This window comes from Panicum hallii, chromosome 5 (assembly GCF_002211085.1).
Source record: "Panicum hallii strain FIL2 chromosome 5, PHallii_v3.1, whole genome shotgun sequence".
Taxonomy (NCBI): Eukaryota; Viridiplantae; Streptophyta; class Magnoliopsida; order Poales; family Poaceae; genus Panicum; species Panicum hallii.
This window is the reverse complement of record NC_038046.1, coordinates 5,560,078-5,829,471: the sequence shown is the minus strand read 5'-3', so window position 1 is coordinate 5,829,471 and position 269,394 is coordinate 5,560,078. Positions and strand designations below refer to the sequence as shown.

Here is a 269,394-nt window from a genome sequence, read left to right as displayed (position 1 = left end):
AAACGTTTGTGCAGAGTTTAGTGAGCTTTATTGGGTGCAGGGTTGGCTATCGAGCACGAGGTCGCCGCAAGGCAACACTGCCGGCGGGGCCCGTGCAGGCGGAACGGGTAGCTACTATAGTAGCTTCGGAGTGTGGCTAAAGTCAACCACCCTTCGGTTTGTATGTCATGTTGCGTTCTTGACCACCCTCTTTTCTTTAGCCTTTTTCTTGACTTAGTTAACACGCAGAATGTACTTACACCATTGTGCCCGAACCAGAAATACAAAAATATAGATTTGGTACGGCAGAAAGGTTAATTCACTGCATTTTTTAGGATTAATTCATTCACTGCATTGATGTCTTAATGACTTGAACACACAATAATATAGCCAAAAGAAATGATTCAGCCAGCTTTTGCTTTCAGGAGAAAGAAAAGGGGAAGAAATAGCCGGAACCTATTTTACGCTAATTAAATTTAACTGATATGAAGTGTGATTTACTCAAGGAAAAAAATGGGCACATGTATATATAGCAAGAAATTCCACAATTCACTTTCCAGTACTGATGTTGAGCTAACCGCGCACACAACACGACCATGCTACTTTGGCAAGCCCTTAGCTAGGGTTTGCTGGGCTTACTTCACCTACCACCCCCAGATAATCTGTTCAAATCAGGAGTGGTTGGAAACTCCAGCTGCCTGCCCCCGGAACAAAAGGTCAGAGGCGACCCCAGGTGGCCCTGTTGCGGATCACAGCTTTGCAGGGCTCCCAACTCATCCTTGCATGCCAAGGGATCGCCGGAGCCAGTGAGGACAGCGACCGGAGCTGGAAGGAGGATCGATCGGAGGCCGGTCTGTTCCGGGACCGGCGGCACATTCGCGTCCCCGCCGGCCAGGCGTGGCTCAGGCTCGCATGATTAGGGAAAGGTGGTGGTGTAGCATGAGCGAGCCGGGAGATGATCAAGATCGATCCGTGGCGATGAAGCTGCGCCCGCCGGTTAACGGGTCACCAAGCCGTGCCCGAACAGTTGCTCTTTTCGGCAAGCCTCCAAAGGGGGAGAAGGATGCCTCACCCAACGCGCCTATTGCTTCTCCTTGCTGTATGGTAGGCGTGAAAAATCAGCCATGCTGTTGTATACTACTAGTTTATTGTTCTACGTATTTTTGTATGTTCTCGATGCCTGGGCTCGCCATGCCGTGCGGGGCCTCCGCCTAGGTCGTCAAGGAAGAAGCAGGCAGGGCTTTCCAGGGACAACAACAATTCAGATGTTACAAGTCGTGGCCAATACCTTCCTCATTTGCAGGGCAAGCCCTTCACTATAGCTATCAGGCCGGGTGGTGCTAGCGTTTCTTATGCCAGGTCTCGTGCCGCCCAACGGGGCTGGCCCATCTGGCCATCTATAGATAGAACCGAAATGACCCGCCATTCAGCGCAAATTCACAAAATAGGAGGATCATTTGACTGAATTTGCATGAAACAAGTGTAAGCAAATAGCATTGAAATGTGTCTTAACCTGTTGGAACCACCGTTGTTATCATTAGTTTCGGCAGCACTATGCCTACAAAATCAACAAACATAATATAATTGAATTAGATTGATCAATGCAGCGGTCAGCTTAATGGGGTCTCAGCGCCACCAAATGGCTTAAGATATCAGCTCTTATATAACATTATTAGTTGAAATATCATGTAGTTGGAATCTTAAAAGGAAATTTTCAAATGAAACACTTCAAATTGTTGGGATGAGGTAGTGTGCTCCTTCATTTCCTTTTGGAAGGTTCAGAACATCAAAGCAAATCGGAGCGGATCAAAGCGATCGATGGACCGCATCTTCTTCTCCGGGGAGCGGAAGCGCAAGAGGGGTGGCAGAGCCGACCTTGGCGGCGCCGAGGCACCCTCGTATGAGGGTCCGGATCTGATCAGTCGCCTCCCAGACCATGTCCTCGGCGCGATCGTCACTCTCCTAGACACCGGTGAGGGCGCTCGTACTGCCGTCCTCTCCCGCTGTTGGCGCCACATCTGGCGCGACGCCGCCCCGCTCAACCTCGACGATGAAAGCTTCTTCAGCTCCCTGTGTTACGGAGACGAACACCATCCGGTTATCTCTCAGATCATCGCTGCTCACCCGGGCCCCGCCCGCCGCCTCGCACTCAGATCCAGCGCCCTCTACGCCTTCATCGGCCATTACGACGCCTGGTTGCGCCTGCCGATATTTGATTCGATCCAGGAACTTTACCTTCACTTCACATTCGATCCAGGAACTTTACCTTCACTTCACCGTCTTCCACCACCACCCTGAGTTGCCCGCCTCCGCGCTCCGCTTCGCCAAGCTACGCGTGCTCGACATCAACAACTGTACCTTTCCGGCCGCTGGCGACTGCAGCTCGCCCGTTTTCCCCTACCTGACCCATCTCTCTCTCCGCCACGCTGTCATCACCGAGGAACAACTCCACGGAATCATCTCTAATAGCCCCGGGGTCGAGGCTATCAGTCTAGATACCAATTTCGGCTACCGGCGGCTATGCGTCTCCCTGCCGAGGCTCAGGTACCTGGCCATCTCGGACAGAACCTTTGGAGAGAGGGAGGAACTGAGCGAAGTCATCGTTGAGGATGCTGCAAGCCTGGAGCGGCTACTGCTGCACGAGGTGGACAATGGTCCAACTGTGAGGATCACCGGTGCAGAAAAACTCAAGATTTTGGGCTACCTTGGAGTTGGCTTTCCCATTGTTGAGCTTGGCAACTCAAGTTTTAAGGTATATCGAGGCAGGTCTTTCATTCCTGTAAGTTTCTTTAAATGAGCAAAAGCTACAGCTTAATTTCTGAATGGCGCAGTTTATGTAAGAAATAGTTTCAGACAGGAAAAGGAGATGAAAATGACTTAACATGCAACCGTTCTTGTTCTGTGTCCATGGCTGGTTATCGTTTTAGCAACACCATATTGGCAAACATTTTGAACACTGGAAGTTACATGTTACACTAGTGCTACATCTCAAATTTCTAGTGTAGTTGATTTCTTTTTTCGAATTTTCTACATACCTAGGAATACGGAAATAGTATGCCCGACACATGAGTCAATAACAATTAAAGGAAAAAGATTCATTTTTCCACAGTCACGTTTGGAATTTGCGGAGAGAACTGAACTTCTGCTCTTTGTTTTATCATCTTGAAATGTAGGGCCTGGTTCCCGTCAGCTTGGTGGAGTAGTTCTCCACTGTCAAGATCTTGGCATTAGAGATGCCTGAGGCACCAAAGCTGAAGGTTGTCATAGGCTACCTAAGATGCTTTCCTTGTCTGGAGAAGCTTCACATCACGGTTCCAGCTCCTAACCATTTTTAATTGTTCTGCTGTCAGATATCATTGAATTTTCACGGCTTGACTAATATATTTATTATTGGTGTATACTATTTATAGTTCTTTGTCAAAAGATGGAGGAGTTTGAAAGGTATTGAGCCCTTCAATCCATCAGCTCCCATCGAGTGCCTCGACCGCAGCCTCAAGACCATCATGCTGCCTGCAACAATATTCAGGTCGGAAGCCACATCTCGAGTTTGCCAAGTTCTTCGTGGAGAGAGCAAGGGTCCTTGAGGTCATGAAGTTTTGCAACACTGCAAGAGTAACCCCCAAATGGCTTGAAAACCAGTGTAAGCGGCTCAACATTATGGAGAGAGCTTCAAGATGTGCCCAGTTTCCTTTTGTGCTCCAGGGCCAGCTGCCCTCGAGGTTTTGGATGGGCGAGGGCTTCTCTAGTGATGAGCCTTTTATGCCTTGTGATTAGTGAGTGTTTATTTTGATCCAATTTTCTGAATCATACTTCCTGGAAGCACGCAATAGTCAGTGTGTGTTCCATTCCACTGCTAACGGCACATGTTATCTGAATCCTGTAGAGGTTCCTGATGCTTCACCTGTTGTGTTGTTGTCCATCAATTACTATGTTGTCTAAGTGCTCAGTCGATTCCATTTTCACCTGATTGTTCAACCTGATAATTAATAAATATTCTCTTGGGCCTCTGGTCTTAACAATGCATGGCAATGGAGGTCTATGATTGATATCGATCTATGGGTCCATATAGGCTGCGGATCATCTGTACATCCCTACTCTACTAGTCACTCGAGAGGCCTCAGAGAGGAATTTTAGTAATTCAAACCTGGGCAATAAAATCAGTTTTCCGGGCTTCCATCCTTAGTCAACACATCATCTTCATCAAGCTTGCCCTTACCAAATCCACCTAGGTAACACCAATGTCAGGAGTTCGATCATTTTGGTGAAGGCCCTCCTCTTCAAGCAACAGCTCTGCAATCTGTGCAACCTGCTCCAAGTTGCGTTTTTTTGGGTGGTAAGGAACTTCCTTTACCAAGTAGTAAGAAACTTCCTTTACCAAGTAGCACTGAAAAAAACCCAGACCAAACCGCCGGTTGAACCGGAAAAATCGGGAACCGGCGCCCTCACCTGTTCAGTTCGTCTAAAAGATCGTTAGGAAAAAAACTTGATCAAGCTAGTGTATTCTATGTGTATTGGGCTGCAACCGCTACTCTAATCGGCCCAGCCGGAGGTCCATAGCTCAAATGTACACGAAAACAGAGAAAAGCACAGCAAATATCCAGTGATGTAAGGTGCTGTTTGGATCCAAGGGCAAATGGCAAAAGGGCAAATGGTAAAATTTTTGCTCCTGTCACATCAGATGTTTGGACGCTAATTAGAAGTATTAAATATAGTTTAATTAAAAAACTAATTACATAGATGAGGAGTAAATGACGAGACGAATCTATTAAGCCTAATTAATCCATAATTAGCAAAATTACGGTAGCATTTGCCCTTTTGCACTTTGGGGTGTTTGGATCCAAAAGTAAAAAAAAGTGCAAAAGAGCAAAAGTTTTGCACTTTCTCTTTCTCTTTCCATTGGATCCGAACATGCCCTAAGGAATGCCCTAAGGAATGTAGGTTCCAGAATCATATTGCAGTTTTAAACCCAAGTTTGAAGTAGCGAAATTTATTCGCTCAGTCAAGAAAGGTGGGTCTGGCAGTGGTAGAGTCTCTGCACTTGTGTTCTGGAGGTCCTGAGTTCGGACCAGCCTCTTTGCAAATTTTGCAAGGGGAAAGCTCTCTAGAAATTCCCTTCACGGATTCCAAGTTGTGCGGAAGTTCAGCACTGGGTACACCCTGCTAGCTCAGTCTAGTATCCAAATTCCAAAGCATGGCGACATGACAGATGGTAATGTCACAAGCGTCCACATTGTACCGATGATTAGGCTACAGGGAGAAACATTCACAAATGTCAAAAAAAATCATCATGTTATCAGGAGCAAGGGGACCAAACATGTTATGCAGCAAAGATTCCCGGCCCAAAGTCGCCTAAATTTCACGGACCTTTTGGGTTGGGCGATTTAGGATTTAGGACTTCGGTGGGTTTAGGGGGCTGGCCGTGAAGGTCCGGACCAGCGTAGGCGGCGGGCAGCTGGCGGCGCGTCGCAGCGGCGTGGGCGCCACCAGTCATGGTGCCAGAGGAGCGGCGGGGGGCGCCTCATCAACGTCTCGTCGACGAAGGAGGGCCGTAGAGGAGTGAAAAGTGGAATGGGCGTGGTCTGGGGTGGGAGAGGGATGGAGGAGGCGGGGGTTCACCGGCCCCGTCGATGGAGGAGGCGGCGTCATCGAAAACGGAGACAGGTAACCGATGAGACAAGGGTGGTGGGGTCCGAACTCCAGTCGTGCCCCATGGGCCGGCTAGTGGACGCTGTGGTGAGACTGCTGCTGGGCCAAGACCAAGTGTCACTGGTTGCTGGGCCTTTGGTTATTGGGCTCTCATCTGAAAACGGGATCGTCCGGTTTCCCCGTCTCTGTTCTCGTAATCTGGAAATTTGAAAGTATGGGGACGTAGAAGATGAAGATGAGGGCAATTCGGGCAATTTGTAATTGTTGATGTTAAAAAACATCAGGCATGGGCGCATGGCATGTATGATGGATGGTGTAAAAGGATAAAATTGCAACTCAATGTCATAAAAGGACAGGAGATTTCTGTGACGACTGATATTGGGTCTACAGAAAATTGCAGTGGCAAATAAAAAATTAGCCCAAAAAGCATAGTGCAAAGTGCAAATTCATGCCGTCTACGAAGTTCAACCGGCAAATGGAATTAAATATGGCGACCTTATCTCAGGGAACATCGTGGTGCAGATCGCCGAGACAAATTCACTTTGTCAGTATGGTTAAAAAAAAAAACAAGAAGCCTCTACTATGTAAGTCAACAGAAGTTCAGGTTCTGCATGCGAATCAAATCATCACGAAGCTACTCCTTTATGCATCCTTCCTACGCCACACATGTAGGGGTGGAGGGGTTGGTGCAATATATACATTGCAGTTCTCAAGATTTATGTTGGCACAACATTTTCCCGGGGTGATGGATTGGCATCTGAGACCGAGACTTCAGCACTCTTGTCGCTCTCTTCAACTTGGAAACCTTGTTTGAAACGATGATCATAATTAGTTGGCTCGGCCGTCTTAAATGGGCGTTCCCCTAGTACCTGGACTAGATCATCTTGGTGGAGAACCTCCTTCTCAAGCAGCAGCTCTGCAATCTGTGCAACCTGCTCCTTGTGCGTCTTGATCAGGTCCACAGTTTTTTCATAGGCATTGGCCACCCAATCCCTCACCTCAGTGTCAATGATGGACGCAGTCTGGCTTCCATATGGCTTTCTCATTCCAAAACCATCCCCCCTTTGAGGGAAGGAAAGAAGCCCAACCTTTTCACTGAAGCCGTATACTGCAACCTGGGCATAAGTCATCTTGGTAACTTTCTCCAGGTCATTTTGTGCACCAGTAGAGATCTTTCCAATCAAAACCTGAAACATAGAACAATTGCATCAGTAGCGGGATCACATGAAAACTTGGTCATACAAAGATCTATTAAATGTTGACTTACCTCCTCTGCAGCTCTACCACCTAGCGTCATGCACATCATGTCAAAAAGCTGCTCTTTTGTCTTCAAAAGATTCTCATTTGGGACATACTGAGCAAATCCTAAAGCAGCTGTTCCACGAGGAACAATTGTAACTTTAAGAAGTGGTTCTGCATGCTCCAAAAACCATCCAGCAACAGCATGACCAGATTCATGGTACGCAACAGTTCGACGCTCCAGCTTGCTAATAACCTGCAAACAATCCAAGATATAATTGCCACCAATAATTGTGAACATCATTAGCATATTTCCATGCACAACTTCTTTGCCTTGAAAGCTTAACGTTCTAGTAAATGAATCACATCATTATTTTTTTACCTGTACCTTATACATTAAGGTTTTTTACACTGATACAGCGATAGAATCACGAAAGAAATAAATATGCAACCTAAGCTTCTCAAGTAATAAAGTAACTACAAAAGCAGAAAGAAGGCATTAGTATCAACATGCTTTTCACAGCTGGTACAAGTTTGTCCTACTCTCATATCTTAGGCAGCACTGGCATTCTAAAATGGTGTGGCACTGTGACTTGGAAGAAGTCCAGTACAGATATGCCTTATCTATGCATATCAGGGGACAAGGATGTGGAATATAATTTTGCATATATCAGTTTGGCATAAGAAAAGTAGCAAAACAATATTTCCAAAGTTACCATATTTTTCTTCTCCAAGCCTCCGATAACCCTGTCAATAGCGGCTTCAAAATGCTGAATTGTTATCTGAGCATCTTCACTTCTTGCAGCAATTAAAGCCGCCTCATTACAAACGTTAGCAATATCAGCCCCAGCAAACCCAGGTGTCAAAGCTGCTAATCTTTGAGAATAAAATGATGGCTCCTTGTCCAGTTTAAGTTTCTTGAGGTAAATGCGAAATATTTGATCACGGCCATTTATGTCTGGTTTATCAATGGTGATCTGACGATCAAACCTCCCAGGTCTGAGCAAAGCCTTATCTAGGATGTCAGGTCTGTTGGTACCAGCAAGAACAACAACTCCAGATGTTGTTCCAAATCCATCCATCTCTACAAGCAACTGGTTCAATGTGTTTTCACGCTCACTGCTTCCTCCAGGAAATCCCCCACGGTCTCTAGCACGACCAACTCCATCAATTTCATCAATGAATACAATACTAGGTGCGCATTGTCGAGCTTCTTGAAATAAGTTCCGCACCCTGGATGGTCCAACACCAACAAACCTCTCCACGAAATCTGAACCAGAAATAGACAAAAAGGGAACATCAGACTCTCCTGCGGTGGCTTTAGCAAGGAGTGTTTTCCCCGTACCAGGGGGGCCCACAAGAAGAGCACCCTTTGGTATTTTAGCTCCCAGTTCTTCGTATTTCTTGGGATTTTTCAGGAAATGCACAAATTCCATTATTTCTTGTTTCGCTTCATCACATCCAGCTACATCCTTAAAGAACACCTGCAAGATACAACAAATACATGGATTAATAGGGATAGGGAAGCATCATATATGCATGATACTCTTCATTTTTTTTATGATGATAAGCCAAGCCAATCCATGACTCCTGAACAACTACATACCTAATAGCACTATAAAAGTGCAAACTTTTCATATTTTAAATAGCGACGGAATGAACAGAAAACACAAACCTTGTTTTTTGAATTTTTGTCCATCTTTGTCACTTGAGCTTTTCCAATATCAAAAATACCAAAACCTCCTCCCCCAGAACCCCCACTACTAATTCCACGTTTCATCCGTTTCCCTGCCACATAAATTAATCCAACTAGCAAAGCTGTTGGGGCAAACCTCATCAATTCCCGGAACCAATTGACCTCAGAAGTGTAAGTTACTGGAACATAAACATGTGGATCTCTCCCCAATGCTTCCTGGGCCACTTCTAATTTCTCTTCAAAGGAGTCTACGCTTCCAATGTTAAAGTAGTACTTGTATTTGCTTGGAGTCTCTCTGCCAGGGAGATGACCGGTTGTTATATGGATATCACCATCCTGGCCTTGGTTGCTTGAGGGTGAAGTCCTGACATAAACTTTCGCAACTGATTTGTTTGAGACAACAATGTGATCAACTAACCCTGGTTCCAATAACTTGTTCTTGAATTCTTGGAAGCTTATCTGCAAAAGTTGAAGGAAATAATCCTGATAATGGTCTAATAAACTACAGAAACTGTGAGTCATGCTAATGGAAAGAGGCAGGAAAACACAACCTATGCCCTATAGTAGTTCGATAAGATAAACTGACTAACAAGGAATATAAAAAAGTGAATTGGCATCATACTGTGTCCACTCCGATACGGGACTACATAAAGAACCTGCATACACTCCCTGAGTCATAATAATCTTAAACATGGCAATATCATCCGTTGGTGATTTCTAATTATAATGCTATTATGCATGTGATGGTACCATGTCCACAAGCTTAACTGCGCAATAATCATTTTCAGTCATCTATGATATTTAGGAACTGTGAATTAATCAGCATCCAGTTCATGTGAATGACCTACAAAATCTGAGGTAATACAGTTTCAACATTTGAACTTGGGGTGGAAGTGGCACCTGCCTGTCACTGCTCAAATCGAATTCAAATGAAATATCATCATATCATCATCACAGAATTTATACACCAGAATTAAGAGATGCTTTTGTCTAAAATTTTCGGGAATAATGGTTAGAACCTACAAGAAAGCACCTGCGGACTGCAGTGTCTAATTTTGTAATCAACCATGAACAGATAAATTAATACACAAGACTGTATAGTTATAGGAAACAAACAACTTATAGACAATTGCAACTGATAAGTGTGTTTAATAGTAGATCTGCCAGTAAGCAGCGTACCTCCACAGCAGATGAACCTTGGGATAAGGCTGCCAGAATGAGCCCAAGAAAAAGAAGAGGAGCAAGGAGTTCCTGGAATTTTTTTATGACATCTTCCTTGAAATTCCACTGAAATTTTGAATTGGAATTCTCTGAACATTAAAAAAAATGCTTCAGTGTGATGCACATAGCTTGCACTGCTCATATACAAGGTGCAAATGGATTGATTATACAAAGAAGTCTACAAACTGCAAACATGTCCTAGACTAAAGGGAAGCAACGTAGCATAACCTCCCAAGGAAACCAAAATACCTATCTGTTCTGCTGCCTTGTAATTGCAATACATCTATCCAATTTCAATGAGATATGGTAGAACAACATTGTAGAATTCCATGATTATCAAGTTTCTTGTCTCTTTGCTCTGTTTCAATGTAAATAATATGCCAGAACACATGTCATATGTCCAGAAATCCTTCTTGTAGGTTTGGAATTTAGTAAGGTCAATAGCTATCTACTGACATATAGAAAGGTGGAAGCTTTCAATACTCAAAATTGTTTAACAAAAAAAAGTACATTTTTTTCTTCCTCTACAATAATGTGCATTGAACGAACTAAATTACCACCATTTACTTTTGGGGTCAGACTTGTCACTCCCATCCCCATTCGGCTCCTCCTGCTTCTCCTTTGGATGGTACTTCTCGTAATCTAAAGCAGAAAGGGGCACGTTATATACACAGAAGATAAACCGACCAAATGATTATCCGAACCCGCAAAGAAAGCTCACTCTTGTTGGACCCATCGGAGAACAGCCGCCGGAACTGCGAGCTGGCGAGCAGGAACCTCCAATCCCCGACCTTGCCTTGCCAGGTGGGCGCCGCCGCACGGCTCCCCAGCGCCGAAGTCAAGTAGCTACGCACAAACCCCAATCCACCGACATCACCGCCAGGCATCGACGGCCGCGGCGTCGGCGCCGCGCGGAGCCCGGCATACCCTTCGAGCAGAGAACCCTACGGAATAAATTAGAGACCGCACGTTTGAAGAAAACCGAACTGAGTAGGGAAACGGGGCGGGGGCGGGGGCGTGCTCGAACCGGGGACCTACCTGCCGCAGCGGCCGGGTGGAGCGCGCGGACCGGGCGAGGGCGCGGGAGAGGGAGGAGATGCTCATGGCGGCGACGGTGCGGAGGGCATGGGAAGGGAGGGAGGGCGCGCCCTATGGTTCGGTCTCCGATCCTCCGGCGATCGCGTGGGAGGGCGGCGAACCGACAAGCGACGAGTCGGCGGAATGGCGGCGGCGGAGGCGGACGCGGCTCCGCTTAGCTTCGTTCGCGTTTAACGAACGGGCGGGTCTGTTGGAATAAGTCCTGAGCTCCTAATCTTAAGAAGGTAGCAGCCGGTTAGCGCCACCAGTGGCTGGACACAGACTGCGGCATGGCGCAGGTAGTTGGGATGGCAACTATGGATCACGAGTATGCTGGGATTGGCTTGGTCTTCTATGACCACGTAAAGATGCATGTATTTTTTTATATAGAAATAGCAATCAACTGAAAATATTGCCGCTTTGCAGCACCAAAAATTCATCGAGTCCACTTCGTGTTCGCGTGTGTTGTCTTCCTCCGTTTGGAGTTCTGTCAAATGGCATCAGAGCTGAGTTCCGCCGTAGTCATGGCATCGCAGTCGCCTTCCAAGAAGCCGCAGACCGGTGATGACTCCGGCGAGAAGAAGGTCCCGCCGTCGCGTTCGCCGCCACGTCGCCGTGGTCGCTCAAGCAGCCACCGCTTGCGCAACCGGAACTCCGGGTCGCGCGTCATCGAGCGGCCGTCCGCGAACGTCGCGTGGCCGATGCTGACCCGGACTAAACTATCCGGAATGGGCCCTGGTCATGGAGGTGAACTTCCAGACCCTCCGCGTCTGGGACACCGTCCACGACGGCATCTCCGATGACCGACAGGCCATGGCTGGTCTTCTACGTTCGGTTCCATCCGATCTCTAGAGCACGTTGGCCAGGGAGCCCACCGTGAAGGAAGCCTGGGACGCAGTCAAGAACCTGCGGATCGGCGACGAACGCGCGCGCGAAGCCAGTGCGTAGCAACTCCGGAGGGAATTCAATACCCTCACCTTCAAGGAAGGGGAGTCCGTCACCGAGTTCGGCGTCCGCATCACCGCGCTCGCTACCCATCTCCGCAGCCTCGGCGACAACATCTCTGATCTCGAGGTTGTGAAGAAGTTGCTGCAGGTGGTCCCTCGGAGTCTGAACCAGGCTGCTGTCTCCATCAAGATGTTCATGAACCTGAACAAGACGACCATCGAGGATGTGATCGAACGGCTGCGCATCTTCGAGGAGCGTGACAAGCCGGCACAGGTCACGGATGCCATGGGACGTCTAATGCTGTGCGAGGAAGACTGGGAGGCTCGCCGCAAATCACGCCGGGAGCAGGAGAGCTCTGGCAGCGGCTCCAACAGCCGTGGAAAGCGCCGAGGGCGCGGACGCGGACATGGCGGTGAAGGATCCTCGTCGCGGGATGGCCGCGACGGTCAGAACGCGGGCGCCGGGAACGCCGGTGGCGGGAGGCCACCACGCGGCAACCGCTGAGACAACTGTGGCAAAACAGGCCACTGGACCACAGACTGCCGCGGCAAGAAAAAGGCCGCGGCCCATGTGGCCCAGCCCGAGGAGGAGGAGCAACAGGCCTTGATGTACATCGCCGCGGAGACAGAGGTAACTGCGCCGCCCGTATCCATTCCCCACTCCAGATCGCCGCCGCCCGCCGGCGATCTACAACCCCGCGTTCACCTTGTCGAGCGGAAGGTCCTCCTCCACCTCAGCGAGGAAGAGAAGAATGTTGTGGGACCTCGTCGCTGGGTGCTAGACACCGGCGCGACAAACCACATGACGGGGTCGCAAGCCGTCTTCGCCGAGCTGAACACAAGCGTCACCGACACCGTCAGATTCGGTGACGGGTTGGCGGTCAACATCGAGGGGAAGGGCACCGTCCTCTTCGCCTGCAAGTCCGGCGAACACCGCCGGCTAGATGGGGTCTACTATATCCCGCGTCTCACCACCAACATTGTGAGCCTCGGCCAGATGGACGAGGACGGCTTCAAGGTTGACATCGAGTCCAGCATCCTGCGCCTCTACGACCTGCAACGTCAATTGCTCGCCAAGGTGCAGCGCTCACCGAGTCAGCTCTACTACCTCGACATGAACATTGCCGCTCCGGTGTGCCTCACCGCCCGTGTCGCCGACGTCGCCTGGCGCTGGCACGAGCGATATGGGCACTTGAACTTTCAGTCGTTGCGCAAGCTGGGGTGCGGTGAGATGGTGAAGGGGCTGCCAGCGATTGACCATGTCGAGCAAGTCTGCGAGGACTGCGTTCTGGCGAAACAGAAACGCACGCCGTTCCCGTAGGCAGCCAAGTACCGGGCTCAGGAGGAGCTCGAACTGGTTCATGGTGATCTTTGTGGCCCAATCTCACCACCGACGCCGACGGGGAACGTCTACTTCCTGCTACTCGTCGACGACATGAGTCGCTTCATGTGGCTCACACTGCTGCGTTCGAAAGCAGACGCATCGGCGGCAATCATGACGTTCCAGGCGAGGGTGGAACATGAGACCGACAAGAAATTGAAGGTCCTCCGTACTGATAATGGAGGTGAATTCACCTCTGTGCAATTTGGCGAATACTGTGCAGGTGAAGGAATCCAACGCCACCACTCGGCGCCGTACACGCCACAACAAAACGGCGTCGTCGAACACCGGAACCAGATGATAGTGGGGACAGCCAGGAGCATCCTGCGTGCCCGCGGCATGCCAGGACACTTCTGGGGAGAGGCGGTGCACACCGCCGTGTTCCTGCTCAACCGGGCGCCGACGAGCGCGCTCGACGGGATGACCCCGTACCAGGCGTGGTATGGGAAGAAGCCGTCCGTGCACTTAATCAAGGTGTTCGGGTGCGTGGCCTACATCAAGCGCCTGCGCCCGCATCTCGGCAAGCTCGACGATCGCGGTTAGAAGGTGATCTTCATCGGCTACCAGGACGGGTCGAAGGCGTACCGCTTACAACCCCATCACCGAGCGCGTCCATGTCTCCCGCGACACCACCTTCGACGAAGGCGCGCGGTGGGACTGGGGGAACGCCTCACCCGCCTCCGACGAGTACCCCTTCACCGTAGAGAACGACTACGAGCTACGCCGTCATCGCGTTGAGGGGCCGGCCCAGGAGCCAGCGTCCCCAGAACAGCGCACGCCGAATTCCTCTTCACCGTCCGCGGAGCGATCATCATCCGCGACGCGTGCACCATTGCCTGCTGCACCGAGCTCGACACCACCAGCGCCTCAGTTCGCAACATCGCCGCCAGCTGGAACTCAGATCCAGTTCGCGACACCGCTCACCAATTATCCAAACCTCGATGCAGATGATGACGAGGATCCGGAGCACCGGTACAGAACGCTTGAGAACGTCCTCGGCACGAACACTATGCCCGGGCTGGCTCACCGCGACGTCGAGGACGCCGAGCTGCACAATGTCAGTGTGGAGGAGCCCAAGTCCTTCAAGGATGCCGACGGCGATCCGAACTGGAACGCAGCAATGGAAGAGTAGCTGAAGTTGATCCGCGACAACGACACCTGGGCGCTGGCCGAGCTCCCGCGTGGTCACCACGCCATCAGCCTCAAATGGGTGTATAAGGTGAAGCGGGATGAGAACGGCGCCATCGTCAAGTACAAGGCGCGTCTCGTCGCGAAGGGGTATGTGCAACAGCTCGGCATCGACTATGAAGAGGCATTCGCTCCCGTCACGCGACTGGAGTCAGTGCGCCTGCTCCTCGCCATCACAGTGCACTACGGCTGGGGCGTCCACCACATGGACGTCAAATCGGCGTTCTTGAACGGGGAGCTCCAGGAGGAGGTTTACGTCCAACAGCCCCCCGGCTCGTCGACAGCAAGAACAAGCACAAGGTACTTCGCCTTCACAAGGCGCTGTACGGGCTCCGGCAAGCGGCACGGGCCTGGAATCAGAAACTTGATGCTTCGCTGATCGGGCTCGGCTTCACCCGATGCATCAACAAGCACGGAATGTACACCCGTGGAAAGGGTGCCGGGCGGCTGATCGTGGGTGTCTACGTTGATGATCTAATCATCACTGGTGGCGACGCAGGGGCCGTGAGCAGGTTCAAGGCCCAGATGATGAGCACTTTTCGCATAAGCGATCTCGGGCTCCTCTCCTACTACCTCGGCCTGGAGGTGACACAGGGAGCAGCCGGGATCACACTTTGCCAGGCTGCGTACGCCGCCAAGATTCTCGAAAAGGCAGGACTGGCAGGATGTAGTGCCAGTGCCACGCCCATGGAGCCGAAGCTGAAACTGCTCAAAGAGGGGACGACGCCGAGCGTGGATGCCACAGAGTACCGCAGCCTCATCGGCAGCCTCAAGTACCTGTGTAACTCCAGACCGGACTTGGCGTATCCGATGGGATATCTTAGCCGGTTCATGGAGGCACCGCGTCAAGAGCACCTTGCTGCAGTCAAGCGTGTTCTTCGGTATGTGGCAGGCACGCTGCATTGGGGCTTACACTACCATCCGGGCAAGAACAATGGAGGAGCGCCAAAGCTGCTAGGCTACTCCGACAGTGACTTGGCCGGAGATGTCAACGACCGGAAGAGCACTAGCGGCCTCATCTTCTTCGTGGCTGGAGGGCCGGTTGCTTGGCAATCGGCGAAACAGAAGGTGGTTGCTGTGTCCTCCAGTGAGGCAGAGTACATCGCGGCCGCTGCAGCCGCGTGTGAGGCAGTCTGGTTGGCACGGCTGCTGGCTGAGCTCGTCGGAGGAGCGGTCCTCGCGCCCAAGCTCAAGGTGGACAACAAGTCCGCCATTGCTTTGATGAAGAACCCTGTGCACCATGACCGGAGCAAGCACATAGATGTGAAGTTCCACTTCATCCGGGAATTCTGCGACAGGAAGCTGATCGACGTCGAGTTCGTCGGCACTGAGCTGCAGCTGGGCGACATCCTCACGAAGGCGCTCGGTCGTAGTCGGTTCCAAGAGCTTCGCGGTGGGATCGGCATGAAGAAGCTAGTGTAGTTGCTCTAGGACTTAGGAGGAGATTATTGGAATAAGTCCTGAGCTCCTAATCTTAGAAGGTAGCAGGCGGCTAGCGCCATTAGTGGCTGGACACAGATTGCGGCATGGCCCAGGTAGTTGGGATGGCAACTATCGATCACGAGTATGCCGAGATTGGCTTGGTCTTCTATGACCATGTAAAGATGCATGTATTTCCTTTGTATAGAAATAGCAATCAACTGAAAACGTTGCCGTTTTGCAGCACCAAAAACTCATCGAGTCCACTTCGTGTTCGCTTGTGTTGTCTTCCTCCATTTGGAGTTCTGTCAGGGTCAACACGTAGAAGGGTTAAAACCGGCTTTGAGCTCGTGTTAAGCTGCGATCAAAGAAGCTGCTGCTGCTGAGACAAAGGTGGGCTTGCTTTTTCTTTTTGAGATTAACAAAGGTAGGCGGTGCAAATTAGAAGGAAAGAAGGCCCCATATTTGGCCCATAAGCTAAGTGAAAGACCATAGGCCTATAACTCAACGTACGTTGGACCAAGTCAATTGGGCCACCTAATCGTCAGCATAAACTCATGGAAAAGCCCAAAGCACCAGTATCAGAAGAAACTCGGAACGGAAGCCCAAGAACCTGCATGTCCAAAAGTCCAGGAACTCGGACTCGCTCGCAACATCTCTGCCACTCAGTGAGCGAACTTCGAGCTGGAGCATGGGCAGGAATTTGTTGGAAAACCAAAGGCTGAAGAAGAAAATATTGTTTGTTTTGTTAAAAGAAAAAAACTCTACCATTGGGGAACCGATTGTTTGACTCACCGTTATCCACTAAACGGCTTGCCGAAATTGTTTATTTTGTTTAGGGGATGGGCTGGAATGAAGTGGCTCTATTCCTATGGTACACACCCAAGAGCAGGACATCCTTCGGTGGCAGCTGACCCAGTCAGGGCAATGCTCGACAAAGGAACACAGGGAACTCCCAATCCTTATCACAAAAAAAATGAAAAAAAGGACACTCCCAACACACAGGGCAGCAGACGTCTCCCCCCACAATTTCTTCATCTCCTCAACACTCTGGAAACACAAGACAATAGCTCCAAGAATCAAGGCCTTCAGTTGACAAGTTCTGGCCACTAGAGATGGAGCAGCAAGATAGTCGACACACATTGACAAACACAGCAAGATATTCAGATATGTGGTAAAATAGAAACTGACCGAACATCTATTTATTTGTTATAATTTTCACAGGACAGTGTAGACTGTGTAGTTTAGTGCAGACCCTCCATTAAAGTCTGACCTAGCTACTACCACGTGAAGATGATGTTGTTCAGGACACCACGTGTCTCATGCATCCTCCCACGTACCCACGAGCCCTGTTGATCTTATACAAAGCATTACCACCACTGATGATCTTATAGCGGACACCAAGGCACTCAGGACAACGTCATGGAGAACAGATCAGCCACCTCTTTTTTTTTGACAGAGATCAGCTATATATCTCTTACCAGGCCCAATATGTTATGTTACACTGATGCTTCACTGCAGCCTGATGTTCAGGCCTCATCCAAAACCGGCAGGACTAAGCGTCCACCTCCACACAGCATAAGTCAACTCTCCGCAACGACATCCGCAGCTTCTTCAACGACAACCTCTGGCTGAAAAACAACGACATTCGTGCATCCCAGCACGTACGCTTCCACCAAAGAAAATCACCCAAGAAAATCCCAGACATATCAGTAAAAAGTGAAATCACCCTTGGATGTTCCTATTTATCAGGTTTAGTATGATAAGTAGTCTTTTCTAATAGATGTGGTGTCCATGGTTATCCTTGCTTCATGCACATGCGCGCACAATCAGCATGAGGCCATGCAGGTTATCAAAGGATATGCCATGCGCATCGCAGGATGGGATAGGTGCTTATGGGCACCGGTGGCTGCCCAACAGTTCTCGGTACGATGACAATCTTTGTGAGATAAATCTTAAATTATGATAGACTTTTTGCTAGGGCCGGAGGAAGTAAGTAGTTGCATCCTATTATGTTTATAATAGATACTACATCCGTCCCAAAATACAACAACTTCTAGATTTGGTCAAAATCTAAGATTTTCATCTTTGACTAATAACATCTCAAAAATAAATACTTTTAATTAGAAAAGATTACATGTTATAATAGCTGATTTCATTATAAATAAACTAATATTTATTTTATATCACCAATCTTGATAATATTTTTACCATTTATGGTCAAAGTTTAAAAAATTTGACTTGAAAAAATTCTAAACCTCTACTATTATTAAAGCAACCAATGATCCTTTGGTCCGTCAATTGGAGTCCTAATCGGAATCCGGGTGACCGTATGTTGACTCAAGGGTACGAAATCGTTTAGATTAGCGTTTAGCGAAAAAGACTGGAGTCCTCAACCAACACATACTATATTATTATAAAATACATATGACTTTCTGTACTCACGCACGGATAAATTTGTTAGTATAACTATAAAACAAAGAATGTAACTCGACGGTTCTTCATGCTCGTGTTGTGATCATTAGCTGCCGGGTGCCGTAAGCTTATGAAAATTTACAACAACATCAAGTGTAATAAAAAAGGGCAGCATGTTCATATATTTGTCCACTCATATAGCGCACTGCCCATTCGTCCGTCCGTCCACGCGTGTGTCGGCGACAAAAGATAATTTTGTAAGAGCAGGTACAATAAATTTCAGTCAGCTGGCTATAAATTTTATTTTATTATATTTATGCTGAGGTGGAGGAGAGAAGAGAGAAGAGAGAAGGAGCTGGCTGTAAGATAGTAGCCAGCTCATAACTGGCTATAGCACAAATTCCCAAACTAAGGTGAGAGAACGAGAGTATGCAAGTGGATCTAATATTAATTACACAATACTCTTTTAGCCAACATAATAGCCAATCTATTATATTTATTAACTACAATATTAACTTTAGATGATATAGCAAACTCTTATAGTCGGCAGCAATGTACACATCCGTTCCGATTCCGGTTTTGGAGACGGGCAAATATCCCGGTTGAACTGCAATTAATAGCTACTCGAAAAGAGTAAGGTGGGCTTGCTGCGATTTTTTTTATGGAAAGGCTACGTTTGTGGACCTTCTTGTTGCTTATGGGCTTATGCCAAGGTGTGTGGCCCATAAGCCCATATCATGATCGGATTCAATAAGCCCATAAAACCTTGCGTTCTTTCGCGTGAAGGTTCACTGCCTTCCACTACCAGGTTGAAGAAATTCTTCGTTTTTCATGCGAAATAATCCCCTTTGCTGGCCAGGTTTCAAAATCCGGTCGGATCTGATTGCTTGCTGCGAGATGGCGACGACGCTAGGGTTTGCCGATGAGAGGAGGATGAGGAAGAAGCCTAGCAAGGAGAACAACGAAGAGGATAAGAAAATCGTCAATTTCCGTCGCCACTGGGTAAACTGCTACGGCAAGTATTTCGGTTCCTTCGAAGACACTAGTAACTTAATCTAGTCCAGCAACTCTACCCTATAAGGGAATCCAATTCCATCTATAACCAATTTAATCATCTCGCTTAGATCGAGATTAGTTTAATGAGGGATTTGCTAGTTTTATGCCAGGTTTGCTATTCTTTGAGTATAATTTTGTATTTTTTAAGTCCATGTGTTTTGCTGGGTCTAGCAAGGAATTTTGGGATATTGCCATTCTAAATAGTGGGCTTAGCAGATTTGCAATTCCAAATGTTAGTTCACACAATTTCCAAAACATTGTTCCTTTGATTTGCTTTCCATCATCTGAGTTAAAAACATTTTTTGAGAATTGCATTAGAGCAAGGAAATCAAATGGGTAGTATATGGAGAGGCAAGACTCCGATGCCTGCTTATGAGGGACTAGATTCGAAATTTCTCAGGAAGGCTACCCTTTTTGGTTCTTGAGAAAAAACAGCGTACCCTTTTTATGGCTTCACAACAAAATTTATTTATTTTCCCTTAGGTTATGAAGTATTGTTATCTCTTGTGACACAGCAAGATTAAAATTACAAGTGCGATCTCATTACCCCTATGTATATTGTTATTAAGTGATGGATCCTTATTGTAGCTGTTCTGCTCCCCATGCGTTGTACGTTTGGATCCATCCCGGCATCTACTACCCTGGAGGCAGGGTTGCAGATATTTAGCATTAAAGTTGCCCAGCTCAAAGAGGAAGAGGGTCTCCGCTGGCCACGGCACGTATACGGCCTGATTGCTGTCAGGGACTCTATAGATCCTAGACGCAACCTTCTTTTCTGCCGTACTAGGGATGACTGCCAAACCATATCCGAAGAGGTACACATAAATCTAAACGTATCTTATTGTTTTTCTCGTTCTTTTGATTCTATTATATACTGTTTTGTTTTGTTTGCATTTTCCTTCTTGTAATGTTGATGTTGATAGTTCTTTGTTGTTATTTGGAACAATTAATGCAATAGTGTATTAACAAACTACTGGTACCGGGGAAAATTAAATTGTCGGTTGCTAGCTTCTATTGTCTACACTGCTTACCGTTTCTTGTTATTCTGGTGGTGAATCTCAGTGGTGGATCCAGGCCCTGGGCTGGGGGTGCTGCAGTCTGGATCTGGTACATAAAACTTCCTAGTATCTCCCAATGCCAATCACCTTACATAGCTTCAAATCAGTTCTAGTATTTCCATATCAGATGATTTTACATTGGATCAGCCCTGGCCCAGCTGTAGTAGTAATGTACATTTGCATTTCATCTAGCTAGTAGTAATGTACTGTGGAGTTCAAAAGAGAAAGCCATCAGGCATCTCGGTTGAGCCAAACAAATAAATCGCGCCACGGCAAGTCCGGCGTCAAAACTGTGAGGAAACAAATAACTTAAAGATGTGCATCGTCTTGTGTCTAGACAAGTCGTTCTACATAGTTGACGACTTAGCTTAATAATGGGTTCTCTCAGCCTGTTGCATCTTACATCTGTGCTCAGAACATAGATTCCTCAAGTGCCTCACGCCTGTCACGGGTACACAAGGAAAATTAAATCCTGCATCTAAATTAGTTCGCATCGAGTAAAGATCATGCTTACTAAAACTATAAACTAAATTGAAAAGTGTCAGCATACAGCTTCTATACTTGGTTTGTCCATATTGATCATTTTGGTTTAAGCATTACGATATCCTGGTAGGGTTAAACTGAACAAACGGCGTCACGGCAAGTCCGGCGCCGAACATCTAAGCATAGCTTGGTTAATCTTGCTGAAATGAACAAAGAGTGATAAACTATATACTCTTTTGCATATAGTTCGGGTCATACAATGTACGGGTTTCCACTAATATTAGCTCATGCATGACACTATATATTTTGTCCGGGGACCATACATTAAACCAGCCTGACAAGGTTCGTTACGTGCATATATGATATAGTGCACCGGTGAATATCAGACATGCACGTATAGCACTCAAAATGCACATACGTCATGCACAATTAACACAAATAAGCTTCCAAAATAAATGAGCTTATGCTATATTTGAAAGAAAGTGAAACGGCAAGCAGTCATCACTACGGCGAGAAGATTGAAGACTTCTCTTTTGTAGCCATGTAATAGGCAGCCATATGATGTAATGATTCTTTTATGTACTCATGTTGGAACTCTTAATCAGGGATGTTCTCTACGGAGATATAATTAACATAATTTTTATATAAATATAAGAATTATGGAAGTATGGACTCGCAATACCTGAATTTATTTACTTTATTCTATTTAAATTAACTAAGAATTAAACTTGTCTCTGCTGACATGGAGGCGGGCCATCGCCTGCCCGTTTTCCCGCCATCACTGTACAAAGAGAGTGAAATTTGTGGAGAGCTAATTTGCTCTTACACACCTGGTATACCGGCTGATCACAGGCGAGTTAGCTACGCATCACAATCAGTAGAGCAGCTGATGCTGAGCTAAATTCCATTCTGGCGTGCAACATGTGATGATTGTTCTGTTGTTTCAGGAGACTACATTGCGGTGATAATATGTTGACCAAGTCCCGGGCACAATTGGCTCTCTGTTTATGTATGTGAACAACAGTGCATAAAACCAATTGCTCACCATTTGACCAAATAATTAGATTGCATTTAATTTCACTTGTAGAGGAGTTGTCAAGCTGCAACATGATGCTGAAGTACAAATAGTATGGCATGCCATATTACCATTTCTTGTGAGCTTGAAGTATGAACTGCTGAAGAGGGTACTGTCTTGGAATGTAATGGTATCCTGCTTTCTGAAAACAATTAAATTAGCTACTAGTAACTAACAGCTGCTGTTTGTCCCTTTTGTTTTCAAGTTTCTCTTTGGTGACGTTGAGAATGTAAGGATAGATCTGAATTGACTATTAGCTAAAGCATCAGATGCAGCTTTGTACACACATTCAGTCATATACCTCCGGGGGCATGTTGCAATGCTGCTCAAGCAAGCACTCTAGCTGCTCCTTCGAGGTTTATCCATCAAATCAATAATTCACAATTATGCCACAAATTTTTTAAAATAGTATAGGCATAATTATAATCACACCTTTTTATTTGGTAGAAGTAGTCTTACCCTACGAGACATTAACAGTGTTTACCAAGGACCACCCAGGCTGGAGGCCTGGAACTCAAAACAGGAAACACTACTGCCAAATTTGGCTGCACGAAGGATTCATTTAAAGCTTCAAGCAATACATTGCAAACAACAATGAAGTAGTAATACAATTATTAGTTTTCTCACGGGCTGGCTTTCTTTCCATAACACAGCGCACCATAAATAATAAGAATTGCCTACACACGCTGTTTGTTTCCTTCCCAATTAATTAAGCCCATAAAGCCAACTTTTAAACTGACCAGTCTCACTTAATCCAACACTCTTATGATAGACATTGAACCCTTGATTTTCAGGTAATAGGTAGTCCACTGGCTAACACGTGGGACCATGTCCCCCTTACATACTAGGCAAGAGCCAAGTGGGATCCCCTTCCTGCATAACATTGTTTGAGCCAACGACAGCCAGTGCTAAAATGTGTCTTAGCCGGGTAGTCCCGCAATTTTTCCTGTCTTCGTATCATGCCATGCTTTCTCTAAAGCCTGCTTCATATCATCCCCGCCACCTTGGTACATGTTCTGCAAAATGATAATTCACATACAGAGTTGTAAATAAAGATTACATTCAGTGATAGCAATCGAAAAATATTAACCTTAACCAAGTCAACTACTGAAATTGGATCGTCGTCGTTAACCACGCTTGGTTTAAACTGACAACAAAGAAAACGAGGTCAATGTTAGAAACCCAACATAGCAGCATTTCAAAGAACCACAGGAACAGAGGATACGGATCTTATGAGTTACAAGAAGTAGAGAAAATAGGGAAAGCAGGTATAATGGAACTTTCTACTGATGAGGAACATGGCACCCACTGCCGAAGTGATACAAGACTGTAAGTACAGCGAATGGGATTTCAAGGCAATGCACAAGGAGCTTATTAAATTAGGTAACACATCGGTGGGTGATTACCTTGTTTTCCTCAAAATATATGTTCGACCAGGTCCCTGTAGAAGCCTTGCAAAGGGTGACAACCAATTTTGTTGGCTTCACCACGGCCTTACACTTTTCAGGGACAATTTCTTTATTCAGTTTTGGAATGGCCCATTGGTAATTTTTGCCATAAACATCATTGAACTTCATGTGCACTGAAGTTTGGTTGAATACAGCCTCCATCTTCTTTTGCTCGACGCCCTCGATGGAGATAAAAATCTGAACAGAGAAGTATGGTGAAAACATCATTCTTCGTAACAATTCAAAGGATCGTTTCCAATGATACTTTCTGCAGGAGTTATGTAACTGGTATCTCACACACAAAAAGGTCTGCAACATATCGTAGTGAAACTGCTAAATTCAATCCACAAAGTGAACTAGCCATAGGAACATACTCTGATCTTATCGCGATCCTGATCCCAGCTGAACGATCCCACCGTAACACAGTTCAAACCGGCAGGGGCAACCACCACGGCACGAATGTCCCAGCCTGTGCAGTCACCTTCACCATCACCGTCAGTCAAAGCACAGCACGCACGCACACAGCATCATCACAATTCACAAACAGCAAGCAGAGCACTAGGAGTTTGGCAAATAAATCGGAATCCACGCCTAGTGTAAATGGGAGATTGGCTGGTATATATATATATATATATATATATATATATATATATATATATATATATATATATATATATATATGTGTGTGTGTGTGTGTGTGTGTGTGTGTGTGTGTGTGTGTGTGTGTATGTGATAAATTTTATCTATGCTCGCTTGTAACTACTCTCACTATGAATATACCACCGTGCATATATCCACATACTCATTTATCATTTTGAGTACGTTCATATACTAATTCGAAGATACTTTAGAGGGATATGTACGAAAAATTTCAAAAGCATGATTATATATTAATACTAGTATATAAAAATAAATATATCCATATACTCCATGTATGGTCATATACGTAAAAGTATATACCATTACTGATGGTCTAGTATGATCACATACACTTCGAATGTACCTTTCGTTGGGTCAAATATGCCCTACATAAAGAGATACACATGTAGGAGTAGCTATAAGCGCGTGTAGAATGAAATTTATATATATATATATATCATTTTGTTATAATGCACCTCAGTGCATTTTGTATAGAGAATGCACCACGCTCTCAGTTGCAACTGTGACAGTTTTAGTTGCAACTGGTTCGCGGTCAGTTGCAACTGGTTTGCGTCCAGTTGCAACTGGATCGTGCCAGGTGCAATCAGTTCCGTCCATATGCAATTGGTTTATTCTTCCAGTTGCAATCAGTGTAGTCTTTCGGTTGCAACGTAGGGTGGGGGCATTTTGTACAGAGAATACACCTTGTTATATTTTAGCTATATATACACACACACATACCATGAGATACATATGTAGGAGTAGCTACGAGCGCGTGTAGAATGGATTTTCACACACATGTATATATACACACATTTACACATGTCAGTTGAATGTTTGTAGAGCCAATGGTTTGCAGCCGCTCGATCTGCATGGACGGTGTCTAACTGTCCATTCTATCTTCTTCCTTCGGTCGCGCCTCCTAATGAGTTCCCTCAGGCCTGCCTCCTCCCATCTCCGCAACAGGATCTACCCGCACAAGGCCACAGGCCGTACGTTTGCCTCCCCCATTGCCCCGTCGCACCACCAAGTCACTGACGCCGCCCCCTTGCACCCGAATCACTTGAACCCTAATCATCCCATCTCAAAAACCCTAACCCGCCGTCTACTGCGAGAAACTCAGTCGCCTGATGCTAACGATGTGTAGATGAAAAAGGGAAAACCTTGGCTTCGTAATCCCGGATCTGGTCGGAGAGGACAGATTGGGCGACGGGATGCTTGGCGTAGCCCTTCGGCCGACGCAAATCCTCTAGAACCGAACGAATCTCACTCGCCATCACCACAGGAGCTCCTCTAGGGCTATTCGCTTTTCGGTGATCGGCAATGATCACAAGCACAAAGAAGAGCAATAAGGCAAGAGAAATCATCGGACGGACCACATGGCACGGGCCCCCGCGCGCGCATACGTACTTGCAAGCCTGCGATTAACGAGGAGCGAGGACAGCCCGCCAATAATAGCAGTCGCGTGCGTTACTGCGAACAGAGGTGTTACTAAAATTAGTCTAGATAATCTAAAAATCGGATCCTAAAAGGGTTGGGCTCTAATCTTATTCAATTTTTAGCTAAATATATATACATAAAGGTCAAGTTGGATTGTGAAGAGAGTACTAGAATTATGATCCGTTACCACCCCTAAATGCGAAGCATCGCAGAACGATGCTGCTGCTTGCTAACCGGTGGGCCCAGCTACTGTGTTTGTTCCTCCTCGTGACGCTGGTGGCTTCTTCCTCCTCGCAATGCTAGCAGGTTAGGGTGGGAGGTGGGGTGACCGGCGAGGGGTGGGAGGTGGGGTGAGGGGCCGGCTACGAGGTCGACGCTGACCGGTGTGGTGGTCGAAGCGGCGACTTTAGGATTTAGGGTTTCCGGAGGTGGGGCGGCTCCATAGCCGGCGGCTATAGGGAAGGTCGGGGGTGGCGGTGATGATGGTTCGGCCAGCAGCGGAGGCGAGGTGGTGGCCGACGGCGGGCAAGAAGAAGCCTAGGGTCGACGGCCGGCAGCACGACGGTGGGTGGGCGAGCAGCACGGCGACGGATCCGACTGCGGGAGCTGGCGGTGACGGAGGAGGCGGCGGTGGCGGGTGCGAGTTCGGATGGGCCGCGGTGGGCCTTCTGCAACGCTTCCCTTCGCAGTCATATATGTGACTGCGAATAGTGCCCAGACAGACGGCTACAGGTAACTGCACCGAGTGTAGCGTGATCGACACGATCATGTTCAGTGGCGGAACCAGAAATTTTGAGTAAAGGAGGCCGACTGGACACCATTTAGAAATATAATATAGATACAGACGCTCACAAACACGTACGCACACTCACCCCTATGAATACACAAACACAATCCTACCTCTATGAACACCTCCGAAAGACTGAGATGACAGATCCTCGAGTTTGGGGCCGACCGGATATCTTATACTATTCGTGAGAAAATATATCAAGATATATATATATATATATATATATATATATGTAGGGGTGATAAAGGGTCTCAAATTTTAGCCTAAATAATCTAAAGGCTAAGTTCTTATCTTATACAATTTTGAGCTAAAAATATATAAGGGTAAGTTAGATTGCGAAGAGAGCACTGGGGCCATAATCCTTTACCACACTTAATATACGTGTCACAAATATTTTAAATAGGAAAAATGCTTCACATGTGACCTATTTAAACTTTATACGACTTCGTAGATAACGTATTGCAAACGTGGTGCAAATTTGGCTCATAATACCAGTGTTGTGGCTGCTAATGTATTGCAAATTTGGCTCATAATATCAGTACTATGGTTGGATTTAACTAGTATTTAGCTATCTACCTAGATGAATATTGTATGCATCGTTCAATAAAATGACAATTGGAGAACCTAAGCATTGGTAGCACGGTGGGCTTTACAGTATAGGCTGGGGGTTAAAAGTACCGATGTTTGGGGGCCAAGCCCCCCGCCCCACCACCCCGGTTGCCCTCGAGTTTTTTTTAAAAAGTGGATAAAAAAATTAAAATTCGAAAAAGGGGAGCCGGATGGGAGAAATTAGGAAAATGGGTACATCCCACCCTTTGAACGGGCGGGAAACGTGGGGCCGGGGACCTCCCGCCCACCCATCGGGCGGGAGGTTCCAAAAAAATTTCCAGGGGTCTCTTCGCGAATAAGAAAGGTTTTTATTCGCGAAGAGGTCCCTGAAGCAGGCCTCCCGCCCGGCCAATGAGCGGGAGGTCCCATGGTTATGGTTTTTGTTATGTTTTTTTAGAATTTATGTTTCAGAAACTATTTGAAATTCAGACTTTTTGCAAATACAAGATTTATTCGCCATACTCTTATGTATGCATATAAAATTTTAATTCAATTTTACGGAGAAGATTACGGTATGTAAAACTCATACGAAGATGGTTAAACGATACCGTTTTTCAACGTAGAATCCAAATATTACGATAGTACAATACATGAAGCCATTAAAAATAAAATAATATGAAAACAAACAGTACAAACATTACAAATATTACAAATACATGAATCAAAAAATTCTGTCTTTAGTCAATGCGGTAAATATTACAAATACGCATCCAGGTCCGATACAATCTCAACGCGGCAAATATTACATATGAACAAACAATGTTCAAATAAAATTAGAACTAAATGATGCCTGATGACGTACTAGCACTCGATCGGCGACGTCTCCCACTCCTTGATGCAACCGGAGGTCTTCCATCTGTAGCATCACCTGTAGGGCCAGCTTCAGCAGAACTGGAGCCAGCATCATTCTTTGGACAACGTTTATACGTGTGTCCAATCTGATTACATGTACTGCAGCGCTGTATCCTCGGACGGAGCTCTGACTCATCCATATCATTACGAATACGCCGTGTCTGACGGCGCCCTCTTTGAACCCGTGATGATCTTGGGTCTGGAATATATCTAACAGGATTCGCTATCTCAGTGAACGATCCAACCAAACGGAACCCATAGATCTCATACTGCCAGGTGCTGGCAATTGTCTCCTTTCTGAAATAATGGGAAATATATATATCGATAGGATGTCGAATATCCGCACAAGCAGCCATTACATGAGAACAAGGTAAGTGCAGCAACTTGGGCCTCATGCATGAGCAACAACAAGTTCCATCAAACTTGAGAATGCACTCCTTCGTAATAGCTTTCAGGATTTCTCTGACATAGGACGGCCAGCAACCGAGGAACATTATCATATGCAGCCTCGAATGTACCAAACCTCATCTCCAACACGTTTTGTTTTGCACTCCACGCCTTGCTGTACGAAATGGTATACTTGTACTTTTCCTGAATTTACCAGATAATAGACTTTGGTTCATATGATATGTTCTCTACTATCATCCCGTACATCTCATTTGCGATGTATTGCGATGTAAGGTTGCGATGGGTCTTCTGCACCCCAGGCAAATGACAAGTGTGCTGAGTGACAATGGAGCATTCCCAATAATCTTTCCATTTACCCTTATAGGCATGCATCCGCCACGGACAGCCCTCCTTCACACATACCGTATCGTACTTACGAGATTTGCACTCGACTGTTTTAAACTCTCTCATAAGAGAGAGAGACCAGCACTTAACAGCTTCCTTCACCTCTTCAATTGAGTGGTACCTCGCACCCTGGGCAATTTCATTCTCCCTGCAATCCGAAGGCCAGCTAGATCCATCATCTACGACAAGATGACTGAAGTCGCTGCTTACCCATTCTTCAGGCACATCATCGTCATCATCAGATGAATGGCATTCATTGCTTCGTCCAATTCACGTTCTTCGTCTTGCAGCTGTTCAACAATGAAGGGTATGTTCTCCCCCTCATCAGCCACGCATTGAGGTGCTGCGGTGCCACCTGCCTCAATGTTTGCCTCCTCAACTTCTTTATCAATATTTTCATCCCCCGGAGTAGCTTTAATGTTTATCAAAGGGTTCTGATGCACACTGACAAGGAGTACCAGTGTCCATTGCCAATGGCTTGCATTTTGCAAATTAGTTAACCACTCCTCGTTGCTTTCAAGTGGCATCAGCTCCCAGATCAAAGTATGAGTGGTACGATTTATGACGCATTGAACACTCACAGTGTGTGTCTCCTGATTAATCCTTAAACCCCTCATTAACCAGTTGCATAGGGATTCAAATGTCCTCTCGTGCGGTCTGGTAATTCTTCTGACCGCACAGTTGAATTCACTTAAATCTACCTCATTTGGCCCATAAATCACATTTTCTTCTCCGTAATATATACTGAAAATACCCTTCTCGGAAGATATATATGAAAATACCGCACAGTCGAATAAACCAGTTATATTACATATTAATACACAACGACGACACTAAGTTTCAGCGATTCTCAGATTATATTTTACAAATTCTAAACTATTCAGAATATAAATTATACTAAAAACAAATGAAAATATTAAAAACTATTCAAAACATAACTACTGTAAGAAATATTTTCTAGATTATAGTTATTTTCAAGTAATTATACAGCTTGAATGAGAATATACCTCCAAATCGACGTGTGAACAGGGCTTCGCCGCTTCCTCTTCTCTCTTTCTCTTCTCTCTTTCTTTTTTTCCTGATTTTTCCTGGATAAAATGAAATTTTTGGGGCAGGTTGGGACTTATATAGCCGGGGGGGCCTCCCGCCCGACCAAAGGGCGGGGTGCCCCTCAGGACAACATCCCGCCCTTTGGTTGGGTGGGATGCCCCGCAGGGCCCCGTAGGGATCTCTTCGCAAATAAGAAATTCGTGAAGAGGCCCTCGGGGAACCTCCCGCCCGCTGGGTGGGCGGGAGGTCGCCTCCGGCCCGATCAGCGGACGGGAGGTACCCATTTTTCAAAATGTTCCCCACCGGCACCCCTTTTTCCAATTTTATTTTTTATCTTTTTTTTAAAAAAGTCGGTTTCCCTCTGGGCATACAAACCTCCATTGCATACCGATTACGTAGAGTACGGCTGGGCCGTGCCGAAGTGGGCCGGAGACTCCGCTCAGGTCCAAAACTGGAAGTGTTTCCTTGCTCGGGCCATTTCTGGCAAAAAGGAATCATCGCCGATTCGTTGCCGTCTCCATCCATCTATACAACCCTTCTTCTGCCTCCTCCCGCTCGAACCTCGAGCCAAACCCGCACAATCCATTGAGTAATAACCTACCCTACAGGTTGGTGTATCCTTTTCATCAAAAAAAAGGTTGGTGTATCCTCTATCCAGCCGAAAGGTCATGTGCAGTCTGATGGGGAGAGCAGAATGACCATGCTGTAGCAACAACACCAGAGATCTCAAGCTGAAGGCCAGAGCACGGACACGTTGCCTCTGGTTCCCTCACAAACGTCCCTGCCGCACGAGCAATCGACATGCTAACGGATCGGTCAATCTAGCAAGCTATCGGATCCATCCCTGGACCACCCCCTGTTAGTTGGCAGCGATCAGTCCATTCATGGCGCGGGTAGCGACTCGCGAACTGGATTACGAGGCACTGTTGGGGAAACAAAGAGAGGAGTCCTAGAATGGGGACAGCGCATGATGGCGAAAGCTACGGCGAGGATGCGCGCACGGCCAACCAATGCTTACCTGAACGGTGATCAGCGAAGTCTCCGGGCGTGTTCAGCGTGTAAACGTAAAAAAAAAAATTGTAAAAGAATCTTGCCAATTTGAAGTACTAAATGAAGTCTATTTATAAAACTTTTTGCACAGATGGGTTGTAAATCGCGAGACGAATCTAATGATGCTAATTAATCCATGACTAAGCAATAATTAGCGGATTGTTACTGTAGCATCACTGTTGCAAAATATGGATTAAGTAGGTTCATTAGATTCGTCTCGCAATTTACAGCCCATCCATGCAAAAAGTTTTGTAAATAGACTTCATTTAGTACTTCAAATTAGTAAGATTCCTTCGAAAATTTTGCGTTTACGGTTTTTTTGCGTTTACGGCCTGGGAATAAACAGGGCCTTTCTAATATTGGGATGAAAAGGGTAAAGCTTCTTGTGGTGCTAGAGCAGAGCACGCATTGGCACCTGTGAGTTTACACCTGTGAACTGCGACGCCTAGCTTTTGCTACTGTACAGTATACCGTGGCTGTCTGGTTAACTAGAAAAGTGCTAGCCTTTTTTTTTCACCACCGGCGCTGCACCAGCTTTAGGTAGCTTGACGCCGGAGTTGTAGCCTAGCCACTCGGGTTATTCTAGCCCGCAATGGAAATTGCTGGGGTCTGTGATCTTTTGATCCATTTGTGCTATCTACTATGATGTATGTATACATATGTATAAGCATCCTATTCCTAGGCGATTCATAGTCGGGTTACCGGCCGGCTTCTACAGGAGCAGAGGAGCTTCAGGGGACCACGCGAAGGGGAAGTCGGGGCAGGACCAGGCCGTAGGCGGCGAGTCGTCGCAGGTCAGCACGGTAGCAGCCGCCACGGAGGCGGTCGAGCCGCCGTCGCACGAGTCCGCGGCCGCCGCCAGGTGCCGGCGCGCCGCGGCGTCCTCCGCGCGCCCGTTTCCCGGCGCCTCCCCGGCGTCGCCGCCGCACGTCATCTGGTAGTGGTCGTCGTTCGGCGGCCAGCCGCCCGCGTCGTCGCTTGCGCGCGCGGGCGCGGCTGATGACGCCGCTGGGGAGGGGGTTTTGACCTGCTTCTTCGCGGCGGCCGCCGCCGCCGCGCCGGACAGGTCCACCGACGCCCACTGGCGGCGCGGGAAGAGCGGCTGCGGGCCGTGCAGGTGCGGGCCCTCGTACGTGACGACCAGCATCTCCGGGTCGTCCGTCGACTTCTCCACGTGCTTCTTCGCGCCGCACCGGGAGCTCGTGCACTTGTAGTAGCTCCTGCAAGACAACAAGAAGGCATGCCGGCAGATCATACCATCAGACATCATCCACCATTGGTTAAATTTCATCAGGAACGAAAATCTTCGATGATCAACGGCACTATATCATCAGCTATTCATGAGTGTGACTGTAATAACCTAGGTACAGCAGCTAGAGGTCGCTGGACCTGAAAGGACTGCCTGTCTGAAACCAACTTTTTTTATTCAATTTAGCGGCACTTAATGAAACATTGCAGATGGTTGTTAGCGGTTGCCGCGCTGTGCCTGTGCACATCCTGTTTATTTCAAAAAAAGTATCTATCGCGTGACAGGGAGGGACAAATGATTGCTGGAACTGTTACTGCTTCTAGCTAGGCGAGATAAGAGATCATCGATGCAGACGTCGCCGTCAGCTAGCCGATTTCTCTGAACACGTCTTTGGCAGGTTCCATAGGAGCGTGTGTACATGTAGCACCTTTTGTCATTATATTTGCACAATTACACACTTACAAGCTGCGTGCACTATCCACAGTGGCGCCACAAAATGGCACAAAAGGTGGTTCTGCGAGACCGTACTCTTTAGCAAGGCGCTGGTACGATCGATAGTGCACAACGTCGTTGCTCTGAAGATGACGCTGCTGGCTATCATTCCTAAACCGTGCAGACTGCTTTCCATCAAAGAGGAAAGCAGGTTCTAAACGCGTTTAATTAGCATTCTAATTTCACATCGTTTTTCCAACGGGGTAGACGAATTACCAATAACACCATTCCAATCAGGGCCGTCCCTGGGTGTGTGAGATGTGAGCAGGGCCCCTTAATCATTTGCTAAAGCATGTACTTTGGAGAGAAGCAGTTAACATCGCGCGCGGTGAGAAAGATGGATGCATGGCCCTTCTGATCATAAAGGGAGAGAGGTGTACAAGTTCTTGACGAGACTATACTTTTACAAGGCTTACTATAATAATAAAATAGTGAGAAGAACTAGCCAATCTTACCAAAATAGCGTACTGTATTTTTAAAATGAGCTTAAAGTAAAAGCTAAGGTAGTGTGCTAGTGAACAAACTTTAATTTGTACTAAAACTGGAACGAAATTCTCAAAATGAAATGTCCTTTTATAAATACTCTGATTTAGGTTTAGCAGGGACGGCCCTAAAAGTAATTCCGGCTGTTCGTTACTGTTTGCAGCGGCTGCGAGCAAAGGTGATTATAGATACTAAACAATAGGTCTTTATTTAGCATTTAGAGGGTTTGATTTAAGTACTATTGTTGGAGTTGCTCTTAGAAGATTTGGAAAATCAGAACGCGATGGATCGGTATGGAAAATAGGACAGTGAGAATGCGAAACCTAGAAATCTGCCACACACGTCGCTCTCTCTGGTTATTTCCTTTGCCGGGCTCTCCTTTTAGTCCAAGCACTCGCTCCTTGCTCGCGTCAGTACTCTTGGTCTTTCCCGGTTCCCCGCCGACGGCCTTCATGGCCTCATCTGCCATCTCCCCATCTGCTCATCTCACACGTAACACGCTGCACGGCCGCCGTACGCGAGGCTCTCCCCACGGGCACCAACTACTACTGCCACTAGAGGCCCAGAAACGTGTCGGCCTCTGGTCGTCTACCATCGGAGATCATCGGCACGCGTGCTACCTGCGCCAGACCGCGACACCGCATGCCCGGCGACGCGCCGCAGCGGTTCTGCTCTCCAGCTGCCGCTCGTGTACGCGGGCATGCGCGGCCGCTCCGATCCGTCCGCTTCCACATGCGCGCGCGCGCTCTCCGCCGCCGCTCGCTCATCCCCCGGCCGGCCGGTGCCCGGGCCGCGTAGTTGCCGGCGGTGACATTGCCCAGACTCGAGTGCGTGCGTATCATTGCATGATCGCGTCGGCGGCGACCATACCGGAAACTCGACACGATTTGGATCTGCAAGCGACCTTCTACCTAGCGCAAGTAAGCCATCATGGTCCTACATGACCCCGGGACGCATGTGCGAATTGAATCCGCGACGCGATCGGCATGCCGAAGAACAAGGGCCAACTTTGAATGAGGAGGAGTAACTGCCAAATTGATTTAACGTTGCAGAAGTAGAGCTAAACGCGTGTGGATCGTACTGCACCTGGGATGGGGGTTGTTCTTGATGGATTTCTGCCCGTACTTCCGCCACTTGTAGCCGTCGCTCGGCGTCTTGCCGCCGCAGCTCCTCACCTTGGTCGTGTACTTGCTCTCCGGCGCCCGGCTCGCCGCCCCGAACCTGCTGCCACATGATCAATTCCAACCAAAACCACACGTGGATCACTCATCAGCCTTCTTCCATCAAGAAGAATTAGATCGATTTAATCCGTCGGCGGACGGATATGCATGATGCACCTACAGATGCATCGGGCTGTAGCGGCGGCTGCTCCAGGGTAGGAGGGCCGCGACGTCGACAGCGCCATCTCGATGTCCCGGATCGTCGGCCCGGTGTACACCGAGCACAGGGCCCTGCTCACCGCCTCCGGCTGCGGCAGCAGCTCCTCCTGCTCGGCCGCGCCGCCGCCGCCGCTGTCGCATGGCGCGGGAGCAGCCGCTGGCGACGCTCCCGTGTCGCGCGAGCAGTGCTCCGAGTCGCCGCCGGGGTCCGGGTGCAGGGCGCCGAGGAGGAGGCTGTCGTCGCTGAGGAGCTCGGTTATGAGCTGCTCGTCGAGATCGCCCGGCCAGAGGGCCTGCACGTCGCCGGTGCCGGCCTGAGGGTGCAGCACATCCCCCATCAAGTGCCGGTCGGGAATTAACAACCCCCCATGTACGGGAATGGAGTAATCGGACGGGAGGCTTTTATAGAGACGTATGTAGGTGGATCGACGATGCTTTGGCTGACACGGTGTGCGTCCGAGACTTCAAATCTACAGTACCAGTTTATAGGGGAAGTCAATTCAAGATAGTAGGACTTAACTGAAAATAGATGTACTAAACCAGAAAATACCGCGGCTACAGAAGTCTAGGTATGAGTAATTAGAACAGCCTATCCCATCAAAAAAAAAGAACAGCCTACCTGTTAATTGCAGCTCCACGGGAGCTTCGGTTTGATACTTTGATGGTCACTCAACTGGCTTGAATCACAATAAAGATAGCTTAGATTTCATAAAACATTAAAACGGCGATATTGTCTTGAACGTGTTCTCAAAACTCAGATTCAGTCATAGAGTTTGTGGTCATCGGATCTCAGTCACAAGTACAACATTTTCTTCTTCATTCCTTCATTTGGTAAGGCCCTACCTCCAACCCACCTCCTTGGTCTCTAGCGGCGTTCCCGCTACCACTCCCCGCTACAAATTTTGTATTGCTACTTATTTGCCACCTACGCTACTCATCAACTGTTATCCATCCCACCCACTCCACATTCGTCGTCTTCTATGGCTACACGATTGCAATAAAGAGACTTACTAGAAACCTCAAATTCTAACTATTTCCACTAACTTCTTGGTCGCCTTGCCAGAATCCGTTTGACCAACCAACGAATATTTCTAACACTGCGTTTAGATATTGATATTCAGACCTAGAATTCGATTTTAGCATTGGATTCCCGCTAATATCGCTTGTTTGGATAGTTTTGGCATTCACGGACGGAATCGCACTCCAATACCGCGAAATATTCGCCCCTTTTGCGCGAGTCCGCCCACAATTTCGAGAGAAATTTCAGAATTTGGAACTCAATCCACACGCCTCACGGGATTAGCATCCAATTCGCAAGCCTTTCAGAATTTGACACCATGCACGCGAATTCTTTCATTTTGGATGTTTCTCATCCTTTTTCTCCAATTTCTCTCTTTTCTTTTTATTCACCAGGTCATGGGAAAAGACGGTCCTGCCCCTGGCCATATCCCTTCATCTGATCGACAGGCGCTCTGTCTCGTGTGGCTCTCTCTCCGTCTCCCTCCCTCTCTCGGCTGGACGAAGAACAGGTGCTCCCCCGGCGCCTGATCCTCCTGCTCGTGCTCCCCTGCCGCGAGCTGCTCCCGCGACGCAACGGATGAGACCCAATCTCCTCCCCGGCCACCAGATTGGCGTACCAATCCAGTCAAGTTCCATGCCAATGAATCAGCTCAGTCCCATCTGTTCCTCGGGTTGAGCTTGCCCACATATTCCAAGACAACGAAATTCAACTCTTCCCCATCTAAATCAAGTTCTTTGCACGGATTGAGATTGACTAGCCATAGCACTTGCGGTTCGGGAGGAGGGAAAGAGAGAAGCTTCAGCTCGGAGGGAGGAGGAAAGAGAAGTCTGATTTCCTTTTTTGCTTGCTTCGGGGAAGAATAAACAGCGGAGGACGGAGGAAAAGAGAAGCTCTTATTCTTATACTTGCTTGTATTCTTATACGTGCTTGCCCCGGTGCGGTAGGGAGATGAAGTGCTGGCGGAGCTCGATGAGGTCCTGGTGCGGCGTGCCGAAGCAGCCGGCGCCGATGATGCCGGGGAGCACGATGACCGTGAGCTTGGCGTTCCGCGCGAAGCGCTGGATCTGCCGCATCCGGCACTGTTCGTGCAGCTCATTCTGCTCTCAAATGGAGAAAGCTCATTCACCATTCATCCGCTAGAGATGGAAGAATATAGGTAGGTCCCGAACAGGAGAGCGTGCGGCCAGGGATCGATCAGATGAAGGGATATGACTAACGGCAGGACCGTCTTTTCTCGTGGCCGGTGAATAAAGAGAAAAGAGAAAAGAGAGAAATTGGAGAAAAAGATGAGAAACACCTAAAATGAAAGAATTCGCGTGCACGGTGTCAAATTCTAAAAGGTTTGCGAATCGGATGTCAATTCTCGTGAGACGTGTGGATTGAGTGCCAAATTCTAAAATTTTTCTTATTCCGAGACCTCCGGCTCTGTATTCATCTGAATCGGTTTCTTCCACCCTCTCTTGCACGGCGTCCAAAAAAACAAATCGCGGCTCCCTGCTGCGAGAGGGACGGAAGAGAGGCGACCCTGAACGCCGCCGCCAACGCCACCACCACCGTAGGTACCCTCCTCTCCCACCCTACTCCTTATTCTCCCGCATCTCCATCCATCCTCCAGCGTTTTCCCTCTCCCTGGTGGTCTATCTCGCCTTCAATCTTCCCTGCTTCCCTCCACCTCCATACCACAGGTTGTGCATATACGATGCGCCCGTAGCCTCCTTCTTTCTTTTTGCCTACTCCGGTACTCCCTTATGCGTGCAGACCTATGACGCATCTCTAAAGCCCCTTTATTCATTTATTGACACTCAATTGCAGCACACATAAGAATCCTAATTCTCTCATGCACGAATCTATCAGGTTGTTGTCCAGGCATTGGTTCCTCTTCAGGCCAATTAGAGGTATGTGATGCCTAATTCATGTTTTGTTCCTGTATGCCATGTTTTCCAATCGTGCATGTGTTGTTGTATGCCTAATTATTAAGTTGTTCCTATATGTCGTGGTGTTAGATTTTTTTTCATACAGTTGATGAGTGTGCATTGTAGCTATCTTGAATTGGTTGCTTGCCTAACTGAAGAAAATAAAAGAAGAAAGAGAAAAAATGAAGGAACTCTATATCGAGTCAGTTTTCGTGGGCTAGCATATCTTAGTTCGCAGAGGATGCCAAGGAATTTAGGATGTTTTAGTGATAATGAGTGCAGGCACAATTATAGGAAAGATTTGCTCAAAGAAATGTACGATGGATCTGAAGTTACATGCTATGATAAGTTGCGTTTGACAAAAAAAACTTCCATGACCTATGCATCATGTTGCAAGAGAGATCTAGTCTTCGTGATAGTATATATATCAATATGGAAGAAAAGGTTGCTATGTTCTTGCTAGTAGTTGGACATGGTCTAAAAAATAATATTGTTGCGTGGCATTTACAAATGTTCTTTAGAGACTATCAATAGAAATTTTTCAGATGTGTTGACAGCTATTTTATATCTGAGTGGAGAGTTCACTAAACTTCCTGATTCTTCTTTTCAATCACCTGATGACTACAAATGGAAATGGTTTGGCAATTTTATTTTTCACCTTACTTTTGTAATACAAAAATATAGTAACTTGACTTTGTTGATGTGCCTATTTTGCAGAGCAACAAGGGAGCAGCTTGTTATAAGATCAAAGTAGTGAAGAATTGAGATGCAATCAGCACTATTTACTCAACTGATTATGCCAATGGCGAAGGTGCTTCCTTTTATGATGGAGAAAATATATATTATTCTGTTATTGCTGCACTACTTAGTATGTTGTAATCTTTTGTTGGTACTTGTAAGGGACCTGGAAGCTATCGATGTCATGTTGTTGGTTATATAATGACTGTTGTGGTATTATTTTTGTTAATATTTTTATCATCTTTTTCATGATATTCTAGCTTATTTGATGATTTTTTTAGAACATCTGCATATTTTTCTTTATAAAAAGTGATATATAATAGTTTTAATATGTGCACAAGTTAGATTGTGATTAATAGATGTACAATGTTTTATCATATTCAAACTCATCAAAGTATACAATTCAAGAGTTTGCACATCCAAATAAGCATTGGAATTGGCTGTTATACCTTTTGATTCCAACTAGCAATTACATGCACATCCAAACAGCAATATTGGTATTCCAGCTCAATTCCAATGCCACTCCAGATTTGGTATCGCTAGCACAATGCAATTCCTTCACTGGATACCTACATCCAAACGCAGTCTTATAAAAATTAAGTTGGAGGCATGACAGTTGAAATAAAGTAGATCTAGAATGTATTTGGTTTGCACTAGCTCAGCCAAAATTTGACCACCAAATCGGTGGCTATAGATTTGGACACCTTTTGCGACCAAAATGAACTAACATGGCCAAAGAAGAATGTTGCCAAGCTAAATTTTAGCATCCGACCAAATAGTGGCTAAAATAATTGGTTAAAGTAGGAAAATTTTACCTTGGCTCCTAGAAGCAAAATCAAACACATCCGGATTAATATAAGCTTTATCTATACGGTTAGGTATTCTTCAAATAGGAATCTATTTTCTAACTGGCTTTTGTGATTTGATGAGTCGCTCGAGATTTTTTTCCGACCATTGCTCTGATGGTTACAACTTAGAATCTCTCTATTTATTCTTTTGTTGGTTAATGATGTCAGTAAAGCAATCCATCGGCCGATTTAAAGGCCCGCCCTGTTGCAAAATGGTGATAAAAGTTTATCATGTCCGAAAGGCATGAACCGGCACGCCTGCCTTTTCGTTTTTTTCCCCCTGCGTAAGGTCTGCATCGACCAGCTACTGTACAGATTAAGCTGCTAAATGCTTGAATCAATCGCTAACGGTTGATAAATACTCCATACTGCTAATTTCGTGTATTCATAATTCATATTTGAGTGTATGCCAAGTGCTTAATTTACAGAATTACAGGTGGGCGAAATAACTGCAAAACAACCGTGACTGCAGAGAGCTGAAGGCGGAAGAAAAAACCAGAAGAATGTCACAGCAACCTGACAGTTGAAAAAAGATCTAGGGCCTGGCTGAGCAGGACCGCGGAAACCTGAAACGTCCGTCCGCACCTCGTGCGCGGCGGCTGCCGTAGCGACGTCCACCCTTGCCGCCTTGCCGGCCATCCCATCGCATCGCTCACCAGACAACCAACCGTGCAGAAAAAGGCTGGCCGGCTAGGCACGGGCCTTCAGGCAAGCCAGCCGCCCCCCGGCCCCCGTTCTCAGCCGCAGCTTCCTCCGGATTTCCCAATTAAATCGCCAATAACTCCGGCGACGCGGACGGCCGCGCCCCGGCAGAGGCGTCGGCGTCGGCGTCACCACCTCGCGTCGCGATCTGGAGACGTGCCGTCCCTGTTAAACTTCATTTCCAAGGGGAAGAAAAACTGAAGAAGAGGGGCTCGTTAGTTTCATCCGCGGCATCCCATTACTCCGGCGAGGTTCCCGGCAGCGATTACTCGCTCGAGGCTGGTTCTGGCATTAACGGGCGTAATGGCCACGGGCGCAACTTGCTCATGCATGCGTTGCAGAGCCAGCTACCTGCCGGTTTCATTCCGAAAGGTGGCATGTCCTTGCTGAAAGGGAGATGACAGGAGCCAGGCAGGACCGCAGGGCTCCTCTTTCTTGAATCGCCTTGCCGGCCTAGCCGCCTAGGGGAGAGAAATGTCAAGAGAATTCGATTTCGTTTGATTTCGCACACGAACACTTGGATGAGTCAGTCTGTTACTTCCTGCATGCCACTTCCTGTGCAGCAACTGCTAGCACACAGATTTGGCCGAGCGAGTTTCGTGGGTTTATTTATTTTATCAGCAAGGTCGGGCAGATGAGGTGACTGCAGTTGGACAATGTATCCGTCGAGCCACTTCCCCGTCAGAGGCGTTGAGATTTCAGACATCTTTGTCGACATCCAGGTCAATTCACGGGTAGTAACATAGTGGACTGGGTAGGTGCCTTGTGCCTACTGCCTAGGTGGCCAATTCCACTTTGAGTCTTTCCGCAGTCCACCCCGGATAAGGAGAAACAAACGAGCGAGAGACCAATGGGAGCCTAAACTGAGTGTCAGGGAGGTCGAGCATCAAGCACCAAGTCCTTGTGCCCTAATAACTCTGCCCGTCGGCTCAACCGCCGGAGCCGGAAGGATGCGCTGACATGAGCAACAGAGGATGATAGGTGCGTGCATTCAGTCCCGGTCGTTTTCACACAGTGCCGAGGGAGGGCTCCCCGCCGGCCTCCCTGGAGCCCCCGATCGAACACCGGGCGCGCGGGCATCCTAGGAGCTCAGCAACCCAGCACGAGCGAAAAGCGATCCCTGCAAGAACCGACGTGTTCCAGACGGGCACCACGAAACAATCGCAGACCCTCTAACCTCGGCACGAAAAGATAAATGGGGCGCCGGCGGTGCACCGTTCTGCATAAATGCGATTGCCTGTCCCGTTTCACTTTCGAATTTCAAGCCGTCTTCCAGGCAAGGCACTTAACCTTGTCCCGTTTGTCCGGCAACCTTGTCCGGCCATTTCAGACTGGTTGTTCACCGTGCTGCATGGTAAAGCTGACAGCTCTTTCTTCTCAGGTGTGCACGGAAGTCGCTGCCGCTCACTGCTCAGCCCGGCAGGCTCCTCTAGCGTGACACGGACGGAATGACCAGGTCACGATCAGCGCGGGCGCGCGAACGGGTCAACCTGGCGATCCACGGCGAGACGGTCCCGGTCATTTCCGTCGGCGTCTCACCGGTGCGCGCCGTTATGGCGCGACAGGTGAGTCTGCGGCCGTGTAAAAACTACTTCTGACCTGTATGGCCCTTTTAAAGGTTACTGCTGGCTTGCCGTCAGGAGTTGATCGGGATAAGTCAAGGCATTGGATGCATCGACGGAGGCCATTGGGTGCCGGCAGGACCCTGGGTTGACATTTCTGTCTGGCACGTTGATGCTGAGCCCACACACACTTCAATTCTTGATTCGTATCATGTATGATACTATCTCGATACACAAGAGGCCAAGGCATTAGACATGACATCTGCTAGGACTAGACGATAAGATGAGACATACATGAACCCGACTGTTTCTGTCTGTTCAGACGAAAGGGATTAAACAATTAGGTTCGAACTCTGGTTGTCGTTGCTGAAGCTTGCAGAGTGTAGATTTTTTTTTTTGAAAGGCGCAGAGCGTAGATATTGCCTTCATGTCCTTTCTTCTTTCTTCTTTCAGAGATAGAGAGATGATACTTCCTTCACGTTGTTGTTTGGGACGTTTTGCTTCAAATAAAAACGGACGCCCCTGCAAAAAAAATAAAAATAAAAACGGACGCCACGGCCAACCTGAGAAAGTACCATTGGGCTAGGCCATTTAACAGAAAAACATGGTCCAGAGAGAGGCCAAACAACTAGAAAGGCCCATTTACGGCGAAGGCCCACGTAGTTCCCGGCAGTTTGCGGCGTACGAGTCAACGCAACGCGCCGCGCCGCAGTTTTTCACACGAGACCACCCGATCTCCACCCGATGCGGGACCCACGTGCCCCAGGAATTCGAGGCGGAAGGGATCATTCCAGCAGCCCCCCAGACTACGGCACGCACCCGGTCCATGAGGACCGTCCCCACACGCGGCCGCCATCCTGCGGGCAGCGGCGCACCAAGACCGGGCCCATGCCGTGGGTTCGAATCGTGGATATGGGGCGGCGCCGAAGCCGGGGACCCACCGTATTCGGTCGCCCATCACTACCCGTACACCTGGCACGCCTAACACCCCACGTAACGCAGGGGAATCCAATGCGGCATGCCCTCCAATCTTACACAAAGACCCTCGTGACCAAAGTTTGCTGCCAGAAGCAGCGTCCTCTTGTGGTCCTGGAAGGATGAATGAGTAATATCATGAAGTAGAGGCCCTTGGCTGAAAGAGTTTTGAATCGAAACAGTGCGTCGCGGGTTCCCGCCCATCGGCGCGTTTTTTCCCGCTTAATTCCGCTCCCCGGATCAGACGGAGCCCGATACGCCACGTCAGCGATCCCGTCCCGCCTTGCGCAGCACGGAGCCGTCCAGTTCCGTCCTTCGGAAGCCTGATCCTCCCGCCGCAGCCGCCTCTCCTTTATATGCTCCGCCGGCGGCGTCTCTTCCCTCCCAATCCCGCGCTTCAAAATAAGGAAACGAAATTTCTTCTCCCCCCCGAAAATCCCCCCCAATGGAGAGCAGCGTAGAGAGTGCGGTGGCGGCGGCTGTGGCGGTGGGCGGCGGAGGGTACTGCTGCGGCGGGTGGGAGACGCCGAAGCGGGAGGAGTGCCGCATCCCGGCGACGCTCCCCTGCCCCGCGGCGCCGAGGAAGGCCGTGCTGGACTTGGGGAAGCGGCGGAGCCCGCCCAAGAACGGCTACTTCCAGCCGCCGGACCTGGAGGCGCTCTTCGCGCTCGCGCCGCGCCGCCAGGCCTCAACCTGCGCGTGACTTCACCGCCGCGGCGGGCGGAAAGGAGCTCTGTTCTAGATCGATTTTGGGAGCTGTAGATACTTCGCCGGTTTCTCCTCTGTTGTACTCGGGTTTAGTAGCGGGCGGATAGGGATCGGTAGGAGGGTTTTAGGGAGTAGTAGGGTAGGTAGGTAGGTGGTGGATGCTTGAGATGAGGGCTCGTAGGCATACTGTTTTGTATTGGTTCAGATGATGAAATCCTCGTATGTTTCTTTCTTGCCACCCCTGTTCTCTGAATGTCGATCACTGGCCCTTTGTGTGATTGAGATGTCGTAGTGGATGTTCAGTAATTCCTGCAAGGCTGAAACTCCTGTGGCGGTGATTGCGGCTGGAAGAATGCGGTGGCGCTGTTGCTGCCGCATTCCTCAGTTCCACGGCCCTGAATATGCAGGGAGAAGCTCGCTGTCCCTGTCTGCATGCAGTTCTTTGCTTCACTTGTGTGCGCGGCATCTGATCCGGGCACCTAGGATACTTACTAGGGATCGGTGTTGATCGGTAGCCAGGTTGTATCTTGAAGCTTCGAAAAGCCTTTCCTGTAGTACTATGCTTCATCGCTACTGCTGCAGTCCTCTCCCGCTAAAATCGGTTTTGGAAACAGTAATCTTAATGGAAAGTTAGGAACAGTAATCTGTGCAGGTTAAATGAAGTTAGCAGCTGTTCATCACAGCTGGTAGTACATGAACTGGACGGCATTAACACAACCGAGAGGGAAGCTGTGCTCTCGAATCCGGCCGCAGTTATTGTGGCTGCGGAGGGGAGGGGAGCCCTGCGGCTCGATGTGGGCTTCGGATTCGCCTGCCTCCTCGGCGCGCCGCAATGTATGTGGCCGGCCCGTGTGTGTGACTAGTGTCAGGGGGGGCTTCAGAGCTCGCTTCTGTGGTCCTGAAGCGACCATGGCCAGGGGGGGTGACGCGGACGGCTTCCAGATGCTGTGAACGACGAACCGACAGGATAACGCAAGCTCGCCGGGTGTGTGTGTGTTGGGGGGGGGGGGGGGGGGGCTGCTTGTTTGGTGATCGATGCGGGGCATGTGTTGGTGTTGTGCTTCGAGGGCGCCGGGCAGTTGCCGGCCCCCGTGTCCCGTGCCGCCCCGTGCCCGGCCGTGGCGTGGCGCGCGGGACCAGCAGGGCGGCGAGAGGGAGGAGGGAGTACATAGTGAGCAAGCAGTGTACAGAACACTGATGTGGTGTGGTGTGATGCTCCTGCTGCAAGTATTCTGCAAGTGAGATTTTAGGTTCGCTGCAATTTCCACTACAAGTCCAAAAGGTCGATTCTTTTTCTTTTTTCCAAGTAACTTTCTCGGTTCCCCTTTCCTCAACGACCAACACTCGCGACGCGTAAAATCTCGCTCGGCTTCCATGAGGGAGCAGGGCACCCCTGACGGCAACACGGCACCGACCAATTAGGCCAGCAGCCATGCAATTTGATTACGGTTAATGCGGAGTATTTTTACTATATTCTGCGGCTGAAGCAACAATCTTCCGTTGCAGCTACTGGCTGCATTGCATGATGACACGAGAGGAGTGCAGCTCAAGGGGAACAGCTTCCGTCGCCCAACCACTCCACGACGCCAAACTGCGAGACCCCGGAGAGACCTCAGCAGTTCAGTCAGATCCTTTGCCCTGAAGCCAGACATGGCACACAGTTCGGTGGCAGCGTCACATCTAAAACCGGTGACACAAAACCACTAAAGTATTTGTGCCATCGCAACCAACACCGATTCGTGCTAATCTCGTCGTCCTCGCAGACCAAAAGAGCACAGTAGGTAGAAATTTGCATAGTTCTATAACAGGCATAGACAGAGGTTTAGGCCTCGCTGTCGCAAGGGTGCAGAGTGAGGAACGTTTGGTATGAGTTCAGGCAATGGACTGAACTGAGTTGGCAAAAGAAATGTAGTACAATCGGAGGCAAGTCGTTGCATTCTCTCCTTTTGTTTTTTTCCTTTTAAATACTCGGATAATGCCTTTTCACTTTGCTTTATATTCAAGGCACAACAAACGCTGCTTGACATGTTTCTGCTCCTGGATGACTCTGCCTCCTCGCACTGTCATAACGTTTCTGTACAAAGTCAATGCTAAGTATGTCAGTGACATATGGATTCTGATGGAAAAAATTTCATTGGTTGTCATATAAATGATGAGTTGTAAAAATTAGTGAATGGATGCCATCTGATGCTAAGTATGTGGAACATTGCTGAATAGAGAGGTTTGGACCTTGGGTGAAACACTTAGAAAGTTTAGAGAGCCTTTACGGGTCGGTGCATTTTTTTTTAAAAAAATGTCCAGGAACGGATGTATGTTGGTGCATGCATATAACCACAATCCACACATGAATCCTAAAACTCAACACATGGCTTGCCAGGCAATATTACTGACAAATATCAGCAAATGCTAATTATCAGGTGCCTAATACCTCCTACCGAAAAGCAAGTTATTCTTCTGCAAATTATATGTGGTTGGAAACGCATGTTCTTCAGAAAATTATATGTTTGTTGATATGATAGACAAAATTTGTCTTGCCTCCCAAAAAAATGAAGCACCTAACTTCTTTCTCTTTAGGCAAATCTTGTTCAGGCCTTGAGGGACCCGAAGAAAAAAATAGATTCGGTAGAGCATGGCCCCATGGCCTGTAATAGATTGGACGACGCAAGCCTAGACGCCAAACCGGCTGCTGGGGCTCCGTCGCACATTGCCTGCTCTGTTGCCGGACTAAGTACAGGAACATTGCCGGACTAAGTACATTGTTACAACTAACAGGCGAGATTGCAGTCAGATATTCATCCTTGCAGGACTCGGCTAACTAAGGTATGGGAGATCGACAGATCGTCAGGTTGGCGCATCTCAAAACAATGGGTGCACTGCTCACTCAACGGTATTGCACGGCCTCTATTGGTCCCTGACATTCAGGGCTTGTCACATGGCGGCACGAGCATGTCAGTGTAAATCCATCTGACAAAAAAGGAGGCAGATTGCTTGGCCCATCGGTTTGTGACGGTCGGATAGAAAATCAAATGAAAGATCGGTCCGCTAGCTCCACTTCAACAAACACACAGCTCTAAGCAACGTAACGGCACTGTTTGGCCACCTTGTTTATGTTCAGACCCGGCGGTCTTAAACAAGCCCCAAATCGCCACCGAAGAAAAGGCAAAGAGGCATGCAGGTTTATAAGATTGACGCAGGGGGTAGTTAGCTTCAAAGGCTCACAAGACACGGATAAATGGACAAAATAAAAGGTGCATGCAGAAGAAGGGGTAAACAGGACTGGGAGTTGATCTGTGATAAGAAAGGCGTCACGTGGAGTTTCTTGCAAGCTGACAGAAAAGGTCAACTTAAAGCGAGTGTTCCATGTTCCAATTAGGAATTGATACTTCACCTTCTTGGAATGATGTCTTCTCCGAAATAATTAACCGTCCACCATACAGTGTGCCATGTAACAATTGTTTAATCAGTGAAAAGTGGACTTGGAATGACATTGTTTCCAAACTGTAACTCTGCTTCTACTATAATGAAAAGGCAGAGCACCTGCCCAATTGCTCAAAAAAAAAAACTGCAACTCTTTATATCCGTCCTGAGTCCATTTTATCTGTTCCCAGCTAGTGCATGGGTTCATTTGTTGTTTTTTATTTATTTTCAGATCAACTACGAGCTGGTTTATAAGAAACGTACCTGATAAAATGAAGAGGGTTCACCTCGACCAAACCCACAGGTGACATGCGAATCCCATACAGGGCCTGGCCCTGCTGCCGGAGCTAAAGAAGGAGCGACGAACCAGTGGCCCATCGACAAGTTTTTCTATTTTCCTCCACCAACTAGCAGGCCAACCACCACCGCGCTGTGACCTCCTACCATGCAGGCCACGAACCCCGCCGGCGGCCATCATGGCGCCTATATAGACCGCGCACTCATTCGCTACCGAAGTGTGCGCCACTTCACTTGCTTCGAAGCGCAAACACAACACGAGAGGGCGGAGGTCCGTCATCAGGATGGGCGCTCGCCATGGTCTCCGGCGAGGGCACGCCGCCTCCGCATGCCCCTTCATCGCCTTCGCCGCCGCCGTCCTGCTCGCCCTGCCGGGCCTCGCCGCCGGCGACACCCACTACTACACGTTCAACGTACGCACACGACGAGCATCGGACCGTGCGGTCTTATACTATGCAGGTGCGCTCACCCATGCATGTGGTTTTGATCTGTGCGCAGGTGCGGATGACGAATGTGACGCGGCTGTGCGTGACGAAGAGCATCCCGACGGTGAACGGGCAGTTCCCGGGGCCGAAGCTGACCGTGCGGGAAGGCGACCGCCTCGTGGTCAAGGTCCACAACCACATCAACTACAATGTCTCGTTCCACTGGTAAGAGGAAGACCAGACACCGAGGTCGATCGACCGGTGGCATTCGCCGGCGGCGGCGGCTGACCTGCGTACGTGGACGACCGGATGAATGCAGGCACGGCGTCCGGCAGCTGCGCAACGGGTGGGCGGACGGGCCGTCGTACATCACGCAGTGCCCGATCCAGGGCGGGCAGAGCTACGTGTACGACTTCACCGTGACGGGGCAGCGCGGGACGCTGTGGTGGCACGCGCACTTCTCCTGGCTGCGCGTCCACCTCTACGGCCCGCTCGTCATCCTCCCCAAGCGCGCCGAGGGGTACCCGTTCCCGCGACCCTACAAGGAGGTGCCCATCCTCTTCGGTAAGCTAAGGCTCGTCCATGGATTAACTTGAGCCATTGGGCAATCCTGAGCGTGTGAAAAATTGGCAGGTGAGTGGTTCAACGCGGACACGGAGGCGGTCATCAACCAGGCCTTGCAGACTGGCGGTGGCCCGAATGTCTCCGATGCTTACACCTTCAATGGGCTTCCAGGCCCAACATACAACTGCTCAGCCCAAGGTACATTTTCCCTTTCCCATCATGGCTAAAAATCTAAAAAGGCTAAAAATCTAAAAATCCTGGATTTGCGTTGGGCCAAAATGATCGCAACGAATTGAATTGCTGCTCCACGTGCTATCAGACACGTACAAGCTGAAGGTGAAGCCCGGGAGGACGTACATGCTCCGGCTCATCAACTCCGCGCTCAACGACGAGCTCTTCTTCGGCATCGCCAACCACACCCTCACCGTCGTGGAGGCGGACGCCAATTACGTCAAGCCGTTCACCGTCCAGACGCTCGTCATCTCGCCGGGGCAGACCATGAACGTGCTCCTTACGACGGCCTCGAACCCGGCCTCCCCGGCGTACGCCATGGCCATCTCGCCCTACACCAACACCCAGGGCACGTTCGACAACACCACCGCCGTGGCCGTCCTCGAGTACGCCCCGGCGCCGGCCGGGAACCTCCCCCTGCCGGCCCTGCCGCTGTACAACGACACCGGCGCGGTGACCAACTTCTCCCGCAACTTCCGCAGCCTCGCCAGCGCGCAGTATCCGGCGCGCGTGCCGCTGGCGGTGGACCGGCACCTGCTCTTCACCGTCGGCTTGGGCACGGACCCGTGCCCGTCCAACCAGACGTGCCAGGGCCCCAACGGCACCAAGTTCGCGGCCTCCATCAACAACAATTCCTTCTTCCGGCCCCGGACGGCGCTCCTGGAGGCGCACTACCAGCGGCGCTACGCCGGCGTGCTGCTGGCCAACTTCCCCACGACCCCGCCGCACCCGTTCAACTATACGGGCACGCCGCCGAACAACACGTTCGTGCAACACGGCACGCGGGTGGTGCCGCTCAGGTTCAACACCTCCGTGGAGCTGGTGCTGCAGGGGACGAGCATCCAGGGCGCCGAGAGCCACCCGCTGCACCTGCACGGCTACAACTTCTTCGTCGTCGGGGAGGGGTTCGGCAACTTCGACCCGGTCAACGACCCGCCCAGGTACAACCTCGCCGACCCCGTCGAGAGGAACACCATCAGCGTGCCCACCGCCGGCTGGGTCGCCGTCCGCTTCCTCGCTGACAACCCGGGTAATTAATTACCTTTACGCCCATCCATCGGCGAATCGACATGCATGCTCAATTGCTCAGCTTGGGTTGACTTTCGTTGGCCGTGCTCTGACTAGCGTTGACTCGGTGCATGTGACAGGTGTGTGGCTCATGCACTGCCACTTCGACGTTCACTTGAGCTGGGGCCTGTCCATGGCGTGGCTCGTCAACGACGGCCCGCTGCCGAACCAGAAGATGCTACCGCCGCCGTCCGATCTTCCGAAATGCTAGTGACCGATCGCATTTGCCGGAAGGTTTTGGTGCATGCCTGCGTATTCTCTTACCATGTTTGAAACAATTTGCATTGGTTTGGACTATTTAATTGCTGTGTGCCGATTTTGCGGCAAGCGGATGGGGTTCTTCCCTCCGCTTAATCCCTCTTTTGAAACAGAATAAGATGTAACTTCTGCCGTTGTTAATCTTTTGTTTTAACCATTTTCTGAACATTCACCGTTGGCGTGTGTACACGCTCGAATGCAGCAATGATGTCAGTATGTAAACCTGTAATGACCTGTGTGTTGATACCTTTATTCTGGTCTCTATTCTTTCTGTACAGTGTATCTCTGTACATTGTCCGGTACTGAATTGTTCTGCCACCAGAAAGTTGGCACTAACTGAACAGTCGGCGTACATGAACATCATGCGACTGAAAAAAGCATGCGGCAAATTGCCAATGCTAGCCTACCCTGTTTTAAGTATATCAGAGCTACCTCGACAAAAGCTACGCAGTATGGGGCCATTAATTAACACACACCTTGTCTTGTAGCAGTGCACAGCGGCACAAAAAAAAAAAGAAGCTGCTGAGCTTGTATACAACCATACAGACCCCATCAGTCTGCTGCCGTTGTCGTTGATCGCTAATGTTAGCCCCTACGCCGCATCTTATGCCTTGGCAAACGGTTCCACATGTTACTCCTCCCCGTACACCCCTTCACCAGGTTACAAATTTTAGGCTAGTTCGTAGGATACTCAGCGGACAAAACCTAATAGCACCGTGACAGTGAAAGCCTATTGTGGCTAGAACAAGCACAGATGGTTTGCAGAGGGATCACATGCCTTCCGATTAGAATCTAGAGCGAATAAATCACCAGGCATCAAGCTGCTGTCTGCCTGCGGGGCTCGGCGACTCGGCACCGTCTTGCCATGCTCAATGCAAGGTTCAGAGGGCTTCAGGCCACGTCGGAACTCGGAAGCGTAGGAATTCGAAGGAGCGAACATGCTCGCACCTAGAAATGATGGCGCACACACTTGGGAGCAAAGGCAGCACGAGGAGCCTGATACGTGCCGGCGTGATCGAGTAAAGCGAGGATTCGATTGGGTGGTTTCACCTAAGCACTGGCTGTAAGCCTGTAACACGCTAATACCGCAGGTCAAAGGAACACAAAAGCAAGCAGCCCGATCGACCAACATGAGCAATTCCTTCACTTGTATTCTACGGGATCATCATCTCTTGGTGCGTATGACGGCAGGCTCGAGCTACCGCGCCATGTCTTTCAGAGTTTTCTTTCGCTGACGAACGGACGCAACGCAAGCAAGCAGCACGACATGGCAGACAGGGACTCGTTGCCCGTCGCTTTCCGGGCAATATTCTGAAGGCACCGTCGCGCGTGTAGCTGCGCAAGCTGTTCGCCGCGGGCGCTGCTTCTTTCTCCCCCGGCCCCGAGAGAGAGAGAGTTGCAAAGGGAGACGCGGAGCGCTGCCGGGAAACACCGCCCGATCGATCGCTGGGCCATGTCGTCGGCGGTCGGTCGCAGCTGAGCTGAGACCCAACACATCGCCCTGCTAGCTGCAATGCTATATGCTGACGCACAGTGACACTGTAGAGTGTGTGGTGCTCCCATCAGGCGGTACAGCACGCGGCTGCTGGAAGCTGGAGCATGCCACGCGTGTATCCTGCGCGCCCTCTCGTCGGCCGGGCCCTCGCGCACGCACTGTGCGTTCTGACCCAGAGACGTGTGCACCTGCCAGAGGTTACAGGTGCGCACTCGCACAGGGAACGGGCACCACTGTGCCGTGGCGCTGGCGGTCCCATGCCCGGTCGTTTCGCGTGCACGTACGCGCGCGTAGCTTCCTGGTATTTTTCCCATATGGGAGGGCCTGCCCTGGATCCTCTGGTAGCGTAGCCTGATCGACGTGATGCGGGAAATGACAGGGTTATTAGATGGGGGCGAGGGGTGACGCGCCGCACAGTGCGTCCGTACGGAGAGCAGTAGGTCAGAGAAGACAGGCGCCTCCAGCCCTCCACAAATGGCGCTGATCGGCGTCAGGGACAAGCACGTCAGGGGGGGCAGGCCACTATCTCCACTTCTCCGGCGAAAGAACTCTCAAAACTGCATGCTCTCCTCTCGGTTTCAATCCATCTCCGGGTCATGCATGGCTCCACGAGCGGAGGCACTTGACCTTTTTTTTCTTTTTGTGTTGGCCATGTTTTTTGTTTCCTCAGGGAAAGAACAGGCAAAGGGGGAGAGAAAATCGGGAATCGTGGGCCAGGCCGCAGGCGTGTTCCGTGTTTGACCGGTCCACTCGGCAGCGGCAAACCATCATACCCGTTTGGCCCAATCTGGCCTTAATCATTGATCATCTCTCTCGGCGAGCTCCTCTGGCTGGATGGATATGGATCTCATCATCTCACCAGCCATCACATATTCACATGGCGGACCATAGCTGTGCCCCATGCAGCAGCCAGCAGCTATCCTGTCTTCCTCCTCCTCCTTGGACCGGGGAAAAAAATGGCTGATGGGAATGGGACTAGGTGCGCTGCTGCCATTTCGGACAACGAACAGAGCAGGACGAGCCCGCATATGATACGAGCGGATGGATCGAGCCGGTCAGGCAGGTGCGGTACGCTGTTGTTTCTGACCGGACGACGACGACGCCACGCCACCATGTAGCGTAGCGCGAGCGCGCGGGACCCGCCCCGGGCTGCGCTGTGGCCAGGGTGGCCGACAGCCCGTCCATCGCCAGCTTCCCGAGGTGGAGGACGAGGGGGAGGGTCGGAGGACTGCGCTGCGCCTCTGCGCCCCCCGGCCGCCTGTAGCCGAGCCGGGCGAGCGCGGCCGGGAGCGGGAGCGCCCCCCCCCCCCCCCCCCCAACCCCACACCACCCTCCGCCCGGTCCACGTCCACCACCGGCGCTAGTCTGCCGCCTCGCTGCCGTGCCAGCTCGGTTCGCGCGCTACAGTGTAAAGCTGACGCCGCTCGGCTCGGCCTCGGCTGCCGGCCCGCCCCCACGGCTCGTTCGCGCGCGCGCACCCCCACCCGCCACCGCCCCACGTAGTCACGTACGGCGGCGAGCCCCGTCGCGAAGCGACGCGCGAGACGGCCGTGGCCGCGCTCAAGGGAGGAGCGGAGGAATCGCGCGCGCTGCCGTGCGCGCGCGCGGGCGAGCTGCGGGGCGTGGCTTTACCCATTTGGAGCGAAAGAGTTTTGGGGCGCCGGGAGCTTTTGACCTCACGCACGGGCCGGGGGCGGCCCACGGGGGCCCGGGGCGGCCGGGCGGGGGCGCAGGGGCACCAGCTGCTCTGCAGTTCTGCACTGCCCGTGCGTCTCCGTGTGCATGTGGGGGCTGCTCCATGTCTGAAGGTTTGAATATTTGCACGCCGCATGCGCGAGCTCGCCATGACGCCATGCGTCTCTGGCTACTGGCTTCGCGAGTCAAATTCACTGTTCATTCCCTGCTGCTTTTCGAGACAAAAAAACAACTTTGATTGGGTGGTTCTTGCTTACAAAATGTTGGAAGTGACGGTCACCTAAACCTGCAGGCTTGTCATTTCTCCAACAGTTTGCTTTGCTCCTCCAAGTCCAAGCGCTCGCGAAAAAAAAAGAGAAAAGGATGGCAGCATGGCAATGCGGCGAGCCATGTGAGAAAAATTGTCCCCATGGGGACGAGGGGCCTCTACTACTAAGTTACAATAAAAATGCAGAGCAAGATAGTAGGGTTCCCTTCGGTGCACCGCCGAGGTCAGAATGGCTGCAGACATAGAAAATTATATTATAAGCGAGGTGAGCTTCGAACAGCAAAACGCCTGCATCACCCATAGAAAAACATTTTTTTTGAAGAAAACGTAGAAAAACATCAAGTGGGTCCTTTTTTTTCTCTTGGAGGGACCCTACAAGCACACACCAGAGACCACCAGTAGGCAGTAGCTCCAAGGCACTATATAACCGGCTATGCGCTTCCTCCGCATACAAGAGCTTCTCAGATCTTACAGTCAGTTCACTCACTCATCTCACATTCTCACTCAAGTGGTCATCTCTCCCGTTCCATCCGTCACCTAACACCTATCATCCTCTTCGTCGGCGAGAACGAAGGAGACGCCCTCCATGGAGCTCTTCGCGGCCGAGGAGAAGACGTGCAGCCGGCTGTTCAGGAAGCGGGGCGGCGGCAAGGGCGCCATGGGCGTGCGCGGCGACGGCAAGGGCCGGTCCTTCTCCGGGCGGTGCGCGCGGCTCGTCAAGGAGCAGCGCGCGCGGTTCTACATCATGCGCCGCTGCGTCACGATGCTGGTGTGCTGGCGCGAGTATGCCTGATGAGGCGAGGAGGGCCGCCGCCGCCGCGGTGCCGCAGCAGCAGACCAACAAGGCCGATCGATCGCCTACGTTAGGAGGAACTAAGAGCCATGTGTAAAAAGGAGAGATTTTTTTTTCTTTTTCAGTTTCCTCTCTTGTTTCCTTTTTGCCCTCCAGTTTCTTAAGAGCTACCAGCAGAGCTATGGTACTGCTTGGATCCGATGATCACCGCACCGTGCATTCTGTTGAGTCCTCGATAGATGAGATGTGAGCGCGTCTAATACAGAGGAGCTGACTTGTGAAATTCCTCAGGAGCTCATGGCTTGTTGCGTCTGCTCCCAAGCAACTCCCTTTCTCCCAAGTCCCAGCCTCTGTTGGGGCTCCTCCATGCGGTGATTCCTCGTAGGAGTGCGGTGAAGCGATGGTACTGCTTGACTGTTGCTCTCCTCGTTCTTTGCGCTTTTCTATTCTGCAATCCGTGTAATCCTGAAAAAGCGGGCAGGACATTACCACCCTCCACCACCACTGCCTGGCAAACGTGTCCGATCACTGATCACCATTTCCACGGCTGGAGCAGCACAATCGTTACAGTCGTCGAGCCTGTGTGCAGGCTGCATCTGTAATTCTGTACGCATGCAGCCAGCATGCTCGATAGGCCGGTTGGTGCTACCTTGGAGGGTTTTTTCAGTAGTTACTGTAATGTAACAGTAACATCGAAGAGGGGCAGCCCAGCCGCTGCTGCTACACGACCATTCTGCGCCGAGGAGACGTTGCTGGCGGACTCCCGAGGCCGGGGTGTGCTGACGCGCTGCATAATTTACTCCCAAAACGACGCCTCCGTATCTGAGCGCGCCTGCGCCCCGCTGTGGACTGCACGCCATCGCCCCCCTCCCACTTGGACCGATTGGTCGCGCAGTGTCCTTGCAATCCCTCTCGCTCCCAGGCCTCGGTCTTCATCCACGATGCGAGAAGGCTACCACGACCTCTACCCCAAGCACCCCAACCCACTGTTCATGAGTTCATCAAGGCTTCCAATATTAACTGAAGGCAAAATGTGCATTTTGTTCTCTCAATTTTACCCCGAGAGTCAAGTTGTACCTCAACTTTTAAATTAACCAATATAGTTTTCAACTTTATTTTGAGATCAAGCTCATCGTTGCACTGATGTTATGCTCCATAATAACGTGAGATAAATGGAAAAGTTCTCCTTAGTTTTCCCTCCTCAATTTAGTGCCCCTGTTCGCTCAACTTTTTGAAGACATTTTATATGCTAGTATGTAGTTATGCAAAGTAGATTTAATTTTACTCTCCATGAGTCTACAATACAATAGGATGCATGCGTAAATTCCAAATTTAACACCTTGTGATGTTCATCTCCTAAATAAATTTAGAAAGAGAAGGAGCCAAGGCCAAAGAGAACTTTTTGCACAATATTATGTTATTAGGAATATAACATCAGCGTGAGGATGAGTTTGATAAAAATAAAAATTGATAAACTATATTAACTTATTTAAAAAACTAAGGAATGAACTTGACATTCGAATTAAAGTTGAGAGACTAAAATACTATTTTTCCAAGTAGCACAGCGTCGCCATGCTTGTGGGTTGTGACTGCTATGAGCTCTGTCATCGGCAGGTGAGATTCATTTTTTCGGGAGGAGGTCTAGCTGTGGCCTATGGCGTATAGATACTGCACCAGTTTTGCATCCCTGTCATGCACATTCCCCTGCCCATGCTTCTCCCTCTTGCTCTGCCGTTCCTCATCCTTAAACTAACAACACGCTGCTCCTCTTGCATCGGATCGGAGGAGCGGGCTCATTTGAGCGCCCAGCGGGCCAGCACCGATCGATCGATCGATCGGCGCTGAAGATGCCAGGGGACCCCATGCTCGCTGCCAAGCTACGAACGCTCGCATGCAGCGCAGCGCAGGATCATCAGCACCGGCGCGCAGTGGCATGGCAGTGGTCCTGCGATGACTCCCCCTATGGCGGGGCGTGTCCTCGCGCCCTAGGCCCTTGCAGGTAACCGGGTGTAAGCCAGCAGAGGACGCGCGGCGGCCGGACCCCCACCGCCGCGCGCTGCCTCGATGCAAAGCCCGCAGAGCTCAGGCTCAGCACGGCCGCCTGCATACGGCTTCTGGATGGATGCCCTCTCTGGCCTGTACCTCAAAGCCGGTCCTTCCGGAGAGTTCATCCGTATCCGTATCCGACATGTACTGTTTGGGTGCAAGCGTGTACAAGATCTTTTTTTTTGAATTAATAGTGTCTTAAATATTTCCGAGAGCAGCCACCAATTGCAGATCTTATGCATATGTATGCAAATATTTTAGTTTTGATAATCATATTTTGGTTTATATATTTTATTATTACTAATTGGATGCTTTTTTATGTCTCCACGTGAAGCTATTAGAACACTTTTAAAAAATAAAAAGAATTAAATTTTTTTAAAAAATCAGAAACATCTGGCCATCAATCCGACAACTCTAATTATAATAATTATTGGATCCGTTATCTTTTCTAATAAATTACCCACCTTTGCTAGTATGAAAATAAACTAAAATAACCTCTAAACATGTATCTAAATTACCAACCTCTGCCATTATAAGAAAAAATAAAGTAAGCCCCTAATCTTCGTGCAAATTACTAAAATAATGCAAATAACCCATAGATTCGCATATAAATTATCAAATTATATTATTATTAAAATTTAAAATAACCCCTAAATCTGAATCTAAATTATATAATTATAATAAAATATTAAAGTACACCAATATAAAATTCTAAAATTACTATTTCTATCATTATTAATATATTATTTATATTATTGTTCATATAAAAATGCTTACCCAACTTGCTTGAGACAAAAGGCTATATTGTTCTTGCATTTTTTATATAAAAATACTACCCACAATATGTGTCACCATATATTTATGTATGTGTGAAGAGATAAAAAACCAATTCATAGACAAATGGTTCAATTAAATATATATCAAACACACATGGAGGTATGATGCAAAATGAAATCTATTTCAACTAGATAATAATAAATATTTATTTTAGAGTATATGTTAGAATATATAATAGATAATTATAATTATTAGATATAAAATTTTTTATATTAATTTTAATTAGTCCGTGTGCACAGATTGGTAGGCTAGTGTTAAAGGAATGCAGCTCTTCTGCTTGGGTTGGGAAAAAGGAATTGTGCAAACAATCGGATAAGCAGCTTCACGCTCCACTGCACTACTACTACTACTAGTTTGGCTTTACACCTACACATACACCTCATCAGCCCAAAACGAGCGCCGAATCGCCACGAGAATTGCCCACAATTTTCCCTTAAAATAAATCATCGCTGCACAGGAATGTCTGCAAGTGTCGCCTAGTGCGTCTCTAGGAACGAAGGATTTAGCGAAACATGCTTCCCACGCGATCGGATATCCTGGATCCCTTTTCTGCCCGTGCTCGAGCAGCTCGCCGAGGAAGAAGAAGCAGACGACGAACGATCTCCTCTTCCACCGGAGGAAAACTAAGGTAAACTATTAATTGCTTGATCGGGTCCCACCTTCACATTTGCGTGTGTTCTGAATCCTTTTTCTAAAAGCATGTTCTGAATCCTTAACTGAGCGCATGTCTGTCTGTGTCTGATGAAGATGCAGCCGTTATTTGAGAACTGAACGAGCACAGGAAACAAAAGAATTTGACAAAGCAGCAGTTTTCTGTACAGTTGTCTTCGTGAGTAGTGTCGAGGACCTGGCCATTCTCAGCAAGCGTGCCTTCGTAATGAACTGCAAAGGTATACAAGTTGCTAGGCTTGTATAGTCCAGCAAATCATAGAACTAACTGCACTACTTTATTTGCTGCCACGAACCGCTGGTCAATTTAGTAATAGCATTTATGGTTTCAAAGAAAAAAGATTAGTAGCATTTCAGTATTCCATCAAGTGACTTGGGATGGTATTTTTTTTCAAAGAATTGGTGGTATATATTTTACGCTTATATACTATCATTTCTGTATGTTTTTATCAAAAACCAACAGTGCTTTAGCATGGCACCGATCTAGGATGGTTTAGTGCCATTTCGGAATTTCCCATCAGGGAACAATGCTTGATTGCACGGGAAACTGATGTCTACTCCTTCCGTTTCTAATTGTAGGTCGTTTTGACAAATATAGATATATAAATTTTGATATGTATCCAGACATAATTATATATGTAGATAATCTAATTTAGAACGGAGGGAACACATGAAAAGGTGCAGAGTGATACCATCGATAAGGGGAAGGCTATCTGAAGGTTCTACAGCTATCCTCGCGACCGATGAGTACGAAGCATAGGTCTTGAAATGTAATGCAAATGACAGAATAAAAACATGCAGTGGCGAATAGATGGATCTTTCAAAACACCTTCTGCTGCTTTGCATATTTTCTCTAATCGTCATCTGTATCTTTGCATCTGCACAAGACTGTTCAAAGTTCTCGAATGGTCTATCAGTCTGCGGAATTTACGCGCGTCTCTGCTGTAAAAAAAAAAACTCTGCGTCAACTGAAGCACTGCTTTACGGTCTACCGCCGAGTACGTCTGCAGACTATTCTGGCGCTGGCGCAGGGGTTCAGCCAATGCAGGAGTGATTTGCCAGTCCACTCTTGCATTGACTGTAATGCTGTGCCAGACGATTACTCTGCAGGGTCATTCCCAAGGTTTTGTTGCCAGACGAGCTGTGGAGTGGAACTGTATAGCCATGAACATGCAGGAACCCAGGCATGGCGGCACATCTAACAAGTGCCCCGTGCTCGTACTGTCAATATAGTAGCTTCAGGCTAAACTAGAAATTCAAATTCCACATGATTGCTGTACAGCGACCAAAGCAGCCTGAGTCTGAACAATTGGTTGCAGGTTATAAAGTAGTTAGGAGTACGTACATATTGTAAATGCAGATAGATATAATTTCTGAACAGCTAACTCTATACAGGCAGTCTTGGTTGATCGTTGACTACGATGTATGATCGGACAAAAAGAACATTGAACTTCAGAAAATAACAGTTTAGTATAGCTTTACAACAGACCAGCCTTGAGTTCAGACTGTTCTTTTTTTTTGTATTATAGTACAACCCGCTGTAGATTACTGCACAAGCAATAATGACTTCTTTGATCAAGCATGTCTAACAAAAATGCAAGAAAAATCTAAGTTAGACTTCCTAAATCCTAATTAGCGATTGATCCCACGAGGCTTAAAGGACAGCATAGCTCCTCTTCTTGTTTCTTGAAGTATCCTAAACACATTTTCCCATTGCAGCACACTCTGCAAAAGAATAGCGCATCTACCACTTGTAGACATCTGGTTTGCATCACATTGGTGATGTCGCTGGCGGAATGTCATATGATGTGCGGAAACGAACACCGTTTCCAATGTTCCTTGATATTGGGCAAAGCCAGCAGAGCATATTAGGACCTAGTACCTGTATAAGAAAGATAAAAAATGTTGGAAGGCGTGTGATAAATAAATGTTCCCTCAAGCAATGAACCAACGATTTCAATAGTATATTTGTAACTCAAGGTTAATATGAAAATCTCAGTAATGAAATGGTTAATGTGAAAAATGATGTAAACACCGTCAAAGATAAGGCTAAATATAAGCAATAATCTGGAAAATGGCCTGACTTCATTTAATCCTTTGAATAGACAGATAGAAAACTGCCCAAGCTAGATAGAGAAGACAATACTAATGGTATCTGTCTAGCATCTTCAATCCGGACAAAGATTCTTTATACAATATAATTAAATCAAAGTTAGAATATTTAGTTATGAGTAAAATGCATCAGAGGTCCACCAACTTGTAAGGATGTGTCATTTAGGCCCACGAACTCCAAAAGTGTATTTTTAGGTCCATCAACTTGTAATTTGTGTCAGTTAGGTCCATAAACTTTGAAAACCTAGATCCATAAACTCCGAAAGTGCATTTTTAGGTCCATGAACTTCATCCATAAGCAGTTGTGCGGCTACAGACACGCCCACAAAGGTCGCCTCCGATATTGTTGTCCATGAATATCTTTCAACCCCTCACCGAGAACCACTCTGGGTTGACCCAAGTCTAACGTCATCATAAGATTTTTCCGCCACAACACCTGGCGCCACCGTATCCGGCCACCCGCGTCACGGAGGATACAATATCCCCTATCACGGTACACATGTTGTTGAGTCCCTCTATGACCTCCTCCACCTTTCCCAAGCCATCACCCCTCCTCTCCACCCATATTACAAGGTCATATCTAGATCTAAGCTCCAAAACTCACCAATGGCAGTCCGTAAGCCCCCCTTTGAATCCTAATACATGTCAATAACCTCAAAGATAAGTCTTTCAGCCCTCCTCTCTCCTCTACCTGCACTTGATTCGAAATCGGAGCTCAAATTTGACCCTTCTGGCGAAACTCTAGCAGCGTGCGGGCACCGTGTAGATTCATATTGGTGCGATATCAATACATGAAGGTGTCATGTTCGGGCGCACGTACACTAGGCGTCGCCGAACCCGTGACGTGCGCCGTGCCTAGGAGCGTGCCGAGCAGCATGCAAAGACCACGCATGGGGACATGCCAGGCGCCGGCTCCACCAGTGGCTAGGAAGGAAGGAGATCTGTTTCTATTTTTAGTTCCTTGATTTGTGGAGATTGTTACTCCAAGATTAGTTGGGCCGTAGGCCATATATATCTGTAATCGCACCTTGAAGGGGAAGGCAATTATCAACCATCTAATCTCCTCTCTCTATTTCCCTAAGCCGGTAGCTAGGGGGTATAACCCGGCTGACGACGATCGACGGCGTGGGGGTATAACCCTGCCGGTGACCACGGATCGAGACTACGAACTCCGTAGTCGAGGGCCGCCGTCCTTGGGCACGAACGCCCTTGACAGAAGGCTAGGTGGAGGGGTATGGATCTAGGTGACACAACTTACAAGTTTATGGACCTAGAAATGGACTTTCAGAGTTTGTGGACCTAAGTGACATAAATTACAAGTACCCAGAAATTCAATTTCGAAGTTGATGGACCTAAGTAACACCCTCTTAAAAGTTGATGGACCAATGCACTTAGTCTGATTCTGCGGGGAAGGTTCTAAAAAAGAAGTATGGAAAATAGTTCTCACCGAAACAAGGTTCTCATAGATTCCAAGGTTATAAGGATGATGATAAAGGTTTCCCGCCTTTTCAGCCAACCACATAGCTCTAACTCCTTCATGGTACTGCAAATCAACAATGCAACTACCATTACACAACATCTACAAACAATAATATTCTCAAAGACAAGTGATCCTGTTTCTCAAACCTCAATAGTAGTTTTGTTGTGTAAGATGAGGTAAACATGCCAACCCAATAGGACGATCAGTGCCAAAGCTAAAGGACATAGAAGGACCCCGCAAACAATCTGTACAATATATAACACCTATATTACTTAATCAAATATAACTTGAAACGAGAATTTCAGTTGGTGTTTGATTTGCTGGTAGCTGAAACATCCTTCCAGGGCCACTTACAATAGATGTTCTAGGAGAATCACTGCCTGGTTGTTCATCTTTAGGCAAATGCATGGCACCCCCTATAATCAGAACCTGATGTAAACATGAATAACTTTATGCACAATCTTTGAGAAGACTTGGTTGCTCAAGAAAATAAAGAATAACACATACCATAGAATAGAAGCATGCAATTACAGCATACAAAATGAAGACTAGAAAGATTTTGTAGTTCTCGTGCCCAACACAGTTATTAATCCATATACAGTGGTGGTCCTGAACAGAAAAAGTTGTGAAATTGCAGTTAAAAAATCAGCAGCAGAAAAAAACGGACTTGCGCATAGTACTAGTCATAGTAACTACCATTCTCAGAACGCATCTTTTGCAGACACGGCAATGGTGCGCTCGAGGAGGTTTATAGTGGGAACATTTTTGGCAGTATCTCAAATCACCACCCTGCAATAATAATACATCGAAATGTCAATAAGCAGTTAAAAGGGGATACAGCAGATAAACAAAGGTATGTTCCAGTGTAAATTAGCACACAGTCCCCTGTATTGCAATGAAGATATCTAGCACTCCAACTAATCAAATTCAGTCACAAAGATTCTTCCCTTTTCACATTCATGTCAAAATAAAAACACCAGGAAATGCATTTGATTCAGATTCTTCCCTTTTGTGCTTCAGATTTATTGCTGTGAAGAAAAGATCAGGCAAGCAAGATACTGTGCCAAAAGTGGTGTTTAATCAATTCACAGGCAATCGCCGTGCAGCCGTACACAAATTCCTGGACCGGAATATACCTTGACCAATCATTAAAGTTAAGCAGCAATACAATTATAACCACTGAACCACATGGAAAGCAAAAGGAAAGACAAACAATGCACTCCATTGTCTTCCATGAGCACTCAACCAAAATATGACACTGGTTATTCAACAATCAAGACCTTGTTCCAGGCCTAATGGGCAATACCCAATTATCGATATGAATTCCTAAAAGTCCTGGAAACAATTAGAGTACTGAGATTCGAATTGATCTATAATTTGATTTTCCTTTTAAAGCTTAACTGATCAGTATGATTCTTTTCAAAGCAATAGCAAAAGATGTCATTTCTTCTTGTAAAATACATGGCGGTTGGAATAATGCATCGCTTATGTCATTGTAAATTTCCAAAGCTCCCTTGGCACACTCCACCTGGTACGGGGTTACTAGTGTTCATGCTTAGATCTACACCATAACACCAAAGCTATGCACGTGGTCAACATAAGGTTCCCACTTGGAGCAATATGCATAAATCGATGCTCCATTTGCTCAAACCGAGTATCGATGATCCGTGGACAGCGCAAGGATTCAGAGCAAAGATCCAATCGCTGAGGAGGTCCAGACGTCCAGTAGCCCAGTAGGCAAGGACCTCACGCGGAACTACCAATTCACCAGATCTTGCTTGCAGTTGAAGTCCGAAATCTAAACCCAAGATCTCAACTTTGATACCGAAGTCTCTGACTCAGAGACAAACAGGTAGTACCATTCGACTACATAGATCCAAACTTCACAGCACGCCGCGGCGGCGCCCGCGAGATCTGTAGTGTTCCATGGTCCGGACAGAGGAGGGAGACAGAGGCGCAAGTACCTTTCGCTTGATCTCGTGGATGGGGCTCTCGGCGTCCTCGACGTCGGGCACGAAGGACGCCGGCACGCGGCCCGGGTCCCGCGACACGGCGACGGCGTAGGTGGCGACGCAGGCGGCGGCGAGCGCGGTGAAGGCCGTGGCGTTGGCGACCCCGGCGGCCGTGGTGAGCCCCAGCCACGCGGGGATCGCGAGGAACACCGTGGTGTAGTAGACGTACCCGATTGCGGCGAGCACGGTGAGTATCGGCACCGTCACGTACCCCGGCCGCCCCATCCGAGCCCCGCCGCGGCCGCCTAGTGATCCTCCTCCGCCTGGCCGCGGGGGCAGGGCATTCCGTCCGAGGAAAGGAAGCCCTCGCCGGAAGCGAGCGAATTTTTTTTTATGGTGGAAGCGAGCGAATTGGTTTGCTTGCTGCCGCGCTGGTGTTTCACTTGGGGCGAAAGGCGCGGGGGTGAGGGTGGCGGTCGGCTGATCGCCGTGGCGCCGACGGGTCGAGTGAGTTGTTGGTGGCGCGTGGACGCCCCGGCCCGGTCGCGCGTCTCCAACTCTCCATCATGTCAGAGATGGAGCCGGAATCCGGACCAGTTTGGTACAGGTTCATGCCTTCACCTACTTTTGATCTTTTTTATAGAAGTCACTCAGGGGTTGAAAGTGGTTCTTTGAAAGACTGTTTGGCAAAGCTAATCTTATGTTCCGCTAGAAACTGCTCCAAGAACACGTTGGATGAAACAGAGAGAAATCTGCTTACAACCGTTAGACGTCATGTCGTGATTTGCCCAAGAAATGTAATTGAATCGGCTCCGTTAAAGATACTAAGGGCAACTCCAACAGCTTGGCCAAAACACTTTGTATCGGTAAAAAAAAGAAAACCATTGATACTGCTCGTTCCAACAGCGTCGCCATCTCCCCCGCTCGCTAACCGCATCGCCATCCCGGCGTCCACGGACGGCAAATTTGGCGAGGCCGGCTCCCTCGCCATCCTCCTTCTCCCGCGCTTGCGGCACCCTCCCGCGCCCTCCCCATCCAGTTTCCCGCGCGCTGTCGTGCCCTCCCACCCGCGCGCTCATATTTCCCTCGCGTCCTCGCGCCCGCGCCGCCGCTCATTCGTCTTCTCCATCGCACCCCTGCGCCCTCACGCCGGCGCTGCTCTGCTCCGTCCCGGCCACGCCGCTCATCTGCTCCCTCGAGCTCCCGCGCCCCGCCGCGCCATGAACCGGCTGCCGCGTCCCCGGTCAACGGCAGCTCGGCAAACGGGCGTGGGGAATGGATCCGCCGCCGTCACTCTTCCCTTTCCTCAGTTCTTTCCTCAGTTTGCGCCAGCAACGGTAGATTCTGAGGCAAATCGGCCGGAGGGAGAGATGCAGCAATCCAATGTTGGATCGATTCCCCGTCGGGTGGTTCCTACCACAGGAGTTTATGGCCGGATGGCAGAAGATGAGGTCAATGCTGAGCAATTCGATGAGGAGGACACTGGTGAGATGCTGCTTCTTGTTTCTAATGTCTGGGTAGCTTTAGATTCAATATTGATGATGCTCAACTTCTGCTGATGGCACATGAATTTTCGTTATTTCTGTATCTATAGATCATGAGGATGGTTCCTTGCTAAATAACCATTGAAATACTTGACTGGTAAAATATGTTTACAGACTGCATCATATAAGCCGTAGCAGTTTAGGAGTCATGTTCAGTAGAAAATGTTGTCTTTCATTTTTTGAACACATCATTTAAGTTTAAGCTCATATTCACTTTGGTTACTATTGCAGTTTTATTGGATGAATAAGTGTGAAATCATTGATATTTTCCCTGTCTCTTGAAGTTAGCACTGATAGCTTGCCAATATATTCAAACATATTTTTTTTCCTGTCAAAAGAAATTTGCATGCATAAATCTGTTACTGTCCAATCTTTTGCTTCTGATTTTCAATAATTTTTTTGTCACAGGGCCTATGGATTCAGGGGGGTATTATACTGACCTCCTAGTGAATGGTGTTGAACAATCTCAAGAACTCACACCTCCTATTGATCCCACACCTCCTAGTAATACAACCATCCATCATAATCGTGCAACAGCCAAGATTTCTCAGGGTAGAAGCAAAAATTTTAGAGAGGAGGAGGGCATACTCCTAATGTCAGCTTGGCTGAATGTGGGCATGGATCCTATTCAAGGAGTTGATCAAACACATGGCACATTATGGACAAGAATACATGACTATTTCCATGCAAACAGGACGTTCGAGTCCAGTCGTTCAGAAGGTTCTTTATCGAATCGTTGGTCCGGTATACAACATGATGTGAATCTGTTTTGTGGATGTCTGTCCAGGATTGAGGCTAGGAACCACAGTGGTTGGACAATTGATGACAAGGTTATTACTCAAACTCATTATTTATCGCTATGATCATTTGTCTGTACTTCACTGTAATGTGTGTGCTGGTTTGAAATGTGCAGATAGCAAATGCATGTGCAATGTGGACGGCTGAAGACGTGAAAGGGAGGAAGTTTGTTTACTTGCATTGCTGGAAAATCCTGAAGGACAAGCCCAAGTGGACGGAAAGGCGGAAGGAAATTGGCTGTACCAAAAAAACAAGCAATAAGAAACAGAAGATCGTGGCAAATTTTTCTCCCGCATCAGTTGTATCTACAACTGCTGTTGGTGGTGCCCCTCTTGCTGGTGGTGCTGAAGCTGAACCATCAGCAAGACCTGACGGCAAGAAGAAGGAGAAACAGAAGCTACGACAACGTTCGACCATCGAAGCAGTGGACTATTGAAAGGATCGATGGACCAAGAGGGGGGGTGAATTGGGCCTTTTTCAATTTCTAAAACGAGATAAAGCAACCTTAACCTATGCAAAACTAGAAAGGCACCAATTCACCAACCGGGCAACTAAACTACTGACGCAAGCTAGGAAGGATAAAAAGAGACAAAGCCTAACAAGGTAGAGCTAACTAGTGATCCCTAAATCAAGCATATGAATGAATTGCATGAAAGATAATGCTTGAATAAGTAAAGTGGACAAGGGACAACCGGATTTTTTCCCGTGGTATCGATGTGTTGGCACACACCCCTAATCCATGTTGTGACACTCATAAAGAGTATTGTCACCTCCCAAGTCACCAAGACGAGGGCGCTCACTAAGAGTCTCCGTTCACCATCCCGGTGTGGTGGAGATCAAGCCACGTACAATCTTCTTCTCCGGGCTTCCACAATCCTTGGCAAGCTCCGCGAGAATCACCTCGATCACCAAGATCGCCTAGGTGATGCCAATCACTAAGAGTAACAAGCTAAGGCCTTCACTTGAGCAAGAACCAATCACCAAGAATGGATGCACACAAGCTTCTCTCTACTCAAGTCCTTAATCTTGCTTCTTGAATGATTGAATGAACAAGTGTATGAAATGATGAAGCTCAAGGTGGCTCTTGACTATAGTATGTGTGTTTGGGTGTTGCCTGGTGTCAAGAGTATTAGAATGACCCATTGGAGGGGTATATATAGGCAGCTCACACGAATAGAGCCGTTGGAGGAAAAGCTGCCGGAAAACTGCGTAGCGCCGGTTAATCCGACATCCCTCCAATAGTCATCGTCGGTTTAACCGGTGAATGTAAACTGCCCCTTCTGAAAACTAGCCGTTACAGCTTGGGCAGATTAACCGTCGTTGCATCGGTTTAACCGGTGAGTGTAGTCATCCATTGAACAACTGAAAAACCAAGTCACTGGACAACTGCACCGACGTCCAATTTCAAATAGCGTCGGTGTAACTGGTGAGTGTAGTTGTCCACTGATCAACTAAAAAACCAAGTCTCTGGACAACTGCACCGACGTTAATTTTAAATATCATCGGTTGAACCGGTGTATAGACTTGTCCAGACTCTGCTGACCTAGTTTAACCGACGTATAGAAAACTTGAGGCGTCGGTTAAACCGGTGTTAAGGATTTTTCTGATTTTGTGTTTTCTGACTTGAGTCTTGAATGAAATCCAAATACTTCTTGAAATATAAGTTGAGAACCACTTATTTGAGCTTCTAGAAATCTGAGTGACCATTGTGTGCATCCATTTTCAAATGATCATGTCCATGCTCAAGTTACTAAGCCTAAACCCCTCTTAATAGTGCGATCACTACAAAACTATAAAACCTATACTAACCTAAGTGTCCTTCTCAAACTTATGACACTTAGGACTAGAAAGATACTTAGTCTTGACATATTATTGAGTTGAATGCCGAGATCGCCTTTTTGAATAATGAAAATTAGGGGCCTCTTTTGACATATAACCAAATGAGCGATAATGATCTATAAATCTGCACAAACTCATTAGTCACAATAATGGTTGTCATTAATCACCGAAACATACCTTGAGGGCCTAGATGCTTACAATCTCCCCCTTTTTGGTGATTGATGACAACATAAACATAAATAACGAGAGAGCGAGAGAGATAAGGCACGAATAAACACAAGTAAACTCGAAAAGAGAAAATCAAGGAACTCAATGGATATGTCTCAAAAGCTCAGCATGCTCAAATGACAAATATACATATCTATGAACTAACACCAAATATAGTACAATAAGAAACATCAAGGTCCTGATCACGAGCTCTCTCTAATGCTACCCTCCCCCTGACTCCCTCTCCCCCTTTGGCATCAAAGCCCAAAAAGGAGCGATCTACGGATCTAGCTGACGAGGTACTGCAAGGAAGCGATCTGGGTCATCGTCGTCGTCGTCGTCGGACGGTGGATCCTCGGAGACTGACGGTAGCAGCTGATCTGAAGTGCCTGCTGGTGCTGAGCTGACCGGAGGTGTAGCTGTCGTCGAGGCCCTGGTGCTAGCACTGCCGGGGAGAGGATCCGTGGAAGTAGTAGCCGGCTCAGCAGAAGATGTGTCAACATCTGAAGTGGTGAGTGCTGATGCTGCCGGCTGTGACGACTGCTGAACCAAAGAGACCTCTCCGCCTCCCCCTGAAGATAGTGTCTGTGGAACGACGGGGAGGCCGGCAGACTGCACTGCTGAGGTTGACTCCTGGAAGAGTGAGGTCGCAGGCAGTGGAGAGAAGAGAGGACGACTCGCAGACCCAAGTAGTGCTGATAATGAGAACATGATCTCCGGGGTCGCGAAAGAAGCTGGAGCAGTGGAGACTGGGGCTGGTGTAACTGCAAGTGGTGGTGCTCCAGCGCTCTGAAGGCCTGACGGTTCTGGCTGCTGTGGGGCGAGTCCGGTGTGAGAATATAGCTGTGAAATCATCCCGAACATCGCCATCATGCCCTGCTGCATCTGCTGAAACTGAGCGTCTGTCCTCTGAGATACTCTGTCAATAAGGCCGACAAAACGCTCCTCGGTAGCAGCTCGCTCTTGGGCGGCCTCTCTCTGTATCTCTGCAAGCTGGGCCTCATGAGCTCTCCTGGCCTCCTCCTGGGCGCGACGGTCCTCTCTCTGCTGTGTGACCAGCTGCTGCAGAAGTGCGGTGAGCTCAGACGGCTGAGACACCTGAGACTCTGAAACTGTGGTAGCAGCAGCAGCTGACACTGGAGCTGGCTCTCCGGAACCTCCTGCCTCGTGATCGTGACTCGCTGGAGCAGGTGCAGGGAAGTACTCCTCGTCCTCGGAGGAGTCTGACTCTAGGTCTGACCAATGTATCTCATCATCTCCTCCGGGAAGCTGTGCCTCTGCGGCTAGCAGTGCCTCATCCTCCTGTGCAACACGGGCCTGAACCTCAGGTGACAGCCGTGCCATGGCAGCTCGATCTGCCTGTCTCCCTCTCCTCCTGTCTGAGGGTGCTGTCGGACGGTAGACGGGAAACCAGGGGACCTCGTCCTGCCTGTAGACTGCACTGACGGGTGACTCAGCTGGCACAATCATAGAACAGATGAAGCTGATCCAGTGAGCATAAGAAGATTGTCGGACAACGCCCATCCCGTCAGTGATGACATCCTCAATCTCAGCCAGAATGAAGTCAACAATATCGAACGGCTCGTGAGTGAGAATGTGAAGAAGCAGTAGCTGCTGCAGACCTGTGAACCCCTCTGGGTAGCCACTCCTCGGGAGTAACGTCCTCCGGAGTGCCATGTGAACTGCGTAAGTCTCGGGGGTCAGCAGGCTGGGGACTCTGGCGTAGGAGGCTGGAAAGGGCTGGCGGAAGCACTGTGAGATCGCCTCGTGAGAAGGAGCAATCCCGCCAATCATGGCTCTGCGAGGTGGATCTGCATCACCGTAGACCATCTCGTGCAGAGAGACGTCAACAAGGTCAACTCCAAGGATCCCAGCAAGAGTCGCTCTGGACAATCCAAATAGCTGCCCTTCAAACATGAAGTGAACAGCTCTGCGCTCTGGGGCTATCCAAGCTGTAGCATAGAAGACCCTGACCCAATTCTCAATATATCTGTTCTTCTCGATCGAGAGCAACCTGGGCAGACCCCTGAAGTGAGCAAAGTGCTCCCTGATATCTGCTACCCCTGCAGCTGTCCTCAAAGATACCCAGTCAAGAACTCTGTGAGGAAAGATCCTGTGGCCCCGCCTCTAATAGGTCTCGTAGAAACTGGCCTGAAGGAGTGTCCAGAATCTACGATCGACCCTGCTGTCACGTGTCACCGGGAACCACTCCTCCTCCTGTACACTCCACCTGAGCCTCTTGACCTTCGCCGCATTGGCCTTGGTCAAGTTCTGGAGCAGCACACCTGGCTCCAGACGTACGACAGTGTCCATGCGGAACACTACGCGCTCGGCCGCTAGGGCCTCGGCTCGACGAGCTGCTGCTGCTGCGGTGGACCTGCGAGGCTCCTGTGGCTGGTGGCCTCCTCGCGTCCTCGGTCCGGTGCGACGCTCGGTCGCTGGTGAAGTCTCCTCTGCGGGGGACGTCTGCCGGGTGCGGCCAGAACGTCGTAGAGCTGGTGACTGCTGTGTATCCTGCCCCTGAGACTGCTCAGACTGCTCTGTCTCTATGTCTGAATCCGATTCTGCCGCTGAATGGGACTGCTCTGACTCTGCTGCTGCTGCTGCGGCTCTGCTGGCCCTGGCACCTCGGACTCTGCCCATCCCTCTGCCTCTGCCTCTGCCTCTGGCTGGCGTGTCCCTGATAGCAAACGGACGAGCACGGCCTGATGCCTGCTCCTCGGCGGCCTTAGCCACCATCTCGGCCCTCTCGGCCTCTCTCGCTGCGCGAGTCCGCTTGCGAGCGGGCTCCTCGACCACGATCTCCTTTCCTTTCCTCTTATCACGACCCATCTCGACAAACAACAGAAACAAGAAAGCGGAGCGGTGAGCGAGGGCTAGCGCGATGGTTCGGGCAAAATGCCGAACACGTGGCGTGCGAGGCGTGGATGCGTGAATGTGGTGCAATGCGCGTGGGCAGCGGCACGGTGGAGGTGCAGGACGTGCAGGCGACGGCGTGGAACGCACTGGCGGTGGCACGGTGGGGCGTGGGTGGCGCTGTGGTGGTGGCGACGGCGCGGTGGCGCACGGGCGCAAGCGTGAGGGGCGGTGCGCGTGCGCGCGGGCGGCAGGTGACGGCGGCGGCGCGCAAGGTGTGCGGGTGCGGCGGCGGATGATGCGGATGGTGAACGGCGGCGAACGGCGGCGGCGGAGGCGACGGTGGTGAGAGCGAAGGCAAAACGACGGCTTAGAAGCGAAAGTGAGTAGAGGGTCGTGAGCCGGCAAGAGAGTAATATGACATGTGGACCCCGCAGATTTTCTTATCGCCGGTTGATCCGACGCTTAGGTTTTGAACGCCGGTTGATTGCGTCGGTGTAGTTTACCAGAAACTCTTCCAAATCTGCATCTGTACGCCGGTTGAACCGATGCTTCCACAAATGAACTCGTCGGTTAAACGATGCAAATAACAATTGATTTTTAGGTCAAATTTGTGATCTATTCACCGGTTGATCCGATGCTGCGAACTTTGTATACATCGGTTGAACGCCTGAAATGACTGAGCTGAAACTGACACTTAGTAACGCCGGTTAAACCGATGGGTATAGATCCATTGAACGTCGGTTTAACCGGTGAACCCAAAAACCCTCTCTCAACTCACTTTTCTATGCTAAGTCCAATGAACTTATAAGATTCAACTAAACTCAAGTTAATGGACTTGCATAGACGACTTTACCCCTCAAAGTAAATAGGATAGCTTAATAACTTAAATAGTTTTTCTTTTCAAAATCAAGGAAAAGTCGCAAGACAGACAGAGCGCCAAATTAAAATGTATGAGCCATGTCATAGGAATATTGAAGGAGGAAAGCTTCAAACTCACCATGACATTCCTCACTAGGCAATAACGCACCTAACACTTTACTCTTTTCACTTCTCATGAATTAAGATCTTGCACGTAAAACAAGTCTCATTTTCATCAAGTGATCTTCTTTGTAACCTTTACGCATGCAATGATAATGCAAACTACAATCACATGCGAAAGAAAGGTAAACATGAGGTGCACAACTATATGACAAGCAAATGCATGACGAGAATTTAAAATCTAATTGTCAAGTTTGATCCCACGAAAAGCTTCATCATGATGAGCCTTTCTACAAGCCTAGAGGAAAAAAAGTGGACCACCACCTCTAGCTAAACCCTTGCTCATCACTATCTTACCATGGTTAGACAAGTGTCCTATATGTATGCATTTTTCTATATGACATGGCAACTTACATGACGTTTGCCGCATCTAACACATTAAGCTCATTTCTTAGCCTAATAAAGTTACTCTCGTCTAAAGGTTTTGTGAAAATATCCGCCAATTGCTCCTCGGATCTCACACCTTGAAGGGAAATGTCCCCCTTGGCTTCGTGATCACGCAAGAAGTGATGGCGAATATCAATGTGCTTTGTGCGAGAGTGTTGAACCGGATTCTTGGCAATTTTTACGGCACTTTCATTATCACAAATGAGTGGTATTCTTTCTAGTTTCACACCAAAGTCCAAAAGGGTTTGCTTCATATATAGAATTTCTGCACAACATGCACCAGCTGCTATATATTCCGCTTCCGCGGTGGACAAAGCCACGGAATTTTGCTTCTTACTCGACCAAGAAATTAGAGAACGCCCAAGCAAGTGGCAACCCCCGGAGGTACTCTTGCGATCCACACGGCTTCCGGCAAAATCCGAATCCGAGTATCCCAAGAGATCTAATCTAGCGCCTTTGGTGCACCACAAGCCTATGCTAGGAGTGTGCTTGAGATACCGAAGGATCCTATTCACAGCAGAAAGGTGTGATTCCTTAGGGTTAGCTTGAAAACGGGCACACAAGCACACACTAAACATTATATCGGGCCTAGATGCGGTAAGGTAAAGCAAAGACCCTATCATAGAACGATAGAGGGATTGATCAACAGATTTACCGTCCACATCCAAGTCGAGATGCCCATTTGTAGCCATGGGAGTCTTAATTGGCTTGCATTCATCCATCTTGAATTTCTTCAAGATATCTTTAGTATATTTTTCTTGATAGATGAATGTCCCTTCTTTCATTTGTTTGACTTGAAAACCAAGGAAGAAAGTCAATTCGCCAATCATGGACATCTCGAATTCCCTAGACATCATGGTAGCAAACTCATGGCTTAGTAAATCATTAGTTGAGCCAAAGATAATATCGTCAACATAAATTTGACAAATGAAAAGATCCCCGTTGACGTCTTTTGTGAACAAAGTGGTGTTCACCCTCCCGATTTTGAAGCCTTGCATGATTAGGAAGTCACGAAGCCTCTCATACCAAGCCCTTAGAGCTTGTTTGAGCCCGTAGAGTGCCTTGTGCAACCTATAAACATGGTTGGGATTCCTCGGATCTTCAAACCCGGAAGGTTGCTTAACATAAACAAGTTCGTTAATAAAGCCATTTAAGAAAGCACTTTTCACATTCATTTGATATAACTTAATATTATGATGTGAAGAGTAAGCAAGAAGAATGCGGATAGCTTCAAGTCTTGCGACCGGAGCAAAAGTTTCACCAAAATCCAAACCTTCGACTTGAGAAAACCCTTTTGCCACAAGTCTTGCTTTGTTGCGTACCACCACCCCATGTTCATCTTGCTTGTTTCGAAAGACCCACTTTGTGCCGATGATGTTTTTGTCTTTCGGAGGAGCTTCGAGGACCCATACTTCATTGCGGGTGAAATTGTTCAACTCTTCTTGCATGGCCATCACCCAATCCGAGTCCTCAAGTGCTTCCTCTATGCTAGTGGGTTCAATACAAGAAACAAACGAGTGATGTTCGCAAAATGAAGCATACTTAGAGCGAGTTCTTACTCCTTTGGAAGGACTACCAATGATTTGACCTATTGGATGATCCTTGGAGATGCGACCATGCTTCGCTAGCGGTATTTGCGTGGATGCTTGTTGGGGTGGATCATGAGTGACTTGTGCTTGTGGTGGAACATTTTGCTCTTCTTGTTCTTGGAGTTGGGGTGTTGTCGTTGACACATTTTCTTGAGGTAGTGGATCAATTTTATCTTGATCTTCATCCACTTGGGGTGCCGTGGAGGTGTTTGGCAAAGATGAGGAAGTTCCTCCCCCTTGATCATTGTCTTCATGCACCTCCTCCGGCTTGATATCCCCAATGGACATCTTCTTTAAGCCTTCTTCAATCTCTTCATCCCCTACATTTTCATAGCCAACAACCTTCTCTTGGAAGCCATTACATTCATCAAACTCCACATCACATGTTTCTTCAACTAACCCGGAGGTTTGAGTGAATACTCTATATGCTTTGGAGTTTGATGCATAACCAAGAAAGAAACCTTCATCACATCTACTTTCAAACTTACCGAGCCTTTTCTTCTTATAAATGAAGCATTTGCAACCAAAGGCCCGAAAAAATGATATATTTGGTTTCCTCCCGGTGATGAGCTCATATGGAGTTTTCTTGAGGAGTCGGTGAGGATACATTCGGTTGGATGCATGACACGCCGTGTTGATTGCTTCCGCCCAAAACTTCTCGGACGTGCCATAATCATCCAACATTGCTCTTGCTAGGGTGATAAGTGTTTTGTTCTTTCTTTCCACCACTCCATTTTGTTGAGGCGTGTAGGTGGCGGAAAACTCATGTTTGACTCCTTCTTCATCGCACCATTCTTCAATCTTCATATTTCTAAACTCGGTGCCGTTGTCACTCCGGATCTTCACGATTGGGGAATTGTATTCCCTTTGAGCTTTTCTTGCAAGTGACTTGAAGATTTCCGGGGTTTCACCCTTATCGCCTAGAAACATGACCCAAGTGTAACGTGAAAAATCATCAACAATTACTAGGCAATAGAGGTTACCACCAATGCTCTTGTATGAAGTTGGACCAAAGAGATCCATGTGTACTAGCTCGAGCGGCTTGGAGGTAGACAACATCGTCTTGATAGGATGATGAGTTGCAACTTGCTTCCCGGCTTGACATGCTTTGCATAGCTTGTTCTTGTCAAAAGTGACGTCCTTTATGCCGGTGATCATCCCTTTCTTGTGGGCTTTCTTGAGATTGCTCATGCCAATATGAGCAATTCTTCTATGCCAAAGCCACCCAAGAGACGACTTGGTGAAGAGGCAAGTCATGGTGCTTGTTTGCTTTGAAGAGAAATCCACCAAATAGATATTGCCATGCCTAAACCCCGTGAATACCAATGACTTGTCTTTTTCATGAGTCACTACAACACCATTCTTGTCAAAGGCACACGTTAGTCCAAGATCACATAATTGTGCAATAGAAATAAGATTAAAACTAAGTGCTTCTACAAACAACACATTTGAAATGGATAAATCTTTTGAAATTGCAATTCTACCCAAACCTAAGACTTTCCCCTTTGAGTTATCACCATAGGTGACATGTTCATGATCACCGGGGTCTTCAAGTGAGGTGAACATGCTATCATTGCCGGTCATGTGTTGAGAGCAACCGCTATCAAGTACCCAATGTTTTCCACCGGCTTTGTAGTTCACCTACACACATGAGAATTTATTTTTGAGTTTTCGGAACCCAAACATGCTTTGGGTCTTGCACATGTGCGACAAGAGATTTTGGGACCCAAAGTTGCTTGGGGAGCTTCTTCTTCGACTCCTTAGCAATTTTGCCAATGAACTTGGCCTTCACCTTGCCCTTCACTTTACTCAAGAGAAAATGATTATTTTGCAACATTGATGAGTAATTTTTGGGTAATTTAGGAAGAGGACGTGATGGTAAAGTGCACTCCCTAATGTGGTGCCCGGTGACTTGGCAATGTTGGCAATATGAGTCAACTTCCTTGATGAAGCTTGTCTTGATCTCCGGAGAAGGAGTTGTAGCCATGTTTGGCTCCGGAAATGAACCAAGACCTCTCTTACCATAGTCACGGAAATTGTTAAAGAGAATCTCCTTGTGGATGTATTCTCCCCTTCAGAGTTTCTCCACACTACTCTTGAGGATTGCCACTTGATCCATCAATTCCTTTTCCCTAGAAAAAGCAAGCTTGGGCACAACATTAGTGGCATATGCATCAATGAGTAGGTCATCACATGAAGTAGAAGCATTGATCTTTTCATGAACAACTTTTTCAAAACTTGGGTCAATTACTTCATAAGCAAATTTAAGTTCTTGATACTTATGAGCCAACTCCCTATGCTCTCGTTTGAGCTTTTTGTGGCTCTCTTCAACTTGCTTAGCAAGTACAAGTGACTCATTGTGCTTTTTGAGCAAGTCATTGTACTTACTAAGTAAGTCGGAGTGGGCAAGCTCTAACTTGGCATGAGTGCTCTCAAGAATTTTGACTTTGCCCTTTTCCCTCTTGATGACGGATGTATACTCATTGATGAGGTTAGTAAATTCATTTGGATCAAGCTCTTCATACTATCATCTTCACTATCTACCTCACATACCTTGGTGTTACCTTTTGCCATGAGGCACATAGGAGGCGGAGGTAGAGATGGTTCTTCATTGGTGAGGGCGATGGTGACAATGTCTTCTTCATAACTTGAGTCTTCGCTTGATGAGACATCGGTCACCCACTCTTGTTTCTCCACCAAGAAACTTTTCTTGGTGTGCCTTTTCTTCTTTGGGAAGAGCTTGGTCTTCTTGTCATGGGTCTTCTTCTTCCCAAATCTCTTGTTTTTGTTCTTCCTCTCCTCTTCTTCATCATCGCTTGAATCATGGCGATGCTTACTCTTGTTGTCCTTACTTCTTTTGTCCGGCTTGGGGCAATTTGGACGGATGTGTCCTTTTTCGCCACAATTGTAGCAAATCTTGTTCTTGACATCCATTGGCCGGAACATTCACTTCTTGGAGTCAAAGTTGAAACCCTTCTTATTGATCTTCTCATTCAAGCGTGTGAACTTTCTCATCATGAGAGCAAGTTCTCCATCATCTTCATCATCGGATGAGCTCTCATGATGATCATCTTCTTCATTGCTTGATCTTGAGTCTTGTTTGACCATCTTGAGCTTGCGGGATTTGTTTGTCTTGGTCTTTAGAGCAATTGACTTGCTTGATGTTGGCTCTTCGGACATACCAAGAATGCTCATTTCATGAGCGCGAATTTCGCCCACAAGTTCTCCTACTTCCATTGTGGCGAGATCCTCCTTTTGAAGCATAGCATTGATAATGTTATACTTGGGCTTCGGGAGGAGTATGAGAATCTTGCGGTTGATGGATGCACTGTCAATTTTGAAAATTTCAAGTGCATTAATGTCCTTGACAATGACATTCAAGCGAGAATACATATCATTGCAATTTTCATGAGCTAGCATTTTAAAGGAATCATATTTAGCTCTAAACAAGTGATATTTTTGCTCACGAACTTTGGTGGAACCTTCATGAATTTCAATGAGCTCCTTCCAAATATCACTTGCTAGGTCCATGCCATTTACTCTAGCAAAGACCTCCTCACTAATAGCTTCGAAAATTGCATTTCTAGCTTTAGCATTCCATTTTAATTGTTCGGGGTGGGATCTCCGGTGAACCCGACTTTAGTTGCCAACCATACTTCGGGGGCAATCGCATCAAGGTATGCGGCCATGCGAACTTTCCAATAGGCAAAGTTCTTGCCCTCGAAGTGAGGCGGCGAACCACCCATCTTGGCCATAGCTCTAGGCGGTGAAGCCTAATGATCCAAATGAGCAACGAGGCTCTGATACCAATTGAAATGATCGATTGACCAAGAGGGGGGGTGAATTCAGCCTTTTTCAATTTCTAAAACGAGATAAAATAACCTTAACCTATGCAAAACTAGAAAGGCACCAATTCACCAACCGGGCAACTAAACTACTGACGCAAGCTAGGAAGGATAAAAAGAGACAAAGCCTAGCAAGGTAGAGCTAACTAGTGATCCCTAAATCAAGCATATGAATGAATTGCATGAAAGATAATGCTTGAATAAGTAAAGTGGACAAGGGACAACCGGATTTTTTCCCGTGGTATCGATGTGTTGGCACACACCCCTAATCCATGTTGTGACACTCATAAAGAGTATTGTCACCTCCCAAGTCACCAAGACGAGGGCGCTCACTAAGAGTCTCCGTTCACCATCCCGGTGTGGTGGAGATCAAGCCACGTACAATCTTCTTCTCCGGGCTTCCACAATCCTTGGCAAGCTCCGCGAGAATCACCTCGATCACCAAGATAGCCTAGGTGATGCCAATCACCAAGAGTAACAAGCTAAGGCCTTCACTTGAGCAAGAACCAATCACCAAGAATGGATGCACACAAGCTTCTCTCTACTCAAGTCCTTAATCTTGCTTCTTAAATGATTGAATGAACAAGTGTATGAAATGATGAAGCTCAAGGTGGCTCTTGACTATAGTATGTGTGTTTGGGTGTTGCCTGGTGTCAAGAGTATTAGAATGACCCATTGGAGGGGTATATATAGGCAGCTCACACGAATAGAGCCGTTGGAGGAAAAGCTGCCGGAAAACTGCGTAGCGCCGGTTAATCCGACATCCCTCCAATAGTCATCGTCGGTTTAACCGGTGAATGTAAACTGCCCCTTCTGAAAACTAGCCGTTACAGCTTGGGCAGATTAACCGTCGTTGCATCGGTTTAACCGGTGAGTGTAGTCATCCATTGAACAACTGAAAAACCAAGTCACTGGACAACTGCACCGACGTCCAATTTCAAATAGCGTCGGTGTAACCGGTGAGTGTAGTTGTCCACTGATCAACTAAAAAACCAAGTCTCTGGACAACTGCACCGACGTTAATTTTAAATATCGTCGGTTGAACCGGTGTATAGACTTGTCCAGACTCTGCTGACCTAGTTTAACCGACGTATAGAAAACTTGAGGCGTCGGTTAAACCGGTGTTAAGGATTTTTCTGATTTTGTGTTTTCTGACTTGAGTCTTGAATGAAATCCAAATACTTCTTGAAATATAAGTTGAGAACCACTTATTTGAGCTTCTAGAAATCTGAGTGACCATTGTGTGCATCCATTTTCAAATGATCATGTCCATGCTCAAGTTACTAAGCCTAAACCCCTCTTAATAGTGCGATCACTACAAAACTATAAAACCTATACTAACCTAAGTGTCCTTCTCAACCTTATGACACTTAGGACTAGAAAGATACTTAGTCTTGACATATTAATGAGTTGAATGCCGAGATCGCCTTTTTGAATAATGAAAATTAGGGGCCTCTTTTGACATATAACCAAATGAGCGATAATGATCTATAAATCTGCACAAACTCATTAGTCACAATAATGGTTGTCATTAATCACCGAAACATACCTTGAGGGCCTAGATGCTTACAACTATCTAATGGCAAAAAAGAAAGAAGCTGACCTTGAGAAAGAATTGAAGAAAGAAGAGAGGTGCAACAAAGTCTTTGCTTTCCAAGAAGAAAGGATCAAATTGGGGAAAGAAAAGTTTGAGTTCGAAAGAGACCTGGAAGAGGAGAGAATTCTTGGTTTGGATTTGAGCACAATGAACTACAAACAACAACAATATTATGAAGTGCGTCAGAATGAGATTCTTGCAAGACGTTGCAATATCTAGAACTGTATAGTTATAGTTTTAGTACACAAATAATTATTGAATGGAGTTCACAAATAATTATTCAATGGAGTACACAAATAAATGAATTAACATTAATCAATATTGTATAACTCTGAATGATTTTGCCACAAGTGCTCGATCAGGTCTGCCTTGAGTTGATAGTGTGTTTCCTTATTCTTGATGTTTTTGTAATTTTGAATGAAAGCATCAAGTTCAGGTGCAGCATTATGTGAAACTGTCACCCTTTCTCCCATATCGTCATAGTTGCAAACATAATGTCCCATATCGTCAAAATTGTACTCATATTGTCCTCCGTACTCATCTCGCTCATCTTCAACAATCATGTTATGCATTATGATGCAAGCCATCATAATATCATGGAGGGTGTCTTCATCCCACAAACGAGCTGCCCCACGAACAATAGCAAAGCGTGATTGCAGAACCCCAAATGCCCTTTCAACATCCTTTCGACACGCTTCTTGTGCCTTTGCAAAATATTTTTTCTTATTACCTTGTGGCTCTGGAATGGTCTTAACAAAAGTTGCCCACGACGGATATATGCCATCTGCTAGATAATAACCCATTGAATAATCATGTCCATTGATGTTATAATTAACTTGTGGGCCTTCCCCCTCAGCAAGCCTTGCAAATATGTGAGATCTTTGAAGCACATTTATATCATTGTGTGAACCAGGCATGCCAAAGAATGCATGCCATATCCATAAATCTTTAGATGCAACTGATTCAAGTATAATTGTAGGCTCCTTTTTATGTCCCCTGTACATCCCGTGCCATGCAGTAGCACAATTTTTCCAGCTCCAATGCATACAATCTATAGACCCAAGCATATCAGGAAATCCTCTGCTCTCTCCAATTGCAAGTAACTTATCGGTATCCTGTTTATTAGGCAATCTCATGTACTCCGGTCCAAAAACCTCAACAATAGCTACTACAAACTTTCTCAAAGCTTCCAGAGAGGTACTCTCACCAATACGGATGTACTCGTCCAAAGCATCAGCCGGTACTCCATAAGCTAACATACGAAAAGCTGCAACGACCTTCTGCAGACAAGATAGTCCTAGCACACCAGCTGCATTTCTCTTCTGCATAAAATAGTCGTCATGTTGCTCAACAGCGTTCATTATACGAAGAAATACAGGTCACCTCATCCGAAACCTATATCATGACACAATTAAAAAATTAGCAATCCTCGTAATAGACGTAATAACATAAAAAATTTCTAAAAATTATAGAAAAGATACAAACCTCCGTCTAAAAGTCTTTGCATTGAACGTAGGATTCTCGGAAAAATAGTCTTTGTAAAGAAGACTATGGTACAATAATCTTTTACGATCCACTATCTCATGTCCCTCAACAGAACCAATTCGACCCGGGTGATTAACCGAGTCCTCAATAATCATGTGCGCCGCACCAAAAAATAGATCATTTTCATCATCGGAAGAGGAGGGATCAATCACTTCATTCATTACAAACTGATTGAACTCATCATCTGAACTCCATACCGTCGCGCACGAAACCCTACGGGCACTGCGCCCCGGCGTCGATGTCGCCGCGGCACCATCGAGCACCAAGACGTCGATGGCACGGTGGCAACGTCCAGCGTCCACCATCCAGGACGCCGCGGCGGCGAAAGACCTGCAGATCACGGCGGCGGCGGTGAAAGAAGACCTGCTGTCGATGCGTCACGAGAAAAAAACAGCCAAAGGAGGCCAGGTCGACTAGATGCGAGAAAAAAAAAGCCAAAGGCCTGCAGGCCAAGGCATCGATGCTCAACAGAAAAAAAAACGATTTGGAGGTGAACGCGGAGGGACGCTCCAAGGGACGATCTGGGCCACAATCCTGGACCAGGTCGATTAGATGCGGGAAAAAAAAGACCAAAGGCCTGCATGCCAAGGCATCGATGCTCAACAGAAAAAAAAACGAGATGGCCCAAAGGCCTCAAGGCCGACGCGTCGGACGATCTGCTGGAGAGAAAAATAGTGGCCCATAAGTGGTTTGAATATGGATAGTCTGAAATTGAAGAGTTTGTTGGTTTGCTCCACTAGTTTAGATAGTTGTCTATTTTTTAGAGAACTCTAAACTCTATATTTAGCTAGAAAAAATAGCTAGGCTTTTGGAGTTGCTCTAAGATAGCAGAGTCGTGGAATAGGTGAATAAAAAAAAGAGTCGTGGAGTAGGGCGTCCCGGAAACGTGGCACGGAGATTAGTGCATTGTAGGATCCATTGATGTGGATGAACACATATCGGTTCATCTTTCTGAAATGTCGGTGAGTCTGGGATCATTAGGAAGGCAGGAACACCCTGGTGTGGTCACGAATCCTGGCCACCCTACCCGAGCACACGAGCAAAAGAAAATAGAAATGTATATCCAAACAGTTGCAGCTGCCGGCCGCAATACAAACTTATGGGGTTATTTGATATTATTTTTTATAATGGCATATGTGGGTAATTTGTATGAAGATTAGGGGATTACTTTAGATTATTTTTTATAATAATAGAGGTGGGTAATTTAGATACATGTTTAAGGGTTACTTTAGGCTATTTTCATAATGGTAGAGGTGGATAATTTATTAGAAAAAATAACAGATTCAATAGCTATTATGATTAGAGTTATCGGATTAATGGCCAGATATTTCTTATTTTTATGAGAATTTCTAAAATTTCTCTATTTTTTTAGAGTATCCACCTAGGATTCTAGGTGGATTCACGTGGAACCTTCAAAAGAGACTCTAATTAGTAACACAGTAAGATTACTTTAGTTTTTTATGAGTTTGGTTTCATGTAGGAGCTAAGCATTATATATGTTCCGGATGTTTCATGCTTGTGCGGAGTGAGATGAGGAGTCCACGTGTAAGGCTGAACTTTTTGAACACTTTTCTGATATATAGTCAGGCAAAGCTGTTTCTGAACGTCCATGTAAGATGCTTAAAGGCATCTATGGACAGGGGTGCTGCTTCTGCAGCTTCCATTTGTGTTTTAATATTTTTCTGGCCTGAAATAAAAACTTATGTATGTGTATTGGTTATTCCATAGTCTTTAGTTTGTGTGCTGTGGAAAGCATGCCAGGTTGAAACCCATTTCAGTTCTCACTTGACACACATATCAACCAATCCAGCCCAAATCCATTCCAATTCAAACATACATTTCAGCCAGCCCTAAGAGACACGCAAATAACGGATAGGGCAACACATAGTGAAGTGCACAGCACTACGGGCGCGGCGAATGCGTGGCTCATCCTAGCATGCTTAGGTCGCAACATCTTCTTTTGGAGGCAGACAAAGACATCATGAAAATATCCGAGAAGCAAGCACCGGCACGACTTTGTGTTCACGAACATACCGCCGAGCCTCCCGCACCTACTCAGCAACTACCGATCTGATTTCCGGCTCTGGAGCTGCCGGTTTCCGACCAAGATGAAAGTTGTAGCTGATCGATGATGTAAACTCTTCAGATAGAATCAGCTTCAATCTCTCCTCCGTTCTAACTCTGTAACCTGGTCCAACGGTTAACCACTCTAGTGCTCAACGCACCCTCCATTACCGCCTAGTCTGGGATCAGGGGTAGAGCTCCAGGTGGGGATACTCATCCCCCGTCGTTTGCGCAAAAAAAAAAAGGACCCACTGAAATATCCAACTCCCATGAGTCATCGCACAAGTAACAAGTTCCTCGCATCCGGTTCTCTCATGTCTCTTGTCTCCTGCTATTGCCTTTTTGTCTTTTTCTGTTTCTTTTCCTATTTAATTCGTTTTTTTCTGGATGTATTTAGCCTAGTAAAAAATTAATATTTAACTGAAAATTGTTGCGCCCGCAGAAATTTGTGGTTCATCGCAGCAGAAGCAAAATGGAGTACGTAGCATGCGAAAGGAATATGCACAGTGGCTAGTTTCAGAAATCGGTAGTCTCCAGCGTCAACCGCGCATGCAAACATTGTGCAATGAACTGCTGCTTCGTCGATCGATCAGAAAGAGAGAAGGTGCGCATGCACGTACTGAGGACTATCTTTGCATACTTGGGTCTACCCCAAGCTTAAAACTTACATAGATGAGAAAAATTAAAATAAGCTGGTCTAGGACAGCTTATACAATTATTTAGCTGGAGGGCCTAGATTAGATAAGCTGGTTTACAAGTTAGGCGCGTGATCTGATGACCATGAGCTTATATAAGTAGATTGTAAAGCTAAAATAAGCTGGATTATATAAACCGGTTTTTAGACAAACATGCCCTTATTATGTTGTATATCTCTTGACTTGATCGTCTTGTTTAACAAAATCTTTGTTATCCCAAGCCGTGAAATTACGAGTTTGCGGCTGGTTTCTAGATTTTTAATATGCATGGGAGTGTGATCAAGTTTTCAGGACAGCATACCACTCGGCAAATTTTTTGATAAAAAATCGATTACCTATACGACAAATTTAGGAATTGTATGGCTTTATCCTTGACAACATCGTCAATTATGCGACAAATGACGTATGGTAAACCTTGATCAGTAATAATTTTTTCTAAAAGAAAACTTGATTAGCTCAAAATAGTCTTGCGGACTAAGTCCCACTCAAATTATAGTACTCAACTTGGTATAGATGCTCGTATTTTTTTAAATTTATTATTAAATTTAACCATCGTTATTTTCTTTCAGCGGTGGACCAGTGACCGTTGATTGCAATATGCATGCGGTGACTTCATCAATTTCGATATCTGTCGGCTCAGCCTTGCTTATAGAAAGATTACATACGTATATTCATATGGTCATGGATGAATGTCGGTGTGTGTACATAAACAACTGCGTCTATATTATGTTTTAGAAAAACTCAAAATTATCTCACGTCATCACTCACTAATGGAGATGGACTAACGAAACAGCGGGGCGTTCTCGAAATATTCTGCTAACCATTGACCCAAAGGATGTGCTTAACCGTTCAAGAAAAAAATGACTTTATGTACTTTCAATAGAAAATGACTTTACTTTTTCTCAAAAAAAAGAAAATGACTTTACTTCCCTATACCAGCTATATGCTCCTCCATCCGGCCAGAGGCCCATATGTTTGGAATGGGCTGGTTGTCTTTTAAAAATGGGCCACTGGCCCATCAGCTCGACTGCTCGAGGCGCCCCGAGACTAGACAACTTCACTGCTCTGCCTCTCTCCCCTGATCCCCTCTCCTCGAGTTCTTCTCCCTGCTCACTCGAAGAAACACGGGAGAGAGCAAGCTCCACGAGGGTTTTACGAGGGGTGATTCTACGCCGCCGCCGCCGGATCGGCAAGCGTGGGCTTCCCTCAACATGTCCGACCGGGACGAGAAGCGCAAGCTGCGCGAGGCCAGGAAGGAGGATGCGGATATGGAACGGGCGCAGGAGCAGGATCGAGCTCCGGTCCGCAAACATCTGCAGCGCCGAATCGAGGTTAAGCCTCGACTTTTCTTCCTCAGTGCTGTGTCTACAAGATTTATTAATTTTTTTTTGCATTTTTAGGAAGAAAACCACATTTGCAGGGCGTAATTGAGGTGAAAAATCTCATCTTTCATGCCTCTCTCTCTCTCTTCTTTTATTTTGCTTCCTCAATGCTTTATTAGTGTTGTGTTTGGGGAAAAGGGCGGTCTTTTTTAATTTCTAGGCAGTGTTTGTGTTGTGTTTGAGGGAAAAGGGCAATCTTTTTTTAAGTTCTATGCAGAAAATCGTATTTTCAGGACGGGATTGAGCCCAGGTCCTCACTTTATTGTGCTATTTGTTTCCTTTGATGCTGTGTTGATGCTGTGTCTGCCTGAAAGTTTTAGGCAGTAAGCCCGTAGTTTCACTTGCTTATTTTGTTTTAAAGATCACCTGCTTATCTTGATCGACCGATTCGTTTGCAGGATATTCCAGTGTATACTATCTTGGAGGACGCCGATGATAGGGCGTTCTATAAGCTCCTGACGCAGAGGCGCGCAAGAATTTTTGAAGTGGCTTCAATTACGATCCTTGGCGTGCCGGTGACGCCTCCTGAGCTTCCCTCGCCCGCCGGAGTCACCGAGGAGAGGTTAACATTTCACGCCGTGAAGCTGGTTGGTCGTATCCGCACCGTCTTGCTCCTCCTCAGAGAAACTGATATGTACTTTGTGGCGTTCAACCCAAGTGGCGATCCTACTTCGACTTGGTTCACATTCGACGATGCACCTATTCCGACTTTCCTCAATCAAGTGGCCTTACCCTACGATGGCAGATATGGTGATCTGTAAGTACTATTCAGCTTCATACAGACCAAAGATTTTTGACAGATAACTGCAAATCCGTATTGGTAAAATCTAGATATATTGGGTCCTGGTTTCAGTCATAACTGATCCCTTGATTGGAATGGACATTTGATGTTGGATTTGGTACAGGCTTATGCAGATAATGATACTTGGAATCTATAGAATAGGTATTTGAAACCATGATCAACTGAACATTAATTTCATACGATAGAATGATTTGGCAGATCATGGTGGGTTGGGAAAAAAAATCCAAGATATTGTCCGAGTAAGAATTTTTTATTGATCGTATGGCAATTGAAGGTATACTTCAAATGTTAATAGTGATATGGGTACTACTGGATAGGTAAACATTGCAGTTAATCAAGCAAGCTCTTGACTTAAGGGGAGGACAGAATTACTGAACTGATCACATTGAGTTAGAATAGCCACATTATGATTCAGTGCACTTTTGGAGTTAGGATAACGATCTTGTAAAAGAATATAGAATTCTTTAGCTGTATGCTGTTGGCTCATATCTTTCACGACAATGAATTAACATGTCTATTTCATTAATAAAGTCATTTCTTTATTGCAGCACAAAACTGGAGATCGGATATTATTGTGTTACTGAAATTATTGATGTTCTATCAAGGTATAATTCTTCAAATGTTACAGTGAAAACCAATGAGCGCGCGAGAGTGTTGTCTTGCACAGCTGTTATGTTCAGTGAAACAATGCGCCTTGGTGATGTGCAACAGTTTGCTATGAGATTGCTGCATCAAGGTGAACGCAGGTGCGTTCCTAGGCTTCTGGACAAGAAAATACACTCTTGGGGAGTATATGGTGCCTACGGGATACGCCATCTGAGCGGAGACCACATATTGCATGCTATTGATAAGACCAATATAAGAAAATTGTCCCGGGGCTGTATAACCCAAAGAAAGAAAAATTTGAAATCTGGGGACTGATTGGTCGTCGGAGATGTTCTGAAGATGAGGATTTTTGGATGAAAAGGAGGGTTGGGGTGATTTTGGTTTCTCTTTTCCATAAAGATTACGTGCCACGCTACATCATCATGAAAGAAAAGGTACTGTTCTGTCTTGTAATACACAGTAGTCCACAAAATTATTTCTTTCTCAGTTAGCACTGATTTGTGTGCCACTTCTCTTAAATAGCTTTCCATGTTTACTATGGCTTATGCCCTCCAACTATTTTCCAGGCATATCTAGCACCAGAAGAGATGAAGAAGTCCATGTGCAAATTTGAGAAGGTTAGCAGGCCAGCCGCACCAAGTGAAAATGCTCAGATGGTCCATTCTAGTGAAAAGAGACGTGAAGATGAGAAAATATGGAATGGTGATATTCAAATGCTCAGATCAGACCTGAACACCCTCCGGGGTCAAGCTTGGTTGAACGACGCTGTCATTGAATTCATGTTTAGCATCTTCCAAGATCTCATGGATGACACAGTCCTTCTGGTGCCCCCAAGTCTGTCAAGGCTGCTAGGCAAACCAGAAATCGCCCCCAATATTTACAATGATCTCCAAATCTCGTTGCGGTCCCTTGTGCTCTTGGCAATAAACGACATGCAAGAAAGTGATGGTGGTGATGTTGGGCTCCACTGGAGTTTGCTAGCAGTTGAATGACCAAGGCTGAGGTTCCCCGTTTTATCCATCTTGACAGTTTGAATGGGTTTAACTCGCAAGTGGCCAAAAATCTTGCCAGCAAGGTTCGATTGAATGTCCCTGGAGCGGCCAGGGCACAATTTCTAGACGCCCCAATGCCAAAGCAGCCCAATACGTTTAACTGTGGTGTCTATACACTGGCAGCAGCAGAGGCAATATGTGAGTGGTACTTGGCATCTCATGACGGGCTGCCGCCGACCTCCGATTGGATCGACTTCGTGGTGGAGAATTGTAAGGATCATCAGACAGTGCAGGCTAAGAGAGAGAAGTATATCAAGATGGCTGAATCTTATGACAACCACAAGAACGTTTAGTTCTTCTTTCTTTTTTGAGAGAGAGAGAGAGAGAGAGGAACTACGGCAGGCAAAATGCCGACCTGAACATGTGTATTACTCCAATATGCAAGGCTTTGAGGCATACAAGGATTTGCGAAGGAGGAGAACATTTAGTTCTGTCGGTGCCTTTTCTTGTTTGAGAATGTGCAACATTGCTTCTTCTTGTTTGAGATTGTGCTACATTGTTTCTTCTTCTTGTTAGAGAATTGCTACACTGCTTCTTCTTCTTCTTCTTCCTAGTGAATTGCTACATTGCTTCTTGTTTGAGAATGTGCTGTGTTACTTCTTATTTAAGAATGTGCGAGAACAGTTGTGCCATTCTTTCAGGAGAATTTGCACAGATCGGTTGTGTTTGGCAGTATGTATCTTGTGTATTTCTATGTGAAATATTGTCTGCAGCGGTTTCTGTCAATTATTTGCAGTAGCAGCGACCTTGATTCTTGTCAGTTATTTCTTCTGTCTGTTTGTCATCCTGGGTCGACAAAAGAAGCCAGGGCCATCTGAACAAGATGATGACGGACCGGGGTTCGTTTGGATGCAACCATGGCCAGGCAACCTGCACCAGGCAGCACATCCGACCCAGGCCCTCGAAACCAAAAAATCGAGGGATAAAGCTCGTGCTGACAGGATGGCTAAGGTAGTGGTGTTACTGAGCAGGGAGCTGGTTGCTTTCCTACATAAACCACTCCAGTTCTACTATATATGAGAGGTAGAGAGCATGCGAGGAAAGGTTAAGCAATATAAATCCTTCAAATCCAGGCTACAAGAGACTTGTTCTTAGAGTCCTTGCATTACAGGTTACATCACAGGCGACAAGTTTCTTCAAAAAGCATCAGAGGCGACAAGAGACTGGTCAGCAGAGGAAGCAGCTGAGATTGCAGCACAGGATGCTGACTTGGAGCAGTACAAGCCAACAAGGTCTTGGTGAATTTGACTTGGATTATAACTCCGAGGACGAGGATGATGACAAGATGAAGTACCTTTTCATCTCCTCCCCGTATTCACGACGGAGAGACAGGTAGCTCAGCTCAGCCTCGCACAGTTCTAGAAGTCATTGACAGACTAAGCACATCGTAAGACAGGTATATGGAGACAGAGAAGCTTGTTGAGCAGCTTCATCGTAAGACAGGTATATATAGTCAGCTTGAGATAGATGATGAGGAACTTACAGGCACATTAGGGAGGCCATTCGTGAGCAGCAGGCGTCAGACCTTATGTTGCAGGGTGTCATGATTCAGTCTCAGACTGCTCGAGTTGACCACATCGTTCAGGGTGTCACAGTCTCAGGGGAGCAGGGAACCAGCTTCAGTTTCTGCAGCTGTGACGACTAAGATCGTGCAACCGGGTGTTCCGTCTTGAGCTACTCCTTGGTAGTGCAATACCACCAAGGCTTCTCTTACAGCAGATCGGTGGAGCCAGAGCCAGTGGTTGAGCAGGTAGACCAGCACCAGCAGGCAGGGCAGCCGCATTCAGCACCAGATCCGGCAGCCACTTCTTAGCTCTATCTATCTGGAGCCATTGATGCCGCGGATGCAGGGTCTGCCGTCTGCGCGACACGAAGGAAGCCGCTCCTGTTCATGCCCAGCATCCTGGACGTCGGGGCGGGGCGGCGTCCGGGGACGAGTCGTACGTACGCGGTGGCGGTGGCCATGCACCCGAACGCGGACCGCGTCGGCGGCGCGTCGACGATGGAGAAAAAGTCGGTGGCGAGCGCGACGTTGGATGTGGACCCGTCCGCGTAGGACAGCGACACGAGGCCTCGTCGCAGGACGGCGGTGGAAACAGGGCAGTCGATGGTGGTTTGAGGTTCTACTTATTGTTCTATGTGTGCAGTTCTGATGATTGATCCGGTTGCATTCCAAGTTCAACTGAAAGCAAAGGGAAGAACCGCGTCTGTCTGAAGATAAAGTGCTCTGCTTGGACATCTTAAATTCCAGCCAGCAACTGCGTGCTTCTGTCTGCGTTAGCTACAACCAAAGCAGACTCGATCGAGTTTGAATTTGCAGTATTTTTTTTCTCTAATATGCAGGAGAGCTGCGCATCATTGTATTAAATTTGCAGTACTTGCTCCATCATCCAAGTTAAAGTTATAGATGGGTCATGGCCAGAACGTTTCCGAGGACAAGTAACTGCCCGCACGGCGACTACGTATCGATTATGAGTAGTATGAGGAGCGTATTGTGCTTGTAGATTCTCGAGATGGAAAGAGTGCCTCGCCTATCAGTGGTTCGGTGTGATTGAGCTCTCAAGACGTGTTGTTTGTGTGGAGTTGAGTGGAGAACTCGATCGGATGCTGCAAATAAAAGGTTTGGTTGTTTTCAGGGCTAAAGAGGCCGGAATCAGGCAATCAGCCATGGCACATGCGATTGATCTAGGCTTCTGTAATACAAGCTGGGAGTGAGGAAGACCGGAACAGGATGGAGCTGTACAGGAGTGGCGTACAAACGTGGTGGAAGCATGCTGCGGATAAGCGACAACAAGCGGATTTAGATGTTAGCTCCTTTCTTTTTTGTAGCTGCTGCTCTGTTCTAAGGGGTGGCCGTTGGCTCTTACGTTCAGGAGACTGCCTTTCTCTTTAGCGTCGTTAAGCTTCTGTTCTGAGCATGGCAAGCTGGCAATCCCAGCATTTTTTTGTAAGACAAACCTTATGCATGCTTTCTATAAAAGCAGGAGATTCTCTGGTTAAAAAAAATACAAGCTGGGAGTCACCGTTGCTTGGTCCCTTTTCGCACCCGTGGATCGGAGCATGAGCCCTGGGGTCGCCCGCTCGTGTTAAGGTCATCGGAATGGCAGCCCTTGTTGGTTGTGTCAATGCTTAATTGATAACACAAGGCAAAGAGGCGAAAGTAGAAATCATATACAAAACTGCATAGTAGTACTGTAGAGCCTTCCTGTATTATATATACTCAGCACGACATGCCCGTGTCGGTCGCTTGTTTTATCACATTGTGGGCAACGGCAACGTGGGATGGCACACGCCCTGCTGAACATTCTTCATTGCTCTGTTTCCACGGACCAAAACAGAATTCCAAAAACTCTCGTGCCCAACAACACAAGGCGAGGTGGCATCGTCACATGCTCAGATTGTCTTTGGTATCTCTCGACTGCAGCAAACAATCTGGTGATACGTCAATCCGAACTCCAAGCGTTTCATGTTTGCATCAGCAGCCTGCAAGTTGCTGCAGAATCATCTGAGATGCTGCACCAGACGTTCAGAACCTAACAACAAAATAACCAAAGAGAGTCAAGCTTCACGCCGTACACTGTACACAACCCCTACATGCTCAGTCAGAGAGTGAACACATCAGTACATGGCACACTTAATTCCCAGCTTACACAACAAACTGTACATGCCACACGCACGATCAAGACAAGCAAGTTCCAAACTGAAACGTTTGTTCGCCTAAGGTTATAGTTATACTACAAGGCAGGAGGCAGCGGCGGTTCCTCGAGGCAGGCCAACCCCGGCCCAGAGCGGTCGGTGATGGCTCGCCAATGCAAGCCGCGTCACAGCATCAGGCCGAGCCGCTCACTGGCGACGTCGCACTTGACGGGCGCGAGCCCGACGCGGCCGCGCTCCAGGTCGTACTCCACCCACAGGTTCATCTGGTGGTGGTGCCCGATCACGTAGGCCGTCAGGGGCACCATGTCCGCGTTCCCGAACGTGAGGCACCACACGCCGTCGCCCCCGCGCCGCTCGCCGGGGACCTTGTACAGCAGCCTGTCCCCCGCCACCGACATCTCCGCGCCCTTGAACAGCAGGGACACGGCCGGGAGACGCACCGACGGCGGCGGGCGCCCCGCGGGCACGCGGAAGCAGGTGTCGAACGCCTCTTCGAACGCGAAGTTGGGGTCGTCGAGCGCCGGGAGGAGGGGCTTGGTCTGTTTCAAGAACTCGGCTTTCAGGGCGGAGTAGGCGTCCCCGAGCAGGAAGGTGAACTGCGTGCCGGAATCCACCATCGTCTGCCCGGCGCCGGTGTGGTCCGGCGCCAGCACCGACGCCGGGATGGGCAGCGGCTTGCCGCCGACGCGGATGCCGACGAGCTGGACCGAATAGGCCACGCGGTCGAAGTAGGGGAGCGGCAGGGCGGGCTGGTACATGGGCGTGTAGTTGAGCGGCAGGAACGGGAGGTCGCTGTGGCCGAGCAGCAGCACGCCGGCGTCGTCGCGGTCGGAGATGCAGTACGAGAAGCGGCGCGTGCTGGCCTGCGACACGAAGGAGAGCGTGCCCCGGTTCATGCCCAGCAGCCCGGCCGTCGCGACGCCGTCCGGGGACGAGTCGTACGCGGAGGACATGCAGCCAAACGCGGACCGCAGCGGCGGCGCGTCGCCGACGCCGAAGACGTCGGTGGCGAGCGCGCCGTCCGAGGTGGACCCGTCCGCGTAGGACAGCGACACGCGGCACTGGCGCGAGGCCCTGTCGCAGGACGGCGGCGCCGGCAGGTCCCGGGAGCTGCACTGCGCGGAGCCGCAGGGCACGGCGGCGAAGGTGCGCGAGGCCCCCGCGCGGAACGACGCGCCCCGGGGGGCGCTCGCGTTCGCCCGGCGGCCCGGCGCGCAGAGCAGCCAGGAGAGCTCGCTGCCGGTGTCGAGCACCATGGTGACGTTCTGCGGTGGCGAGCCGACGGCGAGCGACACGGTGAGGCTGACGTTGTGATGGAACCGCAGCTTGCTCGGCGGCCGCGGCAGCGCCCCCGCCGGCACCTGCCGCGCCCGCAGCGGGAACACGCGAGGCCTCGCCGCGGGCCCCGGCGCCTCGACCGCCACGGACCGCGGCCGCGCCGCTGCCGGCGAGAGGAGGATGAGGAGGAGACAGGCGAGCAGCGGGGGCGGCATGGCGGTGAGTGCGACCTGCGGCCGGGTCCTATGCGCGCATGTGATGCGAGGGGTGCGATGCGATGCGTTCTCGTGTTGGATTCGCGAGTGGGGTTTCGCGGCCGGACTCGCGGTGGATTTTATGGTTGGGTGGCGCGGCCGGACTCGAGTGTGCATGGCGCAGTGCACTGGAGTGGTGGGCGACTGGTGACGCAGAGAGATGGGCCGGGGATGGGAGCGAGGAGCAGCCGAGGAGAGACGCGTGACGCGGCGCTGTCGCCTGGAAGAGGAACGCGTTCTTTCGCCTGTCGTCTTGCGGGCATCGCTACCGGGGAGCGCCAGCTGGGGCTATAACCCCTCTACCGCTAGCACTGGTGCATTTTCACTGCTGCATGCGGTAATCTGCACGCTCCAGCTGCGTTTCTGCACACCAGTTTTTACCGCTCCATGCCATGGTACACACGTCACGTCATGGACGTGCCAACGTCTCAAGAGAGGTGCACACGTGCCACAGAAAAATAGTTGTCGGCAACCGTACGTTCTTTCGTGTTAGGTCCAGCTTGTTTACTGTTGCGTCTTCGGCGCCCTCGGTCCCGAGCATTGGTTGCGATTCATATTGGCGCGTTCGTGCGTGCGTGCGGACGCAGCGCGGTGCGTCCTTGTGCCGCGGCGAGCTTGACAGGCAATTGATGTGGCTTCGTACTGCACTGTACCATTGCGAGAGCTGAGCTCGGTCGCACAATGGTTGAGCTTCACAAGAGCCCACTCCGTTTAAACCCGACAGGTTCGACTCGCACTCGCAGACTCGCCAGCTAGTGTGTGTCATCTTTCCGCACGGCCGGAACTTTGGGCGGCTGTATATGTTTTGCGCCGAAAACAAGCACCTTTTGCAAAAGCACTACGACTAATGTACATGTACATCCATGATTAATTCGCCATGGGTACGTGTCGTCAAGAACAAAAAGAACTTTTTTCGCACAAAAAGAAAGAAGAAGATCAAAAAGAACTTGAAAGATATGCCATGGCCGGTGCGGCATTAGCTTCAGCTGCAGTTCGCAGTTTTCACCGTGGGGGCTGGGTGAAAAGGGCGTAGAATCCTGCCCAAGGAAGCGTCCAATCATGAGTACATCGGAGTTACGCCCTCATCTACCGCCAGGACTCTGCAGGGACGGCACGGACCATCCATCCACCATGGAAGTTACCAGCAGTGCACCACGTCCCGCGTACAGCCCGCATCAACCAAACGGGGTGCGGTGAATGCGATGCCTGCCTTCCGTTCCAAGCAGGGGAGGCAGCGCATTCAAGCTACGTAACCGAAGCAAGCAGTACCGCGGCGCAAAGGCGAGCGAGCCTTTTCCGCGCCGTGCGCAAGGCATTCATTCTCGCCATCCGTTTTATGCTGCCCCGCCGTACCCTCACGCGGCGGCGCCGTCCTAGCCGGTGTAGCGAAGGTAGCCAGGCCGGGTGCTTTGTTAGCCAGGCTACAGTAATCATGAGGCTCTCCGCTATGGTTGTGAGCAACTCGCAACTTTGCTGAGTCCGGGTGCTCTACCATTACTCCATTAGGCAGCGAACCAATTTGTCTTGGACTCTTGGTTAGCGCGGGGCGTGAATTCGAAGAACCACCAGTACTGCAGCAGTGCGGCGAGCACGCGTAGGAGGCCGCGGTTTGCAGAGCGAGCGGTCGGGAAGATTTGCGCCGCTGTCTGTCCTGGCCGGCCGGCACGCTTTGGTCGCTGTAAACAAATGAAACCGCACAGCGAGTGTGCACGGCGGGCAGCGGGGTTGCAAGCACGAATGGCCTCGGAGACGGCGTATCACCTGTTCCTAGTACGTAGAGAAATGCCGAATGCCATGGGGAACAACATGGTGGTAATGGGACAAAAAAGAGCAAAGGGAATGGGGGACAAGACGCAAGGTTACAAGGACCGAACACACTCGTGGTCGGGCGTCGTCATCGTCACCCAGACCCCATTTTCCGGGGGCGACGACCTGCGCGCGCTACTAGTTTTTATCAGCCATGGTCACTCTACAGTAGCACTAGAGGAGTAGCTGCAACTGGAAACACGGCGCAGGCGCAGCATCTCCATCCGGCGACGTTGCAAATGCAATGGCGGCGTGGCGCCATGCTTCCGAATGCCGGTGCCTGAAACTCTGAAGGGCTCTGAAAGGCTGAGACCCCCTGGTGTTCCTAGACGATATCGATCATGGTTTCCTGGTTTGGTAGTAGGATCCAGCCGTCCAAGTTGCCGGCCGGCCGCCCAGGCCCAGCGCTCGCTCTCTCGCCTTGACTTGTCGCCCATAGCCCCATGCCCCGGCTCCACGGCGGCCGGTTCGTGGAGGAAGACAGCGGCAGCTCCCGCGGACCCCGATCGTCGGGATGACGCCGAGCGGGGGATTAATCCAGCGTCGGTCCCTAAACGGCTGGCAGCAGATCGATCAGCAACTGAGCAATGCAAAGTGATTATATTCTACTGTGTAATAGCGAGCTTGGTCTGATGACGCGCTCGCGCCGAGCATCATCATCAGCTAGCTAGGCCCATCTCGTTCCGGCACGGGACCGGGGCTAGCAGCGTCAGGGACACGTGATGCGCGCGCTGTTCTCCCAGGATCATTCTAGCCGCCTTCTGAATGGGGCCCTGCAGGGGAGCCTGATGGGTAGGTGGAGCAGTGGCGCGGCACAGCACGGGGCGGCAGGCGCTGCTGCTAGTCGACGGTGCGTGGAGCCATGGACCATCCGTCCACGACTACCACGCCGCCATGGTCCTTGCCCCGTTACTCGGCCCGAACCCGCGTCAACGGGTTGCGGATGGGCGGGAGGACCAGCGGACGACGGTGCAGGTGCGGCGCTGGATCAGCTCGATCTAGTCGCACGGTTGGGGGTCGCTCTCGCGAGGGCGCCATGGCTGTGCGCCTGTGTCTCGGCAATCATGGAGCGCGCGGGGGAGATTGCGGCTGGTTGTTATCGACCGGTCGACGCAGCGGCGGCTGGCCGGGGACGTCAGTCAGCCGCCTGCGTGCGCAAAGCATTTCATCAGCACGACGCAGTCCGCCGGTTTTCTGTCGCCCGTCGTCTCGCCGGGGTTTTTACGGTCCTTCACGCTCGCCCTGGTGAGCAAAGCTCATCGCGCTGAGCACCGCGGTGCCGGCGCAGCCACACGCGCGGGCCGTCCGAACCCTAGCTAGTTGGTTAGTAGGTCGCGTCAGTGCCCTGGTCCGATTAAAAACACCTAGCTGTATTCTACAGTACCATGAGACCATTGACATCCAGCGTGCGGCGTCTAGGACGTGTAGTACGTGTCTTGGTTAGCGCGGGCATAATTTTCTTAATAAAAATTGCAGTGGCGGGGGCAGTGACCGCAGTCTGCAGAGTACAGAGAGCACTGAAGAAGATGTGCTCCTCTGTCCGTCCTGGCAGTGGCAGGACCCTGATCATCCCCAGTAAACAAAACGCGCATAGTCCTCCGCTGTCAGCAGGGTTACGAGCACGAATGGCCTCGGGGATCTAGTGTGAAGAATCGCCAATTTGGTGGGGGAACAACGCAGAAGGGTTACGAGGGAAGACGAGCCCACTCGGCCCACACGGCCACACCCTGTTTCAGGGGGGCGATCTGCTCGGAACGCCCATCCGAAAATCCGATCTTACCATCCACGGCTACTGTAGACTACTACTTCTAGCTACTAGTCCAAGGGTAGACAGTATGGCTGGAAACAGCAACCGAGGCTGCATTGCATCGGTGTAGTCTGCGGCTTTCGCGGACAAACAAAAATCGTCACGAAACGGAACGCTGCTAGGTCCGCGCAACATGCTGCTCGTCTAGTCCAGTCATCATCATCTTCTTTCCCTATATGATTGAGAGTTTGAGACGATAGCGATCCAGATATTTTCACAGGCACGGGGTTTGGTCTGGGAGTAGACTCCAGCCGTCCAGCTCCGAGCTGCCGGCACCGCCCTTGACTTCCCACCGCCGCCGACCACCGCCCGTGCCCGTGCCCCGCGCCGGCTCCAAGGCGGCCGGCGGCTATCCGGAGGACCGGAGAGGACGACAGCAACTCGATCTCGCAGACTAAATCGGCGCGGTCCCCGGATGGCAGCGCGCCATCAGCAATCATCATGAACGAACTAAACGCTCCAAAAATGATGGCTCCGAGCGGACTCGCTGCGCTGCCGCGCTGGGCATATGGAGGACGAGCCATGGCTTCAATCATTCGGCGGAGATAGGCCCATCGGCACGGTACTGGCGAGCAAGAGACCACTGGGGCACTGACATGCGGCGCGCTGTTCCTCTCAGGATTATTCTAGCTTTCTCGGTCGCAGACCTGGGCTGTGGTTGGATGGCTGGGTAGGTGAAGTCGTAGTGCTGCACAGCAATGCGTGCAGTGCAGCTAGCCATGGATGGACCATCCATCCGCCCGCGCCACGCGCCCACGCCATGCGACGCCATGGTCCATGCCGAAGGATGCGGACGGCGGGAGGGCCAAGGACGGCGCAGCCGTGCAGGTGCAGCGCTGGATCGGCCCGATCTAGTTGCACTTGCACAGCTGGGTGTCGCTCTTTGCTGCTGCTGCACAGTGGGTGGAGATGCTCTCCTTGCTCCAGCAGCCGAGCTGCCCGGTCCAGAGGTTTCCGGCGATCAATCATGGAGCCGAGCGCTCGCGTTAGCGCAGCTGCGTGTAGTTGTGGGCGCACGAAGCAGCTGAGCTGCTGCTTCCGCTGCCTGGGGTCCGGGCGCTCAGCTGCCTGTCTGCCGGCTTGCCTGCCTGCGTGCGAGGGCCGAGCGTGGCATCTCTGTACCGCACTGCACGGGGCGAGGGGGCTTAATTTGGTGCCGGCCGTGGGGCCTTTCGCCGTTATGATGGTGCGCCGCGGCCGGAACGGCAGCGATCATTATGGTCTGGCAACGGGGGATCGGACACCGGAGGAGTACTATGGCCATGGCCCCCCTGAAAAGGATCTCACGGCCTGCAGTTGGCTGTACACTCATACTAGCCCAGTGGTTCCTGATCCCCAGCAGGCCAATTGCTTTCCTTTTTTTTTTGGAAAACTGCAGGCCAATTGCTTTCGGCTGCCGGTGCATGAACCAGTTGATTTGATATTGATCGGTCGGCATCGGTCCATGATTTGGGCGTGGCACCGGCAACATGGCTAGCTTTCTTGTCCGGTTAGCCAGGTACCAACCTTTAATAATAATACTTTGTTAACCAGAAAGCATGCCGTCAAGATGGCCGAGTTGGTCTAAGGCGCCAGTTTCATGTACTGGTCGGATTCGAATGCCATTCTTGACACAAGTGTTTTTTGCTCATTTTTCCTCAGAGTCACTGATAAGCTATGTGTTTTTTTTTCTACACATGGCTGGTTATACATTGCTTGAACTTAGAAAAAAAATAACGAGAGAACACATGCTTCAACTTATAAAGAAGGCTCAACTGAGAAGAAGTCTACCGGAGTTGAGTTTTCTTTGTCGCCTGACGCTTTTCGTGCGCTCCGACTTCCTACCTTGAACCCACCTGGAGCTTCGTCGTAGGATTAAATTGTTTCGTTCACTAGAATAATATACTCGCTACTTACTCCTTGGTCCGAAGATACAAGAACAATAAACAAGGGAGCTATGAAATTCATACATAACAGATCTACTGACTGCAGTACTGCCCGTAGTTCCTCATGTCAAAAAACGGTCGCCTATCTCGGTACGCTGCTGCAAAAACAAAAACACCAAGGCCTTGCTGTACCAAGTGCCAACTGCTCGTTGCGGCGAAACAAGGCGCCAGTTTAAGCGTCCTATATATAAGGCTATAATTTGTATTCCAGTGGCTGATTTTAACATGCTGGAAGCTTGGAACTGATGAACTCTTCTTCCAGACTTAGGCGATGCGTGCGCACTAGGGCTACTTGAGGTTCACTTTTGGTTGGTGAGCGGTGACGCCTGCCTGACAGACCTTTCGGTTTTTCCAGTCTTCTTGTCCTCGTTGAGCTGATCTAGAGCTTTGTCAAAGAACCATTGGATTGTTTCCTTCGGTACAATAATACTCTTTCCACACGAGAAATTGATGGATATTGATGCCCATAAGCAATTAATAGACATTGTATGATGCAAATTGACAGTAAGAAAGTTTACAGCTTGTTCAATTCTTTTTCAGCAGGAGTTTACATGGGCTATTACAGTCTGCAGTACTGCGAGATCAAATGCACGTCAATACTTGCTGAAATATCTCAAGCGGAGGAGCACCAGCGGAGCTCGGCGCACGAACGCGCTGCTGCAGTCACTGCACATCCGCCACGACCGCGAGGTCGTGGCGAATGGCGATCCCAGGCTCCTTCCGATAGTCCTACTGCCATCCTGGCGCGGAGGCGCACCCCCTTGAACCCTTGCCGCAGCACGCGGGGCCGCTCGAGCTTCCCGTCCTCGTCGAGGATCCTGACCCCGTGGATGCGCCCGGCGACACGCCGGCCGAGGCCGATCCGGCCGCCGGGGAGATGGCACGCGACGAGGCCGTCGCGGTCGCCGGCGCCGCCGACGGGCGCCCGGCAGAGCGGGCAGGTTCCCCTGGCCTCGAGCCACGGCGCGACGCAGTACGGGTGGTACACGTGCTCGCACGGCGTGACGGCCGCGGTCGCACCGGGCTCCAGCTCCTCCATGCACACGGCGCAGTCGCGCCCCGCTCCGCGGACCGTGACGGTGGGCAGGGGCGCGGGGGGCCGGGGACCGGCCTCCGGGTGGCAGGCGTGCAAGAACGCGCCGGCGTCCACGACGCCGACGATGCCCTCGAGCGCGGCGGCGGGGGTGCCGCAGCGGGTGCAGCCGGCGACGGGCTCGCCGCCCTGGGCGCGTGGTCGACGGAGGCGGCTGCATGCGTAGCACCAGAAAGACGCCTCCATGCCGCTGGCGGTGCCAGGCATCGTCAACGCCAGGCGATCTGAATCCTGAGCAGCGAAGAAATTGACGTTATATCCAAGCGGCCGAGCCCAACATCTTATATGGGTTGCAATTAGATTCCGGCTCGGAGAAACGCAACCACGTCGAATCCGATTCTGGGCCTGACTCGGAGGGCACGGGCAGTTTTCGTGATATCAGCCCACAAATATCGGAAGCTGTAAGCGATGTTGGCCCAAAAAATACCTACACGGGTTTGGGAAGCTTACTCGAACCCAGGAAGCCTGCAACAAATGTGCGTCATTAGTTTTAAGATTCTTTTAAGAAACTCATTAAATTTTAGATGGGGGCGTACCCTCAGGTTGGCAACGGGGTGGCGTGGAGCTGGGGGAGCGATCCCCGTCCCCGACCCGATCCCCAAAATACATTCCTCTTCCCGGTCCCGAAATCCTTAACAGGGCAAAATTACCCCTGACCTCATTCCCCACGAATTTCCGATCGGGGCCCCACGGGGAGGAGCCACGGTTGGAGGCAGTGCACAGATGCCGCCGCACCAGCATTAGGCGATGAGCAGCCGAGCAGGAAGATGCGGGGTGGTGGTAGATAGGGAGGTTAGGGAGGATAAGGAGTTGAGGATGAGTGATGGTAAAGGACAGCTGAGATCCATACATGGAGGAGGCATGGCTGGACAATGTGGGGCTGGGGGCAGCCAGCGTCAGTGGCGAGCGCTCGAGCAGGGCAGCGGGGTTCACCCGTGAGGCCTCGAGCGAGAAGATGCGCGGGGCCATCCGTGTCGGACGCTCGAGAGGGAAGATGCAGCTTGCGGGGGCTCGTTGCAGGGTAGGAGATCCGGCGGGTGCGGCCGGTAGGGTGGTTGCCAGGTTGGGTGGCGTGAGGTTGCGGCTAGGGGGGGGGGGATGGGGAGGTCAGGAGAAGGAGAGGCCGAGAGGGAATGGGAGAGGTCAAGAGTGGGAGGAGAGGCTGTCTTCTTATTTTATTTTATTTTTCGATCCTCATGGATCCCTGCGGGGCAAACTTCCACCCCGACCCCGATCTGCTCCTTTTTGGGCCCCCGCCCGGGTCTCCCCATGGGGAAAAACTCCCCCCGTCAGCACGGGGCAGGTCTCCGCGGGATTTTTGCCACCTTGAGCATACCCACCTATTTCGGCGCCGAAGCAAACTAAAATTCACCCGAGATTCCAGTTTTATGTAGCTCTTGTGATAATCCCCAGGATCCTTACTCTCTTCGTCCAAAAAATAAATCATCCTAAAAATTCTAAGATAAATTAATAAAAAGGTAAAATGACCATATTTGCTCCTATTTATTACCCATATTAGGCACTAATTGATTCTTGCATGCACATGCACTTTTTAAATAGGTTAATATGATTTATTTTTTAGATAAATTTTGAATGCTAGAATGACTTTTTTTTGAAGGAAGTGAGTACATTGACTATCTTAGCAAATATCATATCCATGTATCATCGTAGTGCATAATGCTTTTTATAGCATCTTAATTCTTAAAGCTGGAGAACATGTAGTAATAAGGCGATCTAAGTCCGTAGGATTGAATAACATGAAGAAAACTTCCGTGTAGTATAACTAAAGCGTTATACTGTCATCTTAGTCTTTGACTCCACCTCCAACATGCATAACTCGAGTGTACCCTTGCAGCTACTCAGCCATACGAGTTCATCGGATCTGAAGTTGCAGTTTAGCTCTGAGGCTAAAATTAAAGCATACCTAAAAAAAGGCAAATGCCATGTCACCACCGGATCGGAATGTGTAAAGCTAGGAACATTGTGGTACTTCAAGGATAAAGATCCTGGTCTTCGTAATGCATCGACAACTATATGGTTTTAGCATATTGATCTTCATCCTAAATCCATCTTCTCACACCTAGGACCATTTCGTCCACCTCTTCCCTCTATTGGCGACGGGATCAGCTTCTTCGTTCCTCATCTCAACGTCAAATGCTAGGCATCGGTTTTAAAAGAGAGAGGAGAGAAATAACCCATGTTAATCGGAGTAACATTATAGTTCTAATTCTACAGAGTATGTACACTTGTATCCATGCGAGATGATGCACATGTGTAGCTAGCATCATGAAATGGTCAATCACGCGGACGCACAAGTTTGCAGAAAAGCAAAATAACATAAGCAAGTTCAACTGGTAATTGGGATGAAATCAGGATGCCTACTCTAATTCATGTCTATGGTCGCTAATTCGCCGAAAAAAAGTGAGCATCATGATATTTAATACTAAACATCTGCCGCCGGGTTGATTAAAAAATGTTGACGCATTCGCAAGGGACGCGCGGGTCACAGACGCAAAGTGTGCTCCTCGATAGTGGAAGTTAAGAACAGTTCCAATCCTCCAACTCAGCTGGTTTTCATAGTATTAAATATGTTGCCGTGTAGGTAAAATGCTGAGATGGTAGGAGGGTTAATAAGGAGAGAAGGAAAAATATGAAGAAACTGTATCCTAGTAAACCATGTCTAGGCGAAAACCAGGACAAAAGAAGAGAGGATAGGGGAAGAAAAAAAGAGAGAAGAGATGTAATTGGATAACAATTTATTTTAAATTTAAAAACTATGCATTGAGAATGTAGTTTCTATGTGTAGTTCTATCTGATATGGTAAATATAAAAATTACTAATAGTGTTTTGGGTTGGAATTGACCTAATGCAATCATGGACTAGAAAACTCGACCATTTCCAAGACCACACAGATCTTGAAAGCCTGACGAGGGATAGGTCAAAAGGGTCTCTTGAATGCAGCAGCTGGCTCGTGCTATTTTACGTTTGCACTCATATCCAAGGACCAAGAAATATGCCATCGCCGTGATCAGTATACACGACCAGGCCAAAGTTACCAGGGTCTTTCCTTGAAAGAAAAAAAAAGAAGACCAGCTATTATGCAGTTGCTTTCTAAAGGTGAAACGGCACATGGATGACGGACCACCACCTTCCATTAGCGGGAAAATCACAAGACGTCCCTTCCGGGGCTTATCCAGAATTTACCCCCAGGAATGGAAGCTTGCCGTGATTTTCTTTTCGTGGAGTCCACGTCGGGTGCCGCATCCCCAATCCGCCCCCGCCCGCCCTCGCGCTCGCACGAGCGAATCTAGGGCCTGACACGTGGCGCGCGCATCCACGTGCCCGGGCCCCACTTGGGCTCTCTTTTACCGCCGGCCCCACCTTTGACCCTAATCCCAATTAAAGAGAAGACTAAGGACTACTCCACCTACTAACCTCGCAGTCTCCCACGGAATAATTAACATTTTTGCCCACTAACTGTTTTGTAAATGAATTTACGGGGATAATCGTTAATCTTGACCCCGTTCACTAAAAATAGTACTGCAAAAGAGAGTAAATTCTGTGCAGGCGGCGGGGCCCGGGGGTCAGGCAGGAGTAATAACTGCGGCGCCATCGCCCGCAATAAAAGTTATAAACCCTAGGGGTTCTTGCGTCAGGGGAGATATCTGCCGCTGCCGTCTAGATCTGACGGTGGCTGCGCCGCGGAGGCTCGTGCTTATCACTCCGCCGTCTCCTTCCTCGGGCTCGCTTCCGCACTGCTGCAGTGCTTACTGTGTGCTCTCTCTCTCTCTTCTCTCCCCCATCCCCTTCTCGAGCGGCACGAAGCTTCTGACGGTCGTAATGGCGGAATCGCCAGCCGATCGGAGTCCAATCTGAACCTGAGCGCTCCCTAATCGTGGCTTCCCGTCCCGATCTTCCAGAATCCGAAGAAATCGGTGGTGGAATGGCGGCCTGCCTACCGATCGGGCTGGTGCCGCTCGATTCGATGGTGCTTTGGCCTGGGGGGTCGGGAGAGCTTCATCTCCTGTGACTGCGCCCTTCTTCTCGTGCTAGTTGGTGCGGGGTTGGATCGTGCAGAGCGCCGCCTTTACGCCGCGAGGAGGTAACCGGGGTGCGGCGTCTGTACGCGCTTTCCATTTGGGGTTCCGGTTTGTTCATCCTCTCATTCTGTGTGTTTTGTGCTCCTAGGGTTGGTCGGATAATGAGCGCCAGCGCCGTGGTGATGCGTGCAGAGATGGGCCGCGGCGGTGGGGAGGAAGAGCTGGAGGACGAGCTTGACGCGCTGCTTAGTTCCGGAGCCAGTGGTCATAGGCGGCGCCCGGTGGACGCGGGCGAGAGGGAGAGGGAACGGGAACTCAGCATGTTCAGGAGCGGGTCGGCGCCGCCGACCATAGAGGGTTCCCTGAACGCCATCAGCGGCCTTCTCCGCGGCGAGGGGGAGGTGGCGGTGACGGCTGCCCCGATTCCTGATGCTGAGGCGTTGAACGGGCATGGTGGCCTCCTCTCGGAGGAGGAGCTCCGAGCCGACCCAGCCTACTTGTCGTACTACTACTCTCACGGAAATCTGAACCCGCGGCTGCCACCGCCGGTCCTGTCCAAGGAAGATTGGCGGTCAACCCAGCGCCTGAAAGCTGGGGTGGTTGGGGGGATTGGGGACAGGAGGAAGGCGGGGCAAGAGGATGCAGGATATGGGACGGGGATTGCAGGGGGGAGGTCTTTGTTCTCACAGCATCCTGGTTCTGAGCAGGAGGACGAAACCAGGAGTGATGGAGGTGGCGCTGCAGAGTGGGTGGATGGTGGAGGAGATGGGCTCATTGGTTTATCGCTCGGGCGGCAGCGTAGCTTTGCAGATATGCTGCAGGTCTGCTCTTATTTGGGTTGCAAAAACCTGCTTCATTTCGTTTCTGTTGAATTATATCTCGAGTGACATTGAGTCTAATTATAAAGAAGGGTTATACTTAATAGATTCTACCTGGTGCATTACTCTGGTAGGTACACTGAACTAGTAGTTAGTTTAGTGGTATTATCCATGTGAACTTCAATTTGGATTTGTAGTTTTGAATTATTTCCTAGATGGTTTGGGCTGATATTGATAAATTTCTAGTACATGTTATTCTTATTTGTGGAGTAGCATGGGCCATGGGGATTTTAGTACTTTTGTTGGTAAGTCCACACAGTTCTGCCAAATCCAAACACCTGAGCCATTCATTTTAATCTGGGTAAGAGTGGTAATTATGTGGTTTACAAAATTTCATCCTTCAGTTTTGAAGAACTCAGCAAGGTCATGCATTGGGGATGACAGTGAAAGTCAGGTGGTACAACTCTTATAATGGCACGCCTGAAGGTCTTGTGTCAAAGTGCCATGATTTTAACACCGTCCTGAGATTTTGTTTGTATTTTTTTAGAGCTTGGTATCAAGTTTTCTAATATCGTTAGAGACCGGATGAAGCATGTTCTTGGTACTTGAACCCGCGTGCGTGTGTCCTGATAATATTTGCTATTAGACAACTATTTTTAAATTTTTCATGTTAATGTTTGTAGTATGCAAGCTTGAGTTTCTATAATGCTAGTGCAAACAATGTACATTCTTACCATGTCTAGTTTATAAATTTATGCTTCCGTCTACCTGTGCCTTTCTGCACCTTATATTGGACATACATCATATTTTGTTTCATTGTTTCAGGATAATATTGGCCGCAGAACACCTATTTCAGAGCACCCCTCCCGTGCAGCCAGTCGCAATTCTTTTATTGACAATCAGGAACCAGTGAACTCTGCTGAGAACCAATATTCTATGCATACTGATATTTTGGACGTGCATCATCCTGTTGGGAATCTGCAAAATGTCAGTGGTCTTCACAGCCTTAATGCATCCACATCTCAAACGTTTGCATCTATTCTGGGTTCATCTGTTTCCAGAAATGCTACTCCAGATCCTCATTATGTTGCAAGGATTCCTAGCCCTGGCCTTCCACCTGTTGGTGTTAGGATTACTTCCAATGAGAAGAAACTGAATTGCTCCTCATCGCCATTCAACACTGTATCTTCAAAAGCAGTTGGGCCTGATGATATTTTATCTGCATTGTCAAGTATGAACTTATCCAAAAGTGGTACTTTAAATGGCAATAACAATATCAGTCGATCCAACTTTCAGAGAGAGACAAGTGACCAGCAGAGATTTTCTCTTGACTCACAAACTGCTCAAGTCAATAATAAGCAGCACCCTGTGATGTTAGAAACTGACGATGAATATTTGGGTATGCCATCGATGTCGCAACCATCCAATTCTTCATTTGCTGATGTTAATAACAGTGTGGCTGGTCTAGCAGAGATAAGAAATAGTACCAACACAAGGTTAGATGGGCATTTGGAAATGCAAAGATCTACTTTATCTTCTCGTTCATATCAGAAGTCCCCATCATCTTCAAATGAAAGCCCAGGTGGTTCTCCTGCTCAACACCAGAATTTTGACACTATAAATTCAGCCTTTTTGAACTATGGGCTCACTGGATATCCACTCAGCCCAGGTTTGCCTTCTGTGATGCCCCCTTTGTTTGAAAGTGCTGCTGCCGCATCTGCTATAGCTTCACTTGGTGTAGATTCAAGAAACCTTGGAAACAGTATTTTATCTTCACCTACATTGAGCCTAACTGATATGCATAGCCTTGGTCGAGGTGGTAATCAAGCTCCCACAGGTCTTCAATCTCCTCTTTCTGACCCATTTTATGCGCAGTACTTGAAGGCAACTCAGTATGCAGCACAGGGAGCTGGCAGCTATGGTGATCCTTCCTTGGAAAGAGGTTACATGGGTAGCTCATATGCTAATTTAAATGCAGTTCAAAAAGCTTATGTTGAAGCTTTGCTTCAGCAGCAGAAACAATATGAAATGCCACTTCTAGGCAAATCAGCTGTTTCAAATCATGGGTACTATGGCAATTTACCTTTTGGCATGGGCATGGCGTACCCAGGAAGCCCATTGGGTAGTCCTGTCGCTTCTCCATCTGGTCCTGGCAGTCCACTTAGGCTTGGTGAGCGGAATATGAGGTTTCCGTCTAACTTAAGAAACTTGGGTGGCTGGAATTCTGATCCAAGTGGCTATATGAACGAGAACTTTCCATCCTCACTTTTGGATGAGTTTAAAAGTAACAAGGCCAGAAGTTTTGAGCTTGCTGAGATCGCGGGGCATGTGGTTGAGTTTAGGTATGCTTTGCCACATAGTATCTTTTTTTTATTGCAGATGTATTCCATATATATCTTAAATCTGATAAATGTCTCGCTAGTATCTTGGTGAGCATTGTCTTGTATTTATTGCCTTCACAAGTCGACATGTTCAGGAAATGTCAATGGTGCAAATACACCTTGAGTTTTCTTTAAAAAAGAATCGATCTGATGTGGAGTTTGCGACCACTATGCTTTACTAGCTGGACTTGTTTTACTAAAGGTAGTTCTGGACTTCTTGGATGTGATATTTGCTGATCTGCATTGATTTTGCAGTGCTGACCAATATGGAAGCCGTTTCATACAGCAAAAACTTGAAACTGCAACAGTCGAGGAAAAGAACATGGTCTTTGAGGAGATCATGCCTCAAGCACTGTCATTGATGACTGATGTATTTGGAAATTATGTTGTACAGAAGGTATTCTTTTCTTACACTGAAGATTATCTATGTTAGGATGAGAATGCTTATTGTTTCACCATTTTCTCCAAACATGTTCCAAGGTTGATGGAGGATTCAATGACTTACATGTGTTATTTTCCTAGTTTTTTGAGCATGGGAGTGCAGAACAGCGGAGGGAGTTGGCTGATAAACTATTTGGACATGTATTAGCTCTCAGTCTTCAGATGTATGGATGCCGAGTTATCCAAAAGGTATTAAATGATTCTTGTCTTGCTACTTAGCCGCTCGATACAATCAGTGCTGCAAAGAGCTCTCTTTTTTGTGGGGCTTCTCTCTCTGATTTTTTTTCCTTTTAAAAAATACACACCTCGGTTATAATTACCTGACCCATTGTATACGCTTGACATCACTGAAGGCAATAGAGGTGGTTGATCTAGATCAGAAAACTAAGATGGTTACTGAGCTTGATGGTCATATCATGAAATGCGTACGTGATCAAAATGGAAACCATGTGATTCAGAAATGTATTGAATGTGTCCCAGAAGATTCTATTCAGTTTATAATATCAACATTTTATGGTCACGTTGTTCCATTATCCACCCACCCTTATGGCTGCAGAGTCATACAGGTATACCTTTAAGTTCTGCGCCTAAGTGCAAGTTTTCTTCCCTGCTCGTGTTGATGAGATTCACAGTTTTCTTGTCTCTATACAGAGAGTACTTGAACACTCTGCTGATCCAAAAACACAGCAAATAGTCATGGATGAGATATTGCAAGCTGTATGCATGTTGGCCCAGGATCAATATGGAAACTACGTTGTCCAGGTTAGTACTGCTTTCTGATTTTTTGAACTGGCATTTTTATTTCCAATCCTGAGCAGTTATGTATAATTTTACATACTCTGGTTCTTTTATATGAATAAATATTTGCATTATCCTTATATCCTTTTTTTTAAGAACAGCAGGGGAGGCCCTGCTATGTAAACAATCTTTTAAAGTAAAATGCACAAAGGTATAAAACCAGGGTCAGAATAACAAAGACTCACAGGTTTTCTACAAGGCTGAAAGGAAAGGATTGGAATAACTAGAGACCATAACAGTAGAATAAAAAAACGATTAGTGTTCTTAATGCACGCATATTGTAGGCTCATTCCTTCCGCAGATGCATATCTGCATAAATCATTCTCTTCCAAAGGTGTTTATTTGGGAAACTTTATCAAAAGATGCATATATTTATTTGGAACCAAATATGGAATTCCAGAGGGATCTGCTCTTTGAACGCCTTTCTGACTGAAGGAAGAAATTTTCCTGGCAGGTTATCTCTGTTAATTGGTTCATAATTAGTCCTTGGATCATATGTGAAACCACTTGAGACTCAAAGAGAATGATGTTGACACGTTTCAATATCTTTTAGTACTGCAGCCTTGGACGAATGCATTTTACATTGGTTGAATGGGTGTTGTATTATTTATGATCTCTCTAGGAATACTGTGATTATTCTACGCATATCTGCAATCACATGGTTAATTTTACTCAATTTATTACCTTAGATAAAACATACTATTAGAAAAACCTCATGTGCTTGTCACCAGCAATCTCTTTCAACTTGTTATATACTGAAATACCATTCTTATGCAGCATGTTTTGGAGCATGGGAAGCCTCATGAGAGATCCATCATTATAGAAAAATTAGCTGGACAGATCATTCAGATGAGCCAGCAGAAATTTGCCTCCAATGTTGTTGAAAAGTGTCTAACATTCGGCGGGCCTGCAGAGCGAGAAATTCTCGTAAATGAAATGCTGGGAACCACTGATGAGAATGAGCCTCTGCAGGTTTGAATTTTTCTCTTATAACTTGAAATTTAATTATTCTACAGGGCACCTTCTTTCAATGGAAAAAAATGGGAAATTAATGTAGCCTAAGTTTTAGAGGAATTGTTTTTGTTATTCTTTATTGTTGTGATGTGATTAGCATAGTAATTGCCTCCTGGTCCCAGACATAAAAGAATTTTGTTCACATCATAAATGTGTGAAAAAAATCAAATGGTCAGTAGGAGATTTTAAAGCATATTAAACCCATGGTCACAAGGAAATTGTTTTTAATCTCTTTTGGAAGGCATATTAAACCCATACCTTTGAATATTTAAAGCTTTTGAAAGCAGCGATCTCATGAATTGTAGTACAAAATCTAACATTTAGGATTTGAGCTCCTCAGTTTTCTGTGCTAATAATTTAGCAACACTACATAAACAAATTGGATAGCTAGATTATTGCAAACTAGCCTTCTCCCTTTTTTGAGTTAGATAGCCTATTTGCTAGATATGGCAGCTTCTTTGCTTCTGAGAAAGGATAACTCAAAACTGTCTAATCCTTCTTTAACCTATTACAGGCCATGATGAAGGATCAGTTCGGTAACTATGTTGTACAGAAAGTACTTGAGACATGTGATGACCAGCAACGTGAGTTGATCCTGTCACGGGTAAAGGTCCACCTAAATGCTCTGAAGAAATATACATATGGGAAGCACATAGTTGCTCGTGTAGAAAAACTTGTTGCTGCTGGTGGTAAGCTTCCCTACCCAACTGCATTCATCATTGAAATAACTAGCTGCAGTATTTCTTTCGATTAATCTCTTTGCTTTTGTAATATTTGAACTGTTTTAACATAGTTCTCTTGCAATTTAAATCCAGAGAGGAGGATTGGACTTCAATCACAAAATCCTTCTTGATGGCGTAAAAATGACCATGTACAGCTAACCATGGCTAGACAGATGTACCTTCTGCCTTCTGCTTTGGGCTGCTACAAGCCGAGCTTAAAAATAAACATGTTGTACTAAGAAGTCTGTACATTTTGTAGTTTGAGCTTATAGTTATGCCAAGATGAGGCTCAGACAGCTTAATCTTACCTGATGCTGCTGCGGAGAATAGGCGTTCTGTATAAGTTTTAGGTGTAAAGAGAGGAGGAAAGTCTATATTTTGCGACGAGACTGTACAAATCTGCGATCCTGCAAGAGTTTCTGCTTAGGATAAGGTTTCATTGTCCTCCGTGTTTTATCACTAATGGGTTTGTAATACTGAATAACTGATGTAACAATTCCAGCTTCTGAAGCCAGATGCGTGTTTTTGTATGGAATTCCTCTTATCATGAGCTCGTGCTGGGTCAGCGGCATGCAAGTTTTCTTGTTTCGTTAGTTTCATGAGATGTCATTTTCTTGCCGAAGTGTTGAGCCCGTCAATTCTTCACACTCTATTGGCCCTACTAATTTTTTTTTTGAAGAGGCCCAATTGAATTATTGATTGGAAGTAGTAGGTGGAAAACTTTTGACATGGTTGGTTGTGACGCTGGAGTATTTGTTTTATCTTGCTATATGATGCTATCAATCTCGGCTCACCGTGGCATGAATCATTGGAGCCTCCCGTAGCATTTTGTTGCACAGCCACATATGGAAGCAAACGATAAGATAGAACTTGCATCACTAAACGTGGCTTACCAGTCTTAGCTGAAGCAACAGCAATGTTTCCTTATCCCTTTCCCAATTTTGGAAGGCACTGGCTAGCATGGCTAAATGCCAAACCCTCTTTGTGTCCAGAAATCTCAACTCTACCCGCCCGCGCGGCACGGGCTTGAGTTGCGTCCGCGACACCAGCACGCGCCATGTGAAGTTTGGCGACGGCGCCCGTTTCCGGCAATTCAGAACCATCCCTTCTCTGCTGACGCACCACAACAAACCAGATCGTACCCAAGAAACTCGTCAGGATTCAAAGCACGGCCTCCGCCGACGTCTCCTCGCCATCTCTCGCCCGCAGGCTACAACTACACGTTGCGCGCCGTTCGCGATCAGATCGGGATCCCAGCCGAGTGCGGTTACGAGCACAAGACCCGGGCGGCGAACGCGTTCCGGTCTCGCCCTGTCCGTCACGGACCGCGCCCCGCCAAAACACCATGCGCGCCCCGAGCGACCCGCTCCGCAGCCGAGGACGCAGCGGCCCCGCGCCCACGGATCACCGCGACACCGTCAGAAACCCGAGCCTCCTCGGCCGCGCCCGCCCCGCCACGGCGGAATATGTTATGTTATCCCCACGCGGCGGCCGGCCCCAAGACGCCACGGCGCCCGCCCCCTCGTCTTCCTCCTCGTCGCTGCGCCACGCTGACGGCATGGGCGACGGCGCTGGCGCGTCCGGCCGCGTGCTCGAGTGGGAGGACGGCCTCCCCGAGGCCTCCGAGCTGACGCCGGTCTCGCACCCGCTCATCACCCCGGCGCTCGCCGCCGCGTTCCGGATCAACATCGCGGGCGGCGCCTTCCCCGCCGCCGCCTCCCCCTTCGACGACTCCGCCCTCGCGCACGACTCCCCCACCTCCCACCTGTCCTTCCACTGCGCCGAGGAGGAGGACGTGGAGGACGACGAGGAGGGGGAGTGGGAGGCCGAGGACGCCGCCTCCGGGAGCGGCGCGTGCCGGGGCGGGAGGGCCGGGAAGAAGGCGCGGATGGTGTGGACGCCGGAGCTCCACCACCGGTTCGTCGAGGCGGTGGCGCACCTCGGCGACAAGGGCGCCGTGCCCAAGGCCATCGTGCGCCTCATGAACGTCGAGGGCCTCACCCGCGAGAACGTCGCCAGCCACCTCCAGAAGTACCGCATCTACCTCAAGCGCACGCGCAGCCCCCCCACGCGGCAGCCGCCGCCTCCGTCCTTCCCGACGGCGTACGGTTCCCCCTTCAACCCCCACCCGCCTCCTGATGCCTCCAACCAGAACGGTTACTGCGCGTTCCCCTCCCGCCACTGCGAGAAGCTCCAACGCGACCAAGCTGTAAGCTCTATGGTTTTCAAATTTCGAAAATGCTTCCGTACAAAAAAGTTAAACCACTCGAAGGAGATCCAGTATCTCGATTTCATTTCTTCATGTGAAAAATGATATTCTTGTCTGTCCAAAGTCAAATACACCCTGTGGTATGCCATTCAATTACTACAGGTACATCTGAAACAGGATATAAACCACACTTGTTACACTGCACTCGTCGCAAAATTTATCAAGCCATGGCCAGTAGATGTTTCTTCCAAGTTCCATTACACACTCACATTTGGGTCTTGATTGATCTGCATTGGTTGTTCGGAAATAGTAAGCTTGATTTAGTTGCTTAACACAGTTATAGTGAAGTAGCAAATCTGTTTGCCCAGTTATTGGTACCAGATACTCTAAAGCTAACACTTCTGGCAACCTTCTATTTTGGGTTATTAGGAAGCTAACTTTTATGTTTGGCATAGATGGCCCATCGTTGTCAAATCAAAAGTTTATCAGTTAGATAGCAAATTTTAGTAGCACCTATTTTCAGTAAATAGCGTGGTGGGCAGATAGTGAACCAACTTTATGCCCACTACAAACTCGTCTCAAAGAGCATATTAGTTATTCGAGTTCATTCAGGGAACTTGTGTCACCTTTATATGATGATAATCCGGATTTTGTTTAGCTGATGTTGATCTGATTGGTGTGTCTGGCTGATGTGGGTTCAATTGACTAGAAAATTGTCCCACAACAGGAACAGGGCAGGTTCTGGTTTATCTCAAAAAGGGGATCAGTTTCCCGACATCCGCAATTTTAAGAATTTTGGATTTCTTATCTGAAGATTTGATTTGGGTTATAAACTAGAAGCATTCCTGTGTAGAAAAAGTTTTGGGTCGTTTTGGTTTTGGGTTTCCTGGTTGATCAATATGATGTTCAAATAAATTTGTCATTTCGTTTCGGGATTGTTCTTCTGGAAAGGTTTCCATCTTTACTACTGGTGTTCACTGTGCAGCAATCTACCACTGATGTTTTGCTTTGATTCACAATCGTTTGCTTTTTACATAGCGTGTACTTTTATAGGATTAAAAATGCTTAGAAGGCAGTGCTTTGCTGATATTGTTGTTTGCGCTGCTGGCAATGACCCCACATGAACCCCTTTTACTTCAGCAATGCCCCTTTCTTTTGAAATCCGACACACATCATGGAGGTAGTAGCTGAGGCAAAGTGGCTAATCTTATACTTTTCCTTCTTCTTTTTTGAAACCAGCATATTCAGTGACTGATTTTCTTTGCCTTGATTTTGTGCCAATTACTTTAGCTCCAGGCTATGGGATGGAAACGCGCCAAAGATGCGTGGTGACAAAGAGCTCGTGGAGATGAGTACGCCATGTTGTTCAGTTAGCCCATAGATGTTTCTCATGAAAGAGGTATTGCCACAGTGGAGGGAATGAAGCGCAGCAAATAAACGACGATGGTGCCAACATCACTATTGGAGCACCTGCCGGAAGACCACAGTTTTGTGTGAGTTTCTAGTGTTTGTTCTTCAACATGTAAAAAGTGAAATTGTGTGCCACGGGGTTTGTAAACTCTTCTTCAGGTCTTACAGCGTGAGACTCGTGTTGGAGTACATGTATCCTGATGCAACACCGTGATGCTATTTTCTCGTTAAGTTGCTGGCAACTGTGCTTTATGCCAATGCTGATGGATTCTGCGGGCTACAGAAGTTGTATGGCGTCTGCAACATGAATGGTGATCATGTACAGACTTGAAAACCATTCCAGGTAGCTAATCGTAATCACACGGATCAATGCCGTCCGGGCTGCAGACTGCCATCGGAGGATCGCCTCGTCTCCGCTGTCAGACGCGGGCCGTGGTGGGCAGCGACAGTTGGAACACGGCAGAATCAGTTTAGCTTTCGTGCGCGGCCCGGGAAGGCTCATCCCAACGCCCCGGCATCGCGTTCTCGGCAGATGCGCGGCCGGCGCCGTGCGCCGCATGACCCGGGCCGGGCTGGAGATGCGCGAGGCTGGCGGAATCAGTAGCTTCCCCCACCCTCCCCGTGATCCCTGCTCGAGGGTCCTACTAAATCGGAGCGAGGAGCCACCGTCCGCTGATGGCGAGCGGGCTCTAGTCCACCTTGGCCGAATCCTGCCGCCGCCCGGCGACAAAACCGTTTCGTCTTAGCCGCCGCAGCGGCGAGCTTCCCTGGTCAGCTTCCAGCCGGCGTCTCTGAAAATCTTTTAGATCCATCCCGGTATAACCGAAGGTCTCCGGAACACAGCTGGTCATCAACGACATGCTGAACTTCTCTGAATAGATGAATGTCAGAAACCAGCTGTCTAGCCTGACGTTACAAGCAAACACGAGCCTGAACTTTGAGTTCGTCGGATCTAGTAGCTCTCTGGCCTGAAGCCCTAAAATGAGCGTGCGAGTGTGAAGCGATTGAATCTGAAGCCACAGGCATGTGCAGCTTGTTATCATGACTTGTGGTTCACGTAGCAGGCGCAAACTATCCGGATCTGGCTGGCATCCCGTTGAATTGCGTGCGTGGGACGAGATGCAACCACCTGCGTAACGAAGGAAACGGAAAAAGAAAAGAATGTAATGTTGGAAGATCAAGGTGAGTAACCTTTATCTTATGAGGCCAATCATTGCTCAAAGATTGCAACGGCTTAACCACACTTTGACTAGAGCAAACCGGCAATTACAAGGGCTGGCCAAGCCTTGCTAGCTGGACATCGATTTTTCATTCAAGGCGGGTTTCTTAGAGCTCTAATATTCAAACACCTGGATTGTGAGCTGAGAGTGAGAGGTGTCACCCCCCTGAGGCCGATGGTTGATGAGTTGACCTGGTGCTGTAAACAATTTACCTTGTTTTTCGTGCTGACCTATCATATACCAGATTTTTGCAGCAGCACCATTAGCAAATCGGTCACAGTAAAAGCACAAGTTGCTAACATAAATCCATTCATCAGTCTATGACTCTATCCCCATGTAGACTATAGTATCAATCCCTGCTGTACATGATTTATATATTTTTAATACTCTCACCGAAATTCGGTGCCGACTAGGTCCTCTGCTCCGCCTAGATCCTCCAACCGAAACCAACCAAAATTCAGCAGTACCAGTACTGCTTTCCAGGGCACACAGGAAAAAAGAAACGAAAAAGAAAGAAAGGTCAGCAGCTAACAGATCATGCAGGGGAGCCGGATGATTGGCGTGTGCGTGTGCGTGCGCGTGAGTTGTATGCGCATATTTGCATCTGCGCGTTTCCCTCGAGCCGTCTTCCTCCTCCCTCTGCTCGTCATCATCTCCTGCCTGCCAGTGCCGCGCCCATCCATTTCTTCGGATTTCTTTCTGCCCGTCAACTGCATGCAGCCTGACCAAGAACACCGTGCGCGCCTCCGTCCGATCGGTGGCCACCAAATCCGGGCGGCGCCGAGTGCGATTCGACGAGCCCAGGGATCGTTATGTTCTTCAAATAATAACGCGAAGAGATAGGGCGAGTTGACCGGACCCCCAGCGCAGCTTCAGCACGACGCGTGGGCCGGCAGATAAGCCTTCGCACCCACAGGATCATCAGCCACGGCCAATCACTGTTAGGGTTTAGAAAAATCATGCCCGTGACCCACCTACTAACTGGTAGGCTGTTGCTGCTTTGACCCAGGGTTAACTTTCTCTGGGGCGTGGCCTGCGCATTAGAGGAACTGGAGCAATATAAATTGGCTCCGAGCCATGTGAAATTACGCAGTAGGACGGTAGGGGGGCATTTCTTTCGTTTATTTTCTTTCTCCTTTGCTACTACTCTGAGTATTAGGCTGGCCTAATCGCTCAGCTGCCCATTTGTTTATGGCCTTGTGTGCGGTGCTTAAGCCAGCGTGTGACCATGCGGTGTTCGGCGCCGCGCCAATACGAGCAGGAGGGGAGCGGCTGTGAACGCATGCGGTCACTTGCTAGGGCCATTCAGAATCTCGCGGTGTATATCTGCCCATAGTTGACGTCTGTTCAGGACATGATTACATGTGATTTGCTCGTCGTAGATCCTTTTTAACTTCAACGCGGTGTGTTGTATGTATGTGTCGTCTTAATACGTCTGGTGTTGAGTTTTAAGTCCCCTGCTTTTTTTTGGTGAGTTATGATTCTAAAAGCCAGAGTTCAAAAATTTTGATCAACAACCAAACAAATTGTATGCAGATTAGTTAAAAGTTATATTAATATATTCGTATCAACAAGATCTTTTAACATGAAATTAATTTTGTAGAGATTGACAATGTATTGTAAAAATTATTAACGGTCAAAGTGCACCCTGAAAGACCTTTTAAACCCAACACCGATTTTAACTTGCACTACCAATCCCAAGACTTCATCCAAAAAATGTGCAACCAACATCTTCCATCCTTATGGAGACGGTTTCATCATGACAGACCTAGGTGTAAAAAGATAGATCTTTGTTAGGTACTAGATATGTGGATGCAAACATTCCTAGTTTGTTTTTTTAGAACGATTCCTAGGTTGCTTGAAACGGGCAATTTTGATCCAATCCGTACGGATAGATTGAGAATTCAGTAAATAGTCTTTGCGCTCAAAATATTGTTAACTCACGTTTAATACTTTGTTTGTACTCGAACAACCAATGCAAGCGCTATTGAAAGCCCAAAATGCAGATTCTTGTGCAGCCACGATTGAGGCTTTTTACCGTTCTGACGGCAGGGTACAGATTCGGTACTGATGCGGGATGACGAATTTCAAAGAATCAATCGTAGTTTATAAATTACACAGTCCTTCCTTTCGCGTGACATTATGTGTTGCCCACCGGACTCTGTCACCGGCGTGAGACCGACGGGAGAGTTGGGAGCCCCACATGTCGGCGTCAGGCCGCTGACAGCCACCACACGCGCAAACCAATCAAACGATTTAATTTTGGTTTCAACTATTGCTGCTGCTGCTACGGTCGTGTCGTCTCCTTCGCTCCTACCCCGTTGAACGCACCGCCAACCCCACCCTGTTCTAACTTCTACCACCCCACTCTTCAAATCAAAGCTTTGACAAAACGCACGAGAAGAAGAGAAGAACGAAACGCCCAACCGCCACGTCCGGTGAGTCCGACCGATCGCGGCGTTGAACGGTTCAGCTAGCCGAGGCGGACGGAGCCTCGCCGGCGCTCCTCGTACCAGCAGATGCAGCTCAGCGCGACGAGCACCTCCACGATGGCGGCCTCCGCCTTCTCCTTGTCCGCCCACCGCAGCGTCTGCAGCGCGTACACCCGCGGCGCGCCGTCGAACCGGCGCGTCCGGTCCATGTTCCGCTCCGCCTGCCACTGCGCCGTGTCGCGCGCCATCGGGCCCAGCCACGCCATGATGCGCTCCACCGCGTCCTTCCACCCCTGCGCCAGGCCCTCGTCCAGGGGGCCCGGGTCGCGCCACCAATCCCGCAGCTTCGACCGCACCGCCGTCCGGAGCTTCGCCGGGAGCATCTCGTACACCTCCGCGCGCTCCGCTGCGGCCTCCTCCTGCCGCCCCTCGGCCTCCATCCTCAGCAGCTCCTCCGCGGACACGATCACGTTCGCGTACTGCTGGTCCAGCCCCGCGCCGCCGACGGTGCTGGGCGGCGCGTCCAGGAGCTTGCGCCAGTCGGTGGCGGATTTCTGGCCGGAGGGGCGCAGGCCGATGATCGGGCAGGAGTTGCTCATCGGCGGGTGGACACGGGACGGGCCGTCGCGACGCGTGATCGGCCCCGACGCCGCCTTCGCCTTCCCCGACCGCGGGTGCAGCAGCTTCGACAGCCGGGTCTGGACGCTGTCCGTGGTGGCCGCCGGCAGCGGCGGCGGGAGGCCGGGCACGAACGGGCCGAAGATGGTGCAGATGCGGACGAACACCGCGCAGGCGGCGCGCGCCATGAGGCCGACGGCCTTCTCGTAGCTCTGGTTCCACAGGGACTCCTCCTTGAGGCGCTTCACCTTGAGCCGCTGCGTCTTGAGCTCCTGCCGGAGCGACTCCGCGCCGGGCGAGTCCCCGGCCTGCTGCTGCTGCGCCGCTGCCGCTGCCGCCGCCGCCGCCGCCTGCGGCTGCTGCGGGATCGGCCCGCTGAGGCGGCTCCATCCCCGGACGTTTATCTTCCGCTCGGCGGACTCCAGCTCGTCGAGCGCCTCCATTTCGGAGCAGAGCTTGGCCGTGGCCGCGACGAGGCGCTCCATCTTCTTGGCCTTCACCCTGAGGCCCTTGGCCACGAGCGGGTCCAGCCGCGCGTCGTGCGCGCCGGACTTGAGGCACGCGTACACGCCGCCGAAGTCGAGGCCGCACCGCAGGCCGAGCCGCGCGACGGCGGCCGCCGCGGCGTCCAGCGACACGACGAGCTCGGCGCAGGCCAGCCGGAGGAGGAACGCCTGGTCGGTGGAGTTGAGGTAGGCGACCCCCGGCGAGCGCATGGCGTCGGAGCGCAGGCGGGAAAGCTCCTGGTCCGACAGCGACCGGTGCAGCGACAGCAGCTTGGACATGGCCGCCGCCGCCTCGAACGCCAGGATCCCCAGCGACGCCTGCGGCCCCGCCGGCAGCCGCAGATCGACGGGCAGCCACGGCTTCTGCACAACCATGGATGAATGAATGAGACGAATCCCCCCTCTCCCTCTCTCTCAGCTCAATCTCTTCCTCCTGCAACCACCGCGATCGAAGCTCCGCTCTCCCTCAATGACTTGCTATATCACCGGACATGAGGAAGAGATTCCGCTAGGCAGTGCTTCAACGCTGTCGGCCGAGGCCTCGCTGGTGCTGCCGTTCGCTGGTAGTACTCACGATCCCCCTCCACGCGGTTTTGCGCGGTACAGGTTTGGCTGGGTCGGTATGGATGACGGGGCCTCTTTTATACCGGCACTGGTGGTGGTCTAGCTGCTAGCTCTTTCGCGCTGGGCCGGAGAGCAGCGACGGCGCGCGCATCCAACTTATTGCTTGCTGCCTCTGGAGCTGGAGACGGGGGTGGCGATGGCGACGGCGACGTTGTCGCGAGTTCTGATAAGTAGCCGAGCACGAGGAGGAGGACACGGTCGCCCGTGGGAATGCCAGGCCCGGGTGGTAGGCGCGCGCTTACCAGACGACGCAACGTTGGTTGGTTGGATCGTCCTGATTGGGGGAGAGCGCCGGCTTTGTTTATTCCTGGGATCGGTCGGGTGACTCGGGTGGGGGCTTCGCGAGCGAGCTCGTGTTATTTTATTCTATTCTATTCTGTTCTGTTCTGTTCATCGCAAAGCCGGACGGGGCTGAGTTTGGCCCGGCCCGGTCCGAGGTTACGGACAAAGTAAGTTGCTTAACCCACTGGATTTGAGCGTTTCCACCACTAACCAATCAATCGGTCTCGGGGAGCGAAAGGATTCTGATCGGCAGGACCGGAATCATTCAGAAAGGAGCCATTCCTTCCGGCGGAATTCAGACGGGCTTTGCGACGCTAATTTATTTGGATTCCGGAGAATTTTTGGAGCTCTGCCGGCACGCAAGGCGCAGGGTTGACCATCGCCTGGGACAGCGGCGGCAATTCGGAGGTTTTACCATGCGTTCGTTCAAACCGGAATGCGCGTTGAACATCATCGGCTTGCTTTGCGAGTGAAGAAGCTATGCGCTATGGCTACGAGCCTAGGCCACGGCTGCGTTCACATTCTGTAATGTTATCGCCCATCCTTCCCGGTCTCTTCTTGAATCTCTGGAAGACGGAGGGGCACATGGCCGGGATCAGCGTCCAGCTGAATCTTTGCATATGCAGCAAGGCACCTAGGGTGGGTGGGGCATGTTTTACTTAAGAATTAAGTTCTAATAGTATAATTTAGCTGGACAGTTAGTACGGCTGCATGGAAGAAAATTGCTGTGATGAGTTTAACATAAAGCCCATAAACCCGTTGCAGCGCTAATGCTGCTTTTCCATCTCTGTTGCGAATAAAAGTTAAAGCCTAGAACTGTGTAGGCTACTAGAACAGTGACCTCAAAGAGTGCGGTCTCTCGCTTTTCCACTCTCTCTCACCCGGGAGGCAGGCACTACAGCCATGGCTCCCTGAAATTTCCAAGTCAAACCCAGCTCTGATAGAAGAACAGGACATGATTAGCTAAAACAGCAAAATAAATGTTTTACTAAGCATTTCCTTCTTTTTTTTTCATACTTCGCATATGAGATCTTTTTCCAACCGGAGATTTTGCAAAGAAAAAGAGCAAGGTCCTCCTGTATATCTGCTATATTATTCTTTTCAAATCATAAAAATAATCTTCACAATATAGTTTTGTGAACTTTCATCATTTAAGTGATGGGAATTGTTTATCCATACAAGCCAATTTGCTTTACCATAGCGAAAGTCAACTTGTGAACTGAGCAACACTCATCTGTCAGATGTCTTATGGTGGAATTTGTCCACTCAAATTCAGGTCTTTGATTCAACATAGAAGCTTGTATTTACAGCTACAAATCTTTCGGTAGCTGGTAAGCGTTGTGGCCATCAACAATAACATAATTAAGATAATTTCGTCAATCTCAAGATCTATGGGTGCAATCTGAACAGTAGGGTGTGCGTATGTGTTTGTAGGGATAATATCACTTCATAAAAAAGTCAATGTTAATCTAGTAGCTTCACAAAAGCCCACGTGGAGTGATAGCATTGGGTATTAGTGAATATCAAAGTCTACTGTATCCGCGTTTGTTACGCACTTCTACGACTAAATTTCAACTCCAGCATGTTTTATTTCCGGAAATGGCATCTATTCATTAACCCTGTAAACCGGTTCATTTCTCTTCCAAGTCCAGGGTTCCCTTTGTCCGTTTATTTTGTAAACGCACAAACTTTCCACTTGTTTAGTCAGACCAACTTGTGGCCTGCCTTTGTCTGTGGATCACGTGTCCCTGAGAACTATTTTCCTTCATGGGCTACCGTTGAAAACTTGTAAAAATATGTAGGCATTGCACAGAATATTAAGAAAACATTGCTATAATCTAATTCTCTTTTGGTATCAGTCCATGGTTTCAATATAACACTTTAAGATGAAGTGAGCGTGAAAAATACCAAAAGAGAAAACTACACTATATGTTCCTGAACTTGTGCAGATGTCTCACCAGCCCTAAAGCTTGCAAATTACTTTCGCACTTCCTTAAACTTGTACAGCTGTCTAAAATTACCCTCAAACTTGCATTCTTTGTCTCACCTAAATCTTGTTTCCGTTCGAGGGGCTAGGTGAGACAGCTGTGTAGTAAGTTCGAGGTGGTAGGTGAGTCACATGCAAGTTTAAGGGCTGTGAAGGTGAGCTGCAATATTGATGGGGTACTTGAGAAATTCGAGCAAGTTTAGGGGCTTTGGTACAGATTATTTTGTTTTTATATATGTAAAGATATTTAAGAAACAAGATAGCAACGATTATGCAGCTACGATAAATAAAACTTTTTTTGGCGAAGCAGGCTGAAATAATTTGAGTACAACCTCAAAGGTTGCTGGAGATTGCTGCTCTCTCGCGAAAACATCAAGTATTCTCCTTTAGAGCCCTCCTATTCTCCTTTAAGTAATAACCTTTCCTCTAACCATCTATGAGGAAGCTAATTGCGTGAGATACGTATTTGTCGCCCCATGTATGTAGTGCTCTTTCAATACAACTAAGAATGTCCCACGACTACTCGACTAGTATGTTTTCTCCAAGATTCCCGCCACAAACTTCATTTTAAAATGGGAAGTGTGAACGTAACATGCCATGCATTCTCGTAGTGAGCTCATTCCCCCCCTTCCAAAAGGGACCTCTCGTTAGTTAATTAGCTGGTGACCTGAAATCAGCAGGGACAGGATACACACCGTGCGTCAACTGACCCTCACGGTTTCATGCTGCTGCTTATGACAGTGCCCCACCAACTGAACCGAAGCTGAATTGTCCTCACGTCGTGCGGTGACGAGGACGTGCCTCAGGTGCTAACGCCTCTGTCTATGCTAACTTCTGATGCGATTCGTCTGATCATCGATCATCTGCAAGATCTGAAGAAGCTGTCGACTCCGTTCAGTTCACCCAGCTGACGCTACGAACAAGACACAGAGAGTCTGGGGACATTAGAGCCTGAAAGGAAGAGGAAGGAAATCGGAACACTCGTCGTCCATCCAAGCGTCACATCACGCCGCAAAGATTTCTCCGATCCCCACTCCGTCCAGTTTCCTCGATTTGACCCGACTTTTTGGGGCACTGCGTCTGCGTGGAGGCAGAGGGGAGGAGGACGCGGGGGAGAAGAACTCAGCAGAAGCTGCTGGCGGCACTGCTGCTCATACTGATCTTGACAAGCATGGCCGAGAAGACGAGAACAGGCAGATGTCTGATGTCTCCGGCTCCCGCGCCTCCGGGGTCCGACCATTGCTCCCTGTCACCCAAAGTCTCATGGCCCAACTCCGTGTGGGCTCCCCCGGCCCTGCCGGGTCGTTGACGCGATTGGAAACGGGACAAGAGAATTCGTACGCGGGGACGGAGTTTCAAGGCGCGGCTGCCATGTTGCAGTTTTCTCTGGTACCTGGCACTCCGGGCCTGACAGTGACGGCTGGACTCCATGTACTTACCGCAGCTAAACTGGTGTCAGTGGCATTTAATCAGGCACCATAGCCCTGAGCCCCTGGCATTTAACCAGTACTGTCTCTGCACCATGGATTTGGGTCGTAATTGAAAGCTTACAGGGCCGGTTTAAACTTAAAAGCCGAAAGCTGAAGCGCATTCGATGCGAAAGTACGCGCGCAAGTGAAGCGCTGCCAGAGGACGAGCAGGTCAGACAATCCAACAGATTTACAGTCTCCGGTTTCACGCCGGTCCCAGGTCAGGTCAGGTCAGGTCGCCGTGCCACGTCAGCGTTTGCGCGTGTCCCCGGAATTCCGTCGCCCTCTTGGCATCTCATCTGAAAGCGGGAGCGGTTGAACCGTTGCTTCAGTAGTAGTAAACGGCGTCGCTGTCGGGGACACGCACACGGAGTCGCTCGAAAACGAGTGGGGAGCGGCAGCGGAGAGGCGGTGGCCGACGGGGTGCGCGTGCCGCCGCGGGGGTGGGGGGGGGGGGGGCGGCGGAGCCTTCCGTGGCATTTCATGTCAAAGGCGAGCGGGTGTTTCAGACAGGGAGAGCGACGGCGGCCCACGTCGAGGCGCGTCGCCGGGGAGCTGATCGAGCTCAGGATCAGCAACCCGCGCACGCAAGTGGGTGGAGGGGGACGCCGGCGTCGACGGCGACCCGCTCGGAAGGCAACGAAACCAAGCTGCGCGGCGGACGGTCGGGGGAGAGCGGGGATTCTGGCCGGTTCGCGGCGTTACGGCTACGACCTGAGAATCTGAAAGTGGCTCGTCGCATTGGACTGGGACACTGTGGGTTAGTAAAAAAAAAGTAAGTTTTTTCGTCGTCGTCGATAGCTGCTGTGGCGAAAGTGAGGTCCAGGGTCAGGCTTCTTCAGACCTTTTTTTGAAAGTGAGGGACTCTTGCACGAAAGCGGTTCAGCTTGACGCGGAGTAAGCTTGTCGCTACCTCAAGTTCTCGTGCGTGCAACTTCGCCTCGGTTGCTGGTTGGGAAGTTGCTGGAGGTAAACTGGGTGGTCTTCCGTCTTCGACGGTTCGCACTTGACCCTACTCTGGCTGCAAGGCTTTGGCTTTGCACAGCGCATACGTCGACGACCGATTCTCGGAGCCTTCCGTACCAGAGACGGAAAGCTGTGGGTTGGCACTTGCCTTGCCATCGTATGAGAAGCACGTTCTGGGTAAGTCAGAAGTGGTTTCGCTAAATCAATAGGAATGTTTTCCTATTTTGTGTGTGCGCGCGCGTGTGCGTGAGAGAGAGAGAGAGAGAGATGTATATGCTGGCCCAGGCCAACAGGTCAGCTTGCAGCCCAATTTGCCACTTATGGGCTTTTGCCTGCGCATCCATCAATGTACGCATCCAGACTCCATGGATCGCGATGGGCCGTAAGCTGGGGCTTGTACCCAAACTAGTGGTGTACGGACGGACGGGACCCCAAGATGCCCAAGCCCATCGTATTTCCGTCTTTCACTGGACGGGCTCCTCTCTCTTTCATTAAAAAAACAGAGCAAGGAATCACTCAAAATTTGATCTCTACGGTTTGTAGCCTTCTGCTGGATTTGGATCTCAGATACTAGCGCTTTTGGTTGCAGTATTATCAAGCGGTGTGGGGTTGATGATGCAACGATACACTTATAAAATTTTGAATGTATTCCGTAGACTTAGGGGTTATATTTCATAGGGATAACATAAAAGTCTGAATCCCTATCGCTTAAGGTGCTTTAGAAAGTTGAAGCTGTGGATTGTTTAGAATAGTAGTGAAGCTGCTGATCGAGAGAGACACATGCCGATGTGGGGGCTGCTCGTAAGCTAGCTGTCTAGCACATCAATGTCAGCCAGCTGTTAAATGTAGCAGGTCTCTTTTCCCCCAAAAAGCAAGGCCTTGTGTGTGTGTGTTTTTTTTTAATAACGGCGTTTTCCTCCACGGGTCGAAATTGAAACAGAATTTCTGGATTCGGAGTGGAGAGAGCAAAAGGCTGGCGGGCGTACGTGCATCACAGCGGCGTCACTGACAGTGATTTCCTAGGCGTCTGCCATGATCTTAGGGCTAAATAAATCATCCTTCGGTGCCCACCCTCCTTTCTCCACACGTCACGTTGCGGCCGAGAATGCCGTACGTTGTTCCTTCCAAGCCGTTGCGTGACAGCGATCCCAAGCATGCACACTACACGGAATGGGTGCGCTCGCTCCGTGCATGCATGCTTGAAAGAGTCACGAAACGTTTGCCGCGCCATCAAGAAACTGACGTCGTCGGTTCGAAGAGTTAGGCAGAGGCGCCACGCTTGGACGTGCACGCCTAGCACGGCACCGAGACAATCCTGGTTACGGTCACCACGGTAGAAACGAAGTCCTGGTCTGAGCTGCGCCGCTCTTCTTGACTGGATGCAGATCGATCATGCTGTGCCAGACTACGGTCCGATTTGTTTCCGCTTATTTCCGATTTTGAAGGCTCGCCTACGCCGAGTACCAGCACTCAGCAGCACCACTAACCAATCCCGAGCGAGCATGTAGGAAACGGCGGTCCCTGTGGCCCTGGCACTGACAGTCCTGGCTGTAGCTGTCACTCTCCATCTACCGCAACACATCGTACATGCACCGAGAAACGGCGTGTACGTACGGGCAACGTGGCTCGTCTCATCTGGACGCGTGGCCGCGGAGCCGTGGGAGTGCGCGCCCCGCCCGATTCGAGCGAGTCCTCCCCACGCCGGACCGACGGGCGGTGACTCAGCGCCGGCCGCCGCTTTCGGTGCGTGGCCGCATGCATGCACTGGCGCGCCCGGCAGGCACACGCCGCGTGAGCCACACCGCACCGGTCACCGGAGCCCCGCAGCGGCAGGCAGATCTCGGCACACATCGTGGCTTCTCCCTCTCCCTCCGTGCGCTCGCTTTTCCCCAGGTTCACCTCCCCTCGCCCCCGCGGCCTCTCACCAACGTGGCCACGCCAGCGCCCAACCACCGCCCCCGCCTTCCCCCCACGCAAGCCTTCTACACGTGTCCACCCGGGCCGCGACCGACCACCCTCCCACTGATTGCGACCGCCCCAACCACGTGTCCCTTCTCCTTGACTGCACCCGTCCCCTCACGCTCAAGGGATGACTCTCTCTCCCTGCCAGGTGGGCTCTGTTTCGAGGTACCCCACATGTCACTGGATGAGAATCCTCTGGGCTCCAACGATGAGCGGGTAGGGCAGAGGAAAGTAGAGCCCGGATATTTTTGTGAGCAGCCCGAGAGACAGAGCCCATGTGGTGGGGACCGCCCCAGGCATCAATAAATTAGCTGCCGAGCCGGACTGCCCCACCGGAGAGCGCCACGTGTGTGCCGCGCGGGGATTAGGCGATAACACCGGCGTCGTGGTCGCCGTTAACATCAACCTCCCCGTGGGCCCGCCCCTGCCCGCCTCGGAGGCCGATGGCCACCACGTGTCCCCGAGCTGACCGGGATACCCCCACGCGTCCAGATCGGGCAGGGGCGGACGGCCCCGATGCGCCGGGCCCGGACCACGCCGCAACAACTGTACCTGTCGAGGCGCTGCCCGTGACGGTGACGGGCACCTGCCCCTGCCCGCCTCGCCTCGCCTCGCCTCCTCATCTTCCTCCCCGCTCTTCTACTCCCCCCGAAGCCTTCCTGCCCGTCTCGCCTCGCGCTTGCGCTGCCGCTGCTGCTTCTATTGCCATTCCGTTCCGTTCCGGGGGAGGAGGAGGAGGAGAGGGCGCGCTGCTTCGCGTGGGAAGCGTGCTTCGTTTAGGCCTCGCGAATTGCCGAGGGCGACGGCGACGTGCTCGTCGACCGGGCAGAGAAAATCTAGGGAGGCTTGGGCTCGCGAGACAAGTCTGTACGTGGCGTACGTGCCTTTGTGGGGGACAGCCACTTGCTCTCGCTGCCAATGGCCGAGATCTGCTGCGAGGAAGCCAAGTCCACGCCGGCAACGGCCGTGGCCGCGGCCGCAGCGGTCGCCGTGGCCGTCGCCTCCTCGGCGCTAGAGAGGAGGCGACGCAGGTTGGAGATGAGGCGGTTCCGCATCGCGACCGATCTCGACGCGCCGGCCGAGGAGGACGTCCGCGCTGGCAAGCGGCTGCGGCTGGCGCGCACGGCGTCCGGCTCGTGCGCCGACGCCGTCCGGGATTGCGAAAGGCCGGCCCTGCCGGAGCGGTTGCCGAGGTACGGCGTCAGCTCCGTCCGCGGCCGACGCCGCGAGATGGAAGACGCCGTCTCCATTAGGCCGGACTTCCTGCCCGGCGCCAGCAAGCACCACTTCTTCGGCGTCTTCGACGGCCACGGCTGCTCCCACGTACGGCAGACACGACGGCCACATATATATGGGCCTGTAGCGATTTCTATTACTGTGCGGATTCGAGTATGCTGATCGCAGTTTCGTGCTATTACTGTAGGTGTCCACGTTGTGCCAGGACAGGATGCATGAGGTTGTCGCCGACGAGCACAACAACGCCGGCTCTGGCGAAGAGACGGCGTGGAAGGGTGTGATGGAGAGGAGCTTCGCGCGATTGGACGAGCAGGCCACGAGCTGGGCTAGTAGTCGCAGCGCCGACGAGCCGGCCTGCAGATGCGAGCAGCAGATGCCCTCGCGGTGCGATCACGTTGGGTCCACCGCCGTGGTCGCCGTAGTCAGCCCCACCCACGTCGTCGTCGGCAACGCCGGCGACTCCCGTGCCGTCCTCTCACGCGCTGGCGTCCCCGTCGCGCTTTCCGTCGACCACAAGGTACGGAGTCCTCGCGCATCACGGGTCGTTGCGCCTCTTCCCCGCCCGCATCCTTCGTAACTTCCATCCGAGCTTGGCGTGCTGATCAATTTCCTGATTCGTTCAGCCTGACCGGCCTGACGAGCTGGCGCGCATCGAGGCGGCGGGCGGTCGCGTCATCTACTGGGATGGCCCCCGTGTTCTCGGCGTCCTCGCCATGTCTCGAGCCATAGGTGAGCTCTAGTTTGAATCGCCCCTGTCACGAGGCCGTTTCTGCCACTCGCTGGATTTGAACTGACCGGCTTACGGGCGCGCAGGCGATGGTTACCTTAAGCCGTTCGTGTCGTCGGAGCCGGAGGTGACGGTGACGGAGCGCACCGATGAGGACGAGTGCCTGATCCTGGCCAGCGACGGCCTGTGGGACGTCGTGACCAACGAGATGGCGTGCGAGGTCGTCCGCGCGTGCTTCCGTAGCAACGGTCCGCCGGCGCCGGCCTCCCGGCCGGACGGCGTGGCGCCGCCCGCGGCCGACGCGGACGCCGAGAACGGATCCGCGGTGGTCAAGGGCATGAGCAAGGCGGATTCCGACAAGGCGTGCTCCGACGCGGCCGTGCTGCTGGCGAAGCTGGCGCTGGCCCGGCGGAGCGCCGACAATGTCAGCGTGGTCGTAGTGGATCTCCGCCGGGGGATATGATTCTTGGAGCAGAGCAGAAATCATACGCTCCATGACTGCTTGCTTTAGCCCCTTTTTTTTCAAATCCACAAGCTAATTCTTCCCCATTTTAACCATCCTTCCATTTTGATTTAGTCTTAATAGTAGCAGTTCCTGACCAGTTGAAGATGAACATAATAGATGCTTTTCTTCTCTCAAACGAGGAATTGAAGCTAGCTGGAACAAGGAACAGGAACAGCGGAATGCTGATCTTAGCCTAGCAGCATTGCAGCAACCATGTACTGCCAATCGATAAGCACAACCTTTTGGTCGTAGATTAACATGCCAAGAAGTGTTGATTCGATCCTCCATTAAAACTAGATTGCTCAACGGGGGCGATGGCTACGAAGTTGGGCGCATCACCACGCCGGGAGCTTGAAAAAGGATTTACTTCTGGAGTAGTGACCATGACGGCAAGACTAGTGGTGCTTTGAGCACGTTCAGCGGGAGCCGATCGCGATTGGTTGGCCACGGCTGGATTCTGGGTCAGATTAGCAAGCCACAGGCGATATGCTGAATTGCTGATCGATCCGTGGGGCCCGGCGGTGATAGGGCCTGGCCGGCTGGATGGGTGAACGGGAATGCTCCGAAATTCTCGTTAACGGAAATATAAAAACGGGCATCTTTCCGGAGGCCGGGGCCCTGAATGATGCGACCCACGAGCCATGATTGGGGCCGACGTGTCCAGCCTTTCCCTTTCGCCCTCGGCGTGCGCTGGCGCCTGGCGACGACGGAGCACTTGCCTGTGTCTGTTTGGGTTGGGGGACGATCGACCGGTGGTCGGGTTAGGCGCCGCGAGGCCATTATTGAAGGCACGCGCCGCGCCGCACCAGCAGCAGCACCACACGCGGCTTTTGGCCCGCCCGCGACCGCGACGGCAGCGCGCGCCAGGAGCGTCGCGGCGGGCCGGGCCGGGCCGGGCCGGGCGTCCCGCGCCGCCTGGCACATGGCGCGGCTGGCCGAGTGTTCCGGGGTGCTGGAGAGACGGCCATGGTGGCATGGCACCGTGGGGTGGGTGACTGTGTGCTGAGTCGGTTCGCGTTGAATTATTGGTTCCCGTACGCGTCCTCCGGCGCCATGCCGGCGGGCCGCGCGCCAGCTCCCAGAGAAATCGGCGCTGGCGCGGGGAGTGCTGGGGACGCGACGGCCATTTTTTCATGGAGCAAATTGTATGGCCGGTCTTAAACTTATCAACTTATCCGATTGTATCACTTAGGTTCCTATACTCAAACTTAAATTGTATATCCAACCTTTTAAACTTAGCTTCGGGTGTTATTTGGGTCCATATCTTTCAAAATGTAGATATGACCCACTAAATTTGGCTTCGGTGTCATACATGCACATGTGTCATTTCACAAATAAAGTATAATATGATAAAATATTATGCTTTCAAGCCTATAATTACTTTTATTATTCTAACTCGTTTTGTTACCCCTTTAGTTTCTCCTAATATTTTGTTTGATATTTCACAATATTCATAAGTCGTTGCTGCTTGAGCAGTTAAATGTTATTTAAGTTTGGATGATCTTCAAATATAAAGGCCAACCATCATATTTGCTATCAAATTGAGATATTCATTTTAAATTAAAATATAGTCAAATTTTTTGGACTCATACTTATCAATATCCTATCCATTCTTCGGTTAAATTAATTTTATTTGACGAGATGTATATCTATTAAATTTTTTTATCAATTTAATTGAAATGACAATGCATTTTAAATGTATAGGGACCTAAATGATATTTGAAGCCAAATTTTGGGAGTAGAATTTGCATCTCAAATGTATAAGAATCTAAATGACACCTGAGACTAAATTTAGATATTCAAATATGCAATTTGAAAATACAGGGACCTAAATGACACAGTCATCGAACAAGTTTAAGAACGGGTCATGTTCTTCCCCTCCCGCGAAGCGCCGGGCACGACGGGGCTGGAGGTGGCGAGTCGGGCGTAGAATTGACACAAAAGCGAGCGCATCGCCGTCGGAGATCTAGGAAAGGAAGATATCGCATGGATACGTCCGGCTATCTGCCGATCCCAAAGGCTCGATGGGATGGGGAAGAAAGGAAAGCCATCGTGCTGCCGAAAAGCGAGTTTGGGACGCTCCCGGCTCCCGCGTTGCTGTTCTTCCCCTTCGGCAGTGGCATCGCCGCTCGCCGGGTCGGCTCCACCCTCCAATCATCCTTGCTTTCGTTGTCCACCATCGGGCGCCTACATTTGTGCAGTTGGGCACAAAGCCACCAGGGAGGGCATAGACTCCGATGCTGTACTCCTGTGACTGATATGCTGCTGGCGTGAGTGTGTGACCGTGCGAAACAACAACGGGAGCCAGTGACTCCACTGTCCGGTTTGCTGCTAGTACTTTTTGAGAGTCCTCAAACCGTATCGCCCTGTGTCCTCCGGAATAATCTCTAGATTACATTCATCTTTCGTTGGAGAAAAGGTTCGGGCTCGCTAGAAGTACTCTTTGATAATTCGTAGCTGGTGAAATAGTAGTATTCAGAAAACTATGAACAGGAGATGCTGGAGCTGATTTAATTATTCAGCCCTTTTTATTTTCTATTCTAGTGGATCTCATCATTCCGTCTGCTTCCATTCTCTCTCTCTCTCTCTCTCTCTCTCTCTCTTAAGCTGAGCTGAGAAGCTTCCTTTCTCGTCGTGCAGAACCTGGTAGATGTACACTTCCTTTTTCTCTGCTCTAATGCAGTTGTTGGGCCTCCACTACAGAGTCTCGTGGTCTCTGTATAAGTGGGCTTTAGAGGAAAGAGGTCTACTTTTATTGGGCTCTCTGATAGGCAAGTCAGGTCAAGTCATTTCATGAAAGGGACGGCCTAACAAACCGAGATACATTTCCTAGAAAAAACTAACCGAGCTACATAAGCCTTTTTCCGCATACGCGGATGTCAATTCAAGGAAAAAAATGATAGAGCCCACACACTGCCTAATTAACATGTTATTATCCTCTTTCATTCTCCTCCTTTTGGTGACTAGAAAAACCTCTATAAAGCTTAAAAGGTTAGGCGCACCACTAACAGTGGGTCATAGTGGGTCTCATGTGTCCATACCTTATAGATTAAGATTTAGTTGCACGTGCCTACAAATTGATAAACCTTTTGGAAAAAACAAACATGCGTACACATTTGAGACAGTTGTAATAATTTGGCACTTGTTATTCAAATTATAGTACTACTATAATAGACCCGTGCATTGTTGGGAGAAGTTTGCACCTTTGGTGACATGTTATTTATATAACTTGCAAAAATAATCATGTTATTTCATAACTCGAAAAAAAGCATTACTTTTGTTGCTAGAGCATAGTATATGTGGTCATAGGTGAGATCTTTATCCTAGGTTCGCCTAATACCTTGTGCAGTCATACTGGATTTTGTTGGGGTGAGTCAGCAGGGCTCACTCTACCTATGCTAAATCCAATAAAAACTCATCGTGGTTTGGCGCGTCCCGCTTCAGCTTTCCAAGACGGACCCCAACGCCTCGGTGGAGCCGCTACCTAATTTGTCATGACCTCCCCTCCTCGTTGTCGCCCCCCATCCCCAACTTCCTCTTCGTATCCGATCTCGACGATGCGAGCTCGCCGCACGCGGAGGCCAACGCCGCCATCACCACGTAGCGGGCGCCGACCTGCCCCCTCTATCACCTAGATCCGTCAGATATTTTCGCTAGGTAAGGAACATCCAGTTCTCCTTATGATTCGCGTCTCCCTCTCCGCACATCCCTACCTCGAGAGTTCCGGCATCAGGTTTTGTGTTTGTTTGTAGCTGACGGATCTTCTGGTTGAGCAAAGTACCAGTAGCGTGCTATTGGAGTTCGGTTATATTGTTGGAGCCTAAAGTATGTTTGGCTAGTTGTCGCTTGCCACCTAGTGATTATGCAATGCGCTATGCATTTATGGTTTCTCGATTGGTAATCAGTGGTGGATCTAAACTTTAAGAATTGGGAGTACATAATCTTTAAAAATACTTTTTTACTTAACCATATTCTAAATAAAAGTCATTATGGCTAGTTTGAAATATATATTATTTTACAAACTAAAAATCATTATTTAAACGTACATTCCATTCCTCTTTAGGCAATAGTTTCTCAAAAGCAAATAATAAAAATCTCACATGTCTTGTGTATAGTCGTCTAATACTTTTATTTATAGCTTATGTTAGTTATTACATAGCTAGCACATAAAATATATAACAATATGATATTATATATGATATTTTGCTCCACTATATGATTGAAGTGTTGCAGATATGTTTCTAATACTTAGGTGGAATAAGATTTTTTTAGCTAGAACAATTTGTTATAATCCTAACAAATATGCTCGTACATTGCTACGGGTGATACTGTGAAGCATTTATTAAATTTATCGGTTTAAATATCATCACGACATGATTAAATTTCACATGACAACATCACATTCAAAATCCTTTCAAATAAAATTTTAACCTCTAGCATTTCTTAACACTTTCATACATGCCACCCACCCCTTCCTCAAAAAATCTTCCTACCATCATCCTTCACGATATTGGCTGTCGCGACCTTAATATTAGCAACGACAAGGGTGCCCACCATATTAGCATGCGTGCTGCCCTGACATTATGGTTTGATGACCTGCTGATTTACATCTACTGATCATTCACAGTTTACCCCTATTTTTAAGTAGGGTTACCAGAAAAGCTCAAAACTTACGAGCTATTTACATTTAATTTGCTAAAAACTCAATTCACACCGAGCTACACTTGGAATCAAGCCAAGCTTGGATTTCTCGAACGAACCGAGATTGAGATATTTAATGAAGTTTGAGTATTTTAGTTTTGTGTGGCATATACATGCACCCTGCTACCTCTATTAATTAAATTTTCAACTATCAAAAGTTAAAATAATATAGTTGGAGGTTAGAGCCTTGCATTAGCTAGCGAGGTACTGTATTGCACAAGCTAAAATAGTCACAAAATAATACTCTCTCTATTCTTTTTCGATAGTTTTATTTTATCTTGGTATAATAATTAAGAAGAAGAACCTTGCTTATCATCTCGTTAATCATGACTTCTCGTTTTCTATATTATCATATATGTACACTAATCGTTTTTTGCGAGAGGTTACATTGCACGGGAATTGAACAACCGTCCATACTGTTCCGTAGATGTCAACTCAAATGTTAACCTCTGCACCGGAATTGAACAACCATCCATACTATTCTGTAGATGTCAATTCAAATAGAACTGTCAAAAGAAAATAATTCAATTTTGGAAAAAGGTCCATCAAAAGAAAAAAATAGAGGGAATAAAACTAAATATTCATATATGCTTCTCTTTCTATTTATTTATTGAATTTAATGTCTTTTAGACCAATCTCAATGCATAATTTTATTATACTATCACGAATCACGAAGACTGTGATTTGATAACCGAACCAGATGAATGTTATGGAAATAAAACTTTTCTCATATTTATAAAACTCTCTTTTCTCTCTTCTTGAAATGATCCTAACATATTAACAATTTTACTGATGTGATATGACATTTAATATTTATAAAATTTCTACCACACGTCTCTTTAAAATTATTGTATCATGTTCTTCACAGGAGTTAAACATATCATGCTCGTATCGACCTTTGCTCGGGATCCTCTACCTTTAGGTGCCAGGCTCGCTCGAGCTTGGCTCATGACAGCCCTCCCGCTCAGGGCTCAGCCGCTCAGGGCCTCAGGTCTCCTCTGTTTCTTAAACATTTCCCTTCTCTCGGACTCTCTCCTCCCTTGCTTTTCCTTCCCTGGCGGCTATGACTGGGCGAGCGGCGGCGCCATTTGTCCTGTCTTCGCCCAGCCCTTTGCCGGCGACGAGCGCATCCTCCAGGTATGCCCGCCCCTTCTCTTTCCTTCTGCTGTGCGAGACGGAGCACCCCAAACCCTAACAAAACTATTTGTATTCGGATCTGAATCCGGTTATAATATATTACCTACTAACTTCGATTTCGTTTGCAAGAATTATCGGGTGTACATGTGTACACCCATGTCCTATGCTGGGTCCGCTCCTGTTGGTAATTTAGCGCGATTGTACTCCTTGTTGATGTTACACATGGCACATCGGCACAATTGCACATAGTGTGCTTTTGCGTGGACGTATAGTGGGTTCCTTAATCATCATTTTTGTGTTCAGTGCTGGGGGTGCTTCGTTATACTTTCAATTTCCACACACTGCAATTTTTTGGTTTTATCTTTCAAAAGTAACCTTCTCTTCAACGGTGTCCAGGCAACATCACTTTTTGCACCTTGTTTGGTTACATACATGTTACTTGATGGCTGCAGGATTTCAGCATGAATGATTCTGTTCATGACAATATTGTACTGGACAAATGTGTCAAGGACATCCTTGCACTAATCAAACCAGCAGAGGATGATAGAAGCAAAAGACTATCCACAATCCAGGAGCTGGAAAATTGCATCCATTCTCTTGCATCCTTGACAGGTAACTTACAATTTTTTGCGGTTACAACCGAAACCTTCTTGACTGTGTTTCAACTGGCACTCATAATCCTGATAGTAGTTTAGGTGCACTTATAATCCTGAAGATAATTCTTTTCACTGTGTGTGCATGTTTTATCATGGAATTTGGAGGTAGAGTACTGAAAGATACTCATAGTAGAAAATATCTCTGGAAGCTAATCCCATCTTCTGCTGTGTTCATAAAGAGCTTCCAGGTTATGTATCGACACAGTAAAGACTAGAATAGCCATTTTCATCCCTCAAGTTTCCCCTGATGTTCTGATTCATCCTTCAACTATTGGACTTGCCACTATACATCTTGAACTTTCCATGGTCTCAACTCCACCCTAGTCTCACGTGGCATATCATGGTGTACCAAATGTTAGCGAACTCTCCTCCTTTTCATGTACAGCATGGCCTACGGTTGCCTGTCTGGCACGCCCTGGCCCTGCATGTGCCGCCTGCCCTGCACGCCCGCACATGCCTTCCATAACAAGTGTGATCACAACCGGTTATCCTCCCCTGATTCTGTTTCCATAAATCAAGGTGGTTAGGATTGCACCGGTGATCTATATATTTGTAACATGTGTCAATAGTTTGATACAATTCCAATTACGCATGATCTCCTCCGCGATAACCAAGTAGGTTTTGAGGTGGCTGGTTCCACACATGTAAAATGGTGGAATATGTTTTGAGGACAGGAATGTACCCAGTTCTGGGTTGTAGCTAATCCAGTTTTGATGCATGCATAATGTTCTTGGCATGCTACCAAGTCAAGTACCCTTTCAAATTCAAGTTGTCCGTAGCCTTGAGGATTTGGCATCTACGAGCAAGAGTCTGATGTAGTAGTTTCTGCATTCACCTGCCTGGACCATCAGACGATAAGTTTGATGACGGATTAAGATCAACGAATAGCTCACCTAATGACACCCATAGCTGACTACGCATGCTAACATGGCATGCCACATGGGATGAGGGATAAAATTGAGCCCAAAATAAAAAAAAGACCAAAAGGACTATAGTGGACTGCCTGATAGTTTAAGGATAAATGTGAGCCTCAGAGGAAAGTTGAGGGATAAAACTGGCTATTACGCCGAAAATCTGTATGTGCTAAGCATTTGTCAAGTGAAGTTCAGATCATGTTGCATCTTAATAGTTTGAAAACATGACTAAATGAGGAGTGGTAAACTTCTGAAATTCATAATCCTAAAATGGAAAGGTTTATTTGCATGAAAATGTGGCGAGCAATGATACTTTGATAAGTACTGTAGCCTCGGTATGCAATGCCATTATGCAATGAGTAGCCTATGGCAATAGCCAATAGGCAACGGTCTGTTTTGTCACTCTACAGTGTTACAAAGTACTTGCCTAGTATTGGGCTAGATGACAACACTAGTAGGTGTTTGTGTTAATGAGAATGGAGCTGCACAAACAGCAAACGATGGACTTAATAAGCTGAAAAATTCTTGTACTATTCTTAACCAACACATCAGTTTTTGGAATATCTTGGTGACAAAGGAAAAGTTTTGTACATTTATGATGATAAATTTTTTATGTCTCGCTTTATTGAATTTTTTTTTCTGTTACAGGTGCTGCTGTCAAACCTTTTGGGTCCTTTGTATCAGATCTTTACTCAAAATCGGGCGACTTAGATTTATCTGTGCAGTTTGGAAATGGTTCAAACCTCCCTATAAACAAGAAAAAGAAGCAGAATGTCTTGAGAGAAGTTAGGAGAGCTTTACGAGGTAATCTTTGTTATATTGATTCAAAGATAGATAAATATGTATGCTATATTGCACACTAAGCATCCATGAAATAGCTTTAAGCATAATGATATACTTGTGTTATCCCAGATTTTCTGGTAAAAGTGTGACATTTTTATTCCTTGTTTGCTTGATTTGCTATTATAAGCACCATCATTATGTGATTCCAAACTATTATACAACTGTCTAATTCAAACTTGGTTTTATTGCTTTTACTGTGTTCAGGTTTTGCTGGATATGTTCAGTTCATTCCTCATGCAAGAGTTCCAGTCCTTCAATATGTGAGCAACCGCTATGGCATCTCCTGTGATATATCAATCAACAACTTTGCTGGTCGAATTAAATCCAAAATCTTCTACTGGGTGAATACTTTAGATGAGCGGTTTGGTGATATGGTTTTGCTGGTATGAATCTAGTTAGCTAAGTTATTCGCTGCCACATTTTTTCTTGGTAAGCTGAACGCTCAGCATCATCTTTCCTTCCAGATCAAGGAATGGGCAAAAGCTCAAAACATTAATGATCCAAAGAGTGGGTCCCTCAACTCCTATTCCCTTTGCCTACTTGTCCTCTTTCATTTTCAGGTATTATTTCTTATGTCAATATCTCTCGTAGTCTTGTTGTTCTTGACTTATTTATGGTTTCACTAAATGTCTTGCTTATTCTTGCACTTTTTACATTGAATTTTGTAGACATTGGAGCCACCAATTCTACCACCTCTGAAGGAGATTTATGAAGGGAACATTGCAGAAGATATTACAGGTTAATTGAAATTTGCTTTGCATTTGATTATTGTCTAGCATAATAGCATTTAGGCGCTAGTTTTTTTACTCAGTCCATTCACATGCAGAAGGGGCATTCTATAATGAGCAACATCTTGATGAGCTTTGTGTCACAAACATAGAAAGATTTAGACTCCAGAACCAGCGCCAAAGAAATGAAAGTTCTCTTTGTCATCTACTTGGGATTTTTTTTCAAAAGGTACTGAACATTGAGACCCCACTATGCTGATTAAGTCCGCATTTTGTGATCATTGTAGGTACTACCTTTTGCTGTTCGCATCTTGGCAAACCATGATGTTCATGTTTCTTGATGTTATTCCTTTTATCTCTGTTAGACCCATTGATTCATCTGCTAGCCCATCTTGGGTCCGTTTTATGCTCTTCATCATCATTACCTTGATACAAGAGTTGAATATCTGTCTTCTCTTTTGGGGTGAGCTTGGGAGGGTAAAGAAGCTTATGTAGGATGATTTTGTTGTTCTTGGAACTTTTTTTTTTATTCAAATTGGGTCTTGTTTGGCATTGTGGTGGTTATCATCCATTCTGCCTCACATTGCATTTCTTTATCCTTGTCTTGATCTGTGTACATTTGTGGACCTGGCTACTTTAAAAGTCAGGATTAACGAAATACCCTGGTTCTAAATAAAATTAAAGTAATTCATCACATATCTTTTATAGTTATAGTGCAAATATTTTACTAGAATTGGTTAGGTTCCCCTTGACCAGGAAGATTCTGCAGCATAGCATAGCGCAACAGCCCGTTGCAGGGCTGCCCTAGATTTGCCCCCTGAGGTTATTTGTTTAAATTTAGGGTCTACTAAGCCAAGAATTCCACAGATTTTTTTTTATTGTGGAATATCATTTTATTTTTTTGCCAAATGAGCTAATCCCATCTCATGCGATTACAATATGTAAGGGATTTATGATATGTCCTTCCAACATAATTGAGTATTATGTATTTCCCGTACCAAAAGTGTACAACCCTTCACTTAGAAGGAACTACAGCATTTATTTATTTATTAACTCAAGAGAAACAAGTTTAGCTGGTTATCGTATTCTGACTATTGCTTTCATTCCTTGCAGTTTGCTCATATCAGTGCCCTTCCGGGCAATGTCATATCTACTTACTCGGGCCAGATTGAACGAATCCAGGACAACCCAAGTTGGATGACCAAATCTTACCATTTATTTGTAAGTCTGCTTATGCAGTTGGTGGTTGTTGCTGATCTTAATCTTAACCTGTGTACTTACGTCCCATCTGTTTGCCATGTTTTGTTTAGGTTGAAGATCCAGTTGAGAGACCGGATAATGCAGCTAGAGCGGTTAGTATGAAAGGTCTTGGCCGAATTGCTAGTGCATTCAATGATGCTTGCCGCAAGTTTGACTCCCTTGAGCATATCGACCGGAATGAATTATTAGCGCTGTTGTGTACCCCTGGTGTTGGCTCGAAGCTTGGTGGAAGAGTCCTAGCTAACTCTTACGCAAAAATTCCACAAAGGAATAACCAGCATACCAGAACGGGAGGACGCACAGAGCGTGATCAACGCCTCCAGGTATCCAGGTTTACTGGAACCAGAACAGTTCACAAAAACCCACAGGTGGATACTACAATGCACCAAGCAGCAGTACAATTTCGTAACCATGGACATGTTACTTCAGTACGGCAAGCAGCGGCTGCACACCTGAATCGCAGTCAGCAGAATTATACCACAGTACATCAGATGGCACCATACCAGAACCATAATCTCCCACAGGTGTATTCTATTCGGCCCCAAATGGCTGTACCATACCAGACTCACTATCAGCAGGTTTGTGCTGCAGGGTTTCAAACTGAAGGACCATACCAGAGTCATAATCAGGTTTATGGTACAGGATTCCATACACCAAGACCATACCAGAGTCATAATCAGGTCTACCAAGCAGGGTTCCAACCAGCAGGAACATATCGGAACCAGAGCCAACAGGGGCTTACTCCAGGGCTGCAAACCTCAGGTCCGAACCAGAATCAGCAGCGGCGAAAGGGATACACATCAAATCATCAGGCTAATAGGCATGCTGTGACGACAGCGAGGTATGAGCCAGTTCGTGGACAGTTCAACAACGGATCAATACAAGACTCGCGATATCAAGCATCAAACAGTGCAGCTTCTCAAAGATAGCCGTCAATGCCGATAGCTCACCAGTATAGGTAGACTCAGGAGGATAGTAACATATAACCTTCTGACTTTTGCATGGCAATATTCATCAATGAATGCCATCTTCAGCTTTTGCCTGACAACGGGCGTCAGCTTTATGATATGAGACATGGCTTTTGCCAGCAATCTCTGATATAAGCCTTGTGTTATGTGGATTGAGGCATCACAAACTTGTATTCCTGCATGGCTCTCTTTGTGTGTAATCTTGCTGTAAATTGCCGTTTACTTGCAGTCAGCTTACAATTGCCAGATGCAAGTTTGTAGGAAGGTGAAATCTCATGACTTTGGGTCTATGTACAGTGCCTTTCAGAAAATTCATCTACCGCATGTGTTATACAGTAGATAGAACGCATGCCCTTTTACAACTGTTTGTCCAAGTAGTTCAGAGACTTTGCATCATCATCATGTAAACTATAATGGGGCGCAGGTCCAGAAAGCAAACTACACCACATCGGATGCTCGACATAAAGAAAAACAGAACTATTTTACAACAAAGTCGCACCAGACTGAGATACCAGGCACGCGTAGACGACGAACAGCATACAATAATTAAAGATGCCAAGTCACTGACTGTCGAAGAAGGCACGAGACATCACTAGACCTTCATTATTCCTTCTTTCCGATGCCATGGGACATGTTGTAGACGCCTCTTCCCTGCGCATCGTGCCCGCCGGATGCCTCAAACACGAGAAGAAAAATGATGTGCCAACCTAGCTAGTGGTACTAGTAACAGATTTGCTTACGATGAGGAACAAGCTGGAGGCGGCCAGGGCGAGGGGGATGCCGACGGACGTGACGGCGTCGTACCGGCCCTTGAGGTAGGTGTGCTTGTGCACGTTCTGGAAGTGCCTCTGCAGCTCCAGCAGCTTCTCCCTCGGCCGGAACGGCGGCTCCAGCTCCGGCATCCTGCAGACGAGGAAATCCGCATCGATCGACCACGCCAAAATCATGGGGGCGTCGAGTTGCATACTGGCATGTCTGGTTCTCGGGAGGGAGTGTGTACCTGGACTCCTGGAGAGCTGTGAGATGATCTGTGTGTACCCGGGGCAGGAAGACCCTGGCTCCAAGGCAGCAGCAAGGAGTGTCTGCCGGAGAGGCGAGAATCTCTTTCCGTGCTAGTTTTCAACTGGAAGCTCCCGGAAGCAACTGGACGAGGAGACAGACAAGTATATTTTGCAGTTTCGCATCTGGGCCATCAATCTTGGAATGTGTGGACTAAATCACACCTCAGCCGTCAGGTTGTATTGGCTCAGCGACACCGTTGCTAACCCATGATATTCTACATTGGTAGGGGATGATGCCTCGGCTTGACGCATCGTCTCCCGTTGCTCAAAAGTTCACCCAAGAAAAATTCAAATACAAACTTCATTATGAATTTTCAAAAAATTAGCTTAATTATTGGTAGGAGCGGCGCGAACGCGTACCCCCTTAATCATAAATTATGAAATCCACTCTCCAACTCGAGGAGATGGTAGGCCTCGAGGAGATGGTAGGCAAGCGCTCCTCCCAAGTGCAATGAAAGCCGCTAATCTAGTCCATGACCTTTCTTGATCAGCCATAAACCCCGTCCAGGTAAGTATGGATCAAGGTTGCCCCCAAGGTGTATCTTATAGTTGCTCCCCGGTGCAAGCGAGATTAGGGGTACCGATTTGGGACTAAACTGGTGTTAATCGTACTTCCATGTGATGTTTTCTGAGACGACTACGAATCGGTTGAGACCTGTTATTGTTCAGCCCGTTAGGCCTACCAAAGCCATGGCCTTCAGTTATCCGTAAACCTGGTCCAAACACGGAAACAGTGCCCGGAAATAGTTCCCCACGAGACCACGGGCCCCGCCGCTTCGGCTTCGGAAATCTAGCAGCGATCCCCACCGGCCAGGCTGGCTCCACTTTTGAGCTTTTTTCCGTCGACACCTGGACGCTGCCTACTGTGTCCATGGTGCCCACTGCTAAGGCTAATCGGGGATTTGGTATCTCTATTTCTAAAAATACGCTGTAACTTAATTTATTTCACTATTTATAAAGCTAACCAGCTAACCAGTGTAATCAAATGCTAGTTGATCAAGTGTGGCATGTATATTTGTTACCAGTATAATTAAGTGTAACTAAATGCGTACGGGATCCCCCGTGAAACAACGACGGTCACAATGGTCGTTTCACGCCATTTTTAACGTCTTGGAGACGAGTTAGCAAAGTGTCGTGGGGATAAAACTTGTTCCTTCTCTTCCCTCGTTAATCAGTGCTCTATCATCAAAAATGCTGATATATCATAATAATAATTTATAATTTATGACATGAAACTCACCGTGAAACACCACTGTGATTAGCCTAACCATCCTCCCCTCCCAAACCACTTCGACACAAGTTCGGCTTCGGCGCAAGCGGAGGCAGCAGCCGCCGCCCTAACAAACGCCCAACTTCATCTGTGGTTCCTCTAGGTAATTCCATTCGACGACCCGCTTCGTCCTCTCCGCACTAATCCCAATCTGTGGTTCCATATTCGGCGATCCTCGCGTTAGGGTTTACCCACCACGGCGTCGCTGTTGGTTTACCCCCTGATGAAGCAATGCGTCATGCTTGGAGGGTTCGGTGATACTGGGAGGCTTCGTTTGACGACCCCCGACACCCCCCCCCCCCCGGCGCGCCTTTGCGTTGTTGTGCGCATCTGCATTGCATGATTTTATATAGGCTAATGGTCCATTAGTCCATATGACTGTACAAGAGGTGCCTTTGCTTTGTTGTGCATCTGCATGATTTTTATGAAATTGATGGGAAATATTCCTTAGGCTATCATCAGGGAAACATGCAGCACAAGAAACAGCTGCTAGTTACTTGGTTCATGTACGGACTGGTTGTGCTGTCAGTATTTCAGTGACATATGCGCAGTGCGCGGTGTTCTGTCATGTTGTTGTTGAATGCCAACTAGATAATACATTGTAGGAGAGTGCCAAGGATGTTGTTTATATATAGTAGTGATCCTGTTATGTTAAAATGTCTGTGCAAATTACATTTTTGGGGGGTTCGTAGCATCTTAGCATTTCCTTGGTTTAGGAAGAGAAAGGAAGCATTTGGTTTTATTGCCCAAACCTTTATCTATTTCAGAAAACATCTAGCCAACATGGTAAAACTTTATTTACTAGCTGCATCATGTTCGTTTCATTAAAAAAAAGCCCAATCACTCAAAAACAGGGCATACATTATCTTTCTAATATGTTATATCAAAATGTTTTCATGTTTGTTTCAAATGCCTTGTGTTTTGTAAGAGACGACACAACTTGATCTTTTCCAACTTTTGTTGAATTATTCATATATATCATTTTTTATGCAGGTTTTCAGCATGATTTATCGTCTTCATAGCTTTGAGGTACTGAAGGCATGTATTGAAGACATACTCTCTACAATAAAACCAGAGGAAGATGATCGAAAGAAACGATTATGTGCAATTCAGGAGCTAGCAGATTCCATTTACTCAGTTGGGGCCTTGAGAGGTATTTGCGATAAAGCATTTTTCAAGTTTTGTTTGTGATTCTCCTGGGTGGTAATTTTATGAAGACATGAGAAGTCACAAGCTTATAAAATTAATGATCTTAGACAAGGGATAAGTTTAGTTTATAACTGTTCAAAAGCGATTGTTGTCATAGTGTGAGTGCTGTAGATGGAAGGCCCTTTTCACATACTTTGACAAGCCAAGGCTACTTTGGACTGGCGATTCAATGACAGATACATGAGGCTGTCACCTACAGCAGTACTCAGAACTAAGTTTACTTTATCACTATATATGAGCACAAAGTTGTACTGGAATACTCGTTCGTGCGGCTAGCATAGAAGCTGCTCAGAATGGGAAACTATTAGTGTACAACAGGACTTTTGATACTCATGTGGTATCGTGCTTAACCATTGCTGTGCTATTTAAGAAATTGCTGTGCAGCTAGCCCTTACTTGATTTTTTCTACTTAATTAACAGGTGCTGTTGTCAAACCTTTTGGATCCTTTATATCAAACCTTTATGCAAAGTCAGGTGATTTGGATGTTTCAGTTGATCTCTCAAGCAGCTCAAGAATCCGTACAAGCAAGCAAAAGAAGCAAAATGCCTTGAGAGAACTGATGAGAGCTTTACAAATTAGAGGTAAACTTTCTGTAGATCTCTTTTGAAATCCGTTGCATGTCCAATATATAACTCATGATGCATTACAAGATATCGCTGATGAGGCAGCAAAAGAACTTAGAACTCTGTCGCCAGATTAGTCCTTGTTGGGTGGTAGTGTTCTCAATTAGCTGGTTGTGTTTTTTTCGCTTCTCTCAAATGTAGGTGTGAGTGTTGTTTTTGGTCTCCCACCCTTATTGTGGAAGTAGTATAACAATGAAATATCTTAAGCCTTAATCACTTATATTGTTACCGTTATAGCTTTTGTGGGAAAAGAATCATGGCTTGTCTAAAAATAAATATTATACACTAACATGTTTTTATTGAGCTATTCAAGAACTTAATCTTACTTTTATGGCTAATTATTGGCCAGTTGCTGTGCTCTGCTTGGTTTCACTGTGAAATTTAGTTATGGGAATCTTTGCTTTTCCTTGACTTACCAAAACTAATAATAAGTGGTTTCTAAAAAGCAACTGCTTATAGCAAACAGAACATCAGTAAGAGCTTTGTTCTCTGCCTGCTTATCTTTTACAGAAGCTCTTTCTAAATGCAATTTCCATTTGCTTATTCAGGTGTTGCTAGATATGTGGAGTTCATTCCTAATGCAAGGGTTCCAATAATTCAGTACATGAGCAACCAATTTGACATTTCCTGTGATATATCAATTAACAACTACCCTGGTCGGATTAAATCCAGAATCTTCTACTGGATCAATACCATAGATGAGCGCTTTCGTGATATGGTTTTATTGGTGAGCTTTATGTAATCAAGTGATTTTCTTTTGCTGCTGCTTTTTTAACTCCTGGATTCGCTCAAACCGTTTCCTTGCAGGTCAAGGAATGGGCAAAAGCTCAAAATATTAACGACCCAAAAAATGGAACCCTGAACTCATATTCTCTGTGCCTACTTGTCATTTTTTATTTTCAGGTGTTATTTCTTACTCAGAATGTTATCTCTAGCTTTTCTTTAATTATAGTTCCATCAAATTTATAGGTTAAAGCCTACCTCTTATCTCTTTACTTTTACATCTACAGAGATGTGAGCCTGCAATTTTGCCACCTCTGAAGGAGATTTATGATGGGGATGTTGCAAAAGGTAAGTCTGATTTGGCTTGATCGTGATGGTTGTCTGGCGTGTCTACGCCTGGTAATTTACCGATAGCATTCACATGCAGAAACGGTGTTTTATGATGAGAAATATGTTGATGAGGTTTGTGCGGCAAATATAGCAAGGTTTCTACGCCAGAACATGGTACAAAGAAATCAGACCTCTCTTCCACGTCTGTTTACATCCTTTTTCCATGAGGTATCTGAATATCTGCTCTACAATTTTTACATGTCAACTTTATCCATTTCTACTAAATTCCAAGTATTTCCTTCTGTCATTCAGATACGGAGCAAAAATACACTGTTCGTACTTTTACTGCATTTCCTTTTATATGTAACAGAAGTAGACTGTTTTGGCTATCATGTGAGCTCTTGCCATATATAACTGGGATAAATAACTGGCCTATGTCTGATCGGTTTAGGACTCCTGTCAGGGATGCACAAGTCAAGAAACTGGGGACTGGGGAGTGCAGGCTTAGTGTTGCTTATCAAACTTCCTCAATCTACTTCAGTGGGTTATAAATAAAATGAAGCCAACTTGTATAAAAGCCTAAACTAAGTCATGCAGGTCGGCAGGACTGCATTATTATGTTGTTGGCAAATGAGCTAATTTTTCAACTTCACAGAACCAGTTCTCTTTTCTTGTAGCTCAATATCTTTGCAGTAAATGTGTGTTTAAGATTACCAAAAAGGTTCAACATAGCTAATTTAAGAACACACTATAGTACATATTTGTCTTATTCCTTCACCTGAGAGAAGCAACGTTAAGTGATCTTATATTACGTATAGTTTTTAGGCATCAGGGGCCTTTCAAGTAAGGTTATATCCACTTATACGGGCCAGTTTGAGCGAATCCAGGACAACCCAAGTTGGATGGCCAAATCATACAGCTTATTTGTAAGTATTTCCTTCATGGTGCAGTTTGTGTCTGTCTTGGTTGATTTTGTTGTAAATTTCACACATTCAAATACCACCTTTTCACTATTATTGCCTAGGTCGAAGATCCGTTTGAGAGACCTGATAATGCCGCCAGAGCAGTTGATGCGGAGGAGATGGAACGTATTGAGCAAGCCTTCAATCATATGAGCAGTAGGTTTATTGGTGGTGCACTTGATGACTGGGATGAATTGGTGTCACTGCTGTGTACACCTGCTGTTGGATCTATTCTTGGGGGAGTCAGGGCCAACCACCGCACAAATACTCTGCCAAGTCATCAGCTGTATTCACCTGCATCAGCTAACCTATATGATAATCAGCATCACCAGCAAGCCAGAGGTTCTATGCGAAGCAGATCAAGCTCACAGTCACAGGGATATGCTAGAGGGCACCAGACGGCACGGTCTGATCAGTATCATAAACAATCGCAAGCCTATAATACAGAGGGCATGACAGCAGGACAATTTCAGAATGTCCATCGTCCAGAGGCTTATATTACAGGGCTTCAAACAGCAGTACCGCTCCAGTACAATGATTATGTACGGTCGCATGCATCAGGGAGCCGAACAGTAGGCCGATACCAGAACCAGCAGCAGAGAAGGGAGTACTCGCCATACCAGCATGCTGGCACTACAAGGCATGAGCCTGCAGGTGGACGCTGGTTGGGCGAGGCACCAGCACGGGACTCTGGGTATCAAGCCTCCTCGAGCAATACAGCATGGCAATGGTAGCAGCCATTCTGTGAAGGCGGCAGCTGCATCAACTGACCCATAGAGCGTCTCAGGATAGCAGCAGTTCATCTTCAGCTTTTGCGTGGCGATATGGATGTATTTATGACATTAGCATAGCTTTTGCCTGACTATGCATCAACTTATGGGAGCTTAGCTCATGTCGTAATGAAGCTGATATGTTAATTTTGGACCTAGTCCTTATCGCAGTAAGCCTGGAACTTGATATCTTCAATCAGGGTAATATACGCTGCAGTGCTGAAAATTGCTGCAAGTTATCCGACAAGTTGCAGTTTCATTACTCGAGTATGTGGCTGTTTTACAGAACCGTCTCAGAAAACTTGCATTGACATTTTGTTAACCACGTGTTAATGATCAGTACTGCTGAGGGTGCGGTCAGCGCACGAGCTGAGCTGCGAATCGAGCAGAAGTTAGCCATGCCCAGGCGTACATACTAAAACACAAAACGAGCCGAGGGTGGGCAATTCTGATGACGCAGGTTCTGTTCCTGTGCCTGGTTCAGTTCGGACGCTATTTGTGGGACTTATCTACCACGAACAAACGAAATAGTTTTGCACCTCAATCAAGTTTGGTTGGTTGTTTCCTAGTTTATTATTCATTAATATTCAACATTAGTTAAAATTTTCAAATACAAATTGGTAGGGGCCGCGCGAACGCGTACCCCGCTGCCACAAATTATGACATCCACTCTCCTACATGAGGAGATGGTAGGCCAGCGCTCCTCCCAAGTGCAATGGAAGCCGCTAACCTAGGCCATGAGCCTTCTTGATCGCCCATAGACCCCGTCCAGGTAAGTATGGCTCAACGTTGCACCCAGCTCTTGTTTTGTAGACCCTTCGTATTACCACCAAGATTAGGGGACCGATACGGGACTAAACGGATGCTAACCCCCGTCCTTCTCGCAAGTTGTTTACCGCACGCCCTCATAGCGGAGATCCTCGATAACATAATCCAGTTAAGCTCTTTCGTTATTCGGCCTGTTCCTGTTGGGCTCCCAAAGCCCATTGCAGTTGGTTAAGTCCGTGGCCTAAAGGACAATACGGTGCTAGCCCATTGCAGTTGGTTAAGTGTTGACACGGCCACGAGCCTAATAACAACATGGACAGGACAGTGGATCGCAACCCTCCTCCTCGAGCAATGCAGCATGGCGAAGGTAGCAACGCAACAGCAACTAACTGACCAATAGAGTCTCAGGGTTGCAGCAGTTTACCCTCAGCTTTTGCCTGACGATATGCATGTGGATCAACTTATGCCAGCTGCCTAGCTCATGTGATAGTTTAATTTGTTGGTTTTTTGTATCTAAATCATATTTGCTGTCTCTGAACCTCTTATCATTCCTGCAGCCACGCTCGCTGTCTTCAGCAGTCAGTTCAGTGGAAGTTGTGAGCACTGAGTTATGGCTGTAAGTTAACGCAGAAGCAGCAAATCCATTTACTCGAGCAGCCTAGCTGATTTACAAAAGCTTCTTGGCTTACACGCGGCTGCGTTGAATTTTGTAGAACGCCTGCTCATGAAAGAAAATAAGGGGCAGGGGAATGAAAGGTTTGTAGCTCCACTCCTCGATCGGTTTACGAAACTGAACCCGGAAAAGTAGCAAGGACTGGATCTATGCTGAGAGCCTTAATGTGCCTCTGCAGGAAATGTAGTCAATAACACTATAACACTACAGTTGCTATAAGCTCCGCCAGCATCTGAGATCTGACGATGCAGCTGCTAATGAAGAGCCTTTGATTCAACATGATTTGAGCTTGTGCCCAGAAACATCTCACAACCATCAGGCATTGCCATCAACAGGTCTGTAAACTCTTCCCAGGTGTAAGGTGAGGTGTGTACTACTGTGTAGTGATTCAGAATGTTTCACTTGAATCTATCAGCCAGGAGTGCAAAACAGTCACAAAGGAAGTATATGAAGCAACAAATAGCCCTGCAAATCTCATCAGAAAAAGAAATAAGGAAAGAATCAACATTGTGTATGGCCAATTGAGAAACTCACGACCAGTCCTGTAACGACACTGATGCGTGCTCTTCTAGTGGCTTTTAGGAAAAGTTTGACAAGCAGATCAGAAGCCACGGATCGAGTGATGAACGTCGGGGGATTCCGATGGACGGAAACTGTCGACAGAATCTGAAACAGAAGCGCAGGCAGGAGGAAGGACCATGGCCAGCGGCGTCTCAACGGGCGGAGAACCCACCAGCACCACTCCGGCTAGAGGAGACGAAGGCGAGGTGCGGGCCAGGCAGCCACGCCCGGCCGCTGCCAGTGCCAGCCCCAGCTCCGTCGCGCGGTTCCGGCGTAACGCTAGTAGCTGCGGCTCGTAGAGGTTGGTGGCGCTAGGGCTTCAGAGGGGACGTCGGGGGGTCGGGGGGGGGGGGGGGGCGGAGCTTTGCGCTTCCAGCAGGGGCGGACGCCGGCGGCGGACGGGTGGGCTCAAGATCCAACCAAATCCAGGGTGTCTTTTGAAAACTCTAAGGGGTAATTTGCAAATAATCGGATCGCGATCCAAATTAGGGGTATTTGTAAAAGTCAGGGGGCAGTATGAAAATAATTGGATCACACTGAGGTGTTTTGTGTAAAACTACGGATCGTGATTATTATCCGTGATCCAATCTAGGGGGCATTTTGTAAATTACTGGTCCGACCGCCCGGCTGCCGGCGCTGCCGCCCCGCCGCCGCCGACCATTGCTTAGCCCCAGTATGCCTTCGAACTTCACTAGCCAAGTAGCCAGGCATCCTAGTAGAGCCTCCATCCACCCACATGAACAGCTGTGCAGCCGACGGCCCCCTCCGCGCATTTCCGCTCATCCTCCACGCCCCTAGCTGCTGCGGCAGAGTTCCCACCGCCGCCGCCGCCGTCAAGAGAGGTCGGTGCCTAGAGACAACGTAGGAAGCGTATTCGCCGCAGATTGTGGCTTCGTGTGGCGGTGTGGGAACGGTTACAGAATGGAATGGGCGTGGCTACCATTCTCTGCTTCGTGGTGTCCCCCTCTGCAACCACGACCATCGGTGGCTGCCGCACTTCGGTCGGAGACGAAGACGAAACACGCTCGGCCACGCCCATGCAGCCGACCAAAAGCCGTGGTTTCCTCGCCGCACGGGCTGAGCATGAGGGCATGTAAGCATATGTCTGCATTGCAAGCTGGTTGATGGCGGCGACGGCTGCACGCCAAGTGCTCGACGCGTTCGCTGAGCATGAGGGGAAAAGGCTGCAGCAGCCACGAACACCGAGGTATCATACAATTCAAACTAATGATACCTCGGTGTTCGTGGCTGCTGCAGCCTTTTCCCCCTTTTTGCTACTAGCCAAATGTAATTGTTGATACATTGGGACATTTGTTGGATTCTGTGAAGCTTGAAACACTAGCAGCCAGCTGATTCTCGTGCATATGGAGGAGCGAATGCTCAACAAGCTTGCGTGGTACTTCTGTTAAAGTTGATGCACCATCTTTTTTTTTTCTGGACATGGATTGGATGGGTAGTCTACAGTTGATTCTTTGTCAGTTGATACAAAGTAAACGTCTGGTGCATATACAAATCTAAAACATAGACTGACAAGGAAAACATATGGGAAAATAATTCTCACTCTATTCCAACGTTTTACTATGCTAATACAACAAAAAAGAAAATGCCACGCATCAGGAATTACACTGGCCATCATTGTACAAACGAATATGATCAATCAAATTATAGCTACAATTTTAGACCTTCACCAATCATATCTACGGAACAAAAGTCAGTTCGACAGCAGCTCTTGTGGTCAGTTCCAATGGTGCCGGAAAAGTTTCGCCCTGCTCAGCAGTTTGAAACTCCAAAGGTGTCAGACCTCCTGATCGGCTAATGCACCATAGGCTTGTCGCACATCAAAACCTTCCGACTCGCGTATGGGCCTTCTGCAGTGTCACGTATCGTACCGCGCCACCCCATGGCATTTGTTATTTCTTTGATCTCCTGTATAACTTCTCTCCGGTCACGAATGTAAGCCCTACCACCTGGCCTGAGTATGCGATCCATCTCCAGCAAGATGCTTGAGATGTTACACCTATAAATCAAAGAGAATGCCGTCAGATGTTGATCGGGTATCTTGTGTACCAGCAAACTGGCAGGAAAAAGCTTCTTAAGTACTGATATTCCAGAGGCATATTTACAAACCTAGTTTGACTAGATGTCTTAACAGAAATACACTTCACCAATGTGTTGTTAAAGAACAAACATTTCTTTTTTCTATTTCATTGCTGAGTCGGATGAAGCAAACAGAACATACACAAAGAAATTAATTATGAAATGAAATAATTAAATAAAGTACTCCTACCTTTTCTGCTCCTTTGAGAAAAGACCAAATGCATGCAGTAGATCATACGTCCTCGGGTATGTGTCAAATGGTTCACACCTGCTCATGCAGATGGTAAAAAATGGCAGCATGAGATTCAGCTCATGACAGAACTTTCAACCCTATTAACTAGTAGCAACGTAAAATAATGCAGATATTGCCGCTTAGAGATAGTCATATCACAAACAAGCAAGAAGCTTGATGATCATTCTAATCAGACACAGAATTTGATCTATTGCAGTATATGATTTTAAATCTAGAGAAAATAGGGATGCTATTTATCAGCCCAGGATATAAATATGCATACCAGTCATGGGCCACACCAAGAAGGCCCCGATCATAAATTACAGGCAGTGTATTAGGCTCGGTAACAGGAACAACATTCATCACCCAACAATCAAATTTCCGGTTGATCAGTGCAGCTGCAAACCTATATAATGAAGTGGCAAGAAAAGTAAGAATGGAAGGAATAAACAAGATCACAGTACATAAGCACATAAGCGAGTCCACTTTCATTATTGTTATGTCTGAAAACTGCAGCTAGCAGAACATCCAAGTGAACAAAGTACAAAACGAATATCCAAGAAAGCATTGTACTTTTGAATTTTCCAATTATAAACATTCAACCATTTGACCTCAAGAGATCAAGGTGAATTATGCAGGTTATTAGTAACTCAAGCATATGGACATTTGAACATAAGTATAGCACAACACCTTGAAACATTTCCTTGAGAAAAACTTAATATTGAATTTCCCATTCAGAGACATCCTTGTTCAGATAATCTTCTTTTTCAGCTCCAGATTTTGTTTAAATGCCAGTGGCTTTTGAGGGAAAATAAGCAATAAAAATGCGGTTAGTTGCATATTTTAGCTGTTATTCTTTAAGTAACTCTCACAACTGTGCCAGAACTATTAAAAGGAAGAGCTTTGAGGAGAAAATTACCCTCCAAATCCAGCCCTCATGTCCATTACATTCCGAAGTTTAAACTTTCTCCAATTAAAAATGCGAATATAACCTTCAAGTATGTCGTCCCAAAATTTTGTTTCTGCTTTGAAAAGCTCATTCTTTGATGAGTAGGCATCCATTTTTACACCTTTAAGCCTCTTTGGAGGATCCATTAGACGTGCAGGCCACTGGGAAGGAGTTGGTTCTTCACCAATTTCAGGAAGTCGACTGATACATGCTTTCAGATTAACATACCTGAGGCAAAATAGAATGTAGAGAATAGTAAAGAAAGTGTTCTCAAGCAAATAGGAGTACATGACAAAGGATGACTGCCTTGTGACAAATGAAACAAAAAATGTCAAAATATGTCCACTTAAACTTCAAGATTGCATCACTGTTGCTACCATGCTACTAGAGCTGATATAAAGAATAAAACTCAGCAGCAAAGAGGACACTAAATTGAGATTTCACTAGCAAAACAATAGTAAAAGATTAAAATGGGCTAGACATATACCAAACGTCATCTGGGTTATCATCAGTATCACAAAGTGGAGGTTTGACTGCTGGATCACGGTTGAAGTAGCATGAGTTGTTTAAAGGTTTCCTCCACATAGCAATATAGCCCTCTTTCTTCACAAGCTCCCAACAAAGTCGGGCAGTGAGGTCCTCCATCTCTGCACATAATTTTGTCTATCAACAACAGTTTCAGGACATACCAACGAAAAATCATATACCACTAAAGTAAGCCTATCAAACTGGTGAAGCATGAAACACAGGAAAAAGCTCAAAATTGTGTGTATTCCATAAATGTTTGAACATATTAGATAACATCTAAGAGGATTTGCAGTTTGATTGTTTTATGCATCCAACTCTTCCAAACACTTTACATGAAAAGATTCATCAGTCATAATATCAACTTAATCAGGTAGCTTCATCATCTCATATAGTTCTGCGTGCATATATTATTATGAGACGATTTTGAAGTTTGGGAGCTGCTAATGTGTTTGTGGATAGTCAGGGCAATGCATCATGCTAATAGCCTAGTACCTATCATGTAATTTGACTTAATTTATGTGAGGCCACCTAATAGTTACAGGGTGTTTGGTTTGAGGAATGGAGTGATCCGTCACCTTCTCAACCCTCACATTTTTGTTTGGTTTGAGGAAGGAATGTGTCGATCCACCACCATCTCATCCCTCACAAGCATATGGTTAATTGCATTATGAGGAATGGAGTCATCCCACCAAAATTCATTGCATGACCCCATGATGGACAATTCCATTCCAGATGAGGTGTCTCAAACCAAACACTCTACTAGTGTAAAGGACGAACTCAGGTCAAAACATATACAGTGCAAAAATAACCACTTCACATCTTCAAACACAAATTATTTGTTTTTCACCAAGGCTATGCAGAATATGAAATAATAGAACGAGTTTGTTTATGGAAAATCTTGAACTCCATAGTTCATACTAAAAGAACTATTGAACTCAAAACATGAGTACTATTTTATCACTCTAACTGAAGAACTACCACACAAAGTAGAAAATACCTTTCCATGCCTCTTGCTGGGCCTCTTCATGCTTATAAACAGGTTGGGCTGCCCACGCAAAGTAACCGCCAGCTCTAAGCAGTCTATTAACCTCCAGGAGCAGGATTCCATCTTTAACAAACAAATATGATAACAAGGCTTAGGCAAAATCAGAAGCTGTATAAACAAGAGGCATATTTATGTAAGAAATCAAATTCAACTGCAAAGTATTGGCCAATTTGTGCTTAACAATAACACTTTTCTTGTATTCTTTCAATAAAAGAATAATGTCCTTTAACAATAACGAATAGATCCAATGTTTAACAATGATGAACTTTCTTGAATACCATAAATATCATCCTCATAGACTAAGGGGAAAAACTTGGGGGAAATGGGTCAGAGGAGATATAAGTAAGCATTCAGCTTTGAAAATACAGCATGAAAGGTGACGCAACAAAAAATGATGAAAGAACGAAAGATGGCAATATTCATAGAAAAGTAATATTGTGTCACAATCAGAGCTCACCATCACGAGTCCAATTGATTCGACAGCGCGAACAATGAATAATATCAAAAGCTTGGCTGGGATATAATAATCTGTGTGTTGCAAATGCTGCTACCATTGCAGGCACACCACGTTCAAGAGCAAACTGTATCTGATTTTCATGAACATCTTTTGGAGCTACGGACAATGTCAAGACGTCACGTGAAAGTAAATATGCACCAAAACTTGCTACTCCACAGCCAACATCCAGGACAACTCTAGTATGAGATCCAAATGCAACATCTGGTACCATCTGGATGGACAGAGAGAAACAGTTGCTCTACTTAGAGTCAGAGTCATGATTAAAATTCAACCAACTTTAGGAGTTTTCGAAACTGAACCTGGGAAATCTGGTCTAGGTATTGATTTGCTCCATGAATAAATTGAGTTCCTCCTCCAGGAAATCTGAATTTATCTTTAGCCTTGGTAATCCAATTCTGCCCTCCTTTGTCATCAACCAATCGTGTGTGAGGAACATTGCTAAACCACACCTGAAGTCAATCAAATTATATTTTTATCAAGTCCTTCAGCTTGGAAAATAAAGTTTGTTCAGCAAATAAGCTAAGTCAGTTCAATTTGATCAGTTGTGCACACATTTGACACATCAAATGCACCATCAAACATGTCCCATTTTTTCTTAGGTTGCTAACAGAATCAGCCGAGAATGCCCGCCATAATAAGTAAAACAAAACAAAACTAGTGTGAAATCATGTTACTGTCACACAACTATGAGATTTGATACAAACATATGTTCCGTGACCATAAAAAACAAAGGTTCATCCTCAATTCTCGCCTAGATTGAAGATGGAGGTCAACCGTACTGTATCAGTATCTACTAGTAACATTATAACTTAAGCACGAGTTCAAAAATGTTACTCCTAATCTATCTACTATTGAAAATTCAAGAGTGAACACCATCGCATGCTCACCTCGTCTCTGCTCCGAGGCCAGGGAATGGGCGCCTTGTACCCCTTGGGCGCCGGCACGAGGCAGCTGAGAGCCTTGTCCTTGGCAGGGCAGTGCCGCTCGAATCGCTCGCCGCGCTCCGTCGAGGGCAGCCGCTTGATCTCCTCCTCGTTGTCGAGGCAGGGTATGTACTCCCTCATGCTCTCTGGGCAGAGAGGGAACCTCCCAATCCTCACCCTGGGCCCGCCGCTGCCGCCGCCAGCGTCGCCAGGCTCCTGCGGCGCGGCCTCATCGGTGGCCAGATCGGTGTCGTTAGCGCCGACGTTGCCCACGTCGAAGTCGTCCCGCATCGCACCGTCATCTCCGACGATGCCGAGGCGCGCGGGCGGGGGTGGGGGAAGTAGGGGAGGCGGCGGCGCTGGCGTCGGCGGTGGTAGCGAGGGCGGGGGCCAGGCATTGGGAGTAGGAGAAGCAGGCGGGGCGGTGGCGGTGGCGGGGATCAGGGACGGGTCGAAGGAGATGTTGGAGTTGGGGGAGAGCACAACGGCAGGGGAGCGGGAGAAGGAGCCGGTTGCCAGAGAGGAGGAGGCGGAGGAGAAGAAGACGAGGCGCGGGGAGGCGTCGTGCCAGTGGTAGCCGACGAGGAAGGCGAGCGCGACGGCGAAGGCGAGGACAGCGGCGCGGATGAGGTGCGGGCCGCGGAGCATGTCGGCGCCGTGCGCGGCCAGGGCCTTCATGGCTGGGCCCTCGGACCTCGGGGAGTGGTCGGCGCGGCGCGGTGCCTTGCGTCCCCCGTCCGCGTTCGTCCCGGGACGATGCCGGACGGAAGGGATGGGATCGCCGAAGGGCAGTGAAGAGTGACCTGGGCCACTGCAACCTTAAATTATTTTCTATTTTTTTCTATCTAGACCCAGCTGTCAGCAGGGATACGGATAGTATCTGGCAGCCGTGTTTATACGGGCCGTACGTGTATGGAATGCTTGTAGATCTGGGCGGCCCACGACCGGCGCTGGTGCTGCTAGAGCCGGCGATGGTCTCCGCGGCGTAGCGCCGGCGCTCGGCGGCTATCCGTAGTCGTGAATCGGATCGCCCAACGCCGGCATGTGGATTTGGAAGACGAAGACAAACGAGGAATTTTTTTAAAAAAAGGATAAAAAAATTAAAATTCGAAAAAGGGGTGGCCGTTGGGAAAATTTAGAGAAATGGGTGCCTCCCGCCCGATGAACGGGCGGGACGCGTGGGGCCCGGGACATCCCGCCCACCCAGAGGGCGGGATGTCACCCGAGGGCCTCTTCGCAAACAAATTATTTGCGAAGAGGTCCCTGGGAGGGCATCCCGCCCAACCAAAGGGCGGGATGTCCCGGGCCCCACGCGTCCCGCCCGTTCAGCGGGCGGGAGGCATCCCGCCCTTTGGTCGGGCGGGAGGTCCCCCCACCGGCTATTTAAGCCCCAACCTGCCCCAAAAATGCCATTTTATCCAGCAAAAATCAGAAAAAAAGAGAAAGAGAGAACAGGAAGAGAGAAGAGGAAGCGGCGAAGCCCTGTCCACGCGTCGATTTTGAGGTATATTCTCATTCTAGCCATATAAGTACTTGAAAATAACTATAATTTAGGAAATATTTGTTAGAGTAGTTATGTTTTGAATAGTTTTAGTATTTTCATTTGTTTTTAGTATAATTTATAATCTGAATAGTTTAGAATCTGTAAAATATAATCTGAGAGTCGCTGAAATTTAGGATCGTCGTTCGTTGTGTATTAATATGTAGTATAACTAGTTTATTAATGATTGACAGATATGTCTTCCGAGAAGGGTATTTTCAGTATATATTACGGAGAAGTAAATGTGATTTATGGGCCGAATGGGGTAGATTTAAGTGAATTCAACTGTGCGGTCAGAGGAATTACCAGACCGCACGAGAGGACATTTGAATCCCTATGCAACTGGTTAATGAGGGGACTAAGGATTAATCAGGAGACACACACTGTGAGTGTTCAATGCGTCATAAATCGTACCACTCACGCTTTGATCTGGGAGCTTATGCCACTTGCAAGCAATGAGGACTGGCTAACTTATCTGCAAAATGCAAGTCATTGGCAGTGGCCACTGGTACTCCTTGTCAGTGTGCACCAAAACCCTCCTTTGATAAACATTGAAGCTGGTCCGGGGGATGAAAATATTGATGAAGAAGTCGAGGAGGCAAACATTGAGGCAGGTGGCACCGCAGCACCTCAATGCGTGGCTGATGAGGGGGAGAACATACCCTTTATTGTTGAACAGCTGCAAGACGAAGAACGTGAATTGGATGAAGCAATGAATGCCGATTCGTCTGATGATGACGATGATGTGCCTCAAGATTGGGTAAGCAGCGACTTCAGTCATCTTGTCGTAGATGACGGATGTAGCTGGCCTTCGGATTGCAGGGAGAATGAAATTATCCAGGGTGCAAGGTACCACTCAATTGAAGAGATGAAGGAAGCTGTTAAGTGCTGGTCTCTCTCTCTTATGCGAGAGTTTAAGACAGTCGAGTGCAAATCTCGTAAGTACGATGTGGTATGTGTGAAGGATGGCTGTCCATGGCGGGTGCATGCCTACAAGGGTAAATGGAAAGATTATTGGGAATGCTCCATTGTCACTCAGCACACTTGTCATTTGCCTGGGGTGCAGAAGAGCCATCGCAACCTCACGTCGCAATACATCGCAAATGAGATGTACGGGACGATAGTAGAGAACTTGTCATATGAACCAAAGTCTATTATCAGGTACATTCAGGAAAAGTACAAGTATACCATCTCATACAGTAAGGCGTGGAGTGCAAAACAAAAGGTGTTGGAGATGAGGTTTGGTACGTTCGAGGCTGCATATGATAATGTTCCTCGAATGCTGGCCGTCCTATGTCAGAGAAATCCTGAAAGCTACTATGACCTGAAAACTCTAGACAGAGGAGAAGGTCCGCCCCACATATTGCAGCGGGTCTTTTTCAACTTGGGTCCATGCATTAACGCATTCCATCACTGCCGGCCTATCCTGTGCATCGACGGGACCTTTCTCACAGGAAAGTATAGATTGCAAATGCTGACAGCTATTGGAGTGGATGGAAACAATCAATTGCTGCCTGTTGCTTTTGCTTTTGTTGAGAGTGAGAACACAGACAGTTGGTACTGGTTTCTGGAACGGGTTAAGCTTGCAGTCGTTCGGGATAGGGAAGATGTCTGCCTGATTCATGATCGTCACGCCGGCATACTGAGGGCAATTCTAGATTTGCAGCAGGGGTGTGTGGAGACCGGAGAGCCGCCCAAGTGGCGTGATATTCGCAGTAGGTGGTGCATGAGGCATATCGGTGCAAACTTTTTCAGGCAATTCAAGAACAAGCACCTTATGGATATGTTCAAGAGGCTATGCAAGGAAACGAATCAGCAAAAATTTAACAAGCAGTGGCAGAAACTTGATGAACTGACCGGGAAGAAAAGAGCCGAGGACGCATCAAAAAACATAACTGCACAGGACGAAGCAGAGGCTTTGTGCTCTTTGCCAACAGATACTGCACGTACTCGCAGAAGGTCTGGGTCAGCGGTGAAAAAATTTTCTGAATGGATTGAGAATGAACCTAAGGAGAAGTGGGCGTTACTTTATGATACCGATGGTGCAAGATACGGTATAATGACCACCAACTTCGCCGAAGTTTACAATTGGGTGCTGCGAGGTGTTTGTGGGTTTCCACTGGTTGCAATTGTTGAATTCATTGTCCGCGGGTGTACCGATTACTTTCGGGAGCGGTTCAATAAAAATCAGATATTCATGCGAGATCCAGACAGAAATTTTGGATTCAAGGTAACAGAATACATGACTAAGAAGGCAGAAAGCGCCCGGCTACACCATGTACGGCAATGTGGAACACAGGAGCTCAAGTTTGAGGTATCTCCTAAAGATAGGGCGCGACATGGCATGAGGCGTCAAACTCCTGTAAAGGAGTGCATTCTCAAGTTCGATGGAACTTGTTGTTGCTCATGCATGAGGCCCAAGTTGCTGCACTTACCTTGTTCTCATGTAATGGCTGCTTGTGCAGATATTGGACATCCTGTCGATATATATGTTTCACATTACTTCAGAAAGGAGACAATTGCTAGCACCTGGCAGTATGAGATATATGGGTTCCGTTTGGTTGGATCGTTCACTGAGACAGCGAATCCTGTTATCTATATTCCAGACCCAAGATCATCACGGGTTAAGAGAGGACGCCGTCAGTCACGGCGTATTCGTAATGATATGGATGAGTCAGAGCTCCGTCCGAGGATACAACGCTGCAGTGCATGTAATCAGATTGGACACACGTATAAACGTTGTCCAACCAATGATGCTGGCTCCAGTTGTGCTGAAGCTGGCCCTACAGGTGATGCTACAGATGGAAGACCTCCGGTTGCATCAAGAAGTGGGAGACGTCGCCGATCGAGTGCTAGTACGTCATCAGGCATCATTTAGTTGTAATTTTATTTAAACGTTGTTTGCTCATATGTAATATTTGCTGCGTTGAGATTCTATCAGACCTAGATACGTATTTGTAATATTTGCCGCATTGACTGAAGACACAATATTTGGATTCATGTATTTGTAATATTTGTAATGTTCATTATCATATTATTTTATTTTAAATGGCTTCATGTATTGTACTATCGTAATATTTAGATTCTACGTTGCAAACGTTATCGTTTAACTATCTTCGTACGAGTTTTCGATACCGTAATCTTCTTTGAAAAATTGAATTAAAATTTTATGTGCATACATAAGAGTATGGCGAATGAATCTTATATTTGAAAAAATTCTGAATTTCAAATAGTTTCTGAAACAAATAATCTAAGAAAAATATAACAAAAATGGACCAGGAGCATAAGATTATAGGTTTTACAACTTTATAGGTTTTAGAACTTTGACTATATATTAGATATTAAATAATATCACATTAGAGAATAACAATAGATTTTAATTAGAAAAGGGTTATAATTAGGTTTAGTTAACATTTCAAATTTGAAAAATTCAAGACAAAAGAAGTAAAATTTACATCAAATTTGAGTTTGAAACTTTGCACAAAGGTACCTAGAGTTTATAGAATAGTCATACCAAACTTCATAAACAACAAAGCATGAAATCCTAAAGTTATGCATAAACTTTCCTTAATCTTAGTTTTAAAATAGGAGTAAAAGTATTTTGTTTCAAACTAAACTCCATTAACAAAAGTTATAGAGTTTGAAATCTACTTTCTAACAAAATTAGTTTTGCTATTTTTGGATTTTTCTGTGAATTGTTACGAATTTTGGAAGCCAGAAAACACATACACATGAAATAACAGTACACCGGGAGGCATCCCGCCCAGTTGCCGGGCGGGAGGCTTCCCGCCCAGTGGCCGGGCGGGAGGCCTGCTTCAGGGACCACTTCGCGAATAAAAAAAGTTTTTTTATTCGTGAAGAGGTCCCTGGAAATTTTTTTTGAGCATCCCGCCCTATGGTTGGGCGGGATGCCTCTTTCCGCCCTCCCAGCGGGCGGGAGGTACCCATTTCCCTAAATTTCTCCAACTGGCACCCCTTTTTCGAATTTTGTTTTTTTTTTATCCCCTTTTTAAAAAAAACTCAACAAACGAGTGCCGCGGTGGGCCGTAGCTTGTTAACACTCACCGACACTTGAATCTGGGCTTGTGAATATCGTGATCAAGAACCGGCCCACCAGACTAGCAATGGGTATCACCAGGCCCATCATATGTGTTAATAGCTTGGATCTATGGGCCATTATCCATTTGGCCTGTTATAGAAAACATAAAACCCCTATAGGACAACACACCTTTCATGTTGCGTTCCTGCTATTCCAACTACTGCAAGCAATTTCATCTTGATCTAAGTAAATTATCCTGCTATTTAAGTTATATATTTAAATATAAAAACGCCCTACTTCCTGCTATTCCAACTTCCAAATCATCCTACTCCAAGCAATTTTATCTTGATCTAAGTAAATTATATATTCATAAATATTAAAACAATCTATAATTTAAAACGGGGAGAATAATAAACCACTGACGACAAAGATTCTCGCACCCGTCTCCCAACGGCCTCGTGATCAACTTGCCCGCCATCCCACAACCGTACACACGTCCCTTTGCGCTCCCCTGCCGCCGCCCACGCCGCGCTCGCGGCTAGCCACGAAGAGAGCAGGGGAGGAAAGCAGGGGCAGCCAGTGAGAGGGGGTTCGGACGGCGGGGTAGCTAGCTCCGCTCCGCTCCGCACTGCAGAAAGCCCACCACGTGTTTTGCCCCCCGGAGCGGCTTTGCCGTTGCGTGAAGTGACGCGGTCGACGACGACGAAGCGTGGGCACCGAGCTGGGCAGCAGCAGCAACATCGTACAACGCGCGTGGCCGTCGCTCTCGTCCCGGGCGAAGTCAGGCTTGGTTACGGGCAGTCAGAAGCAGGTGGGTCGGCGCGCGACGTTTTCCGCGCGCGGCTCCGTGCCGGGACATCGGTGGCGGGCTAGGACGCGGTTTGGAGACACCGAGACAAAAGGCCATGCTTTTTTTTTCTTTTTGAAACAAAGCCTTTGTCTTCCTGTTGGCTTGTTGTGCACGCGCGAAGCTTCTAGAGTTTGGCCAATCGCTGGGCACGCAACTACCTCCGCGGCCGGGCCCGCCACAACTGAACGAGGGGTTGGGGGTTTGGTTTGGTGAGTCTTCCCGTGGCGGATATAAGAATCCGAAAGTGCCTCAAGCTTCTTCCTGCATCCTGATGCTCCGAGGAGGTCATGGGAGCTCCCCGGCGATAAGCCATCAGCAGCGCCGTGCGTGTAGCTGATGATACACCATCAGCGAGCTAAACGACAAGGTGCAAGGGAGAGGAAGGATGCGCACTAGCCACTAGGTTCATCTGGATCATCACGAATGTGCGGAATTGTTTTGAGGCAGACGACGAGAATTGGAGTAGCACGGGGGAGTGGAGCGTGCACGTGAAGCTTGTACGGCTTGCTTCGTCGTGCACTTAGTGGTCCTATGGTGTTTGGCCGTGACGAGTACAAGAGAAAATTTGGTTTTATGTTTCGGACTTCTTTCGACCAGGATTTGAGGGACGGAAAAAATTGCAGAGTTGAAGATGCATATCTCTATATACCATTCATGCATCAAAACAGGCCCAGGCGGTGTGGCCACATCGTGGCTAATTCTCGGCCGTCCGATCGGCTGGGCGAACAGTCCGGATCTTATGATTTCCGGTCACTTTGCAGAAAAAGCCTCGATCTTTATAAAAATCAAACCGCAGTCCGGCCTTCTCTCTCAGCTAATTTTGCAAAAAAATCCTCAATTTTTCCCAAAATCGACCGGCAGTCCAACCTTCCAGGTTTAGAAAAATTTGCAAATAAAATCTTGAGTTTTGTTGAATCAATCCGTCGTCCTGATCCTCTCTCAGCAAAGTTTTTAGAAAAACCCTCGCATTTCAATTAAATCAAACCACAACCCGTTACATTCGTTATTTCTACACGAGCAACATTATACGTACAATTTGAACACCAAAACGTGCTAGAATCAAAAGTTATTCAATATAAAACTTGATCTAAAATTCAAAAACCACAACTTTATGATAGAGTAAATTTTAAAATTCAAATTTGCACAAATGCTTACATACGATCCGTTGTATCTAAAATTTGGACACCAAAACGTCTTCAAATCAAAAAATAATCAATACAAACATTTCTTAGAATTTCAAAATCTACATCTTTACTATATAGTAAAATTTCAAATTCGAAACGCTTCTAAAAAAATTTTAAATACAAAATTCCTCAAATTTCAAAACCTAAAGTTTTGCTACGTAACAAAATTGTAAATTCAAACTATTTTCATAATTCATTCAACATAACATCTTATTTTGCTAAAAATATAATATTGTACTATCATTTTTCTATAGCTTCTCATGCGATCTTCATATTTTAATATAACCACTACTTCCTTACAAAACATCACGTCTATTAATTGCCTCATGATTTCGCAAATACATTAAATATCCGACTAATTGTGCTCCACCCTTCCTAATAAATTATTTTACCCCTTCTTTCACCATAATAAATGCAGCAACAAATGCCATACCTCCATTTCGATACCTAAAATAATATACTACTTAAAATAATAGCGTCACGATAATAGAATACTTAAAATATATACCAAATGCAACAATGGGTAGACCATGACACCTATGTGAAAATAACGGAATGATGGATTTATCTTAACTACGTTGCTTAAATTTTTTTTACATTTACATGTATACAACAACTATTACATACACGAAATAAAATCCGCATCAACTACAATACTACAACGCGGGATACGAGCCCCACGCGGCAAAGCCGCGGGCCTTCCTAGTAGACATTGAAAAACAACGTGTGAATTGCAGTCTGGACGAAATGCATGAGAACTTTACTTTTTTCACCAAAACAGCGTGGGGAGAACTCTTTTTCTTACCTTCTGTATTATACTTGAGTATGTTTATCAATTATCCGCTCCAAATTATTTCATAGTTCCTCACAAAAAATATATTTCATAGTTGAAAAAAAACAATAGGCCAAGTACAATGTTATGGAGTAGGCATATTCCTTCCGCTCTCCACGTTGTGCACATATGTGCATATGTATCGCCTAGTGTAACTATAAAATACACACATACATACTATGACCCGTATAAAATCAAGTGCATACCTTATCACGATTATTAAGTACTCCCTTTGTCCTAAGTTATTAGTTATTTTAATTTTTAAATTTATAAACTTTACTATGCATATATATAAATTTATAGCATAAAATATTTATCTAGAAAAGTTAAAATAATTAATAATTTAGAATGAATGGAGCAGAGACACCCGATTCAGCAGAGGTATTTACTACGTGCGTGTATAAAAAGTTACTGAGCACAGTAGTGTTATACTACTTTAATCCGTAGCAATATATTATTATTTACTTTTGTAATCCACATTTGAGCTTCCGCATGTGAGATGAGACAGAATATAGAACTCGTGACGCTGAAAGTACTCGTCAAAGTAACCTTATCATCTCAGCGTGTAGTATTTTAGGTAGCCTGGGGTTCTAATTCTAGCGCGAAAGCTAGCCGTCAGTACCTCACCACCATTCTCCAGCATTCTTTAATTCGTGGATGCGGCGCGCGCCGTTGGTCAAATCGGCGCCGGCCACGTCTCCCCGGCACCGGCCCTGCCACCCTGCGTCTCCTGGCTCCGATCCTCGCGACGTGGCCGCCCCTCGGGGCCGACACGTCCGCCGGGCGAGGGCCCCCGACCTCTGACTTCCAGAACTTTCCTGCCGCTTCCTGGCCACGAATGCCCGTCTCGATCCAGCGGCCCGCCGCGCGCCACGTGTCGACACCCGGCCACGTTGGCGTCCGATGTGGCGCCCCCGCCCCCGGAGAAACTGATACGGCGCAAACCTCGCGGCTCTCAGCCTCACGCTTGGGAAAGCAAGTGGCCGCCGCAACCAACACCACCAGCGCCCTTGCTTGCTCGCTCGCTCGCACGCACGCTCCGCTCCCGTCCGCGGCTCGGGCAGCAGCCAGCCATCGGAGATAGCGGAGGAATCGGCGGTGGATTCGGACAGGCCGGGGTTCCTCGAGGTGATGAACGGCAGCGGCGGAGGAGGGGGAGGGGAGGAGGAGATGGAGGAGGACGGCGGCGGCGGCGGCTGCGGGCAGGGGGCGGGGGCGGGGGCGGGGAACAAGGAGCGGGTGGTGCTGATGTGGGGATACCTACCCGGCGTGTCGCCGCAGCGCTCGCCGCTGCTTGGGCCGGTCCCCGTGAGGCTTCCCCCGGCGGCGGCGGCGGCCGGCGGCGATGGGTGGAGGGACGTGTGCGGCGGAGGGTGCGGCTTCGCCATGGCCATCTCCGGTGACGTCACCTGCTCTCTTCCTCATTGTTCGTGTGCTTGGGGTCCTGTTGGTTTCAGTTCGTTGGTTCTGCGCGTGGGCTGTTTGTTTTAGATCTACTGCGGGTGTCGGCCTACGCGGTTTCCGTGGCGGATTGCGTAGGACCCGTTGGGGGGTCGGGTTTTGAATGTGCGAGTTTGGCGAATTTTTTCGAACTGATGAGTAATTGATGGTGCTAAGTTGCTGGCCTAAAGTAGCTTTTTGAGGATTTGCGAGTAAATTGGCAGATGGGCAGTTCCGAGACGGTTTGAAACAGCTGATTGCGAATATGGTTTGTGGAACTTGCATTGATTCGAGTTTCTTAAGACCTTGGTGATTCGTGAGGGTTCTGCTGAATTGAATTGGTGCATAGCTCAGAGTGGTTTCTCTAGTCTGATTATTTCGGAATAAGAATCTCTTAGGGGCTGAGTTTCAATCTTAAGTAGGGATTTGCTTCTGAGTAGAAAGTAGTTTCAATGCTGAAGATGAGCCCATAGGAGCCAAAGCAACATTGTTGAGTAAAGTTTCCTTCCTTAGATTTTGTGGAACCTGATCCCTGTTGTTCCATAAAGATCAAACAGTAGCGGCACTCTGTTATCATCAATGGAAATGGAGTTCCCATGGGGTGGAGCCTTGTGTCAAAAAAACAGTAGCGGCATTGACTAGAGAGTAGAATAAACAAGGGTCTTGGAATGCCATTGCCTCTAAACATGATGATAATCCTCTTTGTTTGCTGTTAGTATGTGCCTTGCTGGCTTACCATCTTCCATAAAATTCATTCAATGTCCAAGTTTCAGGTCGAAATTGTTAATTCTAGACTTAGAGCTACAATTAGAAGGCTCTATATGTTGTCTCATATGCTAATTCCTGAGTTGTAGTTGCTGTCATCAAGTTGGACCTATCTCTGAACCCTTCGTTTTGGTTTCCATTTTCTCAGTGTCTGGAAAACTCCTCACTTGGGGTTCTGCTGATGACATGGGCCAAAGTTATGTGACTGCTGGGAAGCATGAGGTAAAGAAACAGTATTGATGCTTTATGCTTTCCTGCAACATGAGAGAAAGCTCAGGACCTATCACTAAAGATAAAATATTATACCTCTCAGGAGACTCCAGAGGCTTTTCCTCTTCCTAGTGGTATTGCAATAGTGAGGGCAGATGCTGGATGGGCTCATTGTGTTGCAATAACAGGTATTAGCGATCCAGATTTGTAGTTTTGGTCTACACATCGCTCATTATTGTGGAATCACCCTTATAATTGTTTTGTTGGAGCAGATGATGGGGATGTCTACACGTGGGGTTGGAAAGAATGTGTTCCAACTGGAAGGGTCGTTGGAGACCAATCTTCAGTTGGAACTGTGGAGAAGGATGAAAGACAGATCGCAATGGCCACCGACCAAGGTGGTGATGCTTACTTCCTAGCTCATCCCATTCCTGCTTAAAAAATATAAGTCTCTCTACATCAATTGTTTACAGATATAACAAAGGAAACTCCATTACAGTGAGCCCCAGGTCACAGGTGTCTAGGACAAGCAGTGGAGCAGCATCTGGTCCCTCTGAAAGCAGAGGTACTGATGATAGCTCAAAGCGACGAAGGTTGTCTTCAGCAAAACATGGACCTGAGAGCTCAACATCTAGTGATGAAAGTCTTTCAGCACCCCCTTGTGTTGTGACATTTAATACAGGAGTGAAAATAGTGGCTGTAGCTGCTGGAGGTCGTCATACATTAGCACTATCAGGTAACCTGCATTTGTCATTATGGCACTGATATTTTCCTTTCAAGGAAATTTTCTGACTAAAATAATGTTTCTCCGAAGCATCAGATTTAGGTCAGGTGTGGGGTTGGGGATATGGAGGAGAAGGGCAATTAGGTCTGGGTTCTAGAATCCGAACGGTTTCTTCTCCTCATCCTATACCGTGCATTGAATCGGCACTATACAGCAAGGATCGCTCATCAGCTATGAAAGGTAACAAGACCGCTGAAGGGCATATCAGTAAAGTTATGGGAAATTGCGTGCGGGCCATTGCTTGTGGAGGCCGTCATAGTGCTGTAGTAACAGGTCAGTTATGTTTCTTAGTTCATTCCTGTAACTTCTTTACCATAATCATGTAAAGACATATCGGCCATTCTGGATCTTAAAGTAGTTCGTAAGTTGGGTATAGGTCTGTGGAAAATAAACACCCAAATCAACATTTTGTGTTTGCTCTGAAACAGTATAGCATAGTCTTTAGTCATGCACTTTGACTTTTAACTATAGTAAACATATTTTTACCAACTTGCTTTGCAAGATTGTAGAAAATGCAGGAGCTCAGACCAAAAGGTGTTCATGCAGACATATTGTTGTAATCCCATGCAGTACTGCTGCTTCTTTCTAAGAGTTATATATCTCCAGAACGGTCGTGATATATTTGTTTTCTTTCTAAACAAAAGAAAATATCACTATTAAGTCTAGTCTGAGGCTCTGTTTTGCTAATAAGAGGGCTTTCTCAGCTCAAACCACAGTGCTATACCTCAACCATCCTGCAATTTTTTAGTTGCCAGATTGCAGCCAAGGTTTAGTTTCATTTGAATTGAAGTTTTCCCAATATTTGCAAGTGTAGTCAAGATTCCTGCTGTATTTTTAATGCCCAACTCCTGCTTGCAGATTCAGGAGCTCTTCTTACATTTGGATGGGGGCTGTATGGACAGGTTAGCTTTTTTTTTTATCTGGCCAGTTTTATTGATCAACCAAATTTGTGAATTATTAATCCAAACAAACACATTAGAGTAGCTAAGAAAAGATATATGCTCGGCGAGTGGCATTCTATGTCTTAGTATTGGATCAGTGATTCAACTAGTTCAACAAGATGGGGAATTGATTATTAAAAAGCTACCACCTTCATTTGAATACGGAAAATATAGTAGTCTCGTATCTTTGGTCACATTGACACATACTGAACCCAATCCCATGTGCTAATTAGTTGACTTCATTTTGTTTGTAGTTTGCATATGTTGGAACTTGTATTATTAAAAACAATGGCTACCATATTTTAACCATTTTTATACTGTAGCATACTATGTTCTGTAGAATGTAGAATGATTCTGTATCAACATACTTCATTTGTCACAACTGTGCCTTTTCTTCAGTGTGGACAAGGGAATACAGAAGATGTTTTAAGTCCAACATGTGTATCGTCTATCCTGGGAATCAAGATGCAAGATGTTGCCGCAGGTTTGTGGCACACTGTGTGTACATCTGTAGATGGCGATGTCTATTCCTTTGGAGGAAACCAATTTGGTCAGCTTGGCACCGGTTCTGATCAAGCTGAGGTATGAAGGTTTCCATGTTAATAGATGCCACTGCAGTCCATGCAGTTTTGGTTCATAGAGATGCCCATATTGTCCACGAAGTTACCTACATAGTGGCCTTTTACGATCATCTTATTTGAATGCAGACTGTTCCAAAATTGGTAGATGCTACAAGCCTGGAAAATAAGAATGCCAGATCTGTTTCTTGTGGAGCTCGCCATAGTGCTATTATAACAGGTACTTTTTAGTTCTTCTATCTTCAGTTATAGTGATCTGCATATGTTAAATGAGTATACTGCTCTCATATATCATATATGATCCGAACCTTCTTTTTATTTGTATCATGCAATTAAAATTTTAATATGACTGCCTTGTCACAAATGAACCTAATGTTCTTAGTCATGGGCTGTGCTGATTATCGGGCAGCCCATGGGTAGAGTCTTTCTTTTGATTCTTTCATTGAGTGGTTCTTGGTGAGATGGGAGAAGCAGACCAGAGAAAGAACTACTAGCTGGGAGAAAGGGCCCTCACTCATTTATTCTTTCATTTAGTGCTTATTATGGCATCCGACAATTTGGTCATCTTAGACCAGAGAAAGCAGGCGAGGCAATAGCTTGTGGCATCTGACAAGGGTTATAATTTTTTTTGCAGATGAAGGCGAGGTATTCTGCTGGGGTTGGAATAAATACGGCCAGGTGGTTATCCATTAACTCTCCTTCTACACCATTGAAATATAAGGTTAGCTGCGGTTTCTGAATTGAGTTTGCTTTTGCAGCTCGGCCTCGGCGATTCGATGGACAGGAACGTGCCTTGCAATGTTCCTGTGGACACGTACCACCCGCTGAACGTGTCGTGCGGCTGGTGGCACACATTGGTGCTTGCGGAGTCCCCTACCTGAAACCTGACAGAAGAATTACCGTAGATTGACAATTTTGTTAGGAACATGTAGGCTCGGGCAGGTGCGGTGATGCTGCATTTCATCGTGTACATACATGGCAGTGCATACAGATATGTGTATTCATTCTTTCCGGTGCGCTCATCAATGTGTGCAACGTAGACAAAGCTTGTGTCGCCCTGCGTATACAGTTGAGTAGGATTGCCTGTACAATTACGCTTGAAACTGGTTTCGCTGACGCTTCTCAAGCGGTTATGCTGCTCCCTCATTGCTAGTGGAAAATTTCCACCGGTAATGACGAGACGGTAATCGGATTATCAGACTGCTTACTGGAGAGTGGCGACGTACATGCCCTCTCTACTGGAGGATGGACATGCAAAATAAGGCATACGATGTACATGTACCTCTCTATGATTGTTAATAATCCTGTTTGTAATCGTAGTGGTTGAGGTTTAAGCACTACTTGTTCACCTACTGGTAGAAGGTCCGTAAAGGCATTCTACTTTGAAGCCTGGAACGGCATGTCTCCGCCAAAACTGCTTAATTGAGACCAATGTGTTTGCAGTGCACAGGCACGAACGCCCAGTAACGAAAAAATGGCATCTAGTACACGTCATTGATTATAAGTTATGCTCACTTAAGTATATGTTCACCTACATAGCAACATCAAAACTGGAGACGATAATGCCCCGTTGCAAAAACATTTATATACAACGGACGGGGGCATTTACATGCACAAAAAGAAAAGAAAAGGAACAAAGTTACAGACGACCCAGGTGGAGGGTCTGTCGGAGACGATCGGTCAGTCAGCAACTGCTTTCCTGTAAGTACACAAGCATCTGTGGTTTGCCATAGATGCTCATGGATTTATTGTGCTTCCACTTGCTAGCAATCCTTGTGTTAGAGCCTACTGGCTGTTTCCATTTTGATTGTCCTGAAAACTTCAAAAGGCTTGTTGTTAGAACAATCAGAAGTTGAGAACATAATATGCCACACTCAAACAGATATCCAATAGACATATATGTCAAAATACAAATTTATTGATTTAGTTTGTTTGAGTCCTGGGATTACTAGTGCAGATTGTACACTAGATAGTTTGACTGCACAAGCTGCTTCACTCCGAGACCACAAGAAAGCTTGTTTTTCGCATTTTGCTACGGATAGGGACAAATAATATTGCGGGGTCATGCATATAGCAGAAAAACGTGACTAGAAACTTGACAGCTACTGAGATAGCGACACTAGTAATCTAGGGCAAAACTGATGATGCACATACGTCATCTTGTGTGGGAGCATTGATCATATAGAACATTCCAGCTTGAGCAGTCAAAAAATCATTGCACGACCAAGGATTAACATTGAGAAGTATAAAGCACAAGCATTTATTCACTCAATGAACTTACAGGAAATTTTCCTTCAATGGGAGAGCAGCATAACACTTAGAAGCGGGGTGCTTTCGATAGGGGCCCCACTGTTGGCATTGCTGAAGGCTCTGCAATTGGAGGTCTTATTTGATGGTTGACAACCGAGTTATTAGCCATAAGTTTATTGCCTGGGCCTCTAATACCGGTAGCATCACTTTCTGGCTGTTGCGGATCTACCGATGGCTTTACCTGTTGCAACATTGTAATTCAATCAAACTTTTGTTCGAGCACGAGTGTTCCAGGATACAAATTTCAATGTAAAAACAACTTGAAAATCCTACAAAATACACTAAGCAAATTCACTATGGTAGTCAGGATATTACTGTGAATTGGTCCAGGGGTTCATTGTATAGCATCAAAGCAGACTTGCTTAAGGTAAAGGAGAAATAGAAAAAGGATTGCGGCTCCAACCAAAGATAGGTTAATATATTAACGAAGTAATGTGATCTTACAGAGTTTCTTTGAGGATTCTTATCCTCTCTTGAGAATCCAGGAACAGACAAATGCCAATTTTGTTCTGCAAGATATATTGAAAATTAACAAACAAATGAGATGTAGTAGCACATTTCCATGAACATGTGTGCATGAGAGCGAGGTGAAGCAACTGACCTAAGTGCAGCAACACATCCTTCGCTTCCACAACGGATGATTTCCTATGCTTTGCCAAGGAGCACGCAAATGCAGTCACCTAAAGGCAAACCAATGTCAGCTGAATCACAAGATATCTCCAGCAGATAACATATGATCAAATTTACAAGATGAAAGTACTCTGATTCTGAACTTGATAGGAAATCATACTCCCTAAACAGAGCGAGGCAGAAACAATTACCGAGTCAATGAAGTCATCAGCAATTTCTAAAAGTAAATCTTCCACCTCAGGGTCAACCTTGCCTAGGGGATCTACCTGTAATAAGACATTATGGTTTACGAATAGACCAAAGTATTATATTCAACTAAAATAAGAACCTTTTCCCAAAAAAATAGTGTGTGATTAACATTGCTGAAATCATGACCCGTAACATGAGTTACAACATCAACAGAAAAGATCCAGGTCATCACCTGTGCAACCAGATCTTGTATCTTCCTTTTCCCAAGAAGTTGGCTAGTTCCTTCAGCTCCCTGACTTGCACTTCCACCAGTCATAGTTCCACCGGACAAAGGTGTACCCGGCTGTGATCCTGTAAGGTTCGCAGACTTCTGCGAACCAGATGCTGAAACCCTTGGAGATTGTAGTGGCTGCTGCTGCTGAAACTGCTGGAGAAAATGTTGCTGCTGAATCAGTTGTTGGGCACTGAGATGCGGATGCTGTTGTTGGACTTGTGCAAGTTGCTGTTGGCTCAATCCCGTTTTCTGCTGAAGTTGCTGCATTAACATGAGTCTCTGTTGGTGCTGAAATTGTGGAGAAACTGGTGAGCCCATGGATGATTGCATTTGCTTCAACCACTGCTGCTGTTGCTGTTGTTGTTGCTGAGGCATAGACATTGCCACCATCTGGCCATTTTGCGATGATCCAGGCAGTTGTGAATTTAATGCTGTAATTGACGCTGTTCTCGACAAGCCTTGACCGGCTACTTTCTGCAAACCAATCGCATAAAATTACGTTTATTCCTTCGAAAATAACAATATTACATAAACATCAGACATGATTAATGTTTTTTTAAATATGCAAGAACAGGTAATATGTAGCAACTTCAGCATGTACCATGTGCAATTCTGGTTTGTTACCAATTAGTGGGAAATAGGGATAAAGGGCACACAACTCGCAACTCTCAAACAGTTTTACACACAGTGGATTAAAGAAAGATCAAATACTGTTGTCAACAGACTGTTTATTACTTGTTTCAGCATTGGCATATAAATATATGTTCTTAAAAAAAAAAGAATCTTGACACATTGCAGCATTCCTTAACATTAGAGCGGCCAGAAGACTATTATAAAAATTGCTGGAGACTATTTTTTTCTTATATAGTCCTTATAAACTGTTAGGGTACCTGCGGAGATAGTGCAGCTTGTTGAGATGCTTGAGGTCTCATTTGTGCATGGGCAAACCGTTGTTGAGCACCGTAGGGGATAGTTCCATTCGGTCTCATCTGATTCATCCCCATAGTACCCATGACTCCCATGGGCTGCATTCCTTGCAGTGCTTGAGCTGTATTAGCATTATTCAATTGAGTACCTTGTACCATGCCCTTTTGCCTTGCCTACAGGGGGAAGTAAAATCAATTACTCTATTAGTAGCCTCTAAGAAATAAAGAAAATAACCCCTTTAAAACCCGCTGGTTATAGCTACCTTAAAATGAAACACTTTACTCTCCCAATCAAAAATTGAAAAGGCAAACTCGGGACAGCATCATTCCTTTCAACAGGCCATCTATTCATTGTGTAACTTTTATCAATAAAATGAAGTATTTACAACCGCAAATAGAACTATCTACTAATAAGTATTATTGCTAAGACATTTCATAATCAAGTTTAGATAATTTATTTTCTTTCCAGTCTACCTTCACAATGAAGAGTTTAGAACCTTTGGCCCTTTCCTTTGGCCACATCATGATTTCACAGATACAGTAAATAACTTCGAAAGAATTAAATATTCTGGATTCACTACTTACTTTCTTTTAAAAGAGCAGAGATGGGTAAAGGAAAACTGTTTCTGTTTGACCACGCTTAATAAGCTTTGACTACCTATGTCTATTCTTGTGTGATTTTATTAGTACAAGCATTTTACAAAGCTGTTTCTACCCATCAAAACCAATCTGATTGAACAGATAAGAAAACAAGGAGTCCTAGCACCAAATTACAGTACAAAATTATTTTCTAGCATAAGTCATTCGCATTTAAAAGTCTTCCCCTAACATTTTATCCTCCCTGTTATGTTGGACTCTATGCACGAGGACATGCAAAATTCAGTTTACTTGTGGAGGCCCCGAGCCTCCAAATTGAGGAGTTTACCTGCGCCATCATCTGCGACTGAATCCCAAAATGTGCCGCGGATGCCGCGTTTCCCTGGCCTTGCAGCATCCCCAGCTGGCCCTGCCCAATCATGGGCGAACGCCCCGCCAGCTGCTGCTGTTGCTGCTGGCCCACCAGCCCGCCGCCGCCCGAGAAGCTCATCTGAGCGCCGTACATCCTAGCCGCCATGGCGGCGTACTGCGGGAGCTGGCTGGCGGTGGAGATGCGGGAGGTGGACCCCGAGCGGTGGATCTGGCCGAACCCCCCCGAGCCGGGCCCCCCCTGCGTGGGCGAGGGCGCCTGCAGCTGCGGCGGCCGCGGTGGGTAGTCCATGGATCCCCCGCCGCCCGACGCGGCGGCGGCGGCGGCGGCCGCCGCGTCGAGCTGCTGCGGGGAGGAGATGTGCGCGGAGAGGTCGGAGACGGTCGGGGACGGGGGGATTTGCGGGGAGAGGATGGGGTTAGGGTTGGGGTTCTGCGGGGTGGATACGGAGGCCCCCGCGGAGAGCTGGTCGGGCTGCGCCGGCGACGCGGAGGCGGCCACGGGCGGCGGATCCGCCATGGCGGGGGGCTGTAGGGTTTCGGCGGCGGTGGTCGGACGGGGACGAGACGACGCGGTTGCGTCGCGGGCCGGGGCGGGGCAGGGCAGGTACGGGTTCGTGTGGGACAGTTTGACGTGTGCGCGTAGTCTTTTCGGCGGTTGAGTCAGAAGGAGGGTTAGATGGTGTTGGGGTCGCTGGCGGGCGGGCCCCACGGGATCAATTATCAGATAAGAGGCCCTGATCAGCAGCTGTTCCGTCTCGCCTTTGGACAAACTTTTCGGTTCATGCTGATGCACCGGGCGCTACCGACTTCCGAGCATTGTAGCACAGCATGTCAGCAGCGCGCCTCGTCGAAAAGGATGGTTCTGCTTCAGGTGCCTCTGCACGATGCTGCGGTCACCCTGGCGTCGAAAAACAGCATTCGCGCAAAGGTTGTGGGTTCAGGCGTTCAGCTGATGAAAAAACTGGCATCCCCCCAACCCATGCACACGATCGTAACAGCCTACCGGTGTGGCCAAGTATGAGTCTCCGAGTGCACGTTTGTCGCTACATACGGATAGGAGGGATACCTTCTGTACCTTCTGCTAGGGTGTCCAGATTCTTAGTGTCTTGCTGTCGCCTCATAGGAGAATGCGATGGTGTCAAGCTCCGACGTGTGCGCCAAGCGCATCGTGGTGGACGCGCGCCACCACATGCTCGGCCGCCTATCCTCCATCATCGTCAAGGAACTACTCAACGGCCAGAAGGCTATTGTAGTCCACTACGAGGAGATCGGCATCTCCGCGGGACTAGCCCGCTAGGAAGTCATATGACAGACTGTCCACCCTAGTGGACACAGGGTTTTCCAAGCCCACACCCTTGTCCTCTGGGAGACGGGACGTATGGTCCGGATCTGGCAGCTAGGACCGTGGTCTCCGGACCTCCCCCCTGAGCTCATATAGGTCCGGCGCCCCCCATGTGCCCATGAGGGCAAGGTACTTGGGGATGGCCTCTACAGGCCCGGACCCCCCAGGGGTCCGACGCCGCCACGTGTGGGAGCCAGACCCCTATAGGCCTGTCTCTCCAGCTGGCCTCGGGGGCCTGGACCCCCTATTTCCTTCAGGAAGGGGTCCGGTGCCACCACGTGCCACCAAGGTGGCGACTCCAAGGTCGGCCCTGCCACGTGCCCGTGGCGGAAGGCCCTCTGCAGGACTCCAGCCCAACAACCGCATTAAGTGCGGGTAGGTGGGCTGTGCGCGCCCAAGTCAAAGCATGATCTGCCCAACTGACACCACGGTAAGCTTGTCTGTTACCAAGACGGCGTGTCACTGTGCTCTGCGCGCGGGCAGACGGCGTCTAGTCACGTCACGGCGCCACGCGCGTGAGTACTGATGGCCTGCTACAGGTGTGCTGAGACGTGCGCCGCAACAGTGCGCGCGGAGGCGACGGCGCGGCAAGGTCAGCACTGCTTCTTCGTCTGTCAGAGGGTCCTGACCCAACAGTGGCAGCATGGCTTCCACTGTTGGGTAACACTGACAGCAGTCACTATACCGGCAAGGCGGCACATGGCCATATCTTGGCTGTAGATACGCACATCAACTTTCCGATCATGAGGACTACGGAGAGGAGCTGGAGATGAAGATCTCCATATCTCTCGTAGAACAGGCTCTTGTTGGCCGGACCCATCTGTCGGGGCTCCGCACAGTGTAAGCACTCCCCTTGTCTATAAAAGGAAGAGTGTACTCGTTAGAGGGGGGTTCCCACTCAGACATACACATCTCAAGCTCAGGTTCAATCCAGGCTTCCACGATCAATACAACGCCCAAGTGGACGTAGGGAATTACGCTCCGGCGGCCCGAACCACTCTAAAATCCTTGTGTATGTCCTGTGTTCATCCGCCCATCGATCAAGCGCTCCTAGGTCTCCCCCAAACTCTTTCTTAACTAGGATTAGACGAGTGCATTCCGCCACCCGGCTGGAGATTTCCTCCGACAACGTTAATTTCCCCTTAGTATTGCTAATTCGTGCATGATGTAGATGTGGACTAAATCTTCACCAGTTTATGAGCTTGTTGTTCTTTATTGGTGAGGAGCTTGATGCAGCTGCAATCCACCGTGTCAAGAATAGGGGTTCCTGACCAGTGAAGTTGATATCTTAGCTCTTGCTCCCTCTAACGACGAGGGTTTAGATGTCAGTTATATCTTAGCTCTTGCTCCCTCTAACGACCAGCGGTCACGCGCTAGCCCCGCAGCGTAAGCTGCTGGATCCAGGACGACCGCAGAAGTCGACGCGCTCTTGGCGGCCAGCGCACCTGGGTAGGGCAGGACGCTGCCGTGCCGCCTGGTGCGCGACGGGCGGCGCCACCGGGAAGCCAAGGCCTCGGCGCTGGTCCCGTCCAGGGGACTTGGGCCAGGTAAAGCCAAGCCCGCTGGCTGCTGGCTGCTGCCTCTTTTCCAACCCGGTTCCGCGCGCGGACATCTGATCAGCCTGCCTGCGCCAACAGAAACCCGCGGCCGCGCCCGGGATCTCTGCTTCCGGCGGGCAGCCGCCTCCTCCGCGCGGCCGCGCCCAGCCCCACCTGGAAACGGTCCAGCCCTGGCCACGCTCGTCAATCCTCCGCTGGCAGCTAGTACTTGGTAGCTGCGACCGCGACACCGACTTGATAAGCTCAGCTCTCTCCTCTGTTCAAGGCAGGAAAAACCAAAAAAAGATTTGGACCCCGGACGTCTCGGGTTAATGTTGATTGATTCACTGGATTCAGTTTCCAGTGGATCACGCCACCCGGGCAGTTGAAGCTTTCCACTGCGTCCGGATGTGCGTACCTTCGATCGACGTCGAAGCAGTAATGATCTTGAAAGGGTCTTCTTCTTTTCCTTTTTTTTTCTAGCGGAGCAGGTATGCTGTAAACTTCCGAGCTCTGAAAAAAGCGCACCGCCGATATGATCACCGTCCAATCGGAAGACTCGTCGTCCGAGACCACGCGACCAATCTCTTCGAAACGTACCTGGATTGATTAAGCCGCCGGAAAACCCAGTGGCGCTGTGCATTCCGCGGCGACGAAAGCGTCAATCCGTCGAGCTGTCGACCCATGAGACATGCACATCAAGCTCAAGGTACCTCTCGTACTATCGTCAGTCAGAGAACAGCAGCAACGTTAGCATTCACAGCGGTATTGGATCCATTGTTTGGGTTCCGGTCGGTCTCAGTCCGAACAGTAGTTTCCAAAGTCTTTCTTCCTGGGCTAATTGGATTGGTTGTTCATGTCCCTTTCCATGGCGACTTTGCCCGCCCTTTATATACCCCGTCGTCTCTCAGCACCACTCATCATCCTATCCAGAAGCTCCTCCGATTTTACAAGTCACTGGCAACTAGCTCAAGTTCTGAAACCACTCTAGCACTCTTGCTTCTGAAACTTCAACCCATGGAGGGCGTCATCCCGTTCATCTTCAAGGTCATCGCGCAGTACAAGGAAGAAGGGCAGGCCTCCTTCGGCGGCTTTCTATCTGATTCCGACGAGCCCTCGCCGGTGTCGTCCTACGTGCTCCTGCCGGGTGATTCTGACGGCCGCCACCGCGACGAGAGGGACCAGCAGCTCTGTCCGACGTCCGTGCACGCCGAGGCCGTCACCACCTGCACCGCGCGGGCGTCTCCAATCCGATGCCCGACGCTGCGGCGGCGAGCCTAGGGTCGTGAAATTTGGAGGTCAAAGTGGCAGGTTTGGTGACACTAAACCTAAGGTTCCTTGCAAGATGAACAAGCATGCATGGTATGAATATGATCATGTGCAAACAGCGAGCAATAGCATGAACTGGAAACGAAGATACTGGCTTTCAGGTTCTGTAAGCTTTTTACTAGCTTCTATGCCTTTTTTATCCCTCTCTCGCTGGAGCTTGTTAATGAGGCAAAATAAGTCTCAAAGGAGGCTTTGCAAGTTAAACATCAAGTGTTTTGTACCGTGAAAAATAAACAGGTAACAAGTAGCCTGTATGTGCGCAACAGCACAGGTCGTGTATTATTATATCATGGTTGCGAAAACCCCGGTGGTGCCGCCATGATTGTCTCGTCACTGAAAGAGGTGCATATTGTACAGTATGGTTAATTATGTCAATTTGTGTTTTTTTTGGAACATTCTGTCATTTATCTGGCGTGAGTCATGACTCATGACGACTACTACTAATCCCTCCCTCCCTCTCTCTCTCGCGCGCGCGCACGACGCGTATTTGCTGGCCCAATTGAGTATGTTCCACGAATACTGGGCCTAAGGAAATTAAGCCCAATGGGCCTAAGAAAGGAAGCTGCACTTTTTTTTTTGAAAACTAAAGCTGCACATTTTTCTTGTTCAACATCTGACAGAACAATGATTCACCTTACTATGATTTCCAAGTCCATCTTGTGAAACCCTAAAAAATTCATCACATGAGACCTAGCAGGGGACAAGACATGCCATATTTCAGCACATTCACTCGCGGTCCAGCTCCCAGCACAATTAGGCTGGGTGTAGCAAAAGCTAGAAGAAGGATAACTGAAAATACAACAGTATCCAGCTAGTTCAGAGACATGCATGTGAGAAACATTGCACGAGGCTTCCATCGCTCTAATATACCGGCTTTGCTATTCAAGCGTTGGGATTACCTATTGGATCTAATGCAACGTCAAGGTTTCCACAGAAATGGTGTGACTGGCTGGCGTCCATCTGGGCATCATCGTCTTCTAGGATGCTAGTCAATGGAATGCCGGGGCCGCCGATTCAGCATGGTCGGGGATTGAGACAGGACGATCCTCTCTCGCCGATGCTTTTTGCCTTAGCGATTGATCCTCTGGTAAGTGTACTCAGGAAAGCCACAGAGAATGGTCGTCGGCAAAGCTCTTGCCGGTTTCTTTTTTTTAAAAAAAGACAATGGCGCCACATAAAATTAAGTATTTATTTTGCAAACAGAACAGACAAAAAATTAACTGCTACGTAGTACTATTTCAGAATCAACAGAAACATACACAGGAAATCAGCGCCCAAGTAATTGCCCGCCACGAGCATATCGCAGATCGCGCTTGCTATCAGCATGCAACCCGGCCGGTTCCTTGGATTCACCGACACCGCAGCAGGTTTGACCTCGAGAAGCCCGAGATCTGCCGGGTTTCGCGACGCGCCAGGAGGTGCGTGCACGGCGTTATTGCCAGTCGCATCGGATAAGATAATCGCAGACCCGTCACAGGTGGCCCTTGGCGTCGAGGAATCAGCTTCAGCTAGCAGATCTATGCCGAAACCATCAGTGGACTCGCGTGCTCAGCACTCGAGCTCGGCTTCGCTCTAGCCTACACATGCGCAGAGCAGACGGGATGCCCGGTGCCTTGGTGTCGGGAAAGTGGCCCATGGAGACCCGGACCGGAAGAAGCAAGCAAAGCGCCTGCTTTCCGTCGAGGAAGGAATGTGCGGTGGCGCGCCTCCGGCCGGAGAAGAAACACGCTGCTTGTGATGGGCAGGAACCCGACACCGTTGCTTCGGCACAACGCCGGCGATGTCTCGTCGACGGCGCAAAGCCACTCGCGAATGCCAGCCACGGAAGATTTGGGAAAGGGTCAGCGTTGCAGACGGCGGTAGCATCGGTCCGACGTGTGACGAGCGGAGAGGGTAGAGCCAGCGCCGCGCGTGCTGACGTGGGTCAAAAGGGCGGGGGCCGGAGGCCGTGGGCCCTATAAATCGGACCCTGACGCTGGCGCTGTGGCTCTGAGCCCACCCGTTGAGGACACTGCCCAGCCAATCGCCCAGAAGCGGCAGGCCGGTAGCCTCTCGCTCGCAGCGGTCTGGTCTGGTGCCCTCTTCGGTGGGAAGGAAGGCCGGAAGGAAGGGGAGGGGGAGGACGCAAGGCGAGGCGACCGGCCGACGCAGGGAGAGAGAGTGCCGCGCGAGCGCCCCCAAAATCTCGTCCTGCCGTCCCCCGCGGTATTGTTCTTCTTCTGCTCGCAAGCAGCCCGAGCTTGCTCAGATAGATTCTCTCTCTGTCCCTCCGTTCAGTTAGTCGCCAGTTCGTTTGGCTGCGAGATAGATTAGGCTCCGCTCCCTCGGCGCGCGAGATCGATTGATCTCGGTTGGCGCGGCTTGGTATCTAGGGGGCGCGCAAGCTTTATGTGCCGAAATAATTTGGAGGGTTCAGTTAAGCCCAGTGCAGATTGGTTGTACGCATTTTCTGTTCCCTTTCTTCTTCTTGATTTGATTTGTGATGCGGCCAACAGGGATTTAGGGAGGAAAGGAAGCAAGTGGTTCACCATGAAGGCGCTCATTCTTGTTGGGGGTTTCGGAACCCGCCTTCGCCCTTTGACTCTCAGCTTCCCAAAGCCCCTGGTTGATTTTGCAAACAAGCCCATGATTCTGCATCAGGTAATTACTCCTTAAGCTGATATGAGATGAGCATTATAGTTAGTATATTCTTCTGCTTTTTTCTTGAGGGCATATGAACGTTGTTATATAATATCAGTATTCTGTACTGCGCCATTGTTTTTTGGTAGTCTGTTATCAGTCGCCTCGAAATTAATACTGGACTTAATATGAGGATATGGGTTTAGATATATAGTTGCTTTGGTATTTTGAACCCAAGTCCGCATCATTTAATCATCTATCATCAGTAGCTTTTTATTGTGCCTGTCCCTGAAGTTAGCTTAGAAACAATTTAGCCATGCAACTATTACTTTCCTTAGTAGTCTTCTGTCATTTTTTTTCATAAGATTTATGCATCAACTTGGGAAAATAATTGTGTATCTCATCATTCCTCTCAAAACAGATATAGTCAAGGAATTTTGCTTTCTGTCCATGTACATATGTAAGGATCAACAAAGAGCTCTTTTTATGTGCGGGAAGAAGAAACATGGTTGGAAGAATTAAAACTTGCTCATCCTGTGCAGATTGAAGCTTTGAAAGAAGTTGGGGTCACGGAGGTGGTTTTAGCCATCAACTACCGCCCAGAGGTAGAAACAGATCATCCATCTTTTCCAATGTTATACATAGTCTAACTTCTATGATCTAATTGGTATGATCCGTATCTTCCAGGTGATGATTAACTTCTTGAAGGACTTTGAGGATAAGCTTGGCATCACAATTACATGCTCTCAAGAGACTGAGCCCTTAGGAACCGCTGGCCCACTTGCTCTAGCAAGGGACAAGCTTGCAGATGGATCTGGCGAGCCATTCTTTGTCCTCAACAGTGATGTCATAAGTGAATACCCATTTGCTGAACTCATCAAATTTCACAAGAGCCATGGTGGTGAGGCAACAATTATGGTCACTAAGGTAAATTCTTGTGGCCACTTTCCTGTGGAATTTTTTTTATGCGTTAGCTGACTTTTCTTTTCAATATAGGTGGATGAACCATCAAAATATGGTGTTGTGGTTATGGAGGAGGCAACTGGAAGGGTGGATAGATTTGTAGAGAAGCCAAAAATATTTGTGGGCAACAAGATCAATGCTGGGATTTACTTGCTGAACCCATCTGTCCTTGACCGCATTGAACTGAGGCCAACATCAATTGAAAAAGAGGTCTTTCCTCAAATTGCAGCTGACCAAAAGCTCTATGCGATGGTTCTTCCAGGATTTTGGATGGATGTTGGTCAGCCGAGGGACTACATTACTGGATTGCGTCTTTATCTAGATTCACTTAGGAAGAAATCAGCTGCCAGGCTTGCTACTGGAGCACATGTCGTTGGCAATGTGTTGGTGCATGAGAGTGCCAAGATCGGAGAGGGTTGTCTGATCGGTCCTGATGTCGCTATTGGACCTGGATGCATCGTGGAGGATGGTGTGAGGCTTTCCCGTTGCACTGTCATGCGTGGTGTGCGTATCAAGAAGCACGCTTGCATCTCAAACAGCATTATCGGGTGGCACTCCACTGTTGGACAATGGGCACGGATAGAGAATATGACTATCCTGGGGGAGGATGTTCATGTATGCGATGAAGTATACAGCAATGGCGGTGTTGTTCTCCCACACAAAGAGATCAAGTCAAGCATCTTGAAGCCCGAGATCGTCATGTGAGCTATCCAGTTTAGCTACAGCACATTCTTACCAAGGGAGGATCCCAAATCCCCCTTTTACAAACGATCTCTCTTGGTGTCTTTGTCGTAGTGCAAACAGCATGATACATGTTCGCTTGTTAAATTATCGACAATGTATCCTTGTTCTATGTTGAAAAAATTTAGTGTGTAATCATGAGTGACAAATCACAGGTGATTGTGCTCTTTTGAGTTACGAGGTTTTGGACTCTTTGGTGTCTGCAGAAGTTCAATAACATAGCAAGAATAAGTTGAGGACAAAGATTGTGGTCCAAGGTAGCTTCGAGTGAGATAAGTCTGTTTGTGTGCTAATTGCTAAATGCTATTCAGTAGAAATGTACACAGAAGCCTATCTGTGTGATGTAACCGAATATTGTGCATATCAATTTATACCAATGAATATACTGTCGGTCTGCTACCTTGCCTATGGCTCACAGCTCTTGGTTACTTTTTCCCCTATCTTTCTTTTTTTTTAAAATAATTTTAGCAGGAGCAGACTAGTGGTAGTGGCGAGCATAGACTCATAGAGGTAGGTATTGTTTTAATCCGGCAGCTGAGGGCTACGCTCTATGTTATGTTATCTTGAAAGCTATGTTCTCAGTTTCAACAATATGCTGGAACAATGGCATTATGCATGAGATGTTGCTTACAAGTAAATGACCACAACTTCGTTTGTGAGGAACAAACTATCATGTTACCTATCTTGCCATGATCCTGCGAAAAAAATTTGTGGATTGGAATTTGATTATTTTCTAGATAGACTCCAGAATTGGTTAGACATACATAATGTGGCCTGGAGAAATGCATCCAGGACAACATGATTGGAGAAGCTAACTGGCAGCAATCAATCTAGGAGCCAAGCTACTTTTTGTCCAAAATACAAAAAAGGAGACATATTAGAAAAGAACTTGCTTTTGTAAAGCATTTGGAAAATGTTTGAAGTTGTGCCAATGGGACAAATATTCTTGCACAGAAGAGCGCACGGAACTCAATTCCCAGAAATTTTTTAAAAAATCATTGTGTGGTCTGCCTAAAAAATGAACTCATATACAAAGAGGCATTACAGACAGAGCTATACAAAGTTATTCACAGCGAAGCAAGGATCCAAAACATTACAAGAGCAGATGCAGCACTACATGCACAGGAAAGAAATGCAAATGCAGTAGCGACTTCAAAATTTCCACAAGGGAGTTGGGGATTCCTCCTGCAGAAGTATACATCCCTTTTGAAAAGTACGACTACACCTCCTGCTGAGCACGCTGCAGCAAATGAAAGAATTGCTGCTACCTGCATTGAACAGAGCATTCTTTCAGAACTCCGGAATCAACATTCTGAATGTTCAATATCAGGGGTATAACAGGTTTCATAAAATGAGTTCATTATCAACATGGATACCATCCTATTCTTCACAAAAAAACTTGTGTATAAAACAACATAAATTACTTGCAGATCACAAATTCGCAGAGGTTTAAGTTCAGGTTCAAATTGGTACTGATGATGATTTGGATGACTCCAATATGAAACTAGGAAAAAGAAGCTTCAACTTTGTGAACATAAAAGCAAGCCAGAGCTATGTATTACACAGGGTGCATGAGATTTTCAAAAATCTGCAAAAAACAAACAAACAGTGGGCTAATTTTGTTTCTTAATATGTAATATGAACATGGACAGAAACATTCCTAAACAATGCGGACAGAAACAAAACGGAGTTTGAATTGTGGAATGCTTAACAAGTCTCCACATACTACAGGAAAATGACATCCAGGTGATATGATTTATGCATTGAAATCGCTGCCACAAAAATTGGATGCTCAATGTAATTATAGAATACGGTAATTGATCACTTCGGATGGTAGCAGGAACAAAAGAGGTTCAATAATATATAGCATGGATAAAAAATGGCAAAAACGATTACCCAGTCGCCAACAACAAATAAGCTCATTAAAAAAGCCTGCTGGAGATCCCTTTTCAGTATCAAGGCATAGCAATCAAGACATGCAAGCCCCAAACTCCACAGTGCTTGTAACCCCATAGATGCAATCAAGTAGCTGAAATTTGATAGCGGTGGCAACGATCAGTTACACAATTGGAAACCATGTTAAAGCAAAAAAAAAAAGTCCGAAAGATAATGCTCTGATGTGAACAAATCTGCCACTCCATGGGCACAAATGGTTGCATAACCACATACTTTCATCCACACCTGTCAGACGGGATACCACAAATGAACATATGGAGTTTATAGCCAATATCTAAATTTAGTAGAAATGAAAGCACATGCTAGAAGCTTAGTAAACAAACCAGGGCATATAAAATAACATAACAGGTGCAATAAAATACACAAATACCTTGTTATACCTCTTTTCGATAGGAATGCCTTGTTAAACTTGACACTTAACAGGGACACAATTTCAATTTTTTCCTAGAAGAAGTTGGTAGAAAGTATGGTTAAGCAACCTGACACCCACTCCAATTGCTGGCCAATCAACTAACCGGTTCACTGGCGGACTGAGCAGATCCTGAACTTTAAGGTGCATACACATTTTCATTCAGTTTTCCCAAATGCACAAATTGCATCAATAAATGAGTCATCTTGCAAATGAATACTCCAGTAACAATACAGAACAAGATGCCCGCAGGGAATCCGATTGCCACACGTCTCCACGCCTAATCACGCGGTAGACGGCTCAATACAAACAACTAAAAGCAAGTAATCAGGCAGAATAATCATGCTGCTACGAGCAGATCTCGTCACCACAGTACCATTAATCGCGATACCTGCTAAGGTTCACCATCATCTAGGCGCTACGCTAAGCAAATCAGGGATTCATATTCACATGAGGGTGCGAGGCAGGCTGGGGCAGTACCAGAAGGCGGTGTAGCTGGTGAATCCGGGGGCGGAGGCCATGGCGCAGATGCACGCGGCGGCGAAGACAAACTGGCCCGCCCGCAGCACCAGTCCGCCCGACGTCCCGGGGCGGCCGGGCATCTTCGTCATCTCCCCGGCGGTCGCCTGATTAAAAGATGACGCTTTGGCGGCGGCCGGCGGCCATATGGGCAGACGAGGATGCGTGCGGGTCTCGGTGGGCGGCGGCGCGGCGTGGGCGAAGAGCGGCGAAAAGCTGGTGCTGGGCCTTGGGGATTGAGCAGGATTTGGAAACTTTCAGAGAGATAGAAACGTCGTGGTGGACAGGAGAAAAGGTGGCGCGTTTCAGGGATCGGCGGCGACCATACGTTGGTGCAAGGGCTTTTGGGTCAAGCAATCTGGGGGAAGGAGGCGCTGGTTAACCGCCGGCCGATCCCGCAGGTCGCTGGCAGACGCGAGTTACTTGATTTTAGTGATCTGGGTGCCTCTCAGTCAACTGAAAGTGACATTAGCTTCGTAAGTCAGTCGGTCCACGCCCAACTTGGCAATCTAATTATCTAACACGGTAAATAAATAATAAAATTAGTAATGGACTGGACCCATTAACTCACAATAGGAGATAGAAGGGCTAGAGCTGATCAGGTACGGTGGTGCTCCTTCCACACGGGCGTTCAGCGTCGACGGTCATCTCATCCTACTAGGTGTTCTGCCTGCCTATCTGCCGCGGTTGCCTAGCCCGAATGAGCCGAGCGATCGTGATTCCTTTCTGGCTTTCTAATGAGAATTCGATGATTTGTTTCTGCCATGAGGCTCGGCCGACTTGAGTCATGACCCATGACGCGACATTTCGCTTGATTGCCTGATCCGCCTCACAGCTTAATGCATGGACGAGCCTTGTGGGCTAGGTCAACATATGCTGGTGGACACCTGAAATCCTGATCCCCTCCGGCATGGGCCTTAGGCAGTCGCCCTCTTGTTTAGGACAATCCTAGGGCTAGTATCAAAAACACTAGTTGAAAGTTACTTGCATCGATTTTTCAAGTTTCATATTCCATGTAGCTGTCATCAATTTAATACTCACATTGGTTCTCATCCAAAACATGTAGTAAATGATATATTGGCATCAATAATTCACACCCAAAAGAATGTTGAGAATCTTGGTTTACTAATGTCAACAACATATTATACTAAAAAGTTATTTTGGGTGTGAATGGATACCAATAATTTGTATTATATCTTTTGGGTGCAAATTGAGAGATATTGAAAACCATGACGACTGCACGATATTAATTATCTCACACATAAAATCTTTTTGGTGGGAAATATAGTGTGGATACTCTCTTTGCATATGACAATAATCCTTGTGAATACAATTGTTTATTCGAAATAGTATCTATAGTATAGTCGCCTATAAGAAAATCTTTTGTGAATGATAATTAAATCATATATTAAAAAAGTGTTATGTTTTAGTGTATATATGGGACTTCCCATTATAAGGTGTGTGACCCTTTTTGCTGTTCATTGCTCCATAGACCATAGTATCGGCATGGGAAAAGCTTCTCTCTTTGTTATGTTTTCAAGCATTCTAGTTTTTTCTTACATCATATTTGGATGCAGTGGTTATGCTTTACATCAGGTATTCCATAAACCTGTCTATTTCGAATTATAATCTAGTACTAGGACTTTATCAGCACATTATAGTCCCCCCCCCTCCCCCCTGAAGATATGTAACACCCTCTAGGTTAGGCGCATGAAAATTGTATCACTAGTTTTTTGTTTGTATTAGCCATTGTTTGTATGTACAACTACGCCAAGATATAAAGATATAGGAGCTACTTTAGTGGCTAAACATTATAACTCTTAGCTGAACATACTTATGATAGAATCAAGAGACAAAAAATTTACCCTGGTTTTCTCCTTTGGCTTGTTTGTAGGGTATTATTGGCGGTTCTGATATCGGATATAAGGTTGATGGATTGAACCCCCCTCATATCGATCCATTATTCTTTATGATCATGAATGGGTCAAACACAATAGCACAACCCAAATATAAAGATACATCGCAACTTGATGCTGGTGCAATATCAATTTATGTAAGCTAGATTTATTTTGTGGCTTATATTTTGTTTTCTTTGTAGTTAGAGTTGTCTAAGAGATGTATCTAAAGCTCAAAGATATAGATAATAAGAACTAACATTGATTTAGAATATAAAAATGTCCATCTATCCAGTGGGTTGAGTAATCCAAAAGAATGATCTGTGTTCATTTCAATTTCTTGTTGGACAGGTTTTAGTTTAACAAAAACTTTTGATGTTATTTTTTATTTAGATTGCAACACATTCTCTGATCTCAGAGAGCAGCCACTACGGTATTGAAGTAACAAGTGATGTGTATGGTTTTCCGTTGCGCCAAGATGAACGAAGTGGAATGTTTATTCAAATTAACAATATTGGTGATCAAAGAATATCAATTCGCAACTCAGTTACTTTTGGATGGCATGTAATTATCTTCTCCCTCTTACTTATGATATGCTACTGAATAACGTATAATTCTAGCCAAAATTGTGATCCCCCCTAATATGTTTCTCATGCTTTTCTATAGGTTAGTTCAGATTTATATGGTGACTCTAAATCTCATTTTTTTTGTTCATTGGACGGTATGATATCTTTCTTGTTTCAATAAATGTGTTTCTTTTTTTATTAAGGCTAACTTGTTTGTGGTTGCACTATAGCGCGATGGTCAAGAGAGAACAGGTTGCTACAATTTACAATGTCCTGGCTATGTGCCTGAACCTAATAAACCTACGGTTCCAGGAATTGCCATTGATGCAGTCTCTGATCCCGATGGTGTCAAACGTACCATCATCTTCAAAGTTTTCAAGGTAGTAAAAAGATTGTATCTTGCCTACTATTAATGACGCATATCTAAAATGCTTGTGATACTACTCAGTAGTTATGCTACATATTTCTATGCTTAGAACAATAAGGTAAGGATTTCTTTATTACCAAACCTAACACCCTCTATTTCTTGTAAACTATTTTAGGATAGTGCCGGAGATTGGTTAATGCGTATTGGATTTGATTCAAGGCCATACTTAATTGGACGCTTTCCTAAATCCTTGTTCACTAGCCTAGGCGATAAAGCAGATAATGTCAGGCTTGGTGGATTTGTGGCGACTCGTACAACCCAGTTGGCTCCAATGGGAAGTGGATTCCTTCCAGACAATGCCAAATCTGCCTCGTTAAGCAATATTCAGCTCATTGATCAGAACGGTAAAACATCAAAGCTTGACCGAGATCAACCCGCTGACATGAATGATAGGAACATCTATTCTGTATCCCCGATTAGTGTTGAGGGGAAGTTCACCTACAGCGGGCCTTTAAAATGAAAGAAAAAACAATTCATTGACTTATCATTTTGAAGATAAATAACATGTGGTTGTAGACTCTATGGTTTTTATAAAATTCGCGCCGGTGTTGTTTAGCTGAACAAGTTGATTTTGAGGCCAGCAACGAACGTCGATGCGATCAAATAAGATGATCGATTGATGGATGAGGACGTACGATATCGGTATGTAAATTCAATGAGAGATTTGACATTTAATTCGTATGCCTTTCGAAATTTGACACTGGGAATACGAATTGTTTCAATTCAAGGGTTTCTTTTTATTTACTCCATTTTCCTTCTTTTCTATTTTCTATTTATTTTCCTTCCTATGTGAACGACCGGTTTTGTCCCGTGCTTATCCTTTTATCGACGGATCATACTCTTGCCAGCTCGTTGCTCTCGGCCGCCGCTGCCGCCGCCTCCATTCTTAGTGCTGATGCTGACCACCACCACATCATGGAGACCTCATGCAGTTAAGGTGGTTGGTGCTCGTGCACCGCATCCGAGTACAAGCAAGCAACAGATCGACTTGAATTTTCATGCCAAACAGCTTCAGAACAGTGACTAACGAAGAAAGCTGCTGATCCAACTGTACAGAGCTGAGCTCTGGGAACTTGAAGGCATTGCCGAGTAGCTGAAGAGGACGGAGTTGTTGGAGTACAGTGCGAGAACACCCCAGCGTCTGTAGATGCCGCAGGCTGCTGCTCGGCGATGGCGGTAAGGTCCTCCACGACGCCGCGATCTGCGGCAGCGACTTCTCCGCCTCAGCAAGCACGGGCACGAGCAGCGCACGACCCACGTCGAGCGCACGGCATTGCAGGCAAGGAGGAGATCCCATGGCAGCGGCGGCGGGGCAAGAACATAAAACGATAGAGAGGAGAGGATTCAGCGCGTGTTGGTTTGGTTTTCGTCAGAGTGGATCCGATCCATTCTGAGTACAGTCAAGAGGACAGGGGGCACAACACTATTTCTTAGACCGGAAGAAGGAAAATAAAAATAAAAATAAGAAAATAAGCTATAAGTAGCTTAAAAGTCATAATCGGCTAGTTTCGACTAGTACTGGTTATAACACATATAAGGTATAGAGCATGCTCTATTCTTTATTTTAAAATATTCTATACTATATGCGTAGTTCCGTAACTCTGGATTTTATAAGTTTTACAACAACTAAAGTAGCTGTTGCTTTCTATATATGTGCATCCACGTAGAACAATGATTTAGATATAAGGCATGTGCTGTTCTCTATTTGAAATCAAATTCTAATTCTTAAATATCAAATTGATCTACAGTTATAACTTGGCTCTAGAACCATACATGATGTGCATCTTTCTCTTTTTTTTCTAAATGTATATATATTTGTTAGTCATATTTGATATGAACTTTTTGAATTAATATACACTGTTAGATCTTTATAAAATCCAAAAATCCAATACTATATATTATTATTTTTTTAGATTAACGTGGAATTTTTTTTAAATGTATATGTTCGTTGGTCATATTTAGCATGGACTTTTTGGATTAATCTATATTTATAAAATCCGACGGTGTAAATTCGTGGTGGTTTCTTTTAATATTTATTTATTAATATAAATATAATAGAAGATTCGTGTTTCTAATGTTAAATTTCGAAAGGGCATACGAATCGAACTCGTAGTACTCCACTATGAGTGTCAAATTCAGCAGCGGGGATTTGGGTACGCCCGGTGGGCCGTAGCCGCCGAAGACGCAGGTGCTGACGCATTTGAATGGAGGTGCAGCGCGCCGCCCAGTCCGACTTGGGACGCCTGATCCTGTTGATCTCCCCCTGCCGCCCGGCCTCCTCGCCGGACAGCGTCAGCGGGAGGTTGCACAGCGGCCCGGACCCCGGACCCGGCGCCGACGTGGGCGACGAGACCGCGAGCGCCGCCACCACCGCCCGCCTGCAGCAGCCTCAGGACGCCAGGACAGGGGCACCTCGGCTGGGAGGACGCGCGACGGCGGCTGGCATGGGGACGACGGCTGGCGCGGGGAAGGCGGCACGCCAGGGGCGCCTCGGGGAGGATGCTCGGCGGCGGCCGGTCAGGGACGACTCGGGCAGCACGCGCGACGGCGGCCGGCACGGGGACGGGGCGGGCAGCGGCCGGTCAGGGGCGTCGCCGGGAAGGACGCGCGACGGCAGACGGCCTGGGCGGCCCCGGGAAGGATGCGTCCTCTCCCTATCGCCGTGGTTCTTCTCCCCGCGAATCTGCTCGCTGTCGCCGTCCGGCGTCCGCTCCTCCGAGCTCAATCTGTGGGTGATCGCCGTCTGCTGGCACGATCTCGGGGTGGTCGTCGTAACGTTTCTCCTCGTCGCCTTCGCGCCGGGGCGGCGCAGTGCCAAAGGGGCCGCAGCTCCGGGCGAAGGTGCCGGTGGAGGGACCGCCGCTCCGGGCAGGCGCGCTGAAGGACCGAACCACGCGCCGGGGCGACGCGGTGCCGGAGGGACCGCCGCTCCAGGCAGTCGCGCTGACGGGAGGAACGACTCGCCGGAGCAGCGCGCTGCCGGACCGGGCTCTGGCTACCTCTCCGCGGACCTCCTTCCGGCACCAAACGAAGGATTTTAGTAAACACCAAGACACGAGAAATACTACGGTGCCAACAAGGCAGGCAGCCTTCTGGTCTCGAGAAGTGTTAAGGGTTGCGTTTGGTTCAGCCGTGAGCTGTGAAAAAGCTGCCGTGAAAAAGCTGCGGTGAGCTGGCAGCTGTGAAAAAGTTGAACGCCATTTGGTTCAAACTGCTGTGAAAAGGTTGAAAGTCGATAAAATGTCTTTTTCACGGTTAACATCTCACAAAATATTAACTGCCATGTTTTCCAAGAAATAAATAATGGTTCAACGTACGTGAGGAAAGAGACTCGTTTCTTTTGTATTATACATGTCAAACTAGCTTTCTTCTAAAAATATATTTATCTCCTACTATCTTTCTTCTTAGCGACGAACAAGCACTCTGCCTTCAATGGCTCAACGCCACCGAGCTTGCTTCAACGGAAGATTTGGGCGCAGTCTTGCCACCTCCGGTGAGGGGAAGGGAGCAGGCCACAGCGACCGGAAGGGAGCAGCGCCAGCGAGGTCCCAGGCAGGCCAAGGAGAAGGGGAGGGAGCAGCGTGGAGCGTCCTGGCGGCCGGCGTGGGGGCGAAATCCACCGGCGTGGGAGGTCCAAGGGAGGGAGAGCCGCCGGTGTGTCTGGTGGGGAGCCGCCTCCGACGCAACCCCTAGCCGGCCCGAGATCTGAGGTGGGGAGCCGCCGTCGTCGTTCTTCCTTCTGGCCGGCGCGGGCTGCATAGCCACTGGGTCACGGCGGCTGGTGCGGGAAGGCCGTCGGCCATCGGCGACGAGGGTCGAAGGCCGCGGCGAGGCAGGTCGAGCCAGGGGCGAGCGGAGTCGGAGGAAGGAGAGTCGGGGGCGAGCGGGGTCGGGTTGGGAGAAGGGCGACGGGAGAAAAGAAGTTGCGAAGCGATATCCACTTACCGATGGCAGGTGGGTAATTTTCGGGTGTTTCCCTTCGCCTCCAATGCTGGAAAAGCAGCTCGGGTCTGCGTTCAATTTTACACAGCGCGAACGCTGCTGCGTTGGGAGAAGCAGGCCGGCGCGCGGAGCCCTTTGGTTGGGCTTCTGCGTTTTCACCGCCAACGCAGCCCTCCGACGCCCAACCAAACGCACCCTAAGAAGTGGCGGCGGCGTTGGCGGCGCGTGGCAGTTGCAGAGGAGCTGGCTGGGCGACCTTAAATTCGGCCTCCAACTGGGCTCGACCCACACACGAGTTACTGACAAACAGAAGCTCGATTCCCCCAGAGCAGAGACGCCATGCTTACTGGGATGGTGACAGGGATCCAACACACAATGCTACAAATTAATGGGTGGCATTTTCAGCAAAGAAACGCCCCAGATGCTCAAGTGGCCATGGTTCTAACCTTGCTAAAATGAATGATCCATTGCTAAGTTTCACAAGTAACAGGTAAAGATACTCCGTGTCACAGGCTCTCCATGCACTAGCAGGTTATTTGAAAGCAGAAAGCATCAACAAGCAAACTGTCTGCTGAGTGCTGACGAGTACGCTCGTTGTCAACTTGTGCATGATTAGCAGCCCTGCGCCCCCTTCTGCTCGGCCCCGCGTGCCCCTGCACCACAGGCCGCACGCCCCTGCATCGCCCCCTTCCCCAGCGCCGCCACGCCGCCTCCTCCTTACCTGCAAGAATTCGGCCGTCATGGTGCATCCCTGCCTCCGGTAACACATAAAACGGAACCCTCTCGATCTTCTTTTTCTTTTCCCTACTTTCCAAAGCCTATCGTGCCTGTCAGATTTAGCTCTATGGGGCTGCACACATAGCCTACATCTTATCCGGATAAGGGGTAAGATATAACCCACGTCCTACACCAGTAGTAACTACTCATAGCGTTGTAAAAGTAAAATTAGTTGGATACAATAGGAAAGTATCCGAAAAGTACTCAATAGAACTCCTGGTCTCCTATCCGACTAGAACTTCTATATAATCTTGTCCTCCTAGATATATAAGGGCGGATAGGGACCCCCTCTAAACGAGAGATCACCCGATCACCACCTAAGACAATACAAATCACACAGGATGTAGAGTATTACGCTCTTGGCGGCCTAACCTGTCTAAACTTTATGTTCCTTACACCTTCGAATTCCCAATCTCGTCGATACCTTAACTACAAACTCACCACCTCGGGGGTATTCCTCGGTGGGCGTGGCGGTAAAACGCCGACAATGCCCTAAATTACCGGAATCCGGCAAACATTACCGCAGGTCCTCCATGTGGTTGTTATGAGCTTTTTGCATATTAGCTCCCAAAAAATCTTGTAATTTCGGTTATTTTCCTATGTCTTGCAAAATTTGCAAAAAAACCCTCTAGTAGATTAGATTTTTTCAGTCCAGCCCACCTATGATCTTTTACAGATCTAACTATAACCTTTGCTGAATTTGCGAGCTTAATTTTCTGTGTCTCTCGTAAAAATCAACAGCTAGCCCTCGCAGTCTATAGTTGATCGCGACTAGGTCCCTGCAGCCTTATTTTAGCCATAGTTTATGTATTTTAGATCCGTTTCAATCCGCTTTTGTTGCGTTAGTATTGTTTTAGGGTAAGCTATCGTTGAGCAATGCTTTTGTATTGTAGATCCTATTTTAAAACTAAATATAGATTTAATTTGATTAATGTTCTCTCATGTAGTTTTTCTAAATAAAATTCAATTAGATCTTTACTCGGTTTTTATAATTAATGTAACTTGATTAATAAGTTTGTAATTTAATTTATTTAGTTCAACACAAACCATAAGTTTCGACGTTTAGATGCTCTCACCAGTTTCTTTCTAATTAATTATTTAATTAGAATAATTTATATATAGATATTTATAAATAAAATTGGACTAAGTACTAATTCATCTTTATAAATGGAAAATATAATATAATTTAATTGTAATTTTAGATATTTCTTCCTAATATTCTTTATATTTTTTTCTAATTAAAATAAATGAAGCTTACAGTTTCTTTGTTCTCTTTTATAACATAAATCTTCCGATAGCCGTTTGTTTTCAACCGCAGCTCCATCTTCCGCGTTTCTTACGCTCACGTGACCGTAGCAACAGTATGCTTGTCGGAGGAAATCTTCAGCCGGGTGGCAGAATGCACCCGCCTAATCCTAGTTAAGGATGGATTTGGAGGAGACCTACGAGCGCTTGATCGATGAGCAGATGAACGCAGGAAAGACACCAGGATTTTAGAGTGGTTCGGGCCGCCGGAGCGTAATACCCTACGTCCACTTTGGTGTTGTATTGATCGTAGAAGACTGGATGAAACCTGAGCTTGAGATGTAAGGTTGGACCTCCCGTTCTAACGGGTGCATGCTCCCTTTTATAGTCCAAGAGAGGTGCTTACACTGAGCGGGGCCCCGACAGGTGGGCCCGGCCAACAGGAGCTTGTTCTATGAGTGATATGGAGATCTTCATCTCCAGCTCCTCTCCGTAGTCCTCTCAATCGGGAAGTTGATGTGCGTATCTACAGCCAGGATATGGCCGTGTGCAGCATTATCTGCATAGTGACTGCTGTCAGTATTACCCAACAGTGAAGCCGTGCTGTCACTGTTGGGTCAGAACCTTCTGTCAGGCGAAGAAGTAGCGCTGACCCGCCGCACTGTTGCCTCCGCGCGCACTATTGCAGTGCACGCCTCGGCTCGCCCGTTGCAGGCCATCATCACCCACGCGCGCGGCGTCGTGACGGGACTACACGCCGCCAGTCAGCGCGCGGAGCACAGTGACGCGCCGCCTTCAGATCAGGCGGGCTTACCGTGGTGTCAGCCTACCTGCCCCGTGTGTCAGTGGCAGGCCATACTTTTGACTTGGGCGCGCCCAGCCTACCTACCCACATTTAATGCGGTAGTTGGGCTGGAGTCCCGTGAAGGGCCTTCTGCCATGGGCACGCGGCAGGGCCAGCCCTGCTCCTACCACGGAGGCAGCACGTGGCGCCACCGGACCCCTTCCCGAGGGGAGAGGGGTCCGGGCCCCCGAGGCCGGTCAGAGCGGTCAGACCCGTGGAGGTCTGGCCCCCACACGTGGCGGCCCCGGACCTCCCTGGGAGTCCGGATCCGTGGGGGCCACCCGAGAGCACCCCTGCCCTCATGGGCACGTGGAGGCCCCGGACCTATAAGAGCACGGGGGCGGTCCGGAGACTATGATCCCAGCTGTCAGGCTCGGGCTGTATGCCACGTCACCCAGAGGACGAGGAGGAGGTTACGGATAGCGAGACGCTAAGGGTCTGGACACCCTAGCAGGAGGTACCTCTGTCCGTATGTACCGACAATGCTCTTTTTAAGTTTTTCTTTTGTTTGGTGTATATATTCTTAGTTGTTCTTATTTATTTGTTTGTTGTTGTGTTTCGGTCCAATGGTCGTTTGATGTTAGAAGGAGCGCGATCGAAGAGTTTTGAAGATTAAGAGTTTCAAGAACAAGAGTCGAAAGAGTTTGAGTAGGTATTTTTTTAGAAGAAAAATATTTCCTTGATCATTCTTTTATCCTAATAATTATAATAAATATAACTTTTTTTATGCATGCATGTGTGTTAACCTGATGGATCCTAATTAAGGATATGCTTTATGATCATTCCTTATCAACCTAAGTTGAGTTTTTATCTTCTTGTTAGGTACTATGCTAGTTGCATATACTCTCATCGATACGCAAGAGATATGGTTGGTTACCTAAATAATGATATACCTGCTTTAATTCATATTCTTGGATAATTTTTTTGTTAATCATAAGATTATATCTGTTTAATTGGAGCATGGAGAACCACTTAGAAAAACAGTGCAACCACAATACTATATGGCTTAGCTCTAGTCTTGACTAATTAATTAGAAACACTAGCTTATGACAATCTTACTAAAAGGGGTAAGAGGGGTTGCATCGTCGGGGTATAGTTCGGTCCTGATTATGATATGGTCCTGGTATAATACGGTCATGGTTAAGGCATCTTTCTCATTAGAGAGATTTATATCCGGTTTGACTTGAAATCTTGGCGGATTATCATAAGTTAGGGAATCTTTGTAAAGGTCTCATAGTGAATCTCTAGCCACTCACCTTGGAAGTGTTTAAGAGTGAGAACTGATATATCAGCCGTACTCACGGTTAAGAGCGGTTTGGACCCTCACATGATTAATGAAGTTGAAGACGAATAAATCGTGGAGCATGTGTATGGTTATGGTTATGTTTCTGTTACACCTCTTCTGTTTTTTAATGTGGGTATTGCTATAAACTTATATATATATATATCAGTAATCAGGTGCTAATAAAATTTGACCAACTAAAATTGCTTATTTTCACTTATTTTTGGCTTTCATGTTATATAATTTCTAATAATTGCTGAGTACCGACCAGGCGATCATAAGTGTACTCACACTTGTTATAATGACTGCTCAAAGAAAGTTGCTGTAAAATTTTTTTGAATATGATGTTGAGTTTTAGGCCTAGCAACTTTAGTCGATTGCCTGTGAAGTTTGAAGCTTTTATTCCATCATAAGTTGTATAACTCTGATAATTTTTATAATATTTTAGTTCTGTTTTCGTGATACCGTTACTGATTATTCACTGATAAAATGAATATATATAAAATTTGATCCTAAGGTACATGTAATTAGCAGACGTGACAGTCTTATTACCGACGGGGTGGACGGTATTTCACCATCCACACCCTGTGGCCGCGGAGAGCACCGCCTCTGCTTCAAGCCACGGCTCGCCTGGCCGCCGCCGCTGTCTGCCGGACCTTCATTACCTCCTCTGCCTGGATGCCTTGTCGCCTGCTAGTCTGCTACCTCTTGCGTCTAGTGGAGTGGGACAGGCGCACGCGCCCGCGCAGCCTTGGCTCGCCGTCCGTCAGTCGGAGGTGAAGGTCTGAAGGACCGAACCGTCCGACTACTGCAGGCTTGCACGGCGCGCTCCCAAGTATGTAGAGTAGTACTAGAGACTGCTCATGCGACACAGGCATGATCGTTCCTGATTAAACAAGCTTTGTGTATTGGGTCATGGCTTTGGTGAAGGTCCTCTTGTTTGGGCGACAACACAATTCAGTACTGTCAGTCTGCGATGTTCTCATCTGCCTCTTTTCGATCTTTCACTCACTCTCCCTCGGATTTTTCAAGTAACAACACCCCAGCTGTTACCACTGCCAGATGCTAAGGTGAAACATGAGCTCCAACATCAGCAATAAGGAATTATAGATCAACTTTGTTTCTGTCTTCTCTCTACTGCCAAGATTCTTCATCTTCAGTTTACAAGAGGAAATGAACCGTCATCCCATGAGTACGTAGGAAGCATAGGCGAAACACGATTGTAACAAAAAAGATCAAGATGCCAGACAAGTTCGATGTCATTTTTGCCTTGCTGGTGCCAATACTGACGGATGCACTGTCGAGGTCCAGTTTCTTCAGATCTGTGCAGTTCGTAATTGGCCATTCTTCCTGCGGTTCCGTTCCTCTGGAGAAACTACCTGCACATATTTCCCATTCCTCAGTTCCACAGTTCCCATTCACTCGTACGATTGCATTGCGGCAGAGCACAATGGCCGTCTGGCCGCACCATCTGTACTTGGTTAGCTCGTTCGTAAGACAGGAGAACGTACTGAACTTTCAGGCTCTGACGCATCTGTGTCGTTGGGGCCAGCATTTTGGCCCCTCCGAAGGGGGACATCTATTCATCGCCTTCTGTGAATTGCGACGATTACATCGCAGCGCCCGCAGCTGCTGCTCCCTCACCTCCTCCGGTTCCAGCGCCGCTACCGCTAATCACCACCGACCCGAGCTCCCTCGCCTCGGTCCCTAACCTACCGGATGTCAAGCCGCCGACCGCCACCGCCGCCGATCTTCCCTTCGATCCCCTCCCCCTCTTCTAAGGTCGCCGATAACCACCGGCCCCCGGCAACCCGAGCCTCCTGAAGTCCGGCCGCCGCGTCTCGCCGGGAAAGAAGCACAGTAGCAGCGGCTGCGCCTTCTGCGACAGCACGCATCGCACTCGTATGCGCGATAAATAGACGCCGCGCTCCGAAGCCGGTTGAGGAAAGAGGTAGAGGTTCCCCCGTGCTCGCTTGGGCTACTGCAACCCAACCAGATCCTCTTCCCAAAAAGGGGGAAAAAACTGGTCGGAAAGAGAGAGCCACGTTGGGTCGGTCATACGTTTCTCATGTGACTTTGTTGATGTGGCAATGGGTCATCAGGTCCCATATGTCATCGCACACATGGAGTCTCTGCCCTCTGGCATCATTTACCCCGTGCAGCGCAGCGGAGGTTCAGATTAGGTGCACAATCCATTAGTCTCATATATAGTCTGAACCCCATAAAGGAGATGTGAGAATATGGAAAGGTTCATTAGCTGCGGGCTACTGATGATCACCTTATTACTGCATCATACTGAAATATATATGAGATGGCAGACACTTCTTACTGAAAGGTAAAACCACGTGTTCACTTATTTGGGCTTTGGCTGCCACGGGAGCGAGAAGCAGTGCGAGCATCAGGCTCGCAAATTCGAACCACGACGCGAGGCGGGACTTGGGAGCTTGCATCGACAGTATTTTCGCATTACCTAGTTTTCTCCAAAGCGCAGACATACAGTGCTCGTTTCGCTTTCTTCATCAGAAGACGCGAGCGCGACAGGATTTTATCCCGTCACTGCTTACGCTGGTGATGCCTGATTGCGTATGCGATGAAGTCTGGGAGCACGGGTGACTGGTGAGGCGGATCGTGCTGTCTGCAGCGCCCGTGTTAGCTTTGGTGATGATTTGTTAACACTTTCAGCGCCGGCCGTTTCATGTTAGGGGTTAGGCTCAATCAAATCGGCCGTTTCATGTCTCGTCGTCCCATGTATGCTTTAGGTTCCTGAAGTAGCCATCGAAGATTAGGAGACTACGTACTCTACGATATCGACAAAACAAAGCTATGTCCACTTCGTCCTTCACGACGGAGATAGCTAGCTATCCATAATTCTCGTACACGGGACACCAGCTGACCAGCCTAGTAACCGCCACCACCGCGAAGCCCCCGGACGAACGAACCCGCCGGCCGCCGGCCGCCATATATACCGGCGCGCACCACTCCCTCGACCAAGCGGCCAGTGCGCGCGTCAATCTGTCAGTGCGTGTGAGGCGGAGGAGATGGCGCGGCGCTTCGTGCTCAACACCGGCGCCGAGATCCCCTCGGTGGGGCTCGGCACCTGGCAGTCCAAGCCCGACGACGTAGGCGACTCCGTCTACGCCGCTGTCAAGGTTACATTTCTTCAGACTGTATTTCCCTGCCGCCCGAGCTAGTCTCTGTCCATTCTCGGCTCTGCTAGCTGAACTTTGGGTGATCCCATTTCATCCGAGAGAATCACGAATCTGAGATTGTTTCCAAGCCGTGCAGGCAGGGTACCGGCACATCGATTGTGCCAGGGCTTACCGCAACGAGAAGGAGGTAATCAAGCTCCTGCGTTCCAAGCATCACATTTTACATGCTTGTGTGCAATACTGTCTCGGTTCAAATTGAGTAACAATAAGTGGAGTGAGGAAAAAGTAAAATCCACCTCTTTGAATTCAGATTGGTTTGGCGCTACAAAAGCTGTTCGAAGAGGGTGTAGTGAAGCGTGAAGATTTGTTTATCACCTCTAAGCTATGGTAAGAGAAAAGCTGCGGGGAGTTACTTCGCAGTTCAAGTTTAATGAGTATTATGCTTGTTTCGAGGTTTTAGTCCATGCATCATCTCTACCTGCTCTGTAATTGTTTTTAGGCATGATCATCATGATCCAGAAGATGTGTGAGGTTTTAGCCCATCCTGTCTAATTGATCTGTAATTGGCTATGTTTTTAGGCATGATCATCATGCTCCAGAAGATGTGCCGGAGTCGCTAGACAAAACCCTGAACGACCTGCAGCTTGAGTACTTGGATCTTTACCTTGTATGCATCTTCCATTTCAGAATTATATTTAATTTCCATGTTTTTTAACTAATCTGGCCTTTTTGTTCATACTAATCAGTGTAAAATTTTGTAGATCCACTGGCCATTTAGACTCAAGAAGGGGACCGACTGGAGTAACCCTGAAAACTTTGTCCCACCTGACATCCCTGCTACTTGGGGAGCCATGGAAAAGTTATATGATACTGGCAAAGCTCGTGCAATCGGTGTGAGTAACTTCTCAACAAAGAAATTGGGTGGCCTTCTTGCTGTAGCTCGTATACCACCAGCTGTTAATCAGGTGGAATGCCATCCGGGTTGGCAGCAAACTAAGCTCAATAGCTTTTGTCAGTCAACTGGAATTCATCTCTCTGTAAGTCTGCAGTATACCTATATATTTCTCTGTCACTTAAAGGCCCGGCTTGCTTATGTTAAAAAGCTATGTTCTTATTGCAGGCGTACTCACCACTAGGTTCACCTGGTACAGCTTGGATGAACAGTAATGTCCTTAAAGAACCGGTCGTTACCTTAATAGCAGATAAGCTTGGGAAAACTCCTGCACAGGTGGCCCTGCGCTGGAACATTCAGATGGGTCACAGTGTACTACCAAAGAGTCTGAATGAGCAAAGGATAAAGCAAAATCTTGATGTTTATGATTGGTCTATTCCTGATGACTTGCTTGCAGAGTTCTCTGAGATTAAGCAGGTTTGTTGATACTTTTATAATACTTAAATGTGAACAAAATTGCACAGAAATCTTATTTCCATTAGGCATCTTTATAGGATGAGATGATATGTTGGAATATCACCATTTGAATTCATAGGATTTGATTTTATCCTGACAGGATATAAAGAAATCCATCTTTCGCCTGTTGGTAGTTGGCGAATGATAATTTGCCAGAATCAAGCCTCTACATAGATCCCTTTTTTTGTTGGAGCACGATAAAAATAAATCCTCTTTGAGCCCTTGACTTACCAATTGTTTTATTGCAGAATAGTCAGCATTACCAAATGTTTCATGCAGCCTATGGTTTTGCCGCATAGTTCTTTACCAATCAATCTAGCTCAGACTTCAGACAGTCTTTTTGTTTTTTGCAGTCTCTGAAAAATAAGTTCAATGGATTTTTTTTCATTTTTCTAGATATTTTCAAACCAATGTAGCAAGTTATTATTTAACTTTCTGGGAGACTTTTTCATAGCGCAGAATGAATGCATCCGATCTGACTACCTTATTTTGTGGCCTTCAGGTTAGGCTGGTCAGAGGCGACTTCACTGTTAACCCGCAGAGCGTTTACAAGACCCATGAGGAGCTCTGGGATGGGGAAATTTAGGAATGAAATTGGAGTTCATCCTGAGCAGGGAGCAACTTACGTAGGAACCGGGCACTTCTTATATGCTCCTACCTCCATATTTGCGCCTAGGGATGCTGGTTTGGTGGGCGATTCAATCACTAGTGCTACTGCTATTGATGTTGGTTTTGCAGTTAAAGCATCTGGCAGCATTTTTCCCTGTGCAACTGCTACCAGCGTGTATCTTAACCGGACAATTAGCATCATCTATCCTTTATTTACCTGTCCCTGTGAATTTGATTTTTTTTTTGAGAAGTCCCTGTGAATTTGATTAGCACGGTGCTGGGCGTCGCATGTCGAAAGCAACATGATCATTGAGCCTCCATTGTTTGTTCAGAAAATGCTGGCGTGATGGGCCTTTAGCCGCGTGGGCGATGGGCTTGGTTTCGGGAAGAGATCAAGCCCAACCCGAAGCCACGCATAGGCGCGCACAACATCGGTGGGCGGATCGGCCCAGACGTTGGGAACCGCACAAGCACAACCATGCCAGTCGAATGAACGGCGGCTAATCTTATATATCTTCCGGAAGTTGGAAACTTACCCATCTTCCAATATTTAAGATTTGTACGGTCCACGTGCACCGCACAATCTTTTTCCTTCTTTCCTTCTCCTCCTCCTCCTCTCGGTGCGACGCCGCTGCCTCCCGCGCCGCCGGCCGCGGTCACTAGGTTAGGGTTTCGAGCTAGGAATGCACATGGATAGGCAGGAGGTAAGAGAAGCGGCTGCCGGCCGGGGTGGTGGTCGAGGCCAGCGGCAGGTTAGAGTTGCCAGAAGCTCCAATGCTCACCGGTGTACGGGTGGTGAGGCGGTGCTCCGCCGCTGGCCGGGGTGGTGGTTGCCGGCGGCCGGGCCTGATCCCGGACGGGCGTGATGCCGGACCAGGTTAGGGGAGGGCGGGGATGCGTCAGCGGTAGGTAGACGAAGGGCGGCGCGGACGTGGCGGGACCACCGGCCGGGGCAGTGGAGGAGGCGGTAGGGGCAGGAGGCTCATAGGCATAATAGGTATTAAAAGATTGATAACTTATCTATCTTCCGAAAGCTATATAGGAGCTCTATGAACGGCTGCTTGCTCCACTCAGGTGCTGAGTTCGACGAGTTTGAACAGGTTGGAACTGGAGCTGGAGCCGGTTTGAAATTGGAATTCGAAAGCCCCAAGCATCTGTTCGCTTCTGCTTTTGTGGCTGGCGTGGCCGCTCCTCAGCCTTGACACACCCGGGATTCCAAGGCCGATACATTGCCATCGGCGATAAAGGTGTGCCGGACCTTTCGATCCCGTCACTGCTTACGCTCACGATGCCGATTAATCGTCCACCCCAAATTGGTGAAGTCTTGACTGTCTGAGCACCGAAGGTGCAGACGATGCCCATGCTCTTCAGAATATAGACGTGGTTTGGTGACAACCTCAAATGGGTCCGCACTCGTGGTCCTCGTCTCCTCGTGGCCTCGTGGGCGCGCGACCTGGGCCATCCAGCAGACGCTGTCCCGTGCGTTGGGTTTGGATATCCGCGTCTCCAGGTCGTTCCGGAAGGTTAAAGTTTACTCATATCATATCAAAGAAATTTTAACATTTAAAAGTATTAAATAAAATTTATTTATAATTTTTTTCACATATAGATGCTAATTCGCGAAATGAATTTAATAATTTTTTTACTATTTAAAAATATTAAATAAAATCTGCTTACAGAATCATTTTACAGATGGATACTAATTCGCGAGATAAATTTAATAAACCTAATTAATCTATAATTTGCTATATTGATGCTACAGTAACCATTCGCTAATCATAGATTAATATACCTCGTTAGATTTGTCTCGCGAATTAGTCCAGGGATTCTGCAAAAATAGACATTTTGGTCACTCAACTTTATCTCAAGAGTCAAGTTTGTCCCTTAACTTTTAAATTAGCAAATATAGTCTCTCAACAAGATCAAACTCGTTCTCGTACTGATATTATGCTCTACAATAACATGAGTTAAATGCAAAAAGTACTTTCCCCCTTGGTTTCTTTTTTCCATCCTTAATTTCCTATGTTTGGGTCGTTATTCACTCAACTTTCCGTAACATTTTATTACGTAATTATGCAACAAGTACTTTAATTTTACTCTCCATACGTCCGCAATATAATACGATCCATGTATAAATAAAATTCTATATTTCAAATTAAACAAAGCTTCTAAATAAATTTAGAAGGGGAAGGAGTCAAAGGCAAAGAGAACCTTGTGCACAAATCTCATAGCATATGAAGTATAATATCAGCAAAGGCTGAGTTTGATTTAAAAATGGAAGTTGAGAGATTATATTGCCCAATTTAAAAATTAAGGGATGAACTTGACCCGCGTATTAAAGTTGACGGACTAAACCGCATATTTTACTTTTATAATTAAATTTTATTTAATATTTTTAAATAATAAGATTCGCTCGCCAAACACCCCTAGCACTGCTACGTCTCTACGATGCGGACAAGCGGGTGTCTCCACTTCGCTTCCGTCTCTGGGCGGGCCTGAGATACCATACCAACCAATGAACTGAAACCCCGGCGGGATACGGCGCAATCGACAAGGGGTAGTTAACCATAATTTTCAAGGATCGTGTCCTCGTGCGATCCTGTCCTCCGCAAAACGCAAGAGATGCTGACAAGATGCTTAGCGTTGCGTTGGGAAACCATAAAATGCTACCGGAGCTCGTAAGCTGAGCATCGTATCGCTATACGTAGAGCGTGCCTGCATACTAACGATTCAAATCACCTTACCGAAGAGGAAATCACGGCGATTGGAATGCTCCGGAGCCGAAAAGGAGAAGTCTTTTTGGCTTGCTCAAAGATCCGATCCCATGATGGTGAGTGGTAGGGTGGCCCGTGCCGGAGAACCAGAAGCTCCGGCAAGACACTTGGTGCACGCGTACCAGCAGCCTAGTCGCAACGAAGGCCCCCGAACGCGCGAGCCACCGAGCCGGCCTCGCCCACCGCACCCGCCGGCCGCCGCCCCTATATAGGCACCATTTCCTGCTCCCCCGCCACCATAGCTTCCCTTCCCGTGCTGCTCCCCTCTGCATTTCCCAATCCTTGTGTGACAGAGCGCCCAGTAGCAGAGAGACTGAGAGAGGCGGCGATGGCGAGGCACTTCGTGCTCAACACCGGCGCCAAGATCCCCTCGGTCGGGCTCGGCACCTGGCAGTCCGATCCCGGCGTCGTCGGCGACGCCGTCTACGCCGCCGTCAAGGTACGCGCACACATTCGCTTCGGCCATCTATTCTCCCCACGTCCTTCGTTATCCAGACTAAAATTTTCCCCTTTATCCCTCTGCATAACTTGTTTCCTGATTTAGTGATATTTGGGAGATCCCTTTTTTCTCCTAGACGATCGAGAATATGTAACTGTTTTCGGTTCGTGCAGGCGGGGTACCGACACATCGATTGTGCCAGAGTTTACGGCAATGAGAAGGAGGTAATTGCTACTAACTAGGTTCACGTAAAGCTTTGAATCACTCCTGTGTTGGCCGCCAGTAGATTCCCGTTTGTGTGATCCTGCTGTTTGCGTACAACTTGCCGTTTATTCTCGTGTAAATACAACTTGAAACGTATATATATGGATACATACAATGCAAATTATGCAATTTGCAAATCATATCCTTTTATCCGAGCAACATATCGTTATACTGGATTGTAAATCTTTTACAGCATTTACTTGGGCAGAGAATATCCCTCTGTGATATGGACTTATAGTGAACCTATTGAGGAAATAAGGGCCAATTTTGAAACTTTAGTGAACATATTAGCATGGGATTCACACCTCACAAGGAGCATTTACCCCTCCTATGTCCTATGTCCTGTTCTACATGCATTATGTGCTGTCTTGGTTTTGAATAGCAATTGGATTGCAGAAACCCTGACATCCATTCTTGGACTACTCAGATTGGTTTGTCGCTGAAGAAACTGTTTGAAGAGGGTGTAGTGAAGCGCGAAGATCTTTTTATCACCTCTAAGCTATGGTATGCTCAAATCTTTAGTGATATTCCTGTAGTTATGACTGCAGTTCAATTTGAGCATACAGATGCCTACTTCACGTTTTTAATCATTCACATCTAACTTATTTCTGGATGGCTTTGATTCCAGGAATGATCACCATGCTCCTGAAGATGTGCCTGAGGCACTAAATGAAAGCCTGAATGATTTGCAGCTCGATTACTTGGATCTTTACCTTGTACGCATCTTCCTGTTTACAGTTATATTTCAGTATCAGATTTCCTCTACTATGGTCCCTATATTATTAGTATCTTGCTTTGTGTGTACTGATAACCCTACTTTTATATACTCATTTTATTTATTTTTTAATAAAGTAAAGTCTCCTCAGCAAGCAAACGAGCATTTGTCTGAACTACATTATACCTTAAAAGTCGATCAGATATACTGGCAGAATTCTATTGTCCATGATAGCCTGTTGTGTGCTCTTTCTATAGTTTATAATTCGGAAAGTGAAAGTATGGTTTTCTCTGTCATTTGTTGAATATGTGTGCTGCTATCCTATCCCCTGAATTCTGTCCATTCAGTTAGCCATATTACATCCATGGATGTTTCTCCATCTTGTTTGGTATAGACTGATATGGTAGTCTTGATTTCTGGTGTGAAATTGTTCCACGTTCACTGCTGCTGCTTGTTTTTGGCATCCTGAATACATTGCAGAAAAGATTAAATATGCTCAATGATTTGTCTTCTATGTTGTTCAACATTTGTTTCCTGGTATTTTCAGATTAGAGCTAGATGATTACATGTTGAAACTGTTTATCGCGGTCTTCACAACTAAATTAAAATCTCTGATCATCTCTTTCTTTTGTAGATCCATTGGCCATTTAGAGTGAAGAAGGGAACAAACACCAGCCCCGAAAACTTTGTTACACCTGACATCCCTGCTACCTGGGCAGCAATGGAAAAGTTATATGATGCTGGCAAAGCCCGTGCAATTGGTGTGAGTAACTTCTCATCAAAGAAATTGGGGGACTTGCTTGCTGTAGCTCGTGTACCTCCAGCTGTTGATCAGGTGGAGTGTCATCCTGGCTGGCAGCAAACTAAGCTCCATAACTTCTGTCGGTCAACTGGTGTTCATCTTACTGTAAGTCTAATTACCTCATATATATCTATTTTTTAATCTGAAATTCTGAATACCTTGTGCATTCCTTTATCTCTAAAAGGCTGCATTGCTTTTGTGAAATACAAATTTGTTCTTGTTAATTTTATTCTGCATGTGTTTTGCAGGCTTACTCGCCACTAGGTTCACCTGGTACAAGTTGGATGAATGGTAATGTCCTGAAAGAACCAGTAATCATCTCGATAGCTGAGAAACTTGGGAAAACACCTGCACAAGTGGCTTTGCGTTGGAACATTCAGATGGGTCACAGTGTACTACCAAAGAGCACAAATGAAGAAAGGATAAAGCAAAACCTTGATGTTTACGATTGGTCTATTCCAGATGACTTGCTTGCAAAGTTCTCTGAGATTAAGCAGGTATATATGCGTGTGATACCCTTACAATATGTTAATGAGGATAAATTACATTGGTATTTATTGATAATAATTAGACATATTTATAGGATAAGTTGATATTCAAAATTGCTCTGTTATGCTTTTCTTAAATCGTATGATTTGATTTTATCCTGATAAACAAACCCATGTGTAAATCTCCTCTACTGAGTCTGCTCACCTGGAGAATGCTAAATTGATAGTGAGTAGCATTTGTAGTTCTTTTTTTAGCTTTCTTGGAGTTGGAAAACCGATGGTTCTGTGACAGGTTTCTGGTAAGGGTGCCTGTTCCTTTTTCCCCTTGATCACGCTTGTGCAGAGTAACATATGCAGCTGCAATATTTACTATAAACATATTATTATAAATTTTAATGTGATTATGTTTTAGTGAGATACTGCATTCCCTGTACACACCTATACGTACCAGCTGAAAGTCTGTGTTCAACTTTGGCTATTATGTGCTGACACCAGTCTGGATGGAGTGCTGTTTTTATTCACTGTCACTGGCAGTATTAGCTATACCTAGGGTGGAACCAAATCCACCACCATTGTCTAGTGATCATGATTGATTGCTACATAGGGCAATGCTATGTTTCCTTTGCTATATTGTTCAATATACACAGCTTCATGTTCCTATGGATCCACAGAAGACACTAAAAACTCATCTTGGCCCCTGTCATCAATCTTTTTTCTGGAACAATATATTGACAGGGGTGCTGATCATATATAGCGCAATGTGCATTTTCATTGTTTCACGCAGCATGATTTGCTGCATAGGAGAAATTTCTAGACCGTTTTTCAACCAATGCAGTCCATTACTATCTTGGCATCATTTTCCCTTGAAGACCTTTTCATGCCGCAAGTATGAGCGTCTGACGATTTTAGTTTGTGATCTCCAGGCTAGGCTTCTCAAAGGCAACTTCATTGTTAACCCTCAGAGTGTTTACAAGACCCATGAGGAGCTCTGGGACGGTGAACTGTAGGAAGGATACCATTGTTGATCCTGAGCATGGAGCAGCATGCAGTTGGGCCTCTCAGTCAGTTCGTATTTATCTCTGAATTTGGTAGTCAGGAATGAAGGTTCAGTTGCACGGAAGCTCCGATTCTATGCTGTATCACGAACTAGGGTTTCACTTTGGATCTTGGTTTTCTGGTATCTGTGAGCTGTGACCGACGCAGTTAGTCTGCTGGCATTATTTATCCTGTGCTGCGCTCTAGTTTGTATCTATTACTCGAAATTGCATCTTTCATCTTGAAGATTTGAGCTATTTTCTTATGACCTGTTCATTTTTTTGATTTTTTTCTCTGTGAATTTGATGAACGTGGTATACAAACAAACGTGTGAAACTAACCATGGTGGTGAGACCTGGTGACTGGTGAGTTGATGCTGCCCGGCAGTGGCGCGAGGAGGATCCGGCTCCGCCCTGCTACTGAGCGAAGGTGCGGGCGCACTGGTGGTGCGAGAGCATGGGCGGCAGCCGCCGAGCGAGGGTGGCATGGCTTGGGCCTGGGCCTGGGCTCTGGGAGCATGGGCAAACCGCAAACCCAGCCATGCAGCACGGCGCACCGCTTGCTTCGCTCGCCACTAAGGATGCAAGTGGGCGCGTTTAGGCATGGTCATGGTGCATGCTCCTCAGGGCTCGATCACCCTGTCAGCAGCGTATGGCTTGAGCCCATCAAATGTAGTCCCATGGACCCCTCTGAATTTCAGTTTCAGTTTCATCATGACCGGTTCCCAATTCACAGCCCGAGTACGGAGAAGTTAAACATCCATCTTTGGGTCATCCAGGTAGGTCTGGTGTGGAGTGTGGACTAGATGTCAGCTGCTTGGGGCTTTTGTCCTACTCACCTGTGTATCGCTACGTTTTCAGGTGCGACCATCACGCACCGGGAGATGTGCCCGAGGCATTGCAGCAGAGCCTGGACGATTTGCAGCTTGACTACTTGGACCTTTACCTTGCACGCACCTTTCTTGCATCTCAACATTTCAGTACCCAACTTTTTTTTTCGCATGTCGATCGAATTGTTTTTGCACTTTAGCATGTCGACCAAACTGTCTCTGCAGTTTAGCATGTCGATCAAAAAAATATATACACAAGTGTGCACTTTTGTAGATCCATTGGCCATTCAAGCTCAAGAAGGGAACCAGCCTCTTCAGCCCTGAAAACTATGTTTCGCCTGACATCCCGGCTACATGGGAGGCAATGGAGAAGCTATACACGATGCTGGCAAAGCCATAGCTTTGGAAATCTTGTTTTCCTGCGAACTCGATAAACTTTGGCATCGTTTTCTTGGTTTCTTGATTCGATTTTTTTGGCGCATGCGATGCGACCTGTGTCTACCCGTTCTGCATCCTCGTGATACGCTGAGTGGCATCTCCCCATCTGGCACATACTATACAGGCTAGGCGCGACTGACATGCGGGCCCCGCTATTCGGCATCTTTTGGCTCGTTCTCCTTTTGGCCCGCGCGCCCCACTGACCACCATGGCAGTTTGCGTCGCGTTGTCGTGGGAGTCTGTCTAGTCTTCACCCCTCCCTGTCAAGTGGTTCCAAACCGTGCCCCAGCTCGATTCCCACCACCGTCGGTCTCGGCGCCGGAGAGGAAAGAGGAGGAGAGCAAGAGGAGGAAGGACATGGCCACCTATTTCACGCTCAACACCGGCGCCCGCATCCCCTCGGTGGGGCTCGGCACCTACAAGGCCGGCCCCGGCGTCGTCGGCGACGCGATCGCCGCCGCCATCAAGGTCTTCTCTACCCCCAAACAGTTTGTGCTGCTCCGAGTTTGCTTTGCTCAGAAGTTTTGATCTATGTGCGTGCTGCTTCAACCCTGGCCTTGATTCCGCTTGCTTGCTCGTCATGGCAGGCCGGGTATCGGCACATCGACTGCGCGCCCCTGTACAACAACGAGGAGGAGGTAGCACTAATTTATCCCATAAATCGCGTGCCAAAGAGCCACCCCTCGATTTTACGATTTCCTGTGGCATCTCTGTTGGTTCGAATCAGTGAACCTTCTTGTGTCCCACGCCCTAGATTGGTGTTGCTCTGAAGAAAGTCTTCGATGACGGCGCCGTCAAGCGAGAAGACCTGTTCATCACCTCCAAGATATGGTAGTATTTCCTTGGAGTTGACCCTGAACCTGAAGCCTCAGGGTATTGATGATTCCCTAGCCATTTTATCATGTCCATCAATCTCGTAACAACCGGAGAATCAAGCTTTGCAGGTGCAGCGATCTCGCACCCGAAGACGTTCCGCTGGCAATCGACAGCACTCTGAATGATTTGCAGCTGGATTACCTTGATCTGTACCTGGTAAATTCACTATCTACACTTGCGACATTGGGCGCAAAAAAAAAAAGAGGTTGTCATTTTGTTTTGGTACTAACAGGTGACAACTATGAGATTTCTGTAGATCCATTGGCCCTTTCAGATAAAGAAAGGCAGTGAAATCAGTCCTGAGAACTTTGTCCAGTTTGATATGCCCAAGACTTGGCAAGCAGTGGAGAAGTTGTACGATTCAGGCAAAGCTCGCGCGGTCGGCGTGAGCAATTTTACGATGAAGAAGCTGGCCGATCTGCTTGCTATAGCCCGTGTTCCTCCTGCCGTTAATCAGGTGGAGTGCCACCCCGGCTGGCAACAAGCGAAACTCAGAGCGTTCTGCCACTCCACTGGAGTACACTTCTCTGTAAGTCAACATAGTTTTAAGCTTGCTTGGCATGTAAGATTATGATGGGCTTTGTTCTCATGTTCCAATTCAATCTGTAGGCGTATGCGCCTCTAGGCAGGATGAAAGTCGTTGCGAATAACCCGCTGGTGACATCAATAGCCGAGAGCTTGGGGAAGACTCCGGCGCAGGTTGCTCTACGGTGGGGGATTCAACAGGGTCAGAGCGTGCTTCCTAAAAGTGCCAATGAGTCAAGGTTGAAGGAGAACATCGACCTGTTTGGTTGGTATATTCCTGACGAACTGTGTGCCAAGTTTTCTGAAATTGAACAGGTAAAGCCCCTTTTCAGTTATGTATCTGAGGCGCAGAAAATGCAATATTTACTTCAGTTTTCACTTGTTCAATCTGGATATGTGCAAGTCTGCATATATAAGTTTTGTATTTTGTAACGTAGAAGTACTTCAGTTGAGCAATCATTACTACGCTGGAGAATGCTGTTGCACATATGACTGCTTTGCTTGCTGATTTTGTATGAGAATTGACAGAACTGACACTGAAATATGTCTTCTTCATGGTGAGCAGGTTAAGCAAATCAGAAACGATTCATTCGTGCACCCGCAGAGTATGTACAAAACAATTGAGGAGCTGTGGGACGGTGAGATCTAAATGAAAATCATCACCGGTATGAAATCGAATCCGTGACCAGAGTTGACATTCATGCCACGAAATAGGCACACTTTTGTCTTAGAAGGGGAAATAAAGAAAGAAATGCTCCCTCTGTTCTAACGTTCTAAATAGTAGGCCAGTTTAATTTTGTTTTAAGTCAAGCTTTAACAAAAAAGAAAGAGCATAGTGTGCATCTTGTTGCATTTTTGGCAGACTGACGTCAGCATTGTTGCATGGTCTGCATGAAGATCCAGCGACGAGGCTAGGAACAAAGCATAGAACAAACACATTTACAACAACTCTCTCTCTTTTCTGTTATGTTCTAGTGCACGTTGTTTATCGATGCCTCTGTAGCTTTGATCGTAGTTTTCAAACAGTGCAGTAGTGAATAGCCATACCCCGGCCTGACCAAGCTTTTGCTACATTATTTCAGCACATGACTGATCACAGAGCTTTGAGCATAGTGTAGCCCTTTATTAGTTTATTCCATAAACAGTTACAAACGATGAGAAAGTATCAAGCAGCAGATGACCACATCCCAAGCTACGCAACGGCAGCGGCTGCAGGCGTGCAGCGGCGCTGGCAGAAGTTGGTGAGCATGTCCGCGCACCGGTAGACGGGTGGTACTTGCCTGATGCTGCCGCTGTCCGCGGTGTACCTGACGCAGTTCCTGCACGCCGAGTGGCACCCGCGCTCCGAAACGTCCAGGCAAGTGCACTTCGGCGGGTACATCAGCAGGCACAGGCCGCACTTGTCGCAGCACGGCCACGCCCTCGCGTTCGTGCCCTCCGCCAGCGCCGCTCTTCCTTCCTCCTCGTTCCCTGCGGCAACCAGTTGAGCGAGCCAAACCGTGCGTCCTAGCTAACAAGAGGTTCTGAAAAGTTGGAGGGAAAAATCTCTCACCTTTGCCGAGTGGCAGAGTTGCGAGGATGGCGAGAACAGCCAGTATGACGAGCAACACCTGAGGTCTCATGTTTGTCTGATTGTCTACCTTCGCAACAACAGCCAGTGTGGCAACTGGGAACTCTTTTGCTTGGATCTCCCTTCTCCTGCCGGGTCGTCTTATAGGAGGAGGTGCCTGACAGAGTGACACAGCTGTGCTGGCCGTTTGCTTTGCGCACGGAGAAGAGAGCAAAATGACAGATCATAAAGAAAAAAATGCTTAGATGAGGACGTATTACACGTTTAACAATCGACACGAGAAAGAGCAATGGAGTCGCGCACGGCGACGTCGCCGTAGACGTCCAGCGGCCACCGGAGCGCGCCCCCCTCCTCCGCCCCCCCCCCCCCCCCCGCCGATTTGAGCCACCTTGACAAAGAAGATCTCTATTGTCTTGTGCGGTTCGTTCAAAAAAAAGACAGAGAAGATCTCCATGGTGTTCATACTCCATAGGCTCAACGCACGAGGGCAGCACCAGCCCGTCATTGTTGCGCATGGGGCGCAAATCCGCTGAGAAAGACCGGCGAGTAATCAGTGTACTGCAAACCTCCCCACCCCCGGACCACCTAACGCCGGCGGCCTCTATCGGTCTATCCCCATCACCTGCCTTGCCGCGCTCCAGGAGGAGACGGAAGCAGTACGCCGCGTGTCGACCACGCCGCCATGCCCGGCCATGCGGGGGCAAAAGGCGCGCGCCTTCGGAGTCTGCACGCAGCCGCTCGAGCAGATCAGGTCGGGGACGGGGAAGACGCCGGCGGCGGACGGTCGGGAGGGGAGCTGGCCCCGAACCAGGGGCTATTTGTAAATTAGGGTCCTATATCTAAATTCCCAGGGGGTTTATGCAAATATTCATATTGCGATTACTAATCGCGACCCAAATAAGGGGGTTATTTGTAATTTACTGTGGGCTATATGCAAATATTTGGATCGTGATTATTAATCGCGATCCAAGTTAGGGTCTTATTTGGGTTTGGATGTAAATAACTGCGCCCAAACTAAGGACCATCGTACAAAATTTAGGTCCGGTCGGCGGTCGCACGGCACCCTCTCCGCCGCCGCTCGCCGGCGCTTTCTCCTCTTCTCCGGGGCATCCCCTCGACCAAGCGCTCCGGAGCCTTCTTCCTCACCCCAGTACGCGCCTTCTCCGGGTGCTCCGGCATGGCGGCGGGTTTGCAAAAGCAGCAGCAACGGGAGCGTGGTGGTGAGGGAGGACCAGATCTTCCACTGGCTTCTTGGATGACACTTGGGCCCAAGGATTACATTACCGGTGATATAACATTTATCAGTGAGCTCCGGTAACGATAATCAGTTGAAAATCGGTGAAAAATCGCCAAAACCGATTGATAAAAAGACCTAAATTCAAAAAAATGAAATTCAACAATTTATCGTCGATAATCGATGCAAACTGAATGATTTATCGCTTCGCCTACTGAAAATATATTTTGGCAGTGGAAAAAAATAAAGGTTTGATATCATTTAATTTTTTAGGTTATGTATTATATTATATTAGATAAATTACACATACATGCACAATTTTGCATATAGAATTGCCTAAGAAATAAACATGTTTACATATTTTACCTATAAAATTGCATAAAGCACATGAATTTGCACATATATACAAACCACGAAGTGCATAGTTCATATAAACAAACGAGTGTATAGTCCATACAAACTTCATAGTTCACAGAAATAAAAGAGTGCATAGTTCATACAAACCTCATAATGCATAGAAACAAGAGTACATAGTCTATACAAGCCACATACAAACTTAGCAAGCACATAGTCCATACATGCAGGCATTCGGCATATCAATTTAATCATTCTTCGGTCTCCTCTTGCTGGTACGTGTGATATCCATAATAATATTTCTAAATATTAAAATGAACTCAAATAAGAGGGGAACACATAATGATGAAATTATAATATATGTACATACATACCTGTAATTCACCAATCTGACCACTAGTGCTCATGCCAAGATGTACCGGTAGTTGAATGAAGTGGCTTGGATATGGTGATGGGTGTGAATATGGTTGTGGGTACGGATATAGGTATGATTGTGGGTATGGATATGGGTAGGAGGGTGGACGTGGATAGCTGAAGGTTGAACTCACTGAGCTGGAGCTATCACCTTCTCGAGGATCAGATCGACGCCGGTTGCTTGTCGTCCTCCGTTGTGACATGGGTTGACCATGATCTTGATCTTGTGTGGCATGGGTGAAATCTGTCTCCCCGGTAAATCTAATAGGCGACATACTACGATCACTCCTTCCACCAGCTTGACTAGATACAGGATAACCACTCCCTCCATCATCATTATCATCATCATCGTCATCGTCATCATCAGTGTTGCCTTCATCACCACCACTACTAGGCTCAGGTGTTGTCTCATTGCTCGCAAGCTCTTTCTCTGGAGGGCTCCTAATCATTTTTCCCTTCTTTTCTGGTCGCTGAGGTCGGAGAACTTTGGTCTTCCTCTTGCCAAGATGTGTATCACCAACATTCTCACCTGCCTATTGCTCTAAATTTTTATTATCCTCTGCTAAAGAAGTGAACATTGGATTAGGAAGAGGAACATCACTAATATCAGAGTCCTCATCCAATGTTGGAGGGGCATTGGATATGCTGTGCTCCATCCAATCTTGAATCGCACTTCGTTGGCGATAGAATGAAAGATCTATCATTCCACTCACAGGATCAAAGTCACTAGGCTCAACTTTGCTTCTTGCTTGCTGGATACGAAGTCGAAGGTTGTAGTTCACAAAAACCAACTGATGCAACTTCTTGTGTCCCAACCGATTTCGTAATTTTGTGTGGATGAAGGCAAAAGTAGTCCAATTCCTCTCACATCCACTTGATGAGGCACATTGGGAGAGAAGCTTTATTGCAAGGCGTTGAAGTGTTGGAGTATCATTACCAAACATAGACCACCAACTAGCCGGTGAAGTAGCATGATCAGTGGCCATCCTCCTAGCTAGCTCTCCAGCAAAATCTCCTGGCTTTTGCTTAAAAAACACAGCTTCCTGAAGTGCAGCAGCCGCTATGTTTGTATCACACATCCTTGCTATACATTTGCGAAGATCTGTCATTAAGGAATCTGTTGTCCCCATGGTATAATTCACCATCGAATTCAAAGCACAAGCACCTTGCACATAAGTCCCTAGCATGACAGTGGACATCCTCCTATCTATTATCTCCATGATATGTTGAAAACGAGTCGGATTTTTCTGACTTAAGTTGGCAGCGTATGTCTGCTTTGTATTTTGATACTGCACAACCACTTCATCTAAAGTTGGAACCTGATCTTGATCGGCAAACCGCAAGAAAACATACAATGGCTCCACATCTTCCAATATATACTGCATGTTTGCCCACCAATCTAAATTTGTAAAGTTTGCGTATGCATACCTTCCCTGTTCTGAATTGAAATGGCGAGAAGCCTGAAATTGTGGGGTCATCATCCACTGTATGAATTGATCTTTCTTCCTCATGAAGCTCTGAAGGAACAAGTAATTTGTACCAAACCTTGTTGCATTCCACTTAACCAGTTTACCTCCAATGGCTAACTTCATCATGTAGTGCAAGGAATTGGAGTTGTATAACCAACTACATATCTTCTTAGCACTTTCAATGATTGCTTCGTGGTCTAACCATTGTCCAATATCCTTCATCATAAGATTTATTGTGTGGGCAAGACATGGCTGCCAAACTATGTGTTGATACTCGGCATTGAGCAACTGACATGCCTTCTTGTAGTTGGATCCATTATCTGTCACTACTTGGACAACATGATCAGTGCCAACATCATTCGCAATCTTTTTGATGAGCTGCATGTATTAACAAACAATTAGTGTGCATCTTGTGAATATTGTGTGAATAAAATCATACGATATCCTGTGAATACAATGGATCCAAGTTCGATATACCTTAAGAATAAAATTAGCATCCTGTGAATATCCTGTGGCATCAAACGACTTTCAAAAGTACATAGTACCATTGCAGTACAACAAAAAATTTATGACACTCATGCGGGTTGGACCAGTCCATGAATCACACATGATTGTTACACCATAAGTAGGCCATTCCTGCTTCCACTTGTCAATCTCTTTTATGATCTCTTTCTCATTCTCGTCTAAGTAAACTCCATCAACTTCCCTCCCAGTAGGTGGTTTCACTCCAGTACCTACATTATCACACAAACATGTTAACACAAAATAAACATAGATGTAATAGTACACAAACTAGCACATGCATACAATCTCACCATATTTTTGGGTCTCCATGAAAGCTGCCCTAAAGCAAGGGTCATCTAATTTCTTGCCAGGTATACCAGTCGCATGGCAAAACTTCGCCCACGCTCTCCCAATCTTGCTCTTGGCCCCTCTCCCCTTTTCCGTCCATGGGCCTGTATCAATTCGTGGTTGTCTTGGGCCAGAGGCAGAAGCAACATTGTAGTCTCTCACACGGTCTGGCACTTGTGTCTTGCTTCTAGTGAGCATAGATGGGAGCGTACCTTTCACTTGCCCCGATCTGGAACCACCACCTCTCTCATATCGTTGACCAGCCCTCTCTCTATACTCATGCTCTTCTCTTGACTGTCGAAGAGCAGCTTCCAAATCATGGTTGTCATTCTCAGTCTCCAAGTCCACATATTCAGTTCTAGCTGCTTCATCTTCTCTTAGCTTTCGACGATATCTTGCTTTCGTTCTTTGCTTGTTATTGTCGATCTGAAGCCCGAAGTACTCCTTCACTTTTTTAGGAACATTAGGACAATACCTCACATTCTTCCCTTGGTGTGCCAAATGCTCCTTTAGCTGTGTTGCCCCTCCTCCACCCTTTTCAATACGACAATAAACTTTTTATGTTCCCAAACTAAGTCCTGATTATCAGACATTCACCTACAAGAGGGAAATCGAACAATGTCTGTGTCAAAATTATGCTAGGAATAAATGATACTCACTCTTTTTTTGTACCATTTAGACATACAAAATAAAGTAAAGGCATGCACCTTATTTTCCTATTTAACATAGCATTTTGTACAACAATAAACTTTTCCCCAGAACTAATATCTAACACTGCAGTTTACATTTTACGAAAATTAAAGTGCATATATCGTTCAGACATGTAAAGTAACTAACTGAGGCTCTTCTGTTTTAGTATAATAGTACAATATGTGTACTATTTTCAGCAAATGGGCCAGAGATATCATAAAGCAATATAGCTTAGCTTCTCAAAATGGAGCAACAAAATTTTGGAGGAAATAACCTTGGACAAAGGGTGAATAATATTGTCTGAAACGTCCAGTAGTACGCTATTCTGGAGCAAGATTTCATTTCGTATTCTTCCCAACAGATGGGGGCTTGAAGTTTTCACTTCAGTGACATGAGAAAATCTCTCAAAAGGTGGCACAGTTCAGCAAGCGGAGTTCACAAACATATATCAGGAAAACACCTACAGCTAATTTGGAGAACCTAACAGAAAGTAGGATAATACAGTGCTAACAAACAACACAAGGCATATTAAATCTGTGATACAACTAACATCCAAGAAATATTCTATACCACTATAATATATTTAGCCAAATCAGTGGATACAGATAAATAAGAAACTAAACTGAACTGAAAATCGTCCGATAGACATCGATAATCAACGATTTACCTCGATTATCGACACCACGATCACAGCTCCCTCGCTCCCAGCTGCAGCATCATCGATAATCGCCGCACATATATTGATTATCAGCCTTAATCGCACGAAAATCGGTGAACGGAGCTGAAATCGCCCAATCTCTTGCTCTGTGCTTGCGCGCGTGTGAGGAAAGTGAGAGGCAGGTTGGGGAAAGTGAACCGGAAAGGGACAGGAGGTTGGACAGAAGGTTGAAGAGAGAGTGACTGTGGTCCTCGTGAGGCCACAGTGTGGTGGAAGGGTTAACGGGTTAGTGGATGGTAACGGGTAGTTAGATAAAAATATTTTTTCCCTAAGCAAACAATTGTTGCTTTTAATATGTAACAATATTCTGGAATCAAGAGAAGGTCTAGTTTTTTATAAAAATAAGTTCTCTACTTTTTATAAATTTTTTAAATTTTTGAATTTTCCATTGAAATCTAGCGAAATTCCAGTCGGTTTACGTTCTCAGCTAGCATCGGTAACGATAAATTTCTCCGATAATCACGATTATCGAGCGGTTTTGTATTCCCTGCTTGGGCCTCGACATCTCCGGCGGGGCTTCGCCGCCGGCGACTGACGAGAAGATGACAAGAAACGGCGAGATGCAAAATGACAAGTAAAAGGGTGCGAGTACGACACGCCGACAGTCAGACACGAGCAAGAGTAAGAGATATCGGACGCTGTTCTATATCACCGTTGCTTATCCATTCGAGCCTTTTCCAATCATGCGGCCGGCCGGCGTGCAGCGGTGCTTGCACAAAGACGACGGCGACGCGGTCCATGCACCGGAAGACGACGGCGCCGCCGAGGCTGGCCTTGGCGCAGGGGCTGCGCCCGCTCGGCGCCGCGTCCGCGCACCGGCACAGCGGCGGAGGTCAATCCTGATGGCAGTACCAGCTTTGCCAGTTCCATGCTTGGTATTGATGTTTTGTTGACTGACCCTAAGCCGCCGTAGTGCCTGCATGCATAACAAGTGTGTGCACGCCGTGTCACGCAGAGCTGGTGAAGGAGAACCCGTGGGCACCCTGGATCAAGACAGCTGAGCGCGTCAGTGGTGACGGCAGACGGCAGAGCACATCATTAGTAAATAGGCACCATGTCCTCCTCCACGGCCACCACCACCACCACCGCTGCTCCTCTTCCCGACTTCCCGTGCTTGCGCCTTGTGGTGTGACAGAGCGACCAGGGAGAGGGCCAGGGAGGGAGGCGGCGATGGCGAGGCACTTCGTGCTCAGCACCGGCGCCATGATGCCCTCGGTAGGGCTCAGCACCTGGCAGTCCGACCCCGGCGTCGTCGGGGATGTCGTCTACGCCGCCGTCAAGGTCCGATCCGCAAACAAATTCGCTTTGGCCCCCTTTCTTGACGATCGCGAACACGTAACTGTTTTCGGTTCGGGCAGGCGGGGTACCGACACATCGATTGTGCCAGGGTTCACGGCAACGAAAAGGAGGTAACGGCTACGTACTACCATACCCTCCTATTTCCTACTCTACATTCACCGTGTGCAAAGTTGTCTTGGTTTTGAATAGAATTGGAGTACGGAAATAAAGCCTGACATCCATTTTTGGAGTATCCAGATTGGTGTGGCACTGAAGAAGCTGTTTGAAGAGGGTGTAGTGAAGCGCGAAGATCTGTTTATCACCTCTAAGCTATGGTATATGTCGGAGGAAATCTCCAGCCGGATGGCGGAATGCACCCGCCTAATCCTAGTTAAGGATGGGTTTGGAGGAGACTTAGGAGCGCTTGATCGATGGGCAGATGAACGTAGGAAAGACACCAGAATTTTAGAGTGGTTCGGGCCGCCGGAGCGTAATACCCTACGTCCACATTAGTGCTGTATTGATCGTAGATGTTTGGATGAAAACTGAGCTGGAGTCTAAGGTTGGACCTTGTGAGCTTGTAAGCTTCTGTGTGCCTGTCTTCTAACGAGTGCACGCTCCCTTTTATAGTCCAAGGGAGGTGCTTACACTGCGCGGGGCCCCGACAGGTGGGCCCGGCCAACAGGAGCTTGTTCTATGAGAGATATGGAGATCTTCATCTCCAGCTCCTCTCTGTAGTCCTCTCGATCGAGAAGTTGATGTGCGTATCTACAGCCAGAATATGGCCGTGTGCAGCCTTGTCTGCACAGTGACCGCTATCAGTGTTACCCAACAGTGTAGCCGTACTGCCACTGTTGGGTCAGAACCTTCTGTCAGGTGAAGAAGCAGCGCTGACCCGTCGCGCCGTTGCCTCCGCGCACACTGTTGCAGTGCACGCCTCGGCACACCTGTTGCAGGTCATCATCACCCACGCGCGCGGCGCCGTGATTGGACTACACGCCGTTTTCCTGTGCGTGGAGCACAGTGACGCGCCGCCTTCAGATCAGGCGGGCTTACCGTGGTGTCAGCCTACCTGCCCCATGTGTTAGTGGCAGGCCATACTTTTGACTTGGGCGCACCCAGCCCACCTACCCGCATTTAATGTGGTAGTTGGGCTGGAGTCCCGCGAAGGGTCTTCTGCCACGGGCACGTGGCAGGGCCAGCCCCGCTCCTGCCGCGGAGGTGGCACGTGGCGGCACCGAACCCCTTCCTAGGAGAAGGGGGGTCCGGGCCCCTCGAGGCCGATCGGAGCGGTCAGGCCCAAGGAGGTCTGGCCCCCACACGTGGCGGCCCCAGACCTCCCTGGGAGTCCGGGTCCGTGGGGGCCACCCGAGAGCACTCCTGCCCTCATGGGCACGTGGAGGCCCCGGACCTATAAGAGAACGGGGGCGGTCCGGAGACCATAATCGCAGTTGTCAGGCCCGGGCCGTATGCCACGTCACCCAGAGGACGAGGAGGAGGTTACGGATAGTGAGACGCTAAGGGTCTGGACACCCTAGCAGGAGGTACCCCTATCTGTATGTACCGACAGAGGCCCCCGGGCCTACCTAGGGTAAGGAACGAACCCGCAGATGGGGCCATATCCCAGCGTTGCGCCGGGTGGACAGCTTGTTCCCGCCGGGAAAGGGTATGGATGTCTTTTCCCCCTTAGCGGGATCCCCGAGGGGCCCGTCCTCCGCCCGCGCCGTGCGCGTCAGGCGGTTCAGATTCTTGTCTCATTCGAGCCCATCCCGCGGCTTGGGCGGTTGGGATTCCGCCTTTCCCCCCTGCCTCTAGCGGCCGCGCCTTTGACTGGCGGGCCCGTGCCCACCAGTAATTGGGTGTGAGAGGAGGGAGCCTGGTGCAGGCGACCCTCTGGCTTCTCCTCGGTCGCGGCAGAGCTCGAGAGGGCGAACAGCTTTTACATAAAAGGTAGGGGCCGAAGGAAACGGCTACCTTTTCACTCTTGCCTTCAACAGACGCCGCAGCGCCTCTTCGACTTCACACACACCTTGCAATCAGCTTCCTTGCGCTCGGCATTCTTTCGCCTTCTTGCTCCCTTAAGATCCATCCCTCGCAATCGCAGCGCCCATCACCATGTCTTCGCTCCCTTTTCCGCGCTGCTTCCAGAGCCAGACCCAGCTGGACTTGGTGCGCCGCCTTCTGGGATGGACCGCACCGGAGCACGCCGGGAAGAATAGGGCCGGCAAAATCCCCCTCCGCGACCTTGCCGCGGGGGAGTTTGTTCTCTTCAACTAGTACGCCATGTGCGGGTTGGTGCCTCCGATCTCCTCCTTCTTCCTACTACTCCTGGAGGAGTTCAGCCTCCACCTTCAACACCTCACCCCCCACTCCGTCCTCCTCGTGGCGGTCTTCACCCACTTTATGGAGATGTTTGTGGGGGTCCGTCCCTGCACCGCCATCTTTAGGCATTTTTATGCCTTGGTCGGGACAGGGAGGAGCAAGCGCGAGGTCGGCGCCTACTACTTCCAGCTCTGGCATGGGATGGCGAACTCCTAATCAGTGCCTTCTCCAGCTCCAAGTGGGAGGATTGGCGTGAAGGCTGGGTTATCGTCGAGGCCGACCCCCATTACCGCCTGGAGCTGCCAACGGAGGGGCCCCAGAGCGACCGGAGCACCTGGAAGGCCAAGCCGTCACCGCCGGAGGAGCTCGGCCCGGTCCTTGATCGGGTCAAGAATCTCTCCAGGAGCGGCCTGACGTCCCTGATGGTGCTGGGTGATTTCCTGAAGCGGCGGATCGCTCCCCTGCAGCAGCAGACCAGGATGGCCTGCATGTACACGGGGACAAACGACTGCTGCAGGATCGCGCGCGGGCCCGGCACCAATTTCTCCAGGGTAGAGCTGGAGACAGCATTCCGGGCGATGACCGGTGAGGCGTTCAGCCTAGAGTCCCTGGTCCTCCCGAGCGGAATTAAAGCCCTGTGTGAGGACCAGGCGTTGCGGTTGACGGTCCTGGCGTCGATGCCGACCCTCGACGAGGGTGGCCTGGCGGTCCGGCAGCTGAGAGGCGACCCCAATCGCGGGATCCACATCCCCGGCGCCTCACCCGATCGCCAGCAGCGCGCCAACCAAGGTCCCAGGGGGCCAAGTCCCGGAGGTCCGGGCCCCGCCGGGAAGGGAAAAGACAAGGTGCTAGTGCCGGAGCACCGCCACAAAGACAATGTAGAGGGGTCCAAGACCCGGAGGCTCCAGCGTGGTGACGGCTCCTTCGTCGGGGAGCCGGCCCCCAAACGCCAGAAGATGGCGGAGGCGGAGAGACAGAGCAGTGCTCCACCACCTCCGCCGAACGTCAGCAGTCGGAGGGGAGGCTGGAGGAGGCGCGACGGCCTTCTCCGGAGCAGCAGATTCCTCCGTCGCCACTCACGACGCGGCGCCCAGCGACGCCATCACCACCGACAGAGCCAAGGCCACAAACCCCGCCCCCGCCACCAGAAGCACCAGCGGCTGGGGACGACCACCAAAAGTCCGGGGGGGTCCTCGGCAGGAAAAAAGATCCCCCCAGTCGCCCGGGGCGTTTGGGAGTGGTATGACTTCATGTAAGTGGTCTTCTCAGAGCTTTTCATTTTTTCATTTGCCTTCTGGGGCCCTAACCATGTCGGTGATATGACAGGCCCCATCCTTTGGACGCATCGAGCACGTCCGTCGGAGCCGCACCAGCTGGGGGGACCGGCCCCCAGCCAGTACCTTCATCTTCCCCTACTAGGGAGTCGACGACAACTCCAGTAGGGACTCCGCCCGCGCCAGCACCAGTAGCTACCGGACCTAGAAGTCCGGACCTGGAGTCTAGCATGCACGACCTCTTGGAGACAGAAGGGCGAGCAGTTGCTCGGAGGATGACAGAGTACACCCTTACCTGATTCCGGAGCCACGACCCCGCCTTCCAGCTGACTCCCGTCCTGGTCAGCCCCATCCGGGCGACGGCGGCCGCCGTGCAGGAAGGAGTACTGGAGGTGGCAGACATGGTGGTGTCCCGCATCCGACGCCACCCCGGACCTGCAGGGAGCGGGAACACCTCCGGACCACCAGAACAATAGGACTAGTATCTTTTTGTTGTTTTTGTGATATAACTTTACGATGTAATATAACTTTGGGTACATTATTAGTAATGCATCTAAGTGTTTCTTGCGTCTACTTTGGCGAAAAAACTTAGCTGTTTTTCTGACTGTCGATCCTGTGATGTGTTCTCAAGCATACCGATGTCCCCTTGGCCCCCTGTGAGGTAGTCACGATGGGTCGGGACTAACTGCCGTAGAACCGAGGTCCTGCATATGACTTAGGATCGACGCTTAGTAGACGTCCCCACGAGGTCCCGGACTTTACCAGCGAGGACCTTCTGAGTTGCATAGCGAGTTAGAGCACCAGGACCTAGGTTCGGGGATTAAAGGGGTCCCGGCCCCCGGGTCCATGGTTTGAGGTACAACGGTACTCGTTCTAGGAGGGCAGGGCGTGTAGGCTTAGGATACGGAACCAGGCTAAGCGGCTACACAACCCTGGACCCCAGCAAAGAATGAGCACATCTTCCTGAAGCCAGTTCCCAGATGTCCGGTTCCTTTTCTCCCGCGAAACAGAGGTCCTGGGGCAGAGACGCAGCGTAGCAACTGAAGAAAGGCCTCGGGCATATCACAGATGTGAAAGACCACGTGGGGGGTTAGCGTAGCGAGAAGCAAAGAAAAAATAGAATCGCATAAACCTTAAGGACACACTGAGAATAAATCTTTCCTTAATGAATTGGTACAGAAGAATTGTGCGATGTACGCCAGGGGCCGGGTTTACGAGGGCGGACCTCCACCGCCCTGGTCCGCACAGTGATGCTACCAATTACAAAGGAAAATTTTCCTCTCATCTAGGCCCCTAAGGATAGAACTTACGGAGTTGCTCAATGTTCCACCGATTGGGTAGTTGCATGCCTTCCTCTGTAGCCAAACGAACAGATCCGGGTCAGCACACCTTTGTCACCTTGAAGGGTCCTTCCCAGCTGGGGGAGAGTTTGTGTAGCCCCTCACGATTCAGGATTCGCCTTAGGACCAGGTCCCCGACCCGGAGCTCCCTACTACGCACGAACCGTTGATGATAGCACCGGAGCGCTTGGTTGTACCGTGCGTTTCGGACTGCTGCTCGCCATCTCCGCTCGTCGACGAGGTCCACGTCTTGGCGACGCTGCTGTTCCTGCAAGTCCTCATCAAAAGCTTGGACTCGTAGAGAGCCCATGGTGATCTCCGGGGGAAGGCACGCTTCGGCCCCGTAGACCAAGAAGAAAGCGGTTTCCCCAGTCACCCGGCTGGGTGTGGTCCGGTTTCCACACAGCACGCTCGGAAGCTGATCAATCCATTTTGCGCCATGCTTCTCAAGATCGCAGTAGGTCCAGATTTTGAGCCCTCTGAGGATCTCAGCATTAGCCCGCTCGACTTGGCCATTGCTCCTGGGATGCGCCACCGAGGCGAAACAGAGTTGGATGCCAATGTCCTCACAGTACTCTTGAAAGTATTTACTCGTGAACTGAGTCCCATTGTCGGTGATGACCCGGTTCGGGACCCCGAATCGGCACACAATTGACCTGAGGAAGGCTGTTGCTGACGCCTTGGTGATGTTGACCACTGGGGTTGCCTCCGGTCACTTGGTGAATTTGTCAATGCCGACGTAGAGGTACCGGTATGATGAGGACATCACTCCTATGGATATACAAGAGGTTCCTTCGCTGGACATTCAAACCATTCGAGCTCCAATCACAAGAGCTCGCGCGCGACAATTAAATTTAGAGGTGAGCTCGCTCCTAAGCGTTTCTGTTAATAATTGTGAGAATGGTTTGCTACCTAATTTTTACAATGTGATTAGGAACCAAGGAGAGGTCCAGGGAACACATGGAGAGGAGCATGGAGGTGTGGAGGAACAGCAAGGGCCGCCAAGCCACATGGAGACCCAATCCAATTTAACTTCGAGTCCACCTCGGAGTCCAGGAGCAGCCTGATGTAAATTGGACGCCCAGGCCACATCCGAAGTCCGAATTCGACGATCCACAAATGGACAGAAAGATAATTCATGGAGCTTCTATTGGCGTTGGTGGTTTTAGGTCCAAACTCCTTCTGAGTCATCGGAAATTGTCCGAGGAAGTTGGCGTCCAGATTCTGTCTCGGTGCTGTGACATCGTATTTTGGCCTTTGGGCCGTGTATCTTCGTTGAGCCCATTAGGGGCGCGTCCAGGGGGAAGCCACGCCCCTATTCCCTATATTTCAGTAGCCGCCGCCTTCATTAGGGTTAGGGTTTTGCTTTGGATCAATCTGTTTTTGAACAGTCACCGTCTTTCGGTTTGTAAAACCCCAACTTTTCGAGCTTAATCAATCAACTGCAGTTGTCACTTCAATTTGAGTGCTGCGTTTCTTTCGAGTTCTTGCTTGTGTTCTTTGTTTCGTAGGCAGGGATTAGCCTTCTCGGCGAGGTCAACCGGATTGTGACTACGGTTGATAACCAGAGGAGTTGTGGTGCTAAGATTGCGGGGTTCGAGTTGCTGACTTGAAGCCGGATCGGTGTGTCGCATTCCGACCAAAACGAGTTTTCCTTCACCTGACGGAAGATCGGGCACCCCCGTTCATATCACGGAACACGCCAACAGCCCTAGTGAAAGGTCCCAAGATATCCAACCCCCATACAGCAAAGGGCCAAGAGGGAGGAATCATCTGCAGTGCCTGAGCCGAAGTGTGTATCTGCTTTGCATGGAACTGTCATGCCTTGCAGGACCTTACCAACTCAGCTGCATCCTGGAACGCTGTCGGCCAGTAAAAACTATGCCGGAAGGCCTTACCGACCAGCGTGCGGGATGAAGAATGACTTCCGCACTCGCCTCCATGGATCTCCGCGAGCAAGTCACGGCCCTCTTCCTGGGTGATGCACCGCATGAGGATGCCATTGGTACCATGGTGGTAGAGATCCCCTTCTACCACCGTGTAATGCTTAGCCATCCGGACTATGCGCTCAGCAGATGCTTGGTCTTCAGGAAGAAAATTATCTTTCAGGTAGTCCCGGACCTTAGAGATCCATGCATCGGGACCTTCCTGAGAAACTGGGCACACTACAAGAATTATGATTTTTTATGACAAAAGTCCTCATGACGAGGACAAATATCGTCATACATTGCAACATTATATGACGAAAAAATCTATGTCGTCATAAATTCATGAGCCCTTAAACTATTTATGACAACTCTCTTCTTTTGGTCACATAAAGATGCCGAGTGTCGTCACAAAATGTCAACCAGAGTAGCCGACTGTCTGTTATGGTTTTAATGATGACATGAAGTGTTTTTTTTGACCTTTTTTCTACGTCACTGTTTGTTAATTAGAACATGATTCCCGAACAGAAGTTGAACTTGTGCATGATGAAATATTTGCAGAATGTAAGGTTTAGGGAAATTATATATATGGAATTATATGGAGACTTCATGTGTCATGCCCAGAATCTGTCCTAAAATGGAAAACTGTGTTTTTATGACCCCAAGGCCATGTCATGGAATGTACATAATTTGTCAAAAAATGTTCAGATGTGAATGAAATCTGGACAGTACTGTAACTTGCATCACACATGAAGTATACAATAAAAATAGAAAAATTGCATATAAGGTGTTACAATCTCTTAATTCAGATACAAATGTAGTAGCATAATTGAAATACAACAAATTCAATAACAGAAAAGTTCATGCATGGTTCACATATGTCTAGAAATGCAAAGGTCAATCAACATCACTGTCTTCTCCTGAAGTATTGCCTTCTTCTGGACTATGGTACTCAAGGTAGGTTTCATCTTCATCTTCGCGGTCTGCTTCATCGCCTTCAGCAATATGTTTTTGTCGACGGATGCTCTCGACGAGGTCTCTACTAATAGGGTTGCCTAGTTCATTATCCATGTGCAATAAATCCATATCTGGAGGAATGTCTCTCACTGCACCATCTCTAGATGAAATATGCTCCTCTTGGTATGCCTCTTGAGATCTCATTTGTACTTGTTCATGGATTGGTTGGTTTGTGTCGGACTCTTCGGCATCAAATATATGTCAGTGGCCAAATTCTTGTAGCACTCGCCAACATGGCCCTAATTTTGTATCTTCCAAAAAAAATACTTGTGTAGCATCTGTGACCATAATGAAAGGATCATCCTTATACCATCGGCCTGTGATGTTTATGCTCTTGAAGTAACCATCATCTTTCATGTGGTATGTCCTTCCCCCAAGATGGTACCATTCACATCGTAATAAGATAACGGTTCTACTCCCTTTGCTGTTCTTATTGTAACTCAACTCAATAATGTCTATGATTGTCCCATAGAAGTCCATTATGTCATCACCGTGAGTACCTGGGCACTTGATGGTGGAGTTCTGTGTCTTCCTATGTTCATCACGAGCCGTAGTGTGGTACCGTACCCCATTGATTATACAGGCTGTGTACGAACGCACTCGCGGATCCGGCCCACATGCTAGTGAGTACAAGTCTTTGTCAACAAGTGTTGTGCCTTCATATTTCAATTTGGTAATCTGCCGGTAAAAAACATACAGAATTATTGAATTTGAAAATGTATTGGATCATAAATGATGAAGTCATGCTGTAGAAAGTAGAACACACCTGATTCTCGAACCATGCAGCGAATTGTGTTGACATCTTTTTTTCAACATTGTTGACCTCTTCTTGTTCTAATTGTGCCCTATACATGCTACAAAGGAAGAAGGTAATTAGTTATTTTGTGACACTAGTATTGAATAAAGATGGATGCAATAGCAGGAATTACTCACTCTTTGTATTCGTCAACTTCTTCGCAGTTATTTAGAACAAACCAAACCATGGAGTCTATGTCTTTGTCTTGGTAATGAAGATTTGAAGCACCCAACAGGTTAATACCATGACCAAAAATAGAGTAACCATTGGGTGAGATATTCTCTTGTCCATCTAAGTTTCTTTCAGGCCTAGTGAACCTACTAATGATGTCACTGAAATATGTTGAGCACTGGGTTGTACACTCATAAGCAGTGTATGCCTCTACAATAGATCCTTCTGGTCTTGCTTGATTGCGAACGAAACGATTAAAGGTGCCCAACCTTCTCTCAATGGGATACATCCATCCATACTGCATCGGTCCCCTAAGGAGTGCCTCATCAGGTAAGTGTACTGCTAGGTGAACCATAACATCGAAGAATGCTGCAGGATAGATTTTCTCTAGCTTGCAAATGATAAGCACAATATCTTCCTTCATCTGGTGTAGTGCATCAACCTTTATAGTTTTGGAGCAAAGTTGTCTAAAAAACCTACCCAATTCAGCAATTACTTCATATACATCTTTGCGCACCAAACCACGAAGGCCAGCTGGTAAAATATGCTGCAGCATTATATGACAGTCATGTGTTTTCAGCCCATGGATTGATCCTCCTCCCTCCATATTGACACATCTTGATATATTGGAGGCATAGCCATCTGGAAACTTAACGTTGCTCACAAATTGCAAGAACTTCTTCTTGTCTTTTGGTTTTAGAACGTAACAAGCTCTTGGCTTTGATGATGAACTACCACTGTCATCTAGCAAATGAAGCTCTTTTGTTATACCTCTATCCTCCAAATCTAGTCTAGCAGCGATGGTGTCCTTTGTCTTATTTGGAATATTAAGCAGAGTTGACAAAATGGCTTCACATATGTTTTTCTCTATGTGCATAACATCAAGGTTGTGTTGTAGCTTCAATTTTGACCAGTATGGTAAATCATACAAGCTAACCTTCAGATGCCATACTGGTTCATCTACATTACGGCATCGTTTTCTTGGTTTTGGCTTATCTGGATTCTTGCCTGGAACATAGCAAACTTCGTCCAACCTTGCCATAACCTCATCTGCATTAAATTTCCTTGGCTGCTCTCTTTTTCATGCTTGCCATTGAAAGATTTGTTTGTCCTTCAAGCATGGTCGTTAGGGAGGAAACGTCTATGGTTTATGAAACCAATTTTTTTTCTAAGACATTCGGAGCATGGATTCTCATCACAGTATACACATGCAAAGTAACCCTTAGTGGTTCTGCCTGACATGGTGCCTAATGCAGGGTAGTCATGGATTCCAAACAGAATCGCTACACGCAGGCTAAAGTCTTTGCCTTCAACTGTATCATAAGTTTTTACACCCTTCCAAAGCTCCATCAGGTCTGCTATCAAAGGCTGCATAAACACATGGAAATCTTTGCCTGGTGATTTTTTGCCTGGAATTAGTAACGCAAGCATATAATTGGATTGGTCCATGCACATCCATGGTGGAAAATTGTATGGTACCACTAACACTGGCCATATGCTATATGAATTGCTCATCTGACCAAATGGGTTAAATCCATCAGTAGCAATGGCTAACCTCAAATTGCGGGGATCATCTGCAAAAGACTTGAAAGTCTCATCAAAATCTTTCCAAGCTTCCCCATCAGCAGGATGTCTCATTTCATTTTCAACGGGTACCCTCTTTTCCTTGTGCCATCTTGCATATTGTGCCCGCTGCTTTGACATGAAAAGCCTTTGAAGGCGTGGAATTATTGGAAAGTAACGGAGGACCTTGTGAGGAACTTTATTTCTGCCCTCCTTGTTCACTTTCCACCTTGTGAAGCCACAAACTGGGCAATGATCATCGCCTTCATGGTCCTTCCAAAACAAGGCACAATCATACTTGCACGCATCAATAGAAACATAACCAAAACCAAGCTTCCGAAGCACAGCTTTCATCTCGTTATATGACTTAGGAATTCCGGGCACTTCTTCAAAGTTGAAGAAAGCAACTCAAGGAATGTATCGAACCCAGATGTTGTTATCCGATTGTACACTTTTATATGCAGCAGTTTAATCATGAAAGATAGCCTAGCCTCCTCAGTGCAACCTGGATAAAGTTCACGCTTTGCCTCTTCCATGAGTTGTTTATATAAGTTACCACCGAGGCCATGGCTTGCTGCGTCGCGCAAATCTTGAATCAACCCCTGAACTCCCCTTGCACCGTCATCTATGACATCTTCAGCTTGTCCTTCCTCATCAAGTGGTGCCTGGCCTTGGTCAGTTCCATCACATGACATATCTTCAGGTACACCAGCGAGTTCTCCATCATCATCTTGTCCAACATCATCTTCTTCCTCTCTATGATGAGCCCACCTAATATAGCACCTAGACATACCATTGAGCTCGATATCCTCGTGTACATCATCTAGGCTTTTCTCTTTCTGGTTCAAGCATTTTCGGCATGGGCACTTGATTTTCTCATCTGCACTACTACATCTACCTCTGACATATTCCATGAATTGTTGAACACCAGACAAAAAGGCCGGCGAAAATGGTGCACTTGTATAAATCCAACTTCTATCCATCACGACCTGGATAAATTAGGTGCCACCGTGCTCGCCTACCAAATTTACTAGGAAACAGGCAGCCAGGCCTACTGGAGGCCGTCCACCACCTAGGGATGCAAACCAGCTGCCACCGTGCACGCCTACCAGATTGACACGGCAACAGGCAGCCATGGCTTTGCCTGGAGGCCGTCCACCACCTAGGGATGCAAACCAGCTGCCACCGTGCACGCCTACCAGATTGACTAGGCAACAGGCAGCCATGGCATCGCTTGGAGGCCGTCCACCACCTAGGGACGTAAACCAGCTGCCACTGTGCACGCCTACCAGAATGACTAGGCAACAGGCAGCCATGGCATCGCCTGGAGGCCGTCCACCACCTAGGGAAAGATTGCCCTTGCCTGCTAAGACTGCTTCGAAAGCCAACCCTAAAACTAATCCCATTTCCAGTGCTTCTAGATTACCCAGCACCAGTCCACCCATATCTACGCCTAGTGGAAACACTGAGCATAGTACTCCTACTCCTACACCCATCCTTGCCGTGTTTCCGCAAGTTACTCCCACGACTAGTGTTAACCAATCAGTTCCTATAGAAACCTCGCCAGGTGTACAGAGCTCTAGGCAAAGCAATGACATCAATGACTCAAATGACCAAGTTGATGCCGATTCAGAGGGTCATACAATTGAAGGAGAACCAGTTGGTGACTTTGTTCCTGGTAATCAATATGTGTTTCCAACCATTATTTTCTACATTCAATATCTACATTTGTGGCTGCTATAATAACCCATTTTGCATGTTATTTGCCAATGCAGCACCTCGAAAGGAAGTCCACAAGAAAACCATAGGGCTTAGCTTAGAGAAGATGATAAAAAGAGGAAACAAGCTGCCTATCCAAGTGGCTGAAGGGAAGAAAAGACCTGATGTCCCACTTCAAGCAGCGAAGCTGGCATCAGAAACTGGAGTAGCTCTTAGAGACAAGATGCCTATCTACACATCTTGGAAGCTTTATGAAAAAGACGGGGGGCCAGTAGAAGTACAAAAGGTGCTTGATAAAGTGGCGGTGAGACACCTAATTCACTTCAACTACTTTCTTTCATTACTAGCTCTACTCCCATGTAAGAAATTTTGTCAAATAAATCATTTGTGTGACTGCAGAATAGGTTGGATGTGGATGTTAAGAATGATGGACCAAGCAAATCTGCATGCACTGATATCATTAAGAAGGGAGTAAAGCAGCAGAGGTATCACCTAAAAAGGAAGTACTTCGACGAGTCCCTGACCATGGAACAGCCGTTGGCCAAAGAACCTCCACCTAAAATGAAGAAAGAGGAGTGGATCCAGCTCGTAAAGTACTGGTGTGACCCAAAGAATCAGGTCCATGGCCTGCATCACTGCTTTTGTTAACATGCAATCAAACTGTGCCTGTGAATTAGAACTTTGTATTGCATTTGTGGTGCAGGAGAAATCTACGAAGAATAAAGTAAACCGATCCAAGGTGCAGCTTCACCAAAAAACTGGTTCTAGGTCCTACATAGCCTATCGATACAGCCTGGTAATACTATTGCTTTCACTTTGGGGCACTTTTGGGGTGCTTTTGGGTTGTATGTTCAACATCTTTAAGCTCCTGTCATGTTGCAAAGGAAAATATAGTTCATGGCTATTTGTAGTGTTTTTCCTCTACTGAATAGCTATTTCTAGTGTTTTTCCTTTTGGAATTTATTTGCACAGGGAAACTGAGAAAGATGGATGAAAAGGGCAAGGCTCTTTCTGATACTAAACATTTTGCTTCTTGTACTGTATGTGATTATTTTGTTCTCTATGCACACTGATTGCCTGGTGTTCGGCTGGATCCTTTTGTTACTATGCAATGCAAACTGAGATGTGTGCTTCAAAGTCATCCAAGGCTTTTACATGTTGCAGAGGCCTAAGTACAACAACAGCGATCCAGATGCTGTAGAGTTCTTTGGGGAATGTATGAATAGTTCCAAAAATGGCCGCACTCCTCTTGCCAATGAAATATATGTAAGTTCCAAAATGATTTGATACATCTATGGTACTCAAGTACGTGCCTGGCCTTGTTATTAACTGCATTCTGTTTATGCAGGAACGGATGGTGGCAGAGAAGGATAGAGAGCCAGAAGAAGGAGAAGCAAAAAAATCTCCCACCAAGATTGTTGATGAAACTCTTAGCGAGATCAGCCGCTCATCCACATTTCTTCCTAACATTGGTGCCCCTCGACCATCAAAGAATGCTCAGTCCTCATCGACAGCAGCACAAGCACGCATCCGAGCTGAGTTTGAGGCAAGCCTCCAAGCTGAAAGAGAGGAAGCTGCTAGGAAGCGGGAAGAGTTGCAGGCACAGCTTGAAGATCAGCAGGCCGCACTTGAAGAAAACCAAAATTTGCTGCGGCAGACCCAAGAGGAAGTGAGGGGGATGACTAGCAGGTTTGAGGAGACTAATGCGCTGCTGCGAGCTGTCCTGAAACTTCAGAAAGATTGAGGTATGACTGCAGTTTCTGAGGATGAGGCCTTTGTCTAAGCTTTTGCTACATTGCTTCAACTTAGTCTGTGCTTGGAACTTTGTGAGAACTATATGCCATCTGGTTGTATGTTAGATTGTGCCATATATTTGTTTGTTTGCTCGAACCTGGAACAATGTGCTGCAACCTAGAACCTAGAACTATGTGGTTGAACAAGTATGCTGCAAGTTTGTGGTTTGAACATGTGTATCCATGATGGCTTCAGTGAATTGTGTCGACCTGTGAATTCTGAATGATTTGTGAATTGTGGTGTCAATCCTGTGGATGATGGCTGATATATGTGTATTAATTATGCTTTTGTATGCTGTGATGAAAGACCAGTGGTGACGCCGGAGGGAGCACACAACCCTTGGCGGGCACCACGGATGGAGCGCCGCCGGGACCGCTAGCTTCGAGGTGCTAGTCCGGCCCCCTTCGCCCAGTTCGGCAGGCTGGGCGGAAGGCTTCAGCAGACGCCTTTGTAAGACGCCCTCTGGCACGGGTGCCTGAGTCGATGCGCTCACGGAGAGTGCATCAGCCGCTGAGTTGCTTTCGCGTGGAACATGTTGCAGTTCCAGCACATAGAAATCCTTCTCGAGCTTCCTCACATGGATGAGGTAAGCTGCGAGCTGGGGATTGTTACAGCAACACTCCCCCCGGACCTGCCTGATGACGAGTTGGGAATCTCCTTTGACCAGGAATTCCCGGACCCCTAGGGACAGAGCCGTCGTGAGTCCAAAAATTAAGGCCTCATACTCTGCCATGTTGTTGGTGGCCTCTCAAAGTCGAGGTGCACCATGTACTTCACTTGGTCGCCATGTGGGTCGATGAGGACCACGCCGGCCCCTGCCTTCTTGTTGCGCGCGGATCCATCGAAGAATAGCATCCAGTGGGGTCCGGTGAACACCGGAGCCCTGGTTTCCGGACGTGGGGGGTCCGACCCATGGTCCGGATCCCTTGGGATGCTTGGTGCTGGTGTCCATTCCGTGACGAAGTCAGCAAGGACCTGGCTCTTGATGGCATGGCGTGGCTGGAAGTCGAGTTGAAATCCAGCGAGCTCAGCTGCCCACTTGGCGATGTTGCCCGTGGCGTTGGAATTGTGGAGGATTGTCACACCCTAAAATATTTAATTTTAGTATGTGACTATCTTTTACAATGTGTTCATCTATCAATAAGATTTTTCGAGAATTTTAATGATTTTTCTGGCAATTATTCTATTTATCTTAGAGCTAGATCCATTTTTATTTTATTTGGAAAGCTGTAAAATTCTTTTTCATGAAGTCCAAATATTCTGTTTGGATTCCTCATATCCTAAAATTACCTCCCGAGTTTTCCCTTGGAATTTTTGGGATTCTTCCGGATATAGTTTTCGTGGTTTGAAATATTTATCTGGACTTTTCTTGATTTATTTTGAAAATGTGTTCTGGAAAATATTTCTATTTTGATTTTTCATCGTAGTCGGACCGAGCCGTATCTTGTTGTATGTCCTTTTAACTTTGTCCTCTCTGAATCTTTAAGATGTCCCATCGAGCTCCCGATCCTCTAACCGTTTTTTCCGATCAAGTCATGCTCGAAAACGACGCCTCGTGGCTCGTCTTCAGTATTTTTCCGATGATGTTCGATCACTGTCAGCTCCAACGACTCGGCCTGATCCTTTCCTTCTCTTTTCCGCGCTCTCGAATAACTCGTTCACGTTCAACCAGCACAGTCAGCTTGTTTTCACGTTCGGCCCTCATTATAACCTGTTTCGGCACGTAACCGAACTCACTCGGTCAATCTCGTTTTCTCTTTCCGTTACCTCTTCTATCCTCTCCTTGCTCGCTAAATTGTGGGACCCGCTGGTCGGTCCAATCTCATCTCCTGTGAGCAATCCGGACTCAAGAACGAGTCCCAGCCCGATGCGCCGCTGCGTCCTTATCCTCGTTCGAATTGGAGCCCAGCACAATATCTCCAGGCCTATTTAAACGCGCCTTTCACCTCCTGTTCCCCGGTAGCCGGCCCTAATTTTTCTCCCCTACGCCGGCTCCTGCGTGCTGTATAAATTCTCGCATCCCCTGCATCGATCCTACTGTCGCCCTCCTTTTTTTTCCTGTGCAGCGCCGCCACCAGGAGGCCGAGCGCCCAGGCCTCCCTGCTGCTCGCGAGGCACCATGAGCACTACCGTCGCCGTGCCCCCTGCGACCTTCCTCCTGCAGCCAGTGTCGCCGTAGCCCTCTCCCTCGCCTGTGCCCCTGCTGCATCACCGTTGCTGCGAGCCCTTGCGTCGCACCCCTGTTGCGCGCCGTCCCTGTGCTGCACGCGACCATCAGAAAGTGCAGCACCGTGCGCCCCTGCCCAGCCGAAGTCCCAGCGCCGCCATGCGTGTCTGTGCGCCGCCCCTGCGCGTCCAGCCTCCTCGCGTGAGCCCCTGCCCGTTTCCCCTGCGCAGCGCCGTCTCCCTCCTGTTTCCCGTGCGCCCAGCGCCGCCCTCGCCCCTGCCCGCTCCTCCCTGCACGCTGCTGCCATGAACAGATGCCTAGGAAACAGAGCAGCCGCGTCGCCCTGCCCCTGTGCGCCGCCCCTGCCCTTGCGCCGCGCCGCCTGTAGGCCGCCCGCCCCGGCCCCCTGCGCTGCCCTTCCCCTTGCCTTCCTCCTGCTGCTGCCGCCCAGGACAGAACGAACAGGAGCAGAACCAGCGCAGGAACGTAACATGCATGAACAGACCTGACATTGCTGTTTTCTCTCGCCAAATTCGATCGCCTCGGTGCATCTCCGCTGCGGGTAAGACATGAAATCGAACCCCCTCCCTCTCCTCTTTCTTTTCCCCCACTTCCCGTGCTCTCCCATGGTTTAAATCGCTCCAATTTTGGCCGGCAGCAAGCTCCCGTGCAGCAGCCATGGAGGAACTCGAGATCTTGCAATCCAGTCCATGGAGAAAGATGTAAATTTGGTGTTCTTTCTTGTGTGTTGTAAAATTTACAGAAAACCCCCTAGATCTATTACATCTTTTCAATCCAGCCCCACCATGGAATTTTTCAGATCTAACCCTAATCTTTTCCTGCTTTGCAAGCACTATTTTCTGTGTCTTGTATTTCTTTTCTGCTAACCCCTAAAGTCTATAGTTAATTGCGTATAAGTCCCTGTAGCGCTGTTTTATGCGTAGTTTCCGCGTTTTAGATCCGTTTCGATCCGTTCTTTTTGTGTTAGTCTTCCAAAACCCTAAGCTATCGTTTAGTAGCGTTGTTGTGCCGTATTTCCTATTTTTAAATTTAAATATCAATTTAATTTGAACAATATCCTCTCATCTAGTTTCCGAAATAAAATCCAATTAAGTCTTTTCTCCGGTTTTCATAAGTAAAGTTAACTCAATTAATATGAACTTAAATATGTTTGTAATTTAATTTGTTTAGTTCAACACGAATCATAAAGTTCGACGTTTAGACGCGTTCACCAGTTTCTTTTCTAATTAATTATTTAATTAGTGTAATTTGTACATAGAGAATTGTATATAAAATTTGACTAAGTTCTACTTCGTCTTTATAAATGCAAATATAATATGAGTTATTTATAATTGGAGATATTTGTCTTCTAAATCTTTTACATTGGTTTTCTAAATTAAAATAAATAAAAGCCTATCGTTCTTTTATTCTTTTATAATATAAATCTTCCGATAGCTGTATCTTTTCAACCCTAGCTCCGTTTTTCGTGTTTTTTCTTTCTCGTGATCGTAGCAACGAGCTCTATTCTTTAGTATGCTCTTTTAAAGCTTTTCTTTTGTTTGCTGTATCTGTTCTTAGTCGTTCTCGTTTGTTTGCTTGCTTGTATGTTTTGAGCCCGTTGCTTGTGTGATGTTAGAAGAAGCGCGATCCAAGAGCTTTGAAAATCTAGAGTTTCAAGAACAAGAGTTGAAGACTCTGAGCAGCTATTCTCTAAAAGAAAGGCAAGTGTTTCCTTGATCATACTTTTGTCCTAATAATCACAATAAATATTACTTTTTCTTTATATGCATGCATGTGTCCTAATTTTGATGGATCCTAATTAAGGATATGCCTAGTCTTTATGATCATTCCTTGTCAACCTGGGTTTTACCTTTATGTTGGGTAGCTATTGATTAGTTGCTATAACTGGTTCTGGTTTGGGAATAATATAAAACCATGATGACAACAATGATGATGTTTCACCTATTTTATCCATGTTCATGCTCTTTGTGTTGTTAATCACAAGATTATATGTTTAATCGGAACATGGAGAACCACCCAGAAAAACAGTGCAACCACAATACTATATGGCTCTGGTCTTGGCTAATTAATTAGAGACTCTAGCTTATGATAATCTTACCGAAAGGGCAAGAGGGGTTGCATCGTCGGGGTATAGCTCGGTCCTCTTGAGGGTATGATATGGTCCTGGGTAAGGCGTCTGCCTCATTAGGGAGAGTTATGACCGTTTTGACTTGAAACCTTAGCGGATTATCATAAGTTAGGGAATCTTTGTAAAGGCCTCGTAGTGAATCCCTTGCCACTCACCTCGGAAGTGTTTAAGAGGCTGGCTACCTTGGGCAAATCGGGAGACACGAATTGTGAGTAAAGTGTACAATCTCTACAGAGTGAAAACTGATATATCAGCCGTGCTCACGGTTACGAGCGGCTTGGACCCTCACATGATAATTGAACTTGAAGATGAATTAAATCGTGGACCATGGCTATGGTTATAGTTATCGTGGACCATGTTTATGGTTGTGGTTATGCTTATGCTGTATCTCCTCTATCTCTTTTAAGGTGGGTTTTGTTATGAACTTATACCATAGTAATCGGGTGCTAATAGAATTTGACCAACTAAAATTGCTTATCGCAGTAAGCCAGTCAGCCTTTCCTTGATTTTGGCCTTCATGTCATATATTTCCCAACACTTGCTGAGTACCAACCATAAATATACTCACGCTTGTTATAATTGCTACTCAGAGGAGAAAGTGATGTGAAGTCTTTTGAAGATGCTGCGGAGTTCTAGGCCTGCGCAACCCCCGGTCGATTGCCTGTGAAGTTTGAAGTCTCCGTTTCCAGGATAAGCTGTATAACTCTGATAATCTTTATAGTCTTTTAATTCTCTTTTCGTGATACTGTTGCTGATTATTCACTGATGAAGTTACTATATGTATGGAATTTGATCATGGCATACATATAGCTATGCACTCGGTTTTATCTTTAAAAACTGGGTGTGACAAGGATGGCCCTCAATGGGTAGGAGGTCACCACCACAATCTTGTGGGCCTGAAAATAGTGACGGAGTTTCCTGGACGCAACGAGTATAGCATAAAGGAGTTTATGCGTCTCAAGATATCTGGCCTTTACTTCATGAAGGACCTCGCTGACGTAGTAGACCGGCTTCTGGACGGTCCTGACTCTGCCAGCCGGACTGGATCCTTCTGTTTGAGCTAGAGACTCACCGGACCCTAGGTCACCAGGTGCTTCCCCGGGTCGGGACCCGGCCGGACCCTCCGAAGCAGGGCCGGTTGTTAGACTGGTGGAGTCCGGACCTCCTCCCACAGGAGGCTCCACAGGGCCCTCCTGCGGGAGACGCTCGGACCTCTCAGTGACCAGCACCATGCTGATCACTTCGGCCGTCGCTGCAAGGTAAAGAAACAGTGTCTCACCTGGGTCCGGCGCGACCAGGACCGGCAAGGAGGTTAGGTACTGCTTCATCTCTTGGAAGGCTCGTTCTGCCTCTTCAGTCCATGCAAATGGACCGGACCCCCTCATCAGCTTGAAGAAGGGAAGTGCCCTCTCTGCCAGCCTCGAAATGAAGCGGCTGAGGGCTGCAAGGGACCCCGTCAACCTCTGCACATCCTTGAGGCGCGCAGGGGGTCTCATTGCCTCGATCGCCTGGACCTTATCCGGGTTGGCCTCGATCCCCCGGTGGGAGACCAGGAAACCAAGGAGCTTTCCCGCCGACACGCCAAAGACGCATTTCTCGGGGTTAAGCTTGGTGGAGGTCGCACGTAGCTTGTTGAAGACTTGAGCTAAATTTTCTAGGAGGAAATTTGATTCTCTAGTCTTTACAACGATATCATCAACATACAACTCAACTATGTCTCTAACCAAATCACCTAAAGTCATGTTCATTGCACGAGCAAAGGTGGGTAGAGCATTAAGCAATCCATAAGGCATCACTATATAACAATAAAGACCATCCACTGTTACAAAAGCAGTATGCTTCCTATCATCCTCAGCCATTTTGATTTGGTGAAAACCAGAATAGGCATCTATGAAGGACAACAAATCACACCCGGAGGTGGAGTCTACAATCTGATCTATTCGCGGAAGTGGATAAGAGTCTTTTGGACATGCCTTATTGAGATTGGTGTAGTCGATGCACATCCGAAGCTTCCCGTTAGCCTTTGGGACCACGACTGGATTGGCCAACCACACTGGGTGGTAGACCCCCTCGATGAAGTCAGCCTGCAGCAGCTTACGGACCTCTTCACGGATGAAGTTTTGCCGCTTGATGGACTGCTTGCATGGCTTCTGCCGAACCGGTCTGGCGTCAGGGCGGATCTTCAGATGGTGCTCAATCACCTCCCTAGGGATCCCGGGCATCTGTGACGGTTCCCAGGCGAACACGTCGACATTTGCCCGGAGGAAGGCGATGAGCGCGCTTTCCTATTTCTCTCGCAGATTTCCACCGATACGGGTGGTCTGGGAGGCCTCCGCACCGACCTGGATGGTCTTCGCGGGAACATCGTCCGTATCAGACGGGCGGACTTGGGTGCCTTGGCCGGATCCTTGGCACGCGAGGATGAGGGGTCGGACCCCTGGGCGCCAGCTGCGGGGGCAAGTCCTGTTGCCAGTGCGTGGAGTTTTTCAACCGCCATGACGGCATCGGCCCGGTCGCTCTGGACGGTGAGGATGCCTGCCGGAGAAGGCATCTTCAGGACCAGATACCCGTAATGGGCAACGGCCATGAACCGGTACAGAGCCGGTCTGCCGATGATGGCGTTGAAGGGGAGGTTGACTTCCGCAACTTCGAACTGCACGTTCTCAGTGCGGAAGTTGTCCTCCATCTCGAAAGTGACCGGCAGGGTGATGGTCCCTACCGGGTACACGGGATTGGGGCCCACTCCGGAGAATGGGCGCGACGGAGCCAACTTGGATTGCGGGATCTGCAGGTGCTTGAACGCTGCATAGCTGATGACGCTAAGGCCTGCACCTCCGTCAATCAGCATGTGGTGGAGGTGGACGTTGGCGATGGTGGGTGCCGTGACGAGCGGCAGCACACCAGCCCCCGCCATGTTCTCCGGGCAGTCAAATGGCCCAAAGGAGATGGTGGTGTTCTTCCACCGCTGGTGGGGCGCCGCCTTCGGCGTCCCCGGCCTCAACGAGAGGACCTCTCGGCGAAGGGTCTTGACGTCCCGCCGGGAGACGAGCTCCGAACTGCCGCCGTACATGACGTACAGCTTCTTGCGGCGCTCGTCACCACCGGACTCAGAGTCGGACTGGTGGAAGAGACCCTTGAGGTCTTTATTGGGGGTTTGATACCCCAATTCCCTGTCGGTCACGACAGAATCGGCATCGGAGGCTTTCTTCTTGCCGGACCTCCGCGGAGGGGAAGAGCCTTCCCTAGAGGCTTGGTCGCGCCTCTTGCTAAGGCGCTCCGTGAGCTTCTGGATCTCGCGGCACTCAATGGCGCTATGGCGAGCCCCAAGATGAACAGGGCACAACCCGGGGTCGGTGCGCTGTTGTCGTGGGCGCTTGCCTCGGGGGTTCTGGCCCCCGGTCGTTGCAGCAGCGACGGCCGGACCCCCTATCCGTGACTTGTCAAAGCCACAGTTCTTCTTGTTCTTTTTCTTGCCGCTGCCAGGGGCAGCGACACTAGGCCCGCTCGTCTGAGCAGGTCCTGCCTGGGGTGCAGAGTGCCACGCACGGCCTTCTGCAGCCCTGGCACATTTGTCCGCCAAAGCGAACAAGGTGGTGACGCTTTCCACCTGATGAGTCGCCAGCTTCTCCAGCATCTTCTCATCACGGACCCCCTGGCGGAAAGCCGTGATGATAGACGCGTCGGAGATACGCGGAATAATTCCACGTACCTTGGTGAAGCGGGAGATGAAGGTCCGGAGGGTTTCTCCGGGTTGTTGCCTCACAGCGTGAAGGTGAGCCTCCACACCATGCTGCTGGTACGCACTTGCAAAATTTGCCGTAAATTATGCGCAGAGCTCACCCCAGGATTGGATGGACCCTGGGGTAAGGTTCATGAGACAGGTCCGGGCTAGCCCGGTCAAGGCTACATGAAAGTAACTTGCCATGACGGCGTCGTTACCTCCAGCCGTCGTGATGGCGGTGTTGTAGACCTGCAGGAACTCTGATGGGTTGGTGGACCCGTCATACTTTTCCGGCAGGTGCGGCCGAAACTTGGACGGCCAGGCGACCGCGCGAAGGTGGTCTGCGAGCGCTACGCAGCCCACCCCGGACACCGATGCCTGGACAGGTCCCTACGGCGTCGGTGCTACCGCAGCGAGTTCGGCATCGAGGTCACGACCCTCGATGTTGAGCCGGCACCCACGCGCCCGCTCAATGGAGACACGAGCGTTCTCTCCCGTACGTCTGCGGTTGAGCTCTGTCCGGAGGTCCTCAGTCCGCGCACTCCTCACTGATGGTGAGTGCACAGAACCGGATGCGCCGCCTGATGACGGCGTTGCCTGGAGACAGACACCCCCCCCCCCCCCCCCCGCTGAGCATGGGGAAGCCTGCGCCAGGTTGAGGAGGCGGTCGACGTCGTCACGCCATTGCCTCTGGGCGTCGGGCGAGGCTGCCTCACCAGGAGGGTTGCGGAGTAACTCCCTGGCTGCCATGAGTGGCCCATTCGGTGCAGGCACCGATTGGGCCACGGAAGCCTGCTCCGCAGGACGCTGCGGAGCAGCACGCGCGACCCCCCTAGGTGGGGGACGGCGTGAGGCGTTTGGCGTCGAGGACGCCACTTCCTCATCCAACAAGAGATCGTGATGACCGTTTTCCTGCGCCATTGCAGTCTTGAGCTTCGACCAAGCGCAAACCAAACCTAGTCCCCTACCTGGCGCGCCAAATGTCGGAGGAAATCTCCAGCCGGGTGGCGGAATGCACCCGCCTAATCCTAATTAAGGATGGGTTTGGAGGAGACTTAGGAGCGCTTGATCGATGGGCAGATGAACACAGGAAAGACACCAGGATTTTAGAGTGGTTCGGGCCGCCGAAGCGTAATACCCTACGTCCACTTTGGTGCTGTATTGATCGTAGATATCTGGATGAAACCTGAGCTGGAGTCTAAGGTTGGACCTTGTGAGCTTGTAAGCTTCTGTGTGCCTGTCTTCTAACGAGTGCACGCTCCCTTTTATAGTCCAAGGGAGATGCTTACACTGCGCGGGGCCCCGACAGGTGGGCTCGGCCAACAGGAGCCTGTTCTATGAGAGATATGGAGATCTTCATCTCCAGCTCCTCTCTGTAGTCCTCTCGATCGAGAAGTTGATGTGCGTATCTACAGCCAGAATATGGCCATGTGCAGCCTTGTCTGCACAGTGACCGCTATCAGTGTTACCCAACAGTGTAGCCGTGCTGCCACTGTTGGGTCAGAACCTTCTGTCAGGTGAAGAAGCAGCGCTGACCGCCGTGCCGTTGCCTCCACGCGCACTGTTGCAGTGCACGCCTCGGTACACCTGTTGCAGGTCATCATCACCCACGCGCGCGGCGCCGTGATGGGACTACACGCCGTCTGCCTGTGCGTGGAGCACAGTGACGCGCCGCCTTCAGATCAGGCGGGCTTACCGTGGTGTCAGCCTACCTGCCCCGAGTGTCAGTGGCAGGCCATACTTTTGACTTGGGTGCACCCAGCCCACCTACCCGCATTTAATGCGGTAGTTGGGCTGGAGTCCCGCGAAGGGCATTCTGCCACGGGCACGTGGCAGAGCCAGCCCCGCTCCTGCCACGGAGGCGGCACCGGACCCCTTCCCAGGGGGAGGGGGGTCCGGGCCCCTCGAGGCCGGTCGGAGCGGTCAGGCCCAAGGAGGTCTGGCCCCCACACGAGGCGGCCCTGGACCTCCCTGGGGAGTCCGGGTCCGTGGGGGCCACCCGAGAGCACCCCTGCCCTCATGGGCACGTGGAGGCCCCGGACCTATAAGAGCACGGGGGCGGTCCGGAGACCATAATCCCAGCTGTCAGGCCCGGACCGTATGCCACGTCATCCAGAGGACGAGGAGGAGGCTACGGATAGCGCGACGCTAAGGGTCTAGACACCCTAGCAGGAGGTACCCCTGTCCGTATGTACCGACAGTATATATTGCTCAAATCTCTGGTGGTATTCCTGCTGTTAGATCTCTGCAGTTCAAGTTGAGTATACATACGCATATTTAATTTGAAGGATTTAATCATTCACATCTAACTGATTTCTGGATTGCTTTGTTTTCAGGGATGACCATCATGCCCCTGAAGACGTGCCTGAGGCACTAAATGAAAGCCTGAATGATCTGCAGCTTGATTACTTGGACCTTTATCTTGTACGCATCTTCCTATCACAATTGCATCTCAGTATCTCTTATTTCCTCTATTTTGGTCTCTATATCATCAATATCTTCTTATCTTGCAGAAAAGATTATATATGTTCAATGATATGTCTTCTATGTCATTCAACATTTTTTTTCTGCTATCTTCGGCTTAGAGCTAGATGATTGACTGTGAAACTGTTCGGCATGGTCTTTACGAATAAATTAAAATCTCTGATCGTCTCTGTATTATATAGATTCATTGGCCATTTAGAGTGAAGAAGGGAACAAAGCACAGCCCTGAAAACTACATTGCACCTGACATACCCGCTACTTGGGGGGCAATGGAGAAGTTATACGATGCTGGCAAAGCTCGCGCCATTGGTGTGAGCAACTTCTCGTCAAAGAAATTGGGTGACTTGCTTGCTGTAGCTCGTGTACCTCCAGCTGGTGATCAGGTGGAGTGCCATCCTGGCTGGCAGCAAACTAAGCTCCATAACTTTTGTCAGTCAGCTGGTGTTCATCTTACTGTAAGTCTAATTAGTAATTACCTCTTATATTTTTATTTTAATCTAGTTACCTTGTGCACTTATGTACTCCCTCTGTCCTAAATTATTAGTCGTTTGGCTTTTGTAGGTGCATAGATTTTATTATGCATATACATGGCTTGTAGTTACTCCTACATGTGTAACTACTCCTATATGTGTATCTCGTGATCTAGGGCGTATCTGACCCAACGAAAGCTATGTACGAGGTATATGTGATCATACTAGACCATCTGTGATGGTATATATTTTAAGTATGTGACCATACATGGAGTTATATATATATATATATATATATATATATATATATATATATATATATATATATATATATATTATGTTGAAAAATCTATATATTTAAAAAAGCCAAAAACGACTAATAATTTGGCACAGAGGGAAGGGAGTATCTCTGAAAGTGCTGGATTGCTTTTGCGAAATAAAAAAATATTCTTGTTAATTTTTCAGTATATGTGTTCTGCAGGCCTACTCGCCACTTGGTTCACCTGTTACAACTTGGATGAATGGTAATGTCCTTAAAGAACCAGTAATCATCTCAATAGCTGAAAAACTTGGGAAAACACCTGCACAAGTGGCCCTGCGATGGAACATTCAGATTGGTCACAGTGTAATACCAAAGAGCACGAATGAAGAAAGGATAAAACAAAACCTTGACGTTTATGATTGGTCAATTCCAGATGACTTGATTGCAAAGTTCTTAGAGATTAAGCAGGTATGTATGCGTTCACTACCTTTAACAATACTTTAATGAGGATAAAATCGCACTGGTAGTTATTGATGATAATTAAACTCCTTTATAGGATAGGTTGATATTCAAAATTACCATGTTATGCTTTTGTTTAAATCATTTGATTTGACTTTATCCTAATAAACAAACTCGTGTGCAGATCTCCTTTTTAGAGAGTGCTCACTTGAGATTGCTAAATTGCAAGGTTAATAGCATTTATAATTCTTTTTTCGCTTTCTTGGTGCTTGGAAAACTGATGGTTCTGTAACAGGATTCTAGTAAGGGTGCCAGCTCCTTTTTCCCTTGATCATGCATGTGCAGAGAAACTCGTGCAGCTATAATATTTGCTGCAAACATAACATTATATTTAAACCGAATTATATTTTAGTGAGATGATGTCCCCTCCCCTCTATGCACCCACAATACCAGGTGAAAGTTTAGTCTGGTGTGTAGTTGCAGTTCTCTGGCAACACAGGATGTTTTAACATGATCATCAACCCCAGGCCTGGGCTGCCCCATGCACAGCCTTGGCTACTAATTCTTCTTTGAAAATGCTGCCACAAGATGTACTTTTTCCTTCATGATCTGATTAGCGATAATGTGGTGGAATATTTTCCTCTGAGATTATCAGGAAAGTAAATAAGATATGATTTCACGAATACACTTGCCGTAAGATTTATAAAATGCATCTTTATTAACTTTTGATTTTTGAATATTGAACTTGAAAGTGCTTCACGTTCCTATGGATCCACAGAAGAATATAGTACAGCGGTGTCGATCGTATACCACAATGTGCATTTTCAATGCGTCAGGGAGCATGAGTTGCTGCATAGCAGAAATTTCTAGTGTGTTTCAATCGCCACAGTTCATTACTACTATCTTGCATCTTTTTCCCCCTTTGAGACCTTTTCATACCGCAAGTGAGTGCATCTGACAAATTTTATTTTGTGATCCTCAGGCTAGGCTGGTCAGAGGTGACATCCTTGTTAATCCAGAGTGTTTACAAGACCCTTGAGGAGTTCTGGGGCGGTGAGCTTTAGGAAGAAAGCTTAAACCGCAGCTCCTTGTTTGGCAGTCGTTTCTTTTCTCTAATCTATGATCTTCCTTGTCTCGCTTTGCTAGAGACCTCTGTAATCTCAGCCTGGTATGCCACGTAATCCTGTGTAACTGTGCAAACTTGCTTCGTGCAATAAAATCAGTATTCAGTAGGTGGGGATCTTCCCCTCCAATATTGTTCGAAAACAGTCTGAGTGCAAGACTGCTTTGTGCACTCGACGATATTGCAGAAGATCTACCTTTATTTGTGCGTGGAATACGGGTCTTTTTCCAGAAACAGTAAGAAAACCATGAGTCCATGACCAGACATTAAAAGGAAAAAAAACACTGATTTCTTCTCCGCATCCAGAGCAGGATGCAGAGGGAACACTGGAAGACTGAAAACCAAAGGCAGGAGCTATAATAGGCAGCTGCCGGCATGATTCAGGTGACAGCAGAGCAGGATCCCGGGCGGCGTCCAACCAATCACGCGGCCGGCGTGCAGCCGTGCTTGCAGAAGTTGGTGATGCGGTCGGCGCAGCGGAAGACGTCGCTGCCGCCGTCGACGGTGGACTTGACGCAGTTCCGGCACGCCGGGTGGCACCCGCCGGGGGCCTCGTCCGCGCACAGGCACTGCGGCGGGAGGGACCTGGTGCACGCGCCGCAGGTGTCGCAGCACGGCCACGCGCTCGCCTTCGGGGCCTCCGCGCGCTCCCCGATCCCGCGCCCTGCAGCACCGACCCAAAGGCATTAAGCTACACCGAGCGGGGCAGGGAGAGAGATTGTGGTTTTGACACAGGGATTAGGAACAACAAAATCCCTCACCTTTGCTTTCGGCGAGGGGCAGAGCTGCGAGGACGGAGAGCACGGCCACCGCGAGGAGGAGCACCTGGGTCTTCATGGTTGTTTCTCTTCGCAAGGATCAGTGGCGAGTTACACTACTTGTTCGAGACGAGCTCGTTCGTGCCTGGCTATCTGTATGATGCTAATGGGATGGAACGGGGGTCTTTTTATAGGAGCGGAGCACCGCCAAAGATGAGTGACCACCGCATGCCGAACTGAGAACGTAGCTAGCAAAAGTGACAATAGATAAATGAGCAACTAGTCCTAGAAAAAGGTGTAATGGGTACGGCAGCACGAGCCTAATGTGGGTAGCATAATGGTTTACGCGCACGCGCAGCAGCGTGACCGCCCCCAAATGGAAATGGGTGTGACCTGGAGAACGGGAATTCCAAAGACTGGATCTATCTACTATCTAGGCATCTAGCACGAGCGTCGGTCGAGTGTGTTTCTTGCCAACCCCTTTTTCCCTCTCCATCATGTACATGAACAATAAATATACTCCCGGCACCATGTTTAGAATTTTTATGTGATACTTATAAAAAATCATAACCATTATATAGTACTTTCAAGTACGAATCCAATAATATCACTTTCGTAAACTGTTAACTGAAAACTGTGAAGTTTCAATCTTGAAATACTCGCACCGTATAAAAATAAATGTTGGGAGGAGTATAATGTACTAACCTCTTATGTGTCGAGCATTCACAACCATTAACTCGGTAATGCGCGTCTGAAAGTTGCAGTTGGTAAATGCGAACCAGTTTAGAGTTTACATCCAGCATCTGAGTATGTTATAAAGTACACATAGTGAACCAAATCAGCACCAATAACATAGTCACTATAAAGAAGAAGCTCGAGGCAGACGTTTCAATTCAAAAGCAGCATCTTCCAAGTTCACTCGAGAATAGCTTTATACAACCTTTACACATACAGGTTTCCCCAAACATTGGAAACAAGGCAAGCTAAAACTAGGGTGGGAACTGGACCCTGAGACTCGGATATTTCACCACCTAATGATATCTACAATGTTGCAGTCCAACAAGAAGCAAGGAGGAAGGACCCTGCGAAAATCTCCCACGAGAAAAAGGCCCAGAGACAACATTGGATACAGATTTGACACTTGCATCATTCTTTTATGACAAACCTGCATGACGCAAAAAAAATGAGCCCAAGATAAGCCCGCAGGAAAATGTGGGGTGCTCCATCATATACCACTGCAAGGTCTCCACCAATAGCCAGAAGGCATATCCGCTATGATGCATTCACATAACACGTTGCAACATTATACAACTTGAAGCGGTTTCAAGCTAATATTCAGGTAGGCACTCACATGGAACAACGAAGACAATTACAGCTCACTGTAATTCCGCCATACTGCTCGAAATTCCTCCCTGAATGTGTTCAAACGTGCTTTCAAATTAGGTGTTCTGAAGCTGGCATGAAGTAAGGTTACTGCAAGGCAGGAACTCAGCTGTCAGGCATAGCATGGTGTATCCACGATTTACTTCAAAATTCTAAACATGCAGCTGTGCTTACCAAGCAGACCAATAAGTAGGGCCCACAAAACCGTGAGGAGGCTGCACGAAGTCAACCAGAGCATGCAGCTAACTGAAACACGCAGATGATTTTAGATTTCTCTTGGTCTGTCATGACTGAAAATTTTCTAACCTAGGGTGCACAATGGTACATATCAACATATGGAGGAAGGTGTGCTACCAACCTGCGGAAAACAACAGGACAAAGACCCACCGAGGTCGACCACAGATATGAATTGATCTTCGTTTACTTGGTCGGCCTCGGATGACAGGCCTGAAAATGTCATTTCCAATAGCATTAGCATATCTTCCAGGGATTCATGACCAAAGAAGAATATCAAAGAGTTATTAGAGGGGAGAAAACAAGATCCTCACGTTATGGGTGGCCTCATCTTTGCGGCTAAATGTGGTGAAAATTGTCTGACAGTCCTTGTGACTTTCTCATTGAAAGTAACTGCAAAACTGCAATCTCAGACATGAGAAATGGTCAATAACAGATGTCCTGATGAGAATTATCATTTTCTTTCAGTGTATAAGAACATTCTGAGAATATGGACACGCCAGCTCTTCATTTTGGCATATGATGTATAATGCAAACAAAGAAACAATTATTCTGCAAAATTATGTCACTAATTGTATCAAACAAACTCAAAATGCTGCATTTCAACTTTCTTTTAACTCCAAAAATGAGCAAGAAGATTACAGATTTGTATGTTCAAATTATTGTTTGGAGAATGTGAATTTGATGTTTTCCTTTTTGACACAATACAAAGCCTCGCATGGGAATAGAGAGATAAAACTTAAAAGGTATCAAGTCACCAGAAGCTACATGGCAACTATCCACTGATATTTGTAATACCAGCTCACCATAACTTAAACATTCAGTTAAAAATGATTTGCTGAACATTAATAAGCTTTTTCCAGACTTCCAGATCATGGGGGAGAATAGAGTATAGAATTAAGAACACTCCACCAACCATAGTGAAAGTATAATATGAGTGTTTCAGCGCAAGTTAAAAATCACCTGTCATTGAGGAACGCAATGCTGAGACCAGTTGCTAAAGAAGCAAGGATGGCAACTGGCTTCCTAAGAAAGCCCATTCCTGCATATGCAAGAGGCAGGAGGTATTAAAAAAAACATAATCCAACCCAAATAGCAGAAGTAGAGCAATTCTGCCACACATAGGTCACAGGTGTCTTTACCTACCAAGAATGAACATTACCAAGATAAAGTAGTTCGTCCGATAACTGTAAAGAAGCAAAACAAAGGGAAAGGAGACTTGATAAATAAAAGGTATGATAAGAATATGTCCTGCAACTCAGTTCATGATTTTAACTAGCTTGGAGAATTCCCAAGCTTTCCCCATGTATCTCAAAGCTTAGAAATGCCTTCTAATCATCCATCAATACAATCAAAGTATATCTCACACATTCCTCAATCATAAGTTGCCACTCGAGTACAGGCTTACAGAGAAAACATTTTAGTACACATAAGAAAATTTCAAAGCCTACTGTTGCAAAAAACATCTTACGGCAAGTAGTTTAAGGCTCGTCGAAGTACCAAACTCAATTCTCAAGTAGACCAGCACCATACCACACCATAACGACGTTTAGATTCAACATGCTGGTCTCCAAACTAGTACTCGCCCGAAAGCCGGTCAACGCCAACAATCCGATATGTACATCTCTGCACCAGCTACAGCACCATCCGTATGATGTACGAACTAGCAAGGGTTGATAGCTCATCGTGGCACCTAACCCAGCAACCTCCACGTGAGTCCGCAACCCCACTCTAAATCACCCAAAATTACAGGAGATGAACCAATCTACCTCGGCGATTATTCAATTGGTTATAAGATAAGCATCAAGCAAACAAGCGGGGGTGATTTGGGCGCGAGATCGTACTAGTAGAGGTTGCACTTGAGGCGGCTGGTCCACTTGGAGTAGGATCGGGGGGCGGTGAAGCGGGAGAAGAACTCCGAGACGGGGCGCGGCGGGGTCGACCAGTCCACCTCCCGCAGCGCGTCCACCAGGTCTTCCGTCGTCACAGAGCTCCAGTCCATCGCTGCCGCTGCCGCCGCCGCCCGGGCCTACGAGCTCGCCGTCGACTCCGAAGCGGCGAAGCCCAGACCCTAGCGAGGAGACGGCGACGCTTCTAGATGGTTCGATGGGAACTGGGGGAACGGTGGGTCCGTCGAAGCCGTTCGGAACGGCCGACTCGGCTTCGAACCGGCCGGACACTCGAAGCGCTGTGATGACGAGAACTACACACGACCGCACGCATTTCAGGCCGTCCAATCATGGATCAGCGGTCCGGATCGAGGGCGAAGGCGAGGGCCAACTCAGATCATTTGGGCTGAGAAAAAAAATAGAATTCGAAATCTGGGCCAGTCCACATGATCGGGTTGGAAAAAAATACAACCATGCAAAGGTTTTACAATCTTTTTTCTCACAACAACAGAAAGTCAGAAATAGTCGAAAAGAGAGATAAGCAAGATAAAGGAAGACTAGAATTAACGCAAATCGTTGGTGGAAAGGAAGACATCAAATAGCTCATATCTAAATAGGTGTAAGTACTCCACGTGCACGCCAAAATAAAATTAATGAAACGGTTATGATTGCTCCAATTATTTCTATATGTCTTTGTATTTGTGTCGACTCTTCTAATAGCATATGGAAGAAACAAATCTAGAGACATTGACCAATCTATTGCGTTGACAGCTATTGGCAATTCACTTCTATCATTACCCGTAGAGGTTGCTCTAGCTCTCGAGCTTTTTGCTAAGTTGAGCTTGAAAATGTACTAAGACTTCTTCAAGTTTAGATTGTTGATAACATTTATAGAACATAAGATTGTAGAGTTCAATTTTTATTGCCGTTGCCTTTATACTAGCGCATGGAATACAAATATTTAAATCATGATGAGTTTTACATTCGTATATTTTAGAGAGGTGCACACAGCGCGCTTATGCCATCCATTTTTCTAGACTTGTGTTGCCAAAACGATCTGCCAACACTTTTCTATGAAATATGCAGAATAAGTGTGCTCTACCCATCAACTTTCCAATCTCTTTCTACGCCAAAAAGTAAAGTTCCAATAAAGAAGGCATCAACCTATACATCGCAGACCACAACATGAACACAAATTCCACGGATTTTTTTTTTAATCAAAGGTAAGACAACCAAATCTTAAAAACATTAAGAGACAAAAAACAACTTGTCTGAGCCCAGGTTCGAACTGGGGACCTTTAGTGTGTGAGACTAACGTGATAACCAACTACACCACCCAGACTTTGGTGATGTAGAAATTACAGTATCTAATATAAAGAATTAATAGAAACAAGATGACCATGGACCACCCAAGATGCCAAATGATTGTCTTTGGATCTTGATTCCTAGACTACCGTATATGCTCTACCATCAAAAGATCGAAGCGTAGATCACGGGTGCATGAGTTGGGCACTGTGTAAAGGTTGGTGCTAGCTGCTAGCTAGCTCCCAAAATCCACTTGTCGTCAACCGTAGCCCGTATGCGAGGAACCTTTCCCGCATAGCCAGGCGGCGCCTGATCCTGCCGAATCTCGCGAGGCAACGTGGTGCGCGCATGTGCACACGGCTCTGACTTCCTCTGGAGTCTTGGGACTCATACGGGTGGAGACAACAGAAAAGGGACCTGGGCTGAGCAGCAGATTGGATCGCTCCATGTTAGGCTCCTTAACTAGTTTATTTCATCTTTGAATGATGCACTACTGATATTTTCTCCATGATTAGTGGACTGCATGGTAGTTTAACAAGTGGAGCTTGCAGAGTTGCAGATGTCAATTTGGCTTCTCCTTTGTTTCATTTCCTTCAGGTGTAATTTTCTTCTTCTTCTGTGTCATCTTTACTGCTTGGCGAGTAAGAGGGTACTATGAGACTCAAGATCTACAGTAAAACCACATGACGTGTTTTTGTTGGGACTCAAAAACACCATCTATCATTACAGCACATATTATGCCGTGTACTAGTTGGACTTCTCCTTGGTCGTCATTCCCTGCACCTTGTAAAAAGCCAGATTAATAGGATCTTGAGACGTTACTAATATCACAAGCGGAAAAGGTTATTACGCGAAGAAGCAAATACACATTTCCATACTGTAAATGGCGCATCTATCTATGTTGACTGGTGTTTCTCTGCTGTTCTTTTTTTCGAAATTAACATTTTCTCTGCTGTTCTTAAAAGACCAGCTACAAGAAAATTCTACACTTATGCGCTAAGCAACACTTATTATTTACATCTCATGAACTACAGCGAGCAACAGCTCAATCCCAGAAAGAATGAGAAAAAAAGGTTTTACAGCCCACAGGTTTGGTGGTAGCGGCCAATGCAACAAACTGTCGTCTTAGAATTTTCCTAGCTAGTGCTCCATCTTGATATTGCTCAAGGGTTGGTGAGACACGCTAACATGTTAGCACGAATGGCAGTTTTCGTGGGGTCATAAATCTTAAGGTTCCTATGTGCCAGCCACGTATTATTGATTGTCTCTCCCATAGGAGTTATGTTGGTATCCATGCATGTGGTTGATGAGCCCCTCTCTTCTTAGCTAGACACATACTCCACTTCTAATCTACGGACATATTATGATGTCAACATCGACTGAAGTAGGGAGATGTGCAAGTTCTTTCCATTAACAACTTACATCTTGCCAGCAGGCAAGTTTTGGTCATTAAGGTCGTCGTGTTTCTATATTTCGTGTGAACTTGACCCGTAAGATCTTGTGCAAACAAGAAACCGCGCACTTTGGTGTAATCACCGAATCTGTAAGTGCATGTTTCCAAAAGTTTGAATTCAGAAACAAGAGGAACAACAAACAAGGGATCGGAAGAACCATGTATCCACGGCAAATAAATGATTTCCATCCTTAATTTCTATTTTGACACGCGGTTGCCTGACACATAGGACCGGCTAGAGACGACACGTACGAGTGCTCATTCATGCCCTAACCTCACTTTGAAATTTCTAGACACATTGCGAGGCCATTATGCACCGGAGCACTAAGAGCAGTGAACCATGCATCCATGATAGGCTAGATTTTTCTCTTTTATTCATGTACACGTTATTTTGAGGAAACACATGGCCAAAGCAAGTTTTTGTCCATGGTAAGTTGGCAGCAACTAGAATCTTGCCAGGAAGTTTTGTCTCTGAATTTCAACGGCCACACAAATCCTAATTAAGCTCGAATAACCACATGCCATTCATCCACACGGTCCGTACGTGCACCTAACCTAACGTGTTGCGCGGCTATTTGGTTTGGAAACGTGAAGCTGCTATTCTGCGGGCGGCAAATGCTTCGTTTCAGAAACAGATTCACGAGGGAAGAAAAGCACAAATTACCACAAGTGGCAATGAATTTCATCTTTATCGCATCCCAGCCGAACTCGTCGCTGCGTGACACGTCGGAGCCCCAGAGCACTCATGCACCCTTGTATGTTTGTGCTAGGCGCTAGATCAGCAACCTCCCGTCGAATGGCGGGGCAACAGGTCACCCCCGCACAGGACGCCCCGCTGATGGGTCGAAGGCCCGCGAGGCCGCAACGCAACGCAACCACCTGCCCTGCCCTCCTATATCCCCTCCGCCCGGGTCGACGATATTTTTGGGCAACGACCCCGCCCAGTTCCACAAGCCGCGCCACACGTGGTGGCTCGATCCCCTCCGTGGGGCGGGCTCCGCGGGCGGACGGTCACGGGCCGCCACGGGCCCTGCCCGCCGCAGACGATCCAGGGGGCCAGGCGGCGCGCGGCCGGCCTCGCCACATGTGTGGCCCGTGAGGGAGGCGGAAGGGGCGACGCGGCGCGGCCATTTCTTTATAAAGCCGAGCGCCCCCCAGCAGCGGTTCTCACCCCCCGCCACCGCAGCGCCTCTCTGTTGTTGTTCGGCGTCGGCCCTCCGCACCAGCGCCGGCGGCACAGGCAGGCAACACCGCGGGGAGCCACTCGCGAGCGAGGAGAGAATGGGGAGGGGAGGGATCGGAGGCGCGGTGGCCATGGAGACCGCCGACTCCACCCGGGCATTCGTCAAGGACGTCAAGCGCATCATCATCAAGGTATACTCCCAGTCCCATACATCTTCTGTTGTTTCTCCTGGTTTTTGTTTATCGTCTCGTCTCGTGGGGAATGCCGCCGACGCTGTTCAGTCCGATTGCTCCTGTCGCGCGGCCGACTGAGTTTTGCCCGATGGAATGCGAGGGTGGTGAATCCGATCTCAATCTGATCTCGCATTGTTTTGTGGCCAACAATGTTTTCTAGAAAATATTTTGTAAAAAACTCGGTACTATTTTTTTTTCATCCCCAACTCAAAGGGTTGTTGGCTTGGGGATCTGTGACCCGTAAATATGTTTGTTGGAAACGGAGGACGTTTTTATGCCTATACCATTCCAGTCTAGTGTTTCGTGTGTTCCCTGTTCCCGTGGAGCTGATTGACATGTGATCAGTGAACCTCGGGATGGGGTTTAGATTTTATTTTTCCCCGGGTGGCAGGACAGTCATTAGGATAGGATGTGTGCTTGGTTGCGACTGAAGATTCACAGACTAGATATTTTTGGATCCATCACTAAACAAAGATGAGGATTTAAAATAAGCTGCAGACATTTCTTTCAAACAAAAAAATAATTGCGAATTTTTGTCGTTACGTTAACCGGATTCATATATTTTACCATGTCCTGTTGCAGGTGGGCACAGCTGTTGTCACTGGGCAGAATGGCCGATTGGCTATGGGCAGGCTTGGGTCTCTGTGTGAACAGGTAAATGATAACAATATGCTTTCACCCATGGTGTTTGTGGTTTCATGCTTTCAGTCACTAAATAGTTAACTTCTTCAATATTCAGGTGAAGCAACTGAATTTTCAAGGGTATGAGGTGATTCTGGTAACATCAGGCGCCGTTGGTGTTGGGAGGCAGAGGCTCCAGTACCGGAAGCTTATCCATAGCAGGTTGCAGAGAGTTTTGCTCACACTCTAATAACGGTTTTGCCAGTGTCCTCTGGCTCAAGTATATTTTGCTTACCATTCTCCTTGCTTGCAGCTTCGCTGATCTGCAGAACCCGCAGATGGATTTTGATGGAAAGGCCTGTGCTGCTGTTGGTCAAAGTGGTTTGATGGCGATCTATGACATGTTGTTTAGCCAAGTGAGTCTGCTTGATCTGACGAATTTGTATCTAGTAATAAAAGAAGTTCTAAGTTAATTGTGTTTCTAACAGGTTGCTTATATGATTGCAGCTTGATGTAACGTCATCTCAACTTCTTGTAACGGACCGTGACTTTAAGGATCCAAGTTTTGGGGACCAGCTTCGTGAGACTGTTTTCGCGCTATTGGATCTTAAAGTAATACCGCTATTTAATGAGAACGATGCCATCAGTACCAGGAGACAACCATATGAGGCATGTTTCCTTAATTTGGTTTCTTCAACTAGGAGTTTAATTAATTGCCATACGTCAACCTTCCAAATCCAATATACGACAACAAGATAATAACGACAATGAGCCCTTCTTTATGTTTCTACTTTCAGATTGTAATGATGAACTTAACTTGCAGGATCCTTCTGGTATATTCTGGGATAACGACAGTCTGGCAGCGCTGTTGGCAGCAGAACTTAATGCTGACCTTCTTATCATGCTTAGTGACGTGGAAGGACTCTATAGTGGCCCACCAAGTGATCCTCAATCAAAGATTATCCACACATATGTTAATGAAAAACATGGGAAGTTAATTAGTTTTGGAGAGAAGTCTCGTGTAGGAAGAGGTGGCATGCAAGCTAAAGTGGTTGCTGCCGCTAATGCTGCATCAAAAGGCGTACCTGTTGTCATTGCAAGGTGAGTCATACTCTTTGATGTTATTTTAGAATAAAATGGAGAAGTGTTCATAACTACTAAATATACCAAGTCACCTCCTGTATATCCATTGTTAAGAACCCTATTTTCTACGACTTATGGTAATTATGGTTTCAAGCTGCAGATACAGTGTCGTTTTCTTTGCAAAGTGCTTAGACTCTGAGTAATGTAGCTAATCATTGTATTAATAGGGTATTTTTGAAAATTTGGAACGTGGAGAGTAGCCTACAAATTTGCATTGGATAGTCTAAGGGCTCCCAATTTTTGCAAGATTATATTGCATATTTAATTGCATGGCATTCTATGCATAGAATCCTGAATCTTGACATTTCTGCTTGTAACATTAATATTTGATTGCTTTTTAAAGAGATGTGATAATCTATCAAATACTAATTTATTAGTAAATAGGCAAGCGCATTGTAATTTTTTACCCCTATTGATGCCTCAACTCATAAAAGCAGCTCTGTGATTAACTGTTTGTGGTACAACTCATTTCTGCAATGTTTACTTTTAGAACATTTACAGCCTCTTTATATCTTTTTTACTTTCTATGAAGTGGATTTGCAACGGATAGCATTATTAAAATTCTCAAAGGAGAAAAACTTGGTACACTTTTCCACAACGAAGCAAATTCATGGGAATGTTCGAAGGGAGCAACAGCTCGAGAGATGGCAGTTGCAGCAAGAGACTGTTCAAGATGCTTGCAGGTATATATTTTTTCCCTTCAACTATTTGGAATATCAAATCATCATAATATTTCTGGTTTTCTGGTTACCTGAATTAATATGGAGTTGCACGTTCCACCATAACAGAAGTTGTCATCAGAGGAGCGCAAGAAGATTTTGCTAGATATTGCTGATGCTCTAGAAGCAAACGAAGATGCAATTAGGAGTGAAAATGAAGCTGATGTGGAGGCTGCACAAGATGCTGGTTATGAGAAATCGTTGGTTGCTAGGATGACCCTAAAGCCAGGAAAGGTTGTTCTCTCTTTTCATTTCTTGTTTTTCTGTTCATACGGAATATTATCTTCTTAGATACAATTATCTGATGATATATATGTGTAGATAACAAACCTTGCAAGATCCATTCGTGCAATTGCTGACATGGAGGACCCTATTTCCCACACATTGAAAAGAACAGAGGTGAAATTAATGGGAAAAAAGATACATGCTGTGATAGGTTAGATGATAGGCTCCTGAAATTCTTTAATCAATCACGAACTCCTTTTGTATAGGTTGCTAAGGATCTGGTTTTTGAGAAAGCATATTGCCCATTGGGTGTTCTCCTCATTATTTTTGAGTCTCGCCCTGATGCATTGGTCCAGGTAAACTTTGATTCAGAAACACAGAATATAAATATTATCTACAAAATCAATGATTATTTGTGATTTCTGGTCCAGATTGCATCTTTGGCAATCCGAAGTGGGAATGGCCTTCTTTTGAAAGGCGGAAAAGAAGCTATGAGGTCAAACGCAATATTACACAAGGTAGTATGGATTTAGCTAGCTCTCTGGAGCTAAATAGTAATGTAACAACACCTTAGCTTAGATGGGGTCCAAGGTAATAATTTATTTTTTATTTGCCAGGTCATAACAGGGGCAATTCCAGATTCTGTCGGTAAAAAGCTCATTGGCCTTGTGACTACCAAAGATGAAATTGCTGATTTACTAGCGGTGAGCATTTAATGTGATTATTTTGATGATAATTATGTGCACAAATATGTCTAAACACAAGACTTTTGCAGCTTGATGACGTGATTGATCTTGTCATTCCAAGAGGCAGTAAGAATCTCGTCTCCCAAATCAAAGCAACTACCAAGATTCCGGTTTTAGGTCATGCTGGTAAGCTATTTTTTAACAGTATGAAAAATGGTTTATATTAATTCATAAGTTACAAAGTTACATCTTCTTTGTGATTTTATAAGACTGAATCAAAGTTTTTCCATTTCTTCAGATGGTATCTGCCATGTTTACATTGACAAATCGGCTGACATGGATATGGCAAAACGTATAGTATTGGATGCAAAGGTTGATTACCCAGCAGCGTGCAATGCAATGGTACATCTCTAATTTAGTTGCTTACTGATGCCATGGTACATATTTAATTTAGTACAGTTAGAAGTGGGCAGAAATCTTCAATGGCCCATGCTCCTTAAACTAATTTAGTAATTTACTATTGCCCTGTGGTTGCTTTCCTGAAAAGAAGTCCATAGCCTCAGAATACAGTTTTCCTTGTCTACCTTTTGTGCTCTACCTTTTAATAGTTTTTATTTTTATTCTACATTATACTGGTTATTTAGCCAAATTAAAAGCACGCTTATTTTTACTTCTTCCTAAAAGACAAGTTTTTGCCCAGGGAAAAGTATTATGATATTTGAATTTTCTATGGCCTTTCCTTATCATATATTTACTGAAGAAAAAATGTTATTATTTATTGCAGCATTTATTTTTAAAAAAGTTACTGGCAATTTTTCAAAAGAAACACCATTTCGTGGATGTAGCCACCAAAATGAGCTGTTAAAATCTACATATCGTGAAATTGTATTAGCTACCTCATAAAATAATTCTTAAAGAACATATTTATAGAAGCTATTTGTTTGTTTGAGAATGTAATGTGGGTTCTGTAATTTACTTTTTGCAGGAAACACTACTTGTTCATAAAGATCTGAACAAGAGCGAGGGCCTTGATGATTTATTAGTGGAACTTGAGAAAGAAGGTCTGAACTCAAAATATTATTACTACTGTCTTTCATATGTTTAACTGGTGGATGGAAAAATGATTCATAGGCACACTAGTGAATACTGAATATTTATGCTCACTTTATCATTACTTTTCATATTGCAGGAGTAGTTATTTATGGTGGGCCTGTTGCACATGACAAATTGAAAGTACCAAAAGTAGATTCATTTCGTCATGAGTATAGCTCAATGGCATGCACCCTTGAATTCGTTGACAATGTACACTCAGCAATTGATCATATAAATCGTTATGGAAGGTAAGTAGGTTTTATTTTGAGCATATCAGCTCGCCAGTTGGCTAATTTTGACCAAATTTGGTTTCTTTTCAGTGCTCATACAGATTGCATTATCACTACTGATGAAAAGGCTGCAGAGGCTTTTCTGCAACAAGTTGAGAGGTATTGAAACTTTCTTTCCGCTGTTCTTGTGGCTGGAATTTCTTGTAGCAGTATCATTTGCTACAGATTAGACTTCTTGTCTTTGATGATTTTCGATGTAATGAGTGACATGACATTTCTATTGAACTGCAACAGTGCTGCTGTGTTTCATAATGCAAGCACAAGGTTTTGTGATGGGACTCGCTTTGGTCTAGGGGCAGAGGTACTTCCTTGTTGACTGTGTTTTCATAATGCTTCTTCCATAGTATATTTATGTCACTTTATTCCATAGTATCTAAAATTGGATTGTTTCTATATCCAATTTTTAAATTGTTATTTTACACCCTCCAGAAGAACCATAGTGAGGTCTAAAGCCATCACGTAGAATTTTAGTATTAGTAGGATAAGTGTGTTTTTGTACAGGTGTCATCCCTTAACAGCTAGGCATAGATTTTAGATAGAAGTAAGATCCTGAGGCACTTATTATTAAATTATTTCTTTTTTTGACCTTTCCAATGGCCTTTATAGGTTGGCATAAGTACAGGGCGCATACATGCTCGTGGACCTGTTGGCGTTGATGGGCTTCTTACTACCCGCTGGTATGCTTTTATCATGTTTCCATATTTGATTGGGAGATTTATTTTTTTTTGCGCCTAGTCCTGGTGCTTTATCATGACAAGAGGAAAATAATCTACTTTGGCTCACTGTTAGTATGTTCACGTGATACTTAAGATCTTTATCTGTATCTTTCACCATATGTAGCATCCTACGAGGCAGTGGACAAGTGGTGAACGGTGACAAGGGAGTGGTTTACACCCACAGGGATCTTCCTTTGCCATGAGGCAAGTAACAGTTGACGCGGCTTCAAAAGAATGCTTTACCACGGTCACTAACCATCAACTTGCGTCTTCTTTGCAGGCAAAGGCCCTCCCTCTGCTGTCGGACAATCGCTGAACTCCCCTCTAGTACCTTTTCTTCATTCCATGCTTCAAGATAAATGCCTACTTGTCGTCCAATCAAAAAAGGAGGGGAAGGAACTGTGATACTATCTAGTTCTGCGATGCCTGCTATTTCATTTCATTATATTGGATTTGCTTAGACCATTTTGGTACGAGGCCTGTGTGGTGTACTTGTTGTGTACTTGCCGGTGTAACCGTGGAGCTTCCTTCGAGACATCTGTATTAGAGATGTAGTAGCTAGAGATGTACCATGGCTCCGGCTGAAGGTTGACTCTGCTTCTAGGCTATGATAATGCATGTGTGATGTGCGCCTGAAATCTGTCTTGTATCCGTCTTCCGGAATGATTATGCAATGATGCCATGATACTGTGCCATTCGGAAGCTTTAATGCGCCGCTTGACCCAGATTTGAAAATGAGCTTTGCTCTTCTGGGCGCTGGGCGCTCCCGTCGTTCGCGAGGAGGACTATTCTGCTGTTGCATCTGGCACGAGATGAAAAGGAAAGAGCTTCGGCTATCGGTGAACAGCAGATTGACTGGAACCTCTGTTTCTAGAGCTTGTGGGACCCCCCAGGAGGCCAGGCCCCAGGCTCCGGGCCTTTTGTGCGACTTAAAGTCAAAGACAGTCAACATATAAACATCAGCCGAATAGAATTCATCAACACAACAAATCTCACCAGACTATCAGGTACCTTAATCTCCACAGTCCACAAAATATTCTGAATGCAACGACCGCTCATTGTGCAACTTCATAACATAGCAGATCAATGGACACCAAAAAATTGTCTAAATGGTCTGTACCTTTATATCACAGGCACATAGCAGATTTGTTGGCATATACAAGAATCACATCCATTGTCAGTGTCCATACACGGTAGCAGATTTAGTATTGCAAACGTGACATGGACAAGGACTGCAAAAGATATGTGGAAAGGGTTATCATTAAATACGTGTCAAAATCGTCTGGTATGAGTTCCACTTTTCTCCATACTCAGCAATCAACCTGAGGCTTTTCCTGAAAAGATATCACCATGCCTAGTCTAATCAAATATGTTAGGCTGTACACAATGGTGTCAAGAAAACAATGGCTTCTACTTCATCAGTGGTCATCCAGTATAATCAGTAAAGATAACTATAAAGAGGAGTTGGCAACATCATCACCAATAGTCCCTGCATGAGCAAACTCCATCTCTGAAGTGGTGAAACCGATTCACATCCCTCACAACAATCTCCCGCTCTGTGAATTTGGAGATGAACTTGGTGACTGAATGACAGTCCTCACAAAGCCTCAGGTTCTTGGTGATCCTGATAACCTCTCCCCTGCCAGTGTTGATAAGCCCAAAAGCAACGGCCAACTTCTCACTGTGACCAAGCAGAATCCGCTCTTTTTCCTCTTCTTCAATATCATACAGAACAGATCTTATGTCAGGGACATAACCCTCATTCTTCATCTGTGTCACAAACTCGCCTATCAGGGCTTGCAGCTCGTCCACCTGTGGGTTCTTGTTATCCACAGAGACAAATGCGTACAGCTTCTTCTTCACCTCTATCCAGCTACAACCTGGCACCTTCTCCAGGGCATGCTCTTCAAGTAGCTCCTTGAGCACATCAACTTGGTTCTGCAATTTAGCTCGAGCATAAATCTCTGCCAGGAGGACATAATTTCCAGCATTTCGGGGCTCAAGATCGAAGAGATGAGAGCATGCCATCTCAGCATACTCTACATGGCCATGAATCCTGCAAGCTCCAAGAAGTGAGCCCCAAACTTGAGGGCTTGGTTCAATGCGCATGCTCTGTATCAGCTCCACAGCTTCATCCAAACACCCAGCACGACCAAGAAGGTCAACCATGCAAGCATAGTGCTCTGCACGAGGTGTGACATTGTACTCCACCATTGATTCAAATAGCTTCTTTCCCTCCTCCACAAGTCCAGCATGGCTACAGGCCCCAAGGAGACTGATAAATGTGATGATACTTGGTGAAACGCCCTCCTTTATCATCTCCTCAAACACTTGGAGTGACTCATGGCCGAAGCCATGCATTCCGTATCCAGATATAAGTGAATTCCATGACACAACATTCCTTCTGCATCCTATCAAATTGAAGATGTGCCGCCCAACTTCAAGGCATCCACATTTCATGTACATTGCCATCAATGTGTTGAGCACTGAAACAAGTGAGTCAAAGCCCCTTCGAAGGATGTATGCATGCAGCACTTTGCCCTGCCCAAGCGCATTCACCCCAGCACAAGCATTCAAGACGCTAACAATTGTGATCGAGTTTGGTACCAGGTCTGCATCAGAAGCCATCATCTCCTGGAAGAGCACAATCGCATCACCAGGGCGCTCATTCTTGGCGTAGCATCCAATCATGGCACTCCATGACACAACATTCCTCTCAGGCATCCAAGCAAACACTCGCTCTGCGTAGGTGACAGTCCCAAGCTTCGCATAGCAGTCAATAAGAGTGGTGGCGACATGCGTGTGCAATCCATAGCCGCGACGAATGGCATGAGCGTGCATCTCCCGTACACGGGCAGAGGCCGGCGCGTGCGACGCTGACGCTGCAATGCAGGCCTTAAGCCCGTGCGCGTAGCTGTAGCTGTCGACGGGGACGCCGAGCCTGCCCATGTCGACCAGGCGCGCGAGCGCCTCCTCGCCATGGTCGGCGAGCGCGAGCGCCTTGAGCATCGCGTTCCACACGAAGATGTTCTTCACGGGCGCCTCGTCGAACACCTGGCGCGCGGCGGGGAGCGCGCTCAGCGTGGCGTAGGCGTCGATGAGGCGGGTCGACAGGAAGGGGTCCGAGCGGAACACCGGGTCGGCCTCGAGCCGGCGATGCACGGCGGCGGCGAGGGCGGCGTCCCCGGCCCGCGCGGCTGCGAGGAGGAGCGACTCGTAGGTGCGCTGCGTGGGCGCCGGGAGTCCCTGGAGGAGCGCCGCGGCCCGGGCGAGGTGCCCGTGGGCGCAGAGCGTCTGTATCAGATGGTTCTCGTTCGCCGGCGAAGCGCCCGATGACGCGGGCGCTAGCGACGCGAGGCACCTGAGGCGCGTCAGCCTCGGCCGCCGGGGCCCGAACGGGTGGTGGGGCAAGTGGAGGAGGGAGGTGTGCGGGGAAGCGGGGGCGGACATGGGGATGGAGCTGGGGCGCGGGTGGAGGCGGCGCGGACGGCGAGGAGGGGCTTCACCGTGCGGCGGCGCGGGGGATATTTGGGGGTGTGGGTGGGGTTGGGGTCGGAGCTCGGACAGAGCAGCGGCCAGCGGGTGGAGAGGCGGAGGCGGAACGAACGGAAAGGACAGCGCCGCGCGCAGGTGACGTGCAGATTTTTGCAGGATATTTGTGGCTTGGCAGGCCAGTGGGCTCATTTTCTGGAGCGGCGTGGTATGTGTTTGGGCTGAGCATGGACCAGGATGGTGGTTCGACGGGCCGAGAAATCCCCGTCTCGGCTTCAGCGGCGGATGCTGGGCCGAGATTACTTACATTTTTGCATGGCAAATTTTGATAGCCAACCAAGTAGGCTATACGAAAGATGCCTGAAATTTAGCAAAATTACAGCTGATGGATAACGGCCCTCGGATGCTCATCCAACGATCCATAGCAAACACTCCCTTCCGATTCGCCGGCTGCTCCAACCGTGCGAAGAAAGACAGCGAGCTCCGGCTCTACTAACCTGCTACCGCCCTCCACTACTGTCCGCCGGAGACACTCCCAAGCCCACCGCTCCTCCTTCGCTAACCTTTCTACTCCCGCACCGTTGATGTCGGCCCGGCCACCATCCTCCACCACTCGTTCCTCCCAAATTTCCATTTTGTAAGCACGGAATCGGCTTGAAACCCACTAGCCAATCAATACGTTGCCGACATTCCTGCTGTCACCAGCCTGATCCCAAAATCCCCATCTTTTTAAGTACCGAATACGCTGAAGATTATCCAGAAATCTCCAACACTAATCCCCTCTCCTAACCAATCCGTTGCCACATTCGTTTGACCGTCGTTGGGGAGCTCCATGATTTTCCGGTATCTGATAGAAAGGGGAAGTGTGATCAGAGAAAAGTGGTGTAAGCAGCAAATATTTTATTTTAAGAGCACGCATCATCAGGGGCGGGGCTCTACCGTTAGGGTCTGCGGGCCTCGTGGATTTGTGGGAAATCAATGAGAATCACTGGTCTGCACTGTTTTTCAAAGGTAAGGTTAACCTAAGCATAAAGTAGGAAAGATCCTGGCAGTGTTTTTCAGCTGGCTTTGCCCCTGCGCAACAGTCCGTAAAAGATCATATCCTAAGCATTTGGTTCTGTTAACCTTGTAGAACTGTTTCTTAACCTTTCCACCGTCTGATGATGAGAATACCTCGAGACCATTTGAAAGACTTCATGCTGCCCGTCCATTTCCCGCTTGGACATTATTCATATTCACCTCGCACCTCCTCCTTTCATCCAGGCACCCAGCAAGTAGCAATGGTCGGGCGTGCTACTACCAGATGCTAGTGCTACCAGCAGGCTACCAGCCAGTGTGCCCGATGACAGCGCTGGATTAGCTCATCATTGGTGGACACCTGAAAAGAGCGTCGCTCAGTCCTCAGCTCGCGGCAGTCCGCACTAGCAGTCGAAAGGGCGTGCGCCGATGGGAAAGCGAAAGCGATGGATGGGTGCCGCGTCCCCGGCCCAATCCTATACTCCCACTGCTCCCCGTGTCATTTCCGATGAAAGCCGCAAGTTATTCTATGCAGCAGAACAGTATGAGCCTGTCATTTCCGAGACAAAAGCAGGTGATGTGCCACCGCCAGCGCCAGTGCCAGTGCCAGTGGCGGGTAGTGGTGGGAGCAAGCGGCCGCGGCAGCATCGGCAGCTCAGCAGCTAGCTGCACTCGCATTCGCATCGGGCCCGGATTGGCCGAGGCCCGGCGGGGATTCCAGACAGGCCAGACGGGGCGAGCATTTTCAAAGGCGCTCCAAATCCAAACAGGAATCGGATCAGCCATATCTTAGGGTGGAAACGGCGTATGCTTAACGAGAATCAGCCCAGGGCATCGATCGGTTTAACGGGGACGCCACATGGGCGAGCTTTTGGTCATGTGCTCGTGTGTGGCTGGCCGTGCCCATGCGATGCTGGCTGGCTGAGGCTCCCGGAGATATGTGCAAAGGCAAAGTGGTGGGGACAGAACAAAGCCTTGCTTTCGAGAGGCATGTACCTGGAGGAGGAAGCAAGCAGATGGAGAGATGGAGGCCTCGGTTTACTGAAGCTTTCGACGGCGCCAATGGTGAACCAAAGAGCTGGAAGATAGCCTGCAGCTGTGGACGCGCCGGGGGGGGGGGGGAGGGGGGGACAGCATGAACCACTGTCACTGTTACTGCAAAAAAAAGGTAGTACTATTACAAAGAAAATTCGGAGAACAAGGTGAACTGCTACTCTGCTAGCACACTTCTTTATGGCAAAAATATGTCTAGTAACTATATTCAGAGATTGATCTTGATTGATGTCCAGAGTTCAGTTTCCACATGACTCTTGACAACTTTGTCCTGGTAATTCGTACGGCACCAATTTTCAGAAAAAAGAAAAAGAAACCGTACGCCACCAACGTGTACGCGATAGGCCGAAAGAACAATTTACCCCCCCCCCCCCAACCTGAGCGCCTGACGCCTAAAAGAGGACACGAACAGTATTCTTTTAAACATGAACAGTAGCTACAGCAGTTGCTGCGCTTTCTTTAGAGGGTCCTGACAGCAGTCACTGACTTGCATGGATTCCTTCCAAGCAAAAAAAACAACGTGCATGGAGCCAGTCATGGATAAAATGGACCCCCGGAGAAGGCTACTCCCTCCAGGTACCATTCTATATATTGGCCAAAATGTCTCATGCTGTAAAACCAAGAATCACAGCTACTGTAACAACGCATGCCCAGGCAGCATGGTTGCACTGTCCAAGACAAAGCAGGATCCATCATATCTTTGCCATTTGAGGTACTTTGACAATAGTTTAATCTATAGGTCAGAAGGTTAGCCAATCAGCAGCCGACAACCCCAACATAGTCTGTTAACGTGACAAAACGGGCTGCTAAACGTTAACAAGTGGGCAAATCATACTTTTGTCCAGGCTTTAGGAGGCTACCCCATACAAGGATGCAAGATGGATCACAAATGTCTGCTTGCTTAGTAGTTTAAATGCACACAAAAGGCTAGCAAATCAAGCTGAAAGACCAACGCCAGTTGGTCATCTTCTACAGTGACAAGTTAAATCTTGCACAGTATACAGTAGCAGCATCCTTGCTTTTGGCCATGAACAAGAGCTGCCTTCCTTCTTTTCCTTTTTTTTTACTGCCATTTGGAAACACACACTTTCTTTGGGGCTATGGGGCAACACTTGACTTCACAGTAAAGGCCAATAAGGAACAATTGTCTCAACATACCATACTAAATCTTTTTTGAAACAACACCATGTATCAAATCTCATCTCAGAGCCAACACGTATTGGGGACTTGGGAAGGTAGGCTCATGCTCTGTATTAGCCCAGCAAGTCAAATATTTGGCAACACACCTGGATCTACAATAAGGGCTGACTAGTCAGTGACGTTTTTCCTCTACCTCCAAAGAAATCGATTCAAAGTGATCAAGCCAAAGCCACCAAGTGATCCACTTATATACCATTCTAGCATACTAGTAGTGGTACAATACAAGGTTATGCACCATCAGAAAACTGACAGATGCAGGAGCAGCAATCGCACTAGCAGCCATATCAGCCAACAAAATCATGCACCAAATGGCCACCGATCTCCTTGCCAAAATGCCGGTCCTGACCTCCAAACGAGCCCATCACATAGGCGTCGCTGACCTCCTCCAGGCCGAAACGGTGGGCAAGGTTGGGTGGGAGGGACGCAGGGAGCGGCTCGGCGATGCACACCCTGTTGTTCTGGTGGAGTCCAAGGGTGAGGGACACACCGCCATTCCCCGACCCGCCAATGCCGCTCATTGATCCAACCTGCTGATGATGCTGTGACGACGTGAGGCTGTGCTGATGCTGCGGAGTCGACAGCCCGTTGTACGCGAAGGTGACCTGCCCCTGCTGGATGGAGTGGGACATCTGGGAGAGCTCGTCCGGGAAGCCCTGAGAGGCAGGGATGCTGTGGTTCCGAGTGATGCTACTGCTTTGGCCCAGCTGGGAGTCGGAAGGATCTGAGGGCTTCCTGCTGCTCTCAGACGAATGCTGGGTCTGGTGATGCATGGCGTGCTGGCTCTTGTCAAGGGCTGGATGCTTGTGGACCTGCCTCATCTCGAGGTTGTGGATTTCTTCCACCATTGGTTTCCAGAGCCGGACTCTTGCATTGATGAACCAATTCGATACCTGCAGTGTGTGTTAACATAAGCCATCAGCAGGTTTCAGGAACAATAATACATAACAGAGCTACCGAAGTATTTGAAACAAGTGCGTAATAATCACTGCATAATAGTACTACCCTACCTATACCAAAATCCAACAGGCAGCATGGTCATTTACCTGGTTCCGCGTTAAACCCGTCTGTTTAGCTAGCATTTGCTTATCACCATCAGTAGGATATCTGCACAATTTTATTATGACAACGAGATGAGTACAACCACTGGAGCTTGCTAAAAGGCGAATGAATCAACAACAGTCAACGAAGGTGCAGATATACAACAATTTGACAAAACAACATAGGGAACCAGGTGAAAATTAGGTTAGTGCATCAGACCATTGCCGTGGTCAAGCGCTTGTGTCTTTATTATTTCCACGGTTGAGCAATGTGGTATGCTTATGATAATGGAAGGCTATGCATCAAGAACTGATCGATATGGGATCTAACCAAAGGACAAAATTGACTAACTGTGGGTTGGAAACCTTTTTCCACCTCAAGCGAGGAAAGACTAGTACCCATAATTATGAAATTGACTGAACTCCAGATATACGCTCTAAAGCAACAAATTATCAGCAACTCAGCATCTTGAGGTTGTACCAATCAATTCGATGTAACTGATGATACATAATTTCAACTTTTAGATCACACATCATGTGAAGCGATTGTACTATGAAAGCAAAACGTAATCTGCAGAACAAACAAGCAAATCATTTTGTTTAGTATAGGGTGGTACTCTTTAAATTTGGTTGGAAGTAAAGCGCACTTTCGAGTTGTTCACGACTGTGCTGCCATACCCATCAGACATAGGGTCCTTACCAAACCATTGCAACAAGACACCTTACGGTACTTCGAAGCAATGAGGACTATCTAACAAAGATTGCAACGGCGTCCTTAGATCCCTAAACAGGAAGCTCCTACATATTTATGATGTGAACAGCTAAAAAAATGAAATTCACGTACAGGTATAAAGCCTGGGCATCCATCATGTTATAAGCTCCAACCTAATGATTTGGAAGCCATGGCATTCTATCACGGCAAGTTTAACACAATGATTCAGACAGCCAGGAATGCCTGCCGTGGTGTCACCAAAACATCTAATCCCATACTCTCTCCATGCATGTATCAAATCACAAATCATCATTTTAGAAGGCATCATGGCCCCATGCCAACAAACAGCAACTCATCATGAATGGTCAAGTTGATAAGTCCCTAATGCCCCACTAGCTATCTAGAGTAGCTTCGGATCCCAACCATCATTGAAACAAGTAATCTAGGAGTAATCGCAACGCTAATCATCCTTATGGCCATCATCTTGAAACAAGTGCACCGTAATGAACGTACTCATGTCCTAATGACATTTCATTTCCATATAAGAATGAACAGATTGAAAAGCGCAAGAGGACTTACGGATGCAGGAAGTGCTCAAACAGCCAAGCGCGGAGCACAGAGACAGCACGCTCTGGGAGCCCTCGCTGCGGCCGCCAGATGTTGTGCGGCTGGCCGAACGCAGCCGCACTGCTCGCTCTCTGAAGGGCGGGGGCGCTGCCGCTGGCGAGCCCGAACATGGCGATGTCCTTGCTGAGCCCCTCCTTCCCGGCAGCAGCCTTGGACGTGTTCCGCAGCTGGCTCAGTATCATGCCCTTGAGGCACTTGAAGTGCTTCGCCATGGTCCTCAGCGCCATCGCGGCGAACGGGGCAGCGTTGCTGAACCCAGCGACCGTCTCGAACGAGTTGATGACAGTCTGGACCTGCTGGTAGTACAGGCGGTACCTCTTGCAGACCTAGGGGGAAAACAGGTCGTAATAATTGGATTACAACTCAATAAGCGAGGCTGCAATCATCATCAAAAATTCAAAATTAGACAGCTAATAGGCTTTTAGACAAAGAAATTCCAAGCTGGGAAAAAGGAGCAGGTTGCTTTTGTTTGAGAATGAAGACATGACATCAACAAAGCAGGCCTGCTTCCCAATTATGGAAGCGAGATGCCATTAAAGAACTCTGCCAAACACAATCTGCTATTCAGGGTTCCAAAAATAGAAGCTAGAGACATTTGTACGTGGATGCTCGTGTGTTGCTGCCCCATGCTCCCGGTCGCAGGGAGAATACGGCGAGCCAAGCAAGGACGAATCATCAGAGAAGATATCAAGAGCCGACGCCATTTTTTTCTTCCCTCAGGTGACATCAAAAAGAGAGTTCATAGCAGTTGGCGTATTTAGATTCCAAATTTCATGTAGACTACTAGTGCTACCTCTGACGCAACTCCTGCTGCCAAAAGAGCCGATCAAAATCCTATCACGTATGACAGAATCGAACGAACCAACTGTTCAATGAACAGTGTGAACTGTAAAAAGCTCACGAGCACGTAATCTGTATACCAAAAAAAAATCTCTTGAAAGATGTACCGCGAGTATCAACTGCAGAGGAAATCATCATCAAATCAAAAGCACATGCAACTACAGTGAATAAAAGCAGGCCACGACTGCAGTGGTGATGTGACCTCTATAAGCAAGATTCTTCTCCACCCAGCAGGAGAGATAATTGCAATTCCGAAACGAGGTGAAGAAAGGATGCATGGAGCATGGAGGATAGCACAAGAAAACCTGGAAGGAGGGACCGAGCCTCAAGCAAGAAAGCAAAAGGTAGCTAGAGCGCACCTCTTCCATCATGGAGATGAGCCTGGTCTTCTTCCACTGCTGCTCGGCGCCGGATATGGGCCCGGCGTCGGAGGCGGCGCGGTCGGCGCCGTCCATGTCGTGATCGAGGCCCTCCATCGGATCCGCGTCGAGCAGGGACTCGTCGGATGCGGTCCGGTCCACGTGCGGGGCCGTGCCCCCCACGTCGCAGATCTCCTCGAGCAGCTTCTCCGCGGGGGCGAGGAACCGGGACCGGCCGAGAACCGCCGCGTAGCCGGTGAAGGGCCCGAAGGGGCCCGCGGGGGCGCCAAGCGGCCTACTGGGCTGCTGCGGGGGCGGGTTCGAGGACGAGGAGGAGAGCGAGAGCGCGAAGTTCTGCGTCGGGATCTGCGACGCGAGCGGCGGGGCGAGGCCGTGGCCGTGCGCCGCGACGAGCTGCGCCTGCGCCAGCGTGGGGCTGTGCGGGGAGTAGGACGACGTGGAGGAGGACGCGTAGGAGTAGAACCCCGGCGGAGGCGGAGGCCACGCCGCCCCGGCGTGCTGCTGGTGCTGGTGTTGCGTGGCGGAAGCGGAGGCGTGCGGGGGCGAGTCGTCGTCCGGCGGGAACCGCAGCTTCTCGCGGCGGCTGTGCTGCGGCACGTGGTAGAGCTGCTGCGCGGCCACGTGCTGTGCATGGTGGTGGTGCAGCAGGAAGTCGCCGTGGGCGTGGCCGTGGCAGTGGGGCTCGGCGCCGCTCCCCGCCCCTCCGCCGTACCCGCCCGCGGCGGACGACATGGCGCGCGAGGGCGATCAGGCACGCGCGCTACCACCAGCAGCAGCAGCAGCGATCGAGACGAGAGCACCTGCCCTGCCCCCTGGAGTGCGCGAGGCGTGGCCGCGTGGGCGAGTGGACGGGCCGAGGCAAGCCCTGGAAGAGCTAGCTAGAGGGGGGAGACGAAACGGCTCCGCACTTTCCGAGCGGCGGTCCTCCTGCTACCCTGCGGTGCGCTGCGCTCTGCTGCTCAGCCCGCCTGCTGCCGCCGCTGTAGCCTCTCCTCCCCTTCCCCCTCCCCTCCACCCCCTGCCTTTTTATCCCGCCCCCCCTTTCCACCCTCCTCATCCCCGCTTTGCCCCGGACTCGACTGCCGCCGCTGTCGTCGGGTTCCGGGTGCCTTTCTTTCGGCAAAGCCGAGACCGAGAACTCAACCGAGAGCAGAAAGAGAGGGCCGGGCAGGGCAGCTACTAGCTACTCGCTGCGGCGGCCTGCGCCCGCTGGAGGGGTAGGATGGATGGCGAGCCGTGAAAGCGAGAGCCGAGAGGGCAGAGGCGACCAGGTGAGGTGCGGCGGCAGCTGCAGCGGCGGGGCGGGACGGGTAAAATAGACAGACGACGGACGGGGAGCCCGCTCGCGTCCAAGCCTGAAGTGGGCGCCCGTGGCAGCGCCGTGCCCCCGCCCGCCCCGCTTCCGGACCAGGCCGATCCGTCCGGCTCGCTCTTGGCGCGGCGTGCGGCGCGGGACGGGCACGGACGGTAACTGGGTTTTACCGCGGCCTGGTTGGATGGAGCCCTGTCTCACGGCGGGTCGCCTGGTACGCGCGCGCGTCGGTTTGACCATTCCGGGGCGGGGAGCAGGAGTAGAAGACATTCCATGTGCAGCGCGATTAAGGCCCTTAATAAATGTGTGTGCGCGTACTAACTGGACTGCACAGTGCCATCCACAGCTGCCGCCCTGCACGGCCACTTCCGCTGCGTCCTCCTAAATGTTCAGAATCAATGTGCCCGTGCGTGCTCGACCCTGCAGTGCCAGTAGCCCAGTAGGAAGGAGTAAACAGTAATCTTCGGAAACAATGGGGTGCCTGGCGATAACCCAACGAAGAGGGACGAAAGGAGGAGGGATTTCAGCCAAAGCAACCTCA

At 47.8% G+C, this 269,394-nt stretch overlaps 35 protein-coding genes, 1 long non-coding RNA gene, 2 other non-coding genes and 3 pseudogenes across 54 annotated transcripts; 21 read left to right on the top strand and 20 right to left on the bottom strand.

Moving 5' to 3' along the window:
• Positions 1-1,797: 1,797 nt before the first annotated feature.
• On the top strand, positions 1,798-3,563 carry LOC112891695 (F-box/LRR-repeat protein At2g42730-like). Its single transcript, XM_025958624.1, has 3 exons — positions 1,798-2,076; positions 2,237-2,731; positions 3,390-3,563. The coding sequence occupies exons 1-3, from the start codon at positions 1,798-1,800 to the stop codon at positions 3,561-3,563; spliced, it is 948 nt and encodes a 315-aa protein (XP_025814409.1).
• Positions 3,564-6,030: 2,467 nt separating this feature from the next.
• Positions 6,031-11,186, bottom strand: LOC112895281 (ATP-dependent zinc metalloprotease FTSH 3, mitochondrial-like). 4 transcript variants are annotated; one of them, XM_025963227.1, is made up of 8 exons: positions 10,820-11,186; positions 10,503-10,725; positions 10,349-10,423; positions 9,740-9,870; positions 8,540-9,019; positions 7,581-8,348; positions 6,893-7,120; positions 6,031-6,812 (listed from the first exon to the last, which is right to left on the bottom strand). In XM_025963227.1, exons 1-8 carry the CDS (start codon positions 10,883-10,885, stop codon positions 6,342-6,344), a joined length of 2,442 nt encoding a protein of 813 aa, XP_025819012.1. In that variant the 5' UTR covers positions 10,886-11,186; the 3' UTR covers positions 6,031-6,341. The 4 variants fall into 4 exon arrangements, with proteins under 4 accessions (XP_025819012.1, XP_025819013.1, XP_025819014.1 ...); XM_025963228.1 differs by lacking the exon at positions 10,820-11,186 and having other exon boundaries at positions 10,339-10,423; positions 10,503-10,652; XM_025963229.1 differs by lacking the exon at positions 10,820-11,186 and having other exon boundaries at positions 10,342-10,423; positions 10,503-10,652.
• Positions 11,187-22,800: 11,614 nt separating this feature from the next.
• On the bottom strand, positions 22,801-24,585 carry LOC112891682 (calcyclin-binding protein-like). Its single transcript, XM_025958604.1, has 6 exons — positions 24,472-24,585; positions 24,332-24,353; positions 23,703-23,797; positions 23,287-23,526; positions 22,971-23,027; positions 22,801-22,896 (listed from the first exon to the last, which is right to left on the bottom strand). Exons 1-6 carry the CDS (start codon positions 24,583-24,585, stop codon positions 22,801-22,803), a joined length of 624 nt encoding a protein of 207 aa, XP_025814389.1.
• A 6,265-nt stretch (positions 24,586-30,850) lies between these two features.
• LOC112895964 lies at positions 30,851-34,547 on the bottom strand (annotated as a pseudogene).
• A 1,409-nt stretch (positions 34,548-35,956) lies between these two features.
• On the top strand, positions 35,957-37,999 carry LOC112895965. The gene is made up of 3 exons (XR_003229309.1): positions 35,957-36,733; positions 37,029-37,069; positions 37,805-37,999. It is a non-coding gene; the product is annotated as an uncharacterized LOC112895965 (long non-coding RNA).
• A 4,323-nt stretch (positions 38,000-42,322) lies between these two features.
• Positions 42,323-42,850, top strand: LOC112891542 (cyclin-dependent protein kinase inhibitor SMR4-like). The gene has a single exon (XM_025958431.1). It carries the CDS (start codon positions 42,358-42,360, stop codon positions 42,613-42,615), a length of 258 nt encoding a protein of 85 aa, XP_025814216.1. The 5' UTR covers positions 42,323-42,357; the 3' UTR covers positions 42,616-42,850.
• Positions 42,851-46,568: 3,718 nt separating this feature from the next.
• Positions 46,569-49,157, top strand: LOC112891541 (putative laccase-5). Its single transcript, XM_025958430.1, has 6 exons — positions 46,569-46,747; positions 46,833-46,984; positions 47,079-47,323; positions 47,393-47,521; positions 47,643-48,584; positions 48,703-49,157. Exons 1-6 carry the CDS (start codon positions 46,619-46,621, stop codon positions 48,831-48,833), a joined length of 1,728 nt encoding a protein of 575 aa, XP_025814215.1. The 5' UTR covers positions 46,569-46,618; the 3' UTR covers positions 48,834-49,157.
• An 8,952-nt stretch (positions 49,158-58,109) lies between these two features.
• Positions 58,110-62,737, bottom strand: LOC112893855 (probable protein S-acyltransferase 16). Its single transcript, XM_025961372.1, has 7 exons — positions 62,240-62,737; positions 60,972-61,064; positions 60,783-60,884; positions 60,630-60,704; positions 60,422-60,520; positions 60,243-60,338; positions 58,110-58,565 (listed from the first exon to the last, which is right to left on the bottom strand). Exons 1-7 carry the CDS (start codon positions 62,510-62,512, stop codon positions 58,455-58,457), a joined length of 849 nt encoding a protein of 282 aa, XP_025817157.1. The 5' UTR covers positions 62,513-62,737; the 3' UTR covers positions 58,110-58,454.
• A 1,447-nt stretch (positions 62,738-64,184) lies between these two features.
• LOC112891555 lies at positions 64,185-78,149 on the top strand. Its single transcript, XM_025958446.1, has 3 exons — positions 64,185-64,601; positions 64,685-64,997; positions 77,905-78,149. The coding sequence occupies exons 1-3, from the start codon at positions 64,185-64,187 to the stop codon at positions 78,147-78,149; spliced, it is 975 nt and encodes a 324-aa protein (XP_025814231.1).
• Positions 78,150-78,241: 92 nt separating this feature from the next.
• On the bottom strand, positions 78,242-79,300 carry LOC112891679 (the record flags this gene model as incomplete). The annotated part of the gene is made up of 2 exons (XM_025958600.1): positions 78,242-78,791; positions 78,990-79,300. Coding segments are annotated over 2 exons (861 nt in total), but the record flags the coding sequence as incomplete, so codon positions are not given.
• A 4,036-nt stretch (positions 79,301-83,336) lies between these two features.
• On the top strand, positions 83,337-86,678 carry LOC112894778. 2 transcript variants are annotated; one of them, XR_003229067.1, is made up of 5 exons: positions 83,337-83,565; positions 83,635-83,666; positions 84,015-84,373; positions 84,967-85,458; positions 85,591-86,678. XR_003229067.1 is itself a non-coding variant. In XM_025962587.1 (4 exons), the coding sequence occupies exons 1-3, from the start codon at positions 83,446-83,448 to the stop codon at positions 85,337-85,339; spliced, it is 852 nt and encodes a 283-aa protein (XP_025818372.1). In that variant the 5' UTR covers positions 83,337-83,445; the 3' UTR covers positions 85,340-85,458; positions 85,591-86,678. The 2 variants fall into 2 exon arrangements, 1 of the variants encoding a protein (XP_025818372.1); XM_025962587.1 differs by lacking the exon at positions 83,635-83,666.
• A 2,976-nt stretch (positions 86,679-89,654) lies between these two features.
• Positions 89,655-91,377, bottom strand: LOC112891935 (aspartic proteinase PCS1-like). Its single transcript, XM_025958947.1, has one exon. It carries the CDS (start codon positions 91,224-91,226, stop codon positions 89,898-89,900), a length of 1,329 nt encoding a protein of 442 aa, XP_025814732.1. The 5' UTR covers positions 91,227-91,377; the 3' UTR covers positions 89,655-89,897.
• A 5,896-nt stretch (positions 91,378-97,273) lies between these two features.
• On the bottom strand, positions 97,274-98,716 carry LOC112891936 (probable E3 ubiquitin-protein ligase RHC2A). 2 transcript variants are annotated; one of them, XM_025958948.1, is made up of 3 exons: positions 98,433-98,716; positions 98,328-98,361; positions 97,274-98,127 (listed from the first exon to the last, which is right to left on the bottom strand). In XM_025958948.1, the coding sequence occupies exon 3, from the start codon at positions 98,101-98,103 to the stop codon at positions 97,417-97,419; it is 687 nt and encodes a 228-aa protein (XP_025814733.1). In that variant the 5' UTR covers positions 98,104-98,127; positions 98,328-98,361; positions 98,433-98,716; the 3' UTR covers positions 97,274-97,416. The 2 variants fall into 2 exon arrangements, with proteins under 2 accessions (XP_025814733.1, XP_025814734.1); XM_025958949.1 differs by having other exon boundaries at positions 98,347-98,361.
• Positions 98,717-101,614: 2,898 nt separating this feature from the next.
• On the top strand, positions 101,615-108,660 carry LOC112892150 (pumilio homolog 1-like). 4 transcript variants are annotated; one of them, XM_025959252.1, is made up of 10 exons: positions 101,623-101,998; positions 102,085-102,757; positions 103,580-105,096; positions 105,391-105,532; positions 105,658-105,765; positions 105,930-106,142; positions 106,228-106,338; positions 107,152-107,346; positions 107,903-108,077; positions 108,204-108,660. In XM_025959252.1, exons 2-10 carry the CDS (start codon positions 102,098-102,100, stop codon positions 108,239-108,241), a joined length of 3,159 nt encoding a protein of 1,052 aa, XP_025815037.1. In that variant the 5' UTR covers positions 101,623-101,998; positions 102,085-102,097; the 3' UTR covers positions 108,242-108,660. The 4 variants fall into 4 exon arrangements, with proteins under 4 accessions (XP_025815040.1, XP_025815037.1, XP_025815038.1 ...); XM_025959253.1 differs by having other exon boundaries at positions 101,623-102,007; XM_025959254.1 differs by having other exon boundaries at positions 101,623-102,044; positions 102,129-102,757.
• A 542-nt stretch (positions 108,661-109,202) lies between these two features.
• LOC112892151 (transcription factor PCL1-like) lies at positions 109,203-111,987 on the top strand. The gene is made up of 2 exons (XM_025959256.1): positions 109,203-110,319; positions 111,610-111,987. The coding sequence occupies exons 1-2, from the start codon at positions 109,456-109,458 to the stop codon at positions 111,649-111,651; spliced, it is 906 nt and encodes a 301-aa protein (XP_025815041.1). The 5' UTR covers positions 109,203-109,455; the 3' UTR covers positions 111,652-111,987.
• A 2,949-nt stretch (positions 111,988-114,936) lies between these two features.
• On the bottom strand, positions 114,937-117,515 carry LOC112896027. The gene has a single exon (XM_025964060.1). The coding sequence runs from the start codon at positions 116,878-116,880 to the stop codon at positions 115,423-115,425; it is 1,458 nt and encodes a 485-aa protein (XP_025819845.1). The 5' UTR covers positions 116,881-117,515; the 3' UTR covers positions 114,937-115,422.
• A 6,917-nt stretch (positions 117,516-124,432) lies between these two features.
• On the top strand, positions 124,433-126,550 carry LOC112891776 (probable protein phosphatase 2C 9). The gene is made up of 4 exons (XM_025958731.1): positions 124,433-125,118; positions 125,219-125,548; positions 125,655-125,760; positions 125,845-126,550. The coding sequence occupies exons 1-4, from the start codon at positions 124,714-124,716 to the stop codon at positions 126,219-126,221; spliced, it is 1,218 nt and encodes a 405-aa protein (XP_025814516.1). The 5' UTR covers positions 124,433-124,713; the 3' UTR covers positions 126,222-126,550.
• Positions 126,551-131,897: 5,347 nt separating this feature from the next.
• Positions 131,898-137,758, top strand: LOC112891775 (protein HESO1-like). Its single transcript, XM_025958730.1, has 9 exons — positions 131,898-132,101; positions 132,554-132,713; positions 134,320-134,475; positions 134,719-134,897; positions 134,979-135,074; positions 135,183-135,252; positions 135,341-135,471; positions 136,356-136,463; positions 136,553-137,758. The coding sequence occupies exons 1-9, from the start codon at positions 131,913-131,915 to the stop codon at positions 137,429-137,431; spliced, it is 1,968 nt and encodes a 655-aa protein (XP_025814515.1). The 5' UTR covers positions 131,898-131,912; the 3' UTR covers positions 137,432-137,758.
• Positions 137,759-137,848: 90 nt separating this feature from the next.
• On the bottom strand, positions 137,849-138,631 carry LOC112891777. Of its 2 annotated transcripts, XM_025958733.1 has the most exons (3): positions 138,471-138,631; positions 138,211-138,373; positions 137,849-138,121 (listed from the first exon to the last, which is right to left on the bottom strand). In XM_025958733.1, the coding sequence occupies exons 2-3, from the start codon at positions 138,370-138,372 to the stop codon at positions 138,074-138,076; spliced, it is 210 nt and encodes a 69-aa protein (XP_025814518.1). In that variant the 5' UTR covers position 138,373; positions 138,471-138,631; the 3' UTR covers positions 137,849-138,073. The 2 variants fall into 2 exon arrangements, with proteins under 2 accessions (XP_025814518.1, XP_025814517.1); XM_025958732.1 differs by lacking the exon at positions 138,471-138,631 and having other exon boundaries at positions 138,211-138,464.
• Positions 138,632-138,868: 237 nt separating this feature from the next.
• Positions 138,869-139,047, bottom strand: LOC112896043 (annotated as a pseudogene).
• Positions 139,048-139,846: 799 nt separating this feature from the next.
• Positions 139,847-144,666, top strand: LOC112894943 (protein HESO1-like). Its single transcript, XM_025962795.1, has 9 exons — positions 139,847-139,904; positions 140,795-140,954; positions 141,431-141,592; positions 142,183-142,361; positions 142,442-142,537; positions 142,645-142,705; positions 142,785-142,861; positions 143,506-143,613; positions 143,712-144,666. Exons 2-9 carry the CDS (start codon positions 140,804-140,806, stop codon positions 144,381-144,383), a joined length of 1,506 nt encoding a protein of 501 aa, XP_025818580.1. The 5' UTR covers positions 139,847-139,904; positions 140,795-140,803; the 3' UTR covers positions 144,384-144,666.
• A 373-nt stretch (positions 144,667-145,039) lies between these two features.
• LOC112896087 lies at positions 145,040-145,199 on the bottom strand. The gene has a single exon (XR_003229375.1). It is a non-coding gene; the product is annotated as a U1 spliceosomal RNA (small nuclear RNA).
• Positions 145,200-147,873: 2,674 nt separating this feature from the next.
• Positions 147,874-153,565, bottom strand: LOC112895639 (probable methyltransferase PMT11). 2 transcript variants are annotated; one of them, XM_025963616.1, is made up of 9 exons: positions 152,677-153,557; positions 152,089-152,238; positions 151,730-152,000; positions 151,225-151,335; positions 150,187-150,346; positions 149,670-149,927; positions 149,034-149,156; positions 148,709-148,786; positions 147,874-148,438 (listed from the first exon to the last, which is right to left on the bottom strand). In XM_025963616.1, the coding sequence occupies exons 1-9, from the start codon at positions 153,388-153,390 to the stop codon at positions 148,234-148,236; spliced, it is 2,070 nt and encodes a 689-aa protein (XP_025819401.1). In that variant the 5' UTR covers positions 153,391-153,557; the 3' UTR covers positions 147,874-148,233. The 2 variants fall into 2 exon arrangements, 1 of the variants encoding a protein (XP_025819401.1); XR_003229243.1 differs by lacking the exons at positions 147,874-148,438; positions 148,709-148,786 and adding an exon at positions 149,441-149,548 and having other exon boundaries at positions 152,677-153,565.
• Positions 153,566-162,098: 8,533 nt separating this feature from the next.
• Positions 162,099-167,069, top strand: LOC112892343 (ultraviolet-B receptor UVR8). Of its 4 annotated transcripts, none has more exons than XM_025959524.1 (11): positions 162,099-162,556; positions 163,511-163,584; positions 163,676-163,760; positions 163,845-163,973; positions 164,072-164,308; positions 164,387-164,629; positions 165,215-165,258; positions 165,697-165,879; positions 166,005-166,095; positions 166,510-166,553; positions 166,634-167,069. In XM_025959524.1, exons 1-11 carry the CDS (start codon positions 162,289-162,291, stop codon positions 166,754-166,756), a joined length of 1,521 nt encoding a protein of 506 aa, XP_025815309.1. In that variant the 5' UTR covers positions 162,099-162,288; the 3' UTR covers positions 166,757-167,069. The 4 variants fall into 4 exon arrangements, with proteins under 4 accessions (XP_025815309.1, XP_025815310.1, XP_025815311.1 ...); XM_025959525.1 differs by having other exon boundaries at positions 162,102-162,556; positions 163,845-163,970; XM_025959526.1 differs by having other exon boundaries at positions 162,102-162,556; positions 164,393-164,629.
• A 270-nt stretch (positions 167,070-167,339) lies between these two features.
• Positions 167,340-171,804, bottom strand: LOC112892342 (transcription initiation factor TFIID subunit 12b). 2 transcript variants are annotated; one of them, XM_025959522.1, is made up of 8 exons: positions 171,130-171,804; positions 170,169-170,378; positions 169,237-169,752; positions 169,007-169,081; positions 168,787-168,865; positions 168,630-168,694; positions 168,157-168,366; positions 167,340-167,694 (listed from the first exon to the last, which is right to left on the bottom strand). In XM_025959522.1, exons 1-7 carry the CDS (start codon positions 171,688-171,690, stop codon positions 168,193-168,195), a joined length of 1,680 nt encoding a protein of 559 aa, XP_025815307.1. In that variant the 5' UTR covers positions 171,691-171,804; the 3' UTR covers positions 167,340-167,694; positions 168,157-168,192. The 2 variants fall into 2 exon arrangements, with proteins under 2 accessions (XP_025815307.1, XP_025815308.1); XM_025959523.1 differs by having other exon boundaries at positions 167,340-167,687; positions 171,130-171,690.
• A 3,175-nt stretch (positions 171,805-174,979) lies between these two features.
• Positions 174,980-175,775, top strand: LOC112894556. The gene has a single exon (XM_025962305.1). It carries the CDS (start codon positions 175,071-175,073, stop codon positions 175,332-175,334), a length of 264 nt encoding a protein of 87 aa, XP_025818090.1. The 5' UTR covers positions 174,980-175,070; the 3' UTR covers positions 175,335-175,775.
• Positions 175,776-177,361: 1,586 nt separating this feature from the next.
• Positions 177,362-180,113, top strand: LOC112894207 (probable mannose-1-phosphate guanylyltransferase 3). Its single transcript, XM_025961840.1, has 5 exons — positions 177,362-177,587; positions 177,878-178,022; positions 178,544-178,606; positions 178,689-178,928; positions 178,998-180,113. Exons 2-5 carry the CDS (start codon positions 177,912-177,914, stop codon positions 179,667-179,669), a joined length of 1,086 nt encoding a protein of 361 aa, XP_025817625.1. The 5' UTR covers positions 177,362-177,587; positions 177,878-177,911; the 3' UTR covers positions 179,670-180,113.
• A 538-nt stretch (positions 180,114-180,651) lies between these two features.
• LOC112891792 (CASP-like protein 5B1) lies at positions 180,652-183,011 on the bottom strand. The gene is made up of 3 exons (XM_025958752.1): positions 182,551-183,011; positions 181,602-181,734; positions 180,652-180,973 (listed from the first exon to the last, which is right to left on the bottom strand). The coding sequence occupies exons 1-3, from the start codon at positions 182,679-182,681 to the stop codon at positions 180,773-180,775; spliced, it is 465 nt and encodes a 154-aa protein (XP_025814537.1). The 5' UTR covers positions 182,682-183,011; the 3' UTR covers positions 180,652-180,772.
• A 4,670-nt stretch (positions 183,012-187,681) lies between these two features.
• LOC112891666 lies at positions 187,682-188,518 on the top strand. Its single transcript, XM_025958579.1, has one exon. The coding sequence runs from the start codon at positions 187,682-187,684 to the stop codon at positions 188,516-188,518; it is 837 nt and encodes a 278-aa protein (XP_025814364.1).
• Positions 188,519-196,333: 7,815 nt separating this feature from the next.
• LOC112892997 (NADPH-dependent aldo-keto reductase, chloroplastic-like) lies at positions 196,334-199,669 on the top strand. Its single transcript, XM_025960129.1, has 7 exons — positions 196,334-196,716; positions 196,853-196,903; positions 197,027-197,103; positions 197,296-197,383; positions 197,478-197,753; positions 197,837-198,085; positions 198,627-199,669. Exons 1-7 carry the CDS (start codon positions 196,606-196,608, stop codon positions 198,708-198,710), a joined length of 936 nt encoding a protein of 311 aa, XP_025815914.1. The 5' UTR covers positions 196,334-196,605; the 3' UTR covers positions 198,711-199,669.
• Positions 199,670-201,489: 1,820 nt separating this feature from the next.
• Positions 201,490-205,515, top strand: LOC112892998 (aldo-keto reductase family 4 member C10-like). Its single transcript, XM_025960130.1, has 7 exons — positions 201,490-201,946; positions 202,120-202,170; positions 202,638-202,714; positions 202,839-202,926; positions 203,560-203,832; positions 203,976-204,224; positions 205,139-205,515. Exons 1-7 carry the CDS (start codon positions 201,836-201,838, stop codon positions 205,220-205,222), a joined length of 933 nt encoding a protein of 310 aa, XP_025815915.1. The 5' UTR covers positions 201,490-201,835; the 3' UTR covers positions 205,223-205,515.
• Positions 205,516-205,661: 146 nt separating this feature from the next.
• LOC112892999 (NADPH-dependent aldo-keto reductase, chloroplastic-like) lies at positions 205,662-208,753 on the top strand. Its single transcript, XM_025960131.1, has 8 exons — positions 205,662-206,028; positions 206,111-206,985; positions 207,105-207,155; positions 207,272-207,348; positions 207,462-207,549; positions 207,650-207,922; positions 208,003-208,233; positions 208,484-208,753. Exons 2-8 carry the CDS (start codon positions 206,875-206,877, stop codon positions 208,565-208,567), a joined length of 915 nt encoding a protein of 304 aa, XP_025815916.1. The 5' UTR covers positions 205,662-206,028; positions 206,111-206,874; the 3' UTR covers positions 208,568-208,753.
• A 356-nt stretch (positions 208,754-209,109) lies between these two features.
• LOC112893000 (Bowman-Birk type trypsin inhibitor-like) lies at positions 209,110-209,782 on the bottom strand. The gene is made up of 2 exons (XM_025960133.1): positions 209,471-209,782; positions 209,110-209,388 (listed from the first exon to the last, which is right to left on the bottom strand). The coding sequence occupies exons 1-2, from the start codon at positions 209,538-209,540 to the stop codon at positions 209,111-209,113; spliced, it is 348 nt and encodes a 115-aa protein (XP_025815918.1). The 5' UTR covers positions 209,541-209,782; the 3' UTR covers position 209,110.
• Positions 209,783-215,715: 5,933 nt separating this feature from the next.
• Positions 215,716-243,291, top strand: LOC112893578 (annotated as a pseudogene).
• LOC112893574 lies at positions 229,216-230,504 on the top strand. Its single transcript, XM_025960978.1, has 3 exons — positions 229,216-229,420; positions 229,789-229,890; positions 229,973-230,504. The coding sequence occupies exons 1-3, from the start codon at positions 229,247-229,249 to the stop codon at positions 230,366-230,368; spliced, it is 672 nt and encodes a 223-aa protein (XP_025816763.1). The 5' UTR covers positions 229,216-229,246; the 3' UTR covers positions 230,369-230,504.
• Positions 243,292-243,434: 143 nt separating the features above from the next.
• Positions 243,435-244,155, bottom strand: LOC112893576 (Bowman-Birk type trypsin inhibitor-like). The gene is made up of 2 exons (XM_025960982.1): positions 244,015-244,155; positions 243,435-243,917 (listed from the first exon to the last, which is right to left on the bottom strand). Exons 1-2 carry the CDS (start codon positions 244,088-244,090, stop codon positions 243,676-243,678), a joined length of 318 nt encoding a protein of 105 aa, XP_025816767.1. The 5' UTR covers positions 244,091-244,155; the 3' UTR covers positions 243,435-243,675.
• A 696-nt stretch (positions 244,156-244,851) lies between these two features.
• On the bottom strand, positions 244,852-247,801 carry LOC112893575 (PRA1 family protein A1-like). Of its 3 annotated transcripts, none has more exons than XM_025960981.1 (9): positions 247,473-247,611; positions 247,162-247,359; positions 246,775-246,815; positions 246,592-246,670; positions 245,943-246,029; positions 245,753-245,841; positions 245,569-245,640; positions 245,363-245,484; positions 244,852-245,176 (listed from the first exon to the last, which is right to left on the bottom strand). In XM_025960981.1, exons 2-8 carry the CDS (start codon positions 247,311-247,313, stop codon positions 245,381-245,383), a joined length of 624 nt encoding a protein of 207 aa, XP_025816766.1. In that variant the 5' UTR covers positions 247,314-247,359; positions 247,473-247,611; the 3' UTR covers positions 244,852-245,176; positions 245,363-245,380. The 3 variants fall into 3 exon arrangements, with proteins under 3 accessions (XP_025816766.1, XP_025816765.1, XP_025816764.1); XM_025960980.1 differs by having other exon boundaries at positions 247,162-247,321; positions 247,473-247,608; XM_025960979.1 differs by lacking the exon at positions 247,162-247,359 and having other exon boundaries at positions 247,473-247,801.
• Positions 247,802-248,785: 984 nt separating this feature from the next.
• Positions 248,786-248,859, bottom strand: TRNAV-CAC. Its single transcript has one exon. It is a non-coding gene; the product is annotated as a tRNA-Val (tRNA).
• A 2,440-nt stretch (positions 248,860-251,299) lies between these two features.
• LOC112892130 (delta-1-pyrroline-5-carboxylate synthase 2) lies at positions 251,300-257,518 on the top strand. The gene is made up of 21 exons (XM_025959215.1): positions 251,300-251,649; positions 252,274-252,345; positions 252,431-252,534; positions 252,626-252,728; positions 252,820-252,981; positions 253,136-253,413; positions 253,988-254,138; positions 254,244-254,408; positions 254,496-254,573; positions 254,666-254,755; positions 254,831-254,917; positions 255,017-255,103; positions 255,175-255,271; positions 255,384-255,487; positions 256,071-256,146; positions 256,275-256,425; positions 256,498-256,566; positions 256,702-256,768; positions 257,074-257,144; positions 257,308-257,387; positions 257,464-257,518. The coding sequence occupies exons 1-20, from the start codon at positions 251,557-251,559 to the stop codon at positions 257,384-257,386; spliced, it is 2,184 nt and encodes a 727-aa protein (XP_025815000.1). The 5' UTR covers positions 251,300-251,556; the 3' UTR covers position 257,387; positions 257,464-257,518.
• A 616-nt stretch (positions 257,519-258,134) lies between these two features.
• LOC112892128 (pentatricopeptide repeat-containing protein At3g46790, chloroplastic) lies at positions 258,135-260,884 on the bottom strand. Its single transcript, XM_025959214.1, has one exon. It carries the CDS (start codon positions 260,865-260,867, stop codon positions 258,660-258,662), a length of 2,208 nt encoding a protein of 735 aa, XP_025814999.1. The 5' UTR covers positions 260,868-260,884; the 3' UTR covers positions 258,135-258,659.
• Positions 260,885-263,934: 3,050 nt separating this feature from the next.
• LOC112894897 (BEL1-like homeodomain protein 9) lies at positions 263,935-268,802 on the bottom strand. The gene is made up of 4 exons (XM_025962740.1): positions 267,521-268,802; positions 266,274-266,647; positions 264,989-265,049; positions 263,935-264,835 (listed from the first exon to the last, which is right to left on the bottom strand). The coding sequence occupies exons 1-4, from the start codon at positions 268,271-268,273 to the stop codon at positions 264,230-264,232; spliced, it is 1,794 nt and encodes a 597-aa protein (XP_025818525.1). The 5' UTR covers positions 268,274-268,802; the 3' UTR covers positions 263,935-264,229.
• Positions 268,803-269,394: the final 592 nt, after the last annotated feature.

What these genes read in the sequence shown, in the direction of transcription:
- LOC112891695 (XM_025958624.1), top strand. Translation starts at nt 1,798, where the DNA reads ATGGACCGCATCTTCTTCTCCGGGGAGCGGAAGCGCAAGAGGGGTGGC. An exon ending in ACGGAGACGAACACCATCCG is followed by an intron (nt 2,077 to 2,236) that starts GTTATCTCTCAG and finishes CATTCGATCCAG; the next exon opens with GAACTTTACCTTCACTTCAC. An exon ending in TTGGCAACTCAAGTTTTAAG is followed by an intron (nt 2,732 to 3,389) that starts GTATATCGAGGC and finishes TACTATTTATAG; the next exon opens with TTCTTTGTCAAAAGATGGAG.
- LOC112895281 (XM_025963227.1), bottom strand. Translation starts at nt 10,885, where the DNA reads ATGAGCATCTCCTCCCTCTCCCGCGCCCTCGCCCGGTCCGCGCGCTCC. An exon ending in CTCCGATGGGTCCAACAAGA is followed by an intron (nt 10,424 to 10,502) that starts GTGAGCTTTCTT and finishes TTTCTGCTTTAG; the next exon opens with ATTACGAGAAGTACCATCCA. An exon ending in AAGGTTCATCTGCTGTGGAG is followed by an intron (nt 9,020 to 9,739) that starts GTACGCTGCTTA and finishes CAACTTTTGCAG; the next exon opens with ATAAGCTTCCAAGAATTCAA.
- LOC112891682 (XM_025958604.1), bottom strand. Translation starts at nt 24,585, where the DNA reads ATGGACGGAACTGATTGCACCTGGCACGATCCAGTTGCAACTGGACGC. An exon ending in CAGTTGCAACTGAGAGCGTG is followed by an intron (nt 24,354 to 24,471) that starts GTGCATTCTCTA and finishes CTCTTTATGTAG; the next exon opens with GGCATATTTGACCCAACGAA. An exon ending in AGGATCGCGATAAGATCAGA is followed by an intron (nt 23,527 to 23,702) that starts GTATGTTCCTAT and finishes TTCTCTGTTCAG; the next exon opens with ATTTTTATCTCCATCGAGGG.
- LOC112891542 (XM_025958431.1), top strand. Translation starts at nt 42,358, where the DNA reads ATGGAGAGCAGCGTAGAGAGTGCGGTGGCGGCGGCTGTGGCGGTGGGC.
- LOC112891541 (XM_025958430.1), top strand. Translation starts at nt 46,619, where the DNA reads ATGGGCGCTCGCCATGGTCTCCGGCGAGGGCACGCCGCCTCCGCATGC. An exon ending in TACAATGTCTCGTTCCACTG is followed by an intron (nt 46,985 to 47,078) that starts GTAAGAGGAAGA and finishes GGATGAATGCAG; the next exon opens with GCACGGCGTCCGGCAGCTGC. An exon ending in ATACAACTGCTCAGCCCAAG is followed by an intron (nt 47,522 to 47,642) that starts GTACATTTTCCC and finishes ACGTGCTATCAG; the next exon opens with ACACGTACAAGCTGAAGGTG.
- LOC112893855 (XM_025961372.1), bottom strand. Translation starts at nt 62,512, where the DNA reads ATGGGGCGGCCGGGGTACGTGACGGTGCCGATACTCACCGTGCTCGCC. An exon ending in ATTCTCCTAGAACATCTATT is followed by an intron (nt 60,521 to 60,629) that starts GTAAGTGGCCCT and finishes TATATTGTACAG; the next exon opens with ATTGTTTGCGGGGTCCTTCT. An exon ending in TCTATGAGAACCTTGTTTCG is followed by an intron (nt 58,566 to 60,242) that starts GTGAGAACTATT and finishes TTTCTTATACAG; the next exon opens with GTACTAGGTCCTAATATGCT.
- LOC112891555 (XM_025958446.1), top strand. Translation starts at nt 64,185, where the DNA reads ATGGATTCAGGGGGGTATTATACTGACCTCCTAGTGAATGGTGTTGAA. An exon ending in GTTGGACAATTGATGACAAG is followed by an intron (nt 64,602 to 64,684) that starts GTTATTACTCAA and finishes TGAAATGTGCAG; the next exon opens with ATAGCAAATGCATGTGCAAT. An exon ending in TTCGACCATCGAAGCAGTGG is followed by an intron (nt 64,998 to 77,904) that starts ACTATTGAAAGG and finishes TAGATGCTTACA; the next exon opens with ACTATCTAATGGCAAAAAAG.
- LOC112894778 (XM_025962587.1), top strand. Translation starts at nt 83,446, where the DNA reads ATGTCCGACCGGGACGAGAAGCGCAAGCTGCGCGAGGCCAGGAAGGAG. An exon ending in ATCTGCAGCGCCGAATCGAG is followed by an intron (nt 83,566 to 84,014) that starts GTTAAGCCTCGA and finishes ATTCGTTTGCAG; the next exon opens with GATATTCCAGTGTATACTAT. An exon ending in GATGGCAGATATGGTGATCT is followed by an intron (nt 84,374 to 84,966) that starts GTAAGTACTATT and finishes TCTTTATTGCAG; the next exon opens with CACAAAACTGGAGATCGGAT.
- LOC112891935 (XM_025958947.1), bottom strand. Translation starts at nt 91,226, where the DNA reads ATGCCGCCCCCGCTGCTCGCCTGTCTCCTCCTCATCCTCCTCTCGCCG.
- LOC112891936 (XM_025958948.1), bottom strand. Translation starts at nt 98,103, where the DNA reads ATGCCTGGCACCGCCAGCGGCATGGAGGCGTCTTTCTGGTGCTACGCA.
- LOC112892150 (XM_025959252.1), top strand. Translation starts at nt 102,098, where the DNA reads ATGAGCGCCAGCGCCGTGGTGATGCGTGCAGAGATGGGCCGCGGCGGT. An exon ending in GGGCATGTGGTTGAGTTTAG is followed by an intron (nt 105,097 to 105,390) that starts GTATGCTTTGCC and finishes TTGATTTTGCAG; the next exon opens with TGCTGACCAATATGGAAGCC. An exon ending in ATGAGAATGAGCCTCTGCAG is followed by an intron (nt 107,347 to 107,902) that starts GTTTGAATTTTT and finishes AACCTATTACAG; the next exon opens with GCCATGATGAAGGATCAGTT.
- LOC112892151 (XM_025959256.1), top strand. Translation starts at nt 109,456, where the DNA reads ATGCGCGCCCCGAGCGACCCGCTCCGCAGCCGAGGACGCAGCGGCCCC. An exon ending in AGCTCCAACGCGACCAAGCT is followed by an intron (nt 110,320 to 111,609) that starts GTAAGCTCTATG and finishes CAATTACTTTAG; the next exon opens with CTCCAGGCTATGGGATGGAA.
- LOC112896027 (XM_025964060.1), bottom strand. Translation starts at nt 116,880, where the DNA reads ATGGTTGTGCAGAAGCCGTGGCTGCCCGTCGATCTGCGGCTGCCGGCG.
- LOC112891776 (XM_025958731.1), top strand. Translation starts at nt 124,714, where the DNA reads ATGGCCGAGATCTGCTGCGAGGAAGCCAAGTCCACGCCGGCAACGGCC. An exon ending in ACGGCCACGGCTGCTCCCAC is followed by an intron (nt 125,119 to 125,218) that starts GTACGGCAGACA and finishes CTATTACTGTAG; the next exon opens with GTGTCCACGTTGTGCCAGGA. An exon ending in CGCCATGTCTCGAGCCATAG is followed by an intron (nt 125,761 to 125,844) that starts GTGAGCTCTAGT and finishes ACGGGCGCGCAG; the next exon opens with GCGATGGTTACCTTAAGCCG.
- LOC112891775 (XM_025958730.1), top strand. Translation starts at nt 131,913, where the DNA reads ATGACAGCCCTCCCGCTCAGGGCTCAGCCGCTCAGGGCCTCAGGTCTC. An exon ending in AGTTAGGAGAGCTTTACGAG is followed by an intron (nt 134,476 to 134,718) that starts GTAATCTTTGTT and finishes TACTGTGTTCAG; the next exon opens with GTTTTGCTGGATATGTTCAG. An exon ending in CATTGCAGAAGATATTACAG is followed by an intron (nt 135,253 to 135,340) that starts GTTAATTGAAAT and finishes ATTCACATGCAG; the next exon opens with AAGGGGCATTCTATAATGAG.
- LOC112891777 (XM_025958732.1), bottom strand. Translation starts at nt 138,435, where the DNA reads ATGCAACTCGACGCCCCCATGATTTTGGCGTGGTCGATCGATGCGGAT. An exon ending in CCTCCAGCTTGTTCCTCATC is followed by an intron (nt 138,122 to 138,210) that starts GTAAGCAAATCT and finishes CACGATGCGCAG; the next exon opens with GGAAGAGGCGTCTACAACAT.
- LOC112894943 (XM_025962795.1), top strand. Translation starts at nt 140,804, where the DNA reads ATGATTTATCGTCTTCATAGCTTTGAGGTACTGAAGGCATGTATTGAA. An exon ending in TTGTCATTTTTTATTTTCAG is followed by an intron (nt 142,538 to 142,644) that starts GTGTTATTTCTT and finishes TTACATCTACAG; the next exon opens with AGATGTGAGCCTGCAATTTT. An exon ending in GGTTTCTACGCCAGAACATG is followed by an intron (nt 142,862 to 143,505) that starts GTACAAAGAAAT and finishes TATTACGTATAG; the next exon opens with TTTTTAGGCATCAGGGGCCT.
- LOC112895639 (XM_025963616.1), bottom strand. Translation starts at nt 153,390, where the DNA reads ATGAAGGCCCTGGCCGCGCACGGCGCCGACATGCTCCGCGGCCCGCAC. An exon ending in GGCCTCGGAGCAGAGACGAG is followed by an intron (nt 152,239 to 152,676) that starts GTGAGCATGCGA and finishes GATTGACTTCAG; the next exon opens with GTGTGGTTTAGCAATGTTCC. An exon ending in ACCTAGACCAGATTTCCCAG is followed by an intron (nt 152,001 to 152,088) that starts GTTCAGTTTCGA and finishes CTGTCCATCCAG; the next exon opens with ATGGTACCAGATGTTGCATT.
- LOC112892343 (XM_025959524.1), top strand. Translation starts at nt 162,289, where the DNA reads ATGAACGGCAGCGGCGGAGGAGGGGGAGGGGAGGAGGAGATGGAGGAG. An exon ending in TCATAGTGCTGTAGTAACAG is followed by an intron (nt 164,630 to 165,214) that starts GTCAGTTATGTT and finishes TCCTGCTTGCAG; the next exon opens with ATTCAGGAGCTCTTCTTACA. An exon ending in GTTGGAATAAATACGGCCAG is followed by an intron (nt 166,554 to 166,633) that starts GTGGTTATCCAT and finishes TTGCTTTTGCAG; the next exon opens with CTCGGCCTCGGCGATTCGAT.
- LOC112892342 (XM_025959522.1), bottom strand. Translation starts at nt 171,690, where the DNA reads ATGGCGGATCCGCCGCCCGTGGCCGCCTCCGCGTCGCCGGCGCAGCCC. An exon ending in AGTCGCAGATGATGGCGCAG is followed by an intron (nt 170,379 to 171,129) that starts GTAAACTCCTCA and finishes TTCCCCCTGTAG; the next exon opens with GCAAGGCAAAAGGGCATGGT. An exon ending in AGAATCCTCAAAGAAACTCT is followed by an intron (nt 168,367 to 168,629) that starts GTAAGATCACAT and finishes ATGTTGCAACAG; the next exon opens with GTAAAGCCATCGGTAGATCC.
- LOC112894556 (XM_025962305.1), top strand. Translation starts at nt 175,071, where the DNA reads ATGGAGGGCGTCATCCCGTTCATCTTCAAGGTCATCGCGCAGTACAAG.
- LOC112894207 (XM_025961840.1), top strand. Translation starts at nt 177,912, where the DNA reads ATGAAGGCGCTCATTCTTGTTGGGGGTTTCGGAACCCGCCTTCGCCCT. An exon ending in AGCCCATGATTCTGCATCAG is followed by an intron (nt 178,023 to 178,543) that starts GTAATTACTCCT and finishes CATCCTGTGCAG; the next exon opens with ATTGAAGCTTTGAAAGAAGT. An exon ending in CCATCAACTACCGCCCAGAG is followed by an intron (nt 178,607 to 178,688) that starts GTAGAAACAGAT and finishes CGTATCTTCCAG; the next exon opens with GTGATGATTAACTTCTTGAA.
- LOC112891792 (XM_025958752.1), bottom strand. Translation starts at nt 182,681, where the DNA reads ATGACGAAGATGCCCGGCCGCCCCGGGACGTCGGGCGGACTGGTGCTG. An exon ending in ACCAGCTACACCGCCTTCTG is followed by an intron (nt 181,735 to 182,550) that starts GTACTGCCCCAG and finishes ATCAAATTTCAG; the next exon opens with CTACTTGATTGCATCTATGG. An exon ending in TATTTGTTGTTGGCGACTGG is followed by an intron (nt 180,974 to 181,601) that starts GTAATCGTTTTT and finishes TGTTCAATGCAG; the next exon opens with GTAGCAGCAATTCTTTCATT.
- LOC112891666 (XM_025958579.1), top strand. Translation starts at nt 187,682, where the DNA reads ATGGAGGTGCAGCGCGCCGCCCAGTCCGACTTGGGACGCCTGATCCTG.
- LOC112892997 (XM_025960129.1), top strand. Translation starts at nt 196,606, where the DNA reads ATGGCGCGGCGCTTCGTGCTCAACACCGGCGCCGAGATCCCCTCGGTG. An exon ending in CCGTCTACGCCGCTGTCAAG is followed by an intron (nt 196,717 to 196,852) that starts GTTACATTTCTT and finishes CAAGCCGTGCAG; the next exon opens with GCAGGGTACCGGCACATCGA. An exon ending in CTTACCGCAACGAGAAGGAG is followed by an intron (nt 196,904 to 197,026) that starts GTAATCAAGCTC and finishes CTTTGAATTCAG; the next exon opens with ATTGGTTTGGCGCTACAAAA.
- LOC112892998 (XM_025960130.1), top strand. Translation starts at nt 201,836, where the DNA reads ATGGCGAGGCACTTCGTGCTCAACACCGGCGCCAAGATCCCCTCGGTC. An exon ending in CCGTCTACGCCGCCGTCAAG is followed by an intron (nt 201,947 to 202,119) that starts GTACGCGCACAC and finishes CGGTTCGTGCAG; the next exon opens with GCGGGGTACCGACACATCGA. An exon ending in ATTACTTGGATCTTTACCTT is followed by an intron (nt 202,927 to 203,559) that starts GTACGCATCTTC and finishes TTTCTTTTGTAG; the next exon opens with ATCCATTGGCCATTTAGAGT.
- LOC112892999 (XM_025960131.1), top strand. Translation starts at nt 206,875, where the DNA reads ATGGCCACCTATTTCACGCTCAACACCGGCGCCCGCATCCCCTCGGTG. An exon ending in TGTACAACAACGAGGAGGAG is followed by an intron (nt 207,156 to 207,271) that starts GTAGCACTAATT and finishes CCCACGCCCTAG; the next exon opens with ATTGGTGTTGCTCTGAAGAA. An exon ending in AGTTTTCTGAAATTGAACAG is followed by an intron (nt 208,234 to 208,483) that starts GTAAAGCCCCTT and finishes CATGGTGAGCAG; the next exon opens with GTTAAGCAAATCAGAAACGA.
- LOC112893000 (XM_025960133.1), bottom strand. Translation starts at nt 209,540, where the DNA reads ATGAGACCTCAGGTGTTGCTCGTCATACTGGCTGTTCTCGCCATCCTC. An exon ending in AACTCTGCCACTCGGCAAAG is followed by an intron (nt 209,389 to 209,470) that starts GTGAGAGATTTT and finishes TGGTTGCCGCAG; the next exon opens with GGAACGAGGAGGAAGGAAGA.
- LOC112893574 (XM_025960978.1), top strand. Translation starts at nt 229,247, where the DNA reads ATGGCCTGCATCACTGCTTTTGTTAACATGCAATCAAACTGTGCCTGT. An exon ending in TAGCCTATCGATACAGCCTG is followed by an intron (nt 229,421 to 229,788) that starts GTAATACTATTG and finishes TACATGTTGCAG; the next exon opens with AGGCCTAAGTACAACAACAG. An exon ending in CTCTTGCCAATGAAATATAT is followed by an intron (nt 229,891 to 229,972) that starts GTAAGTTCCAAA and finishes CTGTTTATGCAG; the next exon opens with GAACGGATGGTGGCAGAGAA.
- LOC112893576 (XM_025960982.1), bottom strand. Translation starts at nt 244,090, where the DNA reads ATGAAGACCCAGGTGCTCCTCCTCGCGGTGGCCGTGCTCTCCGTCCTC. An exon ending in GCCCCTCGCCGAAAGCAAAG is followed by an intron (nt 243,918 to 244,014) that starts GTGAGGGATTTT and finishes TCGGTGCTGCAG; the next exon opens with GGCGCGGGATCGGGGAGCGC.
- LOC112893575 (XM_025960979.1), bottom strand. Translation starts at nt 247,630, where the DNA reads ATGGACTGGAGCTCTGTGACGACGGAAGACCTGGTGGACGCGCTGCGG. An exon ending in ATTGCGTTCCTCAATGACAG is followed by an intron (nt 246,030 to 246,591) that starts GTGATTTTTAAC and finishes CTGAGATTGCAG; the next exon opens with TTTTGCAGTTACTTTCAATG. An exon ending in TGTCCTGTTGTTTTCCGCAG is followed by an intron (nt 245,641 to 245,752) that starts GTTGGTAGCACA and finishes TGCGTGTTTCAG; the next exon opens with TTAGCTGCATGCTCTGGTTG.
- LOC112892130 (XM_025959215.1), top strand. Translation starts at nt 251,557, where the DNA reads ATGGGGAGGGGAGGGATCGGAGGCGCGGTGGCCATGGAGACCGCCGAC. An exon ending in TTGGGTCTCTGTGTGAACAG is followed by an intron (nt 252,346 to 252,430) that starts GTAAATGATAAC and finishes TTCAATATTCAG; the next exon opens with GTGAAGCAACTGAATTTTCA. An exon ending in CAAACGCAATATTACACAAG is followed by an intron (nt 254,918 to 255,016) that starts GTAGTATGGATT and finishes TTTATTTGCCAG; the next exon opens with GTCATAACAGGGGCAATTCC.
- LOC112892128 (XM_025959214.1), bottom strand. Translation starts at nt 260,867, where the DNA reads ATGAGCCCACTGGCCTGCCAAGCCACAAATATCCTGCAAAAATCTGCA.
- LOC112894897 (XM_025962740.1), bottom strand. Translation starts at nt 268,273, where the DNA reads ATGTCGTCCGCCGCGGGCGGGTACGGCGGAGGGGCGGGGAGCGGCGCC. An exon ending in TCATCTCCATGATGGAAGAG is followed by an intron (nt 266,648 to 267,520) that starts GTGCGCTCTAGC and finishes TTTTCCCCCTAG; the next exon opens with GTCTGCAAGAGGTACCGCCT. An exon ending in TTTGAGCACTTCCTGCATCC is followed by an intron (nt 265,050 to 266,273) that starts GTAAGTCCTCTT and finishes AAAATTGTGCAG; the next exon opens with ATATCCTACTGATGGTGATA.